Source organism: Helicoverpa zea, chromosome 8 (genome assembly GCF_022581195.2).
Source record: "Helicoverpa zea isolate HzStark_Cry1AcR chromosome 8, ilHelZeax1.1, whole genome shotgun sequence".
NCBI classification, from domain to species: domain Eukaryota; kingdom Metazoa; phylum Arthropoda; class Insecta; order Lepidoptera; family Noctuidae; genus Helicoverpa; species Helicoverpa zea.
In genome coordinates, this window is record NC_061459.1 from 775,326 (window position 1) to 1,045,176 (window position 269,851).

At 38.0% G+C, this 269,851-nt stretch overlaps 18 protein-coding genes across 28 annotated transcripts; 10 read left to right on the top strand and 8 right to left on the bottom strand.

Annotated features, from left to right (window-relative positions):
- The first annotated feature begins 4,935 nt into the window (after positions 1–4,935).
- Positions 4,936–6,503, top strand: LOC124632596 (serine protease inhibitor dipetalogastin-like). Its single transcript, XM_047167490.1, has 3 exons — positions 4,936–4,939; positions 5,097–5,150; positions 5,302–6,503. Exons 1-3 carry the CDS (start codon positions 4,936–4,938, stop codon positions 6,501–6,503), a joined length of 1,260 nt encoding a protein of 419 aa, XP_047023446.1.
- An 8,567-nt stretch (positions 6,504–15,070) lies between these two features.
- LOC124632514 (trypsin beta-like) lies at positions 15,071–20,549 on the top strand. The gene is made up of 6 exons (XM_047167373.1): positions 15,071–15,293; positions 17,213–17,242; positions 17,573–17,750; positions 19,337–19,589; positions 19,873–20,028; positions 20,352–20,549. Exons 1-6 carry the CDS (start codon positions 15,071–15,073, stop codon positions 20,526–20,528), a joined length of 1,017 nt encoding a protein of 338 aa, XP_047023329.1. The 3' UTR covers positions 20,529–20,549.
- A 253-nt stretch (positions 20,550–20,802) lies between these two features.
- Positions 20,803–46,442, bottom strand: LOC124632801 (beta-1,4-glucuronyltransferase 1). The gene is made up of 5 exons (XM_047167769.1): positions 46,168–46,442; positions 43,770–43,890; positions 42,262–43,175; positions 42,027–42,183; positions 20,803–23,264 (listed from the first exon to the last, which is right to left on the bottom strand). Exons 2-5 carry the CDS (start codon positions 43,791–43,793, stop codon positions 23,043–23,045), a joined length of 1,317 nt encoding a protein of 438 aa, XP_047023725.1. The 5' UTR covers positions 43,794–43,890; positions 46,168–46,442; the 3' UTR covers positions 20,803–23,042.
- LOC124632802 (trypsin-like) lies at positions 23,457–27,465 on the bottom strand. The gene is made up of 5 exons (XM_047167770.1): positions 27,411–27,465; positions 26,945–27,206; positions 24,751–25,000; positions 24,330–24,479; positions 23,457–24,024 (listed from the first exon to the last, which is right to left on the bottom strand). The coding sequence occupies exons 1-5, from the start codon at positions 27,463–27,465 to the stop codon at positions 23,878–23,880; spliced, it is 864 nt and encodes a 287-aa protein (XP_047023726.1). The 3' UTR covers positions 23,457–23,877.
- A 6,601-nt stretch (positions 46,443–53,043) lies between the features above and the next one.
- On the top strand, positions 53,044–55,827 carry LOC124632367 (ribosomal RNA-processing protein 8). Its single transcript, XM_047167182.1, has 5 exons — positions 53,044–53,239; positions 53,384–53,918; positions 54,380–54,554; positions 54,707–54,943; positions 55,596–55,827. Exons 1-5 carry the CDS (start codon positions 53,171–53,173, stop codon positions 55,807–55,809), a joined length of 1,230 nt encoding a protein of 409 aa, XP_047023138.1. The 5' UTR covers positions 53,044–53,170; the 3' UTR covers positions 55,810–55,827.
- A 96-nt stretch (positions 55,828–55,923) lies between these two features.
- LOC124632366 (helicase POLQ-like) lies at positions 55,924–68,140 on the bottom strand. The gene is made up of 15 exons (XM_047167181.1): positions 67,226–68,140; positions 66,948–67,126; positions 66,194–66,385; positions 66,004–66,085; positions 65,548–65,747; positions 65,169–65,314; positions 63,218–63,379; positions 62,683–62,852; positions 59,371–59,578; positions 58,819–59,003; positions 58,288–58,442; positions 57,752–57,939; positions 57,228–57,423; positions 56,752–56,886; positions 55,924–56,580 (listed from the first exon to the last, which is right to left on the bottom strand). The coding sequence occupies exons 1-15, from the start codon at positions 67,992–67,994 to the stop codon at positions 56,509–56,511; spliced, it is 3,039 nt and encodes a 1,012-aa protein (XP_047023137.1). The 5' UTR covers positions 67,995–68,140; the 3' UTR covers positions 55,924–56,508.
- Positions 68,141–73,127: 4,987 nt separating this feature from the next.
- LOC124632390 (troponin T, skeletal muscle) lies at positions 73,128–82,403 on the top strand. Of its 6 annotated transcripts, none has more exons than XM_047167212.1 (14): positions 73,128–73,186; positions 76,371–76,411; positions 76,647–76,688; positions 77,444–77,461; positions 77,783–77,800; positions 78,618–78,645; positions 78,796–78,921; positions 79,029–79,244; positions 79,571–79,789; positions 79,889–79,981; positions 80,059–80,139; positions 80,859–80,937; positions 81,632–81,858; positions 82,192–82,403. In XM_047167212.1, exons 2-13 carry the CDS (start codon positions 76,389–76,391, stop codon positions 81,856–81,858), a joined length of 1,170 nt encoding a protein of 389 aa, XP_047023168.1. In that variant the 5' UTR covers positions 73,128–73,186; positions 76,371–76,388; the 3' UTR covers positions 82,192–82,403. The 6 variants fall into 6 exon arrangements, with proteins under 6 accessions (XP_047023168.1, XP_047023170.1, XP_047023172.1 ...); XM_047167211.1 differs by lacking the exon at positions 73,128–73,186 and adding an exon at positions 73,667–73,804; XM_047167214.1 differs by lacking the exon at positions 77,783–77,800 and having other exon boundaries at positions 73,130–73,186.
- Positions 82,404–82,841: 438 nt separating this feature from the next.
- LOC124632392 (coatomer subunit beta) lies at positions 82,842–108,498 on the bottom strand. Its single transcript, XM_047167218.1, has 20 exons — positions 108,326–108,498; positions 107,864–107,955; positions 104,911–105,140; positions 104,626–104,795; positions 104,180–104,387; positions 103,348–103,485; positions 102,935–103,133; positions 102,207–102,352; positions 101,545–101,685; positions 101,008–101,163; positions 100,311–100,393; positions 99,694–99,875; positions 98,805–98,989; positions 98,320–98,452; positions 96,255–96,401; positions 94,075–94,236; positions 92,467–92,612; positions 92,003–92,092; positions 84,287–84,439; positions 82,842–83,873 (listed from the first exon to the last, which is right to left on the bottom strand). The coding sequence occupies exons 2-20, from the start codon at positions 107,952–107,954 to the stop codon at positions 83,784–83,786; spliced, it is 2,850 nt and encodes a 949-aa protein (XP_047023174.1). The 5' UTR covers position 107,955; positions 108,326–108,498; the 3' UTR covers positions 82,842–83,783.
- Positions 108,499–109,690: 1,192 nt separating this feature from the next.
- On the top strand, positions 109,691–114,118 carry LOC124632391 (E3 ubiquitin-protein ligase TM129). Its single transcript, XM_047167217.1, has 5 exons — positions 109,691–110,367; positions 110,821–110,950; positions 112,403–112,657; positions 112,923–113,044; positions 113,750–114,118. Exons 1-5 carry the CDS (start codon positions 109,952–109,954, stop codon positions 113,901–113,903), a joined length of 1,077 nt encoding a protein of 358 aa, XP_047023173.1. The 5' UTR covers positions 109,691–109,951; the 3' UTR covers positions 113,904–114,118.
- A 4,139-nt stretch (positions 114,119–118,257) lies between these two features.
- On the top strand, positions 118,258–121,391 carry LOC124632597. The gene is made up of 9 exons (XM_047167491.1): positions 118,258–118,667; positions 119,104–119,298; positions 119,442–119,711; positions 119,815–119,917; positions 120,003–120,179; positions 120,483–120,615; positions 120,699–120,822; positions 120,914–121,020; positions 121,106–121,391. Exons 1-9 carry the CDS (start codon positions 118,498–118,500, stop codon positions 121,261–121,263), a joined length of 1,437 nt encoding a protein of 478 aa, XP_047023447.1. The 5' UTR covers positions 118,258–118,497; the 3' UTR covers positions 121,264–121,391.
- A 141-nt stretch (positions 121,392–121,532) lies between these two features.
- Positions 121,533–123,482, top strand: LOC124632411 (probable U3 small nucleolar RNA-associated protein 11). The gene is made up of 4 exons (XM_047167245.1): positions 121,533–121,876; positions 122,086–122,211; positions 122,516–122,707; positions 123,048–123,482. Exons 1-4 carry the CDS (start codon positions 121,646–121,648, stop codon positions 123,258–123,260), a joined length of 762 nt encoding a protein of 253 aa, XP_047023201.1. The 5' UTR covers positions 121,533–121,645; the 3' UTR covers positions 123,261–123,482.
- Positions 123,474–177,218, bottom strand: LOC124632410 (neprilysin-4-like). Of its 2 annotated transcripts, XM_047167242.1 has the most exons (15): positions 176,969–177,218; positions 160,454–160,524; positions 140,959–141,101; positions 129,759–130,004; positions 129,263–129,465; positions 128,710–128,886; positions 128,202–128,309; positions 127,536–127,680; positions 126,721–126,935; positions 126,158–126,334; positions 125,637–125,799; positions 125,177–125,225; positions 124,991–125,058; positions 124,563–124,867; positions 123,474–124,359 (listed from the first exon to the last, which is right to left on the bottom strand). In XM_047167242.1, exons 1-15 carry the CDS (start codon positions 176,978–176,980, stop codon positions 124,183–124,185), a joined length of 2,259 nt encoding a protein of 752 aa, XP_047023198.1. In that variant the 5' UTR covers positions 176,981–177,218; the 3' UTR covers positions 123,474–124,182. The 2 variants fall into 2 exon arrangements, with proteins under 2 accessions (XP_047023198.1, XP_047023200.1); XM_047167244.1 differs by lacking the exons at positions 140,959–141,101; positions 160,454–160,524; positions 176,969–177,218 and adding an exon at positions 130,554–130,756.
- A 2,434-nt stretch (positions 177,219–179,652) lies between these two features.
- On the top strand, positions 179,653–192,346 carry LOC124632414. 4 transcript variants are annotated; one of them, XM_047167250.1, is made up of 16 exons: positions 179,654–180,002; positions 180,406–180,574; positions 180,887–181,066; positions 181,282–181,530; positions 181,797–181,920; positions 182,253–182,423; positions 182,773–182,887; positions 183,282–183,436; positions 183,764–183,949; positions 184,429–184,538; positions 185,025–185,160; positions 185,585–185,751; positions 186,154–186,311; positions 186,646–186,751; positions 188,908–188,946; positions 192,196–192,346. In XM_047167250.1, the coding sequence occupies exons 1-16, from the start codon at positions 179,974–179,976 to the stop codon at positions 192,229–192,231; spliced, it is 2,130 nt and encodes a 709-aa protein (XP_047023206.1). In that variant the 5' UTR covers positions 179,654–179,973; the 3' UTR covers positions 192,232–192,346. The 4 variants fall into 4 exon arrangements, with proteins under 4 accessions (XP_047023205.1, XP_047023206.1, XP_047023208.1 ...); XM_047167249.1 differs by lacking the exon at positions 192,196–192,346 and having other exon boundaries at positions 179,653–180,002; positions 188,908–189,737; XM_047167252.1 differs by lacking the exons at positions 188,908–188,946; positions 192,196–192,346 and adding an exon at positions 187,864–188,424 and having other exon boundaries at positions 179,656–180,002.
- On the bottom strand, positions 192,262–206,451 carry LOC124632416 (exocyst complex component 7). Its single transcript, XM_047167253.1, has 17 exons — positions 206,230–206,451; positions 205,787–205,952; positions 205,398–205,525; positions 205,176–205,250; positions 204,934–205,051; positions 204,315–204,526; positions 203,986–204,050; positions 203,798–203,898; positions 203,261–203,451; positions 202,489–202,653; positions 197,106–197,244; positions 196,661–196,756; positions 193,948–194,054; positions 193,742–193,848; positions 193,299–193,392; positions 192,718–192,912; positions 192,262–192,431 (listed from the first exon to the last, which is right to left on the bottom strand). Exons 1-17 carry the CDS (start codon positions 206,275–206,277, stop codon positions 192,390–192,392), a joined length of 2,049 nt encoding a protein of 682 aa, XP_047023209.1. The 5' UTR covers positions 206,278–206,451; the 3' UTR covers positions 192,262–192,389.
- Positions 206,452–207,251: 800 nt separating this feature from the next.
- On the top strand, positions 207,252–209,222 carry LOC124632508 (protein transport protein Sec61 subunit gamma). The gene is made up of 3 exons (XM_047167369.1): positions 207,252–207,411; positions 207,508–207,605; positions 208,988–209,222. Exons 2-3 carry the CDS (start codon positions 207,512–207,514, stop codon positions 209,098–209,100), a joined length of 207 nt encoding a protein of 68 aa, XP_047023325.1. The 5' UTR covers positions 207,252–207,411; positions 207,508–207,511; the 3' UTR covers positions 209,101–209,222.
- A 235-nt stretch (positions 209,223–209,457) lies between these two features.
- On the bottom strand, positions 209,458–216,140 carry LOC124632507 (glycine N-methyltransferase). Of its 2 annotated transcripts, none has more exons than XM_047167366.1 (6): positions 216,012–216,140; positions 214,761–214,975; positions 213,402–213,529; positions 212,773–213,032; positions 210,455–210,564; positions 209,458–209,982 (listed from the first exon to the last, which is right to left on the bottom strand). In XM_047167366.1, exons 2-6 carry the CDS (start codon positions 214,967–214,969, stop codon positions 209,814–209,816), a joined length of 876 nt encoding a protein of 291 aa, XP_047023322.1. In that variant the 5' UTR covers positions 214,970–214,975; positions 216,012–216,140; the 3' UTR covers positions 209,458–209,813. The 2 variants fall into 2 exon arrangements, with proteins under 2 accessions (XP_047023322.1, XP_047023323.1); XM_047167367.1 differs by lacking the exon at positions 216,012–216,140 and adding an exon at positions 215,890–215,908.
- A 1,749-nt stretch (positions 216,141–217,889) lies between these two features.
- LOC124632452 (zinc finger matrin-type protein CG9776) lies at positions 217,890–227,299 on the bottom strand. The gene is made up of 14 exons (XM_047167304.1): positions 226,839–227,299; positions 226,017–226,221; positions 224,471–224,664; positions 224,210–224,337; positions 223,136–223,264; positions 222,849–222,952; positions 222,588–222,706; positions 222,006–222,315; positions 221,702–221,825; positions 221,270–221,362; positions 220,984–221,132; positions 220,468–220,604; positions 219,633–219,790; positions 217,890–219,397 (listed from the first exon to the last, which is right to left on the bottom strand). The coding sequence occupies exons 1-14, from the start codon at positions 227,211–227,213 to the stop codon at positions 218,884–218,886; spliced, it is 2,739 nt and encodes a 912-aa protein (XP_047023260.1). The 5' UTR covers positions 227,214–227,299; the 3' UTR covers positions 217,890–218,883.
- A 2,888-nt stretch (positions 227,300–230,187) lies between these two features.
- On the top strand, positions 230,188–232,951 carry LOC124632454 (bombyxin A-1 homolog). The gene is made up of 3 exons (XM_047167305.1): positions 230,188–230,401; positions 231,244–231,442; positions 232,261–232,951. Exons 2-3 carry the CDS (start codon positions 231,244–231,246, stop codon positions 232,425–232,427), a joined length of 366 nt encoding a protein of 121 aa, XP_047023261.1. The 5' UTR covers positions 230,188–230,401; the 3' UTR covers positions 232,428–232,951.
- Positions 232,952–269,851: the final 36,900 nt, after the last annotated feature.

Sequence of the window (269,851 nt, forward strand, 5' to 3'; positions counted from 1 at the left end):
CATTGGAATAGTTAAGTCGAAGTGTAATCTGGAGTATTTTAATTAAACACTGAGTTCCAATCTGATGGTTAACTTTATTCATTAGGTTTGTCTGTGACAATTTGGCGCGGTGCGAAACTTCGTCGTGTTACACATACTTTCGATCGCTCGCTACCTTTTATTACGTGGTTCAAAACTTTATGAATTCAATATTACCTTTTGAATGGTGTTGTCGCTCTTTTGTTTATTCACTTATTGATTTTTAAATCGCTGTTGACTATTTCTGACTGAAATTGTTTTTTTTTTTTTATTTGTCATTCTGTCTGGATTTCCGATCCATACCTCTGAACTGAGTTGAGTACCTATACTTTAGTACATTAGAGCCTGAGAAAGCAGACAGGCTTTAGAGAAAAGTACATACCATTTATCTGGATGCGGGAAGTAGTTCCTCAGGACGAGTTTGACTGAATTATTCAGATTGTGTATTGTTTAATATTTTTATGTTCAGTTTTTTCATTAATTACAATGCATGTTTAATGAAGCGGTACCTATTTGTTTTATGATGGAAAAATTATTGTATGAACTGAAACAATTTATTTTAATTTGGGTATACTACCGAATTATATCATTCATATTTATAACAACTTAAGTAGTCAAGTATTTGTAATCGCAACAATAATGGTGGATACCTACTATTGAAAAACTAATTGTACTTTGAAGGAATGATTTCTTAGACCGAATGAACATCACGATGATCTAAAACCGCTTAGGTACAAATTATTGCCTAACTTAAATACTAACCGTTGACCTGATATTCAGTTACGCCGAAACACGGTTGAGTTGAACCCTTAATAAGTGTAGCGAACTAAGTTATCAGCTTTCGGCCGGCCATGTTTTGATATAATTTGGCAACACATTACAACTTGTTAGTAGAGCCAAGTGTTATGGGTTCAGACTATACATGAACGAAGATTAAAACTAGGGTAAGCTTCTGGCATAAAGAAATTGAAATATTGAAGAAATTAAAAAGAGACATAGAAAAAAAAATGTACCTATTTGTGAAGGCTTAATTGACTTACAGTTATTAACGTCAAAAACTTAACGTCATTCCCGTAGCTCTATCGTTACCTAAAACTCATACAATTCCAAGCCTAGGTATACCTCCAAAAACAAAAAAAATAACCAAAAGAAATATTCCAGCAACCCTTTTTCATCAATTTCATAAAGCCCCAATTAAGAAGAACAATAAAATTTAAAGAAAATTCTGGTACGTACCTACTTTAAAAAGAGAAATGGCTCATTTTTTGGTTGTACTAAGAAGTGGAGCTCCGTATAAAGGCTTTGGAGTAAATTAATTAGGCGGGGTGGTTAGGGGGGCTCATTAACCCCCCAAAAAACCGACGCAGGCTCTTACGGGTTAAGATAACGTGTGCCTGAGTTCCGTGGGTAGGCAATTAGGTTTGTGTGTAATGTTCCCAACTGATTAAGGGATTTAAGAATTTAAACGTATTTTGGCTTCTTGTAGAGGTAACATGAATAAATGGTATGTCAGGATTACTGAGTGTGTTTGAAGTTGTTTTTACTTCTAATATTTTCACACAGTAATTTTGATGAGAACATGAAAGACGTTGTTGAGATAAAAAATAGTTGCCTGACTCGCTGCTACTTAGTAGTAGGGGAGGCCTAGAAGGGATTTTGGGATTTACTCAAGCGCGGCAGATTAGTATATAGGGAGGTACCTATTACCCCATTTAACACCTCCACCAAGTATAAGCCCTGTATATGTAGCCGCGTGTCTAGAATAAAGGATCAGATTAGTAAAAAAAAAATATCATCTGACATTCTCCAGCGCGTCAGATTAAGATAGGGTAAGTTAGTTATATGCTAAAAAGTGTATATTCCACTAATCTGACAATTTGCGATTGACGATAAGAAGTAGGAAGGTTACAAACTTGTAAAAAAAAAACGTCATCTTGACTTTCTCGAGCGCGGCTAATTTTTTTTTATTTTGAAGGGAATAATTCAACGTTCACGAAAAATATATAATCTGACGATTCCCGTAAGCCGAAGTAAGGAAAATTAATCGATAAAGTTTAAAGCGTGCAGCTACGTGATGCCGGTATTCTCCTCCCATGTTTCTATTCCTCTCTCTCTTTTTTCAATTCAATTCATTTGCAATAACTGTTGGTACATTTTGGGTCTTAAATAATCTACACTAATATTATAAAGCTGAAGAGTTTTTTTGTTTGAACTCGCTAATCTCAGGAAGTCATACATAGTATGCAGATATACTGTTTTTAACGAAGACGATTCATTTTATTGGATACTTTCGTTAAATACGTGTGCCTTCCAGTTGTATTGTTTGTCTATCGTGATACTGAGAAATGCCATTTCGTATACTTCTTGTAATTTATGTCCTCTATAATTACTCTTTATAGTCTTCTTTTTATACAGTCGTGGTGGCCTAGTCATCCGGTTAGACTGGAAGCCGACCCCAACATAGTTGGAAAAAAGGCTAGGCAGATGATGATGAGCCATATTTTTTTATCTATATGTAATAAATTGAATAAAATTAGTTTTTGTAAGATTTACACGTAGATTATTTCCGTCAAGCCATTGTTTTTATAGATTCAATTGTATTGTTTATGTCACATGTATATTTATCAATGTCATTATAATTCAATGTAATTATTATAGAAATGTATGTAATGTATGAGCAGATTGGTACACTCCGCCAATAGCAATTTCATACATATCATTGGATAGGCCTTTTTATCTAGAACCACCTTTATTATGACAGCTTTGTTGAAATGTTTGTCCATTCTGGGATATAGATCAAAAAGTGTGTAAAAGTTAAAACTAAATAATCTATTGATATCTCAAGTTTTAAAGGAATACCAAAGTGCTACAACGTGTATGTCTTGTAAGTACTAAGTACTTGCTGTGCAGACATTGGTGTCCAAGATAAACTTAGACAGTAAATACAAACTTAGAAAAGTTGCATTGGTACTTGCCTGACCTGGAATCGAATTCACATACTTGAGAGTAGGTTGGTTCTTTACCCACTAGGCCACCACGACTTAGATAATGATTATAACAAAATTAAAAAACAACGACATTGGTGTTAATTTTTCAAAGAAAATTAGGTTACAGTATTGACTATTATTAGTTTTAAAAACTTTTCATTGTCAGATTAAGCGAGTCTCTCCAGATAATCGTCAGATTATAAGATGATTACGTTAAGGGTACATAAATGAACCATATATATCTTAATCTGACGCGCTCGAGTATTTCAAAATGGCGATTTTTTTTTGCAATTTCAAATAATGGCCACGAGTTTAGGTCACGTCTAAATCGTCAGATTATTGCATAAGAGACTTCGTTTTGGTTCACTTAACACCCCTTTTGAAAATCTGTCGCGCTCGATAAAGTTATTTTTTTTCCCATTTTTAACCCTTACCTACGACCACCCCCACCATGGAAACAGTCAGATTAATATACGTATGTTTTCAAAATGACGTACGATGTGCATGCTATTAATATCTGACGCGCTCGAGTATGTCCATGCAACTGTTTTTTTTTACATTTTTGAAAGTTTCTAGCCGCTCCACCCACCGATGAAAGTGTGTGTATGTCAGGACAATTTTTTCTTCTTATCATCTAAGCTTCGCAATCTAATAGGTCTCATTGACGCTCGAGTCACTCCCGGTTTAGCACCCTTGCCTCCCCTACTATAGTGATTTTGCATGAGTGAAGCACCAAATACCTATCCTATTAAGAGCGGCAAAGATATTTGAAAACTATTTGAGAGCAAGTCAAGTTTTTTTCCAAACAATTTACTTCTCTTCTACGACCCGTGCAGTTTCAAATATATTGTTATAGTTTCATTAGTTTCTCACTATCTCTTACTATGTACTACATATACGGTACTTCAAATAAGTATTATGTATCTCTATCTAAACAATAAACAAGAAAGCAAAATCAAAACCACTTCCCATACCCCGCCTCCCTTGGGACACATACGCACAATATTAAGGGGCGATAACGAAATCAGTTTTTATTCGTTTCAAACCTTAGATGATTTGATGAAGGCGAAGTGGCGCCATCTTTATTCAATCTTCTACCTTGCTATTGGAGAGCACGTGACTCGAATGTGAACTGTTGGCTAGTTTCGCGGGTCACCTTAAACTGTGGTACAGGAATCTTTTCAGTGGTGGGTTAGAACATTGATTTTTTTTTGTGGTTTGGTATATTTTTTTGTCGCCTTTGAATGAGCGACGGAAAAAACGAGTCTTTTTTTAAACTATAAAAATCTGTCTGAGTTTCTCTTTGTTATCATTTGGACTCCAATTGTTAAGTCTAGTAGAACTATCGTAGCATCACCAATACTATTCAGTCCAGTACATAACAACGTTCGTTTCAGAATTCAAAAACACAAAACATAAAATTGCGCCAAAATCTAGTAAAAACACAATAAACATATTGAATAACAAATTACTAACCTGTGCAAAAATAAATTCCACCATGAATGCATATTTTACCTATTATAAGTATGAATCATTAGTGCATTGTGCCCAAACAACTGTGCAAACTAAATAATTGATATGGCCGATCATGAAATATTCGTTTACAGTATGTTATTAATGTAACAAATATAGCAAAACCAGCTCATACCTATAACAAATATTTTGAATAGAAAGCTCGATGACAAAGGCTTAAGTTATTAAATCTGGCTCAGAAACAAATATCCACATATATAAAATAACTCACATTCTACTACAAAAATAAATACATATTATTATTGACTGCGTAAGGTATCGTCTACACTAATTTGCATTTTGACAACCTCCACCACAAAATTGTGGTCGTGCAATTCAAAATGTGAATACTTCCTTTTAAATAGACAACAACGCTATCTATGCTATCAACTGTAAGACTATCTGATATTATGTAGTCATGGGTGAGAACACAGCCTTATATTACCAGTCTACTTTTCTTACACTTCTGGCAATCAGGGCCGCATTGTAGTCGAAGCAATAAATCATGAATCGCTTCACATATTGTTGTCTAAAACAATAACTTAGCAAATATTATTGAAGTATAAAATGCATGCAAAGGGCTGGTCCTGCAGTGTCTAGTGCATTTGCATGGCGATATGAAGACTTTAGCAGGTCCAGTATTTTTAATTTGTCTCTTATTAAAATAAATAATTGATTAAAATCCTTTTTATATTAGTTAATAATAACACTGTACCAGTTAATAGATGAACTAATAGGACTTAACGATTCTTGCCATATACTCACAAAGATCATTTTATTCCAGTTTTATTGATTCTGGCTTTAAGCCTAAAACCCTACCCGGTGAGGTCTGACTCAGCATCTGCATCCGCTGCATCTTCAGCTTCATCATCCGGAGACGGTTCCTCTGCATCATCCAGTGCCGTCGCCGTCGCCACCACAACGTCTTCTGCCCACATCCCATGCAATTGTGAACAAGTCTACCGGCCCGTATGCGGCACCGATGGCATCACCTACTCGAATGAATGCATCCTCCGCTGTGTGAGCGACCACAACGTTGAGAACAAACGCCCTCCCATCCGAGTCAAGAGCATCGGAGAATGCCCGCACACACCATGCAGATGTCCTCCCGGCGGGTACCCACTGTGCGGCTCCGACGGACACACCTACGGCAACCCATGCCTACTCAACTGTGAGAACAAACGACGTGAGATCATTGGTCTTCCCCCGATAAAAGTTGTTCACCCCGGAGCCTGCAGGATCCCAGTCTGCATCTGTCCCGACGTCATCATCCCAGTCTGCGGCACAGACGGAAGAACCTACAAAAACGTCTGCGAACTTCAATGCGTTAGTCGAATTAACCAAGCCAACGGCAGACCTGCTATTAGAGTGAAGAGGCGAGGAGAATGCGCCGTAGAAAATTGCTCATGCCCGTTGAATGTAGACCCGCTTTGTGCAAGCGACGGCAATACATACAATAATCAATGCGAACTCCAGTGCCAGAACAGAAAGCGCCACCAGCTCGGCAAGCGTCCTCTGACTGTTCAATACAGAGGAAAATGTATCAACTGTCGCTGTCCTAAAGTATACTCTCCGGTTTGCGCCAGCAACGACGTCACTTTCGCCAACACCTGTGCCCTGGACTGCGAGAACAGGAGACGTCGACAACAAAACCTGCCAGCTCTAACGATTGAGAGCCGCGGAGTGTGTCCATGCATTTGTACGCTAGAGTACGATCCTGTGTGTGGTACCGACGAGAGGACTTACGGCAATAGATGCCAGCTGAGGTGCGAGAACAAGAGGCGCACTGACCTGGGCATGCCGCGCATCTCGGTGGCGTACCGCGGGCGTTGCATCTGCGACTGCTCGTACTGCCCGCGGCGATACGCGCCGGTCTGCGGCAGCGACGGCCGCAGCTACTGGAACCGCTGCTGGCTCAACTGCAACCGAGGCTGCAACAGCGACATCGGCAACCGCCTCTACGTGCTGTACGAGGGCCCGTGCTAAGTGCACCTCCAAGACCAACAACTTAGTCAATCTATGTTCTTTTTGGTATTTCTGGCATCACTATGTTGTTGGCTTATGTAATAAAATAATATCGAAATTCAAATTGACCTATTATTATTTGGACCCAAGAATTCCGTCAATAAAACGTTCTAGTAAGTCCTGTCCAAGTTAGAATTAAAAAATAAATGTCATCAATTTTTTTCGGCTTATGTTTAACTGATCACCAGATATAGTAACAAATAGCAGACAAAAATAGTAAATGATCACCAAAATGAAACTCGCATTTTAATGTAAAACTATAACCAAAGTTTTAACACTTTTCTATCCTATTTAAGTGAAATTACTCCAAAATAAATCATGCGTAAGCCAAAAATAGTAAATGATCACCAAAATTAAACCAGATTTTAATGTAAGATTATAACCAAAGTTTTTAAATTCTGCTATCCTATTTAAGCAAAATGAGTCCAAATAAATCATTGTTATCCCAAAAGTAGTAAATGATCATCAAAATTATACTAGCGTTTTAATATAAAATGATAATCAAAGTTTTTACATCTTGCTATCCTGTTTAAGTAAACTGACTCCAAAAAAATAAGTTCGGCCTGATACAATAAATGTAATAAGATTATGGGGACCCTTTTCCTGCACTAGGGTGGAAAATTGTCTATTGCATGCCTCTAACTAAACAGTGCGATAAGAGTGTGTTTTCGAGGGAGTGTATTGAGAAACACATTCTTCTACTTCTTTCTCCTGCCCTGTTCCCAATTTTACTTGGGGTCGGTGCAATATGTCATTTTCTTCCATTTCCCCCTGTCACTCGTCATACTGACACTCACGCATGCATTGCAAGCCGGACACATAACTTAATATGGCATCATAATACTTTATTTGGTAATAAGCCTACATTTTATGGCAATCACAGTGACTTATTTAGGCAAAAATAATACATTAATTTGGTCGTCAAGAGTTGGTGATCATTTACTAAAGGACCATGAGTTAAATTGGGCTCATTGTCCAACAGAGTTATAGCATATGCCGTTGTGAAGGTTTTTGTTTGTACTAAAATTGTTACTTTGGGCACTACCTTCAATTCCATGGCAAAAAAAGATATGCACCTAAATAGGTTTACATATTACGTAGGTATACATTCTGGTTAACAGAAACGAAATGGGTCGAGATGCCATCCCTCAGTATTACTGCTCGTGTCTAACAGGTAGACGGTCAGTAGGAAGTTGTGCTCATATCATTTCAATAATATGGTATCTAGGGTTAGGCAGGCACTCACAATTTAATCCACCGGCAGGATATTTAGACGACATTATTATTGATATTGATTGAAATGTTAACAAAAATAATTTTAACTGTTAGCAGCTGTTTTATTTTTATGTATACATTAAACCTGGAATTTAAACTAGTTAAAGGTGTTCAATAACAAAACCTACACTGCCATAACAGCACTACTTTTTGCAGAATATTAGTTTATTTATGGTCGGAGAAAAATATTTATAGCAAAATAACCCCATGGATTCTTCGCAAAAATGAGTTTAAATCTTTATATTTAGTGCTTTACAAGTATTCAAAGTGGTCTCATCTCTGTTGGTGGGTGAGCCCAAGCTTCATACATTTTTGCCCATGGTCCTTTGGTGGTCGAATACAATTTAAAGTGAAGTCGTGACTAAAATAGCTGGTACTATTACATTTTTAGACTTTATTTTTCTGGTGTTCAGTAGATATTTCTGGTTACAAAACTAAGGGTATCAAAGCATTTTATGGTGGTCATTATATTTGTTCCCATTTTTTTCTGTCAGGACAAGCCAAGTCCATTACGCAGCTTTCTGTAAGTATTCCGTAGCTGTCCTCTCCGGAGGCTGTGTATATCTGTTCTTATGTGTATCTTTTTATTCTAACTGTTATTTGGAACCACGAGAATAAAACGAAAATTGATATAACAAGAAAAATAATCGTGAACAGAATAACGCTTGAGGCGCACAATTTAAAATCTGCTACTCTGACAAAGATTTTGTTGCCAGATAAAATTAATAGAAAGTATTCTTCTATAATTTTATCTTGTTTTACTGTTGGTTGGTTAATTCTACATAATATACAAGATAATATTCTTATTTTTTCAAAATAAGTACAATTTTATTGTGTCATGTTTAACATTTCCTTAGAGTGTAGTAAGAGAAATTTAGGAGAACATATAATACAAGCTACGTTAAGTTAAAGCCATGTAAGCAATAGCAATAAAGTTCTCTGTGTATAATGTATTATGGCGTACATAATGCTATACGAATATTGCAATGGACTAAGAAAATATAGGTAAGTGTAATACAATACAAATTGAACAGTAGAACAGTTGGCCATATTTAATGCTGTATTATTTATCAAGGTATACAGCTAATGTTCCATACATGACGCATCCTTTTATAAAATTCCTTAATTTTCTACATTTGTGTAAAACAGCTGTAGCTACTAAATAACCCGCATTTGTTACCTATACAACCTTCAAATGTTTTCTTAACAATCAAAACTATAAGTTCTTTTTATTATCAACGAAAAATCATAGTGTCTCATATTGTCCACCACTTACTAAGTAGGTACACTTATACCCAAAAGCGTTTCAACACATGGTACATAAATAGCGTCAGTGTCAGTACACTCGAGCACAGTCTAGTACAGGTAGGCACAGAGGTGCTCGAGTTGAGGTACACTCGCCGTCACTAACTAGCCGGGGTCATGCACATAGGTTAAGATCGCACCACGAAATAAAGAAAGATGAGCGGAGATGCTATAATGCAGGTAGGTCAGGCGCCTTCTTCTAGGTCAAATTCGTACTATGGGCATGACCTAAACGATTACGAGGGAATTAACGAAGTGTTCGGGTGCTTTGAGACATGTGTCAAAGATTTTTGGTATTACAAAAAAAAGTCGGGTCCAAAAAAGGCGTGTAACGGCGAAAACAGTAACGTTCTTTATCCTCGAACGACCTCCCATTTTGGCGCGCTACTTTCTTAGGCGATTTTCCACTATAGCACCTCCGCTGGTCATTTTGTTCTCCATGGATCGCACGATAGCCGGGCGACACTTACATGTATAGAGATACGCCACTTAAGTTAATGCTTTGTCTCTAAGGCCTGTATAGTAGAATAATAGTCTATGAATCGATCCCTATTGAGATGTTGAATAAATGTACGTAGATATACTTAAGTATGTACGACGACAAAAAGCACATAAAGAAATACATTTTCAGAAAGCAAATACGGGTAATTTTAATCAGCAATGTAACTTTGCAAATTAATAAGTAAATGCAAAATAAAAATATTTCTCAACTATTCATCATTTATGATACAAAACTTTTGTGGAAAATAAAACAATGGCCGCCGCGGCGACTCAGTGAAAGCCGTGGAAAAAATCCGCGGAAAAGCTCAATTCTAGAGTCATAGTACAATTTATTTACAGTAAAACTGTCAATTTATAAAATAGTGAGTAAATTTTTTTTAATAATGTCTGGACACATTTTCCCACACGGTCGGTTAGCCCCATGGTAAGTTATTAATTAACTTGTGTTATGGGTGCTAACACAACTGATAAACTACATATAGCTACATATATACATGTTGATAAATACATTTTGTAACACCCAGACTACGGCCAACAAACATGCTCATCACACACATGTCGACCGAACCGGGAATCGCACCCGGGAACTCAGGTTCGGCAGTCCGGCATGGTGACCATTGCGCCATCGAGGTCGTCAATAATAATATATAACAAATAATATTAACCTCTGGAAATTAGTCAATACATTTATGATTGAAAATGCGCTCAATTCTCGTTGTTTATTGTTTTTCCTCTAAATATTCATAGGTTGTAAAAAATTGAAATTCAATGTCTTCTTTAAGATAAAATAAAACTTAATGACACATTTCTATCAGTACACATAAACAAGTAACGTCATTTAGAAATAATCGCTAATACAACATAAATAAAGCACTTCTTAGCAGTCGGGTAAAAATGGTTTACATTTTACCTACGTGCTTGGCACATTCGAAGTGTTGATCGTATTTGTCTCGCTGTTTATCCCGATACTACCGGACTGCATTGTGCACGGCCGGGTCGCGGGGGATTTGTCCCGGACGCTCCCGGACGCCCCCGGACAACTATATCATCTGGCGCCGGCTCTGCTAAATATTACATAATAATAACACTTCTATAAAATGTTACATGACTGTCTTGTTTATTAAAACAATCATGTAATTTTGCAAGAAATGTCATCTCAATTAATAAGTCGTGGTGGCCTAGTGGGTAAAGAACCACCCTCACACTTATGAGGGCATGGGTTCGATTCCAGATCAGGCAAATACCAATGCAACTTTTCTAATTTAGTATGTACTTTCTAAGTATATCTTAGACACCAATGACTGTGTTTCGGATGGCACGTTAAACTGTAGGTCCCGGCTGTCATTGAACATCCTTGGCAGTCGTTACGGGTAGTCAGAAGCCAGTAAGTCCGACACCAGTTTAACCAAAGGGTTGCCCGGGTAACTGGGTTGAGGAGGTCGGATAGGCAGTCGCTCCTTGTAAAACACTGGAAGCCGACCCCAACATAGTTGGGAAAAAGGCTCGGATGATGATGTCAGCTATATCAATAGTGGTGATTATATTTTGTTAGCGTTATTCGGGTTAACTGCAGTTCACAATAACCGAACCATCGGTTGTTATTTCGATTAGGGATTGAAATTAGACATAGCTTATGTCTGAATTCTATCTCTAATCGCAGAACAACGTGTAGGTAGATAAGATATTAAAATCCCGATTAAATAACGATGTGTTCCAGCCATATTAAGTTGCTATTAAATTAAATTTTCATACTCTTCATTTCAACATTTCAACCTGAATTTTTATACCGGTATATCTCAAACTTATATCTAATTCTATTCTACATGAATAAAGTAAATATGTACTTATCGATGTATTTTTCTTTGATCGTTTTAAATATCTAAGTTAGAAACACCTACAAGTAAAAACGAAAAAACCCTACATCTCTGCTGATCCTTTGGTAAGATAGTGCAGACTGCACCGGATAGAACTGGATAGCACCGGGTGCGGTCCGGACGCGGGGCTCATCTGCCGCAGCGAACTAAATTGTTAACTCGCAGCCTTTTAAAACATCCCAACTTTTGCCCGACGGGAGCGTGCCGCTATGTGGATAACGTGACCAAGCTTTTTCGGGATATTTTTGTACAGGGTAAAAAAATAAATAAATAACAATATTCGACTACCAAGTAAATACGTAGTGAATTTGTCTTATAAACAGCCAATTCAATGAAGATTTGGTTTATTGAAAAAAAAAATTAAGCATTTCACAGTAACTATACATATTTTGCTATTTTGAGTACCTATTCCTGGTATCGAGTTTATAGTGGGCAATAAATAATACAGATTAAATTCTTAGCATGAATACCTTTTCAATGCATTAAATAAAGGCGAAGTTTCAATGCATCTGAGTACTTTTCCACTTATGGTTTGCGAATAATATAGGCAAATACTATAAATCATCTGTCAATTGTTTATTTATAAAACCAACACATTTGATCGCATTGCTTTCTGAATGCTATTGTAAGCTTTAATATTTTCATATGCACATAATGCACTCTGCGTAATTTTCAATTTTAATGCTGAATAAATATTTTTGAACACTCAGTAGGTAATGCAAATATTTTGATTTCAGTACCGTGGCACTGATTAATACTCAACATATTTTTTATTATATTCATCGTTAACGATGTCAATTATGTGACATTAATGTCAATTTATCAAAGTCTTTTTTTTAAACACACACATTGTCCTCATGAACATAAAAATTTACTATTCATACGAAATAAAATCTGTCCACCTAATGACACAACCCATGGTCACCGTAACGAAAAACTTGTAACAAAGTTACAGCAACCGAAGTACGAACTATGTATCTAATTAATAAGGAATGCGGACTCTTAAGTGAATTGTTGATTCATTTGCCTGAACCCGTTCTTTGAGCTTCACATGCAATCTGCAACTATGTGGGAATTCTACTGTTGTGGAAACTAGCATTTCTTCAATACTGAAAAACTAGATGAATGAAACACGGGAAGAAAAAATTAATTTATGTATGTTCGTTGGTGGTGAAATAGCTTGTTCAACCTGTAGTAGATGAAAACATTTAATTTGGTTATGGTATTATTTTTAACCGATTCTCAAAAAGGAGGACGTTCTCAACTGTCCGAATATTTTATTAAGTAATGCACTTGATTGAACTAGGTACGCGACATGCACAGTATAGACGACATAAACAATACTTTTTATGTTTGTAAAACCTATATCGGGTGTGTCGTTCACAATCACATTAAATGGAATGTGATAATATACTGGTTAATATATGTCGATTAACACAAGGAAAAAAGAAAAATACGTAAAAATAAAAAAGTGATTTTTTCAAACAAAGTAAATAGAATAAAAATGTGCGAAAATAAGAACACCATATAAATGCCAGTCATTACAACAAACAACTGAAATTCTCCCTTGAAAACTGACAGCTGTCAACGAATCAAAACATTCGATACTCCTAACTTTATCTCTGCTTAACACATGATGTTGTAAATTATAAAAACGAAAAATGACTCCTGTGGTTAAACCACCGAATGGATTAGGTTATTTTTTTTACAATTCGCCATACAATATCATAAAGTATATGTGATAGGATTTAATATGACTATGAACGACACACCCTGTATATACGTAGTAACTATTATTGTAATCTGTGGTAAAACACAAAAGCTGACTTTAGTACCCAGACTTTATAATTCTTCACACACTACCAAACTAAACATAACTCCAAAGAAAATACCCGAGCAAGATTACGTGCGGACAAAAGCCGTGTTATAAGTAATAATTGTAAAGCTATTTATTTCGCAGATTACATATAATTGAAGTGTATTGTGCCCCCAACAAAGGGCGACCTACTTTCAAACTTGTACACTGGGTAATCGTTTTATTTCTGAACTTAACACTTGGCGAAGTGCGAACAATGAACGCGCCCTTTTCAGACCTTAAAAGAATACGTTCCTCAGTTATTATCTGTGAAAAAAGTTTGGGAACTCCGGGAGATGACATGGGTATACCGATATAGGTATAATATAACGAAATGGTGTGGTTTAACTTGTTTGGTGTTTACACGAGGATTAATATTTCCGAGCTCAATATTTTGTTCATTATTTACATGCAATGGGATTTAAGTAGTATTCTAGTATTTTGGGGACTATAGGTAGACTCCTACAAAGTAATTTTGCATTGCGAAAAAACACTTAATAGTTAAGACACAATTTTAATTCCGAAGGCACCGCTAGCAATAACCAATAACTTATACTGAAAAACAGAATTTCTTAATAACGAGCAATTCTTTTAATCACTTCGTAGTCTTTATAACTGTCCTGCTGTGTACATTTTTCGTGAACTTGTCCGGGACGGTGTCGACCCGAGAGTCGGTCCTAAAACGTATCACAGGACCGAGACTCGCCCCGGGACGTGTTTAGAGAGCTTTAAAACTTAGAAAATCACCCTTTTTGAATTTGTGCTAACGTATTCTGCTGCCGGCTATAGAGACGAAGCGTCCCGGTTGTACTTTAAAATATACTTTGATTTTCACAACTCGGGCTTAGAGAATTGTACGACAATGTTCTGTATTTGTAGTCGTATATCAACCAAAACAGAAAGGAAAATACTATACATGGAAAATACTATGGAGTATATTTTTGTATTCGCCTGGTCTAAAAATATGTTACAGGAATGATTTTAACTACAGGTAGCTACAAAATAATAAAATGCAACCCAAGATTCGAACAACGGAGGTTGAGCGAACTTGAGGACTTGATGAACAACGCAGTATTCCACGATAAGGCACGTACTGGAACGAAGAATATTAACAATGAACTTTACGGACGTCTAAATATAGCGCAATATTTATTTTTATATTTGAAATTAAAATGGTTTAGATATTTGAACTTTCAGATCTAAGATTGCTAGACATTCAACACATATGTAGGTACTTATCTAAATGGATCCAAGTATTTTGATGACTAGGTAGGAACTCAAAACTTTTCACATAAAAACTTATTCTTTCCATAATTTTCTTTTCATAAATTCTAGTGTCTGCAACAAGAGGACGCAATCATTAACTCCGAATAATGTAAAGCAGAGAGGAAAGTTGTTAAACGCCTGCACAAACACAATAGCAACAAGTTTCACCCCGGCGCTCCGTCACCAATTGTTAGCAGGCGTCCGTCTCGTGCCATTGCATAACTTAATGCACCCCATAAAGTTCTCCCATTTCACGGCCATTTGTTTTTACTACTTTCACAATAATTATGCCTGACTTTTTAAATGATCGTCTCAAGTATTGTTCCTCGTTCCGAACTATAGGTCGAAAATATGAGATAAGAAAATGAAATTTAACTTTACGCTAATAAAACAACTAAATGTTGTTTTGATTTCGTGATCTTATTAATATTTCGGAAAAGTTTATGTATAAGATGAGTTCAATGTTGTTTATAGCTTTATGGATTGTTGTTGTGACTGTTTGTAACATTAATGGTGATGAGGAGACGCCTATCGGGTCCACGAAGGAGTTGGACTACACGATTTTGGCGGGAGAAGCAGAGACTCACAAGGGTGACATTTTAAACTTTCTGAATGAGTCGCGTGTGAGGGAACAATACAAAACATTATACAACAACCTGTTATCGAAGCTGATGGGTAAGTCAGCGATGTTATTGATTGCCTATACCACACGACACGGTTATTTAAGAGTCCAAGAAACAAATTAAAAGTTACGAACCCTCGTTCAATCAAACAATCGCTCACGGTACCATGATGTTTAATTTAACTTTATAGCATTCGTAAGACGTTATGTTTTTTGAGACTTTCTTATCTGTTTGTTAACGATAGCCGCCGCGATATTGGATTTCAAAATAACTTGATCTTTCAAAGGCCTTTTGTTTTATTTTATAGCATTGAATCGATGCGAGGTCAAATAACTTTATTACCAGCAAACAAAAGGAATTGAATTGTCTTTCATGTCATAAGCCGTCGTTGGCAGACTTATTTGATCCTCAATCTCCTCGATGTGGAATGCTAAATGCTTATGTAAAATAGGTCATCTTTACAAACTTAGGACCCATAATTTTGGCAGAGTTAGGTTACACTTCGTTTACTGCGAGAAACAATGGCGTGACTTTGGCTTAGTTCGCCAAAACTTTCGAATTATTCCAATTAAGTAATTAAAATTCTCATGATTTATAAGCAGGCACCTATAACTTTGCTATTAGCAAACTCCATTTTAGTAAAATTCAAGTTCTTTCAAAGGACCCAGAATATACGTTCTATAATTACCTATAGCAGAGACACAGATACACATAGGCCATGAAATAATTGATTGGCTGTTGAAAGAATATTTCAATCTAATATCTAGACACACGGCAGTGTGTCCGCCAAGTTCGAGCAAAAAAAGCGACACACCGGCCGTGGGTTATATTACACGAACCATTTCGGGCCAAATTCGACCCCCCTGTAACTCAAAATCTATTTTATTTACTCACTTATCTAAAATACAAAATTTCATTAATATACCTATTGTAGGTCTTGAGATATTGACGTCAGAAAATCGCTATTTTTACTATACACTCACTGACTGACTGATTCACTGACTCACTCATCAAAAACCTAGACCACTTCCAATGGTCGTATTGACTTGAAATTTGGCATGGAGGTAGGTCTTTATGTCAAGGTAAAGGGAAAAATCTGAAAATGGCCAAGTGTGAGTCGGTTTCAAAATAATGAAGGTGTTTTATACCCGGTGTAAATTTATACCCCTAAGGAACTAAAACGAACTAAATTTATCTATATTTATATAATATATCTTCGAATGGTTTGTATTTAGTTTAGTTAGAAGTAAAATAGTGTAGTTAGAAGTAAAATAAAAATCTGAAAACGGCCAAGTGTGAATCACTTTCGAAAATAACGAATGTGTAACTTTGATCCACGAACATAATATATGATAACATGTCATGTCAGTCAGTTGGTAAATCTAGTCCATTTAGTCAATCTAGTTCATTTCTTTGTAAGAAACATAGTGCATATTAAAAAATCTAAAAGATAGTATAAATGAGACATTCCTTTAACTAACTTCATCATAAGAAAAAAATAAAATAAACAACCTTACAAAAATAAATGAAATCCCACCCAAAACAAAAATGTGAAAGACTGCCAAGTTCGATAATATGGGAATGCTTCGCCTATAAAAGAAGTGAGATCTGAATAAGTACCAAGTTCCATACACATACCTCAGTTAAAAATAGTTACTTTTTAATGATGTTACTTGGCAAGTTTTAATAGAAAATTAAATACTTGATTCATTGCGTTTAGTAGGTTTATAACAAGGTGTATGAAAACTTTCCAAGTAACATCATTAAAAAGTAACTATTTTTAACTGAGGTATGTGTATGGAACTTGGTACTTATTCAGATCTCACTTCTTTTATAGGCGAAGCATTCCCATATTATCGAACTTGGCAGTCTTTCACATTTTTGTTTTGGGTTATTATTTAATACATCATCAGAATATAATTGTAAGGTGAAGATATTCCTGTGGACCTGAAAACAGTTCCTTTGTTTCAGATGGCATGAGCTCAACACCAGCACGAAGATGTAACGTATCTCTTATTTTCATTTGAGATAAGATTTTATTCCTTTACAAAGTTATGAAATTTGCCAGTCATGCTAGGGGTAACGGATTTTCCGGGCAATTTTGAAGGTCAGACAAGCAGTTGCTTACACAAGCAAGCAGCTGGCACACTGGCCACTTGTACTCAGCTGTACTCGGTTTGACTGAAAGCCAACTCCAACATAGTTGTTAAGAGGCAAGATCCTCAATCAGGATTCTAGAACAGAATAACGACCAAAAACTATCCAGTTTTCCAACATTGAAAACTCTGCTATAAATAAGGCAGCCCTGATACATGATTTGTTTCCCCTTAGCTGATCCATCACCAGAGAGCATATTAGCAACCTCGACTCGGCGCATCGTGTCAGGTCGGAACACCTCGATCGCGGCTGTGCCCTGGCAGGTCTCCCTGAGGGAGAAGACCTACCCCATCTGCGGGGGCTCCGTCGTCACTGATGTGTGGCTACTGACTGCCGCTCACTGTCTTTTGAGGTAGGTCTAAAAACAAGTGACTACGATTTTGAAATGTGGTGGGTGGTGGCAGAATACGTTTTGTGAACCTCATCATCATCATCATCTCAGCCATAGGACGTCCACTGCTGAACATAGGCCTCCCCCTTAGATCTCCACAGATACCTGTTGGAGGCGACCTGCATCCAGCTTCTTCCGGCGACCTTTGTGCACCTGATTCGTATCAATCAAAATCTGCCACTTCAGTCGATTCGACCAAACCAACCAAAGCAGTGATTCGAGGATCTCTCTAATCGATTTTGCCTAGATTAAATCGAATAGACTCAGTAATTAACAATACCTACTGTGATGTGCCAATACAATAATACTTCCTCTATTTTTGCGGAACCTGTAATGAAATTCCATGACGGAAATTAACAAAACAAAATTGCGAGAGATTTTAAACTTGGAAAACAGAATCAATGGAGCATCAAGCACACACCTAAAACTCAACTAAATACACAAGTGGGAATAAAAGGCAAAAACAATAAACAGTCAACAAAAACCAGCGAACTAGGAGCTCGCGAACTCGAAATAAATTCCAGCGGCTGTGGCGCGCACTTTTTACGGCCCGCCCCTGGCGAATTGCGTTCCTTTCGCCAATTTCAATTTATACCCTAGCGAGGCTGAGTTTTTTCCGATGCAAAATAGCAATCGCCAGAGGCCATGGAACAAAGCCGCTACAGTTTGTTACGTAGGTAGTAGGTCTCCGGGGACTTTACGATTGCTCTGGAGAAATTTATTGTCACCCACTTGGAAAGCGATACGTTGCTGCGAAAATGTTGGGACGCTCCCAGCTTATAGACTTCGTATTAGGATGGAGATGTCTGCCTTTTGTTATCTTGTGTGATTGTATTGGTGGTTGTTAACTTATTGGATGGTGAGACATTGTTTAAAATATAGAAAGCCTACCTAATGTTATTTATATAAAAAGATCTATCTAGGGTAATAAAATGTTGTAGGTACTCTCCCAATCCAATAACATTATCAAAATTCTTTTCTTAGTCGCTTTCATTGATAAAAACAGAAGAAAAAGGCATCTTATACAGATTTAGTTCAATATTTTAGTCGTTTCACAATAAGTCGTCGCGCCTAATTAGAAATTAAACCGGCACGTGAACGGTTTCAATTACGTTTTTATTGAAGGTCGACTTTTTTACGACTAACAGATGCTTTTGCAACTGTTTGTTCTCTTTCGACGTTTCTTGCGATAAATATTATATTATTATTTGCATTGTTATGGCCAGTGACCTCATAGCTAGATCACGTTTTGTTCAACTTGTGCCTACACAGAAATGTATTATCTGACTTTCGCTGAGTTTTTGAATGGATAAATACATTATTTCCTTGAAAAAATGACGCAGTCTTTTCAGTGTCTTTTTTATAGTAATTATTACGTATGTATCATAACTTTGTAAAAATACCACAGTCTCTATGCAACGCGATTAATCTTATGTAGTTTTTGAGGATAGGTGGTAGATATTATTGAACCATATTATCCAAAAACTTAATCCTTACTTAAATCTCAATCTTAACTTTAAAATACATCAATTTACATCCTAAACCAGAGCTCGAGCAAGCGAGCTGAGCGTCCGCCTAGGCTCCTCTTGGAAGACCCACGGCGGCGAGATGTATGACGTCAAGGAATGTTACGTGCACCCCCGGTACGTCAGCAAGACGAAGACTAACGATGTCGGCCTGGTTCGCCTGTACTCGCCGCTCAGATTCTCTGCTAGAGTGCTGCCTATCAGACTGGTGGCCAAGGAGGCCAGGCTGCCGGCCAATGAGCCCGCTATTGTCAGTGGATGGGGGAAATTGAAGGTATACTTATCTACTTAAATGATACATTAGGTCATGCACATTTTCCTAAAAGGAATTCTGAATACTGCTTACATCTACTGTTGCGGTATTTGATGAAGATGAGAGAACAGTAAGGGTGCCTCTGAAATAACAGCAGTTTGGAGAGCAATAAGTCAGCAAAGGTTTTGTCCTTATTGGTCATACACTCATACCAGTCTTTTTATTATACAAGTTGATTTTCCACTCGTAATGGCTTATGTTAAAAAAACTAAAAATAAACTTTTTGTTATTTTTTAACCTTTAGGAAGGTGGTCCGAGCGCCACATACCTGCAGTCTTCTACCATCAGAACTATTGCCATGAAGCTGTGCCGTCGCTCCGGACTCGACAGGAAGGCTATTGACCCCTCCTCCATGTTCTGTGCTGGATCCTTCAGCCAGGCCTCGCCTGATGCTTGTCAGGTAATAACTTTACAGCTGTATAGTGGTTCCTGAACATGAAACTAGAAGACGCGGTACTTCAAGTCTCACCTTTAACTACAACACTAGTTTTTAGAACAGTTACCCCAGAATTTGCATTGTGGAGAGAAAAACTGACTATTCTCCGAATCGCACTTTTTGAGGTCAAAATTAGTCTTCACCTGGATACGTGTACGATAAATGTGTACGATAAGTTATAAGTTAGAAGAATATGGGAAAAATCTTCAAAATCGATATTACCAATTTCTTTTTCTTTCATGTTGATTGCAAGACCATCCAACCGCATCTAACCTTATCAATTTCAGGGTGACAGTGGAGGCCCCATCGTGTACGAGGGGGTCCTAATCGGCGTGGTCTCCTGGGGTCTGGGGTGTGCCCGGGGAAACTTCCCCGGGGTGTACACTCGCCTCTCCTACCCTCTGATATACGATTGGGTGCACAGCCATATAACTAAGCAAACTGAAAACAATACTGCGCTATGAATTAAATGGTTATCGGCAAAACTGTGTTTTTTTTTTTTATTTTGTTCATATCCCTATATTTTCTAAGATTTAATGAGTGGAGCTGGTGTATCACATTGTATTGACCAAAAACCCTTTCATGTTTCTTTTTGAACTCTGTGTGGTACAATCCAGGACATAATAAATACATATTTATTTCTGAAATACAATCTTGTAGGTTTGCGACTCCAAAGTTAGCAGATTGGCTGTGTACTCCTGATTATTTTCCGAAAAATAAATAATAAAAATGCAAGTATTTCGAGAACTTGTTTATTGAAAACTCCTTTCCAAGGAATAAATCTGGATGTTAAATAAAGCTTTTATAAAATGATTTTGCAGCCGGCTTTCACAAATTCTCATTTCATTATTACCATGATCATTTCTTGCTATTAATAAACAATATTTTAAATATATATAAATCAGTATAACAAAACCGTGATAAAATAATATTGTTAGCTATGTAAACATTAAATTATAATTGTACTAGGTAAATATAAAACGATAGGGATGTTTCAACAAGAGTATAAAGAAGTTTCTCTTATTCTAATACAGTTCTACGAAATAATAATATTCTACGTACGTTTAAATGTAACTACTTTTACGGATTTTATCGCGGTTATATTAATATACAATCCGCAAAAATAGTTTTATTTAAATGTCTAATATTCGCGTGTAAGTGTCAGAAATCAATACTCTACGTACATGTTTATAATTAATCGCTTACAGACAATATCACACTTTCACAGGTAGCCCTACTTAGTGCTTTGAAACGTAAATAGCTAACAGTCATTTATAATATTACTATTCAACTATCTTTACTATAAACATTATTGTAACAAAAGACAAAAAATGCACGTGACCACGAATCGAGGCAGTGAAAAAACAATTGCGAGCAAAAGTTTCTCAAATTGAGGCAGAAATAAAATAATTGCGAGTAAAAATTTCTCAAATCGAGGCAGGTATAAAATAATAGCGAGCAAAAGTTTATCTAATCGAGGCACGATCATGCTATTGTAACTAATAATTACAATTTACAACCTAGACTCGTTAGTAAAAATGTACAAAAAGTTGTGCCTTTTAATGACTAAAGTAACAATGATAGGAAAATCTAGCAACATGTTTTGTATATCTGTGATTAAAGAAAATGGTTTAGAGCCTTTTACTACACATAAAAATTACACTGGAACAGTTACAAGAAACGTATTCAAAACCTAAGAACAATGACTAAGCAATAAACTCAATAACTACTGAACAGATTTTCATGTGGTTTTCGACAACTGATGAGGATAAAAAAAGTTTTTATTATACCTAATTGATGATAACAGTTCTATGCCGTGTCGCTAGTCTTAACATATTATTTGTAAATGAAAATTGTAATACCTCACAACAAGATAATCACAACACTGTCTATCTTTATTTAGATATATACGCAGATTCATATATTTTTTATATAACTTAATATCTATGACGTAGTTGACGATACGTGGTCAGCAGAACTGAACTTATTTTGTTTTTGTTAGTGCAGTTTGCAGCATAATGAAGAACGATTGTCAATTTAAAAAAAAAAACGTATTTAAATTAAATTATTATGTAAACTTAGTCGGAGGACAAAAATAATTTAATTTAAATTTAATGGCTTACCCCGGGTAAATAGACTTAACAATAAAAGTGAAACAAAATCTACTGATTTAAGAGGTCAATTAGTAGGGGTCATTAGACAATACAATTTTTTAAGTTGTGCCTCGACTGATACCAAAATAACCAAAGCTGCATAATTTTACTTCGAGGCATTTCAGTTTATGCCTTCATTTGTGCTAAATTATAAGAAAAGGAACTATACTAGTGCCACTTTCATAATTTATATTTAAAAAACATCGATATTATAAATAATACTTCTTGGACCAATCAAGTTATGTACTTTATAAAATAGAACACATTTCTTTGGAATGTAAAGATAATCATTATTATAATAACACAATATACAACAGTTACTCAATACTTATATACAACTATTGTATTATGAATATATACAAAGATATATAATATAATATATTTTTATATATACAGATTAAAATGTAAAACAAATCCTTGCTAACCATGTACTTTTGTCACTACATTTGGTTATTACCTACACACATAAAGTATAACTAAAAGTGAAAGCTTATTACTACAAGTATACAATATTCATAAGTTTTCTTTATGCTACAATAAAATACCGTAGACCGAGGAAATATACAAATTCATTTCGAACCACATTTTCTAAAATTCCCACAAACATTGAAAACGTCATTCCACAGACTTATCACGTCACAACACTTAATATACCTTCTTCTTTTGTCAGAAACTAAGAAGATCCAATACAACTGACACATTAAGCGCAATTTATGGCACAGAGTCCAAAGTCCATCTCTTCTGACTACGCCTTTGTCAGAAGAGCCAAGAAGCTATAGTTATTATAATTCCGAGGCCGGCGGTGACTGCGCGGCCTCGCGATGCCTAGGTCTTCTTCCCTTGTTGGGGTCTTCTCAACAAATGTAGGGGATCTTTCCGATATCTCGCGAATAGTTCCCTTTTGAACGTTTCGAAGTGTTTTCTGTTCTTTTCGTTTTGTTTCTCCCGCCAGAGGGGGCGGTTTCTTCTGGCTTGCAGCCCCCAGTGGATTGTGAAGATAGGAGATAGCACCTTGAATTGGTACCCGATTAGGAACATCTCGTATACCTGGAAGTAGAATAAAAATGATAAGCTATTGTGACCTCCGCATTTTCGATTACTGAGTAACTTTTGATAAAAATTTACGAAAGTGTAGGTAAAATCATGATTCAGTTTGCATTAAATTTTGATTAGCCTTACGATATTTTATTATTTATTCTGCAAATAAAAGAACAATAATCAAAACACAATAATCTCATTGGTAAAAATCTTTAATACAAAACATTTCGATACAAAAATAAATTAAAAATAACACTTATTACAGTCTAGGCAGAGCTCATGTTATAAAATCTAGTAACAAGACCATCCTATATACATTGCTAAAAACATCAGAAAATCCAGTTGAAGCTATGGTCTCAATATCCTGCTACTAAAATGTTAACAAAACTTGGAATAAGTTCAAAAAATCTTAATACAATACAATCCTATAATACAGTAGCTTAACCGCGGATACAAAATTACAAAAACCATATTTTGTAGCAATCGGAAAGCTAACTGGCTCGCAGCCAAGACGCGACTAAGTAACGGGGATAACTTAAGCTCTGCTGGATTCTACACATTTATCTATCACAGTGTTGCTGGAATTTAAATCTACGGTGTTTGGAATAAGGTTGGGTTTGGGTTAGACGCCTGTGTTGTCTGTGATCCAAGTCCTGAGTGAGGCAATGTTGGTAAAGACGGTCGGTGATAGCGGTAATGCGCAGCCTCTGGCAAATGATACCACGCCGAAGGCAGTGTTGCGGAACACCGCTGGTCCTCCGGAGTCACCCTGGAAGGGTAATGGTTATGAGAGTTTAATCTATCAGTCGATTAGATTTGCATTAAAGTCTTGACGTAATTTAAGGTGCTTGAAAATTCGAGGTACAGGGCAATCGTATTTTAAAGTTCAGGTAAAATGCATTATCGTCTTTTTGAGAATATCATTGCTGACTTAAAAATTAATAACATTGTTAATTCGATGCTAATAATTCCCGTAACAATAATAATCTATTGTATTTGATTGTCCGACTGAATTTGGGATCATCTCATACAAGAAGAAACAAATATTGCCATTATCCTGGAAGTAGCACTCACCTGACAAGACGACACTCCTCCGATGAGGAAGTGTCCGCCACAGAACATGTTGTTGGTGAGAGACTCCCCATAGGAGAGGCGGCAGAGCCAGTGCGGCACTACTGGCACATTCGCCTCCATCATGTTACGGGGGATACGACGTCCTCCCACCTGTAGGAAATGCAACGGCTTTTTTTAAATACATTTTTATCGAGTATGCTGTAATAAATCAAGGGTAATCAGGGGAGGTCAGGGAATCGTATAAAGAGTGCCTATTTTGGAAAGTGACTTAGAAGTATATATCCGACCATAAATCAGATATTTTACATTTTCAAATCAGTGCAGTAAACCTCCCTTTGCGGCTCCTAGACCAACGAGATAACAGTAGACACAAGTCCAGTTCACAAAACATATCAATATTATTTATTTCGACGATACTCACAGCAGTAAGACCCCACCCAGTCACAGTGAGCCTCACAAGAGGAACTGCTTGCCTCGGCTGCGGCAGCCTGATAGGTCTGATGTTGGCGTTAAAGTTCAGAGGACGTGCCAGCCTGAGGGCAGCTATGTCGTTGTCGAACTGTGGCCTCCCGTACTGAGGATGGACAGTCACATTGGTGACCCGGACTATGCGGCCGCCGGTGTCACGACGGGTGCTGCCGACACGGAGACGAATGGCGTTGGGAGAGGTGCTAAAGCAAAAAGGAAAAAGAAACATATTCAATTTACAGAAGTATTAGGTAGTCACAGTGATATAAGGTACTAAGTTTTCCAAAAAACGGAGTTACAGCCTACGCAGAATACGAAATATGTCAATTAACCCGGGTATTTGGACCAATTGAAAAAGAACGTCTTACAGTCTTCCTAAAAATCAATCCTAAATACCTACGCAGTCGATACGCAATTTACCTAAGAATTGCAAAAGAATTCAGATAAAAACAATAACATTTAATATAAGTGGTCTATATTCCAGTAGGCAGTTATTTGTCTTCAGGCTGTCGGGCGTCCATTCCAAGCAGTGTGCCAACTACAGCTAAATGCCTACAGCATATCATGTTACGTTCAATTGCATTCTGCCGCTGACAAGCCGTCAAGTGCACTCTATAAAGACAAGAGTTAACTATACACCGACTAACATTTCAAGTAGGTTCACCAATACAATCATTTATTAAAACCCCATCGCAATTAAAATCATCAAAAACAAAATAATCAAAGAAAACTTAATCAACGCTAATGGCCGTTTCACAAACCTTCAGAGAATTAGCAATCTTCAAATTACTATTTCAGATTAAACTCTGGTAATTGGAGAAACAATATCTTGCCCGTTTTTTGTGAACATTTTTTATGCTATTAATTTCATAATAAAATGATCTAGTACCTTGTTTTCAGAAAGTAGGCAAACTGAAAGTTGGTTAGTGGAAAAATATTCATAAAACATTTCGAAGCAAAAACTAAAACCTTGATGGAAAAATAACAAAATATCGAGGTAAAACTACTTGAGGCCTCTGATCGGATTGCTCCGTAAAATTCATTCGCAAGCACTCCATCAATCCAAAAATGAGCTCTTGAGTTCCATGAATATTCAAGGGGCATTGCATCGTAAACTCGCGGAGGCCCACTCGACCGAAACATTCGCAGTGGAGGCAGAGAGCCCTCGTGCCGGCGCTACACTGCTTCATAAAATATTCACGCAGAGAAAAACAGCCGGGTCACGGCTGTAACGACCACGATTATACACTGACACTATTTGCTTTGGACTTGCCTATTGTTGGACGTATTTTACAGATGAGGTCGATTTCAGATGGGTTTTTTATGAAAATTAATTATGAGGAGTTGATGATTATAAATAAACAAGAGAAGACATGAAAAAAGTACCTTAAGATTGTGCTAATGTGCAGCACTAAGAATTGACAAAGAAAATACAGTAAATGAAAGAGACTGACTAATTAGCTCGTTAGTAAAACAAAAGCCAGCGATACTGCGAAAATGATGGAGGACTTGCAAATCAGCATTAATATTTTTAGTATCACGCCTCGACTATGGAAATGAAATGTCCTTCCTTCGTGAGAATAAATTATTTTCCTCGGGTTATATTTAACGGAACCCTCGAAGTGATAAGCAACAATGTTAAGAAAGACCATAAACTGTAAGTCCCGCTCCTCTGGTCACAGTTTTATTATGACTAAAGTCATAAAGTTAAGAAACGTTACGAGTTTGACCTTGACACTGTAAACCCCAAAATGGTGTAGTCTCCGAACAATATCTCCGAATTTACTGCGCCTAGTAAAAAGTATAACTATTTTTATGATTACTGATAAAAATGGAACGTCAACAAAGCCCCATTTATGGTCGCATTAACTTCTCGTCTTTGATTTTTCCTGCTTGAATATGGATTCAAAGGCTGGCCGTAAATTTTATAGGCTTTCACATTCAATGTTTATAGATCTATCGACTGTTTCAGTTACAAAGTAGGCAGAACACAATAGCCATACGTTTTGATTGTCATTTATTCTGTTTTGGTAAGTAGCTCTCAGTTGTTTGTTGTTACGACTTTTTTTATTTCTTCGCTATCTTTGGTGCCTTCAAATGACCTAAACTATAAACTAGCATAATAAAATAAAAAGTCTGCTACTTACTTCTGTACACAATGAGCGGCAGTCAGCACATAGTCCCGGCTGATGATGAACCCGCCACAGAAGGAGTTCCCATTCAACACCATGGACACTTGGTAAGGATGCCTGTTCACTGACGTCGGTCTACCGCCAATGATCTGACCGCTGAGTTCAGGACAGGCTTCCTCCAGTTCCACATCTAACTCCTGCTGAGTCTCTTCTGTGTTTTGAGCATCGTCTGCTGCTGCGTCTGAACAACATTCTGTGTCCACTGCTTCTTGGAGATCTACAAAAATATTCACACTTAAGAGAGCATCACTTATCAATAGAGACAAATAAAATTGAACTAATATTTATAACTAAGTAATAAATCAGACACGGTACCACAATTGTAACCAACATTGATGACCAACTGAACGTAAAAACTGATACAAAAGATGACAAAACACACTTTCACACACACATGATCAAAAATAAGAGAATCACTCACCCACGACAGCAACCAGGCACAACAACCACAGTCCAGCGGTCACCGCAACCATCATAGCTGGTGAACTTCACTTGTCTCAAGTGCAGACTTAGTCGCGATCGCAGTCACACTGTTCCAATTCAAATTATTGCCAAATGTCTGCCCCAGGTAATTTCACACGGTGGAGTCAAGGCCACGACCTTTTCACCAGCTTCCATTAATCACAAGTCAAGGTGGAAAATCCAATGAAAAAATTTAAACCAGGTGACTTAATATGCGTAACTCAAGCAAGGACGTTAATGCAAACTGATGCTTTTGTGTTAGATCCCAAATCGATTATGTTAAGGTAAAAGTCGTTATCATTATCTGCAGCTGGTTCAATGACAGCTAAGTTTATAAAGACTGTGTTACATAACGTCTACAGGTTCGCCGAAAGTTTGTTTCTTTACTAACTTAAGCTGTTACTATATTTTTTGACACTAGGTTCTCCATTGCAGGTTTGCATCTATTTATCAACTCGGATTTGCATTGCTAAAATGCACAATGTCTTACCGCTTTGGTCATTGTACCGGTAATCTTTTTACAGCTATCTTTCACAAGCTGCATCTGCAACGTCCGATAAGCCATTCACCTGTAATGCATGTCATCAACTGAAGATTTTGCCGCGTTTTCTCTCCACGTGTCGGAAAGTCAGCAGCTGTGACCGCGACTGCTATGAAAAGCATGACAGTATGACGGTCAGGAGAACAACTGGATAATATGTGAACATGGACGTCGACGTCAGAGGATGTAGCTAGTAAAACGCTGGTCAAGTATGAGTCGACTTCCTTTACGAAGTGTTCCGCACTTTCAGTCATTGTTATGTTACTTTATTTTAAATAGGTTATAATTCAGATATAATTTAGTAATCCAGCAGTAATATTATATCAAAAGACATATTTATTGAAGGCATCAAATGAGACGAATGAGTGGTTTTTAGCTCCTGAATTAATCAACCGTGATAGACAGCAAAAAGATGCAAATCACGCCGCAAAACAGTCGTATGTAGTAATTATGAAACGTAATATTTTTTACAATTATGAAACGGAACCCTAAAATCATCCGTTAACCAGTCACAAATTAGCAGCAACGACCGTAAAACATAATATTGTTTACGATAACACATTAAAATATTCGAAAATGTTCCACGTCCCACTCTGGTACCAAAGCGTTGTTTATTTTTGTACCACTAGCTTTTGCACACGACTTCGTTTCTGCTTCGGCAGAAATTGACATGTGTGTTGACAAAATCTCTTCGCAGTGATTTTTGTGAAAAAATATTTCATATGTTTTCTTTTTTGTATCGAATGCCAAACGTTTTGTTTATTCTATCTAGTAGTTGGTGCGTGTAGCTGAATCGCTGCCCTTTCAATTGAATATTTGGTTTGCATTCTGCCTATGTCACATTTCCTTCAATTGACTCCATAAAAGTATACGAGTTATTTAAAAAGCTCTTAGAAATATATAAACATCCACGATGAGACCAGAAAAACTACAAAAATAAAATCCAATAATAAAGCTTTGCTCAACCCAGGAATCTATTAGGATCCTCAGATATCTTGAATTATCAAGCAATGTATAATTTAGCTACATTAAAAAGTCCTCTATAATAAGTTCAGTAAAATGGCCTACTAGGAAAACCTACATTGAACCCAAGATATGAAAATAGCTAGACAAGTGAAAATCGATTCCATACTGCGATAGGTATGCTATTCCATCTACTGTGACCTAATAAGAATATTATTTACCATATATTACCGCTATATTCATTCATCTTATTTTAAGTACTTACTGAATGTAAAATATATGTATTTATTTACCTAATTTACTTCTAATTTGAAGTATAGAATTATTTGACATATTTACTAGAACTCCTGAATCCGGTTGATTAGGTACATGAAATTATTATGATCAATGAATAATATGATATGATAAAATTAAAATTACTGAGTAACTGATTTAGTTTAATCTTTTCAGTTTTAAATAAACACTATGGTAAATAGGTATGTCAACGTCACCACGAGCCTCCAAACCACGAAATGCTTTGTTCCTTAGGGACGCGTACATGTTTCAGCAGATTCAATTCAAGATCGCATAATTTAGAGAAGGAATTTAACTAGGTATAGGTATTAAATCCGGGACTACACGTTAATTACTAGTTTTATAACGTAACAGATGAAAGCATTCCGCACAGACCAACAGACTCGGTAACACACATACCTATTTCTACTAATTTTAGCCGTCAGCATCCGGCGACGGCTAAAAATAATTATAAATCTAACGCTTGCAACAGAGCTTTATGAAATGTTAAAATATCTTCGCAACACTGCATAGATCGTGTTTAGACTAACCGTTGAGTTATTAACTGGTAGCGTTATTGTTAGAAATACGAGAAAGTTTCATAGAAAAGTAGAATATTTTTATTTATAGCCACTGAAAAAAAAATATTGCAGCAAAACACTGTACCTACGCAAGCTTTGACTATGGCTATAAAGGATACCCAAGAATGTTTTACGATTCTTGTAGAACACAACAAGGCTCATATTTTCAATTTTCAATCAGTGAAAAATGTCTAACAATTCCCTAATGACTAAACCCTCTTAGGACCACAATACAAATAGGACCAGAAGCAAAACCCATCCAACTTTCTATTATATTTCTCTCACCAATAAGAAAGTTTTCTAGAATCCATAAGCATTAAACAATATTCAATTAATAAATTCAAACAATAACTAAAATTACAATTTTATCGACTGATCGATCGACAATTTTATCGATGACTCATCGACCTTCCCTAGTCTCTGGGTCGCTACACACCTACTCCTAAATGGAGTATTTATGAGAGGCAACAAAAAACTAGGTATTGCCCAATAATTATTGCTAGTGCTCATAAAAATGGAATAACTGAAGTGTCCATAAAATAACTACTTAGGTGATTTATAGCTTTTACATTTGGACTTTAGGCACTTTTAGCGACTAGTTTTCAGCTAAAGTGATGTGAAATACAATGAAATGTAATCGAACTCAAACAGTTTTAATAGCAAATTATAATATACCTAAGTAGTAAGTAATAAGTCTGCAAAAACCACGAATGAAATAAAAAAAAATACAAAATAAATAATAATGTCGAGACGGACCATATTTCGACGTATCTGTAATTTTTTAGACAAGTGTTAGTACCTAACTGTCACAACTAAAAACAAAATAGATATTACAAAATTACAAAAGTAGCTGAACAGAATAGTTCCAGTCGACATTTTCGTGTTCGTTTTCTATTTAAAGTCTAACATATCCGTAATTAATGCTTCTATTTCAGTAACAGATTATGTCGAAGTAAACTCCTAGGAAACCAACATGTACTGATTTGGTTTCATTTTACAAGGCAGACGCAAATGTATCTAAATAAAATAACGTATAAATGCATAATTCAACATTCAAATGCTAATCGCCGTCATTAAAAAGTGCAAACAGAAAGCGTCTAAACATTCGAAACAATTCGACATTGTCAAGATTCCAAGTCTTGCGAAGTACTGTTTATCCACTGGTACTGATTTGGATACTCGCCATACGAACAAACACATTAACAAACAATATGGACGAACAAATAGGGTTTAAGATAAATTTACGGTACAAGAGGAATTTCACGTTTGTACTAAAGTAAGGAACATGATGTGAAATACATACAAATGTTCAAACTTGGATTTGCTGTACTAATGTACCTAATATTGTCGATATCAACATATTGAAGAGCCAGTTTACACTATGCGATTTTTAAATACCTACGTAATGTTCAATTGTCAACTTATCTTACCGCTGTTTAATAGCATTATCATCTTTCTAAAAATCTAGAATACATTTTACAAATACATGCATATACTTATGCTCAAAACTTCCAAACGACTTCCAAATTGGATAATTGTGAAATGTAAAATCTCGAGTTAAGCCCGGGTAAGGTTTAGAATAATGGAATACCGTAAAATCAATATAAAATTAACTCATGCAAACCCTTCAGAACACTATTAATCTTCCAAAATAAAAGTTTATTAGTTATTCTTAAGCCAGACTTTACATTGCCTAAACACGAACAAACCCAATAAAACAATATTTGTAGTTTTACATGTTTTTCCTTCGCTCCGATTCGGGAGCGCCAGATTAAACTCATTAATCTAGTGTTGTTTCAATATCGAAACGTTAGTGTCGATAAATTACAGTGACCAATTACGTTTGTCCCGAATCGATAAAAAAACTGTTTTATTTATAACGTTTTCGATTTTCGTACTGGATGACGACGGTTTAAAGACGGCTTTGAATTTTTTTTAACAAGACAATGTTGGTGGAAAACTTTTGTGAAATTGTTATATTTTCAGGTTTCTTTTGTCAGTTTTTGATACTGATGGTAAATTGTAGGTACTGTAATCAAATCGATCTCTTGATTATTAGGGCAATACCTACTTGATATAAAAATGTATGATTATATTGTATCCTCCTAAAAGCTAACAAACTCAAAAATACATTTTCTACAAACATGTCAATCAACATGTGGACAAGTAACAAAATATTTACAAAATCCATTACATATTACTAAAATAAATGACTTTCATGTGCTTTCAGGTTCTCTCCTATTTACCTACAGCAGCCGCTAGTGAAAAAATAACTTTAGATAGATTTTGATAAAACCTAGAGTACACGGCGTTGAAGTATAACATTTCAAAGTGCCCTTCCGACACCTCCTGAAACTTTTCCCTAAGTGTAGTGGGCGTTTTATAGCCGCTCTCACAAGGATCCTATACTGTATTTTTTTTCCCAAGAAAACCCTATTTTTATTATAGTCCTTAAACCCGACACGTAGCTGTATACAATTCCACTATAATGTTGTGTCGATATTGTTAAATCTATCGAGCTTCAGATGTTTGCTTATCTAATGAAGAAATACATATTTCAAAATTTAATTTGAGGAAAAGATTTCCATGACCAACTCTTGAGGAAGATTTTGAAGAAGAAAATGTGAGTATGAGCCGATTAAGCTTTTGGATCTTTATAGAATATCCTGTAAGTAATGGCTGAAAACAATTTCAATATCGAGTAAAATAAAACAAAATGGAATAGAGCTATCAAAGACGTATTTACGTAAATAGGTCAGATAACGACAGCAAATAAAAAAAAGTTTGAGACATGGAAAAATTAAAACACATAAAGCAACAAGATCGTTTCTTGTTTTACGTATTCCAAAGATTTTGTGTGGGCCAAGAGCGTCGGCGGTATATTTACATGACATAAATTACAACAGAAGTTTAAAAATAAACACTTTCGCAACGCAACGCCACCAGAAGACATTCAGACGCTTCGGATTAACCGAACCTAAGTGCATCCGTAACTAAGAACCAAAAAATCGAACCCAAAGATTTATTCATTCAATCTACTTTTCATTGCGTTTTTCCTTCGGGCTAGACGGCTATTATACCCACCGGCGAGTGCATTGGATTGCAAACCGTTTAAATTTCAGTGTCGGATAATTTCACATTACGGTGATTTGCACACAAGTGCAGATTTCGAAGCATTAATTGAAATGCTAACGGTTATTGCGTAGTTCGGAACGCGTCTATAAAAATGTTTGTGCATGCCAAATGGGGCTCATTATTGCTTAATGGATTTAATCATTTCGTCTGTACTTCAGTTACTGAACTATTGGTGTCCGTCCATATACTGTTTATCTTCGTAGTACCTATAGTTAGGGATTTGTATCGTTTTAAAATCTAAGTTCATCAATCAAATTAATATAATTCCAGCCGCCAAATTACTCCCAACTGCCAGGAAATTATTACTTCAAATGAAGATTAACACATCAACATTTAAAATAAATAAAGTTCAAGACTTTGCTTATAGCTAATTTATTTATTTTATTTATCTCTAATCAATGAAATAGGACTGCTCAACTTTTACGTTTGAATTATAAAACTTGATCATATTTTTCTTTCAAACTACGAGAGGCTAACAAATATGAAATATTTTATAATAATATTTTGTTTCACATTGGTGGCAGAGATCAATGTCATGCCCTCTGTTTACACCCTTGTGCTATTATTAGCAGCTTTCTTTAACACAACTAAGAAAAATAGGGAATTCTTGAATATAATATCTACCAATGAAGATTTTCGTCAACAAACCAATAAATAGTACCTCGATGACTTTATGAAGTCCAAATAAGTATTTAATGTAAATAAAAGTATTTAAAGACTCTATGTATAATTTGACCCACATAACAAACTGAAACTGGAAAATACACAAATTAATCAATTCTGTTTTTGAGTTCTATTAATCTGGATAAAAGATAAATGGGACAAGTAAATAAATATATATAGGTAGGTAATTTAAATTGTAGGTGATTTTCTTTTGAATGTTTCTACTAAAAAAAATACAAAAAAGAAATATTTTTTAATCAAAGCTTCAAGAACGAGTCGTGGCTCCCATAACGAATCCCATAGAACAATAGTGAGCGAGCAACGTAAATAGCCGGACGGATTATGAAAATACTCGCGCGGAATATTTCTGTACGGCAATGTAACGTGATACCTTGATACTGCGGGGAATGCAGCCGAGTAGAACTTCGGTCTTTTGTACCGTTGGTCTTTTGGCTATCGAGTTTTATTGTCCTAGTTATAATAATATGAAGAATGGACCTAAATTATTGTATGAGCAAATGAGCTAGTTAATGTGCTGTACGTATTTTATAACACCTGTATTTTCACAGTCAAAGCAATAAATATTGCTTTTCTTTATATTTTGGATTCTATACGGATATTATTGAAAGTTATATCTTCTATCTGGACTTCGTTGCAGTAGCTGATATTAGGTAGATATTAATTTCTATGGAATGACAGTATAAGTATTTAATCAGCTTCTTTTCAGTAAAACACATTTCATTCAGTAATTATCTAGGTACATAAGTACAATATTTGCCATAACAGCGTTAAATAAACTGACTCACAACATCGAATATAAGAATGCAGTAACTGGGCAGATATTATGAACACTGAAATACGGAGACTTAATATAATTTCATATTTAGGTATGTAATGTAAACAGAGGCAGCCAAAATTAAACAAAGGAGTATATTTTGTATATTGTTGTAAGTAAAGCTTCCTGGCTGTTGGCACATAATGCAACGCTGTGCATCAAGGGATTAGTGCTGACTTGCAGCCAATTTGGTCTCGCACTGTTGTACTTCAAAATACCAGGTGCATGACCTCTAAAGAGACCATACCTCCTGAATATTAATAGAATATTTTTTGAAACTTGTATAAAACTTTCTTTTCAGAATGTTGCTAGGTAAGAATTTCACATTACAGTTAGTTATTTGCAACTTAGAGACTAATAGACTTGGAGAAAAAACATAAAGATAAACATGGAAGCTTGTTTATCCATGAAAAGTGCTGATTTATCAGGCTAAGTAATTTGAAAAAAACAATTTTCACTTTAAGCTAGATTTTTTGTCATAGCAACAGTAGATATAAATACAATAATTCAGTAGGTAATACTACAGCAAAAACCGCTCGCGTTTGACCGAGCAAACAGCTCATCTGTTAGGAACGCTAACTGATAGCAATTAGTCGCAAATACTCGGACATAGTTCACAGCTGTCCGCGATACGCGTAGCTGACATAACTGTAATGTGTGTAATCGGTGACACTACATCGCTGCTAATTTGGACGATATCATCATCATCATCATCAGCCTATCGCAGTCCACTGCTGGACATAGGCCTCTCCAAGTGCACGCCACTGAGATCGATTTTCGGCTTCTCGCATCCAGCTCCGATATTTTGGACGATATGTAAGGTACTAATGTGTGGTAATGTACTACCTGCAGGATAGAGGATATACGTGTACAGATTTAATACAATTATACCGATAAAAAGCCTCGTAACTTAACTACATGGAGTCTTTAAAAGTATTCTATTCCTTACCGCTTCGATTATGCTCTTGTCCTTATATGACCTTTTAACGCTATTGCAGATCAGCATGAGGTGAATGCATTATGTCACTTATGACAAGTCACAACTCTGCTTAACTCTCGGGGAAACTAACGATGAATACTGAAATATATTTTCACATATATTTGCAATTTCTTTATCGACGTTGGAGCAAATATTACCAGTAAAAAAAAATCTCATCTTTTACTCAAAAGCGTCAGTGCCAACAGTTTCATCCGCTCGCATGTATTCGCGTGTACAAAAATCCGTAAAACGTGCAACATATTCTTTTTGAGCGAACAACATAATACCCGAAGTGTCGATTATGGAGAGGTGCCAAACGGGACCATTTGGCAGGCGGCGCTACAAATCTATCAGTACCAGCTCGCCGCTATGGGAGCCTGGTACATGCTGATTAACTTGCATTCGCGTTTGCTCTGCTGCTGCTAATAAAACAGTCTGCCAATGTGGACGAAATTAGGGAACTTTGGTGAATGTACTAGTGACATAAGTTAAACCTACAAATTCAACTCTGATTAGTCAGAACAAATACTTAAGTAGGTACTTGAGTAATATTTTTAGGTAAAACTTTTTTGATCCTTGTACATTTTTGGACCTTTAGCCCTTTCTTGCCCTAGATAAAAACGTCACAGTAACTAATTCCCACTGAATTAATCATCATTGTAAAATCAGGAAATAGATAATAAGCAATTAATTTGGCAGTTACACAAAATATAGATTAGCAATGAGTGCCAAGGTTGCGTGTAAATTAATCTGAACGGCTCGAAGCATAGACAATTGTGCATGAAGGTATTGGCAACGGAACCTGTCGATACGTCTTATTGCAAACTTAATGTTCCAGAACATGAAATAATCAGTTATTCTTCGACCTTTATTAATCTGTAGATAAATAAGCAAACACAAGTGTCGATCATCTCATAATCATCATCTCAGGCATAGGACGTCCACTGCTGAACACAGTCCTCCCCCTTAGATCTCCACAGATACCTGTTGGAGGCGACCTGCATCCAGTGTCTTCCGGCGACCTTTATAAGATCGTCTGTCCGCTGAATCGATAGTCGGAGGGTATGAAGACAGCTGGGTCTTAGACAGCCATGAGCACATTAATTGCTGGGGGGATACGGGGTTAAAAGATACAACCAACAACAGGACAAGTTTATATTTAAAAGTTAAATCCCCGAAACCATATCATCGATCATTTCTTTCACTGGAAACCAGTATTTTATATGCGAAAAATACATAGGCAAAGAATTTTGCAATGCCAAATGAAGGAAAATCATTTAACAAACAAACAAAATTATGTTTGTTCAAAACACTATTTCAATCATAATACTGAGAACCCGTGGAGGTCGCCACACACCATCAATTTGTTTATGGTTTACAAAAATAACCACTTTATAGACTAACAGCTGTGAGCTGCTTCCATAAGATACGTTAAAACTAAAACGTTTGTTATGTGCAGTTGTTATTTAATAGAACATAACATGAAAATATCTGGGAGTAGTAGTAGTAAGTAGTTGACGATATTGATAGGAATCCTAACTAATATTATAAATACGAAAGTAACTCTGTCTGTCTGTCTGTCTGTCTGTCTGTCCTTTCTTCACGCCTAAACTACAGAACTGATTTGTTTTAAATTTGGTACAGACATAGTTTGGAACTTGAGAAAGGACATAGGATAGTTTTTATTACAAAAAAAAATAGAAAAATTAATTTTATTCCGGACGTATAGCGCCATCTATTGGTCAAACCTAAAATCTGCGAAAGTCACTATTCCACGCGAACAAAGTCGCGGGCAAAAGCTAGTAGGGTATAAATCCAAATTATGCGATGTTATTGAGAAATATTCATATGCTTACCAGTGGCTTAGATCCTAGTAATACAGATTTACTTATTTTATAAATGCGAAAGATTGTAAGGATCATGTGACTAATCCTACTAATATTATAAACGCGAAAGTTTGTATGTATGGATGTATGGATGTTTGTTACTCTTTCACGCAAAAACTACTGAATGGATTTTAATGAAACTTTACAATAATATAGCTTATACATCAGAATAACACATAGGCTACAATTTGTAAACATATTGTTCGAAATACTAAACCTGCGCAGACGAAGTCGCGGGCACCAGCTAGTATATCCATATGTTTGTTAACTTATTCATGCCAAAACTACTTGATAGATTTTGATGAAACTTGGCAGTATTTGATTAGGTACAGTATATCAGAATAGCATATAAGCTCTTTCTATGTATGCGCGGGAAGTAGTTGCAGCGGTACGGGGGTGTATCTGCGGGCTGAAGCTGCTAGTTTATATACTTAGTCTAGTTTATATATGTAAAGTAATTATTTTCATAATTATGTAAAGACACACGTCTACATATACTAATATAGAACATTTAATAGCAAAATAGATCAACGACTTGATACTCCTTTAAATAAACGAATAAACTATTTTCGTCAAGGGAATATATATTTACACGCTTACTGTAAATACAATTTTCCCCTGAAACGTTTAACGTTAACAAATGGTCTCAGTGGAACGCGATATTGTAATGAGTGATGAGCAATGCTTTAGCTATGAAACAAACATTATTGTGAAAAACTTTGTATTGACGTAGGTGCTTTATACTGAATGACGAACATAGTCATTGTTATGTTAGAACCAGCGGCGGCCCTAGCCATTGCGAGGCTACGTGCGGCAGGTCTATGCGAGGCCCTTTGTCTTACGTGAAAAGTATGTGTTGCGAGAGTAAGCTGGTGTTTTGATTTAGCTAAACGTCATGTTTGAGGAGAAATGCTCAAGTTAAACAAATTAATACAATTTTATTTTTACTACAGTTTATATGTCTTGTGTCATCGAATTCCTTAAACATGTTGTAATATTTTTAAGCCTCGAAGAACTGCTTTTTCGATATTATTATTTTATTATTCGAATTCTCAAGACTATTTCGGTAGTGGGATAAATTTCAGTTAAATTATTTTCTAATATATATTTCAGCACCGAGATAATATTCAGCTCTTCGTATTTCTGATTCAGGGCCGACAAAATAAATTAAAGTACTTAAAAATCGTGTACATATGATTCATGATGCTTTTTTCTAGGTTTACCATAAAGAAACCGGAGACAGATCACTGCAAACTTTTAAAGCGCTAGCGAAGCGAGCCCGTAATTTTTGAGTTTTGGAACAGTATCTAAAGTACCAAAACGAATTTAAAAGAGGCCGCCGTAGGTAAAGATAAAAGGCGCGAGCGTAGCGAGCGCGAAAATACATATTTTGGGACGCAATGAAACCTAAAGGTTTAAGAAAAAAGTTACTGAAAAGCGCGAGCGCAGCGAGCGCAAAATTTTTGAGTCTTGGAACACAAAAATACTCAAACAAGTTTGAAAAAAACCCGTGGAAAGTTCGGTGCTTTAACTTTTTATTAGCTTGACGACTCAAAGAGTAGGCGCAGAATAAATGAGAAATTATGAAAAAACCGCGAGCGAAAGCTAGCGGTTTTTTTTTTAAACTTTGAGGAGTTAATTTAAGTAATCATATAAAAACAAAAATAAACAAGAAAGAGATGGGTGACAGCCGGACCGCCCCCTCCGCCCTTACGCCGCTACTGCCCGCCCGCGAGCATAGCGACCGCAAAAATTTTTGAGCTTTGGGTCACTAAACCACCTAAAGTTGTATAATAAACAACAGTGCAGGGTGGCGTATTTACAGAGTGTACATAGCCAAAACGCATCCATAGGAAACTGCTCGCTGATATTTTGTAATGATGTTTTTTAATTTGTGATTTCAAAGTATACACGAATTTTGCGTACTGCTCGCGTATAATTCGTAGCTTAGACGTGCACATGCATCATTCCAATTTATACACGATCATATTTAACTATACAAAATTTATATTGGGTAAAGCATTAAATAAAAATGGCTTTGAATCTGAGTTTGTTTATTAAAAATGCTAATTAAACAAAAATGTATGTTGCCTTCTAAATTATTAAGTCAGCCACAATTAAAGAGCATCTAAATAATACTATCTTAGCCACTATAGTTATCTTCTAAGTAAACCACTCTAAATACAACTCGGCATGATGGTTATTTTTTAGCATCTTTTGTAGCAGGCATTCTAACAGTAAACTTCTAAAATACTATTAAATGACATCATAAAATATATTTAATTAGCTTCTAATTTTTCAACTCAGTACGTTTAAAATGTAAGCAAGCAACATGCAGCAAGCATAGCTTCTGTCACGGCTCCGGTGCTGCGGGGCTCCGGCGGTCCCATGCGAGCTTATCGTCGCAGATGGTTTTCACGCTCACCACCGCAGCTTCGGCTTGCTGGCCGGCTCTGCCGGCCAGCCTTAGCCGCGTCGGCGGGCGGTAAAACTACCTGCGCTTCAGCTCGCAGGCCGCCTCGCCCCTCCGCGCCTACGCGGTTTTGAATTGCACTCTAGGGGTAGGGCAGACAAGACTACGTGGAGTCGGTTTTGCAGCGATTCGTTTTCGTCACTAACTTCAATTTTTAATACAATGTTTTTTAATTGAACGAGCATTATTAATATTTAAATTAACATTAAATGCTAGGTCGTGTTTTAATCAAAATGGCGAGCATGCAACTGCTCGCGAATAGATTGGAATCGTAAAGTTTTTCGCGCCTATTCCAATGTATACACGATTAGTTTGCATGCGGACTAGCACTGTATATTATGGAACAAAGCAAGTTACTTTGGCCTCTACAAAATATATGCGAGTATTTGCGTACTGCTGCTGTATACATCGGAAGACTATGTATAAAAAGTGAATTCCAATCTATTCGCGACTAGTTTCACACGCTTGCGTACTAGCCATGTATATACTGTAAATACGCTGCAGGGCGAAAATTTTTGAGTTTTGGGACATAAAAGTAGTCTAATCAAGTTAGAAGAAAAGGTCTGGTACTGTCAAGTGAACAACTGCGAGCGTAGCGAGCGCGAATTTTTTTAAATAGTTTGTTTAAGGACTCTCAAATTAAACTCGGAATTAAGCAAAAATAAAAGAATCCGTGACTGGACCGAGAGCCAGTTGTTTTTGTTACTTTGGTGTTTCAAGTTTTTGTTAAATTGAGGACTTAAAAAGTAAACGCAGAATGAATTAGAAATAAAGAAAAAATGCAATTTTTTTTTCTTGGACCAGATGTATATACACATTATATTTTTTTATATTAGTGTGGGTTGTAGCGCGAGGCCCCCCCAAGCGCGAGGCCCTGTGCGATGGCACAGTTCGCACACCCCTAGGGCCGCCACTGGTTAGAACCAATATTTACATTGTAATTATAAATCAATACATATTTCTTATACTGTCTTTAATAATTTTTACAGGTACTTAAGGGTACCTAAATAATTTGAGGTGAATGACTCCTTTACACAAAATAAGATAACTTGAACCTCGGATTGCTAAGAAAACTGGGTTGAGGAGGTGAGATTGTCCGTCATTCCATGTACTCAATTGCATCCCGTTAAACCGGAAGCCTACCACAAAATGTGTAGTTAGAAAAAGGAAATAAATGACCTGTACCTTCGGAAAAATGGACGTTTGTGCCATTTTTATCAGAATACGGACGAAGCTGCAGGATAAAATCAGTTCAGTTTAACTTTGTGAATGGTGAGTCCAACCGGCGTTTATAAATATCTTTATGGCGAAGTTTTAGTTAATACAAACAACAAACTGGGACGTCATACTGCACGAACATATTTATCAGAGATGGGAAGTTATCGATAGTATAATAACGCCTAATCGAATAATAATAAATATGACATGGAACATCACTGTCAATTATTCAGAAACTATGGTTTAAGTACGCGCTCACTAGAAACTTTTAGTCGGCCAATAGTTGGTTTGGACTCATAAATCAGTATGAAGATGATTGGAAAGGACACACGTAACAACGATCAGGTATTTGCATGGTATCTGATCGACAAAAAACTTTGATTGAATACACGATTTTCTAAAAAAAATATATATTCCAAGCACCGGGCCAACAGTTGGCCGACTGTTTAGTCTGCATGTTAACCTAGGGCGTTTCGTGCAGTGATAAACGCGACTGCATGGAATTTAACTCTTATGTCAGAGTGGTAGGTTAATTCCAGAAGTTAGTCAGATTTAATGAGGTAATGTAACATCAATACCTCATTCAAACAATGTCTCGTTTAATTAACTTTAGAATTGAAAAGGCTTCGATAAGATATTTACCTATGTACGTGTTTCTACGCGTGTGTACACTATTCCTTAGTAGTTGTTATACTCCACACTTACGACCAATCGTAATATGTAACTATGGGAGGTGCAATGTTATTGGTTGACGTAATATTGTCTGAAGTGAACTGCGGGATTGTTCAAAGAATTAACAAGAATTAGAAAGAGTTACCGCGGCCGGCCCCGGTACAGAAGGAACAGAGTTTTACACACTAGTGAAGTTACGCGCGTATATGAGCGACAACAAACTATATATTTCACGCGAACATATTAAAAGGTGAATTCATATACTCCTGTGAAAAAAGCACGAACATTCTATTCTTAAAATTCGAGTTTTGAATTAGAAATAAAAACTTGTGAATACTGTTTTGTTTTGATCTTACCTGTGTATTCCTAGTGAAGCCGTATCCAAGGAACCTCTCATCATGAGGAGGCACGGTGTCAGTGGCCACGTAGAACGGTTCATACAACAGCTCGAAGTTCGTCACGTTGTGGCTGATGTGTGTCTGCGCAGTCTCATTGCCGCCGCTTGCTTCCCATCTGAAATATTCGTTCTAATGTAGTAACCCGTTCAGATACAGAAGAAGATTCTTGATTTGAATGGTGCAATAAACTCACCGGGAAAAATTCGACGCGTACTGATTATAAATGAACACTTTCCTATGGAACGGTATCGCTAGCTTACTTTTCGAGAGTCTCACCAGCTCAGATTTGTTCGCAGGGAACTTGGCGACTCTTCTGTCTAGCTCATAGGTAGGCACCACGTATGCACATAGAGGGCACTTGGGAGTGGTCGCGAGAAACTTATCTAACGCATCTGCCATGCCTTTGGAGGGCACGATATCAACGTCCACTAAAAAGACGAACGGCGTTTGGCAGTTCTTCCTCGCTAAGTTCCTCATATGATTCTGAGGGTACGGATGCCTCGCTCTCCACGCGACGGTATCAGCTCTCCTCTCTCCGGGTGGCAGGGGATTCGTATCACAGTCTCTCGCCCACGTTGGCATCTTACCATGTAACCCTGGTCTTTCCGCAGGCATCGTAACGTGTAAAGCAATTCTTGAATATATCTCAGGTTGGCATCTAAACAGCCAAGTTGTGAAAGCACGTAACAGTCTCATTTCGTCCCCTGCTACGAATACTGCTACTGAAATTGGTCCAGTCCAATGAGCCGCTATCCTTAGCAGCTCGTGGAGTCTCTCTATGGAGCTTTGTGTGGCGAGGCAGACGCGGTGGTTGCTAGACACTTCGGCGTACTGGTCCCCGACTGCTGCATAGTCAAATAATCTGTAGGATCGGCTGCCATCCCATCTGCCTAGTCGCAGATCAAGTCTGTAGATGGGGTCGTCATCTAGGCCGGAGTTGGGGATAGTGCCGATGCAGGGCTCGCAGGTGGGGGGGTCGGAGGGCGGCGCGGTGGGGTGCAGGGGGCAGGAGGCGGGGTGCAGCAGCCACAGGTTGGCGACGGCGTTGTAGGCAACCAGCGCCACCGCCGCTAGCATCACCACGCTCCATTGGAACCGCCAACTCCGCTGTCACAACGATACAACATCACATTACTTTAATCGCAAGAAACAGTCTTTATTTCAAAGGTAATCGGGAAATTATCAAGATATCACAAACGTACACGCAAGCGGCAGTATAGACTGTAACGTATAATATTGTTGACAAGCACACAGTATACGTCCATTTTATGTGAATTTCACGAACCACACTGAAGTAAATAACTTCCTTTATAAAGCAATCATAAATGTTTATACCTAAATGTGTTATGAAATGGTTACATGTCGCAGTAACCCCTAGCCACATTGATTAAGCTATGGCTGTCGATTCTACAATATCAAACATCAAATACTTAACATTTCGGAGATAATGATGAAGAAAAATATAAATATAGGCTTATACGTTATATATAATATAGGTACATAACGTTATATATAAGTTATACCTAAAACCAGCTATAAAAATATCTTTTTTTCACTGAAAGAAAATAAAAATGAGAAATTGTAAGTCCCGCCACATATCTATTTATTGGCCATCAAGGCGTATAGCAAATGGTGATCAAGCTTTGCGGTCATGGTCATTCCCACAGAAAAATACAGGTGAAACGGAAAAGCCTTACTTACCACTTTATCTCTTCTTTTGCCCATTTGTTTTGTTTCTAGGCTCTAATGTCTGCACTGGGCCGTTACTCAGATATCATCTGGACGACAGCATTTTGTTTATTTCCTTCAAGTCTCCGTTTATCTGTTGAAACAATTTTAACCTTATTAATGTGTACCTATTAATTGTTGGGTATTAAACAGTCCTAAGAGAGAGAAGTGAGATGCGTTTACATATCTTGGAAGTTAAATCAAAGTAAAATGCATTCGCTCACCAACACGCATGCCTAGCGCGGTGGGTATGCTCAAATCCCCCCAGCTTGGACGAAGATCTTGTTCAGAAATTGACATTTAATACTGTGACGACGACGACTACGAAGCGAAAATCGAAAAAGCTGAACCGAAGCTACTTTTGTGCTCTTAAATTATGGATATTTGAATAACGAAGGGCCTTCACTGGAAGTCTAGAATAAACTAAAGGCAAAGCAAGTATCGCTTTACTTAAATTGAGACAGGACAAAATAAGAAGTACCTACAACACAAAAGGACCATTTTCTGTCCTTGATAATAGTAAAAACATTATGCTGATACAATAGAAAATACAAAATCTTGATTGGTTATCTAACAAAATCGACAAATAATTGGGTAGGCTTTCATTTCTAGTTTTTGTAGTGTAATGATTACTACATATTTAATGGATTACTTGCTATTTTTGGTATTCTATTCAAAGTCTAATAGGTAATTTGTTCCATAGAAGGTCATAGAATTTAGTCCATCAGAGTAAGGTAGGTAGTCCAGGAGAGTAAAATGTGGGGTGCCCTTAAGCTTTCCAACCATTCCCTCATATCTTTACCTACATAATAGATGTGACTAATAAAATTACCAAATAAATACAGGTATATACGCGTAAGCTCCATTTACCTACTACTTACTGGCAAAGTTCCATTCCAGTCCCCGAAGGATATTTTTTTCAGTTTCGTCGCATTCGTTCGATGAAATTAACAGCGATTTCACACTAGCATGTTTTTTCGGATACTAGCGCGTATAATCGCGACATTAAATAGGTAATTGACAACTACCACCTACCACGATAGCAGCTGGGACCGCGCGACAGATTTCTTGCTGCTCGAAACGTGTCGCTCGTAATATAAGCCGAGCGTAAACGCACGACAACATCCGCTAGTGTGAGAACACTAAGTCAATACCTAGATGCTTAAGCCCCTTTTTCGTCGCTTATTTATATAAAATGAAATAATAATACCTAAGTTATTCGTGACAAAGAGGTATCATTCTAGACACATTACGACTAATCATTTCATAAACCTCTAAATGGGAGTTTGCTTTTAGACTAATCAGATACGATACGAATACGACTATAGTAAATTATACGGAGATAGATCGTAATCTGACCTCTATGGTCGTTACAGGTAATAACGCTATCTAACCAGAAATACTAATATTATAAAGCTGAATGATCTTTCTGTGTTAGACAGCCCAATTATCAAGGTAGGCTGTATGCTACTTTTATAAGGATGCGCGGGGTAGCTCCCGTAGCTCCTACGAGACGCAGGTGACAGTTTCACCAGCCAATGGTTTCACAACTGGCGGAAACTAGTCTTTTTATAAATAAAGCTGGATAATACATAATAAGCTGATAATAGGGAAATCGTAGCCGATCTTAAGTAGAGGCCCTGACTAAAAAAAATGTGAGTATGTCCCCGGATTCCAATTATTCAGGTAGGCGTCTTTAAGATTGGGCCCTTAGTCTTTAAAATTGACAGTTGATACCCAATGAGCAAACAATTCTAAAGACTACAATCCTTGTTCTATCTGTAGCTATGCAGATACCAATAATAACTACCTGTTGGCTGAAACATCCGAAGCTATGGTACCTCACACGACCCACTTAACCACTAAGCTTCAGTCGTACGTGGTCACTGGTACGTCATAAGTTTCAGCACATTCGAGTAGGTACTTAATTGCCTGACCTTTATACGTAGGTAGGTTTGTTACGTGCTCGCCAATTTATGCAAGGAGGCCGAATAGCACAACGTATTGATTCCTTCGTCTTGAGTTCTTTTTTAACGTATTTGCTGACGTCACAATAGGAGACTACCCACATACATAGGTAGGTAGCTATACTACTTTCAAGAAGCTACATAGATTTTCGTTTGCAAAAAAAAATCCAGTTCCATTATTGTGAGCAGAACACGGTCACTATAATAAAGGGGTGTCTATAAGTTTTACGAACGTTTTCTGTCATAAATCTTCGTAATTTGAAATCCTCTTCTAGATATTTTATGTAGGCTCTGATATGCACTCAACAAAAATTTCATCTCGCGCTTACTAATTAGCCAAAATTATGTTTATGGTTTCGTTTTTTGCAAAATGTATGAGTAATACGGATGCTACCAATACTTACACAGGCAAAAATTAAAACAGTTATATCATCTTCAATATAACAACACCGAATACACTAATTCTCATGAATATAAATAACACTTGCTAAAATACACACTCGGAATTATTAATAACACCTGCATTGTAATTGAGGTTATTGTCTGACAAAAATTAACGGATAACTCTGAAAACACAACTTCACTGTATAAAGACTATTTTCTATGTTTATTAACGGTAATAAATGTCATGAAATTCTTTTGTTTTAATTAGTAAATAACACAAACAGAGAGACCGTGGGTGGTGAAATGTGATCTCTATCGCGCATGACGGGACTGCGGACATGCGCAGTGGGCCCTCGCTAATATCACTCGGGACTCGGGGAGACATGGCATGTCATTGGCATGGGCAAATTCATAAAGCAGACAATTAGATAATGTTATCATGTTTGCAGGACGCCTAAAATGGACCTAACCGCGAAGTTCATAATTGCAAAGTCATACACAATCACTCCCGCATTATACACAAAGTTCTGGATTTACTTACATTCTATTTTAAATTTTTAGCCTCTTTGTAAAAAGGATGAATGATGAAGGTAGATAATACTTAAACAATTAATTGGAATATGGTGTTCGAATTTGTAGATCAACTAATGCATTGCAATGTGTTACGCGAATGGATAGAGTTAGGAAGGAGTACCTACATAAGAGGAAGTTTGAAAGTGGCACCAGTAACTGAAAAGCTGCGTGGAAACCGGCTGTCATGGTATGGGCATGTGATGCGGAGGAATAAAAGTCATGTTGTGAGGAAGCTTTTGGGCATAAACATTTATGGATAGGTATAGTGGAAACGGACGAATACAGAATCGATGGATGGATTGTGTGAAACTCAATATGGTTGGTACCTAGTAAGAATGTTATCTACTTGTGAGATAACAACAGATAGAAGATGTAAAGGAAGTAGAAGTAGTAAAAGTGCTGCACCAACCCTAAATAGAAATGGTATAAGGTCAGGAAGATGATTTCAGTCAGATCTACAAAATAATTGAACTTGTTACCATAGCCGTCCATATTACTCACTGGACTGACGACTCATATCCTGACGTCAATCAATTTGCAAAACCATCACTGCATATTCCTATTTCAAGCATATTTACGTTACTATGTCTGTGTGTATTTTTGCACTGTAAATAAAAAACACAATTACACAAAACCTACATAACCACCATAATAATTGATTTTAACAACTTACAATGAGCATAATTTTCTTTTAACTATGAACCAGGAACTGACAATGCCTCTAACACAAACCCGTTCAGATGACCGTTTGCTAAATAACTGTCTCAATTTACACCTCACATGAAGTGTAGGTAAATAAAGTATTGGAGCAACTAAGTTAACTAAGTACATTTTCGGCAGGGGAAAATTGATTCATCGGCGTTTGATCTAAGATGTTTTAAAAGTTTAATTGATGCATTTAATAAATGATTATCTGCCCAGCCTACTTATAACTATGTATCTATCTTGCAGTGGCGAGGCGTCCTTATAAGCCGATTCCCATCGGCTTCCCTTTCGAATTTCAAGTAAGAAGCATAGGTATAAGTTATAATATAGGTATAGGTATCTATACATATAATAAATCTGTAAAAAAACTGTGTCTGTACATTGAATATATTTAAAAAATAATAATTGGGTGGGGTTTAGAAACAGTAATGGAGCACAAATCCAAAAAAAAAATTCTGTCTGTATGTCTGTATGTCTGTATGTCTGTTTGTTTGTACACGCTAATCTTCGGAACTACTGAACGGATTTCAATGATTTTTTCTTTGTTGTATCAGTATTAAGCCTGGTCAACATATAGGCTATAATTTATCTTCGAAACTTGAAGACCTAATGCAGAACACCAACAGACCAACAAAACTATAAGAGATACAAAAATGGTGCCATGGCAAAAATTGTTTCATATGATGAGCATTTTCAGCTGAGATAATAAATTTTAAGATCTGGAACACCTGATGTGGAACCCCAAGAGCCCAGCTTCTCTGTACCATATACAGGTATGACGTTTTAGCAAAAGTTGTTCAATTTGATAAGCACTTTCTATTGACTTATAAAAATTGAAGATGTAAAACACCTGATGTGGAACGCCAGGAGCCCAGCTAGACTATAGCATATAGAGGTATGACGTTTTAGCAAAAGTGGTTCAACCTGATAAGCACTCTCTATTGACGTATATACATCGAAGATCTGGAACACCTGATGTGGAACTTCAAGAGCAATACTACACTTGAAATGTATAGAAATGAATGTTATGAAATAGGTGGTATGATGAATCAAAAAAAGGAATTAGTCCGTCTTTTAAGGTGTCTACACACCAAAGCCGCTGACGCCGGCGGCACAGCCCGGCGGCCCAACCCGCCGGCCGTATTTTGTACAATCATGCCGCCGGCTTGCGCCCGCGCGGGCAAGCCGGCGGGGCAGCATGCCGATGCCGACGGCATCCCTCTCCACTCACTCAGTCAGTTGCCCGCCGGCTTTCATAGAGTATTTGACAATTACTAGAACACCACATGCCGCGGCAGTCGTGCCGCCGGCAAAGTCGTTCGGCTTGGACATTCTGAAGCCGCCGGGTTAACCCGCCGGCACTAAGCCACCGGGCTGAGCCGCCGGGTCAGCGGCTTTGGTGTGTAGACCCCTTTAGATAATCCTAAAATAATGGACACATATTTTTTCTTTTCTCCTTCTCACAAACAAATAATAACGAAGATATAACACGCTTGAATTTATTTTGTGTTAAGTCACTGCTTAGTACAAATTTTACATACCTAGACGTGGCGGCACGAGCCCCCACTCTCCGAATTTGTTGCGTTATATCTCATTATTATTTTGTATGTCTCTTCCAGACCTCGGGACTACAGAGTTCCGAATTTTTGGGAGGCAAACGTGGGGCCGAAGCCACGCTGAAGCATTTTTGAGACAACTTTAATGAAATGGTGAAACAAAACCGACGATTATTCCTTTATACACTATAGAAATGAACCCAAGGACAATCCCCGGTGGACGTCGTTAAAAAAAAGACAATCCCCGGTTCTGTGCTATACTATTGCTAACTGTTGATGAAAACTACTTGGGCTATTGTGATGGGATGCTAATGAACTAGGAATGGGGAAACTACGGGAACTATGGCACGTGCCGATGACAATGTATTAGATACATGTAAAAATGGTGAAATGGTAAAAATGGCAGGTGGAGACTCGCTAGCTCACTTACTGGGCCTCCGGAAATCAGTCACTGAATAGCAACAAGAGGGCAACAGGGACATGAGCGGCTGAAGTGTGAGGATACTCGGCGGATTTTAAACGCAGATTACGCGCTCCCTGTGGGTCACTTACCACGAGGCACCTATCCTCCGAGCATTGCTACTAACCCTGCTCTAGCGACTCCACTCTGGACGGCCAAGCCAAGCCAGAGGCGTGAGACCTACCTAACCCCCGTTATGATTCACTCCGACCGGCCGGAGATGGGGTTCAGTATACTCTCCCTGGAGAACTCAGTATATATAGCCCACCGGGGTCGCTACTCCCGTCATCAGCCTCAGATGTCCTGCGGTGCTTATATCTCATTATTATTGTCGTTATTATCTCAAGAGCCTTTGTCCCAAATATGTTAGAGTCGACTTCCAGTCACGATGCAACTGAGTACCAGTGTTTTACAAGGAGCGACTGCCTATCTGAGCTCCACAACCCAGTTACCCGCTCAACCCAATACCCCTTGGTAAAACTGGTCAGACTTACTGGCATCTGACTACCCATAACGACTGCCAAGAATGTTCAATGACAGCCGGAACCTACAGTTTAACATCCCCTCCAAATAACGGTCATTGGTATCCAAAATATACGTAGAAAGTACATACGAACTTAGAAAAGTTGCATTGGCAGGTACTTGCCAGACCTGGAATCAAAGACGTACGCTCATACTTGAGAGATTGGTTCTCTACCCACTAAACCACCACGACTTCCACTAAGTCATCACGACTTTGTCATCTTAGTAACATTTAATGTTTTTTAACGTATTAATACGTGTAATATTTTTGCCACACACAACTTAAATGCGGACTAATTAGAATCACTACTTTTATCCGTATGGTCACGTCTTTTGCGGTTCAGTTCTCAGCGTTTTGTTTAGTCTGCTGTGCTTTTGCCGTTGAAGTACAAAAATTAAATATATGGAACGTTTCTAATGGCTATGCGTATTCCGTTGTTTTCAAGTCAACGGGCCCTTAAAATTCAATATCAGACGATTCAGATCTTTGATTTTGCTGACCCCGTAGTCGCTGGCATAAGGGACTTTATCCGCGTACGAAGTCGCGGGCAGAAGCTAGTAATTAATAATTATAATCATTTAAACCACACAATTTAAATATGTAGGTATAACAAAACGCCTAACACCGTAAAAAAAAATTGTCTATAAATTACTTGAAACATTTTGCTCCTACTAAACAAGCCGGGTAAGCGTCTCGGCTTCCTCCTCCATACAAAACTACGCTTGCGTGACGTCATCCACGCCGCGCCGCGCGATGTTCTCGGCATTATGAGCGAGCGGTAAGCCGGCTCACGGAGCGGCTTCCAGCCAATCAAAACTCACGAGTGAACGAGAAAGAACGCGTCAAGAGTAGAGTAGCTATATCTGTCTACGCGCGAGTGACAGCGCTTAGAGCTCTCAAATATGTAAACAAACAAATCAGACAAATTCACTCTCATTGTTCTTATTTTGTTTTAGATAATATCATTAACAATTTGTTCGTTGTATTACTTATTGAATTTATTAGTGTGTGTATCATTTGGAAATAACATAGACAGACAGACAGAGTTACTTTCGCATTTATAATATTAGTTTGGATGAAATGTATTCCTATACGATAAATATCAATGGCTAACAGGCCGTTGTAAATTAAATAAAATGTATTGTTTCTAGTGCCAACTTTTCTCAGATTCTAGTAGTTTATGGAATAAAGTTTTATAAATATTAATAATCTGCAGAATTCCTCGAGAAAACATGTTCAAACTATCAGTCTCTCAGTCAGTGCTAAAAGGTGGACTGAGAAATTACCTCCATTACCTCTCCCCCCCGTCCCTGAGAACCCCCCCCCCCCAGTTTTTTTTGCTGCGGCTTCCCTATTTCAATAAACCACCCACCCTTCGCCACTGCTATTTTGACCTGGCCTATTTCGAGAAACCTGGGGCCCGATTCTCCTAAGTTAATAATGTCAAAATCGAATAGAAATCGAATCGCAATATGATCGCAATAGCAGTTTTAACCATATCGGGCATTCTGCTATGTACATACTAATATAAGACCAATCGTATTCCAACGACATTCGATTGGTTTGCGATTGGTCTGCTATTTTGGTGATTTTGGTCTATACGGTAGTTTGCTCTACAATCATATTGCAATAGTTAATCATTTGCAGATAATATATATGAAAAAATAGCGGAATGCCACATACGTTTCAATCGTAATCGAGGCGGGATTCGCAGTCGAACGTGAATCGTATGTTGCTTAAGTAAAATTAGGAGAATCGGGCCCCTGCACCGTGACCGAAAATCGGTGTTCCACAATATATCCCTTTTTTTTTATTGGCTGGCACTTTTGAATCTGAACGAAAATGGCTAGCTATGAGAGGTATTATAGGTAGGTAGTACCTATGAGATAAGGCACACACACCGAATAGACCTGATAAATTAACAAAGTAGCACTTACCAACCTAATTATTTCGCAAACAACAGCCTACTCCAAACGTTAAATTCCACTGATTTGATACACGCTGTGTTTCAAATACCTAAGTAAATAAGACGACGACCATGCCATAGCTAATTTAATTTATAAGAAACATGAACGATAATAAGCTTTTCATAATTAGGTACCTACTGACAAAAAGTATAGTTACAATAATATGTTATGCAAAACAGTTCTACGTATGCCGATGTCCCTACCAGTTTTGAACCTACCGTATTGGGAAAAGTGGGCATGCCCAGAACCCTAATTGACGCCACACTTATTTCTTCTTTTAATATAGTCAACCTATATACTCCCTTATGAAATAGCGTTATTTACTACCCGTTAGGTGCTCCCCTCATGTACTCCTCGTGTTTATAAACGAGCCTTAAGCAGTTCCATTTTTATATTACCTAATGTACTCCACTATAGTTAGGTTATGAGGTCAGATAGGCAGTCGCACCATTTAAAATAGGTACTGGTACTCAGCTGCATCTGGTTAGACTCGACTGGTAGCCGGCCACAACATAGTTGGGAAAAGGCCAGGCAGATGAATGTACTCCCTTGTTTACTATCACTTATGTAGGTACTCCCTTTGTATACTCCCTTATATGCCTTCTCCTCTTTTATGCTACTCCTCATATAGGTACTTCCTTTATTAATACTTACCCTATTTATTAATTCTCGCTGACCTACTTGTAACCTGCCTTCCGAAACACGGAGGTCGCCCCTAAAACGACCCACTGACCGGAACTCATAATGACAAGATGATGATGAAAATGCGGCTAACCTTGTTAACCTTATATTCGATCCTCAGTGCAACTGTTAGGCCGCGAACGCACAGGCAGGTGGCTTGCTTAGCGCCTAGTGTCTAGCGCGTCACCTAGCGAGTAGCCCAGTAAAACGAACGTTCTAAAATGAACGCGACCGGCTGCACTGCGCGCTTAGCGCCTAGCTACTCGAATAGCCAGGATGAAAGCCGCTAGGCACTAGGCGCTAAGCAAGCCACCTTCCTGTGCGTTCGCGGCCTTAGTGAGCTTGGAGCCAAGAGCACCTCATCCACAAAAAACATTAATTTGCGTTTAGTTAGCGGTCCAATCGGTCGATAACCAACGAAAGTACCGAAACGCGTTATGACAGATGTCAATGTCGTAGAGCAATGCGCATTTTATAAACATAACCCTACTTTTTATTACAGAAATACTCAATAAATCGTGTAACGTGTATCTTGAGTCTAGAGTGAAAGAAATCAATATGTTTAAAATACCAGATTGGGAAGATGACGTGCCCAAAACTAAAACAACATTCACACAAAAAGTAAAGGTAAGTTGTTCCTTACTTGTGTTATGTGTAAACAGGCTTGTTCAACATTATTACTTGCAAGTATAAATTAATCAAACGTGTCCTAATATATCCAGCTTCCTAAGAATTACGATATTCCTGTACCCTGTTATTACGTTATTACAGAAAAAAGAAAAACTCGAGAATCAAATAAAAACATCAAAACCAAACCATGTTGAGGAAAAAAACAACAATGTCCCTGTGAATGGCGCTAACCAACCATCAAAAAAACGCAAAATAGAAAACAAAGTTATTAAAAAGACAAAAAATAACACAGTACCTAATACAAAAAAGAAGAAAACTGAAGACGAATATGAAATACCTGAAACAGAGAACTTTGATGAAATACTATTAAACGCTAAAAAGAAAAAGTTCAACGCAGTCATAGAAAATGATGCCAAGGAAGACTTGTTATTCTCTGAACAGAAACAAATCACTCAAAAGAAAAATAAACTTAAAAAGATCCTTAATAACATAGGTATAAATGATAAGTCCACGGAAAGAGTAACAAATACAAATAATGAGATCAGTGAGAGCATTCCTGTCAACCCCAAGAAGGCTAAATTGCGATCTCTATTAGAAAGCAGTAGTCATAGAAACCCTATTAATGTTAGCAAAACTGGTAATAAGCTGAGGGACAGAATGTTGGAGCGGTTAAAAGGTAACTTTTGTCTATTATTATTAACTCTAAATTAAACTTATAATAGACAAGGTAACAGCAAATAACTTCTTCTTTTACCTGGAGTTCATGAAGCACTATATTTTCAAATGTGAGAGTGATCAAAACATATCAATTTTTTAAATAAATACTCATCATAGCCTTTAACCTCATGAATGCCGCTAATTAGAGAACAATAGAAAATCCATTGTTTCTCGCATAGATGCGCACCAGCATACAAGGGGTTAAAGAATAACATTTGGGATTACGAAACTTGTATGTAACATCACTGCATTTATGTAAATTATATTTTGCTGCATCGCTTTGTTCATAATAAACTCAGAATCCTCTATAGACATACGCATGTGGTTGTCTCCAATCCTGATATGTTGTGAAGGTTTAGATGTATAACTTACTCCAGGCACAGTCAGACTGGCCATTACTAACATTTTGATTCCTTTCAGCCGCCCAGTTCAGGTACTTGAATGAGAAGCTGTATACATCTTCAGGGTCTGAAGCCCAGCAGTTGTTCCAGAGTGACCCGGCTGCTTTCCAGACATACCACCAGGGGTATCAGTTGCAGGTCAAGAAATGGCCTGTCAATCCACTTGATGTTATTGTCAAGAAGATTATGAAAATGTAAGTTAGTGACAGCTGAATATCTGTATTCTAATTTCTCATAGTCACAAATAGTTTAAAAAGGGTTGAAAATAAAGAGCAACTTTTTTTTATCTGTGCTGGAAGGCATTACAGGACATTACATCCTTTTCACATTTAAATTTCTCTAACAGGCCTAAAACCCATCTAATAGCTGACCTAGGCTGTGGCGAGGCAGCCTTATCTCGCCGTGTGCCTCACAAGGTCCGCTCCTTCGATCTCGTGGCGTCGGCTCCCGGCGTTGAGGCGTGTGACATGGCCCGCACACCGCTGCTGTCTGCATCAATGGATGTTACTGTGTACTGTTTAGCGTTGATGGGCACGGATTTAACGCAGTACCTCGTGGAAGCTAATAGGGTACTGAAGATGGGGTGAGTTTGTTTTCTTCAGAAGTAACTTTACGAATCTATATGAAAGCAATAAATTATACTGGATAGCGTTAGTTAGGTTTTTTTTATTTATTTGTTTCTATATTCCTAAGGATCTGAAATTGGTACTTTTTTTTAAATACTTGAGAATCAAAAACATGAGCTAGTAAGAGTAAGTCAAGACCTGCAAGGGGAAGCGCATTATAACTTAAAATAATTAAACAATTAACTAATGTCAAAATTATTATTTTGTATACCATGGCATAGTATAAAATACTTCATCCTAACTAATATTATAAATGTGAAAGTAACTCTGTCTGTCTGTCTGTCTGTCTTTTCTTCACGCCTAAACTACTGAACCGATTTGTGTGAAATTTGGTACAGACATAGTTTGGAACTTGAGAAAGGATATAGGATAGTTTTTATTTCAAAAAAAAAAAAAGTATTCCGGACATATAGCGCCATCTATTGGTCAAACCAAAAATATGCCGGAAGTCACTATTCCATGCGAACGAAGTCGCGGGCAAAAGCTAGTAAATACATAACCCGTGAATCCGGGTTTTCAGCACAGACTAATGATCTCTCGTCAATTCGCGGTTATTGCATAAGCAGGCTTGAACCAAAACTCTTCCTAATCTATGTATTTTGTCCACAGAGGCCACCTCCTAATAGCCGAAGTAGAAAGTCGGTTCGACAAAGTGGAGGATTTTGCTAAAGAAGTAGAACGGCTCGGCTTCAAGCTCAAACAGTTGGACAAGAGTAACAAAGTGTTCTTCTTTATGGAGTTCAGTAAGATCCGTGACCCGCCTGTTAAGAAGGCCAAACTACCCGCCCTGACGCTCAAACCCTGCTTGTATAAGAGACGGTGAATAAAATTGTTAATGGTATTTTATTTTTATTTTCTTTTACCCCTTAAAATATAACTGAAGCGAAATTGCGTAAAGTTTGAAGTGAAGAGGCTTGTAACGGAATAAAACAGTCAATTTCAATAATATTTTATTATAAAATTAACAATAAATCTTGATAATTAAACAGATCTGTTTCTTCTTATTCTATTTTTGAGGTTTTACTTGATTGAGGTCTATGTTTCACTTACAAAATAATTATCACACACTTATTAGAGAACCCGCACTACATTATCTTATTATTTTATAAGGTGCCGACCAAATTATTACATATTTATTATTGTAGTTAATTTCTTATTAAATTCAATTCAAAATTTATTTGTTTGTACAATAATATAAAGGCATCTATTATTACCAAGTTCAGTTCATCAAATGTTGTACTTTGAAATCACAGTTTGCCTTTCTACAAAAACTCGTAATCGATTCTGATTAAATAAATATATTTAGGCTGCCAGCCCGCGTCCGATGATCGGTGCCCGATTTATTGTAGGACGCACTGACAGCAAAAGTGCAACGCACGCGTCCTAAAAAAAGTCGGTCAGAAAATCCTGCTCAAAACATCCTGTTACAATGTCGTTCAGAAATCGGTCGAAATATCTGTCCTACAAAAAGTCTGACGTGAACGGCCAACCTTAGTTTTGATCTAATCTTCTGCTAACATAGTTATACATTAAGTTCTTCCATGACATCTTCAGCCTCGGCTCGTAAATTTTCCACTTTTTCTATGAGTGTCATCTGTAACACATAAGTTATTTATAAAAGCTATTCTGGTAAATAAGGTCTTTAATTCCAAGCGAGTTGACATAAAGCAGCAATTTTCCTTTCTATATTTCGATCCGGTAACAAAGTAGTCGTACAAGTAGTGTGAAGTGAAACCGTTCAATTTTTTATTAATATCCTGCTTACCCTAGCAGAGCTGATGAGTTGGCTGGCAGCAGTCCGCGACAGATGCGACACGGCCGACATCAAGTCGTCCACTGAAGCTTTCGCCACGTCTTCTATGCGCTTGTAACCTGCCCGCAGTAGCTGCATCGCACGGGCCTGACCAAAATATAAAGGGATTACAGTTTAGCTTCATAGGATTCGATACTTATATCGCTGTTAGCCACGGCACTACGTCATTATAACATGAAAGACACAATTATACAAAGTATGGCAAGGTTGCGCAGAGTGCCATAAGTTTGCGCAAAGTACTATAAATTTGCGCAAAGTACCAGAAATTTGCGCAACGTACGAGGAGGTTGCGCAAAACTACCACATGCGTACTCATAAACTTAGTTCACATTACCTGCGTTGATCAGCAGGTAATGTGAACTAAGTATAAACTTATTTAGTTGAGTTGTTGATACGAGAAAAAATATGTAAGAGATTTTCAAACCCACCTTCTTAACAGACGGCAGTTCCATGAGCTGGTGCAGTTCAGGTGCTGCACAATGCTGCAGCCTGGAAGCCAGTTCTCCGAGCAATGCTCTGAACATCCACAGGTGTTGCATCTCTTCGCAGAACTTCTGTGCACAGGACGCGAAGGCTGCTGATGATGACATTACTGATTGTACTGTGCCGCGGGATAGACTGTATCTGGGGGAGTGGGATGGTTGTAGAAATAGGTCTTATAGAAGTATTCGTACAAGTGAGTTTTTGAACTAGAAGTGCTTATAATTGGATGTAGTAAAAATTTACAGAAATCCTAAAAATATTTGCCAAAATAGTCTTCTGAAAATAAGATCCATGTTTAAAAAATCTAAATCTAAAAATAATGTTTCCCATTATTTATTGGAAATCCAATAAATAAATAAAGTAACTGACTCCGATACCTTCTATATGCGCTGGCCCGATATCTAGCATACTTATATTCACCTATCAGAAACTCCACGCTCATACAAATAAGACTCAAATCCCAACTTACTTGTAGGCGACAGCAGGGAACGGCACTTGCTTCCACAGATCGTGTAACATGAGCGCTAGATAGAAGCGGCCCAGCACTATCTCTGACACATTCTGTATGGGCTTGCCGGTCATCATTCGTACGGCGTTGTGTTCCGTTATGCCCAGAATTTTTGCCGTTTGTATGCCTTCTTCGTCTAAGTTGCAGTACTGGAAGGAATGAGATATTTAAGAGTCTACGTGTCACCAATATGCCTCTTGTGAAATACACTTATTGTTAGCCACATCTCTTTCAGATTTAATATTTTTTTTGCAACTTCACTTTTTTTGGACCTTGCCCAGTTTGGAAACTAAAAAAAAAGCTTTTTATTATTTTAACGGATTCTCCAAAAAAGAGCAGCTTCTGAATTCAAATGTTTGTTTTTACTTTAACCTATCTACTTCCAAGGCAAAAAAAAAACGAAACATAAATCGAGAGTCAATTATATTACCCCAGACAGGTATACAAGATAAGTAGTTGTTCAAAAATGCACAGTTCAAGTAATGTTTTGGGCTTACCAAGGAATAATAATGCGAGTAATCAGGTCTAACTCCGGCAGCGTCGTGCGGCGTCACCAGGTACAGCAGATGTAGGCTGCCCATCAGCACCAGACTCCTGGCTGCACGCTCCAGGTCTGAGAGTAACTGCTTGGCGGTGGATAGGTCCATGCAGCCTGGTAAGGTATATTGAGCTCTATTTGTAGGGTCGTAAAGACGATAGTTTCATGCAACCGAGTGATATTTTTTGATAATTTTTGCATGAAACTTATGACAAAATTACTGTTAACAATGAATAGGTCTTAAGGTCATAAAGTGAAATTAAACTCTGTACGTATAACCAAAAGAGCTTCGATTAGAGGTCGACTTAGGCTGGATACTTGTGTCAGTGATCAAACTATATTGAACTCAGAAAATAAATAGCAGCTGCCTAGCGGTAGATAGATACAGATACGAGACATAGGTGTTTAATTGTTAAGTAACATAATATACATTCGATAATGGACTCTATATACTTAGGCATAAAGACTATAACTACTCATTTTCAATTACCTTTTATAGCCGCATTCCCCAGCTTGCTGACAGTGAGTTCGCTATCATTGTACACGTAACAATCGTGTTGGCTCAAGTGTGACGCGTCTTTGCTCCCGGCCGTCTTGTTCGCCACTTCTAGAGCACCCGACTGCAGGAGAGTGCGGATGGAATCGTCGCAAACCGCTTTCACGTCCACTGGGTTGCTAAGGGGTTTTCCAATAAGTTTTTTAAACTCGTGCCATATAACTTTGCAATTATGAAGTAAGCTAATCTACTCGCTAGTGCGTGTGTAGTTGTACGTACTTATAGACATCGCCGAGAAGTTTTGCTTGTCTAAAGCTGGCTGCCAATTTCGCAAAAGTCAGAAAAGTAATAAAAAAATACTATACGCATGCGTGAGGCTTCAAATGGCTAACATCATAATTGCAAAGTTATGCGGTATAAATCATTATTACATCTCTTTTAGATATAAAAAAAAAACAAGAGAGAACAGAGTCAACAGAGGTCCTTGAACAGAAGATACTGAATTATCACAAAACTACATCGTCTTTATAAGTACGAGTGACTCACGCATCTTCATCCCCAGTGACGGCCAGCAGCGTGCAGCCCATGAGGACATGCAGCTTAGGCCGTGTACTCGCCAGCCGCAGCGCCACCGCGCTGAGCGCCAGCGCCGCCGCGGCCGCGCGCAGCCCGCTCCGCGCGGGCGACACGCCGCCGCGGAGGACCGACTGTAAGCGCTCCCAATTGCGAGACTCACAGATTATTATGCTCTCTCCTGTTAAAGAAGACTCATATAAAAAACCAACTCTGTCTGTAAGCACATATAAACTGTATATACATTATATATTATAAATATAAATTATAATTATATGGCTAGTTAAGAACAGAAGTGATCCAAGTAACATTTTTGACAAAATGGAGCAAAGTCGATTTTTGGGACTTTTGAGTATGAAGTGAGGTTGTGCAAAAGTAACCCAAGTGTTATTCAGTACTTTTTCAAACAAACTCTTTTATGTTACGTTTCTGTATTTCAACAAAATATTTAAATATAAACACAATTATATCAATATTTTTATCAAAATTGCATTTACTAAAGAAAAACAGCTATGAAAGTTTGAGTTATGTTTATATCTATCAAATAACAAACATATTTTAAATCATGTGCTCAACATAATTATGATATTCATAAAAACGCATTTCTATGAATATCTCAACTTTAAAAAAATGCTACTTGGATTCCTTCTGTTCTTACCTAGCCATATATTATATTATATAATAAACTGTATATAAATTATATATTACTTATTACTATACAGGGTTACTGGTAACACACTAGCAACCTTGCAGGACTGTATTACTAACATCATAAACTACAACTTTTGTTCTATGACTTTTTATAAAACATACACTTCTGGACACATCTATAGGCCCACCTTGTATTTTCAGTTTCGTTTGGTCCTAGCTAAATTTTTATATTAGGTCGAGCAAAAGGTTTTTATGCAGTTTTGAACCTTGCACATTCACAATTTCATTCAATAGTCTTTTTTTGAATTTCGAATACAGAATTGAAGGAAACAAGAGACAATTTGGAGCCCGCTTGTTGATATCAAACAATCGATTACTAGGAAAACTTGGTTTTATTGGTTTACTTGGATTTAATTCTTGAAAAAGTGATTGATATCTTTGGTTTTGCAACAAACATTACTTATTCTTAACATTAAGGTGAGGTTCTCTCAATAATCTATGGATACTTCACCTGAAGTCGCCGCCCAAGCTGTGGTCCGAAATGTTTATCGGAGGTACCTAGAGACTGGCGGCTTTGTTCGTCGCCAAGGAAGGCCGCGATCTCGGGTCACAACTGAAGGAAAGGATCGTTTCATCGTGACGACCAGCTTGAGAAATCGTCACCTTACCTCCATTGAGATACAAAATCAACTTCGTGACTTCCATGGAGCATGTGCAAGCGCTCGAACTGTTCGGAGAAGGTTAAAAGAACGCCAAAACTAACGCGAGCCCACCGAACAGCGCGCCTTCATTTCGCACGCAGTCATTTAAATTGGACACAGCAAGATTGGAGCCGTGTACTCTTTTCTGATGAGTCTAAAATTGTGTTACATGGCAATGATGGAAGGAAGAAGGTCTACCGACGTAAGGGAGAGCGTTTCGCACAATGCTGCTTTGAAGAGAGGGTTGCTTATGGCGGTAGCTCATGGACTGTCGGTGGCGGTATATCCGCGAGCGGCAAAACTCAACTTGAGGTTGTTACAGGACCACGGCTGCCAACATTAAATGCTGAAAGGTACATTAGTGAGTGCTTAGAACCCCACGTGATACCATACACGGACTATGTGGGCCCAAATTTCCTTTTTATGCATCATAATGCAAGAGCCCATGCGGCCGGCATCGTCAGGGAATATCTTTGGGATGTGAATATCACAGTTATAGACTGGCCAGCCAGAAGCCCAGACATGAACCCCATTGAGCACATGTGGGACGAGCTAAAAAGACGTGTTAGGGCTCGTCAGCCAGTTGCCCAGACGATGCAGGAGTTGAAAACTGCCATGAAGAGGAATGGGAGATGATCCCTCAAAATTTCATAGACCGGTTGATAAACTCTATGCCTAATCGTATGAGAGCTGTAGTAGATGCCCATGGAGGCAACACGCGTTATTAAATTAAGCCTTTATTTGATAAAACATGTTTTTTATTCAAAAATCAATTGCCTTTAACGAGGCACATATCCGACTTGTTAGGCGTAGCTCCATGTCGTATGGTATTCTGAATTCAAATTTAAAACAATACGATCGAAAAAGAAGGTAAAATGTATCAGGTTTAAAACTGCATCAACAGTTTTTGTTCAATCTAGCAATAATATTTCGGTAGGGGCCATCGAAACCTAAACTCTAAGGTGGGCCAGTAGATGTGTCCAGAAGTGTAATACATTTGCCAAAAACAAACCTACAAGATTTCATTGTTCTATCTAACACATTTCAACTCTATTTTGCTATAGTGATAAAATTTGCACGCCCCCACCATTTCTTCACCAACTAATCGCCCGATCGAAACCAGTCGAGCGATTAGTCGACCTTAGAGTGTGTGGACGAGTCGAGATTATCACACATTACAATGAATTCGTTTGGCGTAGAGGGTTTGCACTTTTAGACGGAATGCAAGATCTTTACCTACCCACGCCTCCCGCGCACTATTCTCGTAGCTAGTCATACTTTTGAATTGGTAACAAGTCAAAAAAAAAAATATCGTCTTCACGTACTGTGTGCCTCGGTGGACGACCACTATCCTTGATGGCATGCCGGAATTGCCCGTAATCTCGTAACCGCTGTGTGGCGGCTAGCATTGTTACTCAGCGAGGTGTAGGGATGTTTGGGAATCGTATGGCGTATTGGCGACAGGCTTTCGAAACATTGTCATCACACCTAGCAAGCATTCGCACCATTTCCGTGTACTCGACATTTGAATATCGATACGCCATCCTGTAAAGATAATTACGTTCGCACTACCGAATTTCGCTATAAGGACACGTATGAGGCGACGCGGGCGCATAAAAACGACTGACGGCCGCTCGTAAATAGGTCAAGTTCAAACGCTCCCCCGCCGCCCGAGCCCGCTCCCCTCCGCTGTCTTTTGTACTACTGTTTACCTAACTAGCACTTTCTTTTGCTTCCCATAGACTTCGTAAATTTTAGAGCGTACACTTGAAATATTTTAATTTTTGTGTGAAAATTTTGATGAACTAAAATCTGAGAATTATTAAAAGTCGTAGAACAAAAGTTTTAGTTTATGATATTAGTTATACGGTCCCGAGAGGTTGCCAGTGTGTTACCTATAACCCTGTATATACTACTAATAGTGGCACATTACCGGTGTCACAGACCCCCTTGCGTCCGGCGCGGCCCGCCATCTGCCGGTAGGCGCCGAGCGAGATGAACTCCCGCCCCACTAGCGGGGCGCGGATGATGACGCGTTGAGCCGGCAGGTTGACCCCGGCTGCGAGGGTTGATGTACAACATAACACTGATATGGCTCCTGACCTAGTGGGGTTATTACAAAAAAATTGGTTAATACGGTCGGCGCGTGGATGAGGGACCAACTGCAACATGTAGGTACATGCAAGCCGCTGTCGCCGTTGCAAATGATATTTGCAAATCTTTGGCACATCCTGACAATCAACCTGACCAAGAAGTTTTGAGTTACACAAGTGAAAGGAAAAGGTTCTGGCTCATCTACATAATCTAAATATTTTGATCTGAACTTTTGATAGACCCAAGATTGGTGGGAGTCATCAGAACTTGATTTTTTTTTATTTATTTATTGTTTGAAATATGGTTACAGTTATATAAAATACAATTACGTTTCTTCATATCTCACCTCATTTCAGAATATGAGATACACTTACCTATAAGCCTGTTCCAGCAGTATTCTTTCATCACTAGCGAGTCCAGCATGGTGGTAGGCAATACCGTACCGCACAGCAGCCGCGAGCTCAGCGTTCGCTCCCTCCGCTCTGAGCGCGCTCTCCAGCGCTCGTCGCTCCGCTTTCTTGTGTGCTATCATTTCACTACAAATGTCAGACACGCTTAAGGTCCAGCACCCATTGAAGTATTTTAGCTAAATGATAATCCCAGATTTTGTAGGGAGAATATAAGGGAGTAAATAGGGGAAGTGTATATGTCACCGTAAGATTACAAACATCGTTAGATTACAATCTATCTCGAGAGATTGTAAACTGTCGAATTATTGTAAACCGTAACATCTGATTGCAATTTAACGCATTATTTTTCGCTATATTATAATCTATCGATGAGAAATTGTCAAATTGTCAACTGTCCGAAAGCTCTCCCTGATTGGTCAGTCTTTTTGTAAGATCGAGAGCGATGTAGAGCGGTCAAATTGTCAACTGGCGTAGAACGGAATGCATCTTGCGCGCTGATTGGTAGAACGTCAAAAAAGACAATGTTCTTTGCAACTCCCGGTGTCACAGCTCTTTGACGTGCAAAAATAAGTGACGGTTTAATTTTTTATAAAATCAAAAATTGTACTTAATTTTTAAGACTCAAATTACACACAATTAAAAATTGTATTAAAAATTGAAGTTAGTGACGAAAACGAATCGCTGCAAAACCGACTCCACGTAGTCTTGTCTGCCCTACTCCTAGAGTGCAATTCAAAACCGCGTAGGCGCGGAGGGGCGAGGCGGCCTGCGAGCTGAGGCGCAGGTAGTTTCAGCGCTCGCCGCCGCGGCTGAGGCTGGCCGGCTCCGCCGGCCAGCAAGCCGAAGCTGCGGTGGTGAGCGTGAAAACCATCTGCGACGATAAGCCCGCATGGGACCGCCGGAGCCCCGCAGCGCCGGAGCCGTGACAGAAGTTATGCTTGCTGCATGTTGCATGCTTACTTCCATGCTGGGTCAATTAATATGGGATGTGTTATATTTTAAACAAAAAACTCAGTAGGTACGAGTTAAAAAATTAGAAGGTAAATAAATATTTTTATGATGTCATTTAATAGTATTTAAGAAGTTTACTGTTAGAATGCATGCTACAAATTTAGATGCAAAAAAATAACCATCATGCTGAGTTGTATTTAGAGTGGAAGATAACTCGTGGCTAAGATAGTATTATTTAGATGCTCGACACTTTATTAATTGTGGCTGACTTAGTAATTTAGAAGGCAACATACATTTTTGGGGGCGAATAATGATATTAAAAAGAAGCCTGTTTAATTAGCACCCATTTTATTTTATTTTTAAATATAAGTTTGCATTTGAAGACAAAATACCTAACTGTATTTTTATAAGAGTTATTTTTATATAAATTTAATACTTGAAGAATTTTTGAAGAGCATTTATTTTATTTAACTGACACCTCTATTTCATTCCTAACTCTACGGGAACTCCATGGGAACAGAACGGCTGGTCGTGATTGGTCGATCTTACAAAAAGACTGACCAATCAGAGAGAGCTTTCGGACAGTTGACAATTTGACAATTTCTCATCGATAGATTATAATATAGCGAAAAATAATGCGTTAAATTGCAATCAGATGTTACGGTTCACAATAATTCGACAGTTTACAATCTCTCGAGATAGATTGTAATCTAACGATGTTTGTAATCTTACGGTAACATATACATAAGAGAGTACATTATGGTTTGTATTATTAGGGAGTAAATAGGAGAGTGTATAATTAATAGAGTAAATAAAACAGTTCATAAGGGTGTGTATATACGGGAGTAAGTAGGGGAAGTTTATACATAAGAAAGTACATAAACGAGTGTATAAAGAAAGATGCATATGTACAGTGTTACAAAAGTATAAAAAATATGGTAAGTATATAGTTTAATCAACTGACCGTCTCTGCAGTTTGCACAGCAAAGCGGTGACGTTCTCGCAGTTCCTCTTGGTGGAACAGAAGACCAGACAGCTGCCTTTAGGCACCACCTCCGACACCAGCCCGCCCAGGAGATCAGGATCTAGTGCCGTTGCTGCTGCTGAATACTACAATAACAAGATATAGGCTTCCAACATTTTCCAAATGAGTCACAGTTTGAAATGTTAATTTACTTATCTATTCTTTGCTAATTAAACACATTTTTTATTTTAATTAATTAATGCGTTTAGATTTTATAGCTTTTCAGAATTGTACTTATGTGATTTTTATTATTAATTTATATACAATTTTGATAATTATTTTACCCAAAATAACACTCTTTCCTTTTCCCCCTACTTACGTCATAGCTGAGCTCTCTATCAGGCACCACCTCGACCCCCGTAGGCCCCCAAACGATCTTGTGCAGCACATCCCCTAGTTTGACGTACTCCGTCAGTTCCACCGGACGAAACTGCCGCGTGAACACGTCCGCGCGGAGGAACCGCGCCAGTTCCGGTATGTTGCCTATTGTGGCACTCATGCCCACGATCTGTATGTCTTCTGAGAGATGAAGGAAATAGTGTGAAGATAAGGAAAAACCACTTATGATTAATTTGAATAATTTGTGTTAAAGGTAATGAAATTCTGGTTATATAAAATTTAATAAATATACAAATATATATAATTTGTATTAAAATTGATGAGTCTTACTTCACGATGGGAAAAAAATGCTCTAGGGAAAAATCATTGAAAACAGGAAAAGAATATCACAGCATCAGGAAATCCATATTTTTTTGTGATTTATGTGGGAACTTACGATTGGTAAATATGACAGTAGTTAATAATGTTTCAAGTATACCACCACGACCTTTCTCGCCAATTAAATGTAATTCATCAACCTAAAAATCAAATAATAAAAAATAACACAAATAAATAAAAATAAAACATAATTTAAAGACCACAACTTTGGCCAGTAGAGGCAATTTAACTATATGCTTATATCATACCACAATTAATCCAATTTCGTTAAGTCGGTTAAGCTCGATCAGGCTTCTGACCAAAGCCAGTCCTTTCTCAATGGTGGCAATATAAATACTGTTCTTCTTGCGTCGCTTCTTTGGCGGTATATGACCTTTGCCTCCTGCATACTCCTCTACTAGGAAGTCTAGCTGAACCGCAAATGTCGATAGTGCCCAGATCTAGAAGAAAAAAAGACTCTTGTGCAGCATATAATTGAATCAGTTTTCTTGAAAAAAAAATTAACTTGTGTTGTAACTTGCCACAGTTTCTATGAACAATGGTTTTCACAAAAATCATTTTTGAATGGCCTTTCCCATATAAACATTTTCAACTATCCTTGTTACCAGTAAGTACCACCTAGAATCTTAGGTATAACTACATACTTTTTATTATTTTATTTATTCATTTAGGTGTGCCAACAGCAATACATAACTAGTACAAAAATATTTTATCATATTAATATTTTATAGTTGTTTGACCAGTAGAAAAACACAGCACATAAAATAATTAAAATAATATTTTCTTTCAATAAAATTAAATAACATGAATTTATGATGGTTTACCGATTGGTGGTTTGAGACTACTACTTAACTAGTACACACACACACACACACACATCATCAGCCTATAGCAGTCCACTGCTGGACATAGGCCTCTCCAACTAGTACACAAATGATATTTATTTTAAGTAATACTTTTGTTCCATTCTTTTTTGCAGTTATACTCGCAGATTACACCTACCTTCTCCTGCACAATAGCCACAAATGGCAGTATGAACAGTGCATTCTTCTTCCTATTAAGCACTTCCCTCAGCATCAGTACTTCAGCCACCAGGGTCTTGCCTCCACTGGTGGGGAGAGCATAGATCAAATTCCGCCTCTCTCGCACCGAATCCAGACTTAAACATTCTTCTTGCCATTCTAGAGATAAGACAAGTGATGAGGCATTTCTAGTAGAACATAACCTATATACAATATAAATTAATAAATATAGAATTTAGAGTTCACTGTTATACTTACCATAAAACTTTTCAATATTCCTATAGGTTTTAAACAAGCCTTTAGCAATCATTGGCAATCCATAAAAGGTGTTAGCTGGATTCACTTCTGTTTTACTTTTCTTTTTGGAATCATGTGTATTCTGGTGATTATGCACTATTTTATCTATAGCATCATCTTTAATGTCTAGTAGAAATGAATCTCTGGTTTCAAATAAGGAACTGTTATTCCTTATAACTTCATCAAGGTTGCTAATTGATTGATTTACTATATCAAAGCTCTCTTCTATATCATTTTTAAAACTCTTATCTACATGATTCAGGTCAGATTGTTCTAATTTCGAATGAAACATGTCATCTGAAATGTCTTCAATTTCTACAGGATTTGCTTGATTTTTTGTAGAACCATCACTTATTTCATAGATTTCATTAATTTTACCAGTACATACGTTTAATGACTCCCATTCATTTCTCATAGAAGATTGTAATTCTTCACATGGCTCTGGATGTTTAAATACATCCGGGGATAATGGTATATTGCTAGGAGAACTATCAATATCAGAATCACAAATGCTCCGAAATTCTACTTGATTGCACGGTAAAAGTGGAGAGTCACATCTTTCTGGCGTATTCGACCCACTTCCAATATATTTAGCACTAATTGGACTGCAGTCTTTGAGTAAATCTCTATTCTTCGAAGTTTTCCTTAAGTTTGTAGATAAAATCCTCCCAGTACCAAGTCGCCGGCGTTTTGGTGTAGAAGTTTCACTTATTTTATTTATAGATTGCATTTCAAATAATCTGATTTAAGCGCATTTTACAAAGAAATTGATTAGAATATTGATCAGATTTTAGTATTTACATTATAATGGAACCAAAATACAAAATCAAAACAAGCAGACCGCGATGTTATGTTTTGACTTTTGACAGCTTTGAAGTTTTTGGCAGCAGAAACCATTGACATATAACTATAGGGACAGGAAATGTCACGAAAAAAACCTGCACACCTACCCTCTTATTATAAAAACTGCCGCAAGTAGTGGTTTAAACCAGACTGAAGACGTCTTGGTTTGTTACGGTACTTACGATAGTCTTTACATCCTTATTACAAAACGTAGACTAAGAGAAGACTGTTTGGTACTTCGATTTGTCTGTGGTTCAAATAATATACACAGATTATATGCAACAAATATTTAAATCATTCGTTCAATCGTTCCGAATTCTATGCGCCGTTCCTTTTTACATTATTTTTTAAGTCCATTTTGATGAAAAATAAATAACTATGATACGAAAAAAAATATCTCTACAGTTGAAAATATTACTTTTTATTATTTAAAGGTAATTTTATATTTCTAATATCTTTTAACGATATACATGATCCAATTATTCTCTTTTAAACAACTATCGAGTTTGCGCGTATAACGGAACGTCAACGCGCGTATCCGAGTTATGTTTTGTTTTTAGGTTAGAAATAACTTGGATTATTTTCATCCCGATTTAAATGATTAAATAATAACGTTGTGCATCTAATTAGAACCTCTTCAAAATTAAGTGCACAATAACTTACACAGAGAATATCGTGTGCATTAAATTACCAAAAGAAAATGAAACAACACAAAAGTAGAAAATTATATTTTATTCCGATGTCTATTTATACAGTCAAACGCACTGATACATGTTGGACACTGTTCTTCATCACACAATCTTGTTCCCTTTCTCATCTTAGCATTTTTATACATTTTAGCAAGCTTCCAGTCTTTTACAAACATTGCATATTACTGGCAGAGATACGGCGTGCAAAACGCCAAAATAGTCTTGAATCTGTAAATAAACAATAGACTGCATGATAATCTGATATATTTTCGGAGTTTCATCAAAATCCATGTGGTAGTTTATGCGTGGAACATAAACAAACATCCATAATAAAAACTCCGACTCTTATACAATTAATTCGGATGTTTTGGCAACCTATTTGCACTGTAAGTGCTACTTACTTTATGGCGAGCCCAGTTGAGCATCATCCTGGATCATCATGGATTATCATCATGCATTCAATTGATTATTATTTCGAAAAACGTAAATCGATATTTAAGTCGAAAATTGTCGTCAGGTAATTTGAAGAGATTTTCTCGATGACGCACTCTGTTGGGTCTCCGGACACTCTCAATAGTATTCTAACACATCCAAGTATTCCAAATCACACATATTTATATCCACTTTCGTTTTTTTTCATCACAAAACAAATAACCTCAAAAGTAAATACTGTCGGAATTTGATGTTTGTCGACTAAGTACTGCAGTTAAACTAGGGGGCTCGGTGGTTTATCTTTTGTACTACAGATAGTAATAGGACTTGCGATAAACTGCGTTTTGTAATAACGTTTTTTCAAGGTCGTACTTATAGCTGGATTAAAGGTAGTACAAAAGCCGATACTTATTTGATACCGCGTTTTATAATAAGAGGGCTACAGTCTGCAGTAGTAACTAAAATGGCTGCCATTACTAGGGTTGAACCACTACCGGATTCAACAAATATCGATATTGTATTCTAGTTAGAAGTACGTACGAGTCTTACTGGGTGCATAAAAATAACCTAGTATAAATAATTTCTTCGTCATAGAACTAACTATCACATTAACTTCACTGATACTAATAACCTCAACAACATCAACCAAATGGGAGGAGTCATTTCAGTAGGGTGATACCTTTGAAAAAAAAAAAACACAGGCACAGTAATTATTTATTATTTCAAATAGCCCTATGAAAGTTCTTTCACGTCAGACTAGTTGCAGGGTGCCAAAGATTCGGTCTTATGAAGAAGAATCCGCAAGAAACGCCATAAGTAGATACTCTCTTAAAAAAATACAATAATTTACAATCGTTTTCAAGCTATTCATGAGAAAGTTATATAATGCAAATGGAGCTAATTATGTATTAATCGATAGTACAAAACAATTTTAGTGCTAAGAAAAAAATATTTATACAATTCGAAACCTATATTCGGTAACTAAGTTCTCAAGCAAATATTGCAACTTGCATTCCGATTTGCTCGTCCGTGCGGAAGCACTGCCGTGCCCGTGGTCGCCGTAGAAGCATCATGTGAAAATAAAAAGGCAAAACATATTATTTTCAATAAAATATGTCTTTAAAATCCTGAATTTTATAATCAAAATGTTTTTAACTGCATTTTAAAACTTTTTATCTGTAAAATGAAGGATATATATATAAAATCATAAACTATTCCCAAAAAATATACACATATATTCGGAACGCAACTAAAACCGCGAGGAAAAGCTAGTATTTAACTAAAGAACAAAATAAAGATGTTTTATCTTATATATAAAAATGAATTGCTGTTCGTTATCTTCTTATATATAAAAATGAATTGCTGTTCGTTAGTCTCACTAAAACTCGAGAATGGCTGGACCGATTTGGCTTTTTTTGGTTTTAAAATGTTTATAGAGGTCCAGGGAAGGTTTAAACGATACGAAGTTCGCGGGATCAGCTAGTTGAAGTTGAAAATAATACACAACTCTGAGGGCTCATGCCCATTTTCACCAACAAATACTTAAATTAAGGGATCCCCTAAGAGCATTTACGGAAAACTTAATAAGAATTTCGTTTTCACCAAAGTTTAGGTATCCCTTATCCATAGTCATTTATGTCAAAATTGGGAGAGCCCTTATTCCAAGTGGCACTTAGATTAAGAGATTGTTGGTGAAAATGGGCATCAGTGTCTTAGGGACAGTAAGTTCTGATGTTAAAATTTGTAAAAGCAGACTTATTAAGTGGATATTTTATCGATACTATTATGACAACTGCACAGCACTATGCCAATATGACATGTTATTGTAAACAACATTTATTTCTAAATATAGGTTTTTATTCAGAAATAAACCAAAATATAAGTACTTTCACCATCAATTCATGTTCCCGTAACATATTTTTTATCCAATGTGAATTATTTTATGTAGTTTCTAGCAAAAATAGGTTCCTAACCTGTGTAAAGACAATCCAGCTTGATTTTAGTGCTTCCTAGCACCACACTTCACAATACAACACATAGGCATATTCGTTGATTATTTCACTATTGAAATAGTAAAGTCTTAAAAGTAAACACGAGTGATTTTCTATAAAATAGCAAAAATAAGTCACGAAGAGCACCTATTTGACAGCACAACTACCATGACATATGGCCAGATATGGCACGCACCTACAAACAGGAGGATTTCAAAAGTAAATGTCACCATTTTACGCAATCACAAAAATATTGTTGTCCCTGTTTTCAAATACACTTATCTGCTTAGAAAGAGTGAGACAGAACTATGTTGCATAGTTTGTTTCATATTTCGCCCATATTTATATAACTATAGATACGTCTTTAACAAACGGCGTCTCCTTATAATTCTAAGCTCGATGGCAGAAACCCGGTTTTTGGGTTACCAGACCTCGCAATGTTGATTAAAACGGGACTTTAAAAAGATAGAGCTAGTTTCTGCAACTGGGTGTAAGGTTGCGGCATTGACATATAACTTTCTAAGCTCGATGGGTTGCGGGCATGTTGTGCCTTTGACAAGCGATAAATAAATAAAGCTGGTAACACTTTTCAGTTGCGCGCATGGGCATAAAGTACGTTTAACGTGAAACGTTCAGAAAATCTTCAACCATGCCGCATGCAAGGCATTGATTGCGAAATTAATGATCTATGATCTATCTTTAAAGACCTACATTAGGAACGTACCAAACTATCCAATCCTTACGGACACGATTTAGATCTTCTGCATCTAGTTCTAGTCTTCTAGTAACCAAATATTCACTTATAAAGGCGCTGGATTAGTGTCATGGAAATATGTAGGTACATAATTTAACTAGATCGTTAACCAGATGGTGGATTTAACTAAGTGGTGATGGTTCACCGAAAACGTAAACGACAGTTTTCACGTTCCATTCTCAAATAAACAGTCGTTTAAAAAAAAAACTAACGTTTCAAGTTGTCGGTGAACTTGGGCCTTAGTGGTTTCTGGCCCCTTATCTTTCGTTACATAAGTTACTAAATGTAAGTACTTATTTAGATATAATGAGCTATTACTGAATAACAAGGTCTTACTGTTGAAAGTTTGAAGAGGAGTGCCTCAGGGACCTTTATTTGGCCCTATTTTTTTTTTTCATAACGTAATTAAACAATTTTGTGAGCTCCATTTGCAGAGTTTTAAGTTTGTACATCTAACAATAATGATGCTTCCAATTCAATATAAAGCAACCCTGTCTGTGTCGCATTTAGTTCTCGTGCACTCGCTTAGGCTTGAGCTGTAGCTGGATCTGTCCTGAAGGAATTTTCCTACTCATGACTATTATGTATCCCCAAAGCCAAACGATGATACACGCTCACTCCCATGCTGCTTTTTCTGTTCGATTTTGTAAAGGACTCTTTGCACCCGGTAATATTTTAACTTACGCCTTTATTCAGGTTTAGCCATGTTTAGAGGGTATCTACGTAATCATTGCATATTCTTTCTTTATAGGTTTGTCACATGCAGGAATCGAACCCGCGTATACGCACACATCTCTACAGTAAACTACTCGGCTCCTGCACAAAATCCTTAATCGAGAATAGGTACATTTTTTACTTTAGTAGGTAATTATCGGTCTGAAATTATCCTATGGACTGAGTATAGCAATACATGTTGTTCTTTTCATTATCAATATTTTGTAACAGCTACCAGGTTACCACCAGTTCACGCCATCACCTCGTTCTGGCCGCGTGAACCACACCTCCCCTTACCTACATGTGCTGTTACACGGTCAAATGGCAGAGCTTGTTATAAATGCACTGGAACACTCGGACTCCCCTCCAAATTACAGCCGAAGCTATGCTAAAATATAAAAATGTAGCGATTGGATCGGTAAGCTTTTAGTCAGGCCTGCTCCTCTCCGCTCGTCTCTGCCTTGACGGACCGAGGCAGTCGGCTCATACTCACATACCCGTAAGTCCAGTTTACAGTTACCCATAATATGCATTCATACAAATAGGACAGCATGACAAAAACATACCTTTTAAGCAATAAATGGCGATGTCTAAAGATTACGGTCCTTATGCATCATTGGATCAGGCGGTCAACGGAAGCCATTCCTTTGGATGTCAATACTATGTAACAGATATGTTTACAAGATGCCATGAAATATGAAGTGTCTGGTGATATGAGTCAGGTTCGATGTTAAGACCATTGGCTGTAACCAAGTGTTGGTTGAGCATGACAACAGCCCTCCTTCGCGACTGTCAACGGAATTGTTGTGGGGCGGCAAGCAAACGGGCCCGCTGGCTTCCTCCTCCTGTGGCCGTTGCACCTGCAGGCGTGCTCGCGGGCCGGGCTGGCCAGTCAGTTTCCCTTTAGAAACCGGAGCTGGCTCGCAATCGTCGGCTCAAAAATGACCGGCGCTAAATATAGCGGCGGGCGCAGGGGGGGCGAGCGCGCGCGGCCGCTGCGCCGCCCGCGGCCGGCCAGAGCCGCCCCGGTCGCCGCGGACTCCACATTCCAACGTCGCTGTGCTGCCGGTCGAAGAACCAGTGCCGTGACTGAGTGACCGTCTTCTACCCGTGCGACGTAAGTGCCGTGCCGTGAGAGTGCCAGTGACGGGCCCAGCGGGCATATAGTGTGTAGGATAATGGTGTTCCGGGATCCTTGTGGATATCGAGTTCGGAAACGTCGAAGATAAAAGACGGCTCGTAAGGAGGCTGGTCTAAAAATACGCGCGCGGTATGTGCCAAATGCGGACGGGCGCGGGCGTCGCCACGCTGAAATAGAAGCAACCGCCTTGTATAGTGCGCCGGATTACGTTACCGCCCGCCACTCGCGCGCCGCCCTGTTAAGTTTCAGCGAAAATCTCTGCGTGGACGTATGAGAATCGCACCGAACACACATGATCTTAGCTTTTTGTGTAAAAACGCATTATATTTGTTTTTTGCGCACACATTTACACTACACACTATACCCGAATAAAATATGTATTACTATAATGATACTTAAATGCTGGATATAGAGACGTTACTGAAAGCGTCCGTTTTAGAGATCTCTAAAATTTTGAAGGTGAAGGTAATAATGACGACAAAACACCTTAAAACAATTACTTATTGGACCAAAATTTATGATTTTTTCAAATACTTTGACATTTTTTGCGCGAAAAGCTAAAAATTAACTTGGTGACATTGTCAATAGTTTTAATAAATCTTATTACCGCATAGCATTGAATGTGGCCGCATTGAATTGATTCTAAAGATATCGAAAGAATTTCATGTTCTATGGAAATAGAACTTTAATGTGACCAGCTGTTACAACTAGAGCACCAATTTCAAATAGAGACGCTTATTTAATGATAGATAGAAATATCTCTTCGACTCTCAACACATTAATAAGATAGTTTAACAGCACTTTGGTATTTATGATTTCTCTAAGGATGGCAACTATCTGTAAGGTCCTGAAGTTCTGCCGGGGCTGCGGGTTGTTCGAAAGAGATACCGCGGCCCTGGTACATAAAAGGCCTATGACGGAACACGACGGTTTTTCGCCAGTAAAAGTCTGACACTCCCTCACCGCTGCTAACCCACAGCGGGAGGGGTCATTTGATGATTTTTGACGTCGTTAAAAAAAAAGGTCCTGAAGCTATTTGACCTTGCAGGTTACACTTTACTTCGACGAACTTTGAAGTTTTTTTTTTTCAAATAATTTTAAATTTTGACTCTTGACGGCCAAACCTCAATTTCTTTTTTTATGGAGTTTAGAAGAATAGAACAATCAAACCTGAAATTATGTCATTAATGTACTTATTCGTATGGAGAAAGTCACTTGAAACTGAACATAGCCGAAAGTTTCCTTGACCCATTTAGAAAAGAAGAGAGTTCAATGGTCTAAGCTGGGATTTTCTTTTATATGAAGACAAACCTATTAAAATAAAATAAATTGACGGGAACAAGTAAAATAAGGTGACGTTGGTATGCTCGTAATTCAGTAATATTATCTACTATCACTTAAATGACACTGAGAGTTTTGCTTGCGGAAAAATACCTAAAAATTCAAGGCTCATTAGAATCCGAATCCTAGGCAACTTCGAGTTGAACGCGAAATCCAATTTTACACTTTCTTTGAACGGTTGCCAGCACGTAGGTGTGGTAGAAGGCAGGAAAGATAAAACCGCTAAAAATAAAATAGACTTCATAAACAAAACGCACGCTTCCCGCGTTAGTTTCGCGCCCACGCCATTTTTTTATGTTGGCACAAATGAAATTTTGTTCGGCAATATTGGTATTGCTTTTGTCTATTTCGAGTTTATGTATGCTTTTCGGGATGGCTGATGGTAATTATCTGAAAATGATGCTGTAGCTGTAATTAAGTTCTTGCGTAGGCTTGGCTAGTATGAAAACTGATAGCTTATCCTAAACCATGTTTTAAAATTCGTGTGCAAAAAGAAAATTGAATCGGTAACTGCAATGAGATTAGAAATAACTATTTAGATAAACTTGTTTTGTTTTATTAAATACTTAAATTTGAAAGATAAAAAGACTAATGATTACCAAGATTCTAGTGAACAACAATTTTATACCAGAACCTAATTTTAATACAAAAAGAACATCTTATTTTTATTAAACAATGAACGGTTATTATGCATCAGACGTCAATAGTTTATTTTGGGAGCCAAATGTAAACACATGTATGCACTGATGAGAGATAAATCTGTCGGTCGATAAAATGTTAATAGATGCATCTATTGACGCTCTGCCAATATCTGCTGCGTTATACTATGACGTCACTTGCCATGTAAACAGAACCGATCGTGATTAATCAATATTATATCGATTACTATTGGTTATTTGATAATGGAATCCAATGAGTTGGCAATCTGATACGGTGCCTATGCAGTTGTGATCTTGCACTCAGAGCTACTGAATTTGTCTTCGTGAAGTGCCAACGAACTATCAATCGTTCAACGAACCGTCGATAACACTTGGCGATTTGCTCATCCGGGTACCGATGGAACATATTCAACAATCATTGGATTGAATCATCGACCATCTGTGCCATCTTCCACGACATTCTTAATTGGTTTATTAATTCAATAAAGCTCCAGAAAGTGTATCAGGATCGTTCGATTCAATGTAATTTTTTTTGTCCACAGATTAAATAAACTATCACCATGTCTGACGAAGAAGAATACTCGTAAGTATTAAAAACATACACTTTGTCAGGATCTCAGTTCGAGAACGTAAGGGATATTTCTTTGCTTACACAACACGAACACAAAGACACAATACTTTTGAACACTCTTCCATTACTTGCAATCTGTCCCCCCTGTCGTATAACCGAGTAGCTGTAGATATGTTTACTGTGCTAACTTCACAGATGTGTCAGTCCTCAGATGTGTACGTTAACCCCAATCCTATCTACTCCACAGTGGCTCCGAGGAGGAGGAAGTAGAAGAAGAAGTCCCAGAGACGTAAGTACTAATGGAACTTCGGCGGTCAGGCTCTCCCGTATTTCCGAAATTAGTCTTCTTAGAAATTGTTTGGTTTGGTAACACTTCAGCTTCTCTCGGCCTGATTTCTTACTTTGCCTTGGCGATTCTATCATTTTCCAAAACTATTAGATCGGAACAGTACACGTGGTTGTACGTCAATAGTGTTACTTTTTTGGCCATCAGCGTGAACTATTTGAGCATGATCGCAAGTTTGGATTCCCGGTTTCTTGGAACTCCCCAGTCTCGGGCTTCTTGCACGCCCTCACCAAACCCTGTTCTCTCTTTTGTTGCAGGAAGTAAGTGGCGTGCCATTTTGGTTGATCCGGCACTCACAAATGCTTCGCTCGTTTTAGGCTAAGTTTAGATGGCGACCCTAACGCTTGTAGCGCATACTTCATCGCTTCTGTTGCTTTCAGATATAAATCTTACGCTAGGTGCTGCAGCGCTACAATCCGTGCTTTCTAACATTGAAAACTTTCATATAACCAACCGAACCATTAAATGTTTGATGCTATGGGAAAGATCAGTGTAATGAGGACGAGTAAGTGCCTGATCTTTCCATGTACAGAATGGAAAACATACCAGAGTGCTGAAGTTGTGAGTGAATCAATTTGGCTTTAACCCTTAAGCTTTCGTAAATCAAATGGAATATATACTTCTATGCGGCTGCACAGTTTTTAATCTTGTTTTTCTTTTTCTTTTCCCGTCGCTGTCTCCGTCGTTGCAAAATGAAGACCCGCTCCTAAACCAGAGTAAGTAAACTCTCGTTACGAACTGCCCTACCGCTTCGCTTCTAGCCACTGAACTGTATGGCACGAGGATTGATTGGCACTAAATTAACGAGTCTTTTACCAACCAGTGATTTTGCTTATGCAAAACAAACGTACATCCTTTTGGCAAAATTCTAAAATGTTGATTACAACGGCTAGTGGCTTGTGATGCAGTGTTTGTATCGTGTATGCGCAGAATTCACTAATTGTCACCGCTTATTTGGTTACGAACAATGAATTTTGCAATAAAGTAGAATATTGTAAAAGATAAGTAGAAGGCTGATTGTTGTTTTCTGTTTCTAGGAGTAGACCATCGATCGCGTAAGTTGCACCGCTCTCTGTGGTGTCACTAACTATAATCCTATCATTAACTAGATAAGGCACGGGCGCATGTTTTTTTTACGATCGTTTCCCAAAATTATCGTATCCGAGCAGATGATCGTTCGGCGAATGAACAACCGCTCGCCGGCGTCGGTCGCTATTTTTATATCGGTTGGTAGGCGTTCTATTTTAGAAAACCGTACTGCGCTGCGCCCGCGCCATTCTGCAAAGAAACAAAATGTCGGTCAACGGGCGTCTGCTCGCGTTGCCCCGACTTATTTTTGATTTATTGCATGAGAAAAATAACATGACATCGAAGCATGACTACCTTGTAATACATAATATAATATTGTCGTAATATGTGTATCTGTCCGTGTACCACAGTCATGGTAATTATAAATGTTGTCATACACCACAAGAAACAATAATATCATTTACAAGTACAAAACTACACAACTATGATTATAAGTAAAACAGCCAATAATAATTTAGCTAAAATACACGTTATACGGTTTTAGTGAATGGAGGATTACAAATCGTATAACAATAATAATTTTAACAAACGAATAATGTTGTCACGTAGCTGTTAAATACACTATTAAAGCTAAAACTTTAACAATATGTACAGTACCTGATGTCCCTGCTTACACGCCGATATAAAAGCGTAACAGCAGAAATCTAAACTCTAACGAGTTACCGTTAAACTTTATCACCGTAACAGAAGTTATATGTATTGTAACCGTTATAACAACGGTTTCTAACATTAACCCAAACTTATTATGTAACACTAAACTAATCAATCCATGTATATTTACAGGGGTGAGGGAGACCCAGAATTCATCAAGGTAATTAAAATATACTATTTTACTTCTATATCAAAACCTTAAATTAAATGACATTTTAAACGATTACCTAAGTACATTCTTATCACTTTTACGAATATAGACTTTGCGCATGGATATGATCAAATACTAATAACATGATATTGTTAACAGCGTCAAGACCAGAAGCGGTCGGACTTGGACGAGCAGTTGAAGGAATACATCAACGAATGGCGCAAACAACGGGCCAAGGAAGAAGATGAGCTCAAACGCCTCAAGGAGAAGCAGGCTAAGCGCAAGGTGAGACTTTTTACCTCGACGATTTGCTTATAAACGAAAGAGTGCTTCTTATTGTGCTGATAACGCCAAATAACACATAAATGTTATATCGTTTCGGTATATTTTAGGTATCTCGCGCTGAAGAAGAGAAGCGCCTCGCCCAGAAGAAGAAGGAGGAGGAAGAAAGGAGAATTCGCGAAGTTGAAGAGAAGAAACAGCGCGACATTGAGGAGAAGAGGCAGCGACTCGAGGAGGCCGAGAAGAAGCGCCAGGCTATGCTCCAGGCTATGAAAGATTCCAGCAAGACCGGACCCAACTTCACCATCCAAAAGAAGAGCGATAACGTGAGTAAATCTAAGTTATTCTATAGACAGATACAATAAGTATCTATGTTATAATTATTTCACAGACTACCTCATACAATCCGTTATTAAAGACTATGATTCCTGTTTAATTTGTATAAAATTACAAATTCCCTCAAAAATAGTTATTTTTACTTCAGTAAACACACTGTTTACTCATCCACATCAAAAACCTGAAGCATAAACAATTCAATTTTAAATCCGAACTATTCTCAGAATAAAATTATTTTGGCTCACGCAACTGAACATTTTTTTTTCAATATTTATGATTCCTACATTTACCACATTCTTGTTTTGTTCATTTCCAGTTCGGCCTTAGCAACGCTCAGCTGGAACGCAACAAGACCAAGGAGCAGTTGGAGGAGGAGAAGAAGATCTCGCTGTCCATCCGTATCAAGCCCCTGAACATCGAGAACCTCTCCGTCGACAAGCTCAGACAGAAAGCCACAGAACTCTGGGAGTGCATCATTAAACTCGAGACCGAGAAATACGATCTTGAGGAAAGGCAAAAGAGGCAGGACTACGACGTAAGTTTTAACGATTTACTATTTCAAATGTTAAATACCTTACTCGATATCCTCTCCTGTGAACATTTAAAAGTAATGATATAATGCTTTTGCCAACAGTTAAAAGAGCTCAAAGAAAGACAGAAGCAACAGTTGAGGCACAAGGCCCTCAAGAAGGGTCTTGACCCCGAAGCACTCACAGGAAAGCACCCGGTAAGCATAATATTCACATTTCTTTGTAGTTAGTGAATTAACGCTTAGAAGTTTCTAAAATAATGTTATATTTTCAGCCCAAAATCCAAGTAGCGTCCAAGTACGAGCGACGTGTCGACACAAGGTCCTACGACGACAAAAAGAAGTTGTTCGAGGGTGTAAGTATTCCCACGCGACTTCCCACAAATACACCTACCAACAAATGTATAGGAAATAACTACGTGACGTCTGGAAATTAAATACGCATTAATCTCCCGAACACATAATATCTGCAAATCCTGCCCTACTTACGTAAGTTGGAATAAAGCCAAAAACTCGATCAAGTCACTTTCACAGTCGTTTAATTTCCAGTCGTTACGTAGTGGCGATTTAGATTATAACACGCGATTTCCAAGGAAACGGCCAACTTCAAAGTAGCACAAACAACCCGAAAATAATCTATTCGAACAAAGTATTCAAAACACAATTCCTAAACATGACACATTCACGAAAGTGAGAACTGATATTGGTTTAAATGCAGGGTTTGGATACTCAAATGGCAGAATTTATGGATAAAATGTGGAACGAGAAGATGAACGAGTTCATGAATCGTACCAAAAGTAAGAGGAGAGAGCCATTTGGCGATTGTGTTCCCAATGTGACCCCTCGACGCATGTCTTCACGGCATGTCATGTTCCATTTGTGTCCCACAAATATCTGTGTGTTCAAAAAACTTGCACTTGTGATTTTTTACTGCCGGATTCAAATGAGAACCGACACTGTTATTAACCGCATCATTCAGTAAAAAATGACATTTGCCTAGTTGGATAAGCCCCTTTTGTGTAGCTCCTATTGTACCACTGTCACCGTATTTACCCTGTGTTAACGATTCCTATAGGACCTTGAGAAACTGAACAAGGACTTCCTCGAGAAGGTGTGGCAAGAGAGGGCCGACCAGTTCGGTGGCAGGCAGAAGAGTAAGTAAACTATTACCTAATCAATACTCCCGCCGACTATATAGACGACATGTTTATTTTATGTTCCAATCTGGGCAGTTCTGGGATATGTAAGTCTAGTTCATCCGACATTGAAGTCCCTGTGCACAAGTTTTTGACGATGTCTCGTTGCATGTCACTCGTCTTCCCATGTAAATAATTGTATGTTGAATGAACACTTTTTGTTAATTTGATAACTTCACAAAGAGAAAGGATTCTAGATTCACCACTTTTTGGGATACTTTATACCGACGCAAGGAAATTTTGCGAGTAAAATTGGGTATTCCCCGGGTTCGAGTCCTATTGCCAAGTTTTTTTTGACAGGTCGTTAAATACGACCTATAACTATCATTGAGGAATATAAACTAATAGTAAAACGCAGCATGAATCATTTACTTTGAATACACTTAAGGAATCTTGCCAAGTGGGACATCATAATTTTGTAGGCAAATAATAATTGGAATTATCAGCCAAAATGGCTAAATGGCAATGCGATGAGGTATCATCACCTCAAGAGCATTGCGTAAGACGGCTATTATTATAAACTAGGTTCCGAGCTTCCAAAGAAGTCATCTAAAGAACGATTTTGCAACTGTCTCAGCTATTCAGTTGATTATTGTTTTACATATTAATACATACAAAATATCAATAACTAATATTGACATAAAAACAACAGCGAGGCTGCCCAAGTGGTTCGGTGAGAGGCCCGGCAAGAAGAAGGGCGACCTCGAATCCCCCGAAGGCGAGGAGGATGTTAAGGCCGAGGTTGAAGAGGACGAGGAGCCCCAGTACGAGCCCGAGCCCGAAGAGGAGGAGGAGGAGATCGTAGAGGAGGTTGAGGAGGAGGAGGAGGAAGAGGAGGAGGAAGAGGAAGAAGAGGAGGAGGAAGAAGAAGAGGAATAAGTAAGTCTTTTTGATTAATTTATGCTAGTATACATATCCAGCCCTAGTAGGTGGCTATACTCGGACTTTAACTTTTATGCAACTGAACAAAATAAGAAGTACTTTCGTAACACGAAGTTCTACAGCAAAAAAAAACAAATAGAAGCGTATATGGCGCTAACTACCATTTTTAACATATTATCCTGAAAATTGTAGGGTTCTATTTTAATACCAGTTTAAAGAGTATAATTTATCGAATTCGTAGATTTTTTGCAAAACTAATAGTAAGCGGTTTAGGTCGTATATTTGCTGTATTGTGATATCAATATTTATTTTCGTTTTATTTTGTTCCAGACGTACGCAGCACGCATTGATCAGGGAAGCTAGATCGCCGACACTCACGGGTCGGACTGTACTGTTTTGTAACCAATCCATTAACTTATTACTATTATAAATTATTTTTATTATTTATACTGTTGAATCATTCGTTACGGAACATGGACATTTTTTGCACTTAGAACGTCGTGAACACCTATGGCGTAACAATAAACTAATTTATTTCATAAGGCTGTCTAGTTTTTTATTTTACCTTTTTATAATAAATATTTATGTAAAGTGGTTATATCATTTGATTGATGCATTTGTTCAGACTCATACCCCTTAAGTTTGAGTAAACTCGTTAGTTTTTAGGACTTTTATCTCAGATAGACTTGACTAAAGGTGATTTTCTCCTGTCGATATTATAAAGCACTACTCTACTCCGTCATATCACTGATACTTCAAAGTATTGAATGATTAAGGTCTATTTAAATACTTTATACTGAATGTCTACTTATGTATAGATACTATCTATTGCTTGTGAGTTCAAAGTTGGTAAAGCCGACGTTCTACTTTAATCGACAAAATCGAAACTCTTGAATTCTACTCCATTGATTATTTATACTTACTTTTAATATGGAAGGCTACTTATAAAAGCAGGTTTCTAAAATAAATAAAAAAATATATAATTGATAAATGTTATATTCAATACAATAAATCTAATAATAATAAATGTTTGTTACAACTAAATAGCGAAATACAAAGGACTAAATAACAACTACACAATATATTGACACTTACTGCATTTACAATGCCTGGCAATACGTATAAATTAAAATATATTAAAACACAATTAACTAAATACTGCATACACTTGCACAATTTTATCGATATCAAAACTACCAGTATAAAATTTTATCGATATGATCGATAGTCAGGACAGATGAAATTGGGCAAGTCTACAAGTACACATAATAGCACTATTCGAAGAAATAAAATTATTGTCTAGCCAATAAGGGGATCAAATTAACCACTTATTAGTCATATAAAAAATTGCCCGGCTTTACACAAGACTGCGATGAGCACATCACTAATATCGACAAATATTGTGACGACGTAATTCACAATTTATGATAAAAAAATGTGCCGTTTGATGTCATATTAGGACAGTTTAGTGAGCCGGAGGGATTCGATATAACCTACAATAATACAGGAAAGTTTAAGTCTTCTTCTTCTGCCTGGCGTTACTAATCCCGGCGTTTGCCAGGCCTCGCCTACACAAAACACAAAGATTTCAGTAAGTAACATAAATGCGAGACCGATCAAATTAGCTCAAACACATACATGGTTAGTTTGGTACAATTTATTTATAGAACTATTATTTTTCTCGGAACTTACACCCGGATTATAAAATAAAGTACAGGAAATATTATAAAACATCACAATTCAAAAAAAGAATTTACTATCTGAAACTGAATACATACTTTATACCCACAACACAAGGTATAAATTCATTTGCACGAGTTTAGTGGCGGTCGATGTAAGTAGGAATGTCGACTGTATGTTAAGGCAGTAAGGTGTAGATTGCATGCGCTAGGTGACTCGTGTAGCTGTTAGAAGTCGATAGCTTACGCGGCGGGGATGGGGTTGGGCGGCGGCTTCTGGTGCGGCGTCTTGTGCATCATGTTGATCTTGTCGCCCAGGCTTAGCGCCATGCCCTAAGGAAAACAATATTAATTTGTCACATACGCAGGCTACAAGTATTGCAGTAATAGAACGCTTAAAATTTGGCGGAGTAGTAACTGATATGAGTTTTAATACATTTGGTAGAAGGCGAATGTTTCAGGTCGATAAGTTTGATATAAAAGCCTTCAAGGGTGCTTAAAAAATGGCACGGTCGTATACTATATTCATAATATACAAGGTCACTAAGCTAACAAAAAGACAAATGGGAAAATGTTATTTATTTTACTATAAAAAAGATTACATCGGCTGTTCTGCTGCGTTTAGCGGTCAGAATCCCATAAAGAACAGCATAAAGAAATACCTACAAGGCTTGAAAAAAGTAATAACTCATTTATAATAATATTTGCCTTCAATTTTTTTTTTAAGTTAAAGTAGTGTTGGTTACCTGGCTCTTGGCGCGTATCCGCACGTGGCCGACGACGGGCGAGCCGGGCTTGTGCAGCGGCGTCTCGATGCTGAGGTTGGCGAGCGCGTCCTCGCCGAAGATCGACCGCGCGTACAGGTTCGCCGCCATGAACCCGCACTGACCAGACAGGGCCTGTGCCGAGGGACAGTTCCACGTATATGTACTCATGGAAAATATTTATCGATACTTTAGACAGCACTATGGAGCATTTTTTGAATGAAAGTTTCGTAATTAGAAGATAATTGGACGCTTTATTCAGTTCTCCATTTCCGATTCGCCAATGGCGCGTAAATTGCGGTTCAGACAAGTTATTAATAGCAACCAGGGACCATTTTGGTTACCCATTGAAAGGGTTTTTGATAGGGTTTTGACAAAGTGTTGTTTTAGAACCAATTTCATATTTGTTACACTTTTTTACGAAAACCCTTATCAATGGATAACCTCTTTCAAACCCTTTCGATTTGATACCTGTGTATTCAAAAACCCATTCTTAATGGGTTACACTTTTTTGTCGTAAGACGTTTTGAACGGGTTACCCCTTCAACGACTGTAACACAGTAACCCATTGGGACTACAAATATTGTAATTTTATATCTCGTGCCTTTACTTTAAAGTTCTAAACTACAATACGGCCGTTGTGTCTTGGCGAGTCTGAACATAGGCTCTGCGAACTTTAGCGCATCAGATCGTCGCTTGAGCTGCTGAGGAGTCCGTCTGTCACACATCACCTGGCACTAAAGATAAAGAGATGCGTCCGAGACATCAGAGAGGAGGGCAGAGACGTGAAATTCTTCTGGCTGAGGGCCCACGTGGGATCTCCAGGGAATGAAAGAGCGGACCAGCTGGCCAAGGAGGACAGAAAATACAGCGGATTACAATGTACTCCGCTGTATTTTCAAAGTTCTCGTATCGTATCAGAATGTGGCAAGCGCGATATGAATCCTGCAGCACAGGAGCGGTCACAAAAGTGTTCTTTCCAAATGTCCTTGCGGCAAAAAGAAGACTTAAAGAAGCTGTCCTTACACCGACACACATCCAGATCCTAAGCGGGCATGGAGGATTCTCAGCGTATCTCCACAGATTCCAACTCAAAAACAGTCCCTCGTGCGTCTGTGACCCCAGCTGCGATGAAACAGTCTGGCACCTGCTTTTCGAGTGTCCAAGGTTCTGCCACGACAGAATGGAACTGGAATATACGATCGAAACCGAGTCAGTCCACAGTCCACACGATCATGGGGAAACCGGCTACTAGGAAACCATTAAACTAGCCATAGTCGCAGCTGCGGCCAACAAAACGGACCCTACACTACACTCGCTGCGACCACCACACCTACAACCATACACACCACCACCATACAACCACATTTAACGTCAACAACAACACAGACAAGAACCACTCAACCGACAACCACAACACAATCGACAACAACACTAACAACAACCACTCAACCGATAACCACACAAACTACAACCATACACGAAACATCTACAGAACAGACACCTACAGAACTGACAACCAGACAAACGACTATCATACAATCAACACACACAGAATTAACAACCACACAAAGGACCTACTAACACCAACTCACAACCAGCGCAAACACAGAAATCACCCACCAGTCAACAGTCAGCTCCAAGTACCATGCCCATCGCACAGCTTCTGGCATTCGGAGGAGAAGGAGTGCCAGGCATAAGACTGCGTGGAGTCGCCTTGTTTATGAACAGGGAAGCGGAAAAAATAGGCATAAGCTTCTGCATGGGCTCGAGTCGAGCTGGAGCTCGAATAACCATTGCACCAGGCCTCGCCGCCCCGTTCAACGGTTGCACCACCAAGACAACCAAAAAAGGCAGCAAGTACCATGCACTGCCTCAATTGAAAGTAGCCTCTCACCGATGCCGACTATTGCGATTCAAATGCAAGACGATCGCAATACTCGAGTGGAGAGAGGAGACTCCATTCATTCAGGTGTGCTCACTTCTGCAAAAGATCGCAGAGGCAGAAGAAGAAGAAGCGCCAGCCACGGCTCGCACCATAAGCGTCGACGCGATGGCAGTTGAATAGAAAAGGGGTGACGTCGCAGACCGCTTCGGCTGTTTAAAAGCCTCGGAACACCATGAGGTGGTAGTATACGAGGACAGAGGGGAAACCTTGAATTTCCTTTAAGTCCGCGGAAACCCTACAGCGCTGCGGGTTGTTCGAAAGAGATACCGCGGCCCTGGCACATGAAAGGCCTACGACGGAACACGACGGTTTTTAGTCAGTAAGAGTCTGACACTCCCTCGCCGCTGCTAACCCACAGCATTTGATGATTTTTGACGTCGTTAAAAAAAAAAACAGCCAGCGTCCAACTGCGCAAAGCAGGTCTGAGAGAGCCAGCCCCGGATCTGGGGGGGGGGGGGGGCAAGTTTTTCAGATGGTTTTTTATTTTTATTGACGCACCGAATCAACGAACGCAAATGGCACTCGCTCTAATCACGGTTTCTTTTTATTTGTACATAATTCCTTGTTTCATTTTGTAAGTCTTCAAACAAATAACTTAAAAAAGTTCGCGCTCGCTACGCACGCGGCTACTTGTTCCTTGACAATGTAGGTACTTTTGTGTCGTAAACTCAAAAAATTTGGCGCAATATTACATAACCATTACCGGTTTACCTTGTTGACTCCATAAATCAAATCCACGCTGTATTACCTTTTATAAGTCAAATGTAGCAAAAAGATATTTATGGAGTCCTCAAAAACAAAAAAGTTTGCGCTTCCGATTGCTTGTTACTTTATTATAGCGCTTTTTAAAACTTATTAACTTTTTGTGTACCTACATTAATCTGTCTCGACTTTCATAAATTAATCTGGCCTACTGTTTGAGCCTACAATGATTTGGACATTTTTTTTAAGTCCTTTACCTACCAAAAAAGTGACTTTCTTTGGTGAAAATAAACATAATTAGGTAGGCAGGCGGGGCGGCATTTTTCAGTATTTGCCCCGCCTAAAAAAAATTGAAGATCCGGGGCTGGAGAGAGCCCAGCAAAAACCGCAAAGGAGCAAAGGAATACCACCAGCAAAGAGGAGCACGCTCGTGCGCGGAATCGCCTTAAAGATATCGGTTCTTTCCTGAGCACCATTCTCATCGGTCAGTCGCAAATCACCAACAGCGAAACAGGAATCAGCAGTGGAGCGGTTTTTCCGAAAAAAGCCCAAAGAGCCCGAGTCGCCGAAGCCTAAGCCTACAAGAGCGGACAAGGGGCAGGTCGCCCACCGACTCTCGCGATGTGTTTGGCATCACGGACCATGTCAAAAACGCTTTCCTGGAATACGTTGCACTTGTAAGGGCCACAAAGGAGGTAAACCTTAGAAATTGCAACAAGATCATGCTGACCTTCCGTCGAGAAAATGATGGTCTGCTCCGGGTATTACTGAAGGACGCAGAGGCGGCGGTAGACGACAACGCCAACTCCCAAGTCATTGCAGGGGAAATGACGGGGTCGTACATGGCCGCCTACAGCGCAAAGAGCGGTTTCGTGGCCCTGGACGAAGAGGCAACGGAGCGAACCGGCAAAATAAAATTCCTGACGCCACACGATGACCCGATAGTGGTTACCGCCAAATGTACCAAAATCATGCTGGAGGATAGTATCCTTGAAATGGCACAGACCGTTTCTGGGACCTCAGACACCTCAGCATCGATGGAAGCTTGGGCGGTACCCAATATCAGATGGGTAAATGGGGTACCGGGGTGCGGCAAAACTACCTGGGTAGTGAAACACTTCGACGAGAGGAGGGATGTCGTAGCCACCACGACAACTGAAGCGGCCAAAGATCTAAGAGGAAAGCTTGCGCACCAATTGGGCGATAGAGCGAAGACAAAGGTGCGCACTATGGCCTCAATTTTAGCCATCGGGTTCAATCCAAATGAGAAATGTCACCGTTTGACGGTAGACGAAGCTCTCATGAACCACTTTGGGGCCATAGTCATGGCAGTAAAGTTGTCTGGTGCAAGCGAGGTGGTCCTCATCGGAGACGTGAATCAGCTACCATATTTGGACAGGGAAAATCTTTTCCCATTAAAGTATACCCGTCCATATCTGGTGGCTGGCATCACACAGGAGCTGCTCTGCACCCACCGTAACACAGTGGATGTGGCCTTCGCACTCAGCGTCGTCCACTCCAAAACGTCGCTGTCTCATGTTCATTCCCTGAGCTTGAAGGGTTTAACAGGAGCGCAAGTATCGATCACTGCCCAAAACACCCTATTCCTGGCTCATACGCAAGAAGAGAAATCTTTTTTTACTAGCCAGGGATACGGGTCCGGTGAAGGGTCGCGTACCTTAACCATTAACGAGGCTCAGGGACTGACATACGACAACGTCGTCATCATAAACACTAAGTCCAGGAGGCTCCAAATTCATGACCGCGTCTCTCACGCGGTAGTCCCTAGTCGCTAGCGGGAAATGAGACCAATCCCCAATCCGTTCCTGTCCCATAATCTTGTGAAACTAAGTCCATGCGTATAGTGTTAAGTATTGTGTAATAATATTATATACATAAATACGTGGTGGACTCACATAGTCTTAAGACTAGAAGTCAGTAGACATAAGTTTTTGTGAGGCCAAGACGGCGAAAATTATAATTAAGTAAAAAATGTAAATAAAAGCGCTGACCCCCAAGTCTGCGGTAAGGTTTTATTAATAAAAAAATAAAAAACTTTAGCGCATTTACAATCGTGAAAAAAACTGTTATTTTCATTTTTCAATTAACCCATGTATTTATACACAAAACAATCATAAGCACTAAATAAAAAACTAAACAATACTAATAAAACTCAACAACAGTAACAACGAAAACTTTTGTAACCGACTGCGCTCAAAACAATATTATAGACGAGTAAGAAACAGTTATGAAAAATTGTAAATGATTCCAAGCTTTCAAGGTCAAAATCTATTCCCCTTCTCCTATGTAGTTTAAAATAATTTGATTTAAAACCCTTTGAAAACCCCGAAAAACCTATTCAAAGGGTTATCTACTTCAATTGGATATCATACATGAGCCGGTAACATCTTGTACTAGTTAAGACCGCACCGCGGATTTTTTGATTTTAGATAGCTCCGCCCACTACACTTCCGCGTCTATCGCGTCGCGCAAGCTATACTCTTCACTCAATGTGTAAAATTTGAATTTCGCGCCAATCGCACACGCCGAGGTCAGCGCGGGGTCAGGAGAACCGAACAGGGAAGATAGGGAGCCGCAACTTACCTAAGTTTTTTATTTTTTGATCGGATTTTTTTTTTGTTGTACTTACAAAAATTATTTGTAATGAAAACTTTTTATGAAGAGTAATATGATAATTTGGACGCGTATGGTTGTGTGTATGTATGTGTGGTGTGTCGTGTATGTGTGTTTGTATATCCAGAACGGATGAATCGATATGTATTTAGGTTTTTTTGTTTGAAATGAAATTAATCGGGAGTGTTCCTAGCTTTATTTGGTGAATATCGGCACAAGATGGCCGCCGCCACAAAATGGCGAATAACATATTTTTTTTACAATTCCTTCAGTATGGATATCAAATGAAAGGGCTTGATTAGTATGTAGAATCATGTATAATATTATTTAAAGTCCAAGATAGCCACCGCCAGAAAATGCTGAATTGCATTGTTTTTTTATAGCTCTCTCAATATGGGTATCAAATGAAAGCGTTTGACCAGTGTTAAATAATTTATACTAATGTTATAAAGAGGGAAGATTTGATTGTTTGTTTCTGTGGATTGTATAAGCTCTGAAACTGCTTAACTGATTTGATTTGCTTTCACAATTAGAGATTTACACTATCCCCAGTGAATGTAGGCCATATTTTATCCGGGCACAGGAAGAAGTTCCCCGGGAATGCGGCTAAAATCGCGTTAAACAGCTAGTAAAAATTAAGTGGTTAAGGAATAAAAGCGTCGCAGATCTTGTGTGTTATGTATGCTATAAATGTATGTAGTGAAGCTGTAAGGTATCAAAGAAGTAATGAAGCTAAGTAATTCATTTTTAAACATATTTATTAAAACTGAAATATAAATAATAATATAATGTAAAAAAAAAGAATTTATAGTATAACACGGTCTCCATAGATTTTTTGTTCTCAGAGTGCTTATAGTAAGTTCAACTCAGTCTTGCGCGCGGTTATGTGTGGGTAACCCTTGTACATATACAGTGACTTTGTGTGCGTGACAAGAGGTACAGTCGGGTACAAATACAGTTATTTAGGGGTTACGGCTGTTTAAGGAAAAACAGTTATTACGTAATTTAATGTTTATTTATCTGTGTAAATATCTATTGAAATTATTAAGTTAGTTTTTGATTTGTTTAATACCCAATAAAAATATTTATTTATTTATAATGATTCTGAATCGCTACTTGAAAAATCAAGTCCACACTTTTATTTATTGTCCTCGTACCCCGAGCTAGAAAATATGTAAGGAGTATTTAATTCATCTTAGATATTTCACCTCATTTATTTCTTTGATACTGTCAATGTCAATTTGAAAAAAACTTATGAGAAAATAATGAAAAACTGTAAGATGTAATAATAAAAAGCTTTGGATGTTGTTTCATTTTTTGAAACGCTACCTGACTCCTTAAACATTTTCTTCGTCAACAACTAGACATTTTTGTAAACGACTGTACCCATAACAAAAAGCGATAAGAACACGTCATGCTCGGACGACGTCACTGTCACACGAGCGAAAGTTGTATATTTACAAGCCGACGCACACATAGGGCCGCGCGCAAATCTGAGTTATCGTCACAAATTATTATACCTACGGCCGGAGCGACAACATGCGCAGGTCCGACCTCGACGAGGGCTATCGCCGGACTGGCTCGTCTCCGTACACATTGTGTATCAATCGCTAGAGCACGGACATAAGGTTCAGAATTGCGTAGCGTCTATCATGATCGCTGCCGCTCAAAAAATCCAATATCTTAAAACTTTAATTAAAAATGTTTGGTAATAGTTATGGAAAAATGACTTTGACAGAACGTTAATATTGATGTTAAGAATATATTAGAGTAATTTTGAAACATAAAGATAGTGTAACTTCCTTGTAATTTCAAAAATAGTACTTTTTTAGACGTGTTTTCGGAATTAATTATGATCGAGTAAAATTATCAGTATCGTGTTTTCGTTCTGGCAGAATCTAGATAAAGATATCAATTTACCTATATCAAAATTTCAGATCCATTGGTAAGCGGGTAGTCCTATAATTTGGCATGGCAAACGGCTATCAAAATCACGGTGGCGTCTTAACTTATTGAAAGGGTTACCCTAACGTTAGGGTTTTGAAAAGGTTAACACTACCAAGAGATAACACTTTTATTGACTGCAGCCATATAACCTGTTACACTTTCGAAAGAATTAACTTATATTCGGGGTTGTACGGTCCCTGATAGCAACAAGCATTGAATCCAAAATATAGATTGCCTGAAGAGCCCTTACAATTTGATTTATAGACACTAGCCAGAAGTAACGTCGAGCCCGCAGTGTTTTGTTTTAATTTCACCGATTTCATTAACGCTTGAACATGTTAAATCAATTTTTTTTAGCAGTCATATCTTTCATTGAAGTTTTTCTACAGGAGTTGTTAAATCTTATAAGAGCCTAAACTGAAAATTAAATTCATTAAATAATGGACATAGTAAGTCAATATGATTACCTTCTCAGGAGTAAGACACTTCATGTTGGTAGAAGCTAGTAGATGCTGTAAGTACTCGCGCAGATCTGTGATGTTCGTGTTCACGGACACCTGCAACAAAACATTACTCATTTAGTACACTACAAAAAAGTTATATTCTATTTTCATCCGTGGCAAATCTCTACACAGAGGTAAGTATTTTTTCGGTGAGCAAAAGGACTTTAATAAAATTTAAATAAAAAGATTACCGAAACTTTTTCAGTTGTCAAATGCTACTAAACCAGGCAACAATTTCATTTTATAACTAGTTTCTGCCCGCGGTTTCACCCGCGTCCCGGATGGTGACAAAAACTATCCTATGTCCTATCCCGGGTCTGAGCTCCCTCCCCTCTAATTTTCAGCTTAAACGGCTCAGCCATTCTTGAGTTATAAAATGTGTAACTACAATGACTTTCTTTTATATGTATAGATAGATAAAGTTCTACCTTATTCTCCCACTCGAACTCGGCCCACATCTGCCTAAAGTCGGCATCAGTACAGACAGCGGGCTGGATGTAGTCCACGATGTCAATGTGTATGTCATTCAACACTACTACTCCACGGTCCATTGATGCGCCTGATACTTCGTATACTAGAAGGTGAAAAGATAATATTGTAGTGCAATTTTTCATCAAATAACCAACTATTATGACAACCAAAGACTCGTAACGATTGTTTAGTTCTGAAAAAAAAGTTTGATAAATTTATTTAATTTGCTAACAGCTGCTCTTGCGAATATTTAATTTTAGTCTATCGATCAAAATAAATTATTTACAATTCATAAATTGGTTCCACGTTTACAAAATGTCATGTCCCCTAACGGTAAAACCGTGTATATTTTTTCAATCTAGAACTCAAGTACCTATACTTCGGCCGTTCAGAGAATGCGTTCCTGACACCTATCAGTTAGTCACGACTAGTGATGGGCACAACATAACACTGAGTTCGTTACCGTTCCTTCAAAATGAACCGCCGCATTATTTTAAGATTATTTTCGTTTTAAATTGGCGGAATCATTTGTTTTATATTTTAGTTATTTAAGTGGAAACCAAAAAAAGGTAATATTCATATAATAAAATTGTTTTATTTATTCTTTGTTACAAGTACATTGAATTGAATGTGCGAACAGAATATTAATCAGACTCCGATTTGCTTGAGGAGGTGGTGTCTTCATCATCATCTTCGCCTACATGTATAATTATATTATTATCAATAACAGAATCAATCCTGATATCTCGGTCTAACAAAAGCCGGGTAATCAAATAAAAACAGATCGAAAACACTTGAAAAACGTGGTCTATGCGCACGAAACGACAACGGACGACTGTTTTAGCGTCACAAAATGGCGGCCCATAACGCCATTTGGGGTTACCATTTTTAATCTAAGTATAAAAATGCGGTTTGGTCATAGTTTTATTTTTATATTTCATAAACGTTATAATTAAGTCTTATAGTCCATTATTTTCCAATTCTTAAAAAGAAAATCAAAACGTATTATTTTATATTATAACTGTATAAGAACAGATTACGATACTTGCCTGTTATTTTTAGCACAGCACTACAAAATATAAACCGCTGACATAACCTTGTAATAGCGCAGTATAGATTTAGAAAAATATTGTTTACCAAGTTATTTGACACTCAGTTTGGCACAAAATTATAACATTCATTGATTATTGATATAATAATGTTGTTTTAATGCTCCTCAATTGTTAAAACGGTAAACAACCAGCAAAAATATTTTTATCGTAACTGCAACGCCATTGCAAAGTTACGTCGTCAGTTCAATCGCGACGTGTCAGGAACGCATTCTCTGAATGGCCGAACTATAACATGGTACGTAGTCTTGTATTTTGCAAAAACACAAGCCTTGTATACATATTCAGGGATTTAACATATTTTCTAGATCCTGTAAAATGTCATTATATGGCGGAAGCTTGTTGCTAGCAAATTAGAAATATATTCAGTTATTAAATGCATCATTAGTCTGTAAGCTCTCTTAACAATAAATAAAAATAAAATACAAGACTAGTCACAGTCGACATATTCCATACCGATATTGCCGAAGATGATGCCGTTCTCGGTGGAGGCGACCTTGACATGCGCCTTGATGGAGGCGAAGTCCCGCGGCGCCAGCACCAGCGCCGCCGGCCGCTCCACCAGCCGCAGGTCGCCCAGCGTCGCCAGCTCCACCGTGCAGTTCTGTAGCGTGTCGTCTGGACAACGAGGGTGATTAGTGCTTGGAAGGTAGTTTCACCGTCAGTCGCACAAAACTCCATTAAAGTTAAAGCTTCATTAAATCTATTGCTGTCACTTTTTATCTTGTTGACAAAGAAATATTCAGCAATAGATTTAAAGAAGCTTTAACTTTAATGGAGCTTTGTGCAACTGGCGGTAAATGTACTGTAATGTAAAAACAACCCACCCAAAACAAAAATGTGAAAGACTGCCAAGTTCGATAATATGGGAATGCTTCGCCTATAAAAGAAGTGAGATCTGAATAAGTACCAAGTTCCATACACATACCTCAGTTAAAAATAGTTACTTTTTAATGATGTTACTTGGCAAGTCTTCACGCACCTTGTTGTAAACCGACTAAACGCAATGAATCAAGTATTTAATTTTCTATTAAAACTTGCCAAGTAACATCATTAAAAAGTAACTATTTTTAACTGAGGTATGTGTATGGAACTTGGTACTTATTCAGATCCCACTTCTTTTATAGGCGAAGCATTCCCATATTATCGAACTTGGCAGCAGTCTTTCACATTTTTGTTTTGGGTGGGATTTCATTTATTTTTGTAAGGTTGTTTATTTTATTTTTTTTGTTATGATTAAGTTAGTTAAAGGAATGTCTCATTTATACTATCTTTCAGATTTTTGAATATGCACTATGCTCCTTACAAAGAAATGAACTAGATTAACTAAATGGACTAGATTTACCAACTGACTGACATGACATGTTATCATATATTATGTTTGTGGATCAATGTTACACATTCGTTATTTTCGAAAGTGACTCACACTTGGCCGTTTTCAGATTTTTACTTTACTTTGACTAAATACAAACCTTTGTAACGAATTTCAGATCGGTACGACCATTCGAAGATATATTATATAAATATAGATAAATTTATAATAAATTTACAGCGGGTATAAATTTACACCTTCATTATTTTGAAACCGATTCACACTTGGCCATTTTCAGATTTTTCCCTTTACCTTGACATAAAGACCTACTTCCATGCCAAATTTCAAGTCAATACGACCATTGGAAGTGGTCTAGGTTTTTGATGAGTGAGTCAGTCAGTCAGTGAGTGTATAGTAAAAATAGCGATTTTCTGACGTCAATATCTCAAGACCTACAATAGGTATATTAATGAAATTTTGTATTTTAGATAAGTGAGGGGATCTCAACAGATACTAGAAATTTGATATGCTTAAATAAAATAGATTTTGAGTTATAGGGGGGTCGAATTTGGCCCGAAATGGTTCGTGTAATATAACCCACGGCCGGTGTGTCGCTTTTTTTGCTCGAACTTGGCGGACACACTGCCGTGTGTCTAGATAGTGTATGTACTACAACAAAGTACATAGACGCAAGATAGCTTTCAAACTGGCAGATTTTTTGCTTGTTTTTGCGATCGCCGCACGTGCGCCAACTGAAGTGTACAAGTGTATTTATTTTTAATTAAAGTCAAAATTTTTGGGATGATGTCGGGTTGATTACTCATATAACACACTCAAACTTAGTATCTATAAAAACATTTTACATTTACAATCATTTCTAAAGCCGTATCTAGACTATGTGAGGCATGCGCCGCGAACAGATGACTCAACCCGATCACATAGACCAACAAGGGCTCGAGGAGCCCGCCAACACCTTCGTTAAAAGTTATTCAGCGCATGTCTGTCCATATCTGGATCTATCTTTTTTTTAACGATGTCAAAAATCATCAAATGGGGGTCATTTCGCAGTGGGTTGGCAGCGGTGAGGGAGTGTCAGACTCTTGCTGACTAAAAACCGTCATGTTCCGTCGTAGGCCTTTTATGTACCAGAACCGCGGTAACTCTTTCGAACAATCCCGCAGCCCCGGCAGGCGTTGGCCCCGCTGGGGTTGCTGACATCTCTTTGAGGAGCGCGTGGAACTACGCGCGGTGGCTTAAGACATTGTAAGGCATCCCCTCACAATGTCTTAATCCACCTCTTAGAACAAATATTTATGTTCCTTACCAGTCTGATTAACAACGAGCACATCCAAGACGATGTCGTACTGGTTGACGGCGACGATGGCCTCGGCGTACACGGGGTCGGAGAAGCCCGTCAGCTGCGTCACCTTCGACAGCTTGCCGCGTTCCTCGCTCACGCCGGTGCTGCGACCTGTGGGAATATATGTAGATGACTTTATAATTGGGTATGTAGTTCGGGCGATAAAAGGAACTGTATCAAGGCTGTGCTGATTTTAATCAAGGGATGACACCCTGGTGTATCAAGGGTAACTAATGCAAAAACACACAAAAACTAGGTATGTCATGAGTATTAGTTTCCAACAAAACGGTGAAAATTTAAACGGTAGTTTGACACCTTTTAAAAAAAATTGGTTGTCTGTAAACACAGTTCACGGACGGTAGTTTGACGTGACAACGTTAAACATGACAGTAATATATGAGCCGATCATGCCTTTCTTTCGTTCGTGCCGCGTTCTCGCTTAACGTCAATAGTAAAAACATCACAAACAAAATCAAACAATGAGTAACCGTGACAATATGGGCCACTGTACCTTGCAGCGCCTTAGTGACGACAGCTCGAACATGTCGTGGTGCTGTACCTTATAGCTGTGACAATAGAGTGCACTGTACCTTGCAGCGCCTTAGTAAGCGACAGCTCGAACATGTCGTGGTGCTGTACCTTATAGCTGTGACAATAGAGTGCACTGTACCTTGCAGCGCCTTAGTAAGCGACAGCTCGAACATGTCGTGGTGCTGTACCTTATAGCTGTGACAATAGAGTGCACTGTACCTTGCAGCGCCTTAGTAAGCGACAGCTCGAACATGTCGTGGTGCTGTACCTTATAGCTGTGACAATAGAGTGCACTGTACCTTGCAGCGCCTTAGTAAGCGACAGCTCGAACATGTCGTGGTGCTGTACCTTATAGCTGTGACAATAGAGTGCACTGTACCTTGCAGCGCCTTAGTAAGCGACAGCTCGAACATGTCGTGGTGCTGTACCTTATAGCTGTGACAATAGAGTGCACTGTACCTTGCAGCGCCTTAGTAAGCGACAGCTCGAACATGTCGTGGTGCTGTACCTTATAGCTGTGACAATAGAGTGCACTGTACCTTGCAGCGCCTTAGTGACGACAGCTCGAACATGTCGTGGTGCTGTACCTTATAGCTGTGACAATAGAGTGCACTGTACCTTGCAGCGCCTTAGTAAGCGACAGCTCGAACATGTCGTGGTGCTGTACCTTATAGCTGTGACAATAGAGTGCACTGTACCTTGCAGCGCCTTAGTAAGCGACAGCTCGAACATGTCGTGGTGCTGTACCTTATAGCTGTGACAATAGAGTGCACTGTACCTTGCAGCGCCTTAGTAAGCGACAGCTCGAACATGTCGTGGTGCTGTACCTTATAGCTGTGACAATAGAGTGCACTGTACCTTGCAGCGCCTTAGTAAGCGACAGCTCGAACATGTCGTGGTGCTGTACCTTATAGCTGTGACAATAGAGTGCACTGTACCTTGCAGCGCCTTAGTAAGCGACAGCTCGAACATGTCGTGGTGCTGTACCTTATAGCTGTGACAATAGAGTGCACTGTACCTTGCAGCGCCTTAGTAAGCGACAGCTCGAACATGTCGTGGTGCTGTACCTTATAGCTGTGACAATAGAGTGCACTGTACCTTGCAGCGCCTTAGTAAGCGACAGCTCGAACATGTCGTGGTGCTGTACCTTATAGCTGTGACAATAGAGTGCACTGTACCTTGCAGCGCCTTAGTAAGCGACAGCTCGAACATGTCGTGGTGCTGTACCTTATAGCTGTGACAATAGAGTGCACTGTACCTTGCAGCGCCTTAGTAAGCGACAGCTCGAACATGTCGTGGTGCTGTACCTTATAGCTGTGACAATAGAGTGCACTGTACCTTGCAGCGCCTTAGTAAGCGACAGCTCGAACATGTCGTGGTGCTGTACCTTATAGCTGTGACAATAGAGTGCACTGTACCTTGCAGCGCCTTAGTAAGCGACAGCTCGAACATGTCGTGGTGCTGTACCTTATAGCTGTGACAATAGAGTGCACTGTACCTTGCAGCGCCTTAGTAAGCGACAGCTCGAACATGTCGTGGTGCGTGGTGGCGGTGGCGCCGCCCGCCAGCTGCGCGAACACGATGCCCGCCTCCACGTCCACTTTGTTGTCGTCGGGCTTCACTTCACGCTCCTGATAATATTAAAAAAGTATTAAAATATGTAATACTAGCTGTACCCCACGTTTCAGCGAATTGAAGCACTTTGGTAAAAGTCTAAAGGTGATTTGCATCATTTGATAGTGATTCAAGTCCTCGCTGCTAGAGCAGTGTTGTTACCCACGGAGGAAGGAAAAATGTCGGAGATGTCATAAGGAAGGTAGGTCAGGCGCTTTCTTGTAGGTCAAGCAAGGTACGGTAGGCGTGATCGTTACTAGATCCGGCCAATCTAGTAACGATCCTCATCCTCCGAATACCCGCATTTTGGCGTGCTATTTTCTTAGGAGATTTTGCGTTATGCCATCTCTGTTAGATATTTCGTCCTACCTTGTCGGCATCGTCCAGCAGGTTGGCGGCGCGGTCGGGCAGCGCCAGCAGCGCGGCCAGCGCGCGGTGCGAGCCCGCCAGCAGCGCGGCGCGCACCACGTCGGGGCGGGAACTACCCGCCAGCACACACATGGCGCCGTGCTCCAGGTCGTCGGCAGTTAGACCTGATTGGGTGCCGTTTGTACCTGTATGTGTGGATGCATACTTCACTACATAGTATAAAACAAAGTAGTTTTCTTTGTGGGACAGAGAAAACTACTTATAATTAAATAACTATATTTCTATGTTCTAAACTAAACCTACGCAACGGATTCGGATTTGTTTTTTTTTTTTTTTAAGGTAGAGTGGTTGAAGAAGGTTTATATGTAAAATAGAATATATTTAATATCAGCATTGCACCCGTGCGAAGCCGGGACGGGTCGCTAGTATATTACAAACGCAAAAAGTAAGGATGCATGGATGTTTGTTTCTCTTCCACGCAAAGCATGGGACTGCTGCCGCGTGCGTAGTTGATGTGGTCTGGCGGTAACGTGAGGCGGCACCCCGCGCAGCCGCACTGGGACACGCTCATGTGCGCGAATGGAGATGTTTCTCCAAAATCATTAAATGCCGTTATGTTTATCCGTAGCGAGCGCACGGCGCCGGGCGTCCACTTTAGACAACAAAAGCCCGTTTAGAGCTTTAATGTACCTTATGTATTCTAAACTCTTATTTTATTTTAAGCTCTCAGATACATTCATTTTTTCCCAAAATAGCACACTATCCGTTTTTTTATTATTTTTTTTGCTTAGTCTTGCACATACACCTAGCGCACTTCAAGAGAAACAGAAGATACAATTCCTAATAACCTAAGCATACAATACAACAGTGACGATGAAGTGACACTCACCAGCATTCTGCTTATGGAAGGCTAGCAGCCTGGCAGCCAGGTGCATGGCAGAGGCAGCGTCACGCTTGTCCAGCTTGAGAGCCAGCTTGCACAGCGCGGAGCACGCACATGCTGCTGTGAAGCTCTCGCCGGAGCCTAGTGCAGCCCACAGCCCGGCCGCGCCTACTGGGGCTGGAGTAGCACTGAGGATAAACAATATTGTAAGCATATGAAAAACAAGTAGGTATGTTGGGGTGGTTCCTGACTCTAGAGTGCAAACAACTGGAAAAACTTTGGTAAAAATGTTATTCGTCTGTAAGCCTTCTCTAAGAAAAATAAAAAATACTGAAACCAATCGGGCAAGCACAGTGAAGAAACGTCTTTGGTCCACCGATTATCTAAAGAAATTGATATTGAATGGATGGTCACAGACTATGGTGAAAATACATTTGTCAAACTTCCACGGACTATGTGACTGTACTCGTCTCAGAATGTCATTTAATAACTCATTCATTTTTACACCTTAAGGTGCAAATCTTCGTTTTTGTATACAAATACACATGTTCTAACAAGAAAATATTTATCTCCATAAAATGCATTGAATATAAAACATCTGTTATAAAATATATAACACTCACGCAGGCAAATTGAAGGCAGACTGCGAGGCGTATGTGCCGTCGCTGGTGACCAGCTGCCGAGGCGCCGACGTGTCCGGCTGAGGCTTGGGAGTCGACGCTTCGGAATCCTCCTACGATGTAAAATACGCATGTGACATTTATGTATAACTTTATATTAATTCATTTTTTTAATTGCAATAGAATGCGTTCTTTAAGTCTGTTTTATATTAATTTCGGATCTTACTTTCATCTCAATGAATCAAGATGGCAATCATAGCTGTGATGTAAGCATTTTCAACTATGTACATTATGACTTTACAAATATCTTACCCACGCGGATACCGCCCACTGACTGCAGGAGTCAGTATAACCACTCACCTTCTCCTCCCCGCTGACAGAGGAGGGTATGACGGCGGCGAGGGCGTCCAGCGCCGCCCGCGCCCGCTCCGGCGTGTCGGCGAACTGCGCCAGCAGCCACAGCGCCGACCGCGCTATCTTACCCACGCGGATACCGCCCACTGACTGCAGGAGTCAGTATAACCACTCACCTTCTCCTCCCCGCTGACAGAGGAGGGTATGACGGCGGCGAGGGCGTCCAGCGCCGCCCGCGCCCGCTCCGGCGTGTCGGCGAACTGCGCCAGCAGCCACAGCGCCGACCGCGCTATCTTACCCACGCGGATACCGCCCACTGACTGCAGGAGTCAGTATAACCACTCACCTTCTCCTCCCCGCTGACAGAGGAGGGTATGACGGCGGCGAGGGCGTCCAGCGCCGCCCGCGCCCGCTCCGGCGTGTCGGCGAACTGCGCCAGCAGCCACAGCGCCGACCGCGCTATCTTACCCACGCGGATACCGCCCACTGACTCCAGCAGTTTCTGGAAACATCACCATGGCTAAGTAGGGAATATATCAGGACAAAAATGTCACAAAAAAAAGATACGATACGCTAAACACGCGCGTTTACATCGCGTCTCAAATTCGCACCCCCTACGAATCTGTCAAATTATACCAATCGAACATTAACCTTCCAATATTGCGATAAAGTTGAAGAAAGACAGTTTGAGAAAGGTTCATGTGCCGTCGTCTGTACAAACGGTGTAATCACACAAAAATTCAATGCCTTGCAAATATAGTTTTGTTTACGAACTTATGTTTTTTTTTTTTTTTACATATTTTCTATTTAATAATGTGTAACACTTCTGATATCAATCAATTTCTGCAAGCTACGATAAACAACCACGTTTATACAAGTTTACCTGATATATTTGGTCTCTCAGATCCACAAAGGTGTGCAGTGCAGAGCGTAGGAACAGCATGACATCTTGCGCAGCCGGCTCGCTGCCGTCACCCAACAGTTCTAGTAAAGCCGGGGCTACACTGCCTGCTACTTCTGGGAACTGTGGAACGAGATTATTGATTGAACAACATATTATGTTTTTGAAGCAAGTTATCGATGAGACGGTGGTATATTATGTGTGACAAATCGAATTCCAAAACATCAAATCTTAAGTTTTACTTTTATTTGTTCTTTTATTTCAGGCAACTAGTGCCCATATAAAACATATACCGTCTTACCACAAAAACTTTTTAACGTCAGTTTAAGACTTGTCTAAAAAAATGTCAAATTATGACGTTGACATATGGTTCATTTTGGAGCCACATTTTTTTTGACAAGTGTAAAACAGTGGTTAAAGTTTTTGTAGTAAGGCCAATAATGATATAACACAATAAACACCTACAAAGCTCAAATAGTCGAAATTGGAAATGTCAAAATTATTTGTCACAAAACAAATATTAAAAACCACCCAAAATGTTGGTATATAAAATTTAAAATTTGGTGTAGCCTTAAACTGTCAAAAAGATTTTTTTATCTACAGAATTAACGTTATTTTTTCAAAGACAAAATATATCCACTAACCTTGAGAGCAGCTCTATGCATCGCTCTCACAAGCAACTGTCTGTATTTAGCAGCATCTTCATGGTCGGCGGAGGTAGCTCTCGCAGCTTCCTTACGTAGGACTTGCACCAGTTCCTCCGCATGACGCGAGCTGACCAGCTCCAGTGCTGTGAGAGAAATGAGTGATGTGTAACTAGACTGGAAAAGGTGAATATTGTTTCTAAATAATTTTTTGTAAATCGTTTTTTTTAAGGTTTTAAAATAAAGTCTAGCTCGGGCATGCGGACTAATGAAATGTCGGATCGTGTACAAAGACCCATTATCATGTAGACAACACAAAAAATTTGAAAAAAAAAAATGATTTGAGTAAAAATGGATTAGAAGAAGGAACTCGAAGGAGGTCGCGCGGTTTTTCTTGCTGACAGAACTGATCGAAGACTAAACTAACTCGGCCGCGGGAGAAGAGCCGGCAGCCGGCGCGTGGGTTCTCACCAGTTCGTGCGCATATTTTGCGCGGAGGGTGGCAATGGCTCGCTTAGAGCGCTGGGCAATATCAATTATAGGTTTGCTAAAGCTTTGACTCGCTACAAAAGTCCTTTTCTGTTGAGGTGTTAATTACTAGTGGTGGAATTACTTAAATAAATAAATAAAGGAACAAAAATATTTTGTTTCATGATCAGATCAATTTCAAGTAAGAGACAATTTTCGACAGCCGCCCCACCACGATCAGCTCCACGCTGTTCACTCACCCAGCACCAGCGTGTGCCTCCTGACGTCCAGGTCTGACGCCGCCAGCACGCGCAGCACGTCCATGGCCAGGTTGGGCAGGGCCCTCGCACCAGCCTCTCCAGCGCTAGAACGCAGGGCTGATAGACGCCCCACAACGATCAGCTTCACATTATTGTCCGACTCCTTGACGATCAGGTCGATGTAGCATGCTGCTGCCGCCTACACGACCAAAATATTTATAACCGATTTCAAAAACAGAGGTATATTTGCAACTTAGTGACCTAAGAAAGTAGAAAGAAAATACATTTATTTACAAGAACGTGACACATTTACAACACAAAAGAACGACTGAAAAAAAATGTGGGTCTTGTTTAGTGAATTAAAGTGACACAATCGCGAAACTCAACATAAAACTGTGAAAAGGATGACTTACTATAATAGCAGCAGGCGCGTTCGACAGCGTGATGAGTGTCCCGGCCGCTTCGTACCGCACGGCGGCGCTAGTTGCGTTCAGAAGGCTGTATACTGTGCGGATGAAACGAGAACGCTCTGACGGGTTCGCGTGACACACCTAAACGACGAATTATATTAAAATATATGGTGGTGGCCTCGTGGGCAAAGAACCAACCTCTCGAGTATGAGGGTGCGGGTTCGATGTACCAATGCAACTTTTCTAAGTTTGTATGTACTTTCTAAGTATATCTTAGACACCAATGACTGTGTTTCGGATGGCACGTTAAACTGTAGGTCCCGGCTGTCATTGAACATCCTTGGCAGTCGTTACGGATAGTCAGAAGCCAGTAAATCTGACACCAGTCTAACCAAGGGGTATCGTGTTGCCTGGGTAACTGGGTTGAGGAGGTCAGATAGGCAGTCGCTTCTTGTAAAGCACTGGTACTCAGCTGAATCCGGTTAAACTGGAAGCCGACCCCAACATAGTTGGGAAAAGGCTCGGAGGATGATGATATTAAAATATTTGGGAATTTGAGGTTCATTATTGAGGGCATAAAATTACGGACACTGATAAAATTCGCGAAATAGATTGACTGAAGTTCCATAAGAAAAGAGCTTCTTCAGTGAAAAAACATCCTGATTTCAGATAGAATAGAATAGAATAAATGTTTATTGATACATAGACATAAGGGCACAAAATTAAAAAGTTCAGGGGTATGAAATGCCAAACACATGTAAGTGTGATAAATAATCAACTGATATTTCCGTCACGACAAAATAATACTAAAACTGCCTTCAAACACCAAACTTACCTTATATATCAGCTCCACAATAACCAACTGCAGTATATCACCAAAGCTCTGCACGTTATCCAGTCTAGACGAAAGGTAGGTCAACGCTCGCTCCTGGTCAGCATGCAACAACATGAGGAACGCATTCCTCTTGCATGACATATCCTGTTCAGTTTCCAAGAAGTTCGCCACCAGCTCCGGTGCGTCGGGGATTAGGAACTCGAAGTTTCTGGTGGAATTGCGTTTTGTTTTAGAATTTAGAAGGGTTATTGGTTGCTGACTAAAACTGCCAAGGTAAAATAATTAAGGAACAAAAAACATTAGACTTTAGCTTTATGGCTTTTAGGGTGAAAATCGCGAATTGTTGGAAATTTTGTATATGATTTAAGAAGAAAAATTATGTTTTGTAATGTAAACTAGTGCAGAACCTATAGTATATTATAGTGTTTTTCCCAAAACATACAAACCTGTAGATAGTAAAGATGGCAAGCACCGCATTCCTCCTGACATAGGAGTGGCGGTGGTCCAGGCAAGCCCTGATGGCAGGCATCAGGGGCTCCAAGAGTTCCGGCTCCTTCAGCTTGCACAGGAAGCGGAGAGTGGAGCCACGGATGAACTCATTGGGGTGTTGCAGATCCTAGCGTCATGACAAAAATATGGTACAGTTCAAATACATTATTGTTGCAACTAGATCTGGCTAGCAGTGGAGTACAAATCTAACTTGTTTATACAAGAAAATCTAGTACACTCACCTTCCTGTACGCATCACAGACAAGGATCATCTCCTGCATGAGCTTGCCATCAGGAGTGGTCTTGGGCACAATCTCCCAGAAGATAAGCAACAGCTTCTTGATCATATGGTCTTGCAGGGGCAGCACAAACCTGATGATTATCATCAGAAGACCGGGGATCTTCTCGCCAGAGAGGATGATGCCTATTGTCTTCTTTAGAGCCTCTATTTTCTTTTTTATGTCACCCTTCTCTGTTGAGCAATGTTTATGATGTTATTATTGATGTTTGTGAATGTTTCATTATACTCATTACATACAGCCTTGGCCAAAAGTATTGAGCACCTTACAAAGGACGATGGGCGTTTTGGTACCCTGTCCAACAGTGTTGATTCTAGTACCATTGCGTAGGTCTTGGCAAGGCAAAAAATGTTTACTATGACAACTAGTCCCAAATCCTTGTCCATTTCGCGTGACATCGACTAATAGAATGTGTAATGTTCAAAAATCATCAACGTAGATGTAGTTCTTAAATCCAACTGTATTGAATAAAAACTGGTAAAGTAACAAAAAAACAGGAATTTGGCCTTCTTAGAATGTTTGCCTACCGACTTCTTTAAAAAAAGACTGTGCAAACCTTTGCAGTTCACGCAGAACTAGCTTATGTATTTGATAAAAGTCTTTCAGTATTTACAATCAATTAAGGTTGTTAGGTCAGGAGACGATGTTAACATAGTACATATTACGACTTAATCTTGCTCCCCAAGAGGTGCTGAGGTAATGATGAATTTATTCTTCAAAAAAGATGAATAGAAATGTTTTGAACTTTTGTCAAATCAGATGACGATTGTGTTTCCGTAGTATGACTCCATAGACTATTACAACCTTTAGATTATAATAGAGTGTATCTCAAACAATGTAAGAAGTCTATTAACTGAGTTTAAAATTATTACACTGACGACATATTCCTCTTCATGAATTTGCATATATGGATGACATACTTGTTTCTATGCAGATTCAATTTTTATCGTTACTCGGATCGGACAGCTAATTGAGGCAAGCCCCATAGTTTTTATTATTATTCTTCACGTAAATACCTTTCTAATGATATATCATACGTTACTGTTGGAGCGGGTACCAAATCTCATACAAAGTGCCCATTGTCCTTTCTCTAGATCACGGTAATTATGGAAGAAACCCGAATCTATCGTTGAAGTATTCTTTTATCGGTTATCTACAAAGATTTTAAAACAATGACTTATGCCGCAGCTGACAATAAAACACCTGGGTGCAAAAAAATGTCTTTTACAATTTTTGAATTTATTTTTTAGTTCGCTACCATCGCTCGTTGTGACAACATCCAGTGATCTAGTGCGCCTTTGGTATTTTATTTCAAAGTTTTAAGTGTTATAGTTGCGATATGTCAAAATTCAAAAATTGTAAAAGATGGAATATATAATTATAAATATGGAAATTAACTTTCTTTAGAATAACGAGTGCAGATACAGCTTCTGCACGAGCAAGGGAAATCACAAGTAGATATTTCCAAAACTGTGAAATGTTCGCGCCGATCCGTGCATTATGCTATTCAGCGATTCTCTGATACCGGATCACATCAAAATAGACCGAGAACCGGGCGCAAACACATCACCATAGACCGTCAGGATCGTCAGTTACTGAAAGAGTCATTAAGAAATAGGAAAAAAACATCTTCAGAGCTTGCTACTGAGTTTTCAGAACAAATGAAGAAAACAATTTCTGCTCGAACTACTCGTAGAAGGCTTCAGGAAGCTGGTCTGAAAGGCTGTAAAGCTAGGAAGAAGCCATGGCTCTCCGAGAGCAACAAAAAAGCTCAGTACAAATGGGCCTTACAACACTGAACTTTCACCGCTAAAGATTGGTGAAATGTTGTGTGGTCAGACGAATCAAACTTTGAGGTGAGTAAGTCAATTTTATGCCCTCATAAAATAATATAAAATGGTTTAAATTCTAAATGCATAGAGGAAGTTCTTTTTATTTCCGGAACTCAATATTTTGTCTCTTTGTTACAGATTTTTGGTACACCTGGTGTGACCTTTGTGCGTCGCCGGGTGGGCGAAGAATTTAAGCCAGAGTGTGTGGTCCCAACCGTAAAACACGGCGGCGGCAGTATAATGGTCTGGGGTTGCATGACCGATTCTGGAGTTGGCGAATTGTTCGTGTGTGAGGGCCGCATGGACTCTTCTAAGTACATAAATGTGCTAGAAACTGCGTTGCTGTCTTCATTCACGAAACTTTTCGGTGACACGAACATGGATAGTGATAAATTCCAGGATAACGCATCTTGCCACAAATCTGCCCGCACTGTGACATGGTTTCGGGAAAATAGCATAGAGCTTCTTGACTGGCCTGCCCAGTCGCCAGATCTGAACCCCATAGAATATTTATGGGGTTTATTAAAGCGTCGAGTTAGGCGCCACACAATTAACAACAGAGAAGAATTGAAACGCTACCTGCGCCTAGAATGGAACGCGATTACTGCTGAAGACTGTAAAAATCTTGTTAGCTGTTTACCAAAGAGAATTTCTGCTGTAATTAAGGCAAAGGGTGGACCCACAAAATATTAATTTTCAATTAATATATAGTAAATTACAAATAAAAAAAAAGTTTTGTTATATTTCTATTTGATACTCCGCATAAAACTGAAAGATATCATGGGTGCTCAATACTTTTGGCCAAGGCTGTATTTTACTGAAGCCATTGTATGATTGAGTATATAAGAGCAAAGAACAGTCTACTTCTAAGTGGTAATGAAAAATAGGTGTCTTTACACAGTAATGATAATAGAGTCAACAATGTTGTTGACAGCATGTAACTTTATATGAATTGTTTTGCTGTTACTAACAGGTGTGAATGGGGCAACTTTGGTCTAAGAATACTATAGACGAGTGCAAACACATACCTTAAGCTAATAGAGATCATACAAATGATTACTTACCAAGATCCAACTTGAGTTGCATCTCATTGTAAGGCTCAGAGTCCGTCGGGAAGTTGATCAGGGTATAGCATGGCTGCTCCACGCCTGCCATGCTGCAATTGCATCACAAGTTTATTATAATACTGTTTACTTACTAATATTTTTGTATTTATCATTCAAATTAACTAAGTACATAAGTTTAGATTTATATGAGGACTAGAGCTACATATATGAAGTTGGTATATGGATAGCAGTTCCATTTACAAGGCGTATTCATGTTTAGAATCAAATTACACATTTTGCAATGTTATTATGCATCATAACGACAATGTTGATTATCGTACAGGCAAGTTAAGCATCTTCTAATATACAGAAGTAGTGTAAAACAGTGGTTTTTATATGCCATAAGCTTGAAATACTATATAAAACAAATTGCAAGCTACAAGAGTCCGGTCGGTTCGTCACCCGTCGTTATTTACTTACCTGGATATTTTTTTATGTTCGGTATCTCGTGCACAAATCTGTATGTTATCACTTTATGTATTTAATTCACATGGACTTAAGTAAATTACAGAGGAAATGAGAAATAATTTACAATCGAAACCTAAAATAATACGTGTCCACATCCACAACGTCAAACGTCAATTTGACAATTTTGATAGTGTAGTGTTGTATGTCGTAGTGGTGTTGTATGCATCGAAATTAAATAGCTGTTCTTACTATTTATTTATAGGTATATTATCGCATCGTAGTAACGCAACGATGTTATTTTACACTGTATTAGGTATAGTTATAATTTAGACTGTTGGTATGTCAGCTAAAAGTTCCCAAATATTATGTTGTGACTTTAAAGGCAACAGTAACAGCAGTTCTCAAAAAACTCAATGAATGGCAGTCCGAGTCCGGACCTAAACGAGCTCAACAACGCATTTGTTGCCCATACCCGTTTGCTAAATTGAACCTTTAAGTGATTTTTGTGCAGCAAATTATGCAAAATTTCGTGATGATAAAAAAAAATTGACGATATCTAAACCAATCAATGTGTGTAATTCTTATTCGTATTGTGATACCCATCATCTCAGCCATAGGACGTCCACAGCTATGCCCAGGGGGAGGACACTCCGTACATTTTGACAGCTAAGTAAACGAAGAGTCGCCACCTTTTATTTGGCCCGGAAACTATTTACTATCTAAAAGATACCTTAAATTACCAACAGATGGCACTACACTATAATCGATTTTGTTTGTTAATATAAAATTATTTATGCAATATTAATTAGAGAAAAGTATGAGGAAAATATTAGACACTTTAAAAAAAGATATAATAGGCGAATAAATTAAATACGGTTTAAAAAAGCACAAATATCAAATTTCATCTAAAAAGACCTGGTGTCAGTATTCCAAGTAACTTAACAAAACCGATCATAATAATATCAATATGGCGGTTTTTGCATTCCATGTTCCGCATACACGCGTAAATAAAAAGTAATATATAATAATTATTTGTTTTCCTTCGACCTTTTACTAAATTAACGATGACATTTTCTATTAGGGTAAGTAGCACCATGTAACTATAACGATAACCAATGTTATAGTTATATGGTGCTACTTACCCTAATAGAAAATGTTATGAATATGATGCATAATTATAATATTTTTATAGCTATAGCTATGTAGGTAGTTCGGGGCCAATTTAGAGAAAGATGGCGCATTGTCAAATTGGGTTGCAAGAATAACACGTGAGTGGGCTCTCTTTTCCCTATATATTACTTTACTCTTTGGCTATGCCACAGCTGAACATAGGCCTCCCTCTTAGATCTCCACAGATACAAATTGGAGGTGACCTGCATCCAGCGTCTTCCAGCGACCTTTATAAGGTCGTCTGTCCACCTTGTATTATGATAGTGATTAGTGGAATCTTTAGTCGATTAGTATTCAAAGAGGGTACATCCTAGAAAATCAATACGAAATTCAAAATGTCAAAATAAAATTGACAAAAATATTTGGGTTGTACGTGTTTGACGTCGTATTTTCAACAGTTTGTTGTATTCGGAGTTCTAAGACCTGCTGAAAATTGTTAAAGTAATGTTCTAAATAAATCATTTCAAAATGGATGTGCTAGTTACGTTATTCTACATTCTGTTCTCAATATGTGTCGTCTATCCGCCTACGGAGTTCGTGTCTGCCGGTTTCACTATAGCTCAGCTGTTCGAGAATTTCCTTGGATCTGAGAATATGAACTTTATTGGGTATCATATGAAGAGGACGACTATAACTGCGTTGATTCACTCTGCTCTGCCTCTTGGGTACATCTTCTGTCTGCTTTGTGCGGGGGAACGCAACCCTTGGTTGCCTGCGGCGGCGGCTGCGACGGCCATTATTCCGTTGCTGATGTGCTACAGGCTGTTGTGCTGGTGGGAGAACGACCAAGCGAAGCACCCTGTAGTGAAGGCTCTGATTCCATATGTTACCCCTGGCAGCGACTGGCGAGTGGTGGCTGCTCATCTCAACATTGAGTTCAGGAAGTAAGTTAAGCACTATTTATATTATTAAGGTAATATACCTAAAAATAAGAGATGGTTGAGAATTATAGCCGTAATCATTGAAAATTTTCTTTGTTTTTACATCTACCTACAAATTTTGTTTAATTTTTTATTTTATTTTGGATACTTTTTCTAAAACTCTAAGTTGCTGTTTTACATTTCTAACTCAAGAGAAATTCAACTATAGTTCGGCCATTCAGAGAATGCGTTCCTGACACGTCGCGATTGAACTGACGACGTAACTTTGCAATGGCGTTGCAGTTACGATAAAAATATTTTTGCTGGTTGTTTACCGTTTTAACAATTGAGGAGCATTAAAACAACATTATTATATCAATAATCAATGAATGTAGTTACGTCGTCAGTTCAATCGCGACGTGTCAGGAACGCATTCTCTGAATGGCCGAACTATAACTGCATGTAATATTGTCACAGTGTGGACAAAGTGTCTATCCAGCTGAACGCTACGAGCAGGTTCGTGGCTATGGAGACATGGCTGATCAAACTGACACAGTACAGGCTTAACGTTGTCAAGCAAGACGACTGCACTCTTGTTGCTACTGCTGTGAGTAACATTAATTGTTTATTTAATTAATTACCTACCTTATAGTTAGGATATTATTCTAAATGCTATAATCAACGGCAAGGATGTTGAGCTCTGACCTTCACCAGCGCAGAAGTGATTAATTGGTTTATTGCCTTAAGTGTACAGTGCGCAAAGTGATCCCCACTCTTCCGCCGAGACCTCATTATCCGTGCCGATAACTATAACATGATTTTGAAAGCTTGTATTAAAGAAACAGCTGTGCTATCATTTCAAACATAAGCAAAACATCATCCCAGTAATTATTCTAAAGAGAGATTAACTAAAGAATCATCTAACTAATATAAGTGTGCACTATCATAAGTTTCTGCATAACATAGCACAATGTAGTAGTAGGTAATATGGCCCGACTTTAAATCACTAACTCGTAACTCTTGTTCACTGATAAAAATTAACTGAAAGATAAGACCTTTATCAATAAAAAATATTGAAAAAAATTGTGATTCTGTATCAGTTTTTCAATTAATTTGTTATCTATGTTTTTTAATTGTTATGAAATATTAGGGAAAAGGATGTTGGAATGATAAGTAGAATATAACTACATTAGTATGTTGAATTGATGAGATGAAACAGCTACTGCACATATAATAAATTCATTCTATGCATATACATTTCATTATATGTACTTATTTCCTATAAGGTACTTTTGCTGCTAGCATTTATTTTTATTCAGTCTTCTCCACCTATATAAATTAGGAGGATTAGATTTTAAGTAGCTCTTTTTGAAATGATGACCTGATTATCGTTTTATATAATTAAAAAAACACTAAAAACTCGGAAAATGCCTAGTTAAAAATAGAATCTATCTTATTTTTTTTCTGCCTTGAGAATGAACTCGATACCTACAAAAGTCAATGTCTCTTGCTGCCTCGCAGGTCCAAATTCCAAAGGTTGGTTCGTGGCCAACAAATATTTGATATAGAGAGATGTAATTTAAATACACCAGTAGTATTATTTAGAAGGATATTATCTAAAAGAAAGTTGTATATTCTCGAACTTTCTGAATCAATAATAAACATACCTACTAACTTTTACTTATGACCTTATTTTTTTATTTATATGTATTCTCTGTATATGCTGTCTGTATTTACAGACTTAAACTATTTTGTTAGTTTTTGATTTATTAGTAGCATTGCAGTGGTATAAAATGGGCTATACACTAGCTGCGCGTATCGTGAAACATTATTGATTCCTCGGTGTTGGGATGCCAAACCTCGAAGTTTCCACACTTGGCGTTCCCACGGTCAGCGACCCGACGCTCAGGAATCGATTGTATCACAAATCGATAAGTATAGCGTTTGGCTAGTGTATAGGTAACGCTGATAAAAATATGACCTTTTGCTCAGCCTCTTACCGTGTTTGTCGTACACTTGGCACTTTGTTAAGTCAAGAACACCAGATTCTCTTCAACAGACCGACAGCCACAACCTCACCCCGACCGGCGAAGACGAGGTCCAATACGTCAACATAGAGGCCATACCCACCCGTGACGACATCAAGCGCTTTACATTCCGCATCTCGACGACCGCTCTCCGTGACCTGCAGCCCAGGCTCCAGCAACCAGTGAGGGTTCCCGACCACATCTCGTTGATGCCCACACTCATTGAGCGATTCGTTAACGTTTTCAAGCACTATGTCGACCAGAATCCTGTTTATCTCGTTGATCAGGTGAGACATACACAGTTGTGTTTGAATAAATTAAATAATTGATTTGTTTATTTAGTAAAGATGTAGAGGATATTTCTCGGTCTAATTAGTGGTTGTGGGAATGAACAACAGTATTGGATAAAATCTGATGGAGAAGGTTGTCTTTGTACTTTTTATTAAGTAAAAGAAGTTCTTTTGAAAGTAGTTGCATGATTCTGAACTTGCAATCTAAAGTAATACTGTATATGTTGACTGTTCTCCTAGTGAATTGGTTTTTACTTCTCAGGAGCTAGAGCTGTGTATCGGCTGCATGCAGTACCCGGCGGACGTGAAGCTGAACCGTCGCTGCCAACCCCCGCCCGCGCACGTCAGGGGTGGACCGCGTCAATGCCAGCAGTGCAATTGCCGGTAATTATACAACAGAAGAGAAACTTGCCGAAGATAAACTACATTTTACTATGGCGACATCGACCTCTCTTTAGCTTTTTCTCAACTTCAGTGAGGTCTGCATTCAGTTTAGGAACCATCACCATCTATCTAGTGCGATCGATCCATTCCATTTCTTCCTTCTATTCCTACCGCTGCGACATAGAAGTTCCCTGCCTGACGGATGGACTGATTGTGGTCAAAATCAATATACCGTGTGACAGTTAGAGCGTCGTGGTCATGGTGGAAGTCGTGGTGGCCTAGTGGGTAAAGGACCAATCTCTCAAGTATGAGGGCGCGGGTTCGATCCCAGGTCAGGCAAGTACCAATGCAACTTTTCTAAGTCTGTATGTACTTTCTAAGTATATCTTAGACACCATTGGCTGTGTTTCGGATGGCACGTTAAACTGTAGGTCCCGGCTGTCATTGAACATCCTTGGCAGTCGTTACGGGTAGTCAGAAGCCAGTAAGTCTGACACCAGTCTAACCAAGGGGTATCGGGTTGCCCGGGTAACTGGGTTGAGGAGGTCAGGTAGGCAGTCGCTTCTTGTAAAGCACTGGTACTCAGCTGAATCCGGTTAAACTGGAAGCCGACCCCAACATGATTGGGAAAAAGGCTCGGAGGATGGATGAGTTAGAGCGTCATGGGTTTCTTCGTTGTTTGTTGAGTTGATGTTGTACTTGCAGCGTGCTGTGGTGCTGCGCGTGCATGGGCCGCTGGTGGGCCACGCGAGCCTCGGGCCCGCCGGCGCGCTGGCTGTCGGGCCGCGCCACGTGCCCCGTGTGCCGCGCCACGTTCTGCCTGCTGGACGTGTGCCCGGCGCGGCTGGCGGCGTCCTGAGGCCCGCGGCCGCGCGTGCTGCTGACGTTCACGGCCGTGGCCTACAGCCGCTAGCCGACACAGCGCGTGCGAACACACAGGTGCACTCAATCACATTCCAAAATAGAACACCTTGCTTTCTTATTCGGACTTCTTTGTCATTCTTTTTAGGGTTTCGTACCTAAAGGATATAGGAATATTTTCGGTGATTCCCATGTGTGTGTATTACTCGATATTGATATTACCTATCTAAAAAAAATACTTGAGGGAGCTTCTAAAGATGGTACGGAACCCTTTGTGCGCGAGTTCGATTAACACATAGGAGATTTTTTTTTTGCTGACGTGAATCTAGTGGTTTGAATTTACGGCTCTGGCGATTTTAGTTTTATGATGACGACGTAAATGCCCAAGTAATAGAAAACACCTATTTTATTCATGTAATAATCGATTAAAATAATGTTTGCCATGTAAAAAAAAAGTAGTTGCACAATTTATGTATGTACCTTTTTTTATTATTTTAATTACAGTTTTATTGTTGACAGTGAAATTGAAATACTTGTTATCTCGTTTAAGTTACAAAATCATAATAATTATCGTTTTATCCTTTGCAATTTTTATTGTTATTATAATGAAATATTTTCCAAAGAGCCTTGTATTATCATTAGAATTGATGTAATCAATCACTATAATGCAGTATACCATTGATGTCTATAATCATGATTATTAATATAAAGTGCAACTAATCACTCAGTGTCGTAGATAGTAGCAGATAATATTCGAGGAAAGCTTGTCCGATGTAAATCTAATGCAGAATTTAAGACAATAATGTGTTTTCTTAGTGAAGTCTCTAAACTCGACTAAAGAAATAGTTTAGACTGATCGTGTGGGATTTGATCATACAAGCTTGCTTCAAATATGAATCTTGAATGTATTTTAATATAGCAGCATAATTTATTATACAATTTTAATGAACTTGGAACTGAAAATGTGTAATTTTAACTTTGAATGTGTAGATATTGCTGTAAGTGGCGTAAAAATCATAGTAGTGTGATAGTGATGTGAATAATCGACTAAAATCAAATTTGAGTCGATTTTGCACATTATTTAGTTAGGTTAATTACATTATTGTGTAATTTTACAGGTATTTTAGTACCTTTATGCATTTTGGAAATCAGGGGACGTCTTGATCTTTCTTCGACATTTTACATGTAGGGGTATTGTAATCACATAATTGTAATCAAATTATATTGGCATAATAACTGTCTATTTATGAATGATCTGATATTGTATTCAATTAATCTATACATATAATAAATCTGTAAAAAAACTGTGTCTGTACATTGAATATATTAAAAAAATAATAATTGGGTGGGGTTTAGAAACAGTAATGGAGCACAAATCCAAAAAAAAAATTCTGTCTGTTTGTCTGTATGTCTGTATGTCTGTATGTCTGTATGTCTGTTTGTTTGTACACGCTAATCTTCCGAAATACTGAACGGATTTCAATGATTTTTTCTTTGTTGTATCAGTATTAGGCCTGGTCAACATATAGGCTATAATTTATCTTCGAAACTTGAAGACCTGATGCAGAACTCCAACAGACCAATAAAACTATAAGAGATACAAATATGGTGCCGTGGCAAAAATTGTTTCATTTGATGAGCATTTTCAGCTGAGATTATAAATTTTAAGATCTGGAACACCTGATGTGGAACCCCAAGAGCCCAGCTTCTCTGTACCATATACAGGTATGCCGTTTTAGCAAAAGTTGTTCAATTTGATAAGCACTTTCTATTGACTTATACAAATTGAAGATCTAAAACACCTGATGTGGAACTCCAGGGGCCCAGCTAGACTATAGCATATAGAGGTATGACGTTTTAGCAAAAGTTGTTCAATCTGATAAGCACTCTCTGTTGACTTATAAAAATTGAAGATGTAAAACACCTAATGTGGAAACCCAGGAGCCCAGCTAGACTATAGCTTATAAAGATATGACGTTTTAGCAAAAGTGGTTCAATCTGATAAGCACTCTCTATTGACGTGTAAACATCGAAGATCTGGAACACCTGATGTGGAACTTCAAGAGCAATACTACACTTGAAATGTATAGAAATGAATGTTATGAAATAGGTATAGTGAATCAAAATAAGTAATTAGTCCGTCTTTTAGATAACCCTAAAATAATGGACACGCATTTTTCTTTTCTCTCTCTCACAAACAAATAATAACGAAGATACAACAACGCTTGAATTTCGTGTTAAGTCACTGCTTAGTACAAATTTTACATACCTAGACGTGGCGTCACGAGCCTCCACTCTCTAACTTTGTTGCGTTTTATCTTCATTATTATTTTGTATATCTCTTCCAGACCTCGGGACTACAGAGTTCCAAATTTTTGGGAGGCAAACGTGGGGTCGAAGCCAACACGCTGAAGCCCTTTTGAGACAACTTTAATGAAATGGTGACACAAAACCGACGATTATCCCTTTATACACTATAGAAATGAACCCAAGGACAATCCCCGGTGGACGTCGTTAAAAAAAAGACAATCCCCGGTTCTGTGCTAAACTATTGCTAACTATGGAGGAAAACTACTTGGGCTATTTTGATGGGATGTTAGTGGATGACAATGTATTAGGTACATGTAAAAACGGCAGGTGGAGACTCGCCACCTCACTTACTGTAACCAGTCACTGAATAGCAACAAGAGGGCAATAGGGACATGAGCGGCTGAAGGGTGAGGATACCTCGGCGGACTTTAAACGCGGATTACGCGCTCCCTGTGCTTACCATGAGGCACCTACCCTCCGAGCAGGGCCACTAATCCTGCTCTAGCGACTCCACTCTGGACGGCCAAGCCAAGCCAGAGGCGTGAGACCTACCCCCGTCATGGTTCACTCCGACCGGCCGGAGATGGGGGACAGTATACTCTCCCTGGAGAACTCAGTATATATAGCCCCGCGGGGTCGCTACTCCCCGTCATCAGCCTCAGATGTCTTGCGGTGCATATATCTCATTATTATTGTCGTTATTATCTCAAGAGCCTTTGTCCCAATTATGTTAGGGTCGACTTCCAGTCACGATGCAACTGAGTACCAGTGTTTTACAAGGAGCGACTGCCTATCTGACCTCCACAACCCGGTTACCCCTTGGTAAGACTTACTGGCTTCTGACTACCCATAACGACTGCCAAGAATGTTCAATGACAGTCGGAACCTACAGTTTAACATCCCCTCCAAATAACGGTCATTGGTATCCAAAATATACGTAGAAAGTACATACGAACTTAGAAAAGTTGCATTGGCAGGCACTTGCCAGACCTGGAATCAAAGACGCACGCTCATACTTGAGAGATTGGTTCTCTACCCACTAAACCACCACGAATTCCACTAAGTCACCACGACTTTGTCATCTATTTAATGTTTTTTTACGAAATAATACCTACGTGTAATATTTTTGCCACACACAACTTAAATGCGGTCTAATTAGAATCACTACTTTTATCCCTATGGTCACGTCTATTGCGACTATTCAGATCTTTGATTTTGCTGACCCCATAGTCGCTGGCATAAGGGACAGGATCCGCGTACGAAGTCGCGGGCAGAAGCTAGTCACAAATACAATTCTTTATGTCATGGTATTTCTTTGGTTTATTATTTTTATCCCAAAAATTGGCTACCCATGTTGAAAACCTCTACTCGATACATTTTTCCTGGAAACTATTGCATAAACTGACAAACGGGTCTGGCATTGAATGGGCTATTTAGATGGTATCTACCCGATCGCATGGATTCGTGATCGACGACCCACGGACGTGACCTTTCCCCAAGGGCGCGAACCTAATCACACGTGTTAGCTTCACGTGGCGTTTGACGTCTCTAGTTGTCACAAAAGGGTAGATTTATAGCATAAGTACCTACTGCAAAATGAAGGACATGATGTTAACGAGGCATTGTTGGATTTTTCCGACGACTGATGAACGGGCAATTGGATGTCTTGCTAAGTACAGAGGCTCAGTTGAAAGGTATGATCAACGGTAATGATGAAATGCCCTTTAAAGGCTAGTTTGATTAATCTCCGATGAACGGAGTGGAACCTTTTCGGCTTAGTAACCTTGAGTGAGTGAGTAAACTCTCTCATATATAGAAACTGCCCTTGACTCCCATAATTAGCCTCAATTAATACGTATCGATTACAACCATCCTTGGACTCGATATTGACCATCAAATAATACTTATAAAGTGATCAAATGTCCCAAAAACATGAACTACACCGTTAATTACAGGTCCTAAAGGGCGACAATTTGATCCAATCGTTAACACGTCTGTGAGAGATAGGTAAAATTAATCCTAGTGGCTGGCTGTCACGGACGGTGAAGATAAATGCTACGATTACCGCAGTCCAACTGGTGGCAGTCATTCAAGCACAAATGGTCGGGTCAACACTTGTATAGATTTTTAGATCAATGTTTTTTTTATTGTAATCGGATTTTATGTTTAAAGTGTGTACTGTTCAAAATATCATCAAGCTATAGATTTCCATCGATTTCGCACCGACTTTACTGTTGGAGATAGGTACCTACCTGTTTCAAAAGCGGGAGGTTCAAACCTTAATGAACATTCATATCAGTGGTCGATTTCTGAAGGAGCAGATCTTTGGTTTTCTAAAACAATTACTGAAAATCATGTCAAAGTCTAAAATTAGTGAGACGATCCAGAAATATTTTAAGACGACCACATTGCACGGCTTCAAATACTTGTGTTCGGCACATAGTGGCGATCGGTAAGTACCTCTACCTACCTACCTTTACCTTCTATATAGCGATTCTGTTGATTCCTAAGTTTTTGGGACACCCACCTAAGGGTAACTAACGACAATGATAACATCATAATGTTTGCTTTGCGGAGGACATTTGGACATATGTATAAAATAGAGTAACAACCCTATCTACCTTAAGCAAATCATCAATAAACATAGCCCCAGAAGATAGTGAAATAAAAATATCTGTTGACTATGTTTTACGCGGTATCTGGGAAAAGCAAAACTTTGTACTTAAGGGTCAATCCCCACTGAATGAGCAGCGGCCGCCGGCCGTAAGAGCACAGTACACTTGCATTTACGGCCGCTGCTCTTTCAGTGGGGATTGACTAAGAATACTTCTACGAAGCAGAGCTTGTTTTTTAAATTGGAACAACAATAAGTGAGGTGTCTCGCACAGCATGTGCTGGGCGGCGTGCTGCTGCGCGAGCGCGTGCTGCGCGGGCGTGCTGTGCGCCGTGCTGTGGGCGCGCTTCCTCAGCGTGCCCGCGCTGCTGGCGCTGCGCGAGCCGCGCGCCGGCAGCAGCACGCACGTGCCCACGCTGGCCTGGTGCCCGCACCCTGCGTCTGTCGCGCAGGCCTTCCTTGATAAGCTGTATGTCATCATAAACCTGCTTTGCTGTCTTCGATGGTTGCTTCCATTGAAAACTGTCATCAAAGACCTTGAAAACTATTCGCTTTAGCTGTTTCCAAATGTTTTGCAAATACCTACTTCTAACGCAAAGATATTTTCGTCAGGTCTTTAAATACAACACTAACAAAACACATCCCCATCACGCTGTCGCGCCTCTTAACCAGCAAGAAGACCCCAAAAGACCAACTGCTACTACTTGACGAGCTCCTGGCTTCGAACAACCTGACGTTACCCCAAGTGATGATGGACTTTACACCCAGTTGTGACGAGCACACGAAGCGGTGTAGATATCAGAGGAAGATGCTGCCTTGCGACAGTTTATTTCAGAAAGAGCTCACGTATTGGGGACTTTGTTGTGTTATGCAGCCGAAGAAGTGAGTGCTGATTTTGTTTGTACCGTTATTTTATCCCTTTACCGATTTTTATGTAAGTATGTACATACTATAAAAATAGTTTCGTTGTCATGTGAAATTGCAGATTATCAAATGTGTCCATCGGACTACTGGGTCGGTCTCACACGACACAGATGATAGACGTGGTATTGCAATCTACGGACGAGTTTGACATATATGGTTGCCAGGTGACTTTCTTCCTGGGAATAATATGTAAGTAATCTTTGAATTCGCATAGAAACTGAGGCTACAACACTTCCTGTACGATTCCAGCTGATAACATTCTACGACGGCGAGGAGTTCCTAGAGCCTCAGACCCTGAGCACGGGCGCGGTGTATCTCGGACAGCTGCGCTTCTCAGCCGTGCCCGAGAGCCCGGGCTCCAGCCCCGCCGGCCTGCTCGGGGACGAGTGTGTGCGCGAGCTGGACTACACCAAAACTGTCTGCATGGTATGTGCAGCTTTAGCTCAAAGAAATAAGATAAGGCCAGTCTTCCAGCATCCTAGGCTAGCTTGGTGCGTGGAGGATGAATGTCCTTGGTCCTGGTCCTGGTCCTTGTAAATCGTAGTAATGCTATTGGTACAAATAAACAACTACCCTTCAAAAAAAGCTCGAATTGCGATCTCATCCTCTTTATGGAGTCGGTTAAAATAATACGTTCGGAAGCTACCCATTCACTTTAGGCAGACGATCTACCGTCAAAAATTAGTATCGTTAATGCTTGCATTATGTTTTGTATTATTTTCTTGATAGCGGAGATGTGTGGAGCGCGCATGTGGGTGTCGCGATCCTCTGCAGTCGAACTACTACAGCTACAACAGTAACTTGCCCATGTGTTCCGCCTCTCGTCTCAGCTGCTTGAGAGCTAATGAAAACAAGCAATATCGTAAGCGCTTACTGCCAATCCATACTTCACGCGATAGTATTTTTTTCCTATTTGATTTGATTTGATTGAGCTATGGTAATGCTATCTTTTTTTGGTTTCAGTAAACATAACCTGCCAATGTTTGCCTTCTTGTAAAAAGGTAACATCGTACACGGTGCTAGAATCTAGCCCAATAACGATTTTCAAGGACGCAATTGATCCTTTATAGTAAGTGACGGGAAAGTCTTATGAGTGTGTCATCGACTTATAGACAGACTACCTAAAATAAAATGCATTAAACATGTGTTTCATCTTTCAGCTCTGGACTAAACAATACGCCAACTATTGTACTGAACCTCAGAGTCAACGTGGCACATTCTCGAGAGTTCATATTGTACCCTACGGAAACCTGGCTTACTTTGTTGTGTAAGGATCTGATAATGTTCTAAATACCAGACGGCCAATAAAAACGCTTGATAAATAGGTAACAGTGTAAACATTTTTGTTCCAGCATCCTTAGGTGGTGTTTTTAACATGTTCTTGGGAGTAGGATTATTCAGCGCGTTAGAATTCCTGTACTTCCTAATAGCCCAGTTGCCGGTAGCGATAAAGAGATCATCAGAAATAGACCCTACAGCTAAGCGTGCTACACCAGCGGTGTTCCGTTAGATTGGATGTGGCACATATGTAGCACCACTCTGGTATATAGTTATTATTGTATGCAATGTGTTATTTACAACAAATGATAATCTCACATTATAACTGGTATCTACTTCGGAAAATTATTTATAAGTGTAAATTATTATTGTTATTTACAAATAAATATAAATGTGATTTATTTTAATTTCTCCTTTATCTTTATCTAGTGGCGCATACAACATTCGTATTCTGGAACGCAACACTGTCATTTTGACGTTGTCATTTTCGTTTTGACATTTTATGAACGGTTGATGAGCTGTCAAAAACACGTGGTGAGGTTATGTTGTGTGTCGTTTTAGGGAAGAAAAATAATTTTATTTGAAAACAGTGCTTAAAAAATAATTTATAAAACATGTCTTCGTGGAAAAAGGCCGCGAAGGCCAATCAGAAGACACACAAAGAGCGTCATCAGCCAGAATCGAGGAAACACTTGGGTTTGCTCGAGAAGAAGAAAGATTACAAGAAGCGTGCTGATGATTACCATGAGAAGGGTGAAACGCTGAAGTTGTTGAGGAAACGGACGCTGGATAAGAATCCTGATGAGTTCTACTTTCATATGATAAACTCTAGAGTGAAAGATGGGGTGAGTAATATGTATTTATATCAATAAATCTATACAAAAAAACACTCAGTACCGGTGTTATTAGAAACTACCGCAGTCATCAGTGTAGATACTGAATAACGATAAGCAAAAAGAAATTGTTTTCATTGTAAACTTAACCACAAAAATTGAGATTTTTAAGAAGTTACACTTAATAGTTTTACTGATGCTGACTATTATTGTGTTTGTAGGAGCATCATGAAGTGGAGAAGGTGGAGGAGCACTCCAAAGAGCAGGTGAAGCTGATGCAGACTCAGGATCTCAAGTATATTAACATGAAGAGGACCATTGAGAGCCGCAGGATCAACAGGCTGCAGGTATGTTTATTTGCTTAGTTACTTTACTGGTCTGTGCAAATCTTAATGTTTAGCTCAGATTTTTAGTTAGGGCTGAATATCCATATTACTCTAATTTCTTACTAAAAACCAAATCTCAAAGAAGATTACATTGTTAAATTGTATTGAATTGTAACTTTATCATTGCAAATCCCTATGTTTTATGGTGTGCATAGAATAGGTCTTTTAAACTTAATTTTAAATAGACCACAGTATTATACATATCTAATGCACACTTATTCATATTCTACATTAAAACTTCATTCCATTTTCTCCTACTTTCCAGGCACAACTCCACATGACAGACATAGCAGAAACCACTCCAAACACTCACACGTTCTTTGTGGATGAAGGTGAGGAGAAAGAGTTTGACTTAGCTAAGAGACTGGACACACATCCTGCACTACTGGGCAGGAAGTCCAACCGGCCAAGGCTGGCTGACCTGGATAAAATGGCACTGCCAGATGTTGATGATGAGGTTTGTACTCTTATTTAATACTGGAATTTTATTTTAATTATATGTTTACCAATAGCTACTTAACTGGACAACTGGACATAATGCTCCCTGTCAATTGTCTCAGTTCTGGTAATTCTGTTGTCTAGTAATTGATGATATTATGATCCTTTAAAACATTGATTGATCATAATATCATTGATGATGTTATGATCCTTTATGATTTAAAACACATCAAGATCCTTTAAAAATTTAAAATGGGACATCAGCCTCCTCAAATTACTATCATCAATTCTGTCTTTATAACAATATTAGTGAGGGTACCTATTGTAAAAAGTTCAAAGACCAAAATTCCCATTTTCAGACACTACAACTAACAAAAAAGAAGAAACAAAAGGTCTACAATGAGCTGGCCAAGAGAATAGAAAGAGAGAAGGAGTTGACTGTCATACAGCAAAAGATGGAATTGAAGCGTCACTTACAAGATGTTAATAAGGTTATAAAACCAAAGAGAATAAAACGGGGCACTAAGAGCTCAGCACCGGTTTATCAGTTCCAATATGTGAGGAAGAAGTAACTAGCAATCGGTTATATTTGTTTAATGAGTAATTTAAAAACTTTAATGTGAGTGATAAGTAGTAACTACTACGGTACCATAACTTCGTCGGTATTGAAAAAGTGAGTCTTTCTATTTTGTAAATTGGAATGATTCTGAAATTGACCGATTATAGTCAAAGTTTCGTTATATGTGTAAAAAGTAGCGTATGTAACGCGGGAATAAAACAACAAGTTAATTTCATAATTTCGTTTTAATTTTTCGTAATAAATAATTTTTGTTCATTATATTAATAAAAGATGCACCCGTGTTATTTCGCGACATAATGATATTAGTTAAAAATTCAATAAGGGAATCGAATTAAATAATATCATTTGGAAATTAATTGTAATATAAACACTTAAAATATGCTTTAACTACAAGTTATTATAGTTAAAATATGTTTTAAGTTTGTAAAATTTAATGGAATGTCCCTGATAAATCACTATAATTATAAAAAATTAACTTATACCTAATTAAACATACAACAGTCCAATGGATGAGAATTTGACTCAAGCAGTTACTGTGGAATTATTTCATGATCAGCAACTTTCAACCTTATGACTTTAGTAATAAGGTTTTTATTATTTGACACATCAGTTCTACAGTCAAAATCGTATCCCATTGAGCCGTAACCTTAATCAACAAACTCCTTAAAATTGGAGGTATCTATCACATCGTCAGGAACATAACAACACAACAAATGACTACTTAAATATAATGCTTCCATCGCGAATAGCACGAGTGCATCCACGGTATAAAAGTTGTACGTAAACCCTAAGGCGGTAACTATCGGTATGCTAAAAGTCTTTGGTAGTTCGCCGACCATTTTAAAAAGGGCACATGTGTTAAACGGTTTTTACGCCATTTTTAAGCTTTGTCGACGGTTTTTAAAGTCACTAGGTCACCATAATACACATTTATGTGGCGGGTTCATAGGAGAGCCGAGTGGACACGACCAGGCTTTCGCGAATTCTGCGGAGTTGCTGAGAGTGCCGATGACACGGATTTTGTTCGGACTGTGGACGCCTTCCACCATTTTGGATTTTAGAGCGCCCACTGTTGAGTTGCCGCACCATATCTGTTGAAATAGAACATTTATATAATTACAGATAACATAATTCATGAATGTTTCCACTGAAACGACAGTATTTTCTCTGTTTTTGAGTTTTTTGAAATTATATAGAATTGATCTATGATGCACGGTTTATACCGTTTGCATAAAAATCGTAATCTTATTTTGCTATCCCTTAAATAGTAGGTACTACAAAAATATAACATTACCTGCGCAAAGCCCAAAAAGAACAGCTGATCAGGAGTATAATCCGGCAACCCTGGCAACGTGACCTTCTTGTCTCCGGGAGTTCTTTTGGCATGTAGCTGGTATGCCCTCAAAGCTGCTCTTAACCCTCCGTTGTCAGCAATATTCTCCCCCTGGGTATTGAACCCGTGCACTGCGTATCCTGGGAGGGCATCCATGTGGTACTGCCCGTATTGGGAGATGATGCATTGGACCTTGCTGTGGTAATGTTCGAGGGTTGCTGCTGACCACCACTGCTTGAGATTGCCTTCTTCGTCATAGCGACGACCTGTGGTGGAAATGGTGATTAAATAAGATTGGATCGACGACTTAAAAATTACGACTACTTAATCCGTTCTTAAATCTAGCAGTTTGAGAATTTTGAAAGTTCTAAAATATGGAAATGATTTACCTTGGTCGTCAAATCCATGTGTGACTTCATGTCCCATTATGGCACCAATTGATCCGTAATTAATCGCTCTGAAATCAAGGAATAATATCTCGTTTTAGATAAGTGTTCTAAAAGCAATTAATCATCGATAGGTATTGGCGCAGTGGTTAACTAAATAAAATATTGTAGTGTTGTGTTTATACTCACTCAATTCCATTTCCATAGAACGGTGGCTGCAATATACCAGCAGGGAATGCTGAAATAGAATTTAATTTTACAATTAAAGCATCACACTTTAAAAGATTATCTTCCAAAAATCATTTAGCGAAAATGACAAAGCCAGTACCTACTAAATATCCGGCCACAGTAAGATCCCATATTAATCAAATCAGTGCATATTGTAACAGGAGTGGCAAGCAATTGCTACGGGCTCTGCACCGATGCCTAATAGAGAGTCTTTGCGCAACCAGATTGAATTGTTTATTTCACTATATCGGTGTTCCGTTAGTATAGGTTAGTATGATGTATACTACTACTTTTAAGGATTAAGGGCTTTAGGCCCTTTTGTTGCAACAGATCCACGCTATTGTTGCTGCAGGCCCCGTGCCAGCCTTATTCGGCACTGTTTTTCTCCAGTTTAATAAGTATGTATGGCATATGTACTTACTGACAGAGTTGAGTGTAGCGGAGTAGAAGGCGTTGACGGTAGTAGCGGTGGCCACCCAGCGGTTCCTGTCGGGCTTCTCGCGGAGAGACTCCAGCGACTTCTTCACGGCCGCAAATGTTAGCTTCAGGTACGACTCGAATAGGCTGCCTTCTATTACTTCTGCCTGAAGGAGGAAAAAGTATGTGCATTATAAAAACAAAATAAATATAAATCGAATTAAGAACCTTTATGGGAAATTACTTAAAATTCGTAATGTGAAAATCAACAACTTTAAGTAGTTTATTATGTTCATGAATAAATAATGGAGAAGTTTAGGTAATTTGTAATGCTTTTAAATAAACAATGGAGAAGTTTAGGTAATTTGTAATGCTCTTAAATAAATAATGGAAAATATTAGGTAATTTATAATGCTTGTAAATAAATAATGGAGAAGTTTAGGCAGTTTATTATGCGAATGAGTAAATGTCAAAAGCAATCAACATTTTCACTAGCTAGAGCATTCAAAAAAACAACCCACTTACATGTTTATAATGTTTATCGAGCTGTTCTTTAGTGAGCAGCCAGGCGGGGAAGCCGACGAAGTTGCGGATGGCACTCAGCTTCTCCAGCGTCTTCAGCCGCGTGCTCGAGTCCATCCAGTCTAACTCCTGGACTGCTGCTGCGAACGCGGAGCGGACGTCTTCTACCATCTCTATAGCCTGCGAGGGAGTATAGGACTATTTATAACATAGGAACAGATTTGGTTCAAAATGGTGGAGGGATTTTTAGCCAAATCTGTTCAGCAAGGTAGCTTAAGAGTCTGGAGATGGATTTAGGGTTATTATATCCATTTCATTGGTTTTTAAGGATTTTCTTGTTCTGCTCTGCCCTTTGGTGGTGTTTGGGTTAAAAAGGACATACCTAGAAAAGGTTGCTAACATATACCTAGTCAATTATCTCCTGCGCTACGCAATAAATTCCACAGGTCTTCTTTGCATTTATGCAAACTTATAGTCATACTAAACTTGGTATTGATGTTGGTCATCCAACTCTTTTCCACCTTCTTTTTATTTAAGAAGATATCACAAATAATATGAGCATTTACCTTCTGCCTGGAAGTGTAGTCAAAGTGCCTCTTGACATACAGATAACTCAGCGCCACTCCGAAGTTGGCGTTAACATTAGCAGTGCAGCTCTTCCAGCGCGGCGTGCGCTGCTGCAGGCCGAACACGGCGCGCGAGAACTCGAAGCCCAGCGCGCGGAAGGCGGCCAGCGTCATCGGCGCCACCGTCGAGAACACCGACCACCACACGAAACGCTCTACGAGGGGAAAATGGTGTCACAATATGGTCCTTTTGAAGGGTCTTTGTTTCATTACCGTCTTGTCTTTAACCGACTTCAAAAAAAGGAGGTTCTCAGTTTAATTGTTTGTGTGTAGGTATGTATGTTTGTCCGCGATTATCTCACGTTTGGCTGAAGCAATTTGGTTGCGGTTTTCAGAAAACAATTGTTATATTCGAGTATGTTACTTTTGAATGGGAAGCAACGCTTGAAGAAGTCAGTCCATGATAGGATGGCCATCTTGTAATGACGATGTCCTCCGTGTTTCGGTCACATATGGGTCCCGGCTGCCATTTGTCAGAAATTATGAGCTCTGGTAACCAGTCGTACCAAAAGTACAATAGGTTGCCTGAGTAACTTGGTTGAAAAAGTCAAATAGGCAGTCGCTCCATGATAAATACTGCTGGTAGAATGAAAGATTTATTTTTGCAAATACGATGAATGAAGATAAAAAAAATATGGTCAAACATGCTTACTGAAAAATTTACAAACATTTTATAATTACCGGACTACCTCTCCAGCCTATACATATATCATGCTAACATTTTATTTATCAGCAATTTAGAAGACATATCTTACCCACAATAACAGGCTTGGTCTCAGACAGCAGCACACACAGCTTGTGCAGATAGGGCAGGTCCATGACGATGACGCGGTCCTGCTGCGGGTGCAGCACCACGCTCGTGTTGCTGAACACCAGCTTCAGGTACCGCTCCCAGTCGTGCTAGAGACCATCAACTTTAGTTACAAGATGAACTGGCAAGAGACCATACAACTGTCTGGCATCTCCAACCTCATGCTCTATTGACCTCTCCAGGGTTGAATTCCTAGATTAGGCTGAAGCGACTTCAACCTGATCTGATTTGTGGATTTTAGAAAGTTTCACAAAGAAGACTGTAGTCTGAAAGTTATCCGTATTATATCTCACTCCCACTCCTGGCAGAGCAAGTAAAACCGAAGAGTTTCATCTACAGTGGTCGTTTGTTAGTAACTTGGCTTCAATCTAGGTCTTCGTCCACAGTTAGTTGGTAAACTGTATAAGCAGATCATCATTAAGATAATACAATATAACTTGTCATATTTGCTCAAGATTGATCATTTCCTTTCATCGTTACTCAGAGGTCTTCAACAAAATGCATTTTTAACATTAGCTAAATCTTGAAACCATTTGTATTGGGGGAAAGAAACTTACTATTGTTTTATGAATTCTGAACAATCGAAGAAAACGAAATATGATGTGTTTACCAGTTTCCACTGAGGGGGTCCGGCGCTGGAGCCTTGTATGAGCTGCTGCACGCTGACCTCGTGGAACAGGTGGGTACCGCTGCGACGGACTTCCACTGGCGTCATTATCTGCAACGTAACGTTAATTTTCAGACTTCTGAACTTCTGTTGATCAGCTCTATGTTTGGCAAAGGTACAGTAGTACATATATGTAAATCTATTTAGAATTTTTATACATATAAATGCAAATGTTCAAGCTTTTGGAGAAATTCTTCCGAAGTAGTATAATACCTTTCACACTCCCCAGCATCACTTTAAAACTTGGGATTGAAGTCTTCGTCTTTTTTAGGAAAATCATTATATAAATAACTTATTTTCCCAGTGTGAGTCAGTGTGAAATCGGACGGTATTGCTAGACTTGTACTGTCTAGAACCTGTTCCTTCTAGAGCCCTTTGTGTTCAAGGACCGCAAAAACTCGTCGAAACAGTCTCTCAGCCTGCCTACTATGCCCGAATTCATCTAGCTTACCTTAGCCAACTTCTTGCTGAACTCCACAATGTCATCAGCGAATTGTTCGGCGTCGGTCTCGTTGTCGGCGATGCTGATCATAGACTTGATGTACTTGTGGTATTGCGCCAGCTCGTGGGAGAACTGCTCCGGCTGGAGGAGGTAGCGGTCGCTGAACCCGGGGGATACTTGCTCGATCTGCAGAGAAGATGAGGTATTTGGAATTGGCACACAGACGAGGTAAGTCGAAAACTACAAAAAGTCACCACTTTTTGAACATACATGGAGTATCTTCGTGTGCCTCTCAGCATGAGGAATCTAGATTTTACGGTTTGACGTTTCCTTTTGGACCAAAGTTATATTTCTAGATGTTAACATTGGTTTAAGTCTCTTAAGTTTCTGGAAGTAACACACTGATATTTAGACCCTGAAACTTAGCCATCATCTACATTTAACCAGACAAATAATGGCTTCAACTGAAAATAGCTGAAAGATGCCCAAAATTACGGTCAACCTAAACCATCCCATTAAAGTAGCAAGAACTGATTAGAAGACCAGACCCCAGACTACTCACCACAACCCGGTTCCTGCTGGTATTCCTGACATCCTCAGCGACCTGCACGCTGAGCAGCACATTGAGCCCCAGGTTCCTCCTCCCTCGTCCCGCGACGTCCTCCCACGTGAAGTTGGCGCTCACCTCCGTCGGCGGCCGTGGCGGTAGACCCAGCTTTACTAGGATCTTCTGGATTGGTTTGATGCCGTCGGCTTCTAGTTTATCTGGATAAACAAAGAAATAGTTTTTGATAGAAAAGGATTACTGAGGGATATGATAGGCTAATTCTGCTACGACTTGCTAGTAGCAATGTTGTTTTACGATTGATCTTTTAAAGACTTTTTAACAATGTTTTTTTTGAGACGGTAATTTTTCCAAATTGGTAAATTAAAAACTCCTAAAAGCCCAGAACTTCGATCCTGTGCGCAAACTAATAGCACACGTTTTTTACTCATATAGTCCGAACGAGACACTATTTCTCCTAAATAAAAACTTCGGAAGAACAAACACAACTCACCAGTATTAACACAAGTCCTATACAAACTCTTCGCTTTTATCACACTCTCGGGCAGGCCCTCTTCATCCTTAGCTTCGAGCAGCTCCCTGAGGTCATTGACCAGTTGTTCTCGAAGCTTCGCCAGCTGGTCCCAGGAGGTGGCCCAGTCGGGGACAGGGTTCCTCTTGATCCAGCCACCGCACGCAAACTCGTAGAAGTCATTGCAAGGTTCCACGTCTTTATTTAGTGCTTGTAGGATTCTTGACGCTGCGGAAGAAAAAAAAATATTATATTTAATTCAAGTTGGTAGTCAATTCAAATAAGTATATTTAATTGTTTGATATGGTTGTTATGTGAAATCGTCCAAGTGACAAGACCATACATTTCTAATTTGAAGGTCCCAAAATGAAGCTATGCATTAAGTTAAACAATATCAATAGTTCGCAATGAGGAGAGTGGGGTAAATCAGGAAGCCATATAACTTTCTCTGCTAATGCATAAATATGCAATATCTAAACAACGGGATTACGTAACTTCGGAGTGTAAAGCGCTCAATGCGGCTAGATGATGCAGTAAAAAGCATTATTATCGAGTTTAATAGTTAATTGTTATCTAGATGCTCGTTAGCAAAGTTGTTATAAAACTATTCTGCTCCTATTATAATAAAATAAATAAATGTGAGAATGCTGGCTTTACTTCCCTGCATAATAGGTAAAAGAACAGCGCATCATAACACGCAGTGCAATAAGCTATGCCTAGATATCTGATACAAAATTCTAGCCAATTAAATTCTAAAATGATTTAATTGAAACAAACCTGTAGCCTCAATTTGGGCTTGTTTATCAATACTATTCTCCTTGTTAACACGCGAAACAAACCTAGCATCAACAAACTTAGCATCAACAACCCTATTAGTTAAAAATATCACAAGCACTGCATATGAAAATATTTTGACACTTAAAATAAACAAATACGAATGCATTATTATTATTTTCTAGTACAAACAACAGCAGCACACGATTACATCTGACCAAACTATTGAACTGACAAATGTTTTTATTGATGAATGAAAATTAAACTATAAATATTATAATCTAGGACACGTGTTTATACTACGATCAAATTTAATTCAGTATACACAATGCGTCTTGTCCCTTTTAAAGAAAAATATACTTGGGTATGACTCAAAATAATTCATGTAAGTTATTACAGTTTTCCCGTCAAAGTGGCGCAGTTGTCACTTGCATTAGAAAACACGTGGACTACAAAATATATGATGTAAGTACTTCTTGCTTTTAAATCAGAAAATGCGTTTCATTTTGAAATTTATGCGAAAATGCGACCGTTTATATTTAATTGGACGAGCGATATACGCAGGGGTTGATGGTTTTTTGGAATTATTACCTATAGGACATATACACTATTACTATAAATAACACCTACTTATTATAAATAAACTAAGAACGCACAAGTCACTGACGCCGTCTAGACATCAGGATACGAGAAGGAAATCATCAACATCATTAGTAATCGAACTCGTCAACTAATACCTAATCAGGTAATCACAAAAATAAATACAAATAACAACAGTTATAAATATTTATTATTTAATTACGGGCATAAGACAGGTAAATAACATGTTTTTGCGTAGAAAATGGCGCGTGAATCTGGATTAATTGTCCTTATGTAACGACATGTCACGTAAGTGGCCTAGCGTCAATTTTCCCCGGTTCACTCTAAAAGGTTATGACATACTCGCATGGAAAGAAAGTCCGGTAGTAGTCCAATACCGATTATTGTGTTACTAGCCGTTTTCTTGCGGTTTCGCCCGCGTCGCGTAGGAACTTCTGCCCGTACTGGGATAAATAAAATATACCTAGTCTATGTTACTCGAGAAGAGTTAATTTTTTCAACAGTGAATTTGTCACATCGATTCAGTTTAAGTTTGTATATATGTATAGTGTGTACATTGTAGAAATAGATTATAAAAATAAACCTAACTTAATATTTCTCAATAAAAACTTTCAGTTTAACAAAAAATGTTTCCTCTTTACTGTATGATGATAGTATTTTCATTACTGAGAAAGAATTTTAGTGCGCATTATGTTTACCAGCACGTAAATAAAATTATAATAGCGTTGTGCAAATACTTCATTCCAATATCTGTTTTGTCATTGTTCTAGCACCTACTTCGATTTTTCTCACGTTTCGATCATATTCTTATTATAATCTCCATAGGTACGGCCTGACACGGCATTTCTGAGACAAAGACGTGTCAAGACTAATTACTTACCGATACAGATCTAATCTAAAAGGATGAGTCTACATTATTTGCATATGCAAATGTAACATTGCTCGCATCGCGCCAGACGCCTAATTGTTTCTACATAGCAATACCATGTCGGTAATTAAAACTAATCTATACATATAATAAATCTGTAGAAAAGTAATTTTTGTACATTGAAGAAATTGACAAAAAAAATAGCCGGCATGTTAAAGGATAACTAACAGAACCCATATCCACCATTTTTATCATTTTTGTCTGTTTGTCTGTTTGTCTGTTTATCTGTTTGTTTGTTCGCGATTCACGTAAAATCTACGGATTCAATGCAGACAATGCTTATATACAAAAATTCTACGTAACTTGGGGTATTACTTAGTTTTGGTTTCATCGAAATCGATTCACTCTATCAAAAGATATGATTAACTTTGTGAATTCAAGATGTAAAATATTCCGACACGCAATCTGTTTGTCAAAACTGTACATTTGAATGTTGTACTTATATTAGTTGTTCGTTCTATTATTAATCTTTACACAGAAAATCACACCTTTATAAGTAACTTCGGAAGAAAAAAAAATATGAAAATTTTGTTTAGCCAAGGTTAAAGTAGCTCCATCTGTGGTAAAAATACATCAAATTTGTCAAAAGAGCGAGGTGGTAAATGACAATTAATTACCATACATTCTTTATAGAGGATTATTATTTCAACAGATGGAGTTGTGTATTTTCCGTAATTCACCATATTTTAACACGTAGTGTAATTTTTTGATAGACATTTCAATAGTGTTTGTCAGTTTGCCGTACCACATCAAAATCCAACTATAATTATTACCTTGATGAAAGTAAAATTAATAGTTCTCAGCCAAATTTAAAACGGTGCCATCTAAATTATTTTTTGAACATTATGTCAAAAATGATGACTTTAGTGGAACAATTAATTATCATTTAAAGTTACAGATGGAGTTCATATCAGGATTTTTTCATAAACATAATTTAGCTTATCTTCCACTAATGTGGTGGCCTTAAAACAAATTACTTTGAGTGAGTAGTATTAAGTAGACCTTAATTATTTTTCCTGATGCAAAATATGTAAACTTAATCCTAGAAGAGCGGAAGATCTATCTCTCGCAAGCGCTGCTAAGCGTGAGGTAGGTAATGTAGGCTTCTGTAGCTTTAAAAACAAGCCCAGATATAAAATGCAGATAAGAAATGGGAGCTTTTTCGATTTAATACCATACACACGTAAAATGCTTTATGCGTCTGGAAACGTACAAATTACGCGTCGCATACCAGAGACATGCTTACTTTCAACTTCTGATCGCAAATACACTGTTCACGATTACGAACAGTCTCAGTAAGACCCGAGCCAAGTCTAAAAACCCTAAAAAACACCTTTTATATAAAACTACGTTTGATGTCATTCAATTACAAAGACAGAATTGTTCTCTGCTGCAAATCCTATCCACCTATATATTCTATCCTAATCCAGCATGCATTGCACAAAAACCAATGGTATCCTATTAGAGAAGTCAAAAGAGTCGGCCTGCCAACGTCAGCTTTTGCGCTAAGCAAGTGTTCTTAATAGTACCATCAGAATTACATTCATCGTTGAATGAGGTGAATACATTTTAAGAAACCACAATAACAGTAGGAGCCAAAGCGTATGATCGCTTCATAGAGCTCTGATTGGCTCCAGGTTAGAGATGGGTAACTCAGGAGTGATCTAGATACAAATGATATGAATCATTCCATTTGAATCAATCACTCTTCATATCTTTACATATCCGAATGTGTCAGTAGTTCAGTATTATCTTTCTTTACACCTCACTCACTCGTCGGTCATCGCGTCGGGTACTAACTAATCTGTGGCGTCGGATAGCTTCGTCGCGCGCCATTGGTTGAACGTCAGGCGAGCCGTCTCGCCCGCACCCATACGATTACGAATATCGTTACTTTGACCACAATAAGTTGATAAGTTGTTAACTCTATTGCTGACGCATAAGGCTTATAATTGTTTGTCCTTAGTGAATATTTCGGTATTATAATCTTGTCAACCGAACAAACATGTTTTGACTCGAAATACACATTTTGAACTAAAATTTAATTTTCACGTAAATAATTACGTAGGTAGACAGTCCTAAGCCTGTGTAGGTGATCTTCACACTGCCCCGCATCACGCTGCATCTTGCGTGTCGACGCACCTACGCGCGTTCCTGCGGGAGTGCAGATCTGCATCATCGTGCGGGTTTTTCACGCACTCACGCGCGTAGGTGCGTTTTGTAAATTCACGCACAGCGAGTTCCATTTTCAAATATACACGTCACGCCCATTCAAAATCACGCGCGGCATTGCGGGATTCAGTGTGCCATACCTTGCGTCTCGCCCCGCACCTACGCGCGGGGGTGCGTGTTTCTCCGCATGTATGTGCGTGATCCGCATGAACGCGCGTGGATGCATTTTCAGTGTGTTGGACTATGCGTGTTTTCCATACAAACGGAGATATTTCCATACAACGGAAAAAAACGCATCCACGCACTACGCTGCATCATGCGGGGCAGTGTGATAATCGCCGTAAAGTATGAAGGGAAATCAGAAGGCTATTTCCATTTTTATTTTCTAATACTTACTAAACTAATGCTTATACTCAATACTAGATTGCGATTGACTATTCATTGAACTAATTAATATAAAAGAAGTAGGTTGTACCTACAGTCATAAGAATAGTATATTTTTTAATTAGAAAAAAGTTGTTAAATCGCAACCGCTCAATATATCAGAAAGATGCAAACAACCAACCTATCACTATATCTGAATGATCTATTTGAATGAGTGAGCCGCACAGGAGTTTCGAGTTTAAACGAGCTACTGAGTTATACTGAGCTACTGATATAAAGATATGAAGTGGGACGCCGGCTTAGAATTGCGCTCTCCCCAAATCATCCCGTGGGTGTCGTAAGAGGCGACTAAGGGACAAACCGGAGGTCGGGCAGCAGCGTCCTCCGCGTACTGCATACCCTCACTGCGATCGCCAACCCGCCTGCCAAGCGTGGCGATTAAAGGCAATTACCCCCCAATGAGAAGCACAGAAACCAGGCCCCCAGTCCCCGGCAGCTCCGCTATCCCTGGCGCGGGTAGCGGTCAAGGTAACGGCGGAGCAGGGGGTGCTAAGAATCTCCGGAAGAGATCCGGCTACCCACCCCCACGACGACTGGCCCTGGTAACACACAACATACGCACATTGAGGACTGACGAAAAGATCTGCGAGCTGGAAGAGGAGTTGAGCAAGTTACATTGGGACATTATGGGGTTATGCGAAGTCCGTAGAGAGGGAGAGGACACCGTAACCCTGAAGTCTGGTAACTTGCTCTACTACCGGGAGGGAGACCAAAAGTCCCAAGGTGGTGTCGGGTTTCTCGTTCACAAGTCCCTCGTAAGCAACATAACAACCATCGACAGTGTGTCGAACAGGGTGATATACCTAATACTCAGAATATCCGAAAGATATTCGCTGAAGGTCATTCAGGTATACGCACCGACCTCGTCACACTCCGATGATGAGGTGGAGACTATGTATGAGGACGTAAGTAGGGCCATACATAGTTCCAAAACCCACTTCACTGTTGTTATGGGGGATTTTAACGCTAGGTTGGGCAAGAAAAGCGGTGATGAGTTGAGAGTGGGGCAATTTGGATATGGGCAACGGAACCATAGGGGACAGAGGCTGGCTGACTTTCTGGAGAAAGAGGAACTCTTCATGATGAACTCTTTCTTCCAGAAGCCGCCTCACAGGAAATGGACCTGGTTGAGTCCCGATGGTTTCACGAGAAACGAGATAGACTTCTTCATGACCGACAAGAGACGGATATTCAGTGATGTCTCTGTGATCAACAGGGTAAAAACCGGAAGCGATCACCGAATCGTAAGAGCCTCACTGAATATCAATGTTAAACTTGAAAGGTCCAGTCTGATGAAGTCTACGCTCCGACCTACTCGGTCCCATATTCAAAACCCGGAAAGCTTTCAACTCGAGCTCTCTAATCGCTTTGCTTGCCTTGAGAACTTAGTGTCAGTGGACGAGATCAACGACGGACTAGTGGAAACTGTCCGCACGGTAGGGTCTAAGTTTTTTAGACCCTGCCGTAAAAATAGGCCTCAAAAACTAACCGAGCAAACCTTAAACCTCATGGCTGAACGACGCTTGCTACAGTTGCAGTCTTTCCATGATGCGAAGTCATATATGTAATTACTGAAATAAAAGACCATTTACTTCGATCAAAGTTTTAATGTTCTCTCCACATACCAAAACTCTAATCATTTACAAATTTTTGCAATTTTTATAATTTTATTTATACAATGTTAGCTCAGTAACCTATAGAGCTACCTGTGACTAATCTTTTGTTTCTTTAAATCTATTTTTTTAAGAAAGCAAATCTTTACTCCGGACATGAATCAACAACTTTAGAAAATATTTTAAAAATATTCTAAGGTGTATATAACACCTTTTACTATACATATATACTCTATGATTTCCTGGTGCACTGTCAAAAATAATGTATAATAATTATATTTTTATAATATAATATTAATGTTACCTATATCGCCAATGTCTCAACAATAGGTTGATTACAACACTTAACTAAGTCCTATTTAAACAGAATCGACATGTTTCATATCCCATTATGCTGTATGTTACAATATAAACTAAAAATAATGTATTAGTGCATGGCATAAGAGTTTAAGCAGTTTTAAATCAGGTTTGTCGAGGTTTCCAAAGTCACATATGTATTAAAAAAATTAAAAAAACCGTGTCCCTGTACCAACATAACACATTCACAATTTACACACAAATAAATGTAGAAAATGTAAAAATTCAAAGTACATTTACTTTAGGAACACAATGTAAAATAAAACGAGAACTATTTGAGACGCCTCTGTGCCTTTGGAAACCCTATTTCACTGGGTGAGCAAAATTAAAAACTACACCATTGTGGCCGACTAAAAGTTTAATCGGTTTTTTTATCTGCAGCTTTGGTTTCTGATTCGGGTTTCTTTTCCTTTTCCTTCTCTTTCTCGTTGGTGATGATTTCCTTGGCCTCCTGCTTCGAGGCTTCGTCGAAGTTGCCGACTAGGTTAGGCACCTCGTCGTCCTCGTCGAGTGGTTTCGGCGCCGCCACGCTCGATGCCAGCCTCTAGGCAGCTCAATAGACGAATATCCAAATCCTTGCGACACGATCTGCGTCTCTTTAATACGAATCGTGTTAAAGAGACCATACAGCGAAACCAAGGCTCCAAAGTGTTCGCAAAGGACAAGTCTATTGGGCAAAGCCAGATGACTAAGCTGAAACGGGAGGATGGCAGCATAGCGTCGACCAAGGCAGAGGTTTTAGGCGAGATCGAGAGGTTCTATGGACAGTTATACACTTCGGTCGCAAAGTCCGTTGACAGCTTGGCAGGAGATCCAAGAGCCAAGCTGTCCCGACATTATACCGAAGATATCCCGGACATCAGTCTGTACGAGATTAGGATGGCCCTGAAGCAGCTTAAGAACAACAAGGCGCCGGGTGAGGACGGAATTACTTCAGAGCTTCTGAGAGTGGGTGGAACACCGGCACTTAAAGTCCTCCAGAAGCTCTTTAACTGCGTCCTGTCCGAGGGCAAAACGCCTGAAGCATGGAGCAGGGGTGTGGTGGTGTTGTTCTTCAAAAAAGGTGACAACAGCCTATTGAAGAACTACAGACCCATCACACTTCTAAGCCATGTTTATAAGCTGTTTTCAAGGGTTATCACGAACCGTCTCGAGCACAGGCTTGATGACTTCCAGCCTCCCGAACAAGCCGGTTTCCGAAGAGGCTTTAGTACCATAGACCACATCCATACGCTGCGGCAAGTTATACAGAAGACCGAGGAGTATAACTTGCCATTATGCTTAGCGTTTGTGGACTATGAGAAAGCCTTTGATTCGGTGGAAACATGGGCGGTACTTGAGTCACTCCAACGATGCCATATTGACTATCGGTACATCGAGGTGTTGAAGGGTTTGTATAATAACGCCACCATGTCGGTCCGAGTACAGGAGCATAGCACGAAGCCGATTCCATTGAGAAGAGGCGTAAGACAGGCGGACGTAATCTCCCCGAAACTGTTTACTGCCGCAATGGAAGACGCCTTCAAGCTCCTGGAATGGCAAGGACTTGGCATCAACATCAACGGCGAATACATCACTCACCTTCGGTTTGCCGACGACATCGTAGTCATGGCAAAGTCGATGGAGGAACTCAGTATGATGCTCGAGGGCCTCGACCGAGTTTCACAACGGGTGGGCCTGAAAATGAACATGGACAAGACGAAAATTATGTCAAATGTCCATGTTCAGCCCACCCCAGTCTCTGTTGGAAGCTCGGTACTCGAAGTTGTTGACTCATATATCTACCTAGGACAAGTAGTCCAATTAGGTAGGTCCAACTTCGAGAAAGAGGTCAACCGCCGAATCCAACTCGGCTGGGCAGCGTTCGGGAAACTACGCAATGTCTTTTCGTCCGACATACCTCAGTGCCTCAAGACGAAAGTCTTCAACCAATGTGTGTTACCAGTGATGACTTACGGCACCGAAACGTGGTCTCTCACTATCGGCCTCATCTCAAAGCTCAAAGTCGCTCAACGAGCTATGGAGAGGGCTATGCTCGGAGTTTCTCTACGTGATCGAATCCGAAACGAGGAGATCCGTAGACGAACCAAAGTCACCGATATAGCCCACCGGATTAGCAAGTTGAAGTGGCAATGGGCAGGCCATATTGCTCGCAGAGCAGATGGCAGATGGGGCCGAAAAGTGCTGGAGTGGAGACCACGGACTAGCAAGCGCAGCGTAGGACGTCCACCAACGAGGTGGACAGACGACCTTATAAAGGTCGCCGGAAGACGCTGGATGCAGGTCGCTTCCAACAGGTATCTGTGGAGATCAAAGGGGGAGGCCTATGTTCAGCAGTGGACGTCCTATGGCTGAGATGATGATGATGATGACATTTTGAAAATCTTGGCAAAACTGCAGGTTTCAAGTACGAACACATGAAGTGGACTCTCACAGATACGTACATTTTGCCTATTCGTGAACTAATGCAAACATTTCGGTGGAGTCCCTCCCGGTTTAGACCTAACCCCACATTAGGCGTGCGCGATCCTCGGGCGTGTGAGCAGCGCGTGCGTCGCGAGCACGCTGCGTGAGCGTCGCGTTTTGCTGCCCTGCGGCATTTGCAGCGCGCTCGACTTGACGTTTAACTGCTAAGGCGTTTAGCGGGCGGCGGGGATAGCGGGCGAAGGGGTAAGAACGCAACTCGAGCGCCGCGTGCTCGCCGCGAGCGCGTCGCTTGCACTCTTCACACATGCCGCAGGGCAGCAAAACGCGACTTTCACGCAGCGCGCTCGCGACGCCCGCGCTACTCACACGCCCGAGGGTCGCGCACGCCTAATGTGGGGTCAGCCTTACCATAGTGAGTAAGTGCACAGAAAATCCCCAATTCATACAAGTCATACAAGTGTTTCTCCCGTGTAGTAGTGAAACTATCCTACCCTATGCGCCTGCTGATGATGATGACTCATTTTATCATCCATCTAGCTATTCCCCAACTATGTTGGTGTTGGGCTTCCAGTCACCGAATCTGTTTGAGTACCAATATTTTGCTTGGAGCGACTACCTATCTACCTATCTTCAATCCAGTCAACTACACCAGACGATATCCATGGTAAGACTGACAGACTTTCTGGCTTCTGATTAGTCGCAGCAGCTGCAGAAAATGTACAAATGACAGCTTTGTCAGACTCAAAGCATATAGACATAGATTATAGCTATTTCCTGTGAAAATTACTTACGCACCATACGTAATAATTTTCCAAATTGGCTGACTAGATCCAGAGATTTCCACAACGTCACAAACTTTACTTCTTTTGTTTAGATAAATGGTCACATCCACAACACAACCTTGATCATTGAATCTATGCGACTGCTAAGTGGTAATCCTAATTATACTGTCACGTGAAAGAATACACGTACGGGGTAAGTAGTATTTTGACTATTCTATATTGCCCACGCAGACGAAGTTGCGGGCAACAGCTAGTTGTGATATAAAAACTAGGAGGCATCCTTCCGTGACTGACATTACCATAGAAGCTATCGTGTAGGTATAGTACATAGCTAATAGACAGCTATTACACTATTTACATATCTTAGGTAATACAGTAAAGAATAAATATTTTTTGTTGTTTGTTTGTTCCTTAAAGGCTCCAAAACTAGGTACTGAACCGATATAAAAACTTCTTTCACAGTTACACTCTTCCCGAGTAATATAGGCTATATTTTACTCCCGGTACCGGCAGTAGTTTACATGGGACGCGGGTGAAACCGCGGGAAAAATACTAGCAGCTATATAATAGACAGTTATTACCTACACTACTTACATGTCTCACATATTTGCATATCTTCGATAAATTACTGGCTTTACGCCAATCGACACGTGTTATGGTAAATGTAATGGAAAACGCATAAATGTAGTAATGTTATGGAGACATTTATTTACTTGTGACTTATTTTTTATGTAGTTAATTATGGGATATTTACCGCCGGTTTGTTTGTTGTGCATAATTCGCGCACGCGTAGAATTAATTGCTTAGATCTTTTTACGTCATACTCATTTGTTTACGAGTTAGATACTTCTAATGTACCTATTCCTTACCTACCTTAACAACTGCACTAAATTTGAAAGTTAGGTACGCACATCATCTGCCTATTTTGGGGTCGGTTTTCAGTCAAACTAGATGCAGCCGTACTTACCTACAGTTTGTAGAAGTTCTATAGCTGTATTCTTGAAAAATACAACCCTTCTTGGCAGTCGGGTAAATATAGGTAATTCATACACACATAAAGCTATAAAGAAATAAAACATACTCACCAGTCCCCACACACTGCTCACTGACGCACGGCCTCGGGCTCCGGTACTCCGTCAGCACCAGCACTGCTGTGTACACCGCCAGCGCTATAAGAGAGATGCCGAGTGCCCCTATTAGCACTGACGAGCATCGCACCGTGCGCTCTCTGGAAGAAGGAAGGGAATTAGTTAATGGGTGCAGTGTGGAACAGTTCTGGAATCTCATTGGATTAAGAATCATTTGCATGTCATTTGTTACACAAACCAGAAAAGAAAAAAAAAATACGCACAGTTTGACAATAGAAATGGAAACTGAATTACAGTTTTTATTGTATAACAAAATACCGTTATTGTTATAAAATCTGATCTTGTGAACATGAGATAGTCGATGACACCTAACTGTACTGTACAATTAGTTTCAAATAATAACAGCACAGAACAAGGCCCTATAATTTAGCATCATTCATATGGAACGCTACTCATATATTTCAAAAAAATTACAGTCAAATAAAAACCGGCTACGCTAATAAAACATAGTTCCTATATTTTTTTTTTGCAATACGAGAAAAATGTTGAGTCTTTTCATTTGGCTTTTATATAAATTCCTATAAACATATCAAAATTTAACGAAAATGAAGGTAAAGTTTGCAAAAAATACACTTATTTTTATATTTTTTGCCCGTGTAGGTTGTATAAAGATCACTTTCTCTACATGATAGATAATCGTACCTACGTAGTATAGCGTTTCCTATATTTTAGATTTGTATCTGACACGCGATGTGACTTACGTAATGTGCTCTGAAATATTTTGATTGTGACCAGGTAAATTCTTCAGATTTTTATGTAAACAAAGTACTTAACTACTTCCTTTTTTAGTTAAGCTTTTGCGGTATTAAATTTTACGAGGAAATACGTTTTATGTGTATGCTTATATACTTCTTCACCGCGGTTTTACCTACGTACGTTGACAGGATATTACTTCGTAAGTCGTAAAGACCATTTCTTGGAAGGTGGGAAAGCAGTAGTGGAAAAAAGTGTCGTTACCTCTTTTGTTCTTCTGCATATTTTAGGGCTACGGTAACTAAGTAGCTATTTCAAACAATCTCGTATGCGTCGAAAATGTCATAGGTATTAAGACCCCTAAAGGCATCTTTTGCAATGCAATAATTTTTACACAGTTTTGTCCTATTAAGACCTTAATTTCCTATCCTCTTAAAAAAACAGTGCATTTATATATATACGTCACAATAAAAATAATAATATAGCCACGCGGCTTCGCTCAGCAAGTATTTTCTCCTGGGCGCGCTCAGTGATTGTAAAAACTGCGCACGAGTGTCATTTCCGCGACGGTAATGCAATCTGTATGGAAATTTCACCATACATACTGTACTTATGATGTTGGAAATGGCACTAATTGTTTTTTAAATTTTTACGAGAAATTATCTCTTGGTATAAGTATGTAGGTAGCTAGTTACAGTTCACGATCGTATTCCATTAGAAAGTCGATAATGTTTTAATAGTAAAATACGGAGGTACTGCAAATATTTGTACCTCATATACATAGCCTTTAATGTGCATTTCTTATGAACTGGAAAACTAAATAAGCATGTACCATTTTCTTCCATCCTCATAATTTTTAATAGACCTATCTACAAACAAACGCTGCACAAGCGTGACGCTGATATAAACATACATATATAATTACTTTATAATGTATCTTATCACCAAGATATAAATCTCAAAATTATATACACAAACATGGACCATGGTTTTGAAATCGAAACTGGAATCAGCGAGCCGTTGGCATGTTTCTCACAAACTTATTGATGTGTGTTAGAAAAACGCAAGATTACGCACAATAAGGTGATGAGGTTTTATTTTCACTTTTTACCTTATTATCACTAGCTTGCTCTTTTCTTAGGAACATACATAGGAAGCTGCTTTTAATTTTTCTAGATTAACTTACATGGGGCCCTTTTTACATGGACCAATGTTCTCTGACCATCTCAAACATGATACTTATGGTCGTAGAATCGTAGTTTGGAACCTCAGTGCTGTAGAAAAAAGTTTATAGGTTGTTTGCAACAGTCTCACTCTTGAACCGTTGCGTTGGTTGGACTCATTGAATAAATTCTTCACTAATAGAAAGCGTTCTTACAACGTAAACAACACTTACACTTAGAAGTTAGTACCTTATAAACTCCTATATTTATACCTGTTACCTACCTTAGTCAGTTATCTTGCGTAGTGCCTGTAGGCGCGGAACTCTCAACAAATAACAATTGCCATCGGAACCGTTTCACTTTCCTCTTCAACTCGTCAATCAGTCGGGAAGTTCTTGCGAATAGGATAATTCATACTGACTGCTTACTAGTTCGTTGTGTGTAATTTCATTTCCAACGGTTATTGTATTATGGAGTCTATTATAATGCCTTTGAAATATGTTGGTTATAAAAGAAAATTGAAAAATTACGAGGGATTATTTAAAAGGTTCATAATTAGTTAGGGGTCTAAAAATTAAAAACATACCATGCTGCATGGGTTTTAAAGAAGGTAGGTATACTGATCAGGGACACTGCTGTTATAATGCTGTAATTATGATATTGTTTTCCGGACATTACCCCGATTTTTATCACTTCATATAAGTAAGTATCCTATCTATACATTTGGCTGCAGAAGAAATGTCTATTTATTTCCTTTGTTGAAAGAACAGTAAATCAAGACATTATACAACAACGCGAATAACTGTCCAAACATAATGAGTTAACTGCTCACTATTGTCAGAGCACTAATCAGATCTAATTAGTTAGCCCACTTTTGCGTAACTGTTAACTTGTAAACAATACGCGTTAACAGGCAGTTAACTTTAACAACGCATGCCACATAAATATAGATAGTTTACATTTGACGTACACCAAAAACTAAAAGACATTTTTTTACAGGAAAGCATCAAACGATCCCTCCCACTGGGGGTGCAGCGTGAGGGAGTTTCAGACTTACTGAACAAGACCCACCATGTTCCTTCTTAAGCCCTTTATGTACCAGAGTACGCGATAACTCTTTCAAACAATCCCCAATGCAATATGCATTTTTGTAACTTCTCAAAAATAACAAATATTTATTCGAAATTCCTTCACACATTCTAAAAAGGTTAGATACATACAAAAACATTTGGGAGCATTGTCTGAAGGCATTGACATTATCGACTTGGCTATAAAGTCCTGTAACGGTACAACCGCCGTGCTTTCCGCTGGACGAGGCCTAAAGTATTCCGCGCATGCGTGGTGGAGACATCGCGATCGCAAAGATTTACTGTTCGGTTCCAGTAAGCGATGTGATGAATTGTTTTTGCTAGCCTTAAAAATGGTGATTTAAAGTATTTTGAGGTAAAGTTGTGCATCATCTAGTGTTTTCGGAATTGCATTGTATTTCGCAAATTCTTGCTTTTTCCTGATTTTGTCACAATTTTTATGAAAACGTTTCGACATAGGTCACGTTCATAGGAAAACAATTTCCTTTTCGGGAAAACTTTTGTTATTTTTAATAAAAATATAGTCATGAGATTTATCAAAGGCAAAGGCAAAGCATGTTGGTGATATAGGTGGCACTTAGGTATATGAAAACAATTTCCTGTCGGCAAAACTACTACCATATTGCATAATATTTCATTACTCAATATGATATGAAACTCTATACAAGGAAGGACACAAAGGTAAACCCGTTAGTACCTTATAAACTCCTATATTTATACCTGTTACCTACCTTAGTCAGTTATCTTGCGTAGTGCCTGTAGGCGCGGAACTCTCAACAAATAACAATTGCCATCGGAACCGTTTCACTTTCCTCTTCAACTCGTCAATCAGTCGGGAAGTTCTTGCGAATAGGATAATTCATACTTACTGCTTACTAGTTCGTTGTGTGTAATTTCATTTCCAACGGTTATTGTATTATGGAGTCTATTATAATGCCTTTGAAATATGTTGGTTATAAAAGAAAATTGAAAAATTACGAGGGATTATTTAAAAGGTTCATAATTAGTTAGGGGTCTAAAAATTAAAAACATACCATGCTGCATGGGTTTTAAAGAAGGTAGGTATACTGATCAGGGACACTGCTGTTATAATGCTGTAATTATGATATTGTTTTCCGGACATTACCCCGATTTTTATCACTTCATATAAGTAAGTATCCTATCTATACATTTGGCTGCAGAAGAAATGTCTATTTATTTCCTTTGTTTAAAGAAAAACAGTAAATCAAGACATTATACAACAACGCGAATAACTGTCCAAACATAATGAGTTAACTGCTCACTATTGTCAGAGCACTAATCAGATCTAATTAGTTAGCCCACTTTTGCGTAACTGTTAACTTGTAAACAATACGCGTTAACAGGCAGTTAACTTTAACAATGCATGCCACATAAATATAGATAGTTTACATTTGACGTACACCAAAAACTAAAAGACATTTTTTTACAGGAAAGCATCAAACGATCCCTCCCACTGGGGGTGCAGCGTGAGGGAGTTTCAGACTTACTGAACAAGACCCACCATGTTCCTTCTTAAGCCCTTTATGTACCAGAGTACGCGATAACTCTTTCAAACAATCCCCAATGCAATATGCATTTTTGTAACTTCTCAAAAATAACAAATATTTATTCGAAATTCCTTCACACATTCCAAAAAGGTTTGATACATACTTACAAAACAAAAACATTTGGGAGCATTGTCTGAAGGCATTGACATTATCGACTTGGTTATAAAGCACTGTAACGGTACAACCGCCGTGCTTTCCGCTGGACGAGGCCTAAAGTATTCCGCGCATGCATGGTGGAGACATCGCCGAGATTTACTGTTCAGTTCCAGTAAGCGAAGTGATGAATTGTTTCTGATAGCCTTAAAAATGGTGATTTAAAGTATTTGAAGGTAAAGTTATGCATCATTTTGTATTTTCGGAACTGCATTTTATATTGCGAATGTTTGCTTTTCCCTAATTTAGTCACGAATTGTATGAAACATTCAACATTAGTTTCTGTGTGACATAGGTGGCGTTTATAGGAAAACAATTTCCTTTCAGGAAAACTGTTATTATTTTTAATAAAATAAAAAAAAATCACGAGATTTATCAAAGGCTTATGATTATGGTGGCACTTATATGAAAATAATTTCCTGTCGGCAAAACTACCATATTGCATAATATTTCATTACTCAATATGATATGAAACTCTATAGAAGGAAGGACACAAAGGTAAGCCCCTATGTGTCACTTACCACAAAGTTTCGCATACTATGACGGTGCTATCAAGATATCAAAGGAAAACAGATACCATCTAATAAATTGTCCTACAGTCTACACAATATAAAGCTCGGTATTTCCATCGCTAACATGACACATTATGTAAAGCGCTTTTCCGCTTTATTGTGAACGCATCGATGAAAGATGATTGTTTATTCATAAGTTTATACAAAGAACTCTTTTATTCTATCTTTTATGTTGAGTAATTTATTGGTGAGTCGTAAATAAACGCTTTATGGTTAAGTTTCTTGCTCATCTTTCATTACGTGTCTGCCTTTTTATATAGCAGACTTTTTTCTCTTTCATAAGCAGATATTCATTGCTACTGCGAGAAAACTGCTGTTTATGATACTAAATACAAAAAGACGTAACTAGATTTAAATGATTAGTAACCTATAGTTTGACAGTATTGCTGGGGAGTTTGTTGCGCCACTTCTTCCCAGCAAAAACACAGAAGTGGTGAAGGGTGAGCGTTTTGGGGGCTGTCTTTTGTAGATTTCTGACGTTCCAAAAGTGCTGTTTTGCAGCCAAGTTTGAATAAACGAATTTTGATTTTGCTAGTAGCGGACTCTTCTATAAACTGTTTGGATATATGTGTAATGAAACGTGGAGCCAAATACTACATTAATTGCACTTATCACTATATTTCAGGTCATGGGTAGATAATTAGTTAGCACATCTAGTATTGCAAGGTTGGGCCTCGCGGCATGCATGCCATGTTCTTCTTCATTAAATAATTAATACATAATCACCATAATATCAATGGCCATGTCACTGTAATGACAGAAACATCAATGATATAATTGAATAATGAGATAAAACATCACATGAATTTCCACATAAAAAACAGTTTTCATGTCTGTCAATATTTCCCTTTTATATCTAGTTGGTTAATCGCAAGGTTCAATCCATCAACGTCGGGTCAACAGCCAATAATAATTTTGCAGGTGACCGTATTGAATATCAAACTAAGCCATTTCATGTCTCTAAAAGTTTTATTCTTTGACAGTCGACGAAAAGGTTTAACGAGGATGGGGTAATTTCAATAAACTATCCAGGTAACTGTTCAATTGTTTACTAGAGATAGGAATTTAACATATCTTGTTTACAGCTAAGTTCAAAAATCGATCTCTAGTTAAATCAGCCCACAGGTCAGTGTTATCCACTGTAGCGATCGAACCTAGTCCTGCTAAGTGCATTTTTTGGACACAACTTTACGTGTCTAGATTTAAACTACAACAACCGTTCTACAACAGTAAACTAGCGAAAATCAGCTGTTGTACATACACATGTTAACCCATTAATAGTGACCGCATGACACGGTACGTCTGCACGCATTGTCCGACACGCGATTTGCATGACTATGGCAACACAAGTGCCGAATGTGGACGCTTTCTAGTAAAACTGTGTGCTTTGGTTCCGGAGGTATTTGTTCAAAACATGTGGCATTTCGGGGTTAATAGGCGCTTGTTTAATAGGTGTTTGGGTCATGAAACAGAATAATGACTTAGTGGTAATATAGACAAAATTATGCTTTTGAATATTTATTCCTGAAACACAATATGAACAAATTGAATCTGTCTAAACAAAATATTGTTTTTGATTGATTATAATAAGTAGATATTTAAGTCTTTGCTTTTAACTTTTTTCAAGTTACTGCAATATCTAGCTGAAGGGAAGTAAGTATGGGATCTAATTAGATATTGAATTCATGTGAAATTAATTGATGGTATCAGAAACAGTTTGTCAACAGTCGCACTCGCTTTCATTGGCTTCCGTAAAACCACTGTCATAATTAGCATATCTTGTAATTAAGATTTGTTGCTGATAAATTACACCGTCCTCTGCAAAGCAAGTAAATTGTAGAAATACTTCCTACCTAGATTATTTGAAATCGCCACGATTTAATTGGACCTAGCATTCGTTCACTTTAGTTTTCACCCTATCAATGTGGACCCAGATTAGCCACTAACGGGACAGAAAAACTCCGATGGGTATATCCACAACCCACCAGTTCTTTGCAGTGGACCAAATCATAGCTACCTTATACTAGAAACACCAGTAAACCATTACAGCCATTAATAAATCTCCACAGAAGTAATCACAAACTCATAAGCACACTAATTCATAGGAAGCTCACGGCTCATTAAAGGAAAGCCGATTAGTCGCTCATTAAGCCTAATGGCACAGAACAGTTGCTTCCTCACACGGGTGGTTCATGGCGGTTCAATGCCACTACTTCGATATAATGTGATTAAGGCGAAGCACGTCCGAGGCTTTCCATTGCCAGGGGAGGTACAAGGTGGAAGAGGTTAGCGAACTTTTTAGTGTGGAGAGTTTTAGAAATTGTTTGTTTTAGAAGTTGTTTACGTATAATGTTGTAGAACCGTTTTGTATTGGTCATAGACCTCCTTTACAACACGGGTCTCTGGCATATTATTGCGGCATCCAAGCTAAGAAATCGTCACCACTATCTGCCCAAAAATATTTTGTGATTAAAGACCGTGGTATCCCATTGAAGATTTAATTTATCACAATATAAAGTACGTTCGCACCTAATTTACACTGAATCTGAAATATATTATTGTTGTGAACTTTAATGGCGTGGCTTGTTCATCAGACTAAATCAACATTTGGACAAAATGCTCTTATCATTTCCCTTATCGTCTATCCCGCTACCGCTTATAACTCGATGACTCCACGTGGCTTCAATCGCTTGCGCACTACCCGAGCGAACCGTATCATTGCGCATTGTGATTGTTATACTATAACCAGCCGTAAATGGGATGTCACTTTCGCCGTCATTTGTATCGGAGCAAATGATAGCCTTTCAACTGTATGCAATGTGTCGTAATCGTTTGATAGGTGTTGCATTTTGTAATAACAATAGGTTGGGATTTGTTGCTTAAAAAATTTACAGGATGATCTAAAGAATGGCTGAAAATAATCAGTTGTGAGATGACGTTAAACACGTGTGGAAGAAGGTGACATGCAGACTGACGACAAACAAAAAATAAAACTAAGGATGACTTATATGAACACAGTAAGAGTCGATTTATACTAGCGTAGAGTCGAAGCGCATCGAAGTGTCTATCCAAAACTGAATATAACAATTTCAACCTTAGCTCCACGGCATAATGCACACATTACTTCGGAGATTTAAAAAATACGCGCGTATAGCCCTTAGTATATAAACGTTTATAACAAAATCTACAATTAAAATTCGCCACGCGATGTCAACCTGAAACCTTTCGTGACTGTAACTAAGCCAATAAAGTATTGACAAACAAACCATTTACTTGAAACCACTATAAAAAACCTCATAGATATCGTTGACGGAGCATGGATGTCAAGGCGAGTGAACGAGGCTCTATCTAATGCACTATCAGACAGTACTGGCAGCCAGTGACACGGGCAGATTGCAGATTGGAATATTTTTGTGGATGTGCAACAAAGTGAATCATCATTTTTGTACATGGTGATGATTATCATGGTTTCCTGGTTTTTATGGACAACTGGCTCTGAAAATTATAACTAAGCTGATGCATACTTCTATGCAGATTTGACAAACATAACAGAACCTTATACGTAGGTAGGTACGCAGGAGTCGTTCTAGAAGATTAATTCGAACTTACTAACCTATTAAACTTTTGCACGAAAACCAGACCATTTCATGATCAAACCAATCAATCAATTACTTAGCAATTAAAACAATTGATTTATAATAACTCAGGTCACTGCCGACCTAGAACTTGTCTATAAATCAAAATGAAACAACAAAGATACATGAGTGGAGGGCGAAATATAATTTATTTCCTAATTAACATAGTGTTCGTGTTTTATTGGCTATTACATAATTAGGTTAGCAATAATACAATACCTTTAGATGGATATCTTTTGGTCGATTGCTAAATAAATGGTGCAATTACTGCGCGAAATCGAGGAGCTAGGCAGTTGTTTTAAATATTTAATCCGATGACCTAGGTTTAGGAACAATGTCAACACTTTTGTTTTAGATTTGATGTTTGTGGTTATTTTTGAAATATTTTAACAAATCGACCATTTGTGGTCGATGAATGCCAATGTGCTAAAATAAAAATAAATAAATTTCAGCAGATGATGCGCCATATAATACTAGACAAATCCCTATTAATATTATAAATGCGAAAGAGACTCTGTCTGTCTGTCTGTTACGCTTTCACGTCTAAACCACTGAACTGATTTTAATAAAATTTGGTACTGAGATGTTGACCTTAAGAAAGAACATAGGATAGTTTTTATCCCGGAAGTTTGAAGAGTTCTCTTGGAAATGCGATATAACCGAACTGGACGCGGGCGAAGCCGCGGGCGGAAGCTAGTAAAACATAAACCTTCATCATCACCCTTTTCAAAATCGTTAAGTTGTTCAAAATCTCGTCCACACATCGGCTAAGTTTTATGAATGAACCATTTGTTTATGTTCGCGTGTCCTGTCGCTATTCATTATTCAGTAGTAGTACCTACTCACTATTGAGGTAAACGCTGTAATCTATAATTTTCTGCTTCACCGATATACCACGAGGCTTATAGGGAAAACGCACTTGAGAATTTGACAAAAAAAAAACTCTGACGAAAAATCTATAAGGATATCCTTAAAAAAATATACAATATAGGCATTGAAAATGGTCTTAGTTGTCTAAAAAATTGGTACAATGTATGAGGTAGTTAACCCGTTATATCTCGAAGCAGAGATATACGCGAGACACATTGATCCTCTATTGTTTTATAATTACCGACATACAAGAGGTTCATTTACTATATTGCCAATAATTTTAAACACCATTTGAAACTATTCTTTTTATATTCCCAACATTTATTTAACACCAACTCTTTAAAACTTACAAACAAACAATTCAATTAGTGCCTAATCACCAGTAAGTACCTTTAATTGCTATCCACATAAGTCGACAATGTACCGGCGCGGCGCACACGCATATAAAATGAACATTCCTGCATGAAACCCTAAACAATACATGATGACAATACGCAATAAACATCTGCCGAACACGGAAATGTTGGAGATGATGAGACATCACATCGAAGAAGAAAATTAAATATTAAATAAGCATTGACGCTTTCTTTGTTCGCTGATTTATCTATACATACTAATGTAATGTAGAGGAAATATGTTTTATTGTCCGTTTGTACCGAAAGCCTCCGAAACTACTGAACGGATTTGGAAAATCCTTTCACTGTTGGGAAGTTACACTATCCCAGAGTAACATAGGATATATTTTGTTCGGGTTCCGAAAATTTTTCAAAATAAAAAAAGTATTTTTTCAAAATAGGCCAAAATACAGCGCTTATCGAACGTCCCCCAAAATCTACCCTTCATCACCACCTATGTATTTTTGCTTGAAAGAAGAAGTGGCGCAACAAACTGCCCTACAACATAAGTTTCCTCAGTACACGAGTGTTACCACGAGAAATATCTAGTATTAAAGAAGCATCAACGCTTTCTTTGTTCGCTGACTTATAGGCTGTTACGCGACGGAAGGGCAGGAACAATGTAGAAGCGCATACAGAGTGTTCTGTCATTAATACCAGTAATTGAATGTTAATTACGCGATTTGTTTGCGTTGAAAAGGGATTTTGTATTGCGACGTGAATATTATTGTGTTAAGGAAATGCGTTTATTGACAGCCTTTAGTGTTTATAAAGTAGCTAATTTATTGTTTGTGTCAGTATTAGGAAGGGTGATTGATTAGTATCAGGAAATGTGGGTACAAAATGAATCATCTTACACATCATGTGTATGTCCAGAAGAGCGCGTAAATGTTGGTCTTACGCATTACACACACGCAACACCATTACTTTAACATTTTAAAATTAATGCATCATTTCTCAATTTTCTTTATTAGCACTTTTCCTCTTAGCTCCAAGATTTTAAGAGACGTAATTTTGATATTTTGCTGACGATACACGCACACAATTTTTAAGAGCCAAGTGGAAGGAATTTGAAGGTTTATTTTAATTAATTAATTTCGTTGTACAAACTTTTGGACCCAAGTGGAAGAAATGTATGAAAACTGTATTATACTAACGGAAAACATTTTCTGTAAGCTGAAATTATGATTACAGATAAGTATATCATCGATTTATTTTAGCACATTTAATGGTGACTTGCAACTCCTTACGAAGTACTTTGTTTTACCTTCATATTTTACTAGTAAGTACCTGACTAACTGATGACTATACAAAGTTATAAACCACAAAAAGTGACTGGCCATCTTGGAATTCCCCGTCTTCTTCCTCAGAACTACACAAAGCACTGCTCAGTACAACTCTATGCAGATAGTTAAAAGATTTATGATAAGATACTGACCATTTGTACCTATAGCCAATAGCGCAACAAACAATTTTATACTCAAGATACTTGATTATTTAGCAAAGCAATAAGATCATAGTTTACAAAAAAAGATACTAATCAATAGGTTTTTACGAATTAGATGGATCACTAATATAGATGATAAAAAGAGCTACTATAGGTTTGAAGGTCATAATTAATATACCTACCATGTTAATTACTTTTACGAATTCGGGAAAATCCCATGTTTTGCTTTAAAGGATAAGCCCGACAAAAAATAGTTCGTCTAGCGTGAACAATATTGAATTACATATTCAAAGTGTTAAAATATTCCGATTCGAATTGACATAGCCATATGAAAAAATAAAATTTTATTTTTTTCCCTTTAATTTTCCTCAATAGGTACTTTTCCTCAAGTAGCCAGCAACACCAAACTTTTAGCCACTGCTGTGCCGACACATCTCCCAGATCATAACAACAACTGCCTTCAAAACAATCCATGGTCCTCATCAAGGTATGATTTTGACAAAAACCATTGCAATGCAACAGCCTTCGTAAAATACGGAAGAGTTCAGAGGCCGCATCTCGAGTGCAACGAGATGAATGAAGATGTCAACACTTCTTACAGTGGCCTGTTGCAAGGTTCTATTAGTTTAGGAGATAAATACAATGTACAGATGCCAGTAAGTCAACTATTGAAGATGATGATTGGTGATACTATTGAAGAAATTTAGCAGATTGAGGTAGGCTGATGTGCTGTCATTCTTCACTGGGTTCAATACCTGACAGAGGCATTCTCACGTAATACGGCCTCTTGATGCTCATTAATGCTCTCTTATAAAGTTTACAAAAAAAAAGTTTTTTGTATCGTCAATTTATCGTAGTCTCACCTAGTTACGAGTCAGTGTCATTGACCTCCACTTTATGGCACTCCACTTTTACATAACAACAAAAACATTAAATAAAAACACGTAGATTATTTATAGCTCATAAAAGTAGTTTAAAACCTTATGAATATAACAATTTTGTTAAGTGATGACTAAGTGCTAAACTGTACCGTGGAAAAGACATAAACGCGCTCACATTTTTACCAGCATGTTGTATTTTTTTTCTTTGAAATTATACATCCAAACTATCCAAACTAATATTATAAATGCGAAAGTAACTCTGTCTGTCTGTCTGTCTGTCTTTCTGTCTGTCTGTCTGTCTTTTCTTCACGCCTAAACTACTGAACCGATTTGTGTGAAATTTGTTACAGACATAGTTTGAAACTTGAGAAAGGACATAGGATAGTTTTTATTACAAAAAAAAATAAAAATAAAATTATTCCGGACATATAGCGCCATCTATTGGTCAAATCAAAAATCTGCTGGTAGTCACTATTCCACGCGAACGAAGTTGCGGGCAAAAGCTAATACTCGTATAATTGCAAAAGGTATTTTACGATCACTACGCCGAACCGTTTTGAACCAATTTTGGTTTCGGTTCCTTAGGTAGGTATACTTAAACCTACACCTTACATATTTTAAATACGGGATAATGTATGCGCGGGTTCCTTAGCGTAACATGTAAATGGATATTTGGGTATAATAATGATATGGAGGTACAATTAAAATGTTTTTTCACTCTCTCTTTCTGTATGAAAAGGTAATGTCTATTTTAAGCTGTCTTATGCTACGCAAGTTCTATTAACATTACACATCGATTACATCAATCTGCAGTCACCTCAACCGAAATAACATAGGAAATCTGCACAACCATTGTGCTGCTTTACATAACAATACCATTGCTCATACAAGTCATACACATCAATCATACAAGCGCATAAAGCTTGCTGCAAATGTATGCAACCCTTGCATTACCATACTCCATGTCATATAGCCACGAAGTAAGGAATGAGTGGAGATGCCATTATGCAGGTAGGTCAGGCGTCTTCTGCTAGGTCAAATACGTACGGTGGGCATGATCAAAACGATCAGTTACCGGTTTCTTTGAGACATCTGTCAACGATTTTTGGTATTACAACAAATGACCGAGTCCAAAGAAGGCGTATTATGGCGAAAACAGTAACGTTCTTCGTCCCCTGCCCACCCGTATGTTGGGGCGTTACTTTGATAGATTTTCCGTTATGGCCCCTCCGCTAGTCATTTTATTCTCCTTGCATGTAACCATGTGGGCGTTTGCTGACAACTGTTTATCGGCAAATTCGAAGAAGGTTTGAAGTCACTGGACTTTAAATGACAGCGGTGAGCTTCAAAATAAAGGAGGCGATAAGATTTTTATCTTACAACGGCATGTATTATTCGGGTACCGACAAACTGAACACTAAACTGTCGGTCAACTGTTGGCCTATAGTTTGGTTTGGTAATTGCGAAGCTGATGAAACGTTTAACTGACATCCCAAAAAGGAAGGGAGTTCTCAGTTCGTCGTAATTTTTTATGTTGTTTTATTTGGCCTGATTGATGTAGCGTGCGCACTATCAAAAGTATGACATACTAATTAAGAGCCTGACCAACTATCGGCCGACAAAAAGTTTGCAAGCTGCTGGGATTCTTACGTTTTAAATATTGTTTCTTTATAATATCACAAAAAGTGTTTGTGTCATCCTCGTGTACTGTTTAATTCGCGTTGACGTTATTTCTATGCAGTAATTGATATGCTGTCAACCTTTCGCATCTCATTAGGATGGATGGTGCAAAAATATCGAAATATTTTAATAATTTAATTTTTATACAAAGAAAAAAGTGTGAATACCAATATTATAAAGGACATATTTTGTTATTACTACGAATTTGACATTTTTGTAAACAACAGCTCGTTCAAATCATTTATAAAAATTGCAAACTGGCAATAAGCGCAAGAATTCAAGTAAGAACTTAACTGTTTGCTGAAGGAATGTTATCTAGTGAATGATAAAGTGTTGATAAGCGTGAGAAACAAAACAATGCAATTGAAGTAAAGCACACGTTTTTATGATTACTGATTAGCACTGTGAGCCGTGAAATAAGCGTAACTGTAGCACTTTGTTTGGATTTTTTAAGTAGGAGATAAAAGTATTTATACCACATTTATTTAGATTTCAAATCACTTAGGTATGCCTTAATTTTTCCCATGTAACTTCACTATTAAATTGAAGATATACACACCACTAAGAGAATAACCGTTAAAGGTTACATTAACACAAAAGCTAAAGGCACATTATTATAATTGCAATGAGAACTTTACAATAACACGATATTTTGTACCTACAAAAACAAATGAAAATGCAAGCGACTCAGTATTCGAACCACGCTTAAAGTTTCGCATAATAACATGCAATACAGAACATTACAATATGGAGATACGTACACATGGTGATTATTTCACGCACTTTTTCTTTTGTCTTCAGCGGCGTGTCGAAATGTTCCGCTTCAAGGGTGGGATCTTTGTGATCAGGACATGGTTGAGAAACTTTATCGTACGTGTGTCATCATCTACCTAGCCTTTTCCTAACAATATTGTTTTTTTTTTTATGGAAAATCATCAAATGGCTCGGCTGTGGGTGCAGCGTGAAGGAGTATTATAGTCTCTTACCAACTAAAACCCCTCATGTTCCTGCTAAAACTCTTTTACCTATACTAAGGCCGCAGTAACTCGAATCTTTCCAATAATCCCGCAGCCTTTCTATAGGTATTGGGGTCAGCTTCCAGTGTAACTGGACGTAACTGGATACCAGAATTTTACAGGAAGCAATTGCTTATTTAGTCTTCCCTTGACAATACTGTCAGAATTTCTGGCCTCTGACTACCTGTAACGACTGCCAAAGATGTTGAAATGACTACTGGGACGAGTCCTACCAACCAATGTGCCGCCATTCTAGTGCCATGTACTTTTATAAGAGCGTTTTTGTTTGAAAAGGAGTTCGTGAAAATCCGCTAGTGGGAAAGTGCTATAATCAATAGAACAGTACAATATCAGATGTAATGTGAAAGTCTAGCCTAGTTGACAAAATTCTAGACACAATGATTACGAGTTTACAATAGAAATACGAGTACAATTCGCATGTCGTCAGTTCTGCAATCGTCCGAACAAAATGTAACACATGACATAATTTTAACTGTATTAACTGTTACCTACTCTTGTATTGCCTAACTGTTATACGTATTCTTGTCAGTTAATTGTTATTTGTTGGATAATCAATTAGAATTGCACTGTTTATCGTTATTTATCAAACATTCTTGTCTAAATTATAAATTTATAGTTGTTGTGTAACGAAAATTTTATTATTAAAATGATTATGTTACACTATAAGAAATAGGATTTTTGTTTGTTTGTATACGAAACTACAGAATCGATTTGAAAAACTCTTTCACTGTTGAAAAGCTACATGCTGCTCTTCCCGAGAAACACAGGCTTCGTTTTATCCCAGTGCGGGCAGTAATTCTCACGGGACGGGCTTGAAACCGCAGGAAAATGGCTATTTAGTCAAATATACTCTCTATGAAATCTTAGATACGAGAACAAAGATTGTCAGTGATATAGTTGGTTAGCAACAAAAGATGCCCTTTTAACCTCCAGTTACTATTGCCAGTCATGTCGGTATTAATCTTCGCACCTTTTAATTATTGCAAAAATAAACTATGGACTTCGATGCATCATCAACAAAGCATAATACCTCTTTACCGACGAAGGCTTAGGTTAGGTCTGCCCACATTTATCGATGCGGAATCAGCTAGCACCCGTTAAAAAAGCCTTTATGTCTGTACGTTTAATAAGGGTGTTACCACGGAGGAAAAATTGGTGTTACTAATACGATTCGCATCGACTCAGATCGAACGCCGCCCGAAACGAGCCGTTTGTATAGCTAATCGGTGATAAGTCGAGTAAGTGTGGTGATAAACACTCGCCTTAAGGCGATTTCGTGAGGATAAATGTGGCGAGACCCTTAGATTCCGCCATTGTCTGCAAGTGTCCACGAGCGGATTTTTTATAATAATTGCTTTTTCTCCCATGCCTCCATGGTGCCATTGAAAAGCAAGATTCTTTCCGTTTTACTGAGAATTCTACGTCATTATTGTACGTGTTATGATACCTTATCGTTTAATTTTAATTTGATACTAATTGACAGCGGCTTTGTTTGCGTTTATCCCTAACAAGATTATTATCATTTTTATACTGTGTTTATGTAACTATTGTTATTAAAAAATTCAGATGTGCATTTTTTTGGTAACACCTGCTCTTATATAAACACCCGTCCCATGGAAACTACTTCGCGCACCCAGATAAAAAGTAGCCTGTAGCCTTTTTCTATAAATGGGATATCTATCACTTAAAGAATTTATTATATCGGTACATTAGTCCCTGAGATTTGCGCGCGCAAACACAAAAAAACTCTACAGCCTTATAATATTAAGTACCATAGAAACAAAATCTATATATGTGAATTAAAAACGATAGACAATTGTAAAGATTGAAGAGTCTTACAGAAGCAAAACCAATGTCTCACGACAACGTTACGCAGTTAACAGATCTTCAACAAGGAATTACTTTAACATTTCTCAGTTAAACTGCAATAAACATTCCGTTGTCTGAATACTGTTTATTATATTAATGTTATTTTGCTAAAGTATTGGTGTTGTATAAGACTGCACATCTTTGCGGTTGTAAACTTACTGCTTCCTATATTTCTGCATTGAGACAACGCTTTGTGTATTTTCTTATGCTGTTTACTGTATTATGTTCAAGTGGTTGCAGCCGCGTCCCGGGGAAACTTCTACCCTGCGTACCCGGATAAAACATAGCCTGATTCAGCACAGATAGTGTAGCTTTCTAACAATGAAAGTCTTATTCAAATAACTTCAGTAGACTCCGAGCCTATTCGATTCCAACAAACAAATATAAGTTGCGAGTTAAGATAGAAATTATATACCTGTAGGTACTTTTTATAAGGCAGGATATTTAAATGTATAAAGTAAGTAGTTCCGTTAGAGCGAGTAAAACCGTGAGAAATACACTGCAGGTGTTACAAGGCATAATAATATTATATACATATGTTTAATTTAATTGTCTTTGCGGTTGAGGATTCAATAAAATTATCGGAAAGCCAACCACGAATTGTTTACAGTTTAATCATCAATAATATGATAAGATCTATACCTTTGTTGAAGATCACTCAGGGATTCATGACTTACTAGGTGAGTTAAACCGGGAGGCATTCGGATAAACATTAGCTTATCCTCGATTAACTACGTTGGGGTCGGCTTCCAATTCAACTGGACCAGTTTTTACGAGAAATGACTACCTATCTGACCTCCACAAAACAGTTAGTGAGACTGGTTGTCCGGTTGTCTGGCTTCGGACAATCCGTAACGTATGTCTTCGAATGAAAGCCAGGATCTACCAATTTACCGTGGTTTTGTACAAAAACAAAATTAAAGCAAACTGTTCAGCTTTATAAGTTTTTTCAACATTGCATTTAGCAGGTGTATACATTATAATTAAAATGTCTTATACCTACTTACTAAAAGAAATGCATTCCCTTCCGAGAATAATTTTGAAACCCCAAAAATTGTACTTTATCTCAATCGCCATAATGATAACGAAGGCCATTCCATTAAAAGCACGAATTTTAGAGTTCCGTATATTTCTATATAAAAACCGGATATACGGTAGTTGCATTATCAAGATAACTTCAAAATTAGACAATACTAGACCTTCAGAGACAGAGGGTCGTGGGTTCATATCCACCTCCAACGAATGTATTGAAATTCTAAGCATAATTGTTAAAAGTTAAATTATTCAATCCTTTGAAGGTTTTAGTTAGTTTCAGAGAAGTATATTTTTTTGAAGGCTTCAAGTGCTTCATTGTTTATGTCCTGAAATAATAGTACCTATTTACTTGTGACATTCGCTGAAATAGTGATATCATTGTTTGATATTTCACTATACTATACAACGTGATTAAACAAAGAAACTAAGACATAACGTTATTGGCTACAGTAACGCTAGCTTGGTTCATCTTTAAGAGACAAAATCTTAATTACTACTTTAAGTAAATACATAGTATTTAAGGCTTCATAAGAGCTTATAAAATCCCTTCTGAAAATAATCCTCGTGGAATTTAGAACAGTGTACAAAAAACGTGTAAAATAATTACGGTACGGAACCTCGGCCACATTTGAAAGGCGCTATACACAAACACAGTTGTGGACTTTTTTTTTATTATTTACAGCATTTATTTGGGCAACTTGTATATGTTAACATAACTATTGAGCTTGTTTACGTAATCAAATAACGGTTGCAGGTTCAATCAGATACTGCAAGAAGTTTGGTAACTTTTATGAGGCAGCTAATGATTATGACAATTATTGAAACTATAGGAGTTAAATACAGCAGTTTAGTATTATTATTATGGACTGATAGAAGAGAAATTGTGTAAACTGAAACCTATTGTCAACACCAAATTAGGAATGGAACTGAAAATGTAAACATTCCTTTTGTATAGATAGACGTTTTGATGAATGACTGATAATTCTGTATATTTTATCTTCAATATACAACAAAGAAAACGGAAATACATACATAAATAGTCATATTGAATGTGGCTCTCACTTCAAGAAGACGCAAACATGAGCATATTCTTCCATCCTTTCTATTGGTGTACAAAATATTACAAAATCCTGTCTAGTTTTATTCATATAACATGTTTTGATGTCGTCTGGTCCATATTTAAGAGCATTGATTACGACTGCACTACAGTTTTGTAATGCATTTGCAATAACATGCTCCCATTGTGTTTAGTCTTACATTAGAATGAATGTATGCCTGTATATGGTAATATGATCGTTATGTACTTTACATTAAGGTTCAAAAGGATTAAATAGTGGTGGACTTACAGCTTTTCTTCTATGGAGCTTGCTGTTGTCGCTTTCCCGGAGGTGTGACTCTCCGCATCTATGTCCTTGACCTGTAAAGACAGATAAGTAACATCAAAAACGAAAAAAAAATATTCCTTAGTACTCCTTAGTTAATAATGTCAAAATCTAATAGAAATTGAATCGCAATAGCAGTTTTAAACATATCGGGCATTCTGTTACTATTAAAAGACCAATCGTATTCCAACGACATTCGATTGGTTTGCGATTGGTCTGCTATTTTGGTGATTTTGGTCTATACGGTAGTTTGCTCTACAATCATATTGCAATCGTAAATCATTTGCAGACAAAATGATTCATTATTGAATGACAGAAAACGATAAAATCGCTTATTTAAAAGAAAAAATAGCGGAATGCCACATACGCTTCAATCGTAATCGAATCGGGATTGGATCGCAGTCGAATGTGAATCGTATGTTGCTTAAGTAAAATTAGGAGAATCGGACCCCAGGTCACGTCGTAAAGAGTAGGTATGTACAGAACGCCAGCAGACCAACCTACCTCAAATCTGACAACTTTTGCCAATTAACATTATCCATTTGATGGATTGAGGTAGTTTGATGTATACATTGATCTCTTAAAAAGTATAGTCTATAACTGAATAGCAAGGATGCATTACAAATTATAGCTTAGTATGGCTTTGGTCTCCCTATTTTATTATAGTTCTTTATATTTCAAAGACGCTGGTAATGGTCCGAAGACCCTTTAAAGGTTAAATAAATCTTCAAAACATCGCGTGAGACTTCATTACATATCATGAAAACTTCATTGCATGTTAATTATTATTATTTAAGCAATTTAACTGTCGTAAATATTAATCACTATAACAATTAAGTACGTGGATCTTCTGCAAAAATATAAAGAAGTAGGTATGGTTCGTGTTTTGTAATAAGAGGATGATTATATTTTAATCGATTTATATATAGGTATCGATATGTCAATGCCAAGTGCTAAAGAATATGTGCCAAAAATAAGGTTTGTGCCTTTTATATTCCACCTCCATGAGCTGTCTTGAAAATGGTAGAAAAAAATCAAAGATCTTTTCTTCGAGCATATGTATTTAAAACAACAACGGAAACTACTCTACTTATCGTAAAACAGTATTCATCATCCATTTGGTCGATTATTCTCGTAAGGGATTTACTAATACTTCAATATCACAATATTACTTCAGCATGATGTAATAGAGAGCGTTCTTCAATCGGTAGTAGCAGCCGAAACAATGAGCCGACATCATTCTATATCATCTCTGTACTATTGTGATAGAATATCGTAAACAATGCCTACAGTACGTTATTAATATCTGTATTATGTACTGTGAGATCTGCTGCAATTCTCCTGAATGCAGACTCTGAATATTTCATACTATGCTGTTTTGAGTTTATTAATACACACATAAAATACAAATATTTCCTCTAAGTGGAAAATCTACACTAACATTTTACATCATGTGATAGTGTAGACCTATTAAATACATACTTTAAGATCCTAATACCTATATGTATTAGGATCCTAGATGTATAGAATGTGAGGATGTATAGAAGACCTATATGTTCTGTCATATAAAAACTAAAAGGCTTCAACTATTTGTGACCTGAAAAATAGACACCTTATCATTTGGTGCAACATAGTACAACTGGATAAGTTGGACCTTATCTATGTAAAGCGTAAAATTGACACCTTACTATGTCAGCGATGCATACGTCTTGTCGTTTAACCTATTTAGGTCAGAAGCATGTACATAGGTACGTATGGAAACAAGAAACAATGTAACTAGTTAAGTAGCGGACTTTAAAGGTTTTTTTTAGTTTGATTCAGACTAAAAATTACTCTAATACAATGTTCCTCTAAGTCCTTATCTCCACGGATGGCTGTCGCCGGATGCTGGTCATAACATCCCGGCGTTACCGCGAATGCTGTATCAGCGAAGGCCCCCAACAAAGTGTTTACAAAAGTATACTGCATGCATAACTAGCTAATTTACAGACAAATGAAATAACAAAATACTCGACTATAATAACAAACTATAAATATAATAAAAGCAAAGATAAAAACGTGACTATAAAACGCTAAAAGATAAAAAAGAAAAACATTTAAAGATCACGGTTTGGAAGTTCAAAGAATAACTCGAAATACAAATAATGAAATACTCATTTCCAGTAGAGTAGCCACTAGCCATCAAATAGATACTACAGCAAACAACTGAGTAAAATAGTGAAACTGAATTGCAAAACAGATTAAAACACAATTGCTTTGACAGAAAATTGTGAAAGAACTAAATATCGACTAACTGTAAATAGTTTCTCAATGTAAGACTAATTTTAATTAGCAGAAGCGAATAATGAGAAGGACCGAGAGTCTAAAAAAATACTAGATGGACCTAAGACAGGAAAAATCGAAAAAGTCGTGGTGGCCTAGTTGGTAAAGGACCAACCTCTTAAGTATGAGGGCGCGGGTTCGATCCCAGGTCAGACAAGTACCAATGCAATTTTTCTAAGTTTGTTTGTACTTTCTAAGTATATCTTACACACCATTGACTGTGTTTCGGATGGCACGTTAAACTATAGGTCCCGGCTGTCATTGAACATCCTTGGCAGTCGTTACGGGTAGTCAGAAGGCAGTAATTCTGACACCAGTCTAACCAAGGGGTTGCCCGGGTAACTGGGTTGAGGAGGTCAGATAGGCAGTCGCTTCTTGTAAAGCACTGGTACTCAGCTGAATCCGGTTAGACTGTAAGCCGACCCCAACATGATTGGGAAAAGGCTCGGAGGATGATGATGATCTATGACACCACAAGCAAATGAAAACTAAATAACACGGGCCAGATTACTGAAAGAAAGAAAGAAAATACCTTTAGTTGTTTCATTCCATTCTCATTTCTCTTCATGGGGCCTTATTACTAGGAACAATTTCGAAACACTCGAACCCTGCTTACATGGTGTTATAAGGAACTAGTGCATTAGCTAATGACTATAAACCATTTCCTTAAAACGTGGCAAACCTTGCATTACAAACCGTTGAAAAAAAAGAACATTCGGATGTTGACAATTTCCCACTCAAGCCTTCCTTTTTTCTTCCTACTTACAAAACCAGAGGTTTCCTCATTTCCATATCTAAAACCGTCTAACAATCTTCTCGGGTCAGTAGTTCTATCATCGAGTGGTAATTTTAATCATCTTTCATCACCAGAGTGCAGAGTTACAAATCTATCAGAGTGATCAGTTCTGATAGCTCGTTCATTGAAGCGTCATGGTGCAAATTGGTTTTCGCAATGTGTACCTACTTACTAGTGTTTGTAAAGCTTCAGTGCACAGGCTGTAACCTCGTTTTAAGATCCACAATAGTTTTTTGTGCGATATTGTTAGGATCTAGGCAATGAATTACATGATCTCTCTAAGTAATGCTGTGTCTATAGTCTGTTTTGATTTTTTTCTTATTAGATAATGTAGGCTATCGATCGCTTTGCGAATCTGTTTTGAGACTGAATGAGTGTAAACAATAAAAACACGTGAGATTTATTTATGTAGATGATTTTGTTTGGTCATCAGAATTTGTTCCAGACACGAGTAAAATTACGTATTTTTCAGTTTTAAACTGTGATAATTACCGGCCTTGATTTGGTGATATCGTCTATTTAATGTAGGAAATCATATTACGAGTGACTTCGTTTTTTGGGTCATTAGTTAAGTCTGTGCTGAAGACCCACAATTTGTTATACTGCGCGATTCTGGCTGTGGTAATCTAATATATATTATTTTGCTAGTGCTTTAGAGAACATAAGTTACAAATCTAGGTACTTACATATATTATTTTAACACTAACCACATAAGTGCGGTAGTCAATAAGTTGTTATACCTACTCGCAGCTATAAATAGTATCGACTTAATAACACAGCTCGGATGATGGAAAAATCGTGACTACATACATACACACAGACCGATTGTTCCATTAATCCACTATAACACTACAAAGTAGGTAGGAAGTTAGATAATTGGATCGAATCCGAATAGCGGGTACAAACGCACATCCGATCGCGTGCACCCAATGTCATTACACCACTGTCGTATAGTTTGTGAGCCTGTAACAAGTAGTACTGTAACTCATTAGACCAATATTCTAAGTTTAATTTCAATGGCATGTACTTACAAAAATAAATAAGGATGTTATGACAGTTTTTAATATAAGAAAATTATTGGTTACGGTTATTGTTTAATTTAAAAAAAAACGCAAATGAAGTCCGATATAAAATATTTGCAAAAATTTTACGTTTGAAATATGTAGTTGTTCCCTACAAGTATAATATGCCGAATAAGAATTTTAATTTGCATAAGTTTTCCGTGAAAAAAAATACATAGGAGTCTCGTCAACACCTGATGACCGACTCATATAGCATCGTAGATAAAGTAAATGGACTTCAATGCATCCAATAGCAAAAATCTTTCCGTTTGCTTACGAACACAATTACACATCTACTATTTACGGCATTGAAACGCATAGAAAACAAAAAACAAAAACAAATCATCGTAAGTGTATCGGCGACCGGCTCTCGTACGGACCGAGCTGTTATGTCATCGCGTTCTACTTGCAGTGTGTTGTCCCAATTGCTGCAAAATGTTTTTGTCTATTTTCAATTGCAGTCCGACTAGATTCGAAAGGTCCAACTGGTGCATTCGGTATCATCGTAATAAGTATGCTTATTGTAGTTATTTATTCTTCAAGGGCATCATCGAAGTTTTTTTTATAAAGAAGATTTTTGCTTCGCCGGTTTTTTTGTGGGAAAATGTAGGCACATAACATTTTATGTATGCAAACAAATGAATGTAACATAAAAATTACAGTGAAATTTTAGTTGCAATTTTAGCTTATTAACTTTTACTTTGATAATCAAAATTACTTATTATATTGCAACAATTACTGTCTCAATTATACATAATAGCCAACATTGCTTCAATGATTAAAGTAGAACAAATTTGTTGTTATTATGAAGCAAGAAAGACATGTAGTGCACCACACAAAAAGGGCCAATTACCCTCAAATCACAGCTTTTGTCAGAAAGCAGTCAAAAAGTTGTCGTTTAGCTCATATTACGAAATGCCGTGTGAGTGCGGGCTCCGCGACAATATTGCAACGTTGCAAGGTTTCACCGTGGGACGGTGCAGCCATTTCTTATTAATAAACTTTCCCTTTGGCTGAGGTATTGTTTGCTTGCTAGCCTTAGCCTTATTTGTTCGTGTGTTTATCTTTGACATCTTCTTTAGGCTAACTTTCGTTTTTTCAAAAAAATATTTTGGTTCCACTATGTATTAGGGTCATAAAGTAAATAACCACTAGGGTACTTGTAGCTTGCTCGATAGATACATTAGTATTTTACAGAATTTATTTTCAGGTTAAGTCAGTAGGAACCAAATGCAGCAAATGACTGCTGGCGTAAAACGGAGTTAAATATTTTTTAGTTTAAATTATAATTTAATTATACGAGAGTTAAATAAATTATAAGAGTCTGGTGAATAAATATTATATAAAGAATATAGGTAATTAATGGATTTCTAGTGTTTAGTAAATTATTCCTAAGCGTGGCTTTTAAGAATAGCCTCTTGCTAACAATTAACACCTAAACTATGCTCGCGTGGGAAGCTCTTTTGTTTTTGTTTAATCATTTCATACATGACTCCTCTTAACATAGTAGGCACTGACTGCATTTACGTGAATATTCCACAGTTAGTTTCCATGATCCATAATTTCAGTAAATTTAGCGATCAAGTTCTCGGTCCGATCGTGACCTCCAAATTCGCGCCACTGCAATCAACCGCCATATTTGTCGTAACCGCCATTTTCCCCGTTTTCGCGCCAAATCTGTACTAAATTGCGTTCTGTTCGATCGCTCCATTGACTACATGAAACAGTGAAAACCGCAAGAATAGTAAAGTTTTCCAAAAGAAACTTCAAGTTCATGATAACTGTAATATTATCGTAATGGTGTTGAAAACATTTTGTGGGTGCTTAAAAATGGCGCCGGTTCATTGACTGGAAAGTACAAAAGGGCTGTGAATAGGCACTTTTTGTGCATTTTCTATCATTAAACTAATGTTTTCTCTATTGGTAATAGTGGATATTGCAACACAACTGTTATAGAACAACAGTGATAAAATTATAGATATTGTCTATTTTTTACTACCGGTAATGTTCGGACAGGTGGCGAAATCGCAAACTCAATTCTCTTTTATTTTTTTACATAATTGGAAACTTTATCATATCTATGAGATTCAGTACGAAATAAAAGAACTTTCCTTGTTTTACCTCAGAATCAAAATTATGTATTTCTTAACTTTAATTTGCTACTGTATTTTTCATCATTTGTCATTTGGTAACATCTTCGTTTGTCGCTCATATTGTGAATGTCTAAACCCGTTTAGATATGCATTTGCAAGCGTAATTGCATAGTGCTCGCATTAAACAGCATATTATGTAAACCAGGACTGAAGACGCCTCTGCCTCCTTGGCACACTTGCATTCTATTGTAGGTACATAAGTACCTACATGCTTAATATTCTCAGCATTTATTTTGATGTTATGTGAACGTAGGTAGGTACTTAGCTTCTCACAATTAATTATTTAGTAATGCTTTATTTGGTTAAACAATTGCATTAAGTTAATAGGAAAGGCACTTTTTACAATTTTAATACTACATCCTGACAAAATAAAAAAAATACGGTTACAGACCTAAATCTCAAGTAAGCGATCATGTCCTGCACACAGACATTTACATCCGGAAATAACATTATTACAGACAAGGGGAAGTGACGTAACAGGCTCATAACAAGACCATAGACAGACGCGGCTTATCTATGGGGGGAAAGCGTAGGCTTCGTGTGGTTCATAATATATGTTTCGTGCTATGGTGACGTAACGATGATGGGATTCATCGAAAGTTTGGATGGTAAAAGAGTTGTGAACACGATGAAGAACAGTAGAACTGGTAAATCCATGGAATCAGAAAACAGAAAGCAGTCTGTACAGGTGAATGATTTCAGTAATGAATTAAAGAACTATTAAGCAAATTCAAATGTGAATTGTAATTTATATGGTAATTTCGTTTAATACTTTGTACTAATTAGTAGTTAGAGCATAAACTTCGATGGGTATAATGGAAGGGGACAACTAAAAATCGATGGGTGGATTGTGTGAAAGACGATATTATACGTATGGCTGAAAATAAAGCCATTTAAATTCTGGGGATATCCTACTAATATTATAAACGCGAAAGTTTGTATGTATGGATGTATGGATGTATGGATGTTTGTTACTCTTTCACGCAAAAACTACTGAATGGATTTTAATGAAACTTTACAATAATATAGCTTATACATCAGAATAACACATAGGCTACAATTTGTAAACATATTGTTCGAAATACTAAACCTGCGCAGACGAAGTCGCGGGCACCAGCTAGTGAAATATAAAAAAGACTAACCTCCGACTGTACATAGGTACCTAAATAAAATTAGAATAAGGGCCGGAGGATAATGACTGGTAATGCATTATCCCTTTGTCATATAATTCCAACCTCTTAAGAACTTATGATATAGGAGTAAGAGCCTATTTGTTTGAATTCGCTATTAATCAATGTCTCCCAACAACAAATAAAAACGTCAAAAGAAATCTTCATGTTTCCTAATAAAATCTAGCAAGTGGTCGGGAATCCCGGAGAATGGGAATATAAACTGTAGTCGTGGTGTGAATAATACATAGAATGTTGGGATTTTCTTACTAATATAGAAATTCTATCAAATAGGTAGGATTTTCCATAACTTCTTGGTAATATAGGTTCATAAATAAATAATTTATTTTAAAAGCTTTCTTTAAAACAATATCTTCTGTAAAGTAATATTCATACCCACAATTGATCTACTTAATTTATGTGTTCCCGTTAATTTTTTTCTGACTGTACCACAGCGGAAAATCTTCAGTATAAAACCAGTGTAATAAAATTCCTTTACAACTAATTTCCAATTACCATAATCGCACAGTATTCTATACATTTTCCACTATACATATACGTAGGTACCTATCTCATCTGCTAAGATGTAACCAAGACTCAGTTAATATTTAAATCAATGCAAAACCATAAATAAAACATTAGTTCATTGTTCGTGTTTTATTCGCTAAACATCTCCTCATTGTCTATTAACACTCGAGAAGTAGAAAAACGTGAGATAAAGACGTTTTGTACAAAAGCTTGTTGCTATTTCTTAGTAACTACTTACTTACATGTTTAGATTCGAAGTGATTTGTTTTTATAAACATGGAGTTTTAATTGTTATCTTGTATCTTTATGGGTTCAGATGACGTGTTAGTTAGCTTGTTTTATGGTAACTTATTGTACCTTTACCTAGTGTTAGTGATAGCGGGAACCACGGCTTATAGGTTAAATACTTCTTTTTCAAGAGTAAAAAGTATCTTTGAATAGCCTATATACCTATAGACATAGATAGAATTTCCTTAGTAAAACATTTACATAATACCTATGTTATGTCATTTTCTATGCAAGTCATCTGAGGACTTCATAAAATGTGAACATGCAACATGCGTGTGTCGTAATAATTTTAAAGTAAAGCCTTAAATAATTTTTTTCTAGAGGGCAAGAGGTTTCATCAAGTACCTACAAAAAGATAAAGGCCTGAACCTCGCAATAGGGCCACAATGCAGTTAGAGTACGGTGCATTCTATCAAGGAGCGTCATACATTAGAATGTTTCTGCATACATCACGCCCTGCTTGGGCCTGGAATCGGATAGACAGAATAAGCTGCATATACTTATATAGAACTACAGTTAAATTCAATTAGTTAGACAGGAATTAGTCACAAAACTTCCTTCCTTCTGAAACCTATGACCCTAATTATATCCAAGACAGCGCCCATAAATCGTGTCCAAACGCTCCCTACGAATGCAAACGAGGCACAGTACTACATCGTCACATAGTATAGGAAGTGCATTCACGGCTACTGGCTAGTCGCACGACTGGCCAACGGACAGTGAAATTTTAGCTGCAATTACCCTAATAATGATGTACAAGCCGCGCCTTCCCTGTTGATGCGCTTGCGCTTCTAATTAAGTATGCCGACGCCGACGTAAAGGCAGCTAAGCGACGTAAGTGCTTCTTCGGAAAGGCAGGGATAAGCAGCCGTTGACAGTCACAATTTGCTTCGTGATCCACGATTACATTAGGTACGAAGAATTAGGTACAGAAAGTTGATGATAAAAACAATATTTGAGAACATAACTATGCTCCTTTCAAACAGGTATTCTGTCTGTCAAGGAAATTGACCTAAGTCGAAGTGCAAAGTAAATGTCTTCTTTTGCAATTTTGCTTTAAGGAAGTCTCAAAGTAATCTTCAAAAAGTCACGAAATTGTTCCAATACAATAATATTCCGTCATAATAATAAGATCCCTAACTGGACTCAGTCCTCATGAATATATGCCGCGTATCGCGGAGCGCATCGACTTCCTGAAGCAAAAAGTCTGTGCATGGGCTAGCCGTATTCGAAGGTATAAACGACGGGTAGAACGTTACACCCAGAATCGTATGTTCCAGAGTGATCAAAGATGGGTATATAGAACTTGGGAGCGACCTGAGCAATACGTGATGGACGGGAGCCGGCCGGATGATGGTGCCACAAACATGTTTTGGCGCAACCTCTGGTCGACGCCCGTATTTCACGAGGAGGGTGACTGGACACGTGATGTTGAACGGGAGTGTGAACAAATACCAGAAATGGAGGAGGTCAATATTACCTCCTCCGACGTAGCCTGTGCAGCTCGTCCGATGCAAAACTGGAAATCACCAGGACCGGATGGACTGCACAATTTCTGGTTAAAGTGGCTGCAAAGTTCACACCCCTGTTTAGCATCACAGTTTCAGTCATCCTTAGAAGCCGGGTCGCTCCCACAGTTTCTAACAACAGGAGTTACCCATCTGCTCCATAAATCAGGCAGTACCGCGGAACCTAAAAATTATAGACCGATCACTTGTTTACCGACGGTCTATAAACTTCTTACATCTATTTTGAGATTAAAAATAAACCAACATATTGAAAAATATTCAATTATGTCAGTTTCTCAAAATGGATGTAAGAAGGGGTCCCGTGCTACTAAGGAGCTACTCCTCACTGATATGGTCATCAGCCAACAGGTTCGACGATCCCGAAAGAATTTGTCGACATGTTGGATAGACTATAAGAAGGCCTACGACTCGGTCCCCCATGCATGGCTTAGGAGGGTACTGGAGTTGTATAAATAAATAAATACAACTCTACGCGCCTTTCTTGCGTCATGTATGGAGCAATGGAGAACGGTTCTTCACTATCCAGGATGTAGACAAATTGAAGGGACCGGCGATCCTATTAAGATCGAGCGGGGAATATTCCAGGGTGACAGTTTGAGTCCACTTTGGTTTTGCCTGGCCTTGAACCCTTTGAGCACATTGCTAGAGGGTTCGGGGCTGGGCTATCCTTTGCGGAGAGGGGGTCAGGTTATATCCCATTTGCTTTATATGGATGATCTGAAACTGTTCGCCACTACAGAACTGCAGCTGATGAAGCTACTGAAGATCACTGAAAATTTCAGTAGTTGCATCAGGATGGAGTTCGGTGTGGACAAATGTGCAGTCATGCATGTAAAGCGAGGGGGAATTGTGGAATCTGAGGGAGTACAACTCTCAGATTCCATAAATCTGAGATCACTCTCCGCAAACGATACATATAAATACTTGGGTATGGCGGAGGGGTTAGGCATCAATGTGGCTGTCATGAAACAGTCATTGCGGGAGCGTTTCTTTGGCCGCCTGAATAAGGTCCTAAAAAGTTCCTTATCAGGCGGCAACAAGGTTCGCGCCTATAATGGTTGGGTCATGCCAGTCCTGATGTACTCCTTCGGCATACTCAAATGGACTCAAACTGAATTGGATGCCTTGGATAGGAGAGTCCGCACACTGCTGACCGCAGAACGAATGCATCACCCACGATCGTCGGTGATGAGACTGTACATCCCACGGAAATGTGGAGGCCGAGGCTTTTTAAATGCAAAGACGCTCCACAACCGTGAGGTGTGCAGTCTCAGAGAATATCTTCTCAAAAGCGACGTGGGTATGCATCGTGATATGGTAGCAGTGGACAAAGGACTCACCCCGCTATCGTTGGCAAATGAGAACTGGCGCAGACCTGTGGTACTAACTACCCATGATCGCAAGGAAGTATGGCAGAGCAAACAGCTACACGGACGCTTCTTCGGGGCTCTTCATGGCCCCGATGTAGACTTCAATGCGTCCGTATCTTGGCTACGCTTCGGTGACTTGTTTGGAGAAACCGAAGGGTTTGTATGTGCAATTATGGACGAAGTTATCCTTACGAATAACTACCGGAGATATATCGTGAAAGACGGGACGGTTGACATATGTCGGGCATGTCACCATCCGGGTGAGTCTATCAGACATATTATATCTGGTTGTTCTCGTTTGGCTAATGGTGAATATTTGCACAGACATAACCAAGTGGCCAAGATTATCCACCAGCAGCTTGCTCTGCAATACAACCTTGTAGACCTTGAGGTACCGTACTACAGGTATGCGCCCGACCCAGTTCTCGAAAAGGACCATATCACGTTGTACTGGGATCGATCTATCATCACTGACAGGACTATTGTAGCCAATAAGCCTGATATTGTGGTGATAGATCGATTAGCGCGCCGCGCGATGATAGTCGATGTCGCCGTTCCGCATGACGAGAACCTTGTGAAAGCTGAGAAAGAGAAACAAATAAAGTATCTCGACTTAGCGCACGAGGTTGTCGCCATGTGGAGTGTCGACACGGCTGTTGTTGTGCCGATTGTCGTTACGGCCAATGGTTTAATAGCCAAGAGCCTCGACGAACACCTCAGGAGGCTCTCGTTGGGCGGCTGGATCAAGGGACTGATTCAGAAGGCAGTACTCCTTGATACGGCACGTATTGTGAGGAGGTTTCTGTCTCTGGGACCCTAACCACCGGTACCTTGGACCCTGTGCCCGATATCGGTGGCAACCTATTTTTTATATTTTTAAATGTTTTTTATTTTTATATTTAATATTTAAAAATGTAAATCATATGTTAGAAAATAAATAAATGAAAAACAAAGATCCCTAATCTATAACACTAACAAATCGTGCTAACTTAGACCTCCTCTAGCTCGTGAGGTAGGAAACGTGGCGGCTTGCTCAGGCGCATCCGTTATGCAAGGACGAGAGCTTTTAGGGCTGCTAAAGTGCTAATATAGGAAAGGACAACAGAGCAATCAAACCTACAGGATATTTTTGATAGTCCTGAAGTAGTTCTCAGAAGCAAGACAAGCTAAAGAGACATCTTATAAATTCTGGTTGTAGAGGCTATAGGTACCTGAAAGCAATTTAAATGTTACGTGGAAAAAGCCCAACTATAGATTAGGCTTGTCACTAAGGACCACAAAACTTAGCTATTAATTTGTTAAACAAGTTACCTATTACATAATTTCAAACAATTTTCCCACGACACAAACACCTGTGCAAACAGAATCAATAAGATATATCTGCCCACATTTAAGGTAGGGTCTCAAAACTCTCAAGCAAAAGGTGGTGACCCTAGGATCGTCTGCCGCTCCCAACTCAGGTATTTGGAAAACTATTGAGATATCAAGTAACATTACCAACTATTGTGTAATAACAATCACATCTTTTATTGTTCTAGAGGAATGTTCTGAGGTGAGGAACATAAGATGTGTTGCTAAACTGAGCGCTTAGATTTATGAGGCTGGGTGAAAATTGATTGCGCTGAAGTGTATTTCGTCGGAAGCTTTAATACAACGTGTAATATAAACTTATGATAAATAGTAAAATCCATCGTAGGTAGTCGGATCTTCCGACTTAGCTTCAGAAATTAAACCTAGTTTAACTAGGCTCAAAATGTCATGACAATAGATTTGGTTTTCTCTCACAAAATAAATAGTGACAGACACGTGACAAACTGGTTTTCTGACTGAAAACATTGCTTACTGAAACGACCTAGGACTACAAAATGTCAAAACACACAATTTCAACATTAATAACAACGATAAAAACTACTTGTTAGGTATGTATGAATGAATGGAAAAAAGTGACATTAACATTCATACATCAAACGATCATAAAAAATACCGTTGTGTGCACATTTACTACAGTTAGATCATGTACAACAATGATCATTCATTCTTACTTACGCCTATGACTAACAAGCCAAAATTACAATGTAAACTATGGACATATTATTATCTACAGGAAAAAAATAACAATATAATAATTCGGTCAAGATGACATACGAGTATTTTAACTGTAAATGTTGGTATAATCAGCACCTATTGTTGAAATCAAGCAGCAAGGGTGAATGACCGATCACTCGTCAAAAATGATTGATGATGACAATTGTCCACCATTGTTTGATAATGCGATAGTACTTAAATACTAACGGTTACTAAAGTATGATACTTAAAACGGGATCAGATTCATAAAGGATAATCAACCGTTACAGTTTTGATGGCACTAAACTGTACGTGTCAATTTCTATTGTTGTGTGTAAACACCGATTGTTACTATTGTGTATGCATCGTGGACGGCGAAGTGGTTCAGATCGGATTATCGAATGCAATGCGTAACTGCTCCTACCGCTGAAAAATTAAAGAGTACCTTTTTACCTATTAGCTTTTTGTCCGGCAAAGGGTGTCTTTCGGCTGGAACGACTACAACCTAACAAGCAACAATATGAACTGATAGTAGACGTTTCTCGGTAGAAACGACGACGGATCTAAGAAATAAAACTATGAACATGTAAACCAAAATGATTTGCACACCTCTATATGTAGGTTCTCCGCTAATAACGTCTGTAGTTGATTTGTCAAACACACCCGCAGCCAGCAGAATTGAGCTGATGTCATTCATCTTTATGTTCAATAGACTTGTAGTATTAACCTATTGTAGTCCGACTATAATACCTATACACTTTGAGGGTTATTGGAACCTAAGTATACATCTACTGTAGTGGAAATCAATAGGACTCTGTCTGGCAGCATTTTGCTGTCCTTCATTGCTCTTCATGTTTATTTCAATTATTTTGTTTATTATTGTTCATGCATAGTGCATGCATTTCAGACAATGAAACTTTTTATTTTCTTTTCTTTCATGCACGAACCTACGTGACAATAACAATACCTTCCACTGCTTTCAGGATCATTCGAATAAAATGAACACAAGTGCTCGTAAATTCGTACCTATTCAAGATGAATGCTTTTCAATATTTTTGCAGATTTTCCATGTGTACAATCTGTTCATCATAATAAAGTATTACATTTCCTGTTTAAGGCATTGTTGCTGGTGAGTTTCAATGGGTCCTATTATCTTCACTTTATTTAGGTATCTACAGGGAATTTGCTCTGTCTCTTCAGTTCTTTCGATCTGATGAGATTCCACGAGGCGAGGTTTTCGAATAGAATGCGTTAAGATTACTTTTGACAAGGGTTACAATTTTGCGGACATTTTAGAAACATTCACACCCAATTTTTACTGGCTGCTAGAACGAGTAGGTAGACTAAAAGGAATTTTATGCATCCCAGTGCCGCACAGTGCTAAACACCAGTGAAATCCTGTCTTTATAAGTAGGTATTCGAACATACAATTCTCGCAAAAATGGTTTTAAAAATTATTTTAGAAACATAAAGAAAACACCAAAATACGGTAATTTAATCTCTTCCTGTGTAAGTTAAGTAGTAAGTTAAGAGTAATTATCGATCAAATATTATTAACAGAAAACGAGCACTAACAATGGCCGGGCTCCAAATTCTGACAGATTGCTTTCGCAAAACATATTCTTGTTTTGTTACAAGACTTTATTGTGCTGTGAGAATGTATCTTACGAGGTTCAAATAAATATTCGATTGATTTCTTGGAATACTGGGCACTAGCGGTTTCTCGCGGCTTCGGCCCGGGACACTTCTTCCCGTACCCAGAAAAAAATATTGTAATCCATGTAACCCGGGGATAGCGTGGCTTCTCAAGAGTTTAAATTTTTTTCAGAGACTACTGCTTAACTAAAACTTCGATCAATGCTCAAGATTTGTTTAGGTAGGTAGGCTTTTAGGCAAGTACCTATTACTATATCCATAAATCTATTTTTTTCGATATTTAAAACTTTTGCTTCTATAGTTACTGACCCTAATAAACCTAGTGGTTTAAATAGTAGGTACTAGTCTTTTTTTTAATCGATGCGCTGTTAAGTCCATCAGGCAAGTCATTTACAATGTTATTACGAAATAATTACAAATAAATGGTCGGTTACACAGCACGACAATTATCTTACTGTACTTACTAGCTGATCGTGAATGATTATGCCGATTTTCAGTTACAAAGAGCACGTAAAACTTCTATAAATCTAGGGCGTATCTAAGTACTTACTTATACATAGAATACATCATGCACACTGAACTCAACTGTACCTAAGTCTCCCACTTTTTGTTTTTCACAAGAATATGCTCAAATCTACAAGATACAATGGACGATGTGGTTTAGGGGGACTTCATAAAATTAAGAAGCCATTTCTTGGAAGATTTGGCAAAAGCGTAGGTACATACTAACCACAATATTTTGAAAAGATTTTCGCATATGAAAGCAAGGGACATCCAACAAAACGTGGTCTAATATTATGACATACAAATTGTTTAGATTGTTACGACAAATTGTTTTGACCACTTTATCTAGGCCCGCAAACAAATTCATTGTGGATCAATAGCAAAGTTGTTAATTTTGGTCGGTTTAGGTACCACTGCAATACCTACGTAGCTACTATTCCTAAGTATCAGATCACGTTTACGTAAGAATCTACGTTATTGGTGTAATTAGCAGTCGACCAATTAAGGATTATTGATGGATCTTCGGCTAGAATGATCAATGTAGGTAGGTGTCCACAAAACTGCAATGGCCGGCAGAATTAGGTTTAAAAAAAATTGAAATGATACTTCTTTATTTACGCGTCCGAGATTTTAAGTTCCTTTTTCCTATTTTCAGAGAGTTACAATGCCCGCCATTTAAATATTTTTGCCGATTGTAGCGACAATATTTTTTTTAGTTTTATACTACCCTCATATTAATACTTGACTTAATTGAAATAAGTTTAATAGATGTCTAAATTAAATGCTAGCCATTAAATTAAAATTAACCTAGTCCGAGTCTTCTTGAATTAATGAATTTTCATAAATATGTAATCGACAAAAATTACATTGTTGAATAAACAAGAAATCGTAATTAAACCTGCAAGGCGCAGGCGAGTCTCTATTGGCCCTCTTGAATAGGAGCCATTTGAATAACACTTTTAATTGAGATAAGCTATTTAAAATTTATTAAATCACTGTTATTTTTATAGAAAATCAATTAAATTAAATTCTGACTTACCTTATATTTCATTTTGTGTAAAACTCGTCTCCTTCCAACAAGAACACAACACTAACTATTCTAAAAAGTAACTATCAATTAATTGTATTTAAAAATATTTATCTTCATTCAAAAAAAGAATGTTCGTCAAAGTTTCCGAGCGCGGATAGTTTTGGCGCGCAATTGTCTAAGTCCGCGCATGCGTACAGTGCGACCGCGCGGTAATGGCTGCGCTTTACGAGACGCGGCGGTTTTGCTTCCCCGCCATCGAAGTGCAACGACCCAATACCTACTGCTCGCGCTAGCACTTCCTCGGCTCGATGCAAATTGCAATGAAGGTGAAGGTAAAAAGGTGAAGTGCGAAATTGTTGCCCAAATAGCCGACACCAGCAGTGCGTTTAGCCTAGCCGGCCAGATAATATGCGTTTCACGTAGTTTTCACGGTTTGATATTGCAAATATTTATCGAGATTGAGACAGATCTATAGATTTTGGGCAATTTTAAAGGCACCGTGTAACTTTGTTTGACCACGATTAAACGATTTATGAGTCAACATGAAACTGGGGTTACTCGAGGGTAGATTGAAGTCAATCACTAAAATGAGCCTATTGCAAATGCGTGAAATGTTTTATTGCAATCCCAAGTTGATTCTTGTTAACTGATTTAGATTACAAAGAGTTTAGTTTAATTGCAACATAATATCTCCCAACCGAATTATTATTGTATTTTTTTCCAAATAAGTACCATTTTTGGTATTTCTAGTAATTTTTGGTATTTTTAAACTATTCTTCTTCTTCTTCTTCTTCTTCTTTCGAGTCGATGACATGTCATATGAGACTACACTATGTCAGCCCAATATTCCGCCACAGCGAGAGCACGGCCGGATGCGCTCATTAAGTCCTCCCGCGAGCAGGTTTCAGGGCACAGTGGACATGCGATTAGGTGGGACATCGTCTGCACGGCAGCCCCGCACTCGCACCCAAGGTCCGCCCCGCCCGCGAAACCCCACCTGGATCGGTTATCTTTGCTCCGGCCTACCCGTGTTCGGAGTCTGTTTAGAGACTGCCAGGCTCTTCTCGGGAGATCGTGTCCAGGAGGGAGACTTTCTAAGAGCGGGACAAACGGGGAGGGCAGTAAACTCCTCGATTGCCAAAGATCCCGTCTGGCACGAGAGGCCTCACCATCGACAGGAGCAACGGTTTTGTAGAAACCCTTTTAAGCCGTTGTGGCACAGGGGTGTAATTGTGCATGGGGTGTCGTTGGTCTGTTTCGAGTTTGGCTCTCTCGATGCCAGAGGCTACGCTTCTGCGAACATCTGGTGGGGCAATGCCGGCCAGTGGGTGCAGCATTTGTAACGGAGTCGGCTTGAGGCAGCCAGTTATAATGCGGCACGTTTCGTTTTTTTAAACTATTTTAAACTATTAATCTTGATTAGACGCCTACGTAGGTACTTAAGTCGGCCAAAGGATCGTATTCTACCCAAGTAAAACAGGGCAGGAGGAAGACGAAGAAGTTCGGAATTTGTGTTTATATGGATTGGATTTCTATCTTCTTTTAGTTATAAGTTATAAACCTTGACTGGATTTGATAAGGTCTTCAAATGATATGACATAATATAAAATTTAATTTATAGGTAAAAACGCAGAGCAATCATTTTAACTACTTGTCTAACGGATATGATGATGATGATGATGTCCTCCTAGCCGATTATCGGCTACGGCGGCTGTTCTCATGTAAGGAGATCAGCCAACTGCGCAGGACATATTATAGTGCACGAGCATACAGGTGCACTCCCTATTCCTTCACTCTCATAACCCGATGGGACGGCAATCCGACACGAACGTGAACGAACGAACGTGAACGTGAACGTGACGTGAACGGATATAATTATTATAATGTGCTACTAACCACTCTACCCGCCCAGTAGGTAAGTCTTTGATAGGAATCTGTTAATTATTTTTATTCCATGTTTTTATCTAGCTGCATCAAGGAGGTCTTCGCTAAAATATTATAATCGGCCGGTTGTAAGCAGACCAAAAAAAGAAAAAAAAATAGAGTGCGTTCCAGATAAACCAAAACAAGCAGCACATTAAGCATATGTACGGTTTTTACCTATCTCTTTCAAATATTATGAAATTGAATGCGACAGAAATCTAACCAGAGAAATGACTGACAGCACAATTAATATTATAATGACATTGACATTTCCAAAGGCTAATACCTTGCAAGCGAGCTTTGTGACATATCCCACTCCTGTCCAGAACTGCTCCTGATGCTGTTGATGTTCATTAATCAAAACAATATTAAATTATAAATTGTGGCCTATATTTAGGCCACAGTTTGTATGGTTGTGGTATATATTATATGTTATGTGTTACTAACATTTTGTTGTTGTTTTTATATATGTAAATATATTTCTGTTTGTTTCAGTGCCGTCCTACTAACACATTAAGTTACACAAGATCGGCCACAGCACCATCTTAAATCAATATATATATATTTTTAAATTTATTTTAATTAAAAGCACTTCTTGCTTCTCATCCCACTTGTCATTGGCAGAATCGTCGAAATTGTCATCGACACGGATTGCCATATACAAAAATGGAATAGAATAGACATAAATGATGAAATGTCAACAAATATTGAATCCCGCCGCCTTAACGTATTGCTGCAAAGAAAAGACTGCTTTATGCCGCTATATAAATATATTAAAAATACAATTGGAAAAATATGAGAAAAACAGAAGATATGATAATAAATAAACAAAGGAAAATATATATATATATATATATCAAAATGAAGATTTGGCACAAAGGCTAGAACGCCATGCCATTAAAAATTAAAAAAAAAAAAAAAAAAAAGACATTGACATTTGACAGCAAAAAATAAAACATGTGCGACGCGATGTATTGATTGATGATTGTTGAATAAAAATTAAAAGAAATATGATTATTGTGATGTAATTTAAGTGTAACTATTGTGATATTAGTGTTATAACTTACAAGTTTGCAAAATCCTGCTCAAAAATGATGGAACATGTGAGGATGTTTGATTGGTAAGCACGATCTCTTGTTCTTTTACCGGTTTCTAAACATTCCAAAAATAGTATTTGAGAATTTAATAAGAAAGTTGAAATCTACATTAATACTTTACACTTGCAACGTGATCCTCATTCCGCCGCATAATATGCCATCCATGACAGTCAGTTTCCACGCAATTTCTTTGTTACCTGTACCACTTTCAAACATTAAATTTAATAGTTATATTATTGTTAAATATGGGCAGTGGGTCGTCTTAGGGCTGTGGTACTAAACATCTAAGTTGTCACTACCTTGCTATAATGTTCCAACACACAAATAATGAGGTGACACCTATCTATTCATGCCTTACCTATAGCTATTCAAAACCAAGTTGCTCAAAAGTAAAGCTGTTTAAAAGTAAGTGTATGTTTACTTCAGGTGTGCTTCAGTGCATGACCAATACTTTGTGGAGGAGGCAGATCTAGACAACTGCAACACAGAGAAGATACTTAGGAACAAGTTCCTTGACCCTCTGCTGTCCAGTGACTCTGACGATGAAGAGAGGCATAATAAGATAAACTGGGACGAGATATTTAAGAATAAACAAGTGAGTACACTTCTGTGTTGTTCTATTATGTTCTAATTAATTTCCATATAGATTAATTTAGTCCAGTAGTAGTAGCCAACCCCAACAAAGTTGGGAAAAAAGGCTGGGATGATGATGAGTAAGAGATATGTGAAACAAACTCATATTAGTAAATAAGTGATCTAACTACAAATATCTTACTTACCTATTGTATTGTAAAAATAATATAACGTAAAATTTATTCTGATCTAACCTGTGCATTTACTTACAAATTTTTTAGGAAAAAGGTTTAAGTTATTCTTCGAATCTTCCTTCATATGTTTTATATTTTAGATCCAGAAGCACAAACTCTTCGTGCCATGTCTCCGACAAGTGCCGGCATACCCCAAGCTATCCAGCATGGACTTCCGCAAGCATCTGCAGTTCCTCAAAGTGCTGAGTGCAGACAATCCTCACATTTTACCTGATCTCTTTATTGGTAAACCTACAAGGAATGATATAAAATTATTTGAGGTTAGTAATTTAAAATATTGCATAGAAAAATTATAAGTTTATTTAAGTGTCACATAACCAGTTAATAATTTTATCACATGTAAAAAAGGTTTACTTTGGTATCATGAAAAGTAGGTTGCACCATTTATAAATATAACTGACTTATTAATTTGATCCACTCAAAAAGTTTTTTCTGCAATCAACAATATTTTTTTAACCATATTACACAATTTCAGACTGCAAAAGAAGAATACCTAAAAGAACAAAAAGAGTACAAGGAATGGGCCAAATCTCTCTGGACAACGGACCACTGTATCCGAGCCTTACGTCCCAAACCTACCATAGAGACGGTATATGAAGCTGAGTACAAAGTACGAGCTCAGCGTGTGCAGTCACTGCCTAAGAACTATGATATCGCTGCACAGATACCTCTTGAAAGTACCAAGAGTAACTGTGAAATAGTGCTTAAACAGGAACTGATTAGTGTAAGTATTGGTCATTATTTTGGTCTGAGCTTTTGCTGAGGATTTAATTTGTTGATTGTAAGTCAGAAATAAGTAATTTTCTGTAAATATAAGCCTTTGAGCTTATTTGTGATTTAAATTGATTAAAGTACATAATCTCTTCTTTCTTTCACTTTTACTGTTTCTTTTAATATTATATCTTTCACTGACAAGCTTGATTTTTACAGATTTTACTACCTACTTGATAATTGTTCAAACAATTTCTTATGATGTATTGTATCTTTCAGGTCCCCCTGTCCGACATGGCACAAGTACAGGTTCCAGATAAAATTACAAAGGTGTTCAGCATCATCAGACCTTGCACTGTACCCGAGCCTTGCCATAAACATCCTTACCAAATTGTATTGCCAAGTAAGTTAAACAAGTAATTTTACACCTATTCAGTTAATGTAAGACTTTCTAATCGTTATTGCATGTCTCTAAGTAAATAGGTCTAATCTACAAATGTTACTGGCCTAACAGTCTTAAATTTTTCCTTTAGTAGGACCCGTCCCGACCCATCCATCAACCCATCATTAAGAACATAGCTATCTAAGGCATCCATCCATCAAAGTCGTGGTGATCAGTCCAGTAGACCAGTGATGTCTGGTTATATTTGTTTGCAGATTCCAAAAGTAGTTCTAAAAGACATGATAGGAAAGTTATTCCTTTACATATTTTACATAAATATATTTTTCTTGTAGATGAAGACGCAGTATCAATGTTACCTATAACGGAGATACACCGCGAGCTAGCATCGTACGCGCTGAACAACGGCGCGCATTACATCGCCAGTGAGAATGCACTCAAATGTTTAGTGCAGTGGAATAGACATTGGTTGTTGCCGCTGTCTGTCTGCAATACTGTTGGGCCTGGTAAGTGTGTATACTAGCTATATTAATATCTTGCTAAATATGTAATTATTTCATACTTGGTTGAAATAAGTTTTTAAAAATGTGTTGTGTTGTATTTTATATGTATAATATTGTACAAATTATGTTTTTAGTTAACAAGTCAATTGCAAGTATACCAACTATCTTTCTAGCCTTTTCCCATTCCCTTTTTATATTGGGTTTGGCTTCCAGTCTAACCGAATACCGCTGATACCTTGGGCACGTAATACTCCTTGCTAAGATTGGTTGTCAGACTTTCTTGCTTCTGATTACCTATAACGACTGCCAAAGCCGGTACCTACCATTGATTACCTAATTTGTGAACAAACAGACGGCGAGGCAGTAAATGTGGTGGTGCTGGGCAGCGAGTTCTCCGTGAACAAGGAGGCTGCGCCCGTCAGGACATACAAAGCTTTCAGACATCTGCTCGAACACGCGCTTATACCGTGAGTCACAACTTTCAACGCTCCATTACATTCAAAGAATTGTTGCCTAAATCTTCTTCCAAATGCTTTCTTTACCTAAAAATAAGACAAAGAAATGTTGAATCTTGTGTTTATCTTCAAGTTCCGCCTGTAATGATGTGCCTAACATTCATAGAGTACTGAAAACATTTTTCATGAAGTGTATAATGATTATTTTTAGAGATTCATAATGGCTCCCTGAAATTGACATCATCTTAATTACCTCTAAATAAACTCTTAATTAGAAACATAATTTATCTCGTTAAGACATCGATCAAGCCGTGTTGTGTTTTTTAAATCCTAAATACTGTTGAAAGAAATATTTATGTTTTGAAATATTGTCCAACATTTATCACTTACCTACATAACTCAACAGGTCATCAGAAAAAGAGAGGGTACTAGAAAACAGCAAGAACAAATCTAAGAAGAAACACACATCGTCTCCTAAGTTCGACGTGTCGGCGGCCGCCATTACAACTGACGTGGAGATGACGAGTGATGACGAGGACCATCACTTGTATATCGATGCCGGTATGTTTATGTCGTCTCTTTGTTTTATTGTGAAGTGTCGAGTTTTATGTTGTAGTTTTTTGGCTAATGTTTTTTTTAGAAAATTGTATTTATAATTATTTAGTTTTATAAATGAGTTAAAAAGGGAAATGATTTATTTTCCCAAAATAACTCTGTTTGATTGATCATTTTTGGTCTTATATGGGTGAACTAAGTTTTGAAAATTTGTTATAGACAATTCTTTAACGATTTTGGCCAGTGGTCAACCGTACAAATTTACTGAATTTATATTAAAAAATGTGTTTAATTTTCGTATTGATTTATCTTTTATTTCTTTCTATAACTCAGGAGAAGAAACCGACATGGACTTGCCACTATCATCTCTGCTCAAGGGGCAGTCGAAACGCATCAAGAGTTCCCCGCGCGTCGCCGCCAGCCCGCGCTCCCCCGCCGCGCGCCACGTGACCCGCGCCGCCGCCCGGCGAGCTAGCGATGACGTGGGGGATATAGGAGTCTATACTTGCACTTGTAAAGGTATTATACATTATTTTTAAAATCTTTATGATCAGGCAACTATAACTCGTGTTCACAATAGAGATCATGACAAACGGAAATGTTATGATGGAAAATCTTCTAAAAAAGTAGCGTTGTCAAATTGCAGGATTTCGGGGGATGAAGCACGTTACTGGCTCCGTCCTCCATACGCCTTCTTAGATACCACCCACCCACTTTTTTAAAACCCAAATATCTTCGAGAGATGTATCAAATGTCGAAGGCCTCGTTGCTAATTATTTTTTTTACCTAGAAAACTCCTCACCTCCAGATGCCATAAGGCCGAGGCCTTATGGCATCTGCGCTCATCTTTCCTTCCGTCGTAATTTAGACTGAACCAACTAAGTATAATTAATATTTATTTGATTTTAACCATTGCACTTAGTAAACATACTAAACACCATCTATTTATCTTTTATTCGTTTCCATTAATAAAGCAACTATAATTTGTTTTATCTCAGACACGTTATTCGAGCAGCCTCCACGTCGTTCGTACAAAAGATGGCAGTTCAGGGACAAGGCGACCAATGAACACCATGACATTATCGTACATTGTGCACATAAAACCAGGGTAAGTCAATTACATTACCATTATTTAATATTTTTTTAAGCCAATCATCATCATCATCAGCCTATCGCAGTCCACTGCTGGACATAGGCCTCTCCAAGTGCACGCCACTGAGATCGATTTTCGGCTTCTCGCATCCAGCTCCTGCCAGCCGTCTTGCGCAAGTCATCACTCCACCGTGCCTGAGGACGTCCTACACTACGTTTGCCGAGGCGTGGTCTCCACTCTAGAACTCGTTTACCCCAACGGTTATCGGTTCTTCGGCTAATATGGCCAGCCCACTGCCACTTCAGCTTGCTGATTAAGCCAATATAGAAATTCAAAATCCTCTTTTCTGTATAGATATTTAAGTTTTACATACATAGTTAGTAATATGTATTTTGTGACTAATTATATGCTAAAGCTAAAAAAAATAACAAACACATTCTCAAACTATGGTCATTATACTATTAGTCTGATATTATGTTTAGTGTTTAATTTTTTTTGCAGGATAAATCAGGTGAAATAATACTAGAACCGTTACCAGAATACCAGATGGACTTAGGAGCGAGCGAGCAATCCGCTGACAGTTTGCGCAGCATCGCGCTCTCGCTCGCTCTTAGGAAACAAGCCTCAGTACTTAATGGCAAGTGATCTTAAATATTTTTATGACGATGTACCACAGAACTGCACTCAGCTCGTAATCTTGTTTTAATTTATACGCAACTTCAATTTTAAATATAGTCTCAATAAATATCGTTTTCGCGATAAAATAAATGCGCTTCTGTATTTTAACACGCTTATATTAGCTTCACTTGTAGCTATATATGTAATTTTTCGTGAGACGTTACATAAAAAAGCCAGGAGTAAAATGTTGGGGCCTTCAATATAATAACTCAGCTCCCACGTGGTGATTGATGAAAGCCATCACACTAAGTGAGGTGAAAGCCTTTCTGTTAGCCCAAAGTAACCTTTCTCTTAACTTCCTTATTTTATTTGGCTCAACAAGCTGGTTTTATCCTTGTTCCGATGTAACAGTTTCCAGTACATAGAGTACCCTTTATCTACAGCTCGAATAGACGGTCAAACAGGCGACGTGGCGACCTTCGAGAGCCTTACCTCTGAAGATTTGCAGCAGCAGCACTCGGAGCTGAGGAGACAAGCACTCGGCTCCGTGCAGGCGGCGCTGCAGCAGCTGCAGGGCCTGCTGCCAGGAGACTATATCCTGCAGCATGAGGTTAGTCAGATATTATACTTAGAGTCTGCTGAAATAGAGTATAGACCCAATACTCCATTTGATTAGGCACTTATCTGTAGATCTTGGAATGTAGTTATAAATTAAATGTCGCTGAAAATCAATATGAATATAAAATTAATTTATAATTTCTTTAAGTATGTATCCTTTTAAAAAGTGCTTAAATATGATAATAGATGTCACCTTACCATCATAAGTTAAAAAAAACATGATAAACATCTGCAATTTGTATTCACTTTATATACCCATTATTTGGATCATCCAGCTTTATGATTTCCCGAGCCTTTTCTCAACTATGTTGGGGTCGGCTTCCAGTCTAACGGGATGCCGTTGAGTACCAGCGTTCGGATCATCCAGCCTACATAACCAAAATGTATTCTCCAGCAAAGTCACGGGCCGAACTGTCTCCTGCTGTCTCCTGCGACTAGCGTCACCCCGCAGCTGCGGCTGAGCTTCGACAGCACACAGCTGGTGGAGGCTGATGAGGCACACACTGTCAAGACTGCACCTGTGCTGTGTGACGTACTGCTGCCTTATCATAAGTGAGTCTTGCATAATTTTAACCGCAGACATATACTACAAGGTACAATTGTTAAAAAAATATATTTATTTAGCGGCATACAAGCAGTTCAACTACTTAAATAATCTAAGTAGTAAATACTTTCACAACCCATGTTTCACAGTCGGATCATAGTTAGACCCGTTATCAAAAATAAGGCCGTTTTAAGATGCGACAGTTCAACGATTGGCTAACCATCCAACTGCAGTACATGTATGCAATTTCTGGATAATATTAATTTCGTAAAAGGAACCGATTTCTTTTTACAATGTTAATTTAAATTACCAGTCCAAATATGTTTAATTGTAACCACGCAGACATCGCAGAATTCTGCCATGCACCTTCACCCCGTACGAGAGCCAACTAGCCAAGGAGTCTAAGAAGCCACAGTCTAAGAAGAAATCTCCGCCTCAAGCCATCAAGGTAAAGAAACGATCCAAACATAAACGTAAAAAACTCGCCACTACAGAAAACTAAGGTACAGTTTATACCATGTGATATTTAATGTTTTCACAAAAGCAATAAAATTATATACAAAGCAAATTGTGACTTATTTCTATAACCTTTGAGCGGAAAATTGATGAAAACTTAAATATTTCATGGTTCGCATTGTCGCGTTGTATCGACAAGCGTATTGAAATGCTATTTTTTGTGCTAGCTACACAGTAAGGTAAGATATTTAAAATTATCGGGTTCGATTCCCGTACGTAAATATTGAAAAAACTTTGGTCCAGAGTCGTGTAATTTATATCTCGTCGTGGGAAAAAATCAAACAAACAACCCCATGGCGGTGTATTGGTAAAGTTGATCGCGACATTTTCATCGTATTTGGCCTATCCACGCTATTCTTGTGGATTATATTCAAAACGGCAGCGGTCGGTAGAAAGCGTTCAAACTCCATTCTTCGTAACTATTAGGCCAAGGAAGTGCGGATTATATTAATAAAAATAGTCCAAAATGTATCGATGTCTCAAAAATCGATTGATATACGTCTTTTTAAGCGAAAAGAAGCGGAACCAGAGTATAAAGTATGCCCGAACTACCGACATCTGTCGTGTTGAGTGTGAACTAAAGGCATAACGTGGATATGTCGAGTTTTATTCGCTCAAATTCGGGTATCATGTATGTTATGTAAGTTTGTTTTGTTAATCTGATCTAGAGAGAAAGATACACACTTTACTGCAGGTTCTATTATTTAGCGAAATACCTACTATATAAACATTGCCTTGCACCAATTAATTGACGTACTTACAACTTACTTGCAAATAGTGCAAGTAGCAATAAAAGATTGTAAAAATATTCATGACCAGTAAAAGGAATTTTCTCCTGTAATGCTGCAGTTTCCTAGCAAATACAATATTTTTAGCTCCATTTTAGTTTCCCAAAATCTTATCTTAACATCAATATCACGTTATATAAATTTAATCACAGACCTTCGCTAAATAATAACCCTGTAATAAAAGCTCGCCATCTTTCTCTCTCCTCTAAAAGTAAACCACTAATGTTCCTCTGCCTGAAACGGCTTGAATTTTCAGGTGTTTCCACAGGAACATGAGAAATTCACGAACTGATACAGAGTTTAAAATGTGCCTTCAAACCGCCAGTGATCCTTACTGAGGTGAGGCGGACACAGCCACGGGTCGCTACTAGTTGTAGGGTTATCCATATTAATCGAACCTGTGATTGTCAACAATTTTCTTCAAATCTATGCTAGAATAATAAAGAAGAATTAGTTTTTGTTTGTACCCCAAAAGGCTCCGAAACTACTGAACGATTTGAAAAATTCTTCCACTGTTGGAAAGGTACACTCTTCCCGAGTATAATAGGCTATATTTTATCCCGGTACGGGCAGTAGTTCTCACGAGACGCGGGTGAAATCGCGGCAAAACAGTTAGTAGATGATATATTTTATGAATAGGCAAAATTATTTTTTGTTTGTTTGTCTTCTGTTTTCAGTTTAAAAGAAAGCCGCGAGTTCGTCCCTGTCGACTCGAAACTTAGTTTATATAGAGTGGGTTTATCGACTTAAATGTTTTTTGTTAATATTTTATTAATTTGTTACTTAACTAGCTAGCCGTTACAAGTCGTGTAACTCCTATAATGAACGGCAAAAGTTTTGTAATCGAATAGAATATTATTATTTCAATTATAACTTGTAAGCTCAAGTATAGTAATACCTCAGTATGTATTTAAGTAAATGACATGTATTTACATTATTATAAGAGTAATAAAAAATAATATTTATGATTAAATTGAAGACAAAGAAGCATTTATTTAATAGTGAAAGGCTACTAACATAAGAGATATTTCATTACTTCATTAGAAAATCAAATCGCATTATAAGAAAAAAAATGTGGTTAAAGTAATATAAAAGTGGTTGGAAATAAATTCTGCGAAAATAAACTAAATATTTTCATAATAAAAAGTAGGCACTTGCTAAAATGGTCACCCTAAGGATTCTTTCAGTCATCGTAGGCACATTTTAAACGTCACGTTTCAGTTCACGCAGGTACCTTACGCTCAGTACTAAGGAACGTTCGGATGTTTGTTTGTTTCACATGTGGACATCTTGTCGTTAGTGTGAAGCGGAGCGGCCGGCACGCGACCACACCGCCAAGGTACCAGGGTTATACTGTGCCGACCTTACGTGCCATTGCAGAGATTAGACTGGTTCTACTGGGATATTGTACCTTATAGCTAAGGACTTAAAGTTTAATTTAAGTAAAAGTTGTGTTTTTATGCTTCATCGATATATGATGCAGATGTATTCTACTTTTTGTTGCGTTCGAATTTGTTTTTGTTTTCATTATTAAGTACCTATATTTTGGCACTAAATTCCTGCAATTATACGTTATATATTTATGATTACTCAGCCATTGTTCCTGGTAGAACTACGTAACTAATCTCTGAATGTATGTGAGTTTGAGACGGCGCACGATTCACGAACTACTATTTAACATCAATCAACGGAGAAGCCTATATGTTCCAGTAACATCAGAAGTGGACTGCTATTTTTTGTTGTAAAATCAACTGCACATGTAACTTTATAAATACAATAACCATTATATGCTGTTTCAGTTCCACATACGTCTTGATTAAGACATCATTTAATAAGTTATTAATTGTTAATTTATTACCTTTTAAGCTAAATCGTTTTTGCTGTAAACTTTTATATTTCACCTTTTGTGTTATGTAGAACTGAAACAACGATCAAATTCACCTAAAATATAACTAAGTAATCCCTCCGTTGATTGTATAAGTTACTTATAATATTGACTTCCATTTAAAACTTCAGAAAATGGGAACAGCCGACAAGCTTTTTGTCCGCCGTCTTCTAATGATAGCTGCCTGATACGCCACCCAGTAGTCATCATTGGACGACATAAAATTGCCATTTTAACCGACTTTCCAAAAAGGAGGTTATCAATTCGGATATTTGTGGTTTATTCTACCAAAATGATATTTTGTCATATATTTTTTCCTCTGGCAATTATGGCGGACAAAATGTAACAACGCTCTCATCGTTTGGGAGCGAATATTCAGAAGTGGGTCTTCCAGTGGCGGATTTACACTTGTAATTATTACAGAGCTTAAGTCTCTGACCTCCAGACTAGGGCATGCAATACCGGTTAACCGGTTTCGTTTTTACCGGTAAATCGCCCATTTTTGCGAGTTTTAAATTACCGGAAAAAATAATATGAAACCGGTAATTTACCGGTTTTTACGTTTTTCTGATAAAATATAGCAATTGTTCATTTAACGTCAAATCTTTGTTATGTAGCCTGAATATAATGTAATGTTGCATACATTACGTATTGTAAGAGTGTTAAAGTTGCTGTTTTTTGGGAAAGTAAACTTGTGTGTCCTTAACTATCTCTAGGTTCGATACAAATCTTCTTTCTCATTTTAATTTATAAAATCTAAACACATTGTATTCATTTGGTTATTCTGTTTTTCCTCATAGCTGTCAGCTCATACTAGGTACAAATGTAGCTAATGCTTATTTTACCTTCTCTATGACCTTACTGAGCAAGGGCTTTTACTTCACCACCATGCGGCAGCTCTGAGGACACGGTGGAGCACACAGTCCAGGTGTGCACTGCCTAGGAAGGGTACCGCCGTGTTGTCGTCGAGGCAATAGGCAGCGGCGACCTTTCGCGTCCTTCCCTGGTTCAAGCCATAGTCCGGAGCTAGAGGGAATGGGAAGCCGTCGCCTCCTTCTGCGAAGCAGTCATGCTCGAGAAGGAGACGGCGGAGCGACTGCTGGTAGCACCTCTCATCCCAGCCGCTGTAGTGAACCAGGAAGACACCACGGGCGCCAAAGGTCGAGAGACGACTCCAGGCCACTGTAGGCGTCGGTCTGTGGGCGGTGAGTTCGGGTGGCTCATCGTTCCACCGTCTGCATAGACAACAGACCCGTGTCAGCGGCGCGCGTTGTTCCACAGGCTCCTCAGGGAGATGTCAGCAAACCCAGTGGGGCCCAGCAGGGCCAAGGCCTGACGGGGCCGCGGGATTGTTCGAAAGAGTTACCGCGACCCAGGTCCATAAAACGCCTACTAAAAACATGGGTTTTAGTCAGAAAGAGTCTGTCATGTGATGATTTACCATAAAAAAGGGCTTTCACTTCAATGCAAAATATATTTTTTTACGGTAATTCTTAGCGTTTATCCCGTCTTGTGACGGGGTCGGCTTTCCGTATCTTCCTTCTTCCACTTCGCTCTATCCTCCTGAATAGAGGGAAACTCTTCGAGTTTGCAGATTTTCATGTCATTCATTACGAAACTCAACCACCACGGTTTCGGCCTGCCTTTGCGCCTTTGACCGGGTATATTGAGATTGAGTATCACATTCACACTGCCGATGTCCTCAGGTGTGACTCCTTTTTACATGTCCATACCATCGCAGCCGTTTCTCTTGCATTTTGTCGGCGACATCGCGTACGGATGGTACTGACATGTTTTTTGTTACGGCCCATGTCACAAAAAACGTTTACTACCTTATACTTTGCATATTTATTTAGTTTTTGCTTTAAGACTACCCAATCTTATTGTTATAATATTACATTAAAAAAAAATTACAAAAATTACCGTTTTACCGGTTTACCGGTAAAAATATTTTTATTACCGAATTTTTACCGGTAATTTCTGTTTTACCGGAATTGCATGCCCTACTCCAGACTCATGAGGTGCCCCTCCAAGGAATATACCAGAGTATGTTTAGCAATGAATATTTCAGAAATTGTGTTGACTCATAAAATTGTAGGGTTTTGTTCAAGAATAAGTAAAAGGCACTGGAGAGGCCTGTGTTCAAAATTGAATACCATATCTTCGTGTCTTATGTGGGCGCAGCTCCTAAGTACTACGTAATTACGAAAGAATTTTCCAGGAAGATACTTTTATGTACTCAACTCAAATCTATTAAAATCCCATATAAAAGGGGAGGATCCCTAATTGTCATAATATGTGACTAAGTTCCGTATATCCCTTTTCAGCCCACCGCCACTGCGACCATTCATTCATTACAGTATATTAGATACACATTCTATAAAAAGTTAACATTTTAATTAGTGGGAACAATTTTAGTTATTAGTACAGTAAAAGATTTAACTTTGGCTTGATGTTTATGCTTGAAACTTTTGTAACGACTTGACTATATTGCATTGCCAGAAAATATTTTTAACCTAATTTTGATTTTAAGTCACATACAAAAATACTTTTAAAATTTTGGAATTATTTGCAGCTATTAACTAATTGGGCTGTGTTCGCTTGAAATAAAACAAATTAATTAATAATTCGCATATGCAAGCCAAAGTTAATCTTTTGATATAAATAATTATTCCAAGTGTTATGGCGATGTTTTTGTTTCAGTGGCCCAAGAGGAAGCGAAGCAAGAAGAAGTGGTGAACACACCACGGTGACATAAATAATCGTTAATTATTGATAATAATTTATTATTGCGTGTTTATATAATCATTTCATTATAAATCTAGTGATTAAATAAATAATGTATTACATCTTTTTCTAGTATATTCTTCCTTAATACTGCTTCTATATAATATGCTTTAAGCAGCTTCGTCAAAGTAGCCGTCCAGTTGTGCAGCAATCTGTAAGAAGCGAAAATAGTTGTTCTAACGTTGTTGTTGTAACTTCCTATTATGTAGTGGGCTTAGGCTTTTAATTAACCCTAATTTTGGCGTGTTCATTTTGAAACTAAGTACACATATTAAAGATCTAACTAGACGCTGTGAGTGCAGCGTGAGGGAGTGTCAGACTCTTTCTGACCCACCATGTTCCTCCCTTATTCCTGTATGTATTGGGGCCGCGGCAACTCTCGTCTTGAAATGAAAAATATATATATATATATATTTTAAAAGAATTAAGATGTCCTACCTGCACAGGCGTATACTTGACATATTTATCAGGGTTCTTGCTAAACGGAGCCGCAACAGCGCGGTCATACAGCGCGGAGTATCGCGGCAGCAGCGCCTGCTTGTTGTCGCGCTTCAGAGCTTCGCGGAGCTCGGCGTCGGGCACGCTGTACCCGCGCTGCAGACGGGAGATCTCCTCCCACTCGCGGTTGAACGACTGACCCAGATAAAGTAAAAATTAAGACCAATTTTCACCGGCACCATAAATCTTGCTTAAGACACGTCTAGACGGACTACATTTCTGTGGCTATGTATGTGTCAGCAAGACAGTGGTCGGCAACATTGCAAGCAAAACTGTGTTGCAGTATTGTACAGTTTTGCTTGCAATGTTGCCAACCACGGTAAATGTATCGGAAATATTTTCCAAACAAGCCGATAGATTTTCATATGCTTGCGATAAAGCATATGTAAATCGATCGGCTTCCAGTCTAAGCCGACACAGTTGAGCATACAGATACACCATGGAATGTCTTGTTAGTTCTTCAATATTATTACTACAAACACATTTCACTTTTTTCCAAGTGAAGAATAACAGGGACTTACAGAAAACTTATCCTTGAGCATCTGCCTGTCTTTGTCACGTAACTTAGCAGGTAGAGGTTCATCCAGCACTGTATGTGCTAGCAGCTTGTTCCAGCTAGAACAATAAACCATATTTTACCAAATTACGACCTATCATAAAATACAATAATTTCACATCACCTTATTCACTAAAATAATATAGAAAAAGAACGTTTTTTTAGGGGCTTTTATTCTGAGAACATGCCAGCCACGTTAAGCGAAAGGTGTGTTATACGTTTGTTGCTACTTCACTCGCAAACGCCTGTTTAGGATTTTGATGAAACTTGGAAGTAATATAGCTCATTCATCAGAATAGCATACAGGTTACGTTTTATCCCTGTGGAAGAAATAGCTCGCATAAGACGCAGATAAAACCGCTGTCGGAAGCTAGTTTAATATTAACAAAATTCTTGCCCTTCAAATACCTCTGCAAGTATGCATTCTTGTGTTCCTGAATCATGTCCCTGTAGTTGGCTTCGCATTCCGGCTCAGCGAGCATCAATACATCTAAAAGACCACTGCGTTGGAGACCCTGACAAATAAGAATAAGTTATTATATCTTGTAAAGTATTATATTTGGGTCTAGTAATATGGCAGAGAATGGAAGAAAAAATATTATATGGCGCCTTACCTGCAGTAAGTATAAAGTATTGTTCAACAGGAATATAGCTTTCAATGCGTCTGGATACTGTTCACTTTTATTCCTTAGCGCGAAGTTTAGTTGTGCCAGTACTTTACCTAAAAGGAAAAAAAAAAAAAAAAACTACTTACTACATATATGATTCCAAATCAAACCATAGAAGCTCAAGGGCGGATCCACCGTTGTGGGCACGATGGGCATGCCCACAACCTTATTAGACTTGTGACCTCACACTTTTACGGTCTTTTTCACCCCCATAACGCCCTCTTTCAGCACTTTCTGGTTAAGAAGAAGCGGTGAAGAACAAACTTCCCAGCAACACAGATGTCTATTACCATACAATTATTATTATTTTCAATAGGCACTATTTTAAATTTTGTAGTTGTTTTGGTACTGTTTTGTTCTAAAACTCAAAAAAATTTCGCGCTCGCTACGCTCGCGCTTTTTTCCCTCATAAGTTACTTTTTTTCCTTGTTTGGGTGATTTCGTGTTCTAAGATTCCAAAATTTTGAGCTCGCTATGCTCACAGCTTCTTAATTACACAGTACTTTTTTACACGCTTTTTATTAGCTTCACCTGTATGTTTGTATGTTTGTATGTTTGTAGGTTTGTAACCGACTTCTTTGGGCGCGATTTTGACCCACTTTAAACGGCCAGATTTCGTTCAAACTTTGTAGATTTATTGAGGACCGATGACAATACACTAATTTGATAAAATTATTCTATTTTTAACCGACTTCCCAAAAAGGAGGAGGTTACACATACACATCGATTACTCCGAGGTTTATAGACCGATTTACGTGATTCTTTTTTTTTTCGACTCGGAATAGCTGCCAGTTGGTCCCATAGTCATCAGGTCAGGATCTGATGATGGAAACCCTGAGAAATCGAGGGCAACCTTCGAAAGTTGTAGGCATACATAGGGTAAAAACTTGACACTCAGGTGTACGCCTAAAAGCACTATTCAACTGTGAAGATTTAGAGCTGACCTGATGATGGAGACCAGAGAGGGTCCAGGGAACTCGACAACTGAATATGTAAACTACCTCGTGTTTGGGCTTAAATTATTTGTATTGACAAGACCTTTGCAACAGTGAAGGTTTGGAGCTGACCTGATGATGGAGACCAGAGAAAGTCGAGGGAACTCGACAACTGTATATGTAAACTACCTCGTGTTTGGGCTTAAATTATTTGTATTGACATGACCTATGCAACAGTGAAGGTTTGGAGCTGACTCGATGATGGAGACCAGAGAAAGTCGAGGGAACTCGACAACTGAATATGTAAACTACCTCGTGTTTGGGCTTAAATTATTTGTATTGACAAGACCTATGCAACAGTGAAGGTTTGGAGCTGACCCGATGATGGAGACCAGAGAAAGTCGAGGGAACTCGACAACTGAAAATGTAAACTACCTCGTGTTTGGGCTTAAATTATTTGTATTGACAAGACCTATGCAACAGTGAAGGTTTGGAGCTGACCCGATGATGGAGACCAGAGAAAGTCGATGGAACTCGACAACTGAATATGTAAAATACCTCGTTTGGACTTATATACTTTGTATTGATGAGAACTTCCCACTTGTATGGATAGTGACAACTATTCGTATCACTGAAAAGCTTTAAACAAAAAAAAGTAGAAAATAAATAATAGTTTAAAAAAAACTAAAAAACACGCTTTTTATAGAAAACCGAACTAAAAAATACAAAATAAATTTTAACGAATTTCAATTAAGAAAATAGTGTTAAAAATTTCAATGAATATAAATTAATAATATAATAAAAAAAAAGCGTGGGGTGCTTTTTAAGATATTATCGAAATGAAAATCACTCTACTCATATCTGTCAATAAAATATTTATAACTATTGACACCATGCACCCCACGCTTTTTTTTATTATATTATTAATTTATATTCATTGAAATTTTTAACACTATTTTCTTAATTGAAATTCGTTAAAATTTATTTTGTATTTTTTAGTTCGGTTTTCTATAAAAAGCGTGTTTTTTAGTTTTTTTTAAACTATTATTTATTTTTTTATAATTTCTTTAGGTAATTTGTGGCACAGAACTCAAAAATTTTATACGCTTGTTTTCTGCGTCTTCGCTTTTGGTTTTATAACTTGGTACCTACAACAAAATCAAAAACTTTTCCGGCTTGCTACGCTCGCGCAAAAAAAATACTACTCACAATCTTTCCATACATAGGGGTGCTTTAGCAATGATTGCTCCCGGTATATTTTTTAAATCGGGTCTGACTTCCTCCTAAGTTTATTTTCTTTCCTAATGCCAAAGTCCTGATGCTCAGAAAAAAGAAAATAGTTTAATTCAAAAGTTCATAAACGACTTGCATGATTGTTAATGAGCATGTTCATGCTCCGATTTATAGGTACTTAGCCGATTTTCTAGTAGCTGTGACCACAACCTTTTTTGAGGGCTGGATCCGCGCTTGTAGAAGCTGGACAATATTTTTTATATTCTGTACCTTTTTTTTTTACCTATGGCAAAATATTTGTCGATTCTGCCAATTCCAGAAGTAATGTGTCAAATTTCTGTAATTGATTTTCAACCTTATCCCTACAGTAAACGGTTCAATATTGATTGGGAAAATACAAATTGCAGTAACTTAATGAGATGTAAAAATAAAGTTCTAGCTTTCTAGCTGAGAACTTCTAGATGTGAACATTAGTGACTCAAAAAACTTACGCATATAAATAGCCAACATGGCGGCGTTCCTGTCATGCACTCCGGACAGCTGGCTGACCGCGCGGTTGTAGGACGGCTCTGTAGCCAGCGCTGGTCCTGTACCAAATGAAAGATGATTTAGGGAAAACATTTGTCATTGTTTTATACTTAAAATACTAAAAATAAATATACAAAAACTATGAACTTTAAGTATTTCAATCGTAAAGAAATGGACTAATTGAGAGAGAATTATAGGTGATGTCTGAGCAGTTCTTAGAATTGAAAAAGCCACATCTTTATAGTGCCGTGAAATTATGGCAATACCGTCCCTGATCGGGGAAGTGCGTAAAGCTCGAGGAAACTGTGAACATTCACAAAGGCTTCAAAGCACTAATGCGGAGCCGCCTTTATATCTAAACACGATAAAATATAATGGATAGCAATACATAAGCAGATTCTCTCTCACCGATAGTATTGGCATGGCTGGCGAGCGCCTGGCAGTGCGCGAGCGCGGCGGCGGCGAGCTGGTGCACCGTGCCGTCCACCGGGCCCGCCGCCGCGTCCGACCTGACGCCCTCCACCCACTCCTCCAGCGACTTTATACACTGCGCACGGAGATATGGACATTGTTCAATAATGTCAAATAAATAAATAATGCCAGGACACCTTTTCACACACGGTCGGTTAGCCCCATGGTAAGTTGTCAATTAATTTGTGTTATGGGTACTAACATTTTAGTTTTTTAACACAGTAAGTAACATCGGTAATTTTAGTTTTCTTTCTTATAATATTAAGTTTTATTTTATCTTTTAATTTAATGTTAAGTATGCTCCGTTCTATACTGTGTTGACAAGTTTTTAACTTATGTATGTTATGGTTAGTTAAGCTCCATGTTTGGCAACCATATGTCATAACCGGCAGAATGCACGTATTAAATATTTTGCTCTTTGCTAAAAAACTAAAATGGAGGTGGGCAGGTCATATGATTAGGAGTAATAAGGATAAATGGTGTAAGGACGTAACAGAGTGGTGCCCGAGACAATACAAACGAAGGAAAGGGAGACAGCGTCGTAGATGGGAAGACGATTTCAAAACAATAGCGGGACAAACTTGGACAAGGCAAGCGCAGAACCGCATCCGATGGCGAGCTCTAGGGGAGGCCTATGCTGGACAGCAAGACAATCTTCATGTACCGGTGTCAAAGAATTAATTGTAGTACAATTGTAAGGAAGATTGTTAAATAAAGGCTATTATTATTTTTGTTTATATTTTTTTTTTCTCGGCTTTTAGCCGGACAAAACTGGTGACACGGGCCTAAGCCAAGTAGTCATCAGTGGGGTTGGTGGTGATACTAGGACTGTTTCTGTTCAGTCGTATAGATTGTGTGACAGGGTGTGTATGTGTATTGGTGTAAATACTTGTTGTATCTATTTCGCATTGTAGGAACTTACGGACTAGTCTGCACGTGTTTAGTATTACTGCTTTCTGCAATAAGTGATATGTGTACGGAGGAAGATTGAGGGAGGTGAGTGATTGGTGTAGTTGTTTGGGGATAACGCCGGTCGTAGATAAGACTATGGGTACTATTGTGACTTTTTGTAGATGCCAGAGTCGGCTTATCTCGTCTTTTAGTTCGGAGTATTTACTTAATTTTTCTGCTATCGTTGTTTGAAGATTGTGTGTATTGGGTATTGCGATGTCGATCAAAAATCCGGTTCTATTAACTTTGTCTATTAGGGTAATATCTGGTCTATTGAAGTGTACTGTGCGGTCTGTAAGTATTGCTCTATCAAAGTACAGTTTTGTTGTAGGATTCTCTAAGACGGTTTCTGGGTTATATCTATACATATAATAAATCTGTAAAAAAAGTGTGTCTGTACATTGAATATATTAAAAAAATAATAATTGGGTAGGGTTTAGAAACAGTAATGGAGCACAAATCCAAAAAAAAAATCTGTCTGTTTGTCTGTATGTCTGCATGTCTGTATGTCTGTTTGTTTGTACACGCTAATCTTCGGAACTACTGAACGGATTTCAATGATTCTTTCTTTGTTGTATTGGTATTAAACCTGGTCAACATATAGGCTATAATTTATCTTCGAAACTTGAAGACCTGATGCAGAACTCCAACAGACCAACAAAACTATAAGAGATACAAAATTGGTGCCATGGCAAAAATTGTTTCATGGGATGAGCATTTTCTGCTGAGATAATAAATTTGAAGATCTGGAACACCTGATGTGGAACTCCAGGAGCCCAGCTAGACTATAGCATATAAAGGTATGACGTCTTAGCAAAAGTTGTTCAATCTGATAAGTACTCTCTAATGACTTATAAAAATTGAAGATCTAAAACACCTGATGTGGAACTCCAGGAGCCCAGGTAGACAATAGCATATAAAGGTATGACGTTTTAGCAAAATTTGTTCAATCTGATAAGCACACTCTATTGACGTATAAAAATGGAAGATCTGGAACACCTGATGTGGAACTTCAAGAGCCCTACTACACTTGAAATGTATATAAATGAATATTACAAAATAGGTATGGTGAATCAAAAAATTAAGTCGTAGTCAGAGCGGCTGAAGGGCGAGGATATCTCGGCGGATTTAAAACGCAGATCACGCGCTCCCTGTGGGTCCAGCATCACCGGCCCACTCGCCACTTACCAGGACGCACCTGCCCTCCGAGAAGGGCTACTAACCATGCTCTAGCGACTCCACTCTGGACGGCCAAGCCAAGCCAGAGGCGTGAGACCTACCCCCGTCATGGTTCACTCCGGCCGGCCGGAGATGGGAGACAGTATACTCTCCCTGGAGCACTCGGTATATATGTCACCGTAAGATTACAAACATCGTTAGATTACAATCTATCTCGAGAGATTGTAAACTGTCGAATTATTGTGAACCGTAACATCTGATTGCAATTTAACGCATTATTTTTCGCTATATTATAATCTATCGACGAGAAATTGTCAAATTGTCAACTGTCCGAAAGCTCTCCCTGATTGGTCAGTCTTTTTGTAAGATCGACCAATAATCCGTTCTGTTCCCATGGAGTTCCCGTAGAGTTAGGAATGAAATAGAGGTGTCAGTTAAATAAAATAAATGCTCTTCAAAAATTCTTCAAGTATTTATTATTTAGTACGAGTATGTAATTAATATTCCTGACATATGGAGAGAACAAATTGTAACGAAATATTTATTCTTCAAACACAAATTGAAATTGGAAACATATTGATTTCTGACACTTACGCGAATATTAGACATTTAAATAAAACTACTTTTACGGATTTTATCGCGGTTATATTATATTATTTAATCCCGACGTTTAAAACCGACCGCGATAAAATCCGTAAAAGTAGTTTTATTTAAATGAAATTGGAAAATTATAAGAAACAAAATAATTAGGTAGTTTGTCTTCAAACACAAATTCGTTCCTAACTCTACGGGAACTCCATGGCAACAGAACGGCTGGTCGTGATTGGTCGATCTTATAAAAAGACTGACCAATCAGGGAGAGCTTTCGGACAGTTGACAATTTGACAATTTCTCATCGATAGATTATAATATAGCGAAAAATAATGCGTTAAATTGCAATCAGATGTTACGGTTCACAATAATTCGACAGTTTACAATCTCTCGAGATAGATTGTAATCTAACGATGTTTGTAATCTTACGGTGACATATACATATAGCCCCGCGGGGTCGCTACTCCCCGTCATCAGCCTCAGATGTCCTGCGGTGCTTATATCTCATTATTATTGTCGTTATTATCTCAAGAGCCTTTGTCCCAATTATGTTAGGGTCGACTTCCAGTCACGATGCAACTGAGTACCAGTGTTTTACAAGGAGCGAATGCCTATCTGACCTCCACAACCCGGTTACCCGCTCAACCCAACAACAAAAACTGGTCAGACTTACTAGCTTCTGACTACCCATAACGACTGCCAAGAATGTTCAATGACAGCCGGGACCTACAGTTTAACATCCCCTCCAAATAACGGTCATTGGTATCCAAAATATACATAGAAAGTACATACGAACTTAGAAAAGTAGCATTGGCAGGTACTTGCCAGACCTGGAATCAAAGTCACACGCTCATACTTGAGAGATTGGTTCTCTACCCACTAAACCACCACGACTTCCACTAAGTCACCACGACTTAGTCATCTAAGTTATATTTAATTTTTTTTACGTAATAATTTTTTTTAATACGTGCAATATTTTTATCACACACAACTTAAATGCGGACTAATTAGAATCACTACTTTTATCCCTATGGTCACGCCTATTGCGCTTCAGTTCGCAGCGTTGTGTTTAGTCTGCTGTGCTTTTGCCGTTGAAGTACAAAAATTAAATATATGGAACGTTTCTAATGGTTATGCGTATTCCGTTGATTTCAAGTCAACGGGCCCTTAAAATTCAATATCAGACGATTCAGATCTTTGATTTTGCTGACTCCGTAGTCGCTGGCATAAGGGACTGGATCCGCGTACGAAGTCGCGGGCAGAAGCTAGTTTATAATAAGGAATTTATAATAAGGAACTACAGAATCTATGAGCTTGTATTGATGGGCTAGGTTTTGGTGTATAACGTTGGCTACTTGATCATGTCTATGTTTATAGTCAGTTTGGGCTATTGATTTGCATGCACCTGTAATATGCTGTATGGTTTCTGGGGCGCTATGGCATTTCCTACAAGTGTCATTATTTAAGTTTTTTATAATGTGTTTTCTGAAATTTTTGGTCTCTATTATTTGGTCTTGTATCGCTATCATGAAGCCTTCTGTCTCCGGGAAGAGTTCGCCTCGATTAAGCCATGCGTTCGACGCCTCCTTGTCGACATTAGTTTGGCATAAATCGTGACGATATCTTCCGTGTAGAGACTTTTGGCTCCATTCTAACAATTTTGTTTTGTCATCTATTACTTCTTCATTTTTCTGTGAGTTTGTGTCTGTTAGGTTGAGAGGTGTAAAATGTTTATCGTTTTGTGTTATGAGTTTGTAGAGCGTCGAGGATGCGGTTTTGGAAAAGAAATATTGCCTAAGGGTTGCGATCTGCCTGTTGTGTAGATTTAATATGTCGATCAGACCTCTTCCTCCTTCTTTCCGCGGTAGTGTATTATTATAGGTACTAACACAACTGATAAACTACATATATACATATTTATAAATAATATTGTAACACCCAGACCATGGCCAACAAGCATGCTCATCACACAAATGTCAAGCGAACCGGGAAACGAACCCGTCCGGCATGGTGACCATTGCGCCATTGAGCTCATCAAACGAGGTGTTAGTTTAGCATCTGTATTATAATAGAGAACAAAATGACGAGCGAAAAATGTTATAACAGAATATCTAAGAAAGTAGCGTAGTCAAAATGTAACCGTTCGGAGCATAAGAAACGTTATTGGATGCGCTCTCATACGCATTCCCTGGAACCCGCAAGGAGCTTGAAAATGTCCTATTGCAGGTCAATATGGTACCTCCCCTCATCTTTCTTTGATCCGTGGATATTTGGTCATTGGCAAAAAAACGAAAATATGTTGTTGATATAGCAATAGGTACACAATACAGTTTTACCAACCATCAGCGCAGCGTCGCGTCGTCGTCGTGGACACCCTACACATTGTGCTAGGCCTAATGTTCGAGGGTTTGACGTGCCTAGTATATCTCGCTATGTACTGTAGCTGGTATACTCACGTGAGCCTGGCAGGCGTGCAGCACGGCGGCGTAGGGCTGCGGCGAGGCGGGCGCCAGGGCCCGCTCCAGCTCGGGCTGCAGGCGCTGCAGCCGCGCCAGCACCGCCCAGCAGCCCGCCGCGCATGTGACGCTGCTGTACTCACGTGAGCCTGGCAGGCGTGCAGCACGGCGGCGTAGGGCTGCGGCGAGGCGGGCGCCAGGGCCCGCTCCAGCTCGGGCTGCAGGCGCTGCAGCCGCGCCAGCACCGCCCAGCAGCCCGCCGCGCCGCCGCAGCGCGACGCCGCCCGCCGGGACCGCATACACGCACGCTGGACAAACAACACTTCATGAGGGTGGAAACATATAAGCAACAATGCTGTATTGTGGACGGTCGACGAACATAAAGTACCATCTCGACGAGCGAGATAATCATGGCGATATTATCGTCGGGCCACGTATTTGTATACTCTGTAAATGATGCGAATGACAGTGGTAGGCGCGGCGGCGTCGGCTCGCTGTAGCAGCGCGCACGCTGACGATCACAGCGTCATTGCAACGTTGCTTATCGTCAAGCAACGAGGGACGCTCTGTGCAGTTCGATATCGAGAAATTCGTATACTCGAGGGACGGGGAAACCCACGATAGCGAGTAATCGCGGGCCGCCTAGTCGTTAGAATTAAATTAAAAAACAGTGCATATGTAGTATCAACTTTGTAGATGATCGCTATATTAGCGCGTCTACTAAAATATTTTCATTAGTTAGAGCTTCATTACGAACAAAAGACCAACGACACGCTGGACGTAGACCACTCCTAAAAAGTAATTTTGAAAAACCGTGTTCATAAATGAAATAACTAGACCTTTTCAAATTAAAATACTTTAGATTTTTTTGAGCACGTAGGCATAATAGCTGTAACCACAATCACGATAACCAACCTCAACATCAGCGGCCAGTATAGTGAAGCAGTCCTTCAACACGGCCCCCAACAGTGGGGGCAGCCTCGGCAGCGGCACCAGCCCCAGCAGATGTCGCTGCTCGTGCCGCGCCAGCCGGCAGACGGCGCCGGCCACCGTGCCCGCTATCTCCGCCTCCCACTCGTCTAGGGCTTCGCTGCTGTCCTCTGTATCTGGTTGGAGGATAGTTGTTCGTGATTAAAATCTCATTTCACAAGATATAATTGTTTATGAGAAGATTCATGCCTGTCTTCGAATGTATTAGACATAAAGTCTTATAAGAACTATTTGATTATGTTGCTGTGTATTGCTGCATTTTTTTATGTTACCAGAGCATTATTATTTTTCGAAGTTAGTGCGTGTACATTAGTGAGGACGTTTAAACAGATCGCGATGGACGTATAGAATAAGCTGTAGCCAATTGCAAGCTGCAATTGCCAGGGACAGAAAAGTCCTATTATTGTTTATAATTTGTAAAAAAATCGGTTATTTTGGTCTAACAAAATATGGCCTACTTACAAGCTTCACAAATGGACTTCCTTGGTCCTACAGCGAATCCAGTAGTTTGTTCCAAAGTCTGGGATGCTTTCATCATTATCTTGTTCGCGCGTTTCTCAATACTAAACCAAGAAAATTAAAAAATAATTTTACTTCATAGATAAGGTCAGTAAAAAGTATTTAAGAAAAATTATCATATCTTTACTTACACTTTTTGCAGTCTACTTGTTCTTCTCTGGGTGCTGTCTGTGCGATGTAAGTGGTTTTTGGCTCTCTGTTAACAAAATCAAACTCTTTTAATTATATCGTACTCGGTCATATTAAAAATGCGCTCTCTTGCGAAATAATAAGCATTAATATCCGGCAAAATGAATGAAAATATAATTATACTTTTCATTTCAGCTGAGTTAAAACTGTATCGAGCGCGTTAGCTTACAAAATTCGAAATCAGCATTCTGATACACTGGTCTTACGCAAAAAAACTTATTAAGAAGGCGAAAAATAGGATTTTTTTTTTAATTTCTGTTTCGAAACTTACCATAAGCGGCGACGCAGCCATAGACCTGGATTTCAGATAATCCTTGAAAGCCACGAGCGAGCTCTTGGCAGCGGGCGCGCGGATGGCCAGCAGCTGGTCGGCGGGCGGCACGCCGGCCGCGCTCAGCCAGGCGGCGGCCGCCCGCATGCTCTCTAGCGCTGCGGCCGATGTACTGCCGCTTGTGCTTACCGATACGCTGTCTACGCTCGAGTCTGGGGAAGATGGAGTTAATAGATATTAAATAGACAAGCTGTAAAAACTTTCATGACTATACTTTCATGATTACATAGTTAAGTTCTCATTTGTTGAAATGATCAGTTAAAAAATTATTATCAATCTGTTGTATGCCAGAGTGCAAATATGTGCAAGATACTATTGATTTTATATATTCTTATAATTACTAGGATATGAGTGATTAACTGTGTTAACATTTTGGAAAATATCTCCAAAAGATCATAACAAAAAATCTGAAATCACCAATCCATGTTGAGCAAATAATATATATATAGTATGTGTATTGTAAGTTAATATATAGTTAGTATATAAGTATTGTAAGTTGATAAGAGGCAGCCCTAGAGAACCATAAAAAAGCTAATGATGAATATTGAGTGAAACTAACCTTCCTCCAGTTGTATCATGTCCATGAGGGTTGTGGGTGACAGAGGCCTGGTGTTGCGGTTCAGCAGGTCTTCAAAGGCATTCTCCAACTTGGAGACACCAGTATTGTATAGCTGATTCTGTAGATTGAAACACATTATTAGTGTCTAGCTATAAACAAGCAATTTCTAGATATTCCAGTCTTCATAGCACTAATTAATCTTATTTGAAAAATAAATAAAAAGAGTGCAGTCAAGTACTTACAATGTTTTCAAGTTCAACACTCTGTGGGTTGTTCTTGTTGAAATATCCTTGTGCATCAGCCAGTTTATCCAGGGCCTGCAGAAAATAGAGATAAAAATAATATAATATAGATATTTATATACATTTTGTTTTTTTTTGTGTATTATATCTGCTTATAAGATTTGAAATATCAAAGTCTAGCTTCACCAATCATTTGTTTCTGTTCTCTTTATTGAGATTTACCTCAAGATAAACGTTGAGAGACTCAGTGGTGCTAGTGTGAGGTCCAGCCTGGATCAGGTCTGCCAGCTCTCTGGACACCATGTAGTAGTTTATCACATGGTCCAGGGAACGGACTGTGCGCTCCATATCTGCAAATAAAGGACAGGATTAACATAAGATCATATAGATATACAAATCTTACCACTTCCCATTTGCAAGCAATTTTCAACTCTAATGCCATGAATTGAAGAACAATCTTTGCACAAATTAAAAATTTCTACTACCTTTTTCACATTGTGTACTTCCAATCTTGGTTACCATCAAATTAAGAAACCCTAAGAAGCATTTTCTAAAGCAACATTTAGATGTCTTACAAACAGCTATATGCATTACTAAATTGTTTTGCTTACTTTGATGTATATGCTGCAGTCTAGCAGTGTCTCCATACAGAGGCAGTACAGCAGTCTCCAACTGTTGCAGCCTCTGTTCACAGGCTCCGAGGACGTTGCACACGTCATTGGCAAGAGTTGAGCTGCGCTTGGCAGCAGCTTTTAACTCTTGTATGTTTGTCATTTCCTGCAATAATATATTTTTTAAAGCTTTCTGATGTGACTGTGTGCAAGTACGCCAAGAGAAATACTGTAGGAACTGAGGAACATAGGTAGTAAGAATACTGATTCATAATACTTAATGAAAAACTTGACACGCCCCCAAAACATCACTATAGGTACTATTTGCTGAACGTTATCAATTGTAGGATAGCTTTCGTATTAACAGTATAATATGATGTTTAGATTAGACTGCTATTAAGGATAAAAAGTAAAATAATTCGACAATAAAAGTATAAACATACCTTTCGTAACTTCATTTCTATTTCGAATTTCTTCTCTACGGCGTACATCTTGGATGTTTATATTAGAACCTTATATGCAGTACTCTTTTAGTAAAACCTCTGCTATCCTTAGTTTAAATCATAGCATATAACACGTCATGAAAAATATTAAAATTGATTACAATCAGTATTGAAAATATTTTGGCTTTCTTTTCAAAGAATTTGACAATGTCACAGTGACACAGACACACTGACTGAAGTTTTCACTGTCACTGTCAGCCGCTGCTACTTACTATCAGCTGTCAACCTATTAAATAATATCGTACAAGTATGGCCCAATGGCCCTGGCCCCATGGGCCAAGTTCGAATCGAATAGGCAGACAAAGTTTTCCTGGTGGTTTATTCTCAGAACAAAAATATATGACGTATTGTTTTGTCTAGTTATCATGTAGCGCGACTGCTGTGCACGTTCGATTCCCGGGCAGGGCCGAAATTGATTTGTAAAATTACTGCATCGACGTATCTAGAATATAGGCTTGGGAATGGGATTGTTGTAAGCATTCAAGTACGAACTGATATGTACGTTCTAAATTAAAACCATGTTCATAATAATTGATTGTTGGATCCAACTAGAAATTTGAAGCCTCAATAATTTTGTTTTCAGGATATTGTGATCATATACCAAAACATTTTATCAGTTTGTTTCTAAATAATATGTAATGGTGTTTTGTATTTTAAAAATAAATTACCGCTTCTGCCCTAAGTAGCATAAAATATTCCTTAACTATTAAAAGTTTCACTGGTTAAATCAAATAACCATAAAATCTGTTAGAACACTAAAGCTGTAAAAGCTTTCTTTGGAAATAGCCTTGAAGTAAAGTGAAAAATTACAAAGTTGATCTACTGAAACTGAATATTACATAGAAGAAAGATCTTTTAAGCTACAATTAGTTAAAATTGAGAAATAAATATATTTTGATTTAAAATTGATAAAAAATCCAAACCACTGCAAACTCGAACTTTTGACAGAATATCCGAACGCGTAATGTGTGGTGACGTGCCGTGAATCTCGAAACGTGGCTGACGTTTGCGTTGTTTTGTCAGTTTTCCTTTCGTTATTTCCAGCAGCGGTGGCCGCTAATAGTGCGCTAAATTGCGTTTCGCAAAGTATTATCTAAAAACTTAATACTTTAATTATTACAAGTAAGTAATAGTGATAATATAAGCATTACACCATTGGAATCGTATTGGAAATTCGGGTTTAGAGGTTTAACTAACTGTTCCGTGTCCTATTTCTAGAATAATGGATCAAATCGCGAAGTTCGTAGAGCCTGGCAAGCAGTTCGCCAAGGACTCCATCAGACTGGTGAGGAGATGCACCAAACCAGACAGGAAAGGTGAGTTTATTCATTTATGTTTATTACTATTTATTGCTGTGTATCAACAGTTACGTTGTTGGCACTATTCCACGGAGGTCCCGTTGTTTCTAGAATCTAAATCAATTAACCCCTGTAATATGACTGAAAGTTACCCTCATTCGTAACTACCGATAGTCTTATTGGTGTGCATAATCAGTTTATTAACTGGAACTGAACATATGTTACAAAAATATACCAACCCTATCTACTAAATCAGTGTTTTGAAGAGAAAGTTGTATTGCTGAAAGATTGTTCATGTTTGAGTGATGCAGGTCTTGAATACTGCTACTCTACATAGAAAGTCTACTATTTTCATCATTAAAGAAATATGTGCCCACAATAAATTATACAGTGTTGACACCTCATCAAATTCTGATGATGACATAAAACTCTTATATGAAGTCAAGAAAGTCCTCAAACTGCTATGCTTTGTGAGTTCTAGTAGCCTAGGTTTTATCTCAATGCTATAGGAGCTATAGGAATTTCTGTCACTTTTGTCATGGATATTGTGACCTGATTGTAAATTTTATGTAAGACCAAATAAATGCAGCTTGTTAAATGAACCTACCTAAATTGTTGATTGATATCCATAATCATTCTTGAAACCTTTTTGTAGAGTGTTGATACTATCATTTATGTTCTTAGCTCCATAATAGCTTAAATAGAGATGTAACCCCAGTATGTTGTAGCTTTATGGGTCGGTTCATATCTGACGGAAAATGCGTCGAGCGTATCATAAATGTATGATCGACGCACTAACGCATCATCGGTTAGGTGTGAATGATTGAACGTTTTACCGTATATTTGTCAGTTCTGGCGTTACGCGACCGATAATACGCGACGCATATTCCGTTAGATATGAACCGACCCTATAACGCTGTCTTCATCATCATGTATTAAATTAATATGACCTTTGTTGTTATGAGTATATGATAATTCACATAAATTATAGAAATACTACAGTAAATTACAGGAACCATCTTATGTATTTAATGTTTGCTTAGTTTTATTTTACTGATCTGTTTTTGGCTTTAGTGGATCAAATTATTATCATTCTATTTTTGAAGTGTTAATTTGTTGGTCTACTGTGATAAGAGAAATTTTCAGTTTCATATACAAATTACTATGTAACTACTTCAAGCTTATTGATTTATTAGTAAAGAATAAGATAGTGGTACTCCTCAAACATTGTCTAAGTCAAAATCTCATTATAATATAATATTTTGTAGACAGCATCTACAAAACGCTCCCCTTTCACCACTTCCAAATGTTATAGCTGGAAAGAAGAAGTGGTGAAGAATAAACTTCCCAACAAATTGTACCTTTCTAATACTAACCAAAAACTGTATCTTTGTTTTCAGAATTCCAAAAGATTGCCATCGCCACAGCCATCGGTTTCTGCATCATGGGCTTCATCGGATTCTTTGTCAAACTGATACACATTCCCATTAACAACATCATTGTCGGATCATAGACTGCCTAGTTTAGTTTTAGACGTAATTCTACATTTAAGACCTCCAACAACTCTATAAGTTATCTGTCGTAAATTTCATTTATAATTGTTTCTTAAAAAAATAAATTATTCAATAAACTTTTCTTTATTTTTCACTGGCAACTAGCTAGATCTAATCTATACCTGTGTGCATGAATGAAATGGTTAGTTATCTGAATTCTGTGTACCTCATTGATTTTGATTATGTGTAATATATTAAAATAAATTCTATATTTATTAAATATATTAGATCTATAATTATCTGGATTTTTCTCTTTCAAAAGCATTCTCTTTTACTTTTTGGGTAAGGTCGTAGCGTTTTGGTAAAAAAGACAGGAAAACAAGTAACAATTTTATTCAATTAATAATAATGTCATTTTTGTGTTTCATTCAAATTATTGGATTGGATTGAGTAGGTAATTACATTTGGCACTATTACAGTAATTTCACTCTGAATCTTATTATATATTTGAGAACAAAGAAAACCTATTACTTACCTAGGAATATAATAATTAATTTGTCTTAATTGTACTATAAATAATTTTGCATTTTGCCTGCTTTTTAGTTAACCACCCGGTCGCTGTAGTTTGCGTACAGAATAAAAATTAGGGAAAAAGTTGTAGGCGACGTTAGTGTCAAAATTACCTAAGGAAACGTACGACAAACTAAATTATTTATTAAAACTAATATCTTAATTAATCCCTAGCTTTCTCAAGAACGTGGATGTAGAAGCTTGGCACTTTAACTTCACTCAATGGCTTGAAGTCAGCGTATATTTTGTGGGTAGCGCGGTTGTCAAATGCTTCATCCAGCATTTGCGTGAATTTCTCCAATTTGTGGGGGAAGTAGCACAACCGGAATTCGCTGAAATAAATAAAATAAATATTTTACATGATGAAACAAAAAGGTTCAAATAGTGCAGTTTCTAATTGCTGGGTGGAATTTGATAGGTATGTTTTTCGAAAAACTTAAAACAGTTACGAAAAAGTGTATCTAAATACCAGCAAAATTTGGTAAAACTATGCAGCTCTTATAGCATATGCACAAATCTAGAAAATTCAACCCGGGAGTTGAATCCACATCTCCATTTCAGTCAGCGCGTTTGCGGATTTCGAATAAATGTCTACGATACATCCAGTCATCCACCTTCCCAGGTTTCTTTCTTTTATTTTATCAACTAACTCTACAATAAATATATGGACATTAGAATAATGGTGCTCTTATTTCAAATACTTCCACCAACCCGCGATAGATGGCGCTGTGCTACACAGAAAACAGTCTGACATTCATAGCTATCTTGCATGGAAGGTAAGGATTATTAACTCCAACATCTCACCTCTTCTCGTTATTGCTGTCATCAGTGGTTATGCAGTAGTCCAGAGCAACTAGCTGAGGTTTACCCGATACGACTAGCACCGAGGTCTTGATGTCTACTGGATATTTGCACTGAAAATAATAAAAATCATTATAAAACACGTTTTCGTGAAGACCATCTTTGCGTTATGGGAGGCCCTGTGCATTAATAAGAAAAGGAACTGCAGATAGGTAATGGTTGCAGAAAATCAAAGTGAGCCATCGAGTAGGTACGGAGCGCTTGGCAAGTGCCTGACGCGTAGCTCTCCATACCCTTGCTTATTTCTGCTAAGTTGACATAGCCCAAGAAGTTTTCAAGAAGGGTAGGTATTCGTCAGTCGAAAGATTTAGGTACATCATCTCTCATCACACACAATTTTCTTACTTAGACTGTACCTAATAAAATTACCCCTCTACAATTTTATTGTTGGTATGCAAAACAAGGAAATGCAGCAAGAAGTTATTTAATAAAAAAAACGAGGGAAAAAGTACTGACTTTAAAAAAATCTATAGGTACTTAGGTAAGTAAGCAGTTTGCAGAGCAAAATAAAATGAATAGGCAGCTATTTTATGAATGTTAATCGATACGCATTAAATCCTTGAACTCCACAAGTTCACGTGCCGAACATAACGTGTCTATTTGTCATCGTCTCAGCTTGTTTATCATCTCCCACTGATAAAATTGAAAACTCAACGTTGACCTGTTATGCCTGTTATTTAATAAAATTATCTTATGCCCCAATAAAATAATAGTTCGATAAACATGCTATTACCATGTAATATGGACCCGAAAACAATTTCTGATAAGTAGTGAAATTGTTGACAAAATTGCATGGAGACAGAATGTGGGCGCAGCGGCGGCCCTAGCCATTGCGAGGCTACGTGCGGCAGGTCTATGCGAGGCCCTTTGTCCTACGTGAAAAGTATGTGTTGCGAGAGTAAGCTGGTGTTTTGATTAAGCTAAACGTCATGTTTGAGGAGAAATGGTCAAGTTAAACAAATTAATAAAATTTTATTTTTACTACAGTTTATATCTAAAGAATCACAAAATTAACAAATATTAAAATGATCTGATGCTTGCGACTTTTCTTAAGACTAAAATCTTTAGTTAAAGCAGAATAATCGAATGAACGAGCAACGTCATTTTCGATCGAAAGAATAGCAAGGGCTGAAAGTCGATCTTGTGTCATCGAATTCCTAAAACATGTTTTAATAATTGTAAGCCTCGAAAAACTGCTTTTTCGATATTATTATTTTATTATTAGAATTCTCAAGACTATTTCGGTAGTGGGATAAATTTCTGTTAAATTATTTTCTAATATATATTTCAGCACCGAGATAATATTCAGCTCTTCGTATAACTGATTCAGGGCCGTCTCTAGCTCATGTAGCACCCGGGTGCACGGGACATTCATACGGAAACTATGAGTTATTTTCTTGTAAATAAAAGGACTTAAAGCGGCGCTACCTTCTAGGTTCGGCTAAAATAGGATGAAAAAAAAAAACAAGCGGAAAGTAAAGCACCCGCGAGCGTAGCGAGCGCAAAAAATTTTGAGGTTTGGATCACCAAAGCACTTAAACTTGTATAATAAACAACGGGGCAAGGGGAAGTCGCGAGCGTAGCGAGCGCGAAAATTTTTGAGTTTTGGGACATAAAAGTACTCTAATCAATTTAGAAGGAAAGGTACTGACAAGTGAACAGCCGCGAGCGTAGCGAGCGCGAATCTTTTTAATTGTTTGTTTAAGGACTCTCAAATTAAACTCGGAATTAAGCAAAAATAAAAAACATCCGTGACTGGATCGAGAACCAGTTGTGGGTTGTAGCGCGAGGCCCCCCCAAGCGCGAGGCCCTGTGCGAGGGCACAGTTCGCACACCCCTAGGGCCGCCACTGTGTGGGCGGGTCTTATCACCACTATCTTCTTTCTCAGCAATTATAACAATAATAATATTGTTTGTTATTTAATACAGGTGCCATTACGGATTTTAACCGGTTAAAACTGGATGATTTATATCGATAAAGAGAGTTAAAATGCAGTTAGGCATAAGTTACGCATAATTAGGTACAGATATTACTTACGTTAAATTCAATATGAAGTTAAGTAGTGAACAGTGGTATGACCATCACGGCATTAATATGCTCCTACTATTTTTTCTATGGCTTGTTCTATCTATGAGGCTCCTACTTAGAGGTTCGTAGTGCCAGTAGGCACTAACCTACCCGGATCTGTATCCTTGCGTCCCGGAATGTGGATATAGAAGGATTGAAATACAGTAGGTACCTACAGAAAATTCATACTTACATTGTAATAAATGGAGTGTCCAGGAGTCGCTCCACTGTCAATCATGGCGTCATAATTCCTGTGGTCAATGAACAGCAAACCACCCGGTTTCAGACACTCTGCGAAGTTTCTAAGGCACATCTTCTGCATCCTCTGGTCACCATACTCGTCTAAAAGATGGGCGAAGGAGTTTCCAAGGCAGATGACAGCGTCGAACTTGGTACCAGGCAAGAAGGATTGAATGTCCCGTGGTAATGTTTCCCAGTTTGCTTCTTCGATAACTGAAAATGGAAATCAGATTATAAGAATGGCTGTTTTGTTTTTGTTGCTTTATGTATCGTTATTAATTGTCTTTTTTTCTTTGTTCAATGACATATTTCATAAACTTCCTATACCTATGTAATTACTTTATGAAGTTATGGTGCATACAATTGAAATGAATCATTGGGAATTTTATTCTGAATTTTTCTTATTGCATTTTTTTCCTCCTAAACTCTGAAGAGCTGCATAGGGAAATAGGTTGGTAAAGTACCTAATTGCTCTCGATAGTCAGTTACATTCAACTGACTCTACCAAAAAACTTCTTCGAATTTGGGCCTTAAAGTTAGACGTTAGTAAAGAAGCGTGCTTGTTAAAGAACTGATACCTACTCCATTCGTCGTATTTGGAGTCTTTCCTCTTGTCCCACCGGGCCTTGAGCGCGTGTTTCAACATCTTGTCTGAAGCATCAACTGACACCAGCTTGAAGCCTTCGTCTACCAGCATCATGGAATCTATTCTGTAACATTCGAATGGTTTAAACATTAATTTGATGGATGTAGTTGGAACTAACTTAGTAGCTATAAGAGGAAATGAGGGATACTGGCCCCAGGATATGTTTAACCATCAGATGGAGAGCCAAAAAGATGTAGACGATGTCAACTTTGCACTTAATTAAGCATGTTGGATAATTTCCATATTTTTCTACTTTGTCGTTTACGATTGCAACTTTGTAACGTTACGGGGTTCCCCGATTTGAGAGTTTCATATCAGGTACATACCTATCTATGTCGAAACGCTTTTCAAAGAATGCTATGTGTTCATAGTTTCATTACAATGCAATACTGACTAATGTAAGTAGAACTTTTGATAACCGGGATCTTCCAAGTTAAGAAAGGCATCCTTTTAGCTTTATGTGATATACTGTTGATTTAAGATTCTTAGAAAAATATTTAATTTCGTTCCCATCACGAAAGGTACTTTACACATAATGTAGGTATTTTTTTTTCGATCCCACATTCGTCAGTAGCGGTGACTTTCACTACCTACCTAATATTGTCTGTCTGGCTAACTGTGTCGTAAGTGTTCTGAGGTCATACAGACTTGCTATTAGAATTAGACCATATAGCATCAAGGTCACATATTTGAGATACCTTATCACAATTTCAGTAACGTTCTTAAAAGTTAGGTACTCCAGGATTCGCGAAATTGTGAAAGTGGATTAATCAAGAAAGCAGCTGCTTTCTAGGTATATAGCTAAAGCTTGAAATCAGGAGCGTGTTTAGTTGTCCAATGAAAATTTCATGAAACTTAAGTGTTCCCAATACCGGATTTCGTCAGTTAAATCTGTTGTCGTATACCTAACTGGCAAAGTTCAAAGATAACATAAGCCTTGTTTACATACAATATCGACAAATGAGACATTATCGCGTTTGCTAAATATCTCGTCTTGATTACAAAACATCGGTGATGAATGATACCTACCTATTTTAATTTCGAAGTGATCTGAAAATCTGAATAAAATATACCTTGGAAAGGAAAATGCTATGCCAGTTATAGTGAAGGATGCTGTGAAAGTGGAGAAGTTGAAGAATAATAGCAGTTTCTATTTGAGGCATCAAGTAAATTGTGCACTCAATTGGGCAGAGTGGCTAACTCCGTAATTCAGAGGGATTATTCTTGAGAGGTCGGGTTCAGATTACACCTTCTTCTACTTATTGCAAGATAAGAAAAAGTTCAATGAAACTTACCCAGTACCACAAGCGGTGTCAAGGATCTTCTTGCAGCCATTCTTCCTGAGCAGGCCGATCAAGAAGTCCTTATAGTTCTGAGTCCTCTGGTTGCTGTCTCCGATGAATTTGTTCCAAGTCCTGGCCGCCTTGCCATCTGCATACTGATCCTTCACTCCCTCTGAAGGTATACCTTCAGATCGCGAGTGGAACACTTGATCGGCTGACATGGTTTACTGAAGGGAGAGGGAGATAAGAGAATTGATGAATTTGGAGGAGAAATTCTTTAATATAACTGCTGTAATTTTTGATCCTAGCTACGTTTTTGGACTTTCAACACACAAAATTTTCTTTTTAATAATTTATGGTTTCATGTCAAAGTTTTTTAAAAGTTCTGGGAGTCTTACGTAGCTCTGTTTTCCAATCCCGGCTACTCTTATTTTCATATTAAATGCCAATGACGCAAGATGATGCAATGGCAATAATATTATGTTGTTCTCTCTTTATCAGACATGATAACAGATTCACCGCGCGAACATTGATTCTCTGTATCTCGAGAGATTGCGATACTTAAATTGTTTTGGATCGATATTTCCTGTTCATACAAGAATTGGCTTTAGGTGGCAATACGATCAAATCGCCTGTCATCGCGATAAAGTAGAGTTATAATGAAGACAAAATTAACTCGTTGGCGTAGTCGTCGAAAGCGCGACTACTAACTCGAGTTCGAATTCCGGGACATCCGAATAATTTGGATTTTTCAAAAACAATTATTATTAGGATAGGTACAGATATTTATATAGAATCGATTATGTAATCTAGGTAAAACAACAAAATTCTTATGCGTAACTAAGTTATTAAAGCGTATAAACGTGTAAGTCTCGTATTATTTGAATAACATGTTTACAATCAGACAATCAATGCGCAACTTCATTCAATATTTCATTCGTCAATGAAAACATCTAAACAGGGTCGTAGGTTCAGTTCCCGACTGAAGTAAATAATGTTACTAAGAGGTGTTAATGTATAATCAATTATAATATGGCACGTCATGTAAATTCATAACATATTGCATCAGTTTTCGTTATGGTATTCGACAAATCAATGGAAATATAGTCCAAAACATCAAAAGTAAGAGTGAAACGCATACCAAAATGTTTTTCTCCAAGTTCAAAAATTTTAAGATTTTATTAAAGTATGTAACTTGTTATTTTTTTGTTCACTGTATCACGGTTGGTCTCGTGTTTATAAAGTCACGTAAAATTAACTTACGAGGTAAAGTGGAGTGGCCGCGAAGACGACGCGAATCTGACTGATTGCCGCTCTCAGACGACACGAATTATAACCGTTCAGTGTGCACACTCGAACGCTTTCCTAGACACTGGTGGACACCAAATGTGATACTAGTGTAATAACGAAAATTAATATTATTATTTACTGTTAGTCTGTGATTGCTAGGTGTAAAGGCTTTTCTTGGAGTTGCGTTACGATATTGAATCTTCAGATAAGGAAAGACAGTTGCATTTGCATTGTGTTCTGATTATGGCATAGGGCTTTTGTTAGTAACACGAGGAAAACGAACTAGTTTTTCGCGGTTTTCGCTCAATGATTGAAAGGAAAGACAACTAAGCATTAGTTTTTCTTTTAGCTTATAAGTGAACGTTATGAAACTAGAATCTTAGATATGCTTTTAAGTGTTCGGGAATTTTATTTAATTTGTGTTATTAGGTAATACTTCGTACCAACCTGTGTACTGAAAATTTAATACCTAAAACCTCGTAGGAGTAAAGGTCAGATTATCTCAAAAAGATACGAACAATGAATAGATAGTATTTATTCATTTGATTCATGTTCGATTTTCCAAGGCTCTATTTAAACTTTTCACTCTCATTCAATTTTACTAGCATTCAGCATTCTGAGTCAGTTCAATTATAAAAATTAAAAACATTGTATCGTTCATTTAATAAAATACAATGACAGTGCTACATTTACCTAAAATTTAAGATAACACACACATTATTGAGCTTAACGCGGAACTACATGTTTTGAAACAGAACAGTATCCTCATCGAAATTAACGTGGCTTTTAAATAATAATAAAAGATATTTTATTTTTTTGAGTTAGGTAGTAGTCGGGTTAAACGCTTGGTATGCGCTAAAACTTAAGTTCACATGGGCGTTTTAAAGACAACATAGGTACCCATTTACAAACCGAATGTTTAAAAATATGCCCATCATTGTGAATTTTACTTCTCACCAAACTAGTTTATTTGCGGTCTATTTTTATTTCATAAACTCGTTGTTTTCTGCCATCTCATGGTGTTTAGGCCACAGTCATCGCGATGACGTAACAGTGAATGATGTTGCTCGCGAGATGTCTTATCGCTATCAGCTAATACATTAGGTCACGTTCACGATACCGCTGTTTATGTTCGGCGGGGATGCGTGAACTCCGCCTTATCATTATTATAACAATTGAGGCTGAACTTAGAAGTTTTTGAAGCAAAAACGCGTGACGATAAATTAAGAATTAATTGTTCTTTACCTTTTTTGTGGATGAAGAATGCAAGATGTTGTCTCGATGGTTCCACACAAAAGCTCAAGTTTGACCCGGCAGTGAAGGCTCACTGCACAGGGTTTAGGGGTTCGATTCCCGGGTCAGACTTAAATTGATTTGTGTATTTTAAAATGTTTACAGCGCAACTCGGCATAGTCCGTCGTCTCCAGGACCTGTATAAAAGCAGTCGTAGTAATTAATCCTTCAGATGTAAATGTAAGTATATAAATGTAATGTAATGTAAATGTAAGTATATAATGTAGTAGTAAATGAAAAACTCACATTTTGTTAGGTTACTGAACTACACGGTGTGTCTAATTATAAAAACATTCGAGGGATTTATCCCACACGAAGTTACTAAATGAGGAAAAAGATTTTCCTGTGAGGCAAATGACAGGTGAAAATGTATCACCATTCATTCCAATTTTATTTCAGAATCATCAACAATTCCATTTCGAAATACATAAAAATATTTTACCAACCTTTTTGTATTGATTTTGTACCAATGTAGCCCTATTAACATTAGAAAATGGAGCTACAGCTTTGAAGCCTGTATAGGAAGAGGAAGAACTGAAATGAAGTAAAAACACCCAATTATTTTAACATGACATTTATTTCTCATGTAAACATATGTAAGTTCAACTTAATTAAATTGATTTGTTAGAACTTTGAACCTTATTCCAACACCCTCAATGGTCAATTTGATATTTCACATAGCCTTTAGTCAATATTCTAAACAATTAATTAAGCTACAATAAACATAGCCTACCATAGTTAAAGAAAGACAAAAAAAAGAAATGATTAACATTTTTATACACAAAAAAAGAGATTAATTCAGAGTTGCCATACTATATACCATCCTATGAATCATTTTGTTAAATTGGGCAACATTTGTGTTATTTTTGTCGATTTTTAAGTCCATCAATTTTTAAACAGTTAATTGTTGTATATTGATTCGGTTTAAAGGATCACAACAACTTAAACATGCCTAAGTGCATCTATAGTGGAAGTAAATACATGTTTTTGTAACAAAAATGCAACTGTCAATTAATGAAAGACTTATAATTAATTATTGTATTGCAAACCTAAATTAAATTAAGATTTTAGTAAATCCGCCTGTAGTTAAATCTAACACCCATAATACATTTATTAAGCTCTACTAATGAGCTTATTTTAAAGGGGACAATTCTTTCTTAGTCAAACAAAATACATAAAATACTAAATACCGTTGGTAATAAATGTGACATACTGCTGAACTTCCAGCAGACTTTTATTCGAATGTAGTAGTCAAATACCCTTGCAACTCCAGTTAAGTTAGCCTTAAGTGACTACTGAGCAGTCGAAATGTACGGACAAAACCTGTTCTGCCATGAAATGACTTAAGACGTGCAGAGTTACAGTTCCCGCGAAACCACCACGCATAACTCGCGCAATGTTTCGTCACGACAAAAAGTTTAGCGAGAACCAGTGACGTGGCTTGTATATGAATTATAATTAGTTTAGAATTGATAGGAAGAGGTTAACTTTGGCGTCAATCGAAAGTTAGGCACGGTGAGTAAGCGTCTCTAAAGACCGGAGATAGAATGTTCTAGATGCAGCCGACATCTGATGCGTCGATACCCAGCATTGCCAGGTCATCCATTTCCTCCTTCTTCTTGGCAACATTCCCGTTTTCTTCCTCCCTCGTTACGGGAGTGGGAGCCTTTGGAGGGGGATTCTGGTTCTGGTTCTGATTTTGATTCTGTTTTTTCTGATGCTGCTGCTGTTGTTGTTGTTGTTGTTTATGCCTGTTTTTGTTATGTTGCTGTCTAGGCTTAGGGCTGGGTACTAAAGGAACGTGTGTATCGTACAACTGTGTTCGCGGCTGGAAGAGGGAAGCGTTTAAGTCGAAGCCGAACATTTGTGTCATCTGTGTTTGCATTAAAGGAAGAGGAGGGAAAGGAGGCATGACACCACCGAGGCCGGGGACGAAACCAGGTGGTAGCGGGAACAGTCCGTCGCCTTGAGATAAATCGGGTTTGACGTCCGTAGGGAAGATGATGTCGAGAGCCTCCTGGAAGTCTTTCGGTAGCGTTGGCTGTGGCGGTTGTGGTGTTTGAGGTCTGTGAACGAAATTGTCTTCGTTAATGTCGATACAACGCCCTCGGAGCTTGAGATCATCCCTAACTTTAAGCATGATTATCATTTCTTTTACGTTACAGTCCATAATGATAAAAATTCAGCAGGCATTCATAGGATTCACAAGAATGCTAGTATTATTTGTTTCCATAAGATGAGGCGGGATTCTGATGGAATCTAAAGTAAGCGACTTTGACTTCGAGTGCAGTGGGTACGTACGGCATGAGCGGCGGCGGCGCGGGCGCGGGCGGCGGCATGTAGGCGAGCGGCGGCGGCGCGGCCAGCTGTGTCGGCAGCGCCAGCGCCGGCGGCCCGATGTCCACCTGCTGCTGTCTCTCGAGCTGGGCACGAGCTATCTTCTCTTTGAACTCTGCCACCTTTGGGAACAGTAAAACATGTACCTATGTATATCCTACTAATATTATAAACGCGAAAGTTTGTATGTATGGATGTATGGATGTTTGTTACTCTTTCACGCAAAAACTACTGAATGGATTTCAATGAAACTTTACAATAATATAGCTTATACATCACAATAACACATAGGCTACAATTTGTAAACATATTGTTCGAAATACTAAACCTGTGCAGACGAAGTCGCGGGCACCAGCTAGTAGTTTAATATTTGTGTCATGATAATAGGGTGTGTGTGACTTAATAGACAAGGCTGTCGCGGTTGAATTCACGGGCGAAGCACCAGTGACGGTGGTGTGAGAGCGAGGCGCGAGAGTGGCGCGGCCGGGGGCGCGAGAGTGGCGCGGCCGGGGGCGCGAGAGTGGCGCGGCCGGGGACGCGCGAGCTCTGCGGCACGCGACCACACCACACAGATCCGGCCACATAGTGTAGGCGGACGCGGGTGCGTGGCAACAATGTACTTATGTATACGCCAACGGGTTCACAGTGAACACAACGCCACTCTGTCACTCTACACAGGTACATTTTGACAACACACATTTTGAAACTTCAACTTCCTTTGTAAAATTTGTTTTACGTAACACACGGTTACCCAGAAGTCGTTTAATAAAAAAAGGAATTGACATGCTGATGTTTTTACCTTTTTCTGTATCTCAGCATCCATCTCCTCTCTGCGTTTTTTGGTAACTTCTTCCTCTTCTTTCTTCTTCTGCTCTTCTTTCTTCTGTTCCTCGGTTTTGGAAGTCTTTCCCAAATGCTTGTAAACAGGCATTTTTCCTATAGCAGACACGTTATACAGATATGTTCAATAGTAACAGTTGCAAAAGGATGTAATGAATGAATGACAAATGATTTGTAGGAGATTTAATGAATATTTAAAAAAATATATGCTTAACTATAGAGACTTTAAGATAACTTTCAAAGGAACCATTAAAACTTCTTGCCCTTTCATGGATATTTTTATAGCAACTTGGTTTATTCTAGGAAAACAATCCCATCAGTAAAACGATGTGGAATATTTTACATACTAATTTTTGACTCTTGTTTTTAAAGTAAACGTATTATTCAAAATCTGATATTATTTTTTTATCCTGCCTTTAGTTTGTATCATTATATCAAAATCTAAAGGCAAGTTGCTTCTGTCTGGTATAGTTACCTATGAAGGGCATCTTCCTGATGTCGGGTTTCTTGGCGTCCTGCCTGGGCGGCGTGTCGCGGCGGCGCGAGTCGTCGCGTCGCTCGCGCGAGGCGTCGCGTCGGTCGCGCGACCGCTCGCGTTCGTCGCGCGTGCGACGCTCACTCTCTCTATATATTGTGTAATTTGAGGGAATTACATTGTTGGTAGTTTTGATAGATTTTAGCTTTCAAAATCAGTCAAATTGTCCGTTTTATTTGACACAGAATTTATTAGATAAAAATTTTGTTATGTATATGCAACAAACCTGAGTTTCCTGGACACATCTGCGATGGAACGTTCTCGTTCACCATGGTCTGGTGATCTACGCTTGTCTTCCTCCCCTTTCTCTTTCTTAATTCTAAACGAATACATGTTATAAAGTTAAAGATTTTGCTTAAACAGGCTACTAAATCTCTGGAACTACTGGACCGATTGAAAAATTTTGTTTGTATGCAATCCTCTTAAAGGTCGAAAGGTTTCATCTATACTAACTTATGAAAAAAGTAATCATTATTTTATTTGTTCGTAAACCGAAAACTCCAAAACTACTGGACCTTTTTCAAAAATTCTTTAGTTGTTGGAAAGCTAGACTATTCCCGAATTAGGTGAACAATATTTTATTTGAGTACGTGCAGTAGTTGCCACGAGACACGAGTGAAAACCCATATTTTTTTATAAACGTTAGTATTAGGTTTACCTGCTCTTGAGCGTGTCCAACAGTTTCCTATCGTTGTCATTGAGTTTGTCCATCTGTATGTTGGACATCCACTCCGTCAGCGACTTGTCATCGCGCGGCTCCACCTTTATCTTTGATTTCTTAGCTAAAAAACATTTATTATTTAAAACAAGACACTAATTTATGTCTATATTGCAGTCAACTGATTGAAATAGCTGTATAACGCTGACCTGATACTAAACAAGTGATAAGGCTAGCTGTTTCATTGAATGGCTATTTTAACTAGTTGGCTACAACATCAAAATATTCAAAATTAGCGACTTACTTTTAGTAAGCTTCTTCTTCTTAGGCTCGCTATCAGAACTGCTGGAATCACTCGACGAGCTGCTACTACTCTTTCTCTTACTCTTCTTCTTTTTATCCTTCTTTTTCTTCTTATCTTCTACCACGGGAGGGGGGGAATCTTTCCTCTGTTTAGTATGGAAGCCATCCTTGTTGAATGTGATGGTATGTGCCGTGTATTGGGCTGGTTTCTCGTCAGAAGTCTTGCCTTTGGTAGCGCGGAACTTTTCGAACGCTTTCTGACGGTCTGACATCCAGTCTGTTTCCCAGTGCGGGTTCTGTTCTACGAAGTTCTGTGGAGTTAAAGGTAGTTTTTAGTGAATTACAAAAATGTGTATGCAATATTTTATTTTGGTGCACTGAATTTTGTAAACCAACTTCCAAGTATGTAAATGAAAAAGTACAACTTCAGAAGATTATACTGAAGAACAAGCTTTCATCGCTGGGATATGATGAAATACAACAATCTTACGTAAAAAACAAAATAATTGTGGTAAATAACGTGGAATCCTAGATCATATACTTAAATGTAATGGTTTATGCAGATAAATTAACTGTTACTCACAGTATAATTCTTGGAATGTACAACGGATTTGAGATGCGCAGACGCACAGTGCAGGTCGCCTATGAACTGATCGCATAGCTTGCAGTACCACGCTGTCGACGGCACAAAGAACTGAAGGCCTATTGGAGAAAAATAATGAATTAATTTTCATTATGTGGTTAAAAAAATTAGTAAAACACGTTATCTTCACCATAATGTTCAGTAAGTCTAATTGTTTAATTATATTCTGAAATCAACCTTAAATAAATATGATTAACAAACCTTTGATAGGCGTCCGTTTAGTAGGCGCTGCTGGGAAACTGGGGAAGCCTTCGTTGACTCCCGCTACTGTATGCCATGGCGCTTCCATATGTGCTGCTGCCATCCTGTGTAAATAATAAAAAATACTGTATTTGTGTATGTCTGCAACGCAAGTGAAGCAAAGGAAGTTGTATGGAGCAAAATGATACTTAGAGGGACCCAGGATACTCGTCATAGTGTAATTTTTTATACAAAAACGGAAGAGCAGGGAATATAGTAAAAACAAGTACAGAATTTATTATACTTACTTATGATGTGCCGGTGAATGCAAATGGTTCAAATAATCCTTAGCAGTTGGTGGGAACTCATTGCAGACTCTGCACCAGTGCATCTCCGGGTCATAGTACACATAGTTGAACTTCTTGTTCGAAGGAGACCTGAGAATTTATTCATTGTTATAATTATACTGTTAAATATGTGATACAACAAAAGAGGCGGAATATTTCAGGCTCACGGTTGATAATTCTCGCGTTTTCATGAAGTTCCAATGGTGAAGAAATTGAAAAAATATTAATTGTTTTAGCCCGGATTTGTTTTAAATAGCTTCGGTTTTTACAAGATGGATTCTGTGTTGAAATAGATAAATCTTCTATGTGGCTTCAATTCGAATTCGAAATTTTACCGACTTCCAAAGGGAGGTGCGTAATACAGAAGATGCATTTCATTTCAATTTTTCTTGACACCTGCAACTGTTTTGAATTTTTTTTCACAATTTTTTTAAAGGTTAATAAAACAGCAAAAATAAATTGTAAAAACTTTAATACACATATAAAAATACTTATACAAAAAAAGTATTTTTACAATACATGAATACCAAAAAAGTTTAGACAATACAGAGGCAAGACAATGGTAGCATATGTAGCACTTGTCTAAAAAAGCAATTACATGTTACAAAAGCTTACATTTTACAAAAAAAAAAACTTAATTCATTTTAGTATTTTTTGCAATCATATAGTTACATGCCACCTATTTCATTTTTATCACCTTATGTGTTTTAAAATATTTTTAAGGCATCACAAAATAGGTTGTATGTAAGCAGAGTCCATCGATGATAATTTTGAAGCTTGTTCCATCTTGAAGGTCACCAATGTGTCAAAGCGAATAGCTCTCAAGGGCACGCGAAAGCGGTGCAATCCTGCTTTTGGGAGAAATATAGAAACAAAAATATCGTTTGTACACACATTCGATTACATAATGAAAGTTTATTTTATTTAAACGCATTCATGGACAAATAATTAACATGTTACACAACAATGAAATAAACTTCCACTTAGTGAATAATAAATAAAATTGTAATGTATAAAATGAAGGCAGTCACACACCTAGACTTTCGCTTGCGTTCCGCGGAGTCTGCGTCGTCGTCCGGAATGTCTGGTGCCTCCTCGCCGATGATGCCGTTCAGCATGTCCACTACATTGTAGATCGTCTTCAACTTATTCTGAATCTCCAACTATAAGAAATGCATCCACGCCAACAATTACAAAACCTTACGAGACAAGCCTTACATTAAAGCAGAAGTATAGACAAATATGAGCGGTAATCCTTAAACAATAAGATATATTTTTGTGTGCTGCAAGTCAAACCTGTAACTTGGTGTTTTCCTTCAAAAACCTCTTGGTGTCCGGGCTGGGCGAGCGCTTGGCGTCTCCCCGCAGTTCGTTCCGTTGGTCCTTCAGCGTCTCCATCTCTTTCTTCAGTATGTTTGATTTCTTTATGTAGTCTTCTCTCTGTTTGGACAATGCCGCTTTCTGGTGACGCATTTCAGATTCGATTGCAGCTGCGAAAACATTTTGTTACATTATAAACTATATAAGGTGAGCAGATTAAGCATACTGTTATATTATGAACTGTTCAAAGTAATCTCAAATTTTAATAACAATCCGATGATCATTCAATATAACAATACACTTAATGAAAGCAAAATATATGTAAAGAAGTGTTCTCTTAGCTGTCATGGACCCAATTCTGCTAAAAACCTCTAGAGGCAGTTCCAAGCATATGTACCTCTATTTCGGAACATTTTGACTCAGTTAAGTATCATGCAGGGATTGCAAGAAATAGCAGAATGTGGTTGTAGGCGGAACAACATATTAGTTAAAGCAGTAAGAATATTTCTTCTGCAGTTTTCTGTTGACTTCTTCACACTGGTATTTAAAAGTGTAACTCGTAGTAGACCTTGCCTAAGAGTGAGCTTACAAACTAAACAGTAACAGGAAAATATAACAATCCTGGAATAGAACATTCTTACATAACATTATTATGATATCAGGAAACAGGTGGATACAATACCAAATGCTTATATTGTGTAAAAAAATAAATAGGCTGACACATGCATTGATTAACGTTAGTTAATAACTGCTTCAGTCCAGTAAAATAAAGCAATGATTGAAACAAGTTTCAATGGACTTAATACCTCCACTCTGGCTAAGAAAATAAGCTGTAGTGAGTATGGCAATATTTCAAAATATTATATTAAGATAGGTAATTGCTACAATTAAGAAATATCTATTAATTACAACCTTTTTTACATACTTAGTACAATTATTTAGAATAATAATTGGCTTGACAAGCAAGGAGTTTGCCTGTGGGCTCTGGGTTTTAGATTTAGCAAATGTTGTCTCAAAAAAAAAATATTTTATTAAAACAAATTAGGCTTCTGCAGTTATTTCTTATACTTTACCCATATACAGAAGCCTTATTTAATGAAGAAGTCTGTACATAGAATACAAAATTAAATTATTCTTCATAATGTTAGATTTTATACCTATTTCAAAATTAGTAAAGAGATTAATAATAATATCAAGGTTAGTTTCCCTGGACAAGGTAAAAAATGAAAAAAATACATTGCTTACAATGGACAATAGATTTATAGCTAGCTACATAGAAATAATAATAAAAAAATATTACTTATTTAACCCATTCTACAAACAAACAAGTCATATGGAACACACAAAGTCCTTATCAAGTAACACAACAATACACCAAGATTTTTAAAATTTAAAATCTTAATTGAGTATGCATAAAACACAACATTTAAAACTTATATTAAACATGGAAGTTTCTGCAGTAGGTACATACCTGTAAATAAAAATGTTTTAACAGGAAATATAAAGAGAGAGTGAAGCTTACCTTCTTTCTTAATCTGATCTTCAATATTATTGAGGAACGGAGCTGGTGTTGCTGTCGGTGGTGGTGGTAGGGACATCTGGTTCCAAGCGGCCATGTCCGGAGGAAGTGGAGCTGGAGGCACTCCTCCAACAGAAGGGAAGTCATCGTAGATTCCCGAGTACGATGGCTGGTAGGAGCTCGGGTAGCTTGTTGACGCCAGTGCTGGCTGTTAATGAATAATAGACAGATTTTAATATATATATTTTTTAACTAAATGTAGCATTTTTTTACCAGCAAGCAATATAAAGCTTAAACCTGCCACATTTTCACTTGAAAGCAGCTTGTAGGTCAAATGCAAGTCTAATATTTAGACTAAGATGCAAAATACTATCGAAGCAGTGTAGAATTAAGTTTTGTATGTTTACATACTGACCTGATGTTCGTTTTACAGTATTTTCAATACAACTGACTCTCAAGAATAAAGGAACTATCAAAAACTGTACACTGTAATACTTGATGTCTTAGTAGAATTTTTAACTGCTGTAATTTGTTAAATGAATCTCAATTTGCAAATTGTTTACATATTTCAGACAAAGGACATAATATCATGTATCTCGGAAGAACAAAGTAAATAAAATATTCTGTGCTGTTCAAATCACAGTATTTACACAGTAGCTAAATAAAAACCAATTTCATCTTTCTACATGAGAACAACTGAACCAACATGTCATTGTTTATTGAATTTAAGATTCAAGGTTTCTTACCAATTCTATAGCTTAAGTTTATGATTGTTGCTATGTATGTAGAGGGCTTTTAAAATTGAAAATTGGTGGAATACGATACCTCTGTTGGAGCAAAAGACGGCGGCGGCGGCGCGGCAGCGAAGGTCTCTTGTTGAAACTGATTGTCCCATAGCTCACTCGGTTCAGGCAGCTTCGAGATCTCACTCAGAATGTTCTCATCAAGGAGGTCCTTATCGTTCTTGCGGGGTGATCGGCTTCTTCGCTTGTCGACGTCGTCCCTCCGGGGCGGCGTACGGCTTCGCTTTCGCATAGGCCGGGCCCGATAATCATGATGGTCACGATTCGGTCTCTCCCGGTCCCGGTCGCGGTCGCGTTCGCGTTCGCGTTCACGCTCGCGATCTCTTTCCCGGTCCCATTCGCGTGCCCTGTCCCTATTGTAAAACGATCTGTTGTCTTTTCTATGATCACGAGACATTGTTTATAATTATTTCAGATTATATTCACACAACTTAACGCTACAACACAAAAAAAACACACGCTATGTTTGACATTAGCGGCGGCGCCATTACTGTGTTGCTGGCCTAAAAATAATATTTTGTACTACGAGTGTTACCGCTTTTCTAAATATTAAAATACTCCAAATTATTTATTTTATTTATTTTACAAATAAAAATAAAAATCCCCGTGCGTCTCTTCAGCTTTTCTTATTTATACTTATCTAACTAGATGTTTCCCTTATTCCTAGCAGAGAGAGTACTGTGGGCATGACTGACATACTTTATTTGTTACAACAATTTACTTGTGACATTCACAGTCATTTCTTATTTTATGTAGGTAAAAGGTATACCTTAGCGAACTCAACTTTGTACTCCGTTTATGTACTCCCCTTATGTACACGCTTATGTATTTCCTTAAGAACTCTCCCTACATACTCCCTTATGTAAGTAGGTACTTCCAGTGGCGGCGTTGCCTCGTTTGGCACCCGGGGCGACTACCTATTGAGCACCCACAAATAAACGACAAATAAAAATCACAGACCTATCTTATAATGCTAAAAACGCGATTTATTAATTATTTTTAACGATATTTGATAAAAAAAAAAACAATTTTATTCAAGCGCAAGCCCTTGCTCAGTACCTACTACCTATTAATGATATTTATAATACTCATACTCGCTGCATTTTTAATATGAACTGGCCGCTACTAAGACTAATATTATTTAGATAGGTAGGTATGTACCTAACGTAGATACTTAAGGAGGCTCAAATCTTACTTTCCAAAAAATAAGAGAAAACAGCAATTTTACAGAAACAATTTAAAATATGTTTCGAAGCCAATACTGTATTAGCAAAATGAGATGAAGAAGAAATTACTAATTAGGTGTCGTGGTGGCCTAGTGGGTAAAGGACAACCTCTCAAGTATTAGGGCGCGGGTTCGATCCCAGGTCAAGCAAGTACCAATGCAACTTTTCTAAGTTTGTTTGTACTTTCTAGGTATATCTTAGACACCAATGACTGTGTTTCGGATGGCACGTTAAACTGTAGGTCCCAGCTGTCATTGAACATCGTTGGCAGTCGTTACGGGTAGTCAGAAGCCAGTAGGTAACTCTGACACCAGTCTAACCAAGGGGTATCGGGTTGCCCGGGTAACTGGGTTGAGGAGGTCAGATAGGCAGTCGCTTCTTGTAAAGCACTGGTACTCAGCTGAATCCGGTTAGACTGGAAGCCGACCCCAAACATGATTGGGAAAAAGGCTCGGACGATGATGAGATGAAGAAGAACTTATTATAATGTGCTTCAAAAAAACTGACATCAAAAAAACTGACATCAAAAAGATAAGCTACACATTTATAGAGTTCTGCTGCCTAGTACTTACTTGGATATAAACTTTTATTATAATCTAATTGGATGCCAAATACAAAATAGTAGGTGCCTAACAAGTTTGCGAAAGGTCAACTGCAAAACCAAAAGGCAGGTCCGTTTATAGGTCCTAAGGTCCTAACTACATTAGTAAGGATAATACCTACGACGTAGTCTTAGGGGTGAGACTTGTACAGTGAGGGGAGAAATATTTACTGTATTACGAACGTTGTACCTACTTATACATTATATTCTTATTTACTTTACACAGCAATTACCAGTTACACTTAAGCTTTAGGGAACTTCAAAGCCCGCTCGTTTGTCGTTCAATTGAGCTAAAAGCGGAAGTTTGTATAACAATTTTGTTTACATTTCAAATACGTCATACTCACTGATCTCCATTAAATCGTTCAGCGGAGCGGAATAGACTTTTAACAAATGAAGTGTAGGCGACAGCAAACGTTGTGTTTGGGGGGGATGTCACATCCAATGTTCCACTTGGTTTCATCTTATTTGACGGCTTAAGTGCGCCCCAGATTGGAATTCGCGCCAGTGCGACGCCATGCTGGAATTGAAGCATTAAAGCTTCAGGACACCTGATGAATTTGCTACATTTATTCAGACTATCACAGAAGTATTAATGCCCTAGATACTGTTGTTTCCAGACAATTTGGCTGTTGCTCTTGCTATGCACGTTCCGCAACAGTTTGTGTGAAGTTTTGATTGCTTTCAAGCTAGACAAAAAGAAAGCTCCTTCGAGTAAAAGATGTCTTTATATAGTAGACTGTCAGTCTGTTCTTACTGTTGTCTTCAAACTTTATGAATAATATTTATCTATGCTTTATATTTTGAATGTAAACTCTAGATTTATATCTAAGCTTAGCAAAATCTTACCACACATGCCATAATGTTTATCTACGATCCAAAAAATATGTCTCGGCTCAAACGCTCCTAAATCCAGAGGATCTTAATGGACAGTTTGATATAGGATCATTTGGCGATGACAGTTCCACTCTAAGCACCTTCGAGTTAGTAGCCATGCGTCTTCAGATATCGAACGTTCGATGATGTGTGGGCACTTGGGTGATAGATGAACTCCTTGCTGTGACTAATGTTCACAGGCTGCTCAGCAAGCTCGCAGGTTTATGGATAATTATGTCTGATTGATAGCCTAGTGTTTGGAACTAAATGGAGTAACTGTTACTGTTAACTGTTAATGTTGATGGGAGATAAGGTGTGGAAATGGCTTTGTGAAGAAAATGCTTGTCATGGTTGTAGCTATATTTAACTTTTTATTAAGCTGTAGTTGATTACAAAATTACAGCAGTTTATTTTAGAAAAGAAATACATAGGCTTCGCACTTTGTGGGGTGTTCTGAAATGCTGATTGTAAACGCAAAGACTAATATTAGGGGACAATCTCACTTTACTCGTACTCAAAGCGAGACAGGTTATCACTATTACAGGTTGCCACTATTTACGTAGACAATCTCAAGCGAATATTTTTTACATTTTAGACAAAAAAAAACATAAAAAAATCGCCAGTATTAAAAAGAGCCAATCTGACGAAGCCTTAAAGATTTTCTTGTTAACCCTTTAGGTGTACATGACTTCACAAAGGTGAGGAACGAACCCTGTGACACCTTTACCTAGACAAGGTCACACATCGAAATTCATTAACCGCCTTTATTGTATGGTATTGACAAGTTGGAATATTAATTATCATGGAGGGGTATAAAACGGGAACTTGCTCCTTATTCAAGCACATTCGAGCTACGTGTGTTCTGAAAATAAGGTGTTAAAGGTGAGTTTTCTTGTAAATTGTTTTTTTTTTATTGTGGGGTTCAGGGAAAAAATGGGTTTTCAGTTTTTGAAGGGTTTTAAGAGTTTCACGCAACTATAGTTGTTCTATCGGATCTTGTGTAACGAAATAATCTCATTCTATCAACGAAAATTTTTATGTTTCTCATTTATAAAAGCTTCTTTGAAGCTTTCCTAGGGTTCTTTTCACTGTTACTAAAGAATTTCCTTATTTTTAATTCACCTCAAATACAATAAAGTAATTAATAATGGGTAACTAGGCGATTACAACACGTTGGTCGTTTCTTCCATTATAATAAAAATCTTAGCATTAACAATAAAAGTGTACGTGGTAAAAGTAAACTAAGCTTCTTACGAGTTTATTTTCTCATAGCTGTTGGCCATCCTAGTTTCGATATTTCGTTTTAATCTTGTACATTTACTTTGCCAGTTGGCTGGTTGGCGCCATTTATATATCAATGGGAATTTATTGCGTTACGTACTTAGAACTGTGCTAGCTTCGACCATGTAGCTTCCCAACCAATCTGTTAAGAAAATTATCCTAATTTTATATTGAAAGTGGTAAAACACAATAGAAAAGTTTTTGCCGTTTACTATGAGTTTAACCCGGCGCCTGTTGGATAAAAAGTGGCCTGTAACCTCTGCGTGTGTCAAATTTATTTAATTCGGCTCAGTAGGTTTTGGTGTGAAAACTCAACAGACATCAGACAGAGTTACTTTCACAATTACATTATCAAGTTAAAATATTTAATGCACATTTACATCCTTTATGATTTCTATATCATTTACTATAGTGTTTAGTCTGATTACATATCCTCATTACAGATGAATTCCCACCAATCCATCGTCCTCCTCGCTCTCACCATCACGCTGTGCTCAGCGCACATCGGGGGTGGTCAGGTCTCGTTCCAGGATGCCAACCCGCAGGTGTACTGCGGCCGGTCTCTCGCCAGAGCCCTGGCGTTCCTGTGCCCCGATGACGGAGGCTCCGAGATCAAGCGCTCCGACGCTGGTTCCATGTATAGTAAGTTGAACATTTAAAACCAACGAGATTTAATTACTTAGGCCCGGACACCATCAAAAGCCAAGTGAAAAACTTCTCTGCTCAGTTTTTTTTAGGGTCTGGGCTTCAGCTTTCGTTTTCTTTCAATTCGTCTGTATGTCAGCCCTTATCAAGTTTCCTAAGTAAAAAGTTGCCACAACAGTCCGTTTTAATATGTAGTTTTATCATAAAAAGTTATAGTAAATGAAGGCTTTATCGACGCAAGATTAAAAACTTACAAAACCCTCGCTACCAATGAAAACACAAAGCACAACATTGATTGCGCACAAGAAAGTCACTTGCCCCTAGTACAGTACAATGCAAACGTTTCGTACCCACAATCAATATGAAGATTATTACAATACAGTTCCCCGAGCGCTTCTCACAATAAAAGAAAGCACTTTCATACTGCACCAGCTGCTTATCTTCAGCTGCAATTTGTAAAAGTCGGCTAAGGGGAACGATTTATTACGCAAGCGGTCTACCGATCCGTCAGTATTTAATGCAATTTGAATGTATCTCCATAGCATAGCGAGCGCATTTATCTTACTATTGGATGCATTGAGCAAGAGTAATTGTTTTAATGCTGATTCGGGGGAAGGTAGATGCGATTGTTTTAATTGAAGGGGGAGTTAGCTGCAGAGAGGAATATTTTAATCCTTTGCATTCTATAACGAGTTAATGAAGGTATTATTTTAAAACAATTGTAATACGAAATACTCTGACACCTCTGTTCCCACGATTCTTCTAAACACTTGTCTTTTCTTACTCCCGAAGACTAACCAAACTGCCCTTTCCAGATGCAATTCTACCACCTTACTACAAAGAGCAGGAAGGGTTCGGCTGGCCTTGGCTGGCTCCTCACAAGGCCCGGGGCATGTCCCTCCCCTCCCGAGGCAAGAGGTTCGTCGTCAACGAGTGCTGCGACAAGGCCTGCAGCCTCAGCGAGCTGCTCTCGTACTGTTAAACAGTATGTCAAATGCTGTGTTGCCAGCTGGAAGAATTTGTAAAGCTACTGTGTTTAGCGCTTTGCCGTAGTCGCCTGTTTTGTTAGACTGTGGTTAGGTTTGTGTTATTCGGTATTATTATAAAAGAAATTCTGTAAGATGGAATTCCAGCAAATCTTTACCGCTTTAATTGTATATTGGGGATGTAAAAAACTTAGCAGAAAATTGTTTGAATACAAAGAAATGAGAACCTAAGAAAATCTCCAATACAATTTCTTTCAAGTTTTTTAAATATTAAAATGAAAAGAGCATTTTAACAGATAAATAATAAATGTCCCACGTTGGCAACACAGCGGGAGCACTATTTTTCTAAATTATTATTTCATCTCGATGGATGATCATAAATCATTATAAAACGGGTAATCCCCTGATAGTGGATCGTTGCTCAGGCACTCGTTTATGTGGACTTTTTTGCTTTTTACTAGATAAATGTTGTTTATGAGTGAAAATATTTTATATGATAATAAATTTATTGTTGTTGCAATTTGTTTTTATTTTATAAAAAACCTTGTAAATGTTTTAGGCTAATCTCTTCGTTGTCGTTTATTTATTGCGTGAGATACGAAAACAGATACTGGCAATGTTTTTTACGAAGCTTTTTCAGTTTATTTTGTGAAAATATTTATTTTTGACATGGACGCCTAGCTTTGATAGCTAGAACCAATAACCATCAGTAAAGTGAACTTTTATGGAAAAATAAAATCTCGTAGGCTCGTTTCATATTCCATCGGTACTAGCATATTCGTAAAAGTAATGCAATAAAGTTACACGCTTTGTTTATAAATGCTATCGATCTACTTCTTTTATTTTTGAGTACTTAACTACTTACCGATTATGATTCCCAATACTTAACAAAAATGTAAGGTTTATAAGTAATTTTAGTATCTTGAGAAGTAAACGCTTAATTGCTATGCTAAATTTCGGGCCAAATTACAGTATTTTTACAGCGCCTTTCACACAATCCTGAATTCTATAAGCTCTTACACTTCCTCGCTCTAATTTTGCCTGCTACGTTTTTATAGCGGTATTTACTCATAAAACTTTTAAAGCCCAGCTTCCTTCATTGTATCTTTTTGATGTTAATTGCATCTGCTCGTAATAATCTCTTTGTTTACGCCCATTACGGGCTAGGAATTCGAAATGGGATCCAATCCCTCACAACGAGGCGTCAGGATGAGTACTAAGCGGAGATTTCTCCGCGTTTGCCTTCCATTGCGTGTTTTGTTCGTCTTGTGTTACGTAGATGTGAAGGAAGGAGTCAATGCATGGTGTAGTGTTGGGAGGTGTGAATTTGAAATGAGTTTTTGCGGTGGCGTAGCGTTGCAATATGGTAGTAGGTATGCATTTGTTGTTGATTCAGTATTCAAGTCACGGCGTACTCTAGGCGTTTGCCGGCGACGGCGAGTGCATTCGGTTTAGCATAAAGTTTCTTTACTGTATCTGGTTTTTGTATACGGGCGGTTGGAACGTTCTTGTGGTACATGATGAACTGCATGAAACATTTGTGTTTGAGTGCTGAAGTTTGTTTTGGAGAGGTATTATGGTTCCTAACGAACGTTTTTAAAGGTTATTCCTTGAACTTTTGGTTTAGAATATTGGTGGAATACCAAAATTCCGAGGTAAAGGCTTCTGGTATCTTTGTTTGTGACGCTGTTCCGCCATTTGGAGAGTTCGGTTTCTTGTTGGGACTATACCATTAGAAAGAATCTAGGTAGCATATACTCAAAATATTAAATTATTCATTTGACTGTAAAAGCCAGCTGATAAAATATAACAAATAAATGCCATTTCCTTTGTTCTTTTTACCAAAAATTTCAACAAGAGATAAACCCCTTAGGCCGTTTTAAATAAAGGGAACTGTAATGCAATTAAAATGTTAATCTTTTTCGTCAAGCGTCTTGTTGCTCGTATTTTTTCCTTATGCAGTGAATTCTTCACGGACTGAATAAAATACGTCTGTGTAATTTCCTCCCTTAAATTAATAGGGTTCGTATACTTTGGTAGATGAGGAACAGTTTCTAAGATACATTCGGCGCTTGAAAATTGGGTTAATAACAAAAGAATGGGGTTTCTGTTGCCGAAATTGTCCTAGGCGTTGTTCAGAGAAGATTTGACACCACCAAGACCTATTAGTGGATTAGCAGCAAAGTGCACCTGTTCATAAATATATATGTACATATCTTACATTCCGTATCGAAGAAAATGTTGAAGTATCGCTGTACTTCAACAAGTAAGTTGTAAAATACGTACATACACGTCATACACCACTTACCATAGGTTGTGTGTGTCAGTAACATTGTAGGGGTAACGAGTAGTTTTTATTGAAAACCAGCAGTTCTCCGCCAGTCTGCACCTCTTAACAATAACAAGACAACATTTCCCCGCTTCCTTTTTGAAAGAAAACTCTTCAAACTGCAAAGTAAAGAGATGTTGCACTCAACATACAAATTAGACTGCATCTGGCCAATATTTTGAAGAGTACCTCCTTTACAATGCCTTTGAAAAAGTAAGGTGTTGGTCGCTTGTTTAAGTACCTAGGGGAGAATCGTTTGAATTTTTGAACACAATAATTTTTCAGATCACACGTAGAATAGATAACACAATTTAAATGTGAATAAATTGTAAGATTTTTATGGATTAACGGACTTAAAATTCGAAGTGCATAGCTAGTTAAGTAAACGGACAGATTGCTCTAGCATGTAAGTACATAACATAACCTTTTACATTAATAACTCGCCATCATGTCAGAGATCGAATTCAATAGCTGCACTCTGCACCCTTCAAAGGGCTTAGAAATTGGTGGTCAGTGCACAGTGGCCAATAAAGTGTGGCTCGTGGCTCACGGTGGCGCATAAAGTGCTTCCTCGATGCATCGTCAGGGCTAGACCCTGTATCTGATGTCTGCGATCGCTTTGGCATTCGGCCACTAGGAGGTATGAAGCTGTGGATGCGGTAGATGAGAGATTACTCAACACAGTGAATATTTTACGTATACTTTACACCAAAAGCAAGTTATAAAATTGATAATTCTCTGTTCTGTAAGTTTTATGTTAAGGTTTGTGAGAACTAAGCCGACGAAATAAACTGAAACACCGCAATTAATCCATTTCTTATTAGAAAAAATTACCCTTGCAATGTCAATTTATGTTTCGCTATCCATGCAAGAACTTGAATTCTCGTAGCCGCGTAGCATTTTCGTAGCACTTATGTAGCGGATCAGGTAATTGCTACGGTTTGGCTTCGGTCTGTTAGTAAGTATATAAATAGCTTACTTTTTCTTTCTGCGAATATTTATTTTGTCTTTGCCACATCCAAGAAGAAAGTTTCTTACCTTCCTGATAAATCCTGAACGTCTACAGGCTGAAGTGTTGTCACTGGCCGCCGGGCCACTTAGGGCCGTGCCTTATCTGTAGATTTACAGAGGCTCTTAGATACCACAGGTATAGGCTTAGGCTTTAGATATTGAAGGTTCGAGAGTGGCCAATATTGGAGCCACTCTAATTGGCCAATATTTTTACATATTACATATTTATATGGAGAAACGTAGGTACAGATTTTGAAATGTGGGCAACAACTGTTCAAATATTTTCAAAAGAATTATTTAAGATACAATAAAATCACACAATATTTACTAAAAAGATTTCTCCACCAAACCAATCTTGATAAACCTACATACTCCACAAAAGGAGTCCAAGATACACAAACACTTGAACATGGAAAGCACAAAACTCAATTGCAAAAATTCATATCAGTGCTCGACGGCTTCAATCTTGATACTTGGTACTCGTGCATGGAATATCGTCGAGCGAGCCTCATCGGACGCACTGATCTTGATACGCGACTCTATTGAATTCACTCGAATGTGTAGCTTGTGTTTTGATAAAATAATGCGAAAGAAATATTTGTTATGGTTGATATTCTTGGGAGAATAGTAAATTGTATAAAGATATTTTTGTAACTAAAGGGCTTTGTGATGGTAAAGGTGGACGTTTATCATTGCTGAATTGCACTCATATGAATATACTTTATAATTATAGCACTTTAACCCGTACTGATATTGCGGATAGCTCCCTGAAACTACTTACCCTACCTACCCTGAATATGCTTACCTACCCTAGATCTTCATTTCAATGCCATAATATAGTGCTCGAGTAGATACTTAATGAATTTGTTTATTAGGGTCAATCAAATAAATTGAAATACGTCTACAGAATGAGAAATCAATAAAGAAATTGGTGAGACATAACATCATGTCAGATCTAAGCCCAAAACCAAACAAGCATAATACAATGTAAACAAAATATTCAATAGGAATTTTCACAACAAAGGCAGGCAAGGCAGATGCATCGGATATCGTTTGAAAGCGATCCTTTTGCTATGTTTTACCGATTTACTCGTATCAAACGTGTAGTATTCGATTACTGGGGATTGCAAGATGTACGGAATCTTTGAAATGACATGCGCTTACTGGCTTTGAGGTCTTTTAGTGTGGGCGTGTGGTTCGATAGCTGGATGAGGTATTTTGAAGATTGAAGGAAAGTGTTTGATATTACTTAAAGCTTTAGTTTAAAAAATGTGTCTTGATTAAAATTGGGCAATTTCAATATTTTACTGCTGCATTCAGTTAAAAAAGACTGTCACAAAAATATAATTCTTACCAATTCGAAACTTAAGAACCAGAAAGTACACCCAATTAAAAGTTCCTACTTAGACTACAAGAAATAATAAGTCCCAGTGTATACCCAGATCTAAACTTGAGACCTATCTCCAGACTAGACGATGAAAGCGCGAGAAAAAAAGAATCACGTGAAACTATTAAGATAAACAGAGAACGGATGATTGATCGCAGCAGCCGGTACTTAAGATCCTGGGAGGACATTAATCAAAACTTCTTAAGCGCTATTAAAATAACAACCCTTTTCCCTCGATGGTTACCGGTCACCTAGAGGGGTACTGTTGGAAAGGAAGTCATTTGGTTCTCGTGTTGTGTCTGTGTGAGTGAGAAGCTTGTGAGAAAGTCTAAGAGAATTAACAAGTTGTATATACAGTCTGATGTTTTGAAAGAAATTATGTCATACTACGTTATATATTTCACAAAAAAATAATCACTGATCACACAATTTTTTATGCATTTTAAAAACTATGTATGGAGTATACTTCATTTGCTTATAGTACACAGAGCAGTGTTAAGTGTTTACGTAGATAACACACAGTAAAAGAAACCAGCAAAAGATTTATTAGCGAACCGTTTTCCCCAGTTTTTGCCATAACTAATGTTCTATTCTCGCTACATCGAGTTGCATCAACGTTAGTGGTAATTCTAACATTTTTCTCTCAGCACACAACATATAATAAATCATTGTCAGCTGGGGCTCAGTTGCAGGAGTTCTGTCCATCTTCTTAATGCCAACCCCTTTTTTTCACAACCAAACTAGGTACCTAAGTTAATTAATTTTCGAGAAACATAAGTATTACGTACCCTTTGTTACTGTGAAGTGACGACTCCACAGATTTTTTTGTTTCATTTTCTATTGAGAACGTAGTTCTATTGAACTTCGCTTGCATTTGTTTTGTATTCTGCTGTTTTTTTTTTGTTTTAGTTGATAGTGTATTGTTTGTTCACTTTGATAGTAGTAAAAAACATGTTTTGCTGTTGGGAGTAAAAATGCAAATTAATTGCTGTTGAATAATTAACGATACATTGTAGATAAGAACATGTGCAGTATGTACATTTTTACCATACAATAATATGATAAAATAGCTCATTCTATTTCTGGATTGAAAACACTGCAGTAAGTACATAATCCAACCAACAGCTTAGAAAACGAATACTACCAAAACATCTTCAGAACCAAACAGCAAAATATTCCATTACAAGCTTATTTACTTATTTATTATTCAGCCAAAAACAGCGCAGCGCAAAAAACTAACGCAGCACGAGCGCGAATGGTTTCCTATTACATTATTCAGATATTATACATTCGCCGGCAGTAACAGGGTGCCCATCTAATTCTAGATGTAAAATAACTTTCAGAATTCAATATTCCCCAAAACAATATAGCAACACCTGTGCTATATTTCCATTTGGGGCCTCAGCCTGTATAAATATTCAATCGAGCCACTTTTCCATACACTGCTGTGTATATTGATGGGGAATTTAAACGATGTTGGTATTGATACAGCGAGCGTATGGTGGAGTCATGGGTCGGGAAAACGTGTTGGGATAATGCGGCTATAAGTAGCTGGATTAAGGAGTTTTTGGATTGAGATGGTAGTTTGGTAGAATAAATACGAAAGCAGAGATTTGAGATGATAAAATTGATTATATTGATTTCTTTAATAAAGTATAGTAAAGCATAGTCAGTGTAATAAATGCTGTTTACATTCACAAGTTATCAAACAAATCAGTCTAAAAGTTATGAAAAATGCGATAGGTACTTGATGTGACCAGAAAATGGTGCTCGGATGCCCCATGTGTTGTTTAGTAGTAAAATGTGGATGGCATTTTACACAACACAATTTTATTTACCTTTAATACTCATACCTTTCCATTAACACAAAGCTCTCAGTAACTTTGCAGGTGACACAACGTAACTCAAAGTCAAAACTGTTCCATTAGTTCATTCATTTCGTTCATTCGTTCGCTTGTTGCGGTCGCTCTCCATAATTCCAATACAAGTCCGTTTTAGTTCATTTTAGACAATTCCAGCGGTTGTGGCTTTTTGTCCAACTTTCCAATATTTACCTGACCAGTTATTATTTATTTTAGGCCTTTGAAAACCTTTTGATGTTAATTTTGTAACAAAACATTTGTATTCGAAAGTTTTAATGTTGTTTTCTGCGGTTTCGCTTTAACATTAAATAGTTTAGAAAGGTTATTATTAAGTCAGTCATATTTATTCGGATTGTTAATCGGTTTTCGTGGTTTTGGCCTGTTTTGAGGTTCGTGGTTACGGGTGAGATAAATACCAAATGAAGGCGAGTTAGTCTATTTGATGTGGTAATATAATAATATCAGCTAGTTCGAAATATATATTTGTTTATTTTGAAGTAGCTTTGTGGTATATGTAAATAGATCATTTACCTTTTGAACTAAGTTCTATAGAAATATATTCATGTAATGAAAAGCCAATAGCTAATAATAAAATGAGGGCGATGGTAAAGACTTCTATTCATATGTCTATGATTTGAGTTGACCTGTTTCATACTGAACAGAAGGCCTTAGGCTACTTGTTTCATCACCCACGCACCTACCTGTGCGTCCAAGTATGTATTGCGTCCATGTAAAATAACTGTCACTTAAATTAAAAATTAAAGTATCGTCTAAGCACAATTAGTCTAATTGAAATATGTTATGCTGTAAAATATTGACTTCTATTTTGTTGGAAGTTGTTTCCCGAAGCTTTACAATTTACTATATCATCAAACCACCTATAAGTTTGGTACTTCAATTCCGCAAGCTAAGCACCTTCCTACTCATCAATCGTTAAATAATATCTACCAGCATTAGTTAACCAAAGCGGTTTGTATCCAACTCGATAATTTCTCAAACGTGATTAATTCGTAAAGATGAACTTAATAAATGAATAGCAAAGCATCAAATGTCCACGGTGGCTAACGACTTCTAAATGATAAATCAACTTTAGGAAAACAATACCATGGACTCAGTTTGGAGTTAGGAATGTTTGATAGATAAAGCAAGACGATATTGTGAATTAAATATTTTATTATATTCTTGATGTACCTAATTCGTTTCTAATAGAATGCACCAAATATCATTATTGCTAATTAGAACTGTAAACGAGTTGATTTTTGTTTTTTTCTTAACCTTACTTAAGGTAACTGCGGGCGATGATACGTGAAGATAAAGATACGTTTATTTGCAAATATGAATATACTGTTAAAATACAAGATATTTGATTTTACCTGGACTAGTACAAATATTAATCTGTCCCCAAAATATACTGGCAGCAAAAACTCATAAAAATGAAGTCATTAGTTTGCTTTACATTTTTTGCACATTATCAAGCAAACAAAACGCTTTTTGACCCTTAAACATCCTCCAAAACACAGCTTCACAGCATATCTACCAGTGTACAACAAACCCAAACTTTCTGGGGCTTTGAAATTAATCAAATAGTCTGTAGTTATGACGTTGCGGACATCCCCCTAGATTGATGGCCTCCAGAGGATAGTTGCCGAGTTCGGATCCCGGCTGTAGCATTGTTCTTCACTGTTAATTGATTAACTGTTGATTTTGTTATAGTGGCTCGTGTTGATGGCTGTTTAATTGAGATTAGCCTTTTGTTTCGTCTATTGAAGGGTAAGTCGTTTATGGTTACATGACAGGTTGGTTAGTTGGTAAACCGTCGTATCGTTGAAGATTATGTATTTGGTCTATGCAAATTTTCGTAAAGTTTTTTGTTATTGATCTTTGTACATCACGGCTGGCATAATAAAAACGGACACTGAATTATGCACGACATACTAACATACATATGTGTATAACATTCTTACTTCAACTTATTGAAGATTCTTTGTCTCTAGCCATGCTGTTTGCATGTGTTTTTTGTTGTATGTGTTAAATTTTTGGGTAAACTGCGATTATTAAATATTTTAAAGTAGGTACTACTTATGAGGTAGGATTCCTCAAACCATAATATTTGTACTCTGAAATAATCTTCCCACGATTCAGTTCCTTGCTATTAACATTACAAAGTGAAACATTCAAGCTTTCCCAACTAAAACCCTGTACCAGACTAGCCACATCATCAGAAACAGTATATCTTGAGCAGGTTCTCCTTGTTCCGAGACCTGCATTTGGCCATGTTTGAGCTGGTAATTGGCCCTAAACTACTGGCTACATGAGGCTACATCACCTTAGGCCACGCCCGTTTAGTGTTCCGTCCTCGGCTTATACGTAGGATGATGTTCTAACTGTTACAACTTTACTGGATTGTATAGAAATATATAGTTATGTGATATGATAATATGGTATTAAATATTTATTTGAATCACTATTTTTATTTTGCTACTCCAGTTTCGTAAATTACAACATAAGTATTATGAAGAGCCGATTTGAAAAAAATATTGCCGGTTTGTCCAGGTGATATATTTGATCCGGATTCGTTAAGTGTTAGTGTCCACGGAACGCAGGTGAAACGCGTGGAAAACAGATGTAGTTTCAAATACAGGTCTATTCTCTCCTGCTTAGTTGTGGCATTTTAATTTGACAGTAAATTAAAGTAACTTAATTTCTATTCCACATGTAAACACTACAGTTCTTGAGCCGTAATAAATGATACGCAACTAAAAAAAAACTAGTCTCCATTATCCAACTCCGCCACGTTCCGCTTGACGCGGCATCGTATCGTAAACGCCGCGGCCACGCATCGATCACGCCACCCAATGTACCGTGGCTGACTGATACCTCCATTCAATACACAAATTGTCTCCTACATCATACGGGGGGAGTCACGGCGTAAGTGGAACTATATGTCAAGTATCGCGGAATGTTAACTCAGCCTTTTTTCGATTTAGATCGTCGTTTATGTGGAATTTGTTGTGTAATAGGATACTTTATTTTCTAGCTTTTTCTGGGTGTGATTTTGGTCTGTATTGATAGCTTTAGTACTTTAGTTGAGGAATCCCAAATATCGCTGAATGATGACTATGAAGAGTAAATATATCTGAAGGCTTTGCTAGCGGAACTACAAGATTGATTGTAAAAACTCTTTAGACGCAGCTAAATATCACATTTATTGGGGACATTTTATTACACATACATCTTATTTGCACATAGTAGTTCTCACTGGACTAGGAATGTATTGGAATAATAACAAAAAAAGATTAATTGAAAAATAAACTAGCTAAAGCTTATAAATATATACATGGAACTGATGCCCATATTCCAACAAGTAACTACCTATAAACCGTCGATCTAAACTTCGTTACCCAAGCTATAGCAGCTATATTTTCCGTATAGTGTTTTCACTTAAACTTACACCGGTTAAACTCCAGTGTCCACAACAACTCAGGTACTTCGGAACATCATTTACTGAACTGAAACCGAATAACACTGAAAGCTGTTTTAGCGAACTCCTTGTTGGCCGGAGTATGTAAGTAATTCATAGTAAACGAGTTAGGCGGACCGACAACTTGCTCGAGCTACACTAAAAAGTATGGGTGAGTCGTACCGTGGGCTTAACCGACGTTTAACTATTGATTGTAATCTCTCGAATTCTCTGCTACGTTGGGAGTAGTCTTGTCGGTTCTTCTCCATGTGACCAACTCTTTGGAACAGTGAAACTAGTTTGGCGTTTCGAAAGAGCTATGATAAACCTTTTTGAAATATGAAAATGTTGACTTTGACGTGAATATACTATATATAGATACTAGCTGTTGCCCGCGACTTCGTCTGCGTGAGCAATGTAGAATTTCCGAAATACCTTACATACCGTACGTGTATTCTTTCACACGGCTTTATAATAAACATCCCTTATTTTATCACCCGTGGGGGTTGAATGGGGGTTGAATTAATCAAAATTGTATTTAAGCGAACTTCATCATAAAATTCTGATTCGTCATCAGGACTTCTTCATAAAATCTAAGAAGATGTATACAAACTTTCATCCCTTATTTTATCCCCTTAGGAATGGAATTTATCAAAATCCTTTCTTAAGGGTTGCCTACGCCATAGTAGCTTTATGCATGCAAAGTCTCAGTCCGATCGGTTTAAAATTGACAAAGTTTCATACAAACTTTCATCCCCTATTTTATCCCTTTGAGGGTAGAATTGATCAAAATCCTTTCTTACCGGATGCCTACGTCATAACATCTACCTGCATGCCAAATTTCAACCCGATCCGTCCAGTGGTTTCAGCTGTGCGTTGATAGATCACTATGTCAGTCAGTCAGTCACCTTTGAGTTTTATATATTTAGAGATATACCACAATATTTGTACAAGCGGTGTTAACCTATAATTAATTGTTACACAAGTGTAGGATAACATACATCTTGTGCTGTTAATGTTAAGGTGTAAACAGTTGTTGGTTAACCTCAAATAAATAAATAAATATGTCGGCGGCGCCATCAGGATGGCTGGCACTATCGTCCGACATCAGTTAGGGTAATCAAGCAAAGAGATAAATTTGGATCTACAACGCTAGGCAATAACACTAGGTACGCTAGACGTGACGTAGGGTAGTAACGCCACGAACACTCAATGAAGACTCGACCAAGACTGAACTAAGACTGAGCTCCGCGGACGCCGCGCTGACCGCCACGACTCCGCCAAGCGCGCCAAATTGTTGTTTCACCGAAAACGCCACCAGAGGGCGCGCTTGCGGCTCGTTCAGTGACCGTACTATTGACTATCTCCGACAAATAAATAAATATTTTGCCGGTAGGTAAATGGGCTCTATTTATTTGTTAGTCTGTGAGCATGTGTGTATTTAGGTAGGTACTCTGAAGTTAATACATTAACCCACATTGAAATTACTTAGTTATAGTCTAGCCGGCCTCCTTAGTCTTTGCGAATTCTCAAAGGATTGAGGTCGAAATCATAATTATTATTTATTTATCTAGAATTTAGTATTATCTTATCCATAGTGAGAGAAGATCGCTTTAAAAGGACTAAACGAAATATGAAATTTTCCAAAGACTGTGTTTTCGTCTGTGAAAGGAGCCGAATTCAGTGCCTCATTAGCCTAAGTAGTGCTTGCTTTTTTAAGATTATGCATATGGCTTTCTTTGAAAATTTTGGCACAAAAAAACGAACACAAGGAGGTTGGTCCCTTTTAGTAATATTAAAAGGTCTAAGTGGCGTGTTTATTAAGGACCCATTTTTTTCCATATTAAGTTACTATTTATAATATGCAATCCGGTTAAAAAGTCTACATACACCGAATGAGATGAAAATGTTGCACAGGAGTGGTACCATGAAAACGAACGTGGGCTTCTTTTATAGGGTTTTAGTTAGTTTTTAATTAATTATTATTACAATCATAGTCTGTACAGAAATAAAACAGCATTAAAATACAAATAGCATTTAGATCCAGACCAAACATCTAAGTACTCAGGTACGCTTAGATATTCCTAGACATATTCAAACTTATCCTTCGGGAGTTTGCCAAAGTAAGTAAATATCCAGTTATCTTTTAAGAGTAGTCAAATAGCTTGGAAATTCAAGTGAACGTATTCAATAGGGAACAGCTAACATTTGTACATGTTATTCAATTCTGTTTTTTTTTTGTTTAACTGAGTCATATCGATGTAGGAATATAAAAGGCGAATAGTCTGACAATGATCAATGACAATGCTCTGTGTTTGTATGTAAGGGTTTTCAATATACGGTAATTTCAATAATGGCTTATAGAAGTCATTGTACTCATAGTTGTAATGTAATTTGAATTCTGTATGAAAAGGTATAGAAAATAAGTTTTTTATTGAATTCTTCAATTGTTAGTTCGTCGACAAAAAAGGACACAAAATACTTTGTTTTTCCAAAAGAATGTCATAGGTTAATCAAAGGTTAACCAACCTCCAATTAACAAACGGTTGACGGTGCAACCCGAACAATTGGTTAACGAATTTATCAAGAGTTAGCGAGCGGGCAGCCGGTACTCGCGTACTTTGTTATACTTACTGCGCACGCATGTCTACTAGGTAGGTATACTAGGTATATAGGAAGTTTAACACGACTTTTTCAAACAGAATGAGTTTGTTTGAGAAAATTGTTTTAGATAAATCGATGTTCCTGCTTTAACTTTTAAAGGAATCCTTCCTTTGCGGAGGATAGTTTGCAGATAGACTTACTACCTGCAAACAGTGTGTAACTTTCGGGCAAAACAGAAAGTTATTTTAGCTGTGTGTTTGTGTGATCATGTTTATTGATGAATTGTATTCATAAGTGACGAGGCAAGATAATGATGAACTATTAGGTATCTTTTTAATATAAACTAATTTGCTCGCCTTTTCCCAACTACGTTGAGATCACCTTTTAGTCTAACACGGATGAACATTCACACGTCATGAAAAGATGGACACTTAAAGATAATATTCTAGACATATTTATTATAAGTACACATATTTATGATCGATTGACCTATACTGCTGTAACTCAGACACCAGTTTTTCGTTATATGTTGTTTCACCTGTACTTACCTATGAATCATTAATATCAATAAAACAAAAATGGACACCAATTAATTAAACCGTCCATCTGTTAACACAAGGAACAATACAGCATACATCTCGCGACGCCGAGGGAACAGAGTAACGCTTGCATGTAGTTAATCAGGCAGGCGTGTAGGCGACACCGATCGTCCCTACGGCGTGTAGCCAGCGATGTATATCCGCGTGGACTGTGTGTCGTTGTTAACTGTTACACGTTAAAAGTGGGCAATATTATAAAGATGATTATAAGTCTGTTAGTACAAGTGATAATACTACAGCATGCTGTAGGGAACCGAGTAACGCATGCATGTAGTTAATCAGGCAGGCGTGTAGGCGACACCGATCGTCCCTACGGCGTGTAGCCAGCGATGTATATCCGCGTGGACTGTGTGTCGTTGTTAACTGTTACACGTTAAAAGTGGGCAATATTATAAAGATGATTATAAGTCTGTTAGTACAAGTGATAATACTACAGCATGCTGTAGGGAACCGAGTAACGCATGCATGTAGTTAATCAGGCAGGCGTGTAGGCGACACCGATCGTCCCCACGGCGTGTAGCCACCGATGTATATCCACGTGGACTGTGTGTCGTTGTTACTGTTACACGTGAAAAGTGGGAAATATTATAGAGATGATTATATGTTTGTCTCTTATTACAAGTGATAATACTACATCATACTATAGGGAACATAGTAACGCATGCATGTAGTTAATCAGGCAGGCGTGTAGGTGACACAAATCGTCCCTACGGTGTCGTGTAGCCAGCGATGTATATCCACGTGCACTGTGTGTCGTTGTTAACTGTTACACGTGAAAAGTGGGCAATATTATAAGATGATTATATGTCTGTTAATACAAGTGACAATACTACAGCATACTATAGGGGACAGAGTAACTACGCATGTATGTAGTTAATCAGGCAGGCGTGTAGGCGACACCGATCGTCCCCACGGCGTGTAGCCAGCGATGTATATCCGCGTGGACTGTGTGTAATTTTGACCCATCTGAAAAATTCTTCACGATGCAGTTTCCACCTAACGCAGATGAAACTGCGAGAAACAGCTACAAAAGTTAATTATATTTCAGGTGGTTCTTGAGTAACTTTGTCTAATGTTCTCTCAGTCTTCTTGATAGTCTTGATCTTGATCTCAATATGAGTACCTACTGTCATCAGACTTAAAATTTTATTGAGCATAGAGTGATGTATTCAAAAAATTGCAATTACTAATATTATTTCGGTGTTAAGCCTTTTCAGCTTCTTATTGCGTGATGAATGTCTTATCCCATACTGATTGTATCTTTTAGATTATTTTATATATACTTTTAATACAAATTATAGAAGATTCCTAGACTGAAACACTAGATGTTTTCCATACAATATTATTGAAGAAATTCAGAAGTGTTGCAATAAAACACTCAACGTAATGGCGAATGCTAATTGCATTACCGTTTTAAATGCTGCAGCATTTACGAGTAGTTCCACGATATTAAACTATTTTATTTTATATGACGGTGTTAAGGATGTCTCTTTAAAAGAACAATAATATGATGATAATATTTAAAGAAAAGTTTGTGTGTTTGCATGAAATCACACGAACTACTGCACAGAGTTTTACACATAGCCAATTTATAATAGCCAATTTATCGATGAAGGCTAATATTTTATCCGAGTGCACCGAGTAATTCCAGTAATCCGAGGGCCCCGTAAAAGTGAAGTCCCCAAATGCTACCCAGATTTAAGAAAACTCTGACACTAGGGCTGGTTAGGTAATGAAACCACTCACTCGATATGAAGAATATCGAATGTGGTAGTGTACAGTAAATGTATAAGACACGTTTTAGATCAAAGATCATAAACGAAGGAAAAACAGAAGCGGTAGTACAAACCAATGTATGTGTAGGTCACTATAGTTAATATAATATAATTAAGGAAATTAAGTGCCATAAATATTGTGTAAATTGTAGTTGTTTTTGTGTTTCTTTATATTTTTGTTAATCTATTTTGTAACGTGAATACTGTATTTTTCTTCTAGTTTGTTTTGAATGTTGTGCTGTTGTCGTAAACACTTGCTATATGTCTCTGTTTCGTGTCTCTAATAAATGTTAGTGTGTATGATGTTGATGTGCCTTAATACTAAATAAATAAATAAATAAGAGAATATTTTCTTCCGGAGAAGACACCTATGCTTATCTGAAGAGGGTTATGATAAGGTCAGAAGGATGAAGATGACAATAAAGCCGAAGGCATGAAAAATAGCATTTCGATAAAATCTCCGCTCGTGATAGTGATAACCCTATGCGTCTCACTCACTTTATAGTTAAACGTTATTGTAATAATGTTTTTATTGAAGTGCAGTCGATATTATTGTCGAAGCTACTGCTTGAAGTAGCACTATAGCCATATAAACTTCTAGGTATAGCATAATAGCCATACATACGTAGTGCATATCTGCAGCTTTCACAAGATATACCAAAATAATAAAAAAAAACATTTATTGATTTTGAGGTTTCATCAGAAAGTTGTACGCAATTACAACACAATTGACACAAACTTTAAGTCTCCCGTAACAAGTAAAATCTATTTTCCAAACATAAAACCTTCATTGAACACAACACCCTCTTAAGTTCACCACATACTGAATCAATAAATAAATACAAAATCTAAAACGATACCTGTAAATTAGCTCTTTTCACCAAACACTAACAAAACATTGTGTAATTCCAACAGAATAAAACAAGCATACATTTAGCATTAAATATTCTAGAAGCTGAGTGCAAAGCCACAATCCCTTTCTTGCGCAGTCGGTTAGACGTGTAGTGATTCCCATAGAACTCATGGGCCGCAGTTAAATGATATTAAATCTAAAATGCAAATGTAACAGCTTCGATACTGAGTCGCTCTTTTGTAAGTAACAAGGAGATTGGACCAAGATGTTCGGTGTCTAGATGTGGTAATTAATATTGGGTGTATATTATGAAATGTAGACTGGAAAATCGTGTTAAAATATGAGTAAAATAAAAGGCAGTAGAGCCAATAAGCTTTGCATTGTAAAGTGACACATTTGGTTGAGGTTAAGACCCACTTTCCTCTATTGTTGCAAATGCAAATTCATTTAAGTTTGAAAGCTTCCTATTTATTGGTTATGTTACTATTATCAATTTTCAAGTTTTTATTCAGATTTAGTACAACCGATTTTCATCTTATCAGTACAAATTCGTCTAAAGTCAACATACTTACATACCTTCCTCAATCCACTTTATCAACTCAAAGATATTAAGGTCCTCTAATACCACTTCCATGCACGTTACATCTGAGACGTGCATTTATTCCTTGTGCACACGGGAGAACTAATCTGCTAATGCATCTATACTTGGTGCATCGGACCTCTATTTGCAGGGTTTTGGGAACCATTTCATTGCAGACTTTGGTTTCAGCCGTTTCAGACCAGGTACGTTTGACAGATATATGTTTGATGGTACGAAAGGACGAACATTCTGGAATATTTCGGAATCGGAACATACGATTGGGTCGAAGTGAAGTGCACTGGGAAATTTCCTGGCGTATCCATTTCTTGATGAAGTCGATAAGAATGAATGAAGGCTCTTCATGAACGTTTTTGGCTTTTGGGGAGTTCTTTTTGAGACGGACTTTTATGTAGTGAGTCAAAAGTTTTTCGTTTTATTCCGGAAAAACATTTATTTTTAGTTTTGTGTTTCCTGGAATTCTTTATAATAACTTTATATTATTATCCTGCTGCAGGAAGTAGTTCCTTTAGGACGGGAGTGAAAGCGAGGGTGCAATGTTAATTTTAACTACAAATGACAAAGTCATATTCAGCACGTAGATATCTAATCTTAACAGAAACAAATAAAGTGTTTTTTTTTCAGTAATTAAAACTTACAAAAAGGTCTGTGATCCAGCTCTAGCGTAGAAACAGGCAAAAGGTTACCCCCAGGAACAAGCAGTTTAGTTCTAACTAATAAGAAAATTAGCCCAGCATCCAGTTTAATGGAACTTCTAACGATACAAGGGAAAGCGGACGTCCACTGTCGACACGACGCCTTTACAACGTTGTAGGCGTAAATACGTAGATATAAATATATCTAGGGCTATGAAATAGATCGACACCATTTAGCTAAGTGAATGATAGTGGAGAACAGATTTTGGGTATTTTAAGGGACTTACCGGTCCGTCCGTAGATGGGTTTTGAAGAGGTCAGAGAGGCAATCCATCCATTTAAAACACTAGTACCTTTCCTCTACCTATTGGACTGGAAATCAACCTTAAAATATTTGGGAAAGGCTAGGCAGATGATGATAATATGTTCACTAAAAATACGCAGTCACTATTAAGTCCATTTTTAAATACAGTATAATAACAACTTTTAAAACCAAGACCATTACGACTTTCAATCATCAAAACGACCACTTCAAATCCCAATTCATCCATTACTATGTCCTCACGAACCTTACTTAAGACCTGCATCACTTATTTACCAGCACTCAAGTCACACTTATAAAGTTACTTAGGTCGATTGAGTTGTCCCTCAGTTTATTACCTGCAGCCACTAATGGTCGTTTTATTGACCCTCCAGTTATCTCCATGATAGCAATCAATAATGGAAGCACGTATCTTTGATTAACAGCTTTTAATGTATTGCCCTGTTTAATGGCTTCACGCTATTTACTTTAGTGCTGGATAAAATGTCGTCTTTATGGGTTCATATTTATTTGATGGTTGGAAGATGGAATTAGAAATGTGATGGCTGAGTATTGTTTTGTTTTGGAAGTCAGCGTGTCGATCGTGCTAAAATACTTGTTTGTGCTATGTAGTAATTTTAGTGCATCGTTATAGTAAGAATTAAAGTTAAAAAGTAAAGAATGTTAAAACGCCCTCTTATCAAAAATGTCGATCCCCATTCAAAATAAGGTTTTCATATAGAAAATAACCAGGTCCTTTCTAAAGGCCTAAGGATAACTTTTCACCTCTCAAACCAATTGCAGTAAAACCCAAGAGCGTTCTTTCCACTTCAGCCCTCCTTTCAACTAATCCTTTACAAACAAAAAAATCTTGCACAACACTGAAAGCGGAACAACTAATCCTAAACACACGTCTTTTTATTTGTCGAACAATAAAAAGAGACAAAAGCTCACACGAGCGACAAACGCCGAGAGTACCAGGCTCGCAGCGACATACGGAGATGTTTAACAATTCAACTGGCCGCCTTTGTGCGCCATCACGGTTTGCTGTTTGCTTTCAATTAGACAGTGCAATTGCACGGCATCCATGATTCCCTGGTACCTCTGTGAATTTTGGTTCGATTAATTGGGAACAGAGTGAGCGGAATTTAAGCTAAATTATTAATGGAGATTAGTGAAAGTACACACACACTCAGAGTTAATTAATATAGCTAGGTTAGTGCAAATTGTAGTGGCAATCGTTTGCTCTTTGTTTGATTGCCACGTCGATTCAGTTACTAAAAGAATAAAACATACCTAGGGGCTAATCGAAAATTATTTTGCAAGTGCATAATTTGTTTTTGTAAAAAAAAATTGAACCAAGGAAAATTTCACTATCGGACGACACATATTATGCCAAAAAGTGATAAAGAGGTATTCACACGACTCTAATTTATTAATGAGTTTTAATCCACCAAAAATTAACATCGCTTAGCATATCCCCAGTTTCGGAAGCATTCTGTCTCCACAAACATGAGTACACAAAGAAGATTTTCTTGTCGATCGCACGTAGCCAGCGCTTTGTGCTCCGATAGCTGATGTTAGCTTTCAATTAAATGGCGGAATTGCGTCCCGGCCGCGCGTGGCCATACGTGCGTCGGAGGATTTCGGTCCGATTAATTAGAGTTTAGCGTACATTGCTGCTGGGTATGTGAAGTTTGGATCAAAAGCCGGCAGCTTAAATTGAAAATATCATTTTATATGCGATTCAAAATTAGTGTTATAAGGATTTTGATGAAGTTTTTATGTCACTGTGTTTATTGTCCCCCAATATGTAACTGTAAACCAAATGTTTTTTTTTTTATGCAAGTTTCGTATTTCAAGAGACGGCGCTTTCACACCAATGGATTTTTCTCTCTTTATTTTTACCTATCGCGTGGTTTCACATGACATCGCTTTAACCGCTAGTCGTCAATTGTTTGCTGAGAAAATCTTATTCAGTGAAAGCGCAACTATTACTAATCTTTTAGTAATGTGAAGTCACACTTCCCCGAGAGCTTCATCAAGTGCATAAAACATGAAACGACCTCAGGAGCTAGTAAGCGCACATAACACAATTCTTATTCACCATCTACACAGCAGTTATACTTAAATTAACATTCAGAAAGTATAAAAACTGTCCCTCATGTAATATCTACCCGAGGACAGGGTAAGCGTAACTTTTAATTGCATTGAACGTCAAAGCTAGTGGCGCCATCTCTAGGGAGACGACGACGTGAGTGGCGTAAAAGTCTATCTATCTAATTTTTTTTGTAGAATATTTGGTTAAATGTTTTTATGTCAGTCGAGGGAGAAGTTTAGTTAAGCCCTTTTGACTTTATTTACGTTATATTATGTACATAACTGTACTCAGAGTAAGTTAGGTAAGGTAAGTAAGATAATGTCATTAAAACAATTACACAATTTTTTATTATACACAATTTACTTACAGCCAAAAGTCTATTTATTTTTTATTTTTGTACCAAGAATAAAAATACGTTAAAAATACAATTCGCTGTATACAATTTTCAGTAAACACAGAAGAAGTCTGAAAACTTGATAATTACGCAGTAGGTGGTCCCGACATTACTTTACGAGGAAACTTTTAAAACATTCCCATTGTCAATTTATTTCCCTCAATTTATAATGTAAATGAAGCTATATAAACAAAAAAGTCGACAAGTTCGAGCGGTTTTAGAACCCGCTGACGTAGGCTGGGTTGCGTAGTTTTTAATTAATTTAAAAGAGCAACTGATGAGTATTGAAAAGACAATAATATGACGATGAGTAATAAATGAGTAAACAAAAACAATTTGATGGAAGGCTTGCTGAAAGATTCTAAATACCTACAAGGCGATTTGGGTACGACCAAGGAATCGAACTAGGTACCCCGTGCACTGCAGTTGTGCTTACGATCACTAGGTCAACGGAACGTTTAAATATTAAGTATGTTATTGTATCTTAACTGTTGTTTGTACAAATGGTTAACTTGTTACTCACCGATTTACGATTACATATCTCTAAAACTGTAAGGAACAAGGAGGGAAACAAGGACCAAAACAGACATCGTTGTTTACTATTGTGAAGCACCCACAAAACTCCAGCAAGTAAGTTTTTAATTGCGTTTTTAAGTAACAACTCTCAGCCGCTGCAGCGCTTTGTAATCTAATTTAAATTTTGGAAGTGGGCTGGTACAATTTGGTAATTGATTAGGTAAATTGAAAAGTATATAGTTATTTATGTATGTATATGTTTCTCGTGTTCTCGCCTGAAACACAGGATATCCTAGTTCAGGCACGTTAGACTCGGATTTAAGCTTATATTTAAGAGTCTATATTATCCTATAAAACATATTTACAATAAAAATCAAAAACTATCCTAGTAAAACAAACAACTAAAAAGCGTCAAAAAATTCGTCCCCATCGCTGTCAACTGGGAGCGTGCCCAAGAGGCTGGCAGCATTACCTCGTTGGATCGCCATGCTGATTCTTTGTCCGAGGTAATAGCCAGCCTTCTGGTCACGAGAAGCGTCAACCAGCCGCCTAGAAAGATCTTTAAATAGAATGTGGGCATTCGGACCCCACGACCCGAGGGTTTCAACCCCAAACGGTTCGAAAATATAGTTTCCGACAAGGCCACTATATTTCCGCCGCTTGAGGTTCTCCGCAGCCGCAGCGGCAGCAGCAGCACAGCACGCAGAACTTGGAAGGTGTGATGGCGCAAGAGTATCGACACAGGTTGCGTCCCATACTAAAGGCCTACCCATCTTCCAAGGGAATAACGACATGCCGTCTGGTCTCTTACCGTCGTCGCGTGCCAGGCCGTTTGGTTCTAATACAGCTGGTACCCCGACGGCAACAAGAGCTCGACGGATAATGTCATTTATGTTTGCATGCCGCGCAATACGGCCCGCACTGCGGCTGCACGACAGGCCGTGGTGTCCGAGGCTGGTGACAGCCTCACCACAGTGGCAGCGATGAGGGGAGCAGCACGGTGCTCCTATACGTAAACAAGTAGCGAGACAAGTAAACAAGTAGTTTTATATTTTTTCCTGTAAAGAAAAAATATAAAACTTTGATAGTTGTCAATTCTAAACAGTATTGTTGTGATATTCATAACCTTTATTCCATTCTATAATAATGTACAGTGCAAGGTGGAAATATCATAATTATGTACCTAAACAGCATGTACTTAGTTACTTAGAAGAGAGGAAAGCGTGATAGATTTATATTTTTCTTTTATACCTGTAGGTATCGGTTCTTTGCAGTTCTACGAAGAAATAATGTATCCGCAATATTTTACTTTGATTGTGTTTTTATTGGCTCAATGTTTTGTTCCAGAGAAAGATCTTTTGTATCTTGCATTTTATTGTCTGTGGATATATCGTTCATGTGCAATTCTAAAATTGTAGTAACCTACCTGTTTCAAAGATATTTCACACACGGTTCCACACGTGTCTGATGGGAACTACTAACTGCCGGATTAAACATAAGCTGTGTCCTTTCTTAGACTAGACTACATACGTCATGTGAAGCAAAATTAGTTTTGATCGGTCCAGTAGTTTGGTCCAGAAAAACACAGTCAGACTTACTTTCGCCTTCAGTATAATTTTGTGTCATATTAGTTAGGGATAAGTATGTATTATGCGAACTCTAATAAAAAGTGTACCGTCTATCAAAAAAATATAAATATAAACGTCAGGGGCAGGGTTCAACGACCTCCTACCATGAGTTATTCACGAGCCGTTTCCTATACTTTTGATTTTTTGATAGCTTTCCCATGTCGCCTTATTTGTTCACACTTAGTTGCAAATGTGTTTTCAAAAGTTTTTTATAACATTTTCTATTTTTAGCCTTTTAGCGAACGCGTTCTAAATTTTGATGACAAAGCGAATGTGAGTGGAATGGCTATTTTTCGTTTTTTAGTCAAATTCGACAGTGACACGTTTGCTGTATTCTGTAGTTACTAAAATTGTTCATGATAAAGTTTGTTTTAAAGCTTTGGAGGATACGCGAAAAAGTTGCTTAAATAACTAACTAGGTACTACTAATAACTTGATGGAGCACCTAAGATATCAAGAAAACCTAATAAATTTGGAACCTAAAGTACTTTTAGTACCTGAAGTATTATGTAATGTATTATATTCTGCTCATTTCCATCAAAACTTTTCAATAGCTAACATTTGCATTTCATAATATTTCAGTACTGATACGTCAATCAGTCATTATTAGAAGTGCATTATCGTCCATACAAACAATTATTAGATGTAGCGATTAAAATACGGTATTAAAATTTCGGTGAATGACCCTCTTAGTAATTATTTTACCAATTTTAATATATTCAATGTTTATTTATTTTGTTAATTGAGAGTTGAAAGGTAGTCTTTGTATAAATTGCATGTAGGCGTACAAAGTTTAATCAAACAGCTTTATTTACTGTAATTATAATTATAAAGGCCTTGCAAATATACGTGAAAAAGATAAACATCACAGGTTTCTACATCAAAAGGCCTGCATGCTTGTTTAATTACTGAAATTGGGCAATCAATTGATTTGCGTAGCTTTGAACTGAACTCGGCGGGAACATTTATTTCTGGATTCCATTGTTATTGTGCATTTCATGTTATGTGGGATTAGATTTGATTTAGATATATTTATATTCCTGCAGTATGTTTAGAATAATCGTAGAATAATAATAGTGGCATTATCGGTCTTAATTTGATTTATGTTTGTCTGGAATGCTTGTAAGGATGAACAACTAAGTACGTCAGGTAAAGCTATAAAAAACTTTAACTTTTTATACCAGATATTATTTATTGCACAGATTAAAAGAAAATACAGGTATTCAATAATAGAATCGTGATACCCTTTCATAAGTTGACTAAGTTTATTCACTTAGCAGTTTCTTTGTCGCAAAACTGAAGTCTGCGTTATTAAATGCAAATATTGCAATACTGAGGGTTATAAAAGATTGATTACTTATTGCCCCGACCTGAAGCAATCCATTTTCCTTAGGTAACTTCAAATTATACATAGAACCTTATTCGTGAGAGATTTGCATAAAAAATATGTAGGTACAGCTTCTAAAGAGTTTATTTATGCAAATCTGCTTTTCAAGTACTCTGTGTAGACAATGGATGATCAATATTAATAGTTTTTTATTGTTTTTCATAGAGTTCAACTCGATTGAGTGAATCGTGAGTGAGGGTAGCAAAACAGAATAATCTTGACCATGCATTTAATTTCAATGGCTTAAATAATGTACTTATATTTATTTATATATACTTATTATGAGTATCAAGCCGTCTGACCCTTTAGTTATAATTATTCTGTTTTATATATTTATATTTTACTCAGATAATTCTTTCATTAAATCCTCTAACAAACGAAAGACTCACCTAATATGTTCATTGATCAATCTACTAAAATAAATGCAAGTAAAAGAATAACAAAATAAATACAGTGTTAATGGAGTTTTTTGCAATTTTTTCTCCATGAAACCCACGCTTTGGAACCGAGCGTTTCAAGAGCTTTAACAGGCCTATTGAAATAAATAACAAAGATTTTCCAGGAAAAACAAACACAAGTGCAATAACTACGTGCAAAACACGTGACAGTCCAAACAAAACTATTTAGGAGAAGGAGGGCGTAGGACATTGAGAACAAAATGAGCGGAGATAATATAATAAATATGCAATATGCATAATGCAAAATCTCCAAAGAAAGTCGCACGCCAACATGCGCGTGTTCGGGAGACGTTACTTGCTCTGCACTCATACGCTTTTTGGAACCAGCTCGTGAAATAAAATCACCAATCAACCAAGAATTTGAATCAAGACCAATCTTTGACAGATTGCTCTTGATTCAACAATGAACCCGATCGCCTCGTTAGTTTTGGTTACGCCTATCGTAAGTTACTTGACCTACAAGAAGGCGTCTGACCTACTTCATGGCATCTGGATGACGTATTTGGAACGCTCCGCGGTTATTATTACCTAAAAAGTAAAAGTGATTTAATATCGTATTTATGTTGGAATCGGCATGAATGACAAAGTGATGAGTGCAATAGGGAGACAAAGCGATGAAAATAAGGATATGACAAAGAATAATCCCAAGACCGTAACTCCTAGTACCAACGTAAACACTACGCGCGGCAGTCGGATAAAGTCGAACGAGCCTGCTATGATGCAGGAGAGCAGAATAATGGAGATGATGCGGGAGTATCACGAGGAGTTGAAAATGCAGCTGGATGAACAAAGGAAGGAGTATGGATTGCTTCAAAGTAAATTTATTAATACGGAAACGGAATTACGAGAATTGAAAAATGCAGTGAAAGTACTTCAAGAAAAAGTAAACAAAGTAGATGATTTGGAGACTAAGATCAATATTTTGATACAAAAAAATGACTATCTTGAAACTTGTCTAAATAAGAAAAGTAGCTACCCAGAAAGTAATTTGACTCCAAAAGTGTCATTCGCAAACGTTATAAAACAAAATCAAAATAACGGAATTACCTACAGTACCGCGAATAAGGAATGTGTGGCCACGAAAACCGTAGAGCCAACTATTAGCGAGAATAAGATGCAAACTAAACAAACGAATAACAGCGAGACAATGATCTCGGATATGGAAAAAGAGATTAAGGAATCACATGCCAAGGATAATTGGATAACCGTTAACAGAAAAAGAAATAAGTATTCTAACAGGGATGTAAAGAAAGGAGGAAATTCGGATATAGTGGAGATTCAAGGCAGCGAGAGGACAAAATATCTTCATGTCTGGCGTCTCCAGAAGGAAACTACAGAAGAAAATTTAGAGAAATATGTGAGGAATATATATAAGAAAGATATAGATATTAAAGTACAAAGGATAAAACATAAGACTGAGAGAGATTATGCTTCTTTTACTATAGGTGTGCCAGAAAGTAAATATGAAGAATTATGTAAACCAGAAAATTGGCCTATTAATATAGAATACTGCGAATGGGTTTGGTTTCGTAGACCAACAAGCGAGCCAACAAAAATCTAACAATACTATTGAGATATACTATCAGAACGTAAGAGGACTTCGGACTAAACTGAATGACTTTTACGCAGGGATCGCATCATCAGATGCTGATCTATTTGCAATCACCGAAACAGGACTTAGCGAATCCGTTCATGACGCAGAAATTATTCCACCTGAGTACACTATCATACGTTGTGATCGAGCGGATGGACGTAAACAAGGAGGTGCGTGTCTCGTGGCCACACCGCGTTTCGAGCTGCGACGAGTCCCGACACCGAGCGACCTAAACATCGATGAACACGTGTTCGAACTAGTGTGCGTGTCTGTGTATTTGAGAAATAGGTTTCTGTTTGTTGTGTGCGTTGTTTATATTCCACCTAATAGTAGCGAAAACGAGTATTTGTTATTATTTAAAATCATAGAAGATTATTGTAATACTTATAGTGATATAGTGGTCGTAGGGGATTTTAATTTATATTCCTGCTCTTCATATGTAAGTAATTATTTTGAATACTTTTTGTCATACTGTGGTTTCACTCAGTTCAACAAAATAGGTAATTGTAATGGGCGATATCTAGACTTAGTGTTGAGCACATTCGGAGAGAGCGACAGTGTGGAGGTGCGCGCGGCGGGGGAGTCGCTCGTGCCGGTGGATGCGCAACACCCGCCGCTCGCGGTCTGCGCACGCCTGCCGCGCAGCGCGCGTGCGCGGTCACCGTCGGACGCAGGTGCGCCCGATACCAACGCATACTTACCTACTAGTTGGAACTTCAACAAGGCGGATTTATTTAAATTATATACTTCGCTAGGGACTGTAGACTGGACACCGATGTACGATTTAGATTTAGAAAATAGTTTAAGTTACTTTTATGAGACAATCAATTCAATAATAGATGACTGTGTTCCCAGAAAAAGGCGAAGGCATGTAAACTCGAGGTACATTTATCCCGAGTGGTACACTGCTGATATAATTCGCGACATTAAATTGAAAGCTAGTTTACACAAACAGTACAAATCGAGTAAGTTAAGGTGTGATTACGAAGCATTTTCTGTATGTAGGGTGTAGTGTATGCAGGTACATGTGCATCATTGTATAGGTTATGTCATTATTATGACGCCTCGTGCGCATACGTCACTCGGTTATAAATACCGGATCGAGCGGTGGGGAGTCAGTCGTTGTCAGACTGTCGACCTGTGTGGTGGTGCGTTGGCGAGTCGATTAACATAATAAAATGAGCGTACAATACATTGGCGACGAGGATAAAACCGTGAGTGTTTGGACCAACAGTTACCTATTATCTAATTTTTATAATTTTGAACTACCTATTAGTTCTGTGATCCAGAAAAATATTTGATATACAAGGTTATACTAAATAATTTGTCCTATTCATGCCTATACCAAATTAATGTATGCTAAATAAGCTTTGACAACAAGTAACCTCTGACCGATGTTAATATTCAATCATATTAAAAAGAGCAAAAGGAAAGAAGGAAGGGAAGAGAGTAGAATGACAAAGTATACATAACTTTTATGTTCATGTATGTATCACCCGAATTGCAAACAAATTTTAACCTTTTTACGTAATTCTTTGTTTAAGTTTACCTTGTTACAATTCTAATGGAAGTAGCAATATTTATTGCAGGTGTTAATATTTATCAAATGAGTAATTTATAATACAAAATCATTACTTGGTGATCAGTTTACTCATTCTTAAACCTGCATCAAAGTTTATTCAATAATAGGCATTTATTGGAAGCAATATAAAGTTGCTGGTTGTTGAATTGTCGTCAAGACGACTTTAGCAGTGGTGGGATTTCCTAGAGGATATAATACAATAACCTATTTGCCTTATAATCAATTGTGTTTAATAATTGTTGTGCTTGCATGCCAACAAGGCGGAATGTACACGGATCTTATTATGTTGTTTACAATCCTATTTTGTAAGTGCCTGCATTCTAAGCAAATAAAGACCTATTCTATTCCAAAAATCTGCTGGTCATTAAATTGACAGCTTGACGGTTAGCAGTAGTGTATATCTACTGGTCATTAGATTGACAGCTTGGCAGTTGGCAGTAGCGTGTATCTACTGGTCATTAGATTGACAGCTTGGCAGTTGGCAGTAGTGTGTTTCTACTGGTCATTAAATTGACAGCCTGATTGTTGGCAGTAGTCTATATCTACTGGTCATTGAATTGACAGCTTGATGGTTGGCAGTAGTGTGTATCTACTGGTCATTAAATTGACAGCCTGATTGTTGGCAGTAGTCTATATCTACTGGGCATTGAATTGACAGCTTGATGGTTGGCAGTAGTGTATATCTACTGGTCATTAAATTGACAGCTTGGCAGTTGGCAGTAGTCTATATCTACTGGTCATTAAATTGACAGCTTGACAGTTGGCAGTAGTCTATATCTACTGGTCATTAAATTGACAGCTTGACAGTTGGCAGTAGTCTATATCTACTGGTCATTAAATTGACAGCTTGACAGGTGGCAGTAGTCTATATCTACTGGTCATTAAATTGACAGCTTGACAGTTGGCAGTAGTCTATATCTACTGGTCATTAAAGTGACAGCTTGACAGTTAACGGTAGTGAACGTCTACTGGTCATTCAATTGACTGTACACGCATAAATTATCTGGCGATAGTTGTCAACTACTGCAACAACTAAATAGTAAATCTTGATAATTTTTATATTTTCTGTGCCCGGTGATTTGGATCATAAAAAGCTTCCAAACTTAACTTCTCAGAGTCTAGTCAACAACTTATACCTGCTATATTGTTCTGGTACTTAACTAACTTAATTCAAGTGCTTGCAATATAGAGGATATTACAAGAACAAACTGGTGGGTTATATACTCAACGGTTCTACAAATGACAAACATGTGCTAGGTATCTAGTTAAACAAACAGCACATTGAGGGACCGTAGTGGGTTGGCCATGGATGTTGAAGAACTCGCCCAGCTATACTGGTATGTATTCACCTATGCACAACATCCAAGTCCATCAACACCTCTAGTGGGTTGCCTACCCATAATAGTGTTAATTATAACAGTTGCTCAGTCACCCTAGGTATAATTTCAATACTTTTACTTTATTTTGCTGTATTAAAGAGGTTGTTATACAACAGAGATATTCCAGAAGATACAGAACAGTAGAACAGCATACAAGCAGCAATACTAGCTGGAAAATGTGGATCAAAATTTTGGTATTCAATAGATAGAATCTTTGGTAAACATGCTAGCTCACAATTGTAATTTCAGTACTTTAGGTTGATATAAAACTCTTAGATCAAAAGAATATGGAACTAAGCATTGGAGCAATCTGTGATTTATTTGACAATGCTACTTTATCTACCCAACTGCCTCGTTGGTCTAGCTGTCGCAAGCGCGGCTGCTGAGCACGAGGTCTCGGGTTCGATTCCCGGGTCGGGCCTGGAAGTTGGTGATTGATACACCCGTGCATCGGAAAGCACGTAAATGTCGGTCCTGCGCCTGATCTCTTTCCGGTCGTGTCGGATTGCCGTCCCATCGGGTTATGAGAGTGAAGGAACAGTGAGTGCACCTGTGTCTGCGCAAATGCTTGTGCACTATAATATGTCCTGCGCAGTTGGCTAATCCCCTTACGTGAGTACAGCCGCCGTAGCCGATAATCGGCTAGGAGGACATCATCATCATTTACCCAACTGGGCCTTCTCATCTGTGACAAAAAATCTTTTAAGGATGATACCTGGAAGGAGTTCCAATGTAGATACTTACTCTGGGAACTGTCTAATGATGATTAGCTCATGGATGATTGTTGCAATCAAGTTCTCAAAAGTTGATGATTGCGTGTGCTTTTAAAACCTTCAAGATTCAGGCTTGAATGAATTTTAATTGGTATCTTAGCCTCTTTTTTATTGATTTACATTGGTGTTTGCAAATAGTTTAACAAAGTGGCCCTCATTATAATATTGTTATTTGCAAATTATGTTTTACAGTATTGCAGTACCAATAAGCAGTATAAGTACATTGAGAGTTGTGGAAGAATATGCTTCCATAGGAGCGAATAACGTAACCATATATGAACATATATGAAATAGAATCCATTTATTGATCTCAAGTTAATAAATCATCACATTAATATATTCTTGAAGTGCACACCTACTTGTAATATAAAGTTGTGTAATTTCCTCAACCCATCCCATAAGATAAGATCCATATGGGTGGTGGGATGGATATCTATTAACAAAATAATGTCTTGTGTCCATAGCGTTAGGGTTAATAATAATTGATCTTAGAACACCAATCTTAGGTTACCGTAAGACAATTGGACTCGCACGAGAGGTAAAGAACTTTATCACTATTTACATTTATCGACATTTATTACTCTTTTGTGCTAATTAAACTACACAGTTGCGTCGACATTTGGTTAATAATAACTAAAATATTATTAAGTTCCTAAGTCCTACTGCAATATATAATCTGAGTAAGTGTTCCTTAAAGTATAGGAAGTAAAATTGCCCTTAGTCACCAAATCGTTTAAAAATTTACTTGGGTGCTGTCCCTATAAAAGATAATAATATTTTTATATTCTGGTTGTCTAACTAAAACAACGTAGATAAAGTCAGCTGCAATAAAGGGTAAGCGCTTTTGAACGAAACTATAAACATACTTATGCAGCCAACTATACTTACATAAAAAAAAAAATATTACGTTACCTATACGCGGTCATGAAATTGGAAAAGCGTAAAATATTAAAAATGGAAGCAGCACAAAGCTGATCATCAAATTGATGAGGTCAAGTATGACATGAGAGCAGCATAGCTGCTCATGAAATTGAGATATAGAATTAGAATCCCACATTTATCTATGTGTAGACAAATGTTTTAGAAAGGTTAGCGGTTGTTTTGCAAAAGGAAAATTGCATCGACTAGAAAACTGTTTGTGAGCTGCTGTCACCTTGTTGAAAGGAAGAAGAGCATGAGTTGAGGGTCAGGGACTCTTCTATTTTATGGTGATGCAGAATGTCACAGCTTCAAAATATATAGTACAAAGTTAGTGACACCTGTTAAAGTGCGTTCGTTGCATAATATGGTTCTAATTAGTTAAAATCTGATTCGTAATGTTACTTTACACCTTCGTTATAATCAATATGTAACCATGACACTAAAAAGCTTACCATCAAAGCATAATAATTCTTTGACTACTTAAATTTTTGAAAACCACATTAGGAAAAGCAAACAAACATTACAGAACGCAATGTCCGGTGATAATAGTGTTCTTGGATGCCTAACCGAAATATAAGTATTCCTATCGCACTATTATATGCAGTATGGTATTCATATGTTGGGTGTTGAATGCTAAGAAGCTTACAGTTTCTTGACTAGATATTGGACATACATTGATGTAGGGTATTTAAAGCCTATATCAGAATTTCAGCGAGTGTACTAGCAGAAACGTGCAAAGTACCAGCGCTGATCAATAGGGTTGAAGACCAGATTGTTTGTTACATTGCTGAGATAATGATAGGCTTTGATATTCCACTCTCAAATTAAAAACTACATATTACCAAAATTAGTTGAGTTAGCATTCTCTTGCTTACAAGGCACACAAAGTACTTAACTCGTACATAGAACTACAATTTAAACCATTAAATTGGAGACAAAGTATGTGGTCACCATTAAATGGGTGACAAAGTATGGAGTCACCATTAAATTGGAGACAAAGTATGTGGTCACCATTAAATGGGTGACAAAGTATATGGTCATCATCAAATTGGAAACAGTCCATCTAGGTCACCATTCAATTGGGACGATCTTATGTGATTACTTTCCTCGTACGGCTCGTACGGTTTTGAATGAGTGAAAAGCATTGATGAGGTACCCTAATGCCGATCTTTTACCTTGGAACAATGCATTCTGTATCAGTTTTAAGTGAAGTTGAACCAAGCAAGATGAGTGCTCATTATCTGAAGGTACAGCAATATTTGAGATTTGCTTGATTTCACATGGACTGATTGGCGGGATGTCTGCCAAATGGACGGATCATCTCTAGTGTAGATATAATACAGGGCCGGAACAGCGGCTACAAAACCTGAAGTTAAACTTGCCGGCCTGATATCACTGCTACGAATTTGTCTTGTTGAGCCTGAAGCAGATGCTGGTATGTTACCGTCTGCAAAGGGACGGATTTTTATTTATGTTTATTTCACAAGGGAAGGGATGTAGTGTCCCGCAGTATCACCGATATCTGTCGTCTCCTTAAATGGAAAGGGAAATGAAATGGAAACGGAACAAAGTAAATCAGTTTGATGGCAGTGTGATCGGTGGACTGATCTGATAGCGTGGTTTTGTTGTGCTGCTGTTTGATAGATCTTTAAGAAATTACCAAAATATTTATGAGTTTGATTGTTGAACTTTTTGAAACAAGGTTAAAATCAAAACAACAAGGGAGAGATGTAGTGTATGCAGGTACATGTGCATCATTGTATAGGTTATGTCATTATTATGACGCCTCGTGCGCATACGTCACTCGGTTATAAATACCGGATCGAGCGGTGGGGAGTCAGTCGTTGTCAGACTATCGACCTGTGTGGTGGTGCGTTGGCGAGTCGATTAACATAATAAAATGAGCGTACAATACATAGGGCAAACGTGAAATCTATGATATTAACAGCACATAACAATTACCAACAGCGTATTCAGAATAAGTTTCAAAAAGATCCTAAATCCTTTTGGAACTATGCAAAATCTAGAAGAGGTAGTAGAAATAAACAAACTATTTTAAAAGACGGTATAGAGTTGTCGGATGATGAATGTGCTAGAGAATTCGCAGAGTATTTCTATTCAGTATATAGTACCAAGCGGGCAGATCTTAATGTGGAAGCAGCGATAAACGCGGCGGGAAGCGAAAACGGGGCGGCTAGGGTCCACTTAGAAAGGTTGAGCTTGGAAGATGTACGAAATGCTCTACGGCGACTAAAACCGAAAACATCAGCCGGTCCGGATGGCATTCCACCTTACATATTTAGGGACTGTCAAATGGTAATTTGTGGTCCGTTGCTACATATTTTTAACTTAAGTCTAAAGCAAGCGGTATTTCCTGAAATATGGAAATTAACTCGGGTTGTTCCGGTACCAAAAGGAAGTTTGAAGTCGCAGGTGGAGGGATACAGGCCGGTGGCTGTGCTATCAACTGTAGCCAAGGTATTCGAGTCTGCCATACACAAAGCAATACACGAGCAGGTAAGTGCGCAACTGTCGGAAGCACAGCACGGGTTTCGACTTAAAAGGAGTACCACCAGCAATCTCCTTAGCCACATGGCTCATGTGGTACCGATAGTAGACAGTGGGGGGCAAGTCGATGCCGCTTACTTCGATTTTCAAAAAGCGTTTGATCTGGTGGACAACGACGTGCTTTTAACAAAGTTAGCGGCCGTTGGTTTTACACCACATTTACTAACTTTTTTTGCCAGCTACATGAGAGATAGGCAGCAATATGTTGATTATGCGGGGCGTACATCACAACCTTATTTTACAAGATCTGGAGTTAGTCAGGGCAGTAATCTTGGACCTTTAGCTTTTATACTAATGATTAATGACTTACCAAAGATAGTTATAAAGGCAAAATGTCTACTGTTTGCTGACGATCTTAAACTGTCCCTAGCTATTACCGACGAACAGGACTGTGAAGTGCTTCAGGAGGATATCGACAGAGTAGTGAACTGGAGTAAGCAGAACCTTTTAAAATTCAATGTGTCGAAGTGTCAGACTATTAGTTTCTCTCGGTCGCGCAAACCTGTCCTCTGTGATTATAAGGTGGACGGAACACCGATGCCTAGAGTCACAGAGGTCAGGGACTTAGGGGTTCGCCTTAACTCGGGGTTAGTGTTTCGTGATCACATAGTGAATTGTTGTAAAAAGGCATTTAGGAATTTAGGTTTTACTCTTAGGATGGTACATAATTTTACTAATATTAAGGTTATAATAGCATTATACAACGCTCTAGTCAGAAGTCACTTAGAATGTAACGCAGTCATCTGGTCTCCACATGAAACTAAATATAGTATTATGTTGGAGAGAGTGCAAAACAAGTTTATTAGGTATCTTTATATGAGGTATTACGGGGTATACCCGTTCTATCCCTTAATGTATCCCACTTTGTTTATACTGGGAATGGTAGGATATAACGAGCTGAGAGTCAGGAGGGAAGTGGCACTCATATCGTATTTAGTCAAAGTGCTAAGAGGTGTAATACACAACCCCGATATTCTGGAGCAAGTGGGCGTGTGCGTCCCGGACAGATACGTGTGGCGACGGCGCCGGCCGCCGTTGCTGGCCGTGCCGCGGGCGCGCACTAACTTGCTCGGAGAGGCACCGCTGACGCGCGCACTCCGCACCATGAACCTCATAGCAAACGAAATTGACCTATTTTGTTGCTCACTGAGCGAGTTTGAAAGAACCACAGTATTTATTATTAGTTATAAAACATAGAATTAGATTATTAAGTGAAATTGTTTTCCAGTAGTTATATTATGTATATATAGAATTAAGTTACACTATCGAATTAGATTTAATCTGTAAGGATAGTTGTAAGAGAGGAAAATAAATAAATAAATAAAAAAAAAAAAAATAAATCTCTGCTCATCTTACCTTCCTCTGTGATGCAGAACTAAAAGCATATTGACACAATCTGCCGCCACGTTAACGCAACTAAAGCTGGTTAGAGTTCGTGTTAACTTGTTCCGACAAGTTTGTTAGTGACAGGTTGCTGTCCCATGGTGGCCCATGATGGGCTACTGTGGGACCGTAGTAGTGAGCAGAATAAGTGTGTGGTGTGGTAAGGTTGTCCCTTGTTTTCTTTGGAGTCTTCTTGTGAACTATTGATTTAGGGACTGTGTGCAAGTTTGAAAAATTAATTATCGAGATTTTTTTTCTGATATTAAGGCATAATTCTTTTTTTTTAAGGCAGACTATTCTATTTCTAGAAAATAATTCTAAATCAATCGTTTAAATGTTGGGGTCCGTTTTATGAGTTCCATTTTTTCAATTGTTTTCTTATACAATTTATTAGCATCTATTTTATCAAAGCTCTTTCATTATAATAACTTCGTAAGTCATACTGTTCCTTTTCTATTCGAAACATTTGCAATACTCTTGATATTTTTATTATTCCTTTTAAAAGATGCTATCAGTAGAATATAATGCACTGTCTTGAGTCGTTCTGTGAAGTTTATTGCAGTCATACTATTTTTTACTTTATTCATAGTCTTTCGTGGTTACTTTCATTTATTATCTGGAAAAAAACCTTGATCACTAATTTTGCAGATCACGAAATATCGGAATATCGAAAAAAATGGTTTTAGAGTTCAAATGTAGCTTGAGGTCACCATAATATTTTGAAATGTTCTGATAAAGCCGTTTTCGGAATTTTTCCTATAGCTTTTTAAAGAGGACCTCATGACAGCAGTACAAAAGCATCTTCAGGGGAAACTCAAGAGGTTATGGGTCCCTTAGAACCTTTTTTAAGAGAGGTTTACCTAATTTAATCGCTTAATAATGTTGAGGGGATATATTCTCAATAAAACCTTATCCTTTAATGGGGTTAATCTTTACCCAAAATACGATAATTCAGACCACTTGTGTAGATGACGTAAAGGGTTGTGTTCCTGGAAAACCGAATATAGATTGTATTGTTAGCTATTTTTGTACTGAATTACATAAAGGTTAGGATTTTTCGTTTGTATTTGTAAGGTTCTATTAAGATCCATTATGATGATTTTAGGAATAACTTTTCCTTATTTTTGTGGATTTGTATTTTCCTTTCTGTATATAAAAATATATTTTCACAGATTTATAGGTACATTGTTTTTTAAATGACCAATATTTTATTCGTTCACAAATCTATATGGAGTTGAGTGATTAGTGTGCGCACTACAACGGTCAGGTATGAGACTGACAAAAAAGTATTATTGGATTCACGTTTGTACAGTTTAGTGTGAGCTCGTAGACCATACTTTGCATACAACAAAATACTTTAGAAGCTAGGCAGCTCTAAGCATCCTATCTCCAACAAATGCATCATTATACTTTAAAACATTCTCCCAAACAGTTACCCCAGGTTACTTCACCCATTCTACATTTATCAGGTAGTTTGTCTAACAGACTGTTGACTTTCGATTACTGTCGACCAGCCTAGGCGGGACAGCGTGCATAATTCAAGCCACAATTGTACCACAGCATAAATACGTACAGTTGTGAAGGTACCTATCAGCGTTCGTAAAAATGTCACTCACACGCGCATGTGCATCGACGAGCTTTTACCGGTGCTGTCAGTACTGAGTGTCGTGCATTGAGCATATGCGTGTGTGAGTGACATTGTAACGAACGTTAGTAATTGGCCTTATTTCTACTAATATCTATATTCAAAATTTGTACTAGCTGTTTTCCTAATAAATAAAAATAAAATAAATAAGTAGCTTCACAACTGTTTACAAGTGACTTTATTTAAACTGCGATTGTACCTAACCTGGTTTATTCAATTGTTTTAAGGCTCAACAGTATGTGTTCCCTTTCTGAATAAAAGAAATGGTCCTATCATGAGAAGGCTCTTTTATTGGTTAGGCTAGAATTGTGAATTCAGTGGGCCTTGCTGTACCTACGTGTCAAATAACATTGGTTAGTAGATAAATCTATTTGTAGTAATGTACCATGTGTCTTTAACACACTTTCAACTATAACTGTGAGTATGTTTGTTATTTTTGCGTTCAAATGGCTAGACCAATTAGAAAGAAACACAGAGACTACCTCTTATCCGGGTGCAGAAAGTCGTTCCCTACGGATGTGAGAGAAACCGTGGGGAAAAGCTAGCCCAAACCTATATCATACAATGATTCAACATCCTCACACCTTTTCTTTATACAATTTCATTCCACACACCACCTCATAAAACAACCACCACAATCTAAATCTACCAGGCGCCCACAATCATCGAGGAGATCTTAAAAACTAAAAACATTCCTTACTTAGAACAGTCGAATGGCTTCGAGCCAAGTCTATGTCGTGGTTAGGGGCAACCATTCCAAACGGAATTCGGTACTCCCTACATTATTACCATGTATCATGTCTTCGCAAATTTATGGGAGTCACCAGATAGCTGGCGTCTAAAGTCTTGGAATTAGAGTTATAGGTTGCAATGAGTTGCTCTTTTAAAATGGCCGTTTTGCTCCGTTTTGTAGTTGGCTTGTGATGATGCTTATCCAGTTATGACGGGTCTTCGTATTAATTTATGTTTCAGTGTGAGATGTGCAGTTTTAAAACACCTAACAACTTTTGTAAAAACAGGTAGTGATATGTTCTTTGATTTGAAATTACTAGAAATGTGATATTTAAATAAGACAAGTTGTAAAAGACAACAGTCTCTTTCAACGAGAATAGTGCTTAAAAGACAAGGCAGGCTTAAGCAAAGTTAGGAAACGTACCTGGTATTCCTGGTAATTTATTTAATCTTTCTACCGACTTCGCAGAAAGGTCTCAATTCTAAAGATTGTATTAAAATGAATACATGAAATTCCCAAAAAATAATTGCCATACTTTTCAGAAATTAATTTTAAATATATCATAGTTGGGGCACCTCTACATGTGAGCATAATAGTTGCGCCCATACTACATACCTGAAAAGTACGAACAAATTCATCAACATCAATATTCATATAAATTGGTAGGCATTTAATTTATTGTGGGTGGCTGTGACCACACGATAATGACGGACAGTCCTATTCTTTTGAAACTATTGAAACCGAACTTACAATAGATATAACATACTTATTGATTTACAGAAAGTGTCGTGAATATTTACAAGAATATATTATACGAACAATCTACAATATAATATTTAACTATAACTGGCTACGAAGTGGTGAATAAAAAGAAAAAACTAAGCGATTAGTAATTTTGTCAATTTAACTTCAAGTATCATGTTTTACACCTATCTACTAGTTTA

Bases quoted from the DNA above. Each gene is read 5' to 3' on its own strand.
- LOC124632596 (XM_047167490.1), top strand. The intron at 5,151-5,301 runs GTCCAGTATTTT...ATTTTATTCCAG, and splicing joins CGATATGAAGACTTTAGCAG to TTTTATTGATTCTGGCTTTA.
- LOC124632514 (XM_047167373.1), top strand. From the start codon at position 15,071: ATGAGTTCAATGTTGTTTATAGCTTTATGGATTGTTGTTGTGACTGTT. The intron at 17,751-19,336 runs GTAGGTCTAAAA...ATCCTAAACCAG, and splicing joins GCCGCTCACTGTCTTTTGAG to AGCTCGAGCAAGCGAGCTGA. The intron at 19,590-19,872 runs GTATACTTATCT...TTTAACCTTTAG, and splicing joins GTGGATGGGGGAAATTGAAG to GAAGGTGGTCCGAGCGCCAC.
- LOC124632802 (XM_047167770.1), bottom strand. From the start codon at position 27,465: ATGATGGTTGCGGTGACCGCTGGACTGTGGTTGTTGTGCCTGGTTGCT. The intron at 25,001-26,944 runs GTAAGTAGCAGA...TTTTTGCTTTAG, and splicing joins GCCGCTCATTGTGTACAGAA to CACCTCTCCCAACGCCATTC. The intron at 24,480-24,750 runs GTGAGTATCGTC...CATTTCCTACAG, and splicing joins CTGGGTGGGGTCTTACTGCT to GTGGGAGGACGTCGTATCCC.
- LOC124632801 (XM_047167769.1), bottom strand. From the start codon at position 43,793: ATGGGCAAAAGAAGAGATAAAGTG. The intron at 43,176-43,769 runs GTAAGTAAGGCT...TCGTTGTGACAG, and splicing joins GCAAAAGAAGAGATAAAGTG to CGGAGTTGGCGGTTCCAATG. The intron at 42,184-42,261 runs GTGAGTTTATTG...CGAATATTTCAG, and splicing joins TACGCGTCGAATTTTTCCCG to ATGGGAAGCAAGCGGCGGCA.
- LOC124632367 (XM_047167182.1), top strand. From the start codon at position 53,171: ATGTTTAAAATACCAGATTGGGAAGATGACGTGCCCAAAACTAAAACA. The intron at 53,240-53,383 runs GTAAGTTGTTCC...ACGTTATTACAG, and splicing joins CATTCACACAAAAAGTAAAG to AAAAAAGAAAAACTCGAGAA. The intron at 53,919-54,379 runs GTAACTTTTGTC...GATTCCTTTCAG, and splicing joins AATGTTGGAGCGGTTAAAAG to CCGCCCAGTTCAGGTACTTG.
- LOC124632366 (XM_047167181.1), bottom strand. From the start codon at position 67,994: ATGCAATCTATAAATAAAATAAGTGAAACTTCTACACCAAAACGCCGG. The intron at 65,748-66,003 runs GTAAGTTCCCAC...TTCATCTCTCAG, and splicing joins TACTGTCATATTTACCAATC to AAGACATACAGATCGTGGGC. The intron at 56,581-56,751 runs GTAAGCAGGATA...TATGTGTTACAG, and splicing joins AACTCATCAGCTCTGCTAGG to ATGACACTCATAGAAAAAGT.
- LOC124632390 (XM_047167212.1), top strand. From the start codon at position 76,389: ATGTCTGACGAAGAAGAATACTC. The intron at 79,790-79,888 runs GTAAGTTTTAAC...TTTTGCCAACAG, and splicing joins AAAAGAGGCAGGACTACGAC to TTAAAAGAGCTCAAAGAAAG. The intron at 79,982-80,058 runs GTAAGCATAATA...TTATATTTTCAG, and splicing joins CACTCACAGGAAAGCACCCG to CCCAAAATCCAAGTAGCGTC.
- LOC124632392 (XM_047167218.1), bottom strand. From the start codon at position 107,954: ATGGCAGGCGTGGAGCAGCCATGCTATACCCTGATCAACTTCCCGACG. The intron at 100,394-101,007 runs GTGAGTGGTTAT...TCGACTCCCAAG, and splicing joins CTGTCAGCGGGGAGGAGAAG to CCTCAGCCGGACACGTCGGC. The intron at 98,453-98,804 runs GTAGGACGAAAT...TAATATTATCAG, and splicing joins TGCTGGACGATGCCGACAAG to GAGCGTGAAGTGAAGCCCGA.
- LOC124632391 (XM_047167217.1), top strand. From the start codon at position 109,952: ATGGATGTGCTAGTTACGTTATTCTACATTCTGTTCTCAATATGTGTC. The intron at 112,658-112,922 runs GTGAGACATACA...TTTACTTCTCAG, and splicing joins CTGTTTATCTCGTTGATCAG to GAGCTAGAGCTGTGTATCGG. The intron at 113,045-113,749 runs GTAATTATACAA...TTGTACTTGCAG, and splicing joins TGCCAGCAGTGCAATTGCCG to CGTGCTGTGGTGCTGCGCGT.
- LOC124632597 (XM_047167491.1), top strand. From the start codon at position 118,498: ATGAACATTCATATCAGTGGTCGATTTCTGAAGGAGCAGATCTTTGGT. The intron at 118,668-119,103 runs GTAAGTACCTCT...TGTCTCGCACAG, and splicing joins TCGGCACATAGTGGCGATCG to CATGTGCTGGGCGGCGTGCT. The intron at 120,823-120,913 runs GTAAGTGACGGG...TTCATCTTTCAG, and splicing joins GACGCAATTGATCCTTTATA to CTCTGGACTAAACAATACGC.
- LOC124632411 (XM_047167245.1), top strand. From the start codon at position 121,646: ATGTCTTCGTGGAAAAAGGCCGCGAAGGCCAATCAGAAGACACACAAA. The intron at 121,877-122,085 runs GTGAGTAATATG...TTGTGTTTGTAG, and splicing joins ACTCTAGAGTGAAAGATGGG to GAGCATCATGAAGTGGAGAA. The intron at 122,212-122,515 runs GTATGTTTATTT...CCTACTTTCCAG, and splicing joins GCAGGATCAACAGGCTGCAG to GCACAACTCCACATGACAGA.
- LOC124632410 (XM_047167242.1), bottom strand. The intron at 141,102-160,453 runs GTAAGTCCACCA...TCCTTCTTCCAG, and splicing joins AGCTCCATAGAAGAAAAGCT to AGAGCGCACGGTGCGATGCT. The intron at 124,360-124,562 runs GTAATGTTATAT...CTATTTCAACAG, and splicing joins TCTTTTTGGGCTTTGCGCAG to ATATGGTGCGGCAACTCAAC.
- LOC124632414 (XM_047167249.1), top strand. From the start codon at position 179,974: ATGATGGAACATGTGAGGATGTTTGATTG. The intron at 181,067-181,281 runs GTTAGTAATTTA...ACACAATTTCAG, and splicing joins ATGATATAAAATTATTTGAG to ACTGCAAAAGAAGAATACCT. The intron at 185,161-185,584 runs GCAAGTGATCTT...CTTTATCTACAG, and splicing joins ACAAGCCTCAGTACTTAATG to CTCGAATAGACGGTCAAACA.
- LOC124632416 (XM_047167253.1), bottom strand. From the start codon at position 206,277: ATGTACGCCGTAGAGAAGAAATTCGAAATAGAAATGAAGTTACGAAAG. The intron at 205,052-205,175 runs GTAAGTACTTGA...TTCAATCTACAG, and splicing joins GTGTTGAACTTGAAAACATT to AATCAGCTATACAATACTGG. The intron at 192,913-193,298 runs GTAAGTCCCTGT...TATCTGGGTCAG, and splicing joins TGCTCAAGGATAAGTTTTCT to TCGTTCAACCGCGAGTGGGA.
- LOC124632508 (XM_047167369.1), top strand. From the start codon at position 207,512: ATGGATCAAATCGCGAAGTTCGTAGAGCCTGGCAAGCAGTTCGCCAAG. The intron at 207,606-208,987 runs GTGAGTTTATTC...CTTTGTTTTCAG, and splicing joins CACCAAACCAGACAGGAAAG to AATTCCAAAAGATTGCCATC.
- LOC124632507 (XM_047167366.1), bottom strand. From the start codon at position 214,969: ATGTCAGCCGATCAAGTGTTCCACTCGCGATCTGAAGGTATACCTTCA. The intron at 213,530-214,760 runs GTAAGTTTCATT...CGAATGTTACAG, and splicing joins GACACCGCTTGTGGTACTGG to AATAGATTCCATGATGCTGG. The intron at 209,983-210,454 runs GTGAGATGTTGG...TATTTATTTCAG, and splicing joins GACAGCAATAACGAGAAGAG to CGAATTCCGGTTGTGCTACT.
- LOC124632452 (XM_047167304.1), bottom strand. From the start codon at position 227,213: ATGTCTCGTGATCATAGAAAAGACAACAGATCGTTTTACAATAGGGAC. The intron at 223,265-224,209 runs GTGTGTGACTGC...ATAAATTCTCAG, and splicing joins GAACGCAAGCGAAAGTCTAG to GTCTCCTTCGAACAAGAAGT. The intron at 221,133-221,269 runs GTTTGTTGCATA...CACAATATATAG, and splicing joins GATGTGTCCAGGAAACTCAG to AGAGAGTGAGCGTCGCACGC.
- LOC124632454 (XM_047167305.1), top strand. From the start codon at position 231,244: ATGAATTCCCACCAATCCATCGTCCTCCTCGCTCTCACCATCACGCTG. The intron at 231,443-232,260 runs GTAAGTTGAACA...TGCCCTTTCCAG, and splicing joins CGACGCTGGTTCCATGTATA to ATGCAATTCTACCACCTTAC.